At 42.1% G+C, this 287,016-nt stretch overlaps 1 protein-coding gene, 1 long non-coding RNA gene and 2 pseudogenes across 6 annotated transcripts; 1 reads left to right on the top strand and 3 right to left on the bottom strand.

The window, feature by feature from the left end:
- Window positions 1-114,724: 114,724 nt before the first annotated feature.
- Window positions 114,725-122,693, bottom strand: SLITRK2 (SLIT and NTRK like family member 2). 5 transcript variants are annotated; one of them, XM_072818254.1, is made up of 5 exons: window positions 122,553-122,693; window positions 120,382-120,453; window positions 118,694-118,747; window positions 118,432-118,598; window positions 114,725-118,158 (listed from the first exon to the last, which is right to left on the bottom strand). In XM_072818254.1, the coding sequence occupies exon 5, from the start codon at window positions 118,125-118,127 to the stop codon at window positions 115,590-115,592; it is 2,538 nt and encodes an 845-aa protein (XP_072674355.1). In that variant the 5' UTR covers window positions 118,128-118,158; window positions 118,432-118,598; window positions 118,694-118,747; window positions 120,382-120,453; window positions 122,553-122,693; the 3' UTR covers window positions 114,725-115,589. The 5 variants fall into 5 exon arrangements, with proteins under 5 accessions (XP_072674355.1, XP_072674353.1, XP_072674356.1 ...); XM_072818252.1 differs by having other exon boundaries at window positions 114,725-118,170; XM_072818255.1 differs by lacking the exon at window positions 118,432-118,598 and having other exon boundaries at window positions 114,725-118,170.
- Window positions 118,028-240,220, top strand: LOC140628744 (uncharacterized). Its single transcript, XR_012026730.1, has 6 exons — window positions 118,028-118,154; window positions 146,237-146,363; window positions 146,548-146,788; window positions 177,941-177,986; window positions 237,093-237,352; window positions 238,065-240,220. It is a non-coding gene; the product is annotated as an uncharacterized lncRNA (long non-coding RNA).
- Window positions 150,977-156,577, bottom strand: LOC140627789 (ATP synthase subunit f, mitochondrial pseudogene; annotated as a pseudogene).
- On the bottom strand, window positions 158,629-159,216 carry LOC140627790 (large ribosomal subunit protein uL29 pseudogene; annotated as a pseudogene).
- Window positions 240,221-287,016: the final 46,796 nt, after the last annotated feature.

A 287,016-nucleotide genomic window follows, 5' to 3' on the forward strand; every position in this document is an offset into this window, starting at 1 on the left:
CCATTGCTTGTGGATTTCTGGCATCATCAAACTGCTTTCAAAAACCTACTACTTCTTACTGAGTTGTGAATATGTATAGATGAGGGAAAAAATTGTATACACTTTCTAATAAAAGAACGAAACTCCAGGGCAGCCCGGATGGTTCAGCAGTTTAGTGCCACCTTCAGCCCAGGGCGTGATGCTGGAGACCCAGGATGGAGTCCCTCGTCGGGCTCCCTGCATGGAGCCTGCTTCTCCCTCTGCCTCTCTGTCTCTGTCTCTCTCTGTGTCTCTAATTAATAAGTAAATAAAATGTTTAAAAAAAATCAAGAGAGTAGTCCTGTTGATGAGGTACGGGTTAGTGACCACTACGTGAGAGTGATCAGGGCACTCAGGAGGACCTGTATTGAGAAAGGAGGGGTGAAGCACCCTGCTCAGGAATGCGCTGATTTCCCATTCTAAGAGTGAGTAGCTCCTACCTAAGGTGAGTAATGGTCTCGAGAACAAACATTTATGGTATCCTCCAGAGGGTTGTTGGGGCTGGAGGTACAGTTGTCCCAGTTCCCTGCTGCGAACAGAGGAGGTTCCTGGTAGTGATCTAGTTGTATTCTTAGGCATTGTCAAGATGATTTTAGTGGTCCATTCCTAATGTGAAGAAAGCCTACAGATCAGAGAAAATGACGATACCTCCTGCCAGTGGAGTCTAGAACATGAAAAGGGTTTTCTTTTCTGGGTTCTGACCATGACAGCACAGATAGAGGGGGACTGTGGGTCCCCACCGGGAGAGGTAAGAGTGTTGCTGGGTAGTGCGTGTGCATTTGCGAGGGTTATCGAAGGTGCTAGCAAGACCTCTGTCGGATCTCCGGCATCCGTGTGATGATTTCAGTGTTGAGTTCCTTGCTAAGTGAACAGCTAAGTTTAAAGAAAATGAGGCATCTTCATTATAGAGGAGGTATCGGAACTCTCTTGTTCTCTGCAGGGAAACGTTGAGCGTGTGCAGGCATCCTCAAGTGAGAGGATGAGATGCCAGTTGGTGAACACAGGGTCATCGTTACGTAATGTCTCTGAAAATTCTGGGTAGAGTCATCCTCATGATTGGTTTGTTTGGAACAAGAAAGCTACATGTGAGAGAGTGCAAGTGGGCGCCCGGGAGCATTTACCTTGTGCCCAGCCATGGGCAGTGCCCTGCTGGGGAAAGTGTGTGTCACACAGGGAAGAGTAATAGCCCTTCTATAGGTGGAGTGATACTCGATGCGGATATGTGTGGAGCCTTGCCCTGCTGGGGAAAGTGTGTGTCACACAGGGAAGAGTAATAGCCCTTCTATAGGTGGAGTGATACTCGATGCGGATATGTGTGGAGCCTTCAGATCAGCGGTGGGGACGGAGGGGCATGTGTTCTTGAGCTGTGTGTCTTAAACCCGGAGGGCATAGGTTACGTGCTGGTTTCCATTGCCGGTTACCTCAAGATGATTCCAGTGGTCCGCTGTGAATCATGTGAACACCTACTGTTTGGAGGAGTGGAGGATACTTTGTAATAGGGAAGAGAACGTGGGCACAAGCTTGTTGTCTGTTGGTCCTCCTAATCCTCTAGGTTCACATGCAGTGCTTGAGGGGTCCTCATGGAGGGACGAGTGCTACTTGAGGGCACGGGGCTGGCATTTTCTAGGCTTATGGAAATGTTATGGGAACAGTCCCCATGATATGGTCCACAGAGTTTAAAAGTTATGTGAAGTGCTAGTGAGATAGAGAAAAACCTTTTTGACAGTCAAATACACCAGGGCCGGTCATCTCCCTTGATTACGTTGTGCATCGGCCTGCCTGGAAATGTGCTGATAACACAGTCTCTATGTCCAGTCCCTGCTTTTGTGGGGGAGCGATGCTCCACAGGCACAACGTTTTTGATGGGCTTGGGACCAGGGAGGATGGCGGACGTGCTGTTTGCTGGTGTCGTCTGCCTGGAACTAAGGAGGGAGTGCCATGGGAGGTATGTGGATCTCAGCCATCCTCAAGGTGATTTCTGTGTTTCATTGCAATTCATGGGAACACCTCAGTACAGAGAAGAAAATACTTGTGAGATGAGACCAAGATTCTGCTCCAGTGGTCCTCCGATTCATTGAGGTCCATCCAGGGTGGTGCAGGGGCTACTCCCTGAGGGGGGCTGTATGAAGCTGGGGACAGTGAATGCGCATTTTGTAATTTTATGAAAAAGTTGTTAGTCAATGGCCTCATGATGTGTTCTGCAGGGAGAAGCAACACTCACCTGTCACAGCCTGGATAGAGCAACCAGTATTAACGGGTGGTCCCCTGAGGACGCCGAGAGGGCTTGGGGTACAGCAGCCTACCTTGAACACAGGCTTCTTTGTCAGCCACGTGGTCATGCTGTCAGGTACCCAGAAGATGAATTCTGTGATCCAATCCTGACATGGTGAATGCGTTTCTGTTACAGGAGATGAAAATACTTCGTGCTAGAAAATGAGATAACGGGAATTGGCCTGTTCCCGATGGATCCTCCTCCTCCTCCTGGTAAATGGTAGAAAATGAGGGGAACCGCAGTGATGGGTATGGAAGTCAGAGGGATGTGCGTCAGACTGGTTTATGTTGGGGAGCACCTCGCAGACAGACAGCATGGCTTGGTGCAGAGAGACCTGCAAGCTGCACGAGGGAGCGGAAGAGGAACAGGGCCTGTCCGCCACGAACGATGCTGTGTGCAGTGCTTTATTCAGGGAGGTGCTAATGACGTCACCTTAGAGTGATTAGTTCCTGCCTGGATACAGGAATGCTCACAAAGAACGGCTTTTGCAGTGGCAGTAGACACGGGGATTGGCCCCGAGGTACCATTTGCCATCGAGTAGACTGCCTCGCCTCGAAGTGCGGTGGGCCCTGGCAGACGCCTGGGGGTTTCTAAGTCCTCCCCGGGATCTTCTCAGGTTTTAGTCCTATCCTGGTGAACACCTAGAAATTAGTTAACAGGAGGGTGCTTCATAAAAGGAGAGGAGAACAGAAGAAAGCCTTCCCAAGGGGCTGCTGTGTCATAGACCTCCCCCAGATGACTGTGGTCAGGCCTTCTGAGCTCCTGTGAACCCCTGGAGGTGAGAGAACGCGCAGATAATTGTGTGTAGAAGAGAACACAGAAAGGTGGGGGTTGCTTTGGGTAGTTTAATCATGTGGGCGTGACCGTACAGCGGGAGAAGGACCCACACTGAAGGCTATTTTCAGGTTGGAAGGTAGAGATGGTCGTCATCCGTGGGCAAGTTAAAATCCACAATATTCTCTTGGTGAGGTGGGAGAGAGCTGCAAGCTACATTTCAGAAAAAGAGGGTGACGAGGCAGGTCCTCTTCCTTGATCCAGGCTCAGTGAAGCGTTTTTCTCAAAAACGTGTTGGTCGCTTGGACTGTCGATACTAGAACACTCAGGGTGATTGACCGTGTAACAGAAACGAGTGTGCGGTGTTGTTCAGACCCCCGATGGGATTGTCGACACAAGTGTCTTTGGTTGCCTTGAGCACAGGCAGCCTTGGGAAGTACTTGTACCTCCTATCTGGTGGGTTCAAGATAATTCTAGGCGTCCCATCCCTGAGAATGTGAGCACAAACTGATAAGAGGAAGATACTTTGTAATGGAAGAAGGCAGGAACAGGCTGTTTCTTGGGAGGCATATACGTCATTGGTGTAAATTGGAAGAGCTGCTGATCACATGTGAGTGTCTCTTGCAGTGCGGACGTGCCCACAGCAGCATTTTGTGTGATTGTGAAGCAGTCTTGTGTACCATCACCCTGGTTCTCAGGGAGGGAGAGGAATGGGATGGGCCAGCCTGCGAGTGAGCCCGGGCCTGGCGGCTGCCTGAGCACACTAGGAGTTGTGCCCCACCCAGACCGGTGCTGGTTCCAGAGACTAAGCGTAACAGCATCATTCTGGGTGTGGTAAAGCTCCACAGGACAGCGTGTGTGGTGTCCTCGGTGGCTGATGGCGTGCGGGTAAGATTCCTTGTGCTGCCTGTGTTGAACCCACAGTGTGCTGAGAACGCTCTGGGTCAGGTCTCAACGTTTCCTCAGAGAGCTTTCACTGGTCCATTCCTAAGAGTATGAATTCCCACAGATGGATAGAATGACGATCCCTCCTAGAAGAGGAGAATGCCGAAGAATCTGAGCTCTCTGAGGTCTCATAGTGTTCTCGATAAATGTTGGGGTGTCTATGCTGGCCCCGGTGAGGGAGGGAGCCTGTCGCGAGGCAGTTGTTAGCCGTTTGTCGCTGTCCTGTTGCCCTTTGAGTCTGTTCTTTTTCATTTGGCCCGAGGGCTGAGAGTTCTGTTTGGGGGTTGTGTGGTGTGGGGCTGGGCAGCCAACACCGGGTTCTGTGCTGTGTGCAGTTCCCTGTATAGGACGGTGCTGATTACCGGCATCATGTGTAACAGTGCCTGCCTGGGTAGAGTAATGCTCCACAAGAACATCTTTCAAGTGGGCCCTGTGTTTTCATGGAGATGCAGGTTCCGGTGTCCTTGAGGTCAGTGCCTTGAACCCAGGAAGGTCCTGGCATCCACTGTGTTGGGCCTCAGGCAGCACTGAGATAATTTTCGTTCTTTGTTCCTAATGGGGTGAAGTCCTAGAGGTTACTTGCGGTCAATTTGACAGGGATGAGGAGAACAGAGGAGGACCCTATTCCTTCCCTGTCCTCACACAAAGCAGAAATTACAGAGTAGCTTTGGCTCTCACCCAAAAAAGGAGAAAACATAAAGTACTTGTGGGTATCTCAAGTGTCTGGTATATCCAGTTTCTAGGGTGGTAGAAAAACCTTGGGTGTAGTCATCAACATTGATTTGGCAGGACAGTAATAGCTGCATGTGAAACGAAAAGGTGCAGGGAACAAGTTGTCCACATTGACATGAGAGTGGCGTGCGGGTAAGATTCCTTGTGCTGCCTGTGTTGAACCCACAGTGTGCTGAGAACGCTCTGTTGCAGTAGCATTTCTAGGATGTTTGCAGTCACCTAGGGCAGTTTTAGTCAGTAGCTTCCTAGGCATAGCGATGGTCCGAAGAACATTGGTGGTGTCCTTCAGTGAAGTAATGTGGATGGAGACGTGTTACAGCACAGTCTGCCTTCACTGACTTTAATATTTTGGGTCCTAGTCAGGGATATGTAAGCCTCCTTGCATTGATTCTAATGTGTTTTTCCTATTAATGGTAATGCTTAACTAATTTGAGAAGATGAGGATACTTCCTCATCAAATGTGATCACTTTATGCCCTCATAATCATCTAGGTAAACGGAGAAAAGGGAAGGGATTTCCTTTTAATGATTCATTTATAAATTTTAAAGAGAGAGGGATAAGAGCAGGGGGTGGGACAAAGAAGTAGATCTATTGAATGAGATATGGACTTCCTACTGAGCTTGTAGCCCACATGTGAGGCTTGATTTCAGCATCCTGAGATAGTGGCCTGAGGTACAATTCAGAGTTGGACACTTAATAGAGTGAGCCACCCAGGTGCCCCTGACAATGTGATATTTTGAAGAAGTTTCATACAAGTTGGAGAAGAGTAGGTTTACACTGTCCAGGATACGGAAAGTTCTTGGTTTGGGTCATTTTAATGTGCTGGAATGGGATGAAAACTACACGGTAGAGTGAACAGGGCTCTGGAAGGCATCTGAGTTGAGTCATGATGTGTGCAGTGCCCTGCCCAGGATGGCGCTCATTACGTAGTCAACAAGTGATTAGCATCTGCCTGGGCAGAGGAATGCTCACGAAGAACAACATTTGTGTTGCCCGCCACCCCCCCCCCGCATGTTGATGGGGATGGTTGTGTATTTCTCCTTTAGCTTCCTGTCTTGAACCCAGAAGCACTTGGGTAGCCCCTTGAGTCTCTAGATATCTTTCTCCATCTATTCCTAATAGTGTGGAGACCTATGCATTCAAGAATTTGAAGATACTTCCTAATATCAGAAGAGAGTACCCAGATTCTGTTTTCTTCTGCCTTGTCTTAATCATTCACAGAATGAATAAGCATTTGAGGGTTTGCAGTATTGGAACTATGCAGGTTCCAGGACTTAGGGTAGGTATTGTTTTGGAGTATAAGAAAGTCTTTGGTACAGTTCTCCCATTGTGCCGGGCAAAATAGGATGCTACAAGTTAGGGATGAGTGGGAGTGAGTAATACTTATCTTGTTGAAACAGTTTGTATGTAATGCCCTATCCAGAACGATCCTCCCTCATACCAAGGAACCATTGTCTAGCCCAAGTTTATGTAGAGCAGTGTTCAGTCAGGACTTTTTTTTTTGATGGCCCTTAGATCATTTATGGGGAGAGATGTGATGTGCATTTGTCCTTGTGATGTCTTAAAGTGACAAGGATCCTGAAAGACTGGTAGTTTTGATTGGAGGCAACATTAGGTGATTTCTAGCAATGTAGACATGTAATGTTTAGAGAAGATGAAGAATTCTCCCAGTAGAAGAGACTTGGGAACAAGGATGTTCTGTCTGTGTCCTCATCATCAAACAGGTAAGCTTAAAGGATATTTGGGTGTCCTTAGTGAGGGAAGTATAGAAATTAGAGCACTGTTCATTTGGGGAATATAAATAATAGTGAAAGGGAATATAAGGGAAGGGAGAAGAAATGTGTGGGAAATATCAGAAAGGGAGACAGAACATAAAGACTCCTAACTCTGGGAAACGAACTAGGGGTGGTGGAAGGGGAGGAGGGCGGGGGGTGGGGGTGAGTGGGTGACGGGCACTGAGGGGAACACTTGACGGGATGAGCACTGGGTGTTATTCTGTATGTTGGTAAATTGAATACCAATAAAAATTATTTTATTAAAAAAAAGAAATTAGAGGGCTGTAGTTTAGGAGTGTCTTCAATTATGGAACAATCTAAAGATTTTATTCCTTTATTTGGAAGTGACAGAACTGGAGTTGGGAGAGGGGCAGAAGGGGAGGGACAGACTCTGCAGAGCAGAGAGCCTAGTGCGGGATTCTGTCTCAGAACCCTGGGATCATGATCTAAGCCAAAGGCAGACACTTCACGAACTGAGCCCCCCCCCCCCCCCGGCACCCTGAGGATTATGGAAAAATCTTGGTTAGATCCTGTTTTTGTAAAAATCAGAATTCAGAGTTCCATGGGGATTTTGTAAGCCTGCTCACTAGAGGTATTCTATATCTCTTGCCCTACTTAGAGGTGTGGTGACACTTCTGCTATGTATAAATGGTTTTTCTCTTTGTAGAGTGATGCTGAAGAAGAACAATGTTGGGGATGGTTTTCAGAGAAATGTTGGTGAGAGATCTATAAGTGTCCTTGTGCTGCTTTCCTTGAACTGTGGAGGCCTGTGGAGCCACCTGTATCAGAGGTTTCATTTAAGATTATTTAGTCATCCATTTTTAAAAGAACAGACCCCTAGAGGTTGGAGAACATAAAGATTGGCTAAATGAATTTGTGAGCATAGGAAGTATCTTGTATTTTTGGCACCTCTTGGTTCAAGGTAAAGTAGGTGAGGTGATCAACAATTGAGTGAAGCTACTATGCTGGAGGGAAGTGGGTCTCCATTGTCTAGGGTTAGGAAAAATCTTCTGCACAGTCATGATAATCAGGAGAGTTACAGATAAAAGCTGCATTTGATCTTGTGAAGGTCAGTGAGCTGTTCTACTCCTTGAGTTGTGCTGTGTGTAGAGCCCTACCTAGTTATGTGCCAATCACTTAGCGTTTGTATTGTTTGTTTGTCTAAATAGAGTGGTGCTCTGTAAGATTTTTAGTGGTAGCCTTTAGCCTATTGGTAATGGTGATGCTGTATTGATCTTCTTGTTGTGTGGCTTGAATTTCACAGCTCCCTGCTAAGTCATTTGGTTATGGTATCTGACAACTTCATAATGTCTTCAGTGGTCCAAACCTGGTAATTGGAAAACCAAGTGATGATGTTATAGAAGATAAAGATCTTTTCTAAGGTAAGAAAAGTACACAGAAATGTACTTGTTTTTCTTTGTTATCCCTGTTAGTCTAGAAAGACATAGTACTTGAGAAGAGCCTCATTGAGGAAAGATATAAGTTGAAGGGAATATATTGGAATTTTGTAGGGTTATGGAAAAAACTATATAGTTGTGAAGGTGATATGATAGAGAAAGCTACTTTTTTTAAAAAAAAGATTTTATTTGTCAGAGCATAAAGCAGGGTGAGTGGCAGGCAGAAGAAGAAGCAAGCTCCTTGTTGAGCAAGAAGTCTGACATGCACCTCAATCCCGGGACCCCAGGATCATGACCTGAGCTGAAGGCAGACGCCCAACTAACTGAGCCACCCAGGCATCCCAAGAAAGCTACTTTTGATAACGCAAGGGCAATTAAGATAAGTCTAGTATATTCATCTCTACTCTGTGCAGTGCCCTATCCAGAAAGGCGCTCGTTATGGATTCTAAGTGTAACGAGTACCTTTCTGGATTGAGTAATGTCCAGTAAGGGCAACATGAGTTGTGTACTTCCGTAGGTGATAGGTTTGGAAGTGTATGTGACCTTGATCTGCCTACTTTGCAATCCTGAGAGTGCTTCTGCAGCCACCTGGGTGTAATTTCAGCCATTTGTAAGATGATTTGAATGGCCAATTTCTAATGTTGTGAACTCCTTCATTTGCAGAAGATAAAGCTATTTTGTAGTGAAGGCAGAGAAGAACATGCTAGTTTACTTTGTGTTACCCTAATCTTTGAGGAACCATACAGCAGGTGTGATACAGAGAGGAGGATGCATATTGGAGGGCATTCAGTTCCATTGGCATTCTTCAGGGTTATAAAAAATCTTTGCTGGAGTCATTGTGTGTTTGGTTGAGAGAAAAAAAAGTATATCTGAGAATGAGAAAGGACTAGATAGGTTTTTTACTCTGTGTTTTGATGTGCCCTGTGACTTACTTAGTATTTTTGATTAGTTAGACTCTGTTTTTAATATTTGGGTAGAAGAACACTTCTTGTATATGGTTATGGAGATGGATCTTGAGTAGAACTGCCTGCATTGAATCCCGGAAGGCCATGTCCATCAGCTGGGTCTGATGGTAGGTCATCCACACTATGACCTCCGAGTTCCATTCTAATCTGTGTGATCACCTTCAGAACAGAAGATGGAGATATTGCTTAATAGAAGAAAACACAGGAACAACATGCTTGGTCTTCCTGGATCCTCTTCATCATCTAGGTTAAGATTGACAAGCTGAGAGTATATTGTTTTATTTTGTTCATATGTTTATTTGTTTTTGACAGTATTTTTACTGTGTGAACAGTGCAAGTCAGAGTATACTGGTCAACATTGGCTAGTGTTGTGGAAAATGTTGGGTACAGTTACTGAGATACAGGGAATGGTAGATGAAAATGACATTTGAGTATGGAAGTAGGACATTGAAGGTCATCTGCCCTGAAATCATGTTGCATCCAGTTCCCCTGCCCAGAAAGGTGCCCATCACATATGTGTAACAAATGACTGAGACGGGTAATGTTGGAGAAGATAAATGGTGGCAGTGGTCCTTGGAACAGTGTTGAGAATGAAGACACTCGTGTCCTTGATCCTCATGCTTTGAATTAAGTGGACCCTGGAACACACCTGGATCTCAGGCCCCCACAAGTTCATTTAAGTGTTGCATTTCTAACAATGTTTATATCTGTAGATATATACCATGAAAATATATTGTGATTCATGAAAAGCACACAGAAAAACCTTGTTCTCTCTCGTTTGCATGATAGAGCAGATAAAGTTAGACCTGACAAGGGATTTCCCACTCATGAGGTAATTAACTAGAGTGCTGTTGATTGGCTTTATCTTGGGTTATGAAAAATATTTGGTAAAGTCGTCATGATGCGTTGGGTAGAGTGACGAGAGAGCTACATGTCCAAGTTCTTGGTGGACTGGACAGATATTTCACCTTGAAGCCATGCTGTATCTACAGCACTGCCAACAACGTGCCAGTCACATAGTGCACATGTTAACGTTGCTTCTGTATGTAGAGTAATGCTCAGGAAAACTGTTTCTGGTGGCATTTGTATCCATGAATGGCATTGGAGCTGTTGGACTTTGGAATGCCAACCTTGAATTCAAGAGGTCTTTGAGAGCGACCTCCAGATTATTTTAGTGTTCTATTCCTGTGTGTCCATTTTCAGAATGTAGGAGATGTGTCTTCCTAAAATAAGAGAACATGAAAATCAGCCTTTTCTCCCTGGTTCCTCATAATCATGCAGGTAAGTGGTAGGATAGGTGAAGATGTATTTCAAATATTGGAGGTTTTCAAGTTGGAGGGCTCTGTTTGGCCTTTAGAGGCTTATGAGAAGATCTCTGTTAAAGTATTTGTTAGGTGGTTTGAAGTACGATGAAGTACGATGAGTACAGGATGAGTACAGGGTGTATTCGGCAGGTCCTACAGGTCGACTTCATGTATAGTGCTCCGCTCAGAAAGATGCCAGTTACTTGGCTTCATATACCCATGTAGGTAGAGTGATGCTCAAGTGGAATAATTGTTTTTCATAGAATTCAGAACAATGATGGGGGGGTATGTGCCAGTGTCCCTGAGTTTGTCTTGAGCTGCGGGATCCCTGGCAGTCACCATGATCTCAGACATCCTCAAGTTCATTTCAGTAATTGATTCCTCCTAATGTGATAAAGTTTAGGGAAGAGGAATATAGTGTGTAGGAGAATGAATATAGGACCAAGCTTGTTTTCCCTGGGTCCTCAGAATTATCTAGATGAAAATAGAGATGTTTAAGATCATCACAAAGGGAACAAAAAAAGTTGGAGGGCAGTGGGTTGACCTTGTCTAGGTTTAAGGAACTGCATTGGGTATAAGCATCAAGATGTGGTAGGCAGAGAGATGAAGGCTACTTCTCAGGGGTACCTGGGTGGCTCCAACGTTTAAGCTTCTGACTTCAGCTCAGGTCATGATCTCAGGACCATGAGATGGACTTCCTTGTCAGACTCCCTGCTCAGCCGAGGGTCTGCTTCTACCTCCCTCTCTTTCTGTGCCGCCCCCATGCTCTCTCGCTCCCTTTCAGATAAAGTCCTACACATCCACCACCATGTGATTACTGTCCTTGTCTGCAAGTTGTGGGTCTTTTATCCCATCTTTACATGGTGCCTCTTATGGTGGAGTGATGCTCAGTAAAAACAATGTTTGTTACAGTCTTTGGGCAGCATTGATGTTGGGGCTATAGGCATCTGTTAGCTGCCTAAGTTGAAATCAGAAATTGCCTAGCAGTTAGCTGTATGTCAAGCATTCTCCAGAGGAGTATAGTCCTCCTTTCCTAGTAAAGTGGACACTTAGGGAAGAGAATATGAAGATACTTCTCAATATAAAAAGTAAGAAAAGCAAGCATGATCTTAAGAGTCCTTGAAATTCTCCAGGACCATGTAGAGCAAGTGAGGGGGTGACACCTGAGCAAAGCTTGCAGTTTGGAGAGTCTTGGGTTGGATTTTCCTAGAATCTTGGAAACCTCTTTGGTCGAGAAATGGTGATACAGTGGGTATTGATGAGAAAGGGACATCCGTTAATGCCAGTTTTACTGCGCAGATTAGTTAATGTGAGTTAAGCTTTGTGCAGTTCTCTGTGTGGGGAAGGTATTGATTGCCTAGACTAGGTATTTAGTGCCTGTCTTGGGAGAGAAATGGTCTACAAGAAAAATGTCTGTGGTTGCCTTGAGAGAAGTAATGGTGATGGAAATTTATGTGTCCTAGACATTCCTGCCTTGAATCTTTAGAGCCTTTCCAACCACCTGGGCCTCTCATCTCAGGCCAACTCAAGAAGGTTTCAGTGATCCCTTCCTACAACCTGAACACCTAAGATATAGAGAAGACGCAGATAAGTTTCTACTAGATGAAGAAAACAGAATCAGTCTTGTTGGCTTTATTACTAGGACATTATCATCATCATCATCATCATCATCATCATTCTCATCATCCTCCAGGAAAATGTGGAGTATGTGAGGGGATCTCCAGTAGGGAGTTTTGCATTTGTATAGCAGTTCAGTTGAACTTTATTAGAGTTATAAGAAAAAAATGATGGGTTCAGTCATCATGATATTTAGATGTTGAGATATTAGCTTCATTTGATAGTTGAAAATTACCAGGCAGATGTAGATTGAAGCCATGCTGTGTGTTGTGCCTACCCTAGACTATGTGTAGTTTAGTGCCTGTCTGGATGGAGTACAGACATGAAGAAAAACTTTCATAACCTTTGGTCCCATGATGCGGATGGAAATGGTTGCATGTTAGCTGCCTGCTTGAACTCTTGAGGGGCCAGGTGACCACTTTGATGTCAGGCATCTTCAGGGTAGTTTCAGTGGTCCATTGCTAATAATGTGAACACTTAACATATATTAGAGAGGATGGAGTAACATTCTAATAGAAGAGAATATTGTAAACGTCTTATTCTCTCTTTGTCCTCATCACCTAGTTTAAAGGTAAAGCACTGAGGGCATCCCCCAGATGGGTTGGGGTACATGTTGCAGGTCAGTGCTTTGGGATTATCTAGGTTAATGGAAAGATACTTGAGATGCTCAAGATTTTGTGGAGAGAGATGCACAAGTTATATTCGAGATGTCTAAGGGAGACAGGCCAGGTCATAAATAATAATCTGTGCTGTGTGCGGTGCTCTACTCAGATTTTGATCAAATAGACTACATGTAATTTGAGCATCTCTGGGTAGAGCAGTGCTCAAAAAGAGCAAAGTTTGTGGTCGCCCTCAGTACAGACAACACGATTGGCAGTGGAAATGTATATGTCTCAAGTTATACCTGCATTGAACTCTGGATGGCTCTTGCAGAGAACCATCTCACTAATTCTCAGTGCCATTTTCTTGGTCCAATTGTAACAATGTACATGCATCCATTTTAGGAGATGACCTTATAGAAGAAGAAGCTCGTTCTCTCTGTGGTGATATCCCCAATGAAGGGAGGCTTGCAAATTGCAGAGCAGTGTGTTTAGTGTAGATGAGGTTTAGGGGAAACTGTGTGGTACAGTCAGTGTGATGTGGTGGGGAGGGATGAACTACATATGTGACTGTTCTGGGGTCCTGAGAATGTCCTCCATGTTTAGCTCTGGCTGTGTACTGTGCTCTATCCAGAAAGCTGCCAACGACCTCTACTAGGTGTATTGGTCCCCATCTCAGGACCAATGTTGATCTCCACCGTAACAGTGTTGTCTTGGCCTTCAGACCAGTGATAGGATGGAGATTCATCTGTTCTTGAGTTGTTTCCTTGTAATAATTAAGGAAGGTCCTGACAGCCAAGAGTATGATTCAGTGGTTTCTTTTTTCTTTCTAAAGATTTTATTTGTTATGAGAGATAGAGAGAGAGAGGCAGAGACACAGACAGAGGGAGAAGCAGGCTCCATGCAGGGAACCTGATCCCGGGACCCCAGGATTACGCCCTGGACTGGAAGGCAGACGCTCAACCACCGAGCCACCTAGGTATCCTGATTCAGTGGTTTCTTGCTAATGGTATGAATACTTAGAAGTTTAAGAAAGTAGCAATATTTTGTAATACAGCGAGAGAACAGAGCAAGAACTTTCTTCTTTCTTGGTCCTCATAAACATCCAGGTAAACACAGTAAAATAGGGCGTATCACTGGTGGAATGATGCAGGTCTCAGGGCAGTTTATTAGGATTGTCTGGGGAAATAGAAAAATCTTCTGTATGGTACTCTGTCATAGGGTGAGAGATGAAAGCTACATCTGAGGGATCCCTGGGTGGCGCAGCGGTTTGGCGCCTGCCTTTGGCCCAGGGCGCGATCCTGGAGACCCGGGATCGAATCCCACATCAGGCTCCCGGTGCATGGAGCCTGCTTCTCCCTCTGCCTATGTCTCTGCCTCTCTCTCTCTCTCTGTGACTATCATAAATAAATAAAAAAAAAAAAAAAAAGAAAGCTACATCTGAGATTGTACAGGGGACCTGATAAGTCCTATTCCATGTAACCTTGCCATGTGATGAGGCCTTTCTCTGAAAATGTTGGTCACTCAGACTCTATATAATCAGCACCTGGGTCTGTATGGGAACATTCTGTAGGGACACTGTTGGCCTTCAGTCCTGTGATAGGGATGAGATAGCATGTGTCCTAACCTGCATGCCTTGGATGAGGAGTGCCCTGGTGGACCCATGGTTTGATCTCAGGCATACTTCAATGGTCTTTTCCTCACAGTGTGAGAAAGTACAGTTTAGAGAAGATTAAAATACTTTTTCATGGTTGAAGAGAACTTGCGAACAAGCTCTTTTTCTCTGGACTTTCTCATCTATTTTAGCATAGAGCAGTTGAGGGGATTCTCTCTGATGGAAGGTTCAGCATAGAGCAGTTGAGGGGATCCTCTCTGATGAAAGGCTGTAATTTGGAGGGGGCAGTATTTGGGCCTTACTTAATTAAGCATATCGCTGAATGCTCAGCATGAGCCTCAAGATGTGGGGAGAATGGAAGGTACATGCAACAATGCTGGGAACACTGGGCTGATCGATGGCGTTGACCTATAATGTGTGGAGTCTTCTACTCAGAATGGTTCTGTTCCTATAGATATCGTGTTATGGGTACCTATTTGGGTAGAGTAACGCAGATCACTGAATGAAGATAGAAGTTCATCTGTCCTTGACTTGATGCCTTTAACCCCAAAGACCCCAGGCTGCCACCCTTTTCCTGTATGTCTTCAAAATGATTTTGAAATGTATGATATTCCACAAATACGAACACGTACAGAGTAAGGAACATGAAGATGCTTCCTATTATTTTTTTTTAGATTTTATTTATTTATTCATGAAAGACACAGAGAGAGGCGGAGACATAGGCAGAGGGAGAAGCAGGCTCCATGCAGGGAGCCCGATGTGGAACTTGATCCCGGGGCCCTGGGAATCACACTGGGCCAAAGGCAGATGCTCAACTGCTGAGCCACCCAGACGTCCTGATACTTCCTATTAGAAGAGAACACAAATAAGCTTGTACTTTCTGGATCCTCAGAATTATCCAGGAAAAGGTAGCACAGGTGAGAGAGGTTAAAAGTGGGTGGGCAGAGAGGGGAACAAACCATAACAGACTCTAATTATAGGACACAAACTGAGGGTGGCTGGAGGAGAGAGGGGGGCAGGATGGCATAACTGGGTGAAGGATGTTAAGGAGGGCATGTGATGGAGTGAGTCCTGGGGGTTATATAAGACTGATGAATCACAGATCTTTACTGCTGATACCAAATAATACATTATATGTTAATTAATTGAATATAAGTAAAAATTTTTTTAAAAGAAAAAGTTGGTGGGCATGTCTGGCCCGGCAGGGGCGAGAGTGTAGTAACTCGGGCTTCCAAGGGAAATAGCACCAGGAAATAGCACTGAGGCTTCTTCCTCCTCCCCTCCTCCCCCTCCTCCCCCTGCTGGCGCTCACTACCATGGTGGCCAAAAAGAAAGTTAAAGTGAAGAAGGGCCGGCAGGGAAGCGGATGTGCAGAGCTGGGCCTGTGGGCCTCACACCCCCAGCAGCAAGGACTGTGGCATTGGATTTCATGAAGGTACCTGTGGGGCCCAACTCCATCCATCTGGTGTAGGGTGCCCTGCAATTGGAAGAAGGAGTTTGGAGCTGACAGAGATTCATAGCTGTGGGGGGTGGGAGGGCTTATGACAGGGACTTGGGCACCAGAGCCCACCAAGGCACCCTTCATATGGCATGGTACAACGCCCAGTGCTAGGAGACCATCCATGTGACAAGCCCTGCACTCAGTGACCATAGCCAGGAAAGGGAAGGTTAAGGACTAGCTCCCAGGTCTGGATGCCAAGGAGTCTGGACTCGTCCTCTCCCACTCATGTCCCAAATGTCTTACCCACCAATGCCTCTTGTCTGCTCATTAGCTTTATCAGTCATATTCTCCTTTTGCCTTTCATTCCACCGCCCCCACCCCTAGGTGGGGATGGACAAGGGATTGTGGACAGTGAGGCTCCTGTCCCAGAGGGATGTGATTTCTTATAACCCCCTTTGTTCTTCCCCAATAAGATGCCATTACTAAGAAACAAACCATTGTGTTTTTCCTAAAAAATTTAAAATAAGACTTAAAAAGTAATAGAAGTTGAAGGGTAATAATTCTTCATTTTGCACTATTATAGAGAAAGAGTTAACTGTTCTCATCATGTGACAGGAGAGTTGAAAGCTACATTTCAGAGTATGAGGGGGGGCTAGACAGGTCCTTTCTTCTGAGCCATGCTGTGTGTAGAGTACTATTGAAAAATATGTTGACAACTTACTGGATGTGTTATTAGCATCTGTCTGGGTAGAATACTTTTTTAAAAAAGATTTTATTTATTTATTTATTCATGAGAGATACACAGGCAGAGACACAGGCAGAGGGAGAAGCAGGCTGCATGCAGGGAGCCCCATGTGGGACTCGATCCCAGGACTCCAGGATCACACCCTGGGCTGAAGGCAGTGCTAAACCGCTGGGCCACCAGGACTGCTCTAATCTTGGAAATCTTAAGTAAATGGAATAGGTAGATCCCCGCAGAAGGAGGAATACAAGTCAAAGGGCAGCAGAGCTGTCTCTCGTCTAGAGTTTCAGGAAAATACTGGGTTCAGCCATCATGACGCATTGGAGAGAGAGATGAAAGTTGGGTTTGTGAGGAGGTGAGCATCTGGACATGTCCTTCACCTTGAAGCCATTCTGTATGCTGTGCCCTGCCCTGCCTGGAAAGGCACCACTTACTTTGACTAATGGTAATTGGCGCCCCTCTGGGTAGGGTAAAGCTCAACAAGAACAAGGTTTCTGGTGGTCTTCAAAACTGTGATGGGGATGGAGGCACGTGTGTCTCCCTGAGCTGCCTGCCTTGAACAAAGTAGGGCCCTGGGAACCAAGTGTAATCTCTGGGAAGTCCAAAACTATTTCTGTAGTTGATTCCGTACAACGTTGTGATGACCTGTAGATTAGGGGGAAGAAAGGATATATTTCCTCATGCAAGAAGGAAAACCAAAAGCAAGATTTTACTCTGTGGAACCTGCTAACCATCTAGGTAATGGTAGTCCACATGAGGCCATTATGACTGAGGGAGTTTTGCGGTTTTGAGGACAGGGATCGACAATTTTCCTGTGTTAGGGGAATATATTTTGTGTAGTCTTCACACTGTATCAAGGGGATAGAAAACTACTTTCTTCTAGTCATGTTGGGCTTTGCAGGGTCTCTCTTAAGCACCATGTATTTTGAAGTGACCTAGCCACCTGGATTGCCTTGGTAGAGGAATAATCAGTTACAACATTGGTGGTGACCTTCTGTCCCATGATGGATTTGGAGATGTCATATGTCTTGAAGATGATTGCTTTAATAAAGTTTAGGGCCCCAGAAACCCCCTGTGTCTTATTGCACAGATTTTTATGACCATTTCAATGGCATATTTCTAATAGGGTATATGATAAAGCTTAGGGAAAGCATAGATAATTCCTTATAGAAGAAGAGACATAGGAAAAATTTTGTTTTTTCTGTGTCCTCATTATCCTAAAACTGAGAGGATGCACACTGAAGAAGGTGTGAAAGTGGAAGAACAGTGTGTATGTTCATGAAAAAGGATACGGTCTTCATGGTAGTGTGGAATGAAAGATGAAAGCTGGATTTGAGCGTATGACATGGAAGAGGTAGGTCATCCACCTTAAAGCCAAGCTGTGAGTAATCCCTTCCAGAGTGAATTATTATCTTATATCTAATCAATGAATTTCAGGGTTATAGGGAACTCCAAAAGGAAGTGACTGTAATGATGTAGTTGCGCATCACACATTTGCTATTGAACTGCCTGCCTTGAACTTCTGAGGGCCCTGGAAGTCACCTGCAACATAGTCCTACTATCAGTTATTACCATGGGTAGTCCATAAGAATGTGAACAGCTACATATTGGAGAAATAATGATCGTTTCCAATTAAAGAAGAAACACGTAAGCAAGCTTGAACTGAGTACTCCTAGTCATCCAGGTAAATATGGAAAAAGGGATTCCTAATTGAGAAAGATGTAAATTAGACAATATTATGTTGGCATTGTCAAAAATTAAAGAATCATGGGACAGGTCATCACAATGTGGTGAGGGTGAGATGGGTGGGATATGGGTGAGGAACAGGCCCTGTACAGCATCGTCTTACTGCATAATGTATGCAGTGCTCTGCTGAGGAAGGTGCTAGTTGCATTCATTCATAAGAGTAATTAGGACCTCCCTGAGGGCAGTAATGCTCACCTGAAGGACGTCTGTGGTGTCTTCTGGAGCAGTGACGGGGATACCGGAGTATGTGTCCTTGCGCTCCCTGCCGGGAAAACGGGAGGGCCCTGGCAGGTAACTCTGTGAGGTCTCGGGCATCATCCAGCTGTCAGCAGTCCATTCCCATCGTTGAAGAAAGAAACACAAAGACTCTTGTACAGACACAAGCCTTGTTCATGCTGGGTCACACTCCATAGCAGGGCTCCCCTAACCCTAGAGTGTGTGAGTGGATCCTCCCAGAGGGAACAGTGCCCGTTGGAAGTGATTGATACTTAGGATCAGCGGTCAGTAATGGACACACTCATCCTGATGAGAGGAAGAGTGAGGAGGAAGGTACATTTGACAGGGCAGGGGGACTGGGTGGGGTCTCCCTCCTGCCCCCCGCCCCCAGTTAGACTGTGGGCCGCTCCCTAGCCAGAACGGTGCTGATCTGGGAGCCTATGTGCTGTGGATGCCTATTTGGGTAGTGCGATGTTCTATAAGAATGTCGGGGTGGCCTTCGGAGCCGCAGTGGTCCCTGGGGTGCCCGCCTTGTAAGGAGGGGCTCCCAGCACCCCTGGATTTGTTATCGTCACGGAGAGCTCAGTGTTGCATACCTACTGGGGCAGATAATGATGCTTGTAGGGGAAGAAGAGGACACTGGGACAGGGTGCTGCTGTCAGGCCACCTCTTGTCTCAGTAGATGGAACAGGGAGAGGGGCCCCCTGGAGGAAAGGCCCGCAGCATGTGGCAGGAGTCCAGGAGCCTCTAGTGACACTGCTCACGCTGTGCCAGAGAGGGAGAAGGAAACTTGGACTTTGCTGAGTTGCCGGGTCTGGCCAGACCCTCTCCTGCGGGCCACACTGAGTTTGGGGTCCTACCCAGAAAAGTGCTGATGAAGCAGGATACGGATTATTAGCGCCTGACTGAGTGGGGTCCCAATCAGTAACATAACTGCCCGTGGTGTCCTTCAGCTCAGTGGTGGAGGCCCTGGGAGTGCTTCTGTCCTCGATGTTCTGTACTTAAAGCCAGCAGCCTATTGGCAGCCACCCAGACCAGATCTCAGATGACATTAAAACAGTGTTTCTTAGGATATGGGGGTTGATGAGGCAGAAGAGTCCGTTATAATTCTGCCTCTGGCTCGGGTCAGGATCCTGGGGTCCTGGGAAGGAGGGCCGCATTGGGATCCCTGCTCAGTGCGGCACCGACTTCCCCTTCCCACTCTGCCCCCTCCCTGCTCCTGTGTGCTCTCTCCTGTTCACTCACTCTCAAATACAGAAAATCTTTAAAGATTTTTTTAAACAGATTTTACGTATGCATTAGAAATACACACAGAGAGGCAGAGAAATACACAGAGGGCGAAGCGGGCTCCTCACAGGGGGCCCGATGTGGGACTCGATGCCACATCCAGGATCACGCCCTGAGCCGAGGGTAGACGCTCAACCACTGAGTCACCCAGGTGTCCCACAGATATTTTTTTATTAGAGTGTAGTTGACGCATGGAATTACACCTACTTTAGGCATATGGCTTAAGCTTTATCATTATGCTGTGTTCACAAGTGTGGCTTTTATCATCTATTCCCATACATGGAGATTAAATGTTGTTAAGATCTGTGTTCTAGTGTTCACCGTGAACTCCTAAGGAACTTTGGAAAAAAGAATGAATTCGGACAAAGTTGGTTCTCTGTGAATCCTCCGAACCAACCAGCTAAATATAGTCCAAGTGAGGACATCCCCATGGAGGTAGAAATGCAAGTAGGAGGTCAGTCAATCGGAATTGTATAGAATGATGGGAAAATGTGGACTCTAGCTTTTATGAATTTGCCGGGCAGAGAAAACAAAAGTTCCACTAAAGAGGGGGGGTGATAGGGTTTGTCAGTTCCTGCATCCACAGTGTGTGCAATGTCCTACCCTAAAGGTGGCCATCACGTGGACTAATACATAGTGACTGCCAGCCTAGATAGAGGAACCAGTATCAACCGGTAGTCGCCTGCTGATGAAGAGAGGGCTTGAGGTACGGCAGCCTACCTAGAACACAGGCTTCTTTGTCAGCCACGTGGTCATGCTGTCAGGTACCCAGAAGATGAATTCTGTGATCCAATCCTGACATGGTGAATGCGTTTCTGTTACAGGAGATGAAAATACTTCGTGCTAGAAAATGAGATAACGGGAATTGGCCTGTTCCCGATGGATCCTCCTCCTCCTCCTGGTAAATGGTAGAAAATGAGGGGAACCGCAGTGATGGGTATGGAAGTCAGAGGGATGTGCGTCAGACTGGTTTATGTTGGGGAGCACCTCGCAGACAGACAGCATGGCTTGGTGCAGAGAGACCTGCAAGCTGCACGAGGGAGCGGAAGAGGAACAGGGCCTGTCCGCCACGAACGATGCTGTGTGCAGTGCTTTATTCAGGGAGGTGCTAATGACGTCACCTTAGAGTGATTAGTTCCTGCCTGGATACAGGAATGCTCACAAAGAACGGCTTTTGCAGTGGCAGTAGACACGGGGATTGGCCCCGAGGTACCATTTGCCATCGAGTAGACTGCCTCGCCTCGAAGTGCGGTGGGCCCTGGCAGACGCCTGGGGGTTTCTAAGTCCTCCCCGGGATCTTCTCAGGTTTTAGTCCTATCCTGGTGAACACCTAGAAATTAGTTAACAGGAGGGTGCTTCATAAAAGGAGAGGAGAACAGAAGAAGGCCTTCCCAAGGGGCTGCTGTGTCATAGACCTCCCCCAGATGACTGTGGTCAGGCCTTCTGAGCTCCTTTGAACCCCTGGAGGTGAGAGAACGCGCAGATACCATCTGTAGAAGAGAACACAGAAACATGGAGGTTGTCTGGTTGGTTTAATCATCTGGGCGTGACCATACAGCGGGAGAAGGATCCACACTGAAGCCTGTTTTCAGGATGGAAGGTAGGAAATGGACGTCATCCCTGGGCAAGTTAAAATCCACAATATTCTCTTGGTGAGGTGGGAGAGAGCTGCAAGCTACATTTCAGAAAAAGAGGGTGACGAGGCAGGTCCTCTTCCTTGATCCAGGCTCAGTGAAGCGTTTTTCTCAAAAACGTGTTGGTCGCTTGGACTGTCGATACTAGAACACTCAGGGTGATTGACCGTGTAACAGAAACGAGTGTGCGGTGTTGTTCAGACCCCCGATGGGATTGTCGACACAAGTGTCTTTGGTTGCCTTGAGCACAGGCAGCCTTGGGAAGTACTTGTACCTCCTATCTGGTGGGTTCAAGATAATTCTAGGCGTCCCATCCCTGAGAATGTGAGCACAAACTGTTAAGAGGAAGATACTTTGTAATGGAAGAAGGCAGGAACAGGCTGTTTCTTGGGAGGCATATACGTCATTGGTGTAAATTGGAAGAGCTGCTGATCACATGTGAGTGTCTCTTGCAGTGCGGACGTGCCCACAGCAGCATTTTGTGTGATTGTGAAGCAGTCTTGTGTACCATCACCCTGGTTCTCAGGGAGGGAGAGGAATGGGATGGGCCAGCCTGCGAGTGAGCCCGGGCCTGGCGGCTGCCTGAGCACACTGGGAGTTGTGCCCCACCCAGACCGGTGCTGGTTCCAGAGACTAAGCGTAACAGCATCATTCTGGGTGTGGTAAAGCTCCACAGGACAGCGTGTGTGGTGTCCTCGGTGGCTGATGGCGTGCGGGTAAGATTCCTTGTGCTGCCTGTGTTGAACCCACAGTGTGCTGAGAACGCTCTGGGTCAGGTCTCAACGTTTCCTCAGAGAGCTTTCACTGGTCCATTCCTAAGAGTATGAATTCCCACAGATGGATAGAATGACGATCCCTCCTAGAAGAGGAGAATGCCGAAGAATCTGAGCTCTCTGAGGTCTCATAGTGTTCTCGATAAATGTTGGGGTGTCTATGCTGGCCCCGGTGAGGGAGGGAGCCTGTCGCGAGGCAGTTGTCAGCCGTTTGTGGCTGTCCTGTTGCCCATTGAGTCTGTTCTTTGTCATGTGGCCCCAGGGCTGAGAGTGCTGCTTTGGCGGGGGGGGGGGGGGGTGTGGGGCTGGGCAGGCCACACCGGGTTCTGTGCTGTGTGTAGTGCCCTGCATAGGAAGGTCCTGATTACCAGTATGATGTGTAACAGTGCCTGCCTGGGTAGAGTAATGCTCCACAAGAACATCTTTCCAGTGGGCCCTGTGTCTTAATGGGGATGCAGGTTCCGGTGTCCTTGAGGTCGGTGCCTTGAACCCGGGAAGGTCCTGGCATCCACTGTGTTGGGCCTCAGGCAGCAACGAGATAATTTCAGTGGTTGGTTCCTAATGGGGTGAAGTCCTGGAGTTTATAGAAGATGAACACACTTCTTCGTAGGAGAAGAGAACAGAGGAAATATTTTACTCACTCTGTCCTTAGTCATGTATGGAGATGGGGAGCAAGTAATTAGGGGATCCCCATAGAGAGAGGAAGGTCTGTTGGATTGCTTCGTGTCTGTATTATCTTGAGTAAAATCCTCATGACGTGTGGGGAGACCAGAATGTTGCATTTGTGAGTGACCGTTGTATTGGAAACGTGCTCCACATTGAGGCAAAGCTGTGGTCAGAGCCTTTTGTAAGAAAAGTACCAACCAGTTATCCTTGGTGAAACCCATGGCTTTGTGAGTATCGGCTGCTCAAGAGAAATACTGGTGGTGTCCTCGGTCCGGGAAGCTGGGTCGAGGTGCATGTGGTATTGAGCTTACTGCCTCGAACTCTTGTTAGTCCTGGCAGGCACTTCTGCCTTCGGCGTCATCAGAATGATTCCACTTGTCTATTCTAACGATGCAAGAGCCTAAGTTTCTACAAGGTAAGCAATAGTTGACATTTGAAGCAGAGGGGGGAAAACACAGCGATAGGGTTGGTGTTTGTGTCCTCATCATCGTCCAGGTAATCCCAGAGAAGGTAAGGGATTCCTTCGTGAAGAAAGATGCACGTTAGAGGGCAATCGGTTAGAATCGTCCAGCATTAAGGGAAAATGGTGGGTACAGTGTTAATGTTGTGGCTGGGGTAGGGCAAAAGCTTCGCATGAGAGTGAACAGGGCCCTGCACAGGATCTGTTTGAGCCATGATGTGTGCAGTGCCCTGCTCAGGATGGCGCTGATTACATACTCTAGGAGTGATTAGCATCTGCCTGGGCCGAGTGATGCTCACTAAGAACCACCGTTTGTGTTGCCCCAGCCACCCCTGCTCCATGGGAATGGGGGTGCATTTGTCTTCAAGGTGCCTGTCTTGAACCCAGGAAGGGAGGGCTTGGTCAGTCACTTGTGTCTTTGGCATCCTCATGATGGCCTCAGGGGTCTGTCTGTTCCTTACAATGCGAATTGGCACAGATGGGGGAGATGAGGAGGATAATCCCTAATAGATGGAGGGAATACAGAGACAACCTTGATTTCTCTGTCCTCATGGTCATGTCTACAGAGGAGCAGTTGAGCGTGCCTCACCGCAAGAATTATGTACGTGTAGCCACTGGGTCTGCATTGTTTTAAGGCATGAGAACATCGTTTTTGTATAGTCCTCATGACGTAGAGGGGGTGAGATGAAATCTGTGTATCAGAGTGAGTGCGAGTGGCTAATGCATAGGTCTCAAAGTATGGTATGTGTCGTGCCCTACGTCAAGAGGTGCTCATGAGGTAATTTAAGTGTTCGCCATACCAGGGTGAGAAGAGAAATGCTCACCAAGAGGAAGGCTTTTGATGGCTTTCAGGTCGGTGAAGGGGCCAGAGGTGTGTGTGTTCTTGAAAATTCTTCCTTGAACCCCGGAATGGCTCTGGTAGGGCCAGCCGGTTTTGATGACGAGCATAAGATGATTCAGTGTTCCATTCTTTTTTGTTTTTTTCTTTTTTGTTTAGGATCTTACTTATTTACTTGACAGAGAGAGACACAAGCAGGTTGAGCAGCAGCCAGAGGGCATAGAGAGAAAGAGGCCCCCTGCTCAGCAGGGAACCCGAAGGGGGGTTCGATCCCAGGGCCCCAGGACCATGACCTGAGCCAAAGGCAGACACTTAATGGACTGAGCCATCCTGGTGCCCTCTGTGTTCCATTCCTAATAACTTTAACACCTTAGGTTTAGAGAAGAATGTGCAAAATAAGTTATTTTCTCTGGGTCCTCCTAATCTATCAGGTAATCCTAGAGGAAACAAGGGATCCTCACTAAAGCCCAGCTACGACAAAAGGCCGGCCAGTCGCTCAGTGTGTAAGATGCTGATCATTCATGTCTTGGGTGGTTGTGACTTCTGGAGCGATCGTCGTTTGCAGCGACTTTCAGCTAGCGATAGAAGAGCTGCCGCAGTTCTTGCACTCCATTCCTGGACTTAGGGTGTCCTACTTCCCCAGTCAGTCTCACCTCGGATTTTTATTGGCAGTGGCGCTTTTCTCATTATGAACACCAGGTTGTTTGAGATTATGCAGAAAATGTTTTTTGGGGGTCTTCAAAATCATCCAGGCGGATTCTATGTGGATCACCATTGATGAAGATTTGCATATCTGTGCATTATGTGGGCATTCTGTCCCGTTCTGTGAAAGCACTGGTCACAGTCCATGTGATTTTTGGGTTCAGATATGAACAGTAGCTCCCTGGGTCTGATGGCAAGAATTTTCAGGATGAGTTGAATGGCATAGTTCTTTGTTTTAAAATTTTATTTATTTATTCACGAGAGACTGAGAGAGACAGACACCTAGACAGAGGGAGAAGCAGCTCTTATCAGGGGGCCTGTGTGGGACTTGATCTTTGCACCCCAGGATTACACCCTGAGCCACAGGCAGACACTCAACCTCTGACCCTCCCAGACATCCCACAATGGTATATTTCTAACAGTTGAAACAAATAAGTGTAAAAGACGAGGAAGAGGTTTTTTTTTTTTTAATTTTAAGCATATAGACAAACCGGTAATAATCGTTTTCATTCTGTATCCTCATAAATATCCAGGTAAATGTATCATAAGTGAATATATCCCCACTGAGTGGAGGTTTGAGAGTTGGAGGGCAACATGTTGGCATCCCCTAGGGTTGTGGAAAAAACCTGAGTACAGTCACCATGATGTAGTGAGGAGATAGAGTAAAGGTACGTTTCACATGTGTGGGAGACTGGGCAGGCCCTATATGTTGAAGCCATGTTATGTGCAGTGCTCTGTCCAGACATCATGTGATCACATAGACTGTGTGATCGGTACCTATCTCTGTGGGGTAAATTGAAACAGGAACATTTATGGTGGCCTTCAGACCATTGATGAAGCTTTCATTGTATTATTTTCTAGCTACCCCACCCTCAGGAGGCCTTTAGCAGGCACCCCAATCTTCTGCTGCATCTTCAAGGTGATATCAGGGTTTCACTCCTATGTGAAAACCTGTGAGGGAGAGAAGATGTGGACACTTCTTGTCAGAAGAAGAGAACAGAGGAACGATGTTGTCTGTGTCCTCAGAATCATCCAGGTAAACATAGAGAACATGTGGGAACCCTTTCTGAGGGAAGGATGCAAGTTGAGGCACAGTGTATGTCATTCCCTGGGTTCATGGGGAAATCCTGGGTACAGTCATCATGACATGTGGTAGGCAGAGCGATGAAGGCTACATTGAGAATGGGAGATGGACTTGGCATACACTCCACATACAGTCTTGTTGTGTGCGATGTCTGGCCCAGAAAGGTGCCACTCCCTTTCACTATGTGTGGTTGATGCCCTTTTGGCTAGAGTAATGCTCAGCAAGGATATTTCTTGTGGCCTTTTGACTACTAATGGGGTGGAGTTGGCAGGTGTCATTTGAGGTCCCTTTCCAGAATTAAGCTGGAGATACATTATTTTCAAGATGTTTATGCTTTAAGTATGGCCATTGGGCCAGCGAGTCTTATCCCAACTGATAAGGATGGGGTCTTTTAAGAGATTTTGGTCATCCACTAATACAGAGTAAAGCAAACAATTGTGTGGTATTTTCAAAGATTTTATTTTTTTGAGAGAGAGAGATGGAGAAAGAGGAGGAGAGTGCATGAGCATGGGGGAGAGTGAGAAGCAGACTCCTAGTTGAGCAGGGAGCCCGACGCGGGGCTCGATCTCAGGACCCTGGGATCATGACCTGAGGCATAGGCAGATGCTTAACCCACTGAGCCACCCACGTGTCCCAACAGTTGTGGTTTTAGGGGATCCCTGGGTAGCTCAGGAGTTTAGCACCTGCCATCGGCCCAGTGTGTGATCTTGGAGTCCTGGGATCAAGTCCCACATGGGGCTCCCTGCATGGAGCCTGCTTCTTTCTCCGTTGTGTCTCTGTCTCTGTCTCTGTCTCTGTCTGTCTCTAATGAATAAATAAGTAAAATCTTAAAAAAATTGTGGTTTTAACTAATGTTAAGGATAATTTTTTAAGGAGATGTTATTTGTGACAGTCAAATGAGAAAATCTACATGGAAATTCTAAAGTACATCACCTTCCTGCTAGACATGTTTGTCCCCTTGATTGTAGTCATGGTTTCAGTGATGTTTGTATGTGCCTCACACTCATCCTGTTGTACACATTAAATATATTCAGTCATTTTTTTATTCAGTCATTTTTATAGTAAGAAGATCTCAATACATGTGTTGAAACAAAGTATATTCCCTCCCAATTAAGCAGTCCTTCAGGAAGCGATTTGTGCTAATTGGTGGCACTACCCCCAGTCCATTTATTAGCTGGACAGAGAACCCATTACGTCATCACCTTTGAACTGGATGGTAGCCCTGGAAACTGTAACGACCACAGGGCTGGGGTATATGATGTAGGACCTATTTTTGTTAAATATACTGTTCTGTGTATATTTAGATATAAAAATTCTTAGCAAATTGAGTCAAATGAAATAATCTTGATAATTTATTAACACCACATAAGAAACATGCTTGTCTAAAGCATATTTTTAATCAATTCCCAAAAAAAAGAAAGAAATCAATTCCGTATACTTGGTGATTAACATGTAGGTGTCTTTTTTCTTTATGTGGCAAGAAACACATCCATTTCGGGGGATGCCCCGGTGGCTCAGTCAGTTATGTGTCCAACTTTTGATTTCCACTCAGGTCATGATCTCAGGGTCATGAGTTGGAGCCCCACCTTGGGCTCCATACTGGGCATGGAACCTGTTTTTAGATTCCCCTCCCCCCACAAAAAAACCCTGTAATTTCAAAGGTATACGGTTCTATTCTGTTGCATATATTTTTTGATACACCTGTTTTTCAATGTGTTTATTTTTTTTAATATTAGGTATATTCATGCCAACATAGATACATAATCATTTTCACTCAATTCAAGCCTTGATAACTTAGGGAACACATTGGGGAGGGCATGATTGCATGATTTAATGGCTGAAAATGACAAGAACCCTTGATTTTATCAAGTCACAGTTTGAATTGACACAATAGGGCTTTATCAATGCATCTGTTTTAAACTCAGCTTTTCTTCTTGGTCCATGATGATGCCCTTTGAATGATTGCATTTTATGTGGATTATACCATCTGTTGCTATTTTCAGATCTCTTTATGTCCTTTGTTTGGGTCACAATGCTGACTTTCACTAGGTTAGGCCTTGCTACCTTCAAAGTTCTGTCTGTGTCACCTGCAGTAAGATTGCTTCCATTTGATGCAGTTGGTTTTCCTAGCCACAGAGAATCCTGATACCTGGGGAACTAGTCTGGATGATGGGTAGGGAGGGGCTTGGTGAAATTCATCTTCACTTAAATGGAGTTTCTTTGTAAGAAATTTGCTTTTTTATGGAAACAAATGGTATCATGATAACAGTCACTGTTGTATCTGTCACTAGGTTACAAAACAATTAGGTATTTTCTTTTCTTTTTTTTTAATTTTTTTTATTTATGATAGTCACAGAGAGAGAGAGAGAGAGAGAGAGAGAGGCAGAGACATAGGCAGAGGGAGAAGCAGGCTCCATGCACCGGGAGCCTGACGTGGGATTCGATCCCGGGTCTCCAGGATCACGCCCTGGGCCAAAGGCAGGTGCTAAACCGCTGCGCCAACCAGGGATCCCCCAATTAGGTATTTTCCTACCCATTTTATTTATTTTTTTTAAAGATTATTTATTTATTCATGACAGAGAGAGAGAGGCAGAGACACAGGCAGAGGGAGAAGCAGGCTCCATGCAGGGAGCCTGACGTGGGACTCGATCCCGGGTCTCCAGGATCATGCCCTGGGCTGAAGGTGGCACTAAACCGATAGGCCACAAAGGCTGCCCTTCATACCCATTTTAACATTCTATAATTATAATTTTATATGATGAGGTGTGGTGATGATGAATTTAATTCGAATAAAATCTAAGCATCCAGATTGGCATGGCATATAAGTTAGTATCAAGCCAGTGTTAAGAATGATCATTATTAATGTTTAATAATTATGGCTTTATTAACATTAAACTTTATCATCATTTTCATACAGGTAGGAATCATTGAGAAAATTGTTAGAGGAGACTGGTAATTTTATTTCTCCTATGATCATGACAGTTGAATACTCCTTTCAAGTTATTTGTATTATTTTTTAATGGTAAATGTTGTTATTCACCAAGACTAGTGAATCTAGGGTATATATACAGACAGATTTATGTACCCTATATAGATCTTTAACAGTTTCCACTCTGGTACCTTAATGTTTAAATTCATTTTTTCCTGTGAAACATAGATGTTTAATTTTAAATGTCATCTTTGGGGCACCTGGGGGGCTCAGTTAATTAGGCATCTGACTCTTGATTTTCAGCTCAGGTCTCCATCTCTTGGTCTTGGGATCAGGCCCAGCATGAGGCTCTGCACTCAGTGGGGAGTCTGCTTAGGATTCTGTCTCCCTCTGTTCCTCCCTCTACGCGTGCTTGCTCTCTCTCTCAATAAAAAAAAATGTCCTGTTAGTTAGGCAGTGGTACTCAGTTTTTGATCAAACAGCGACATAGATGTTGCCATAAAGGTATTTTTTCAGATGAGATTAACATTTGAATCCATGGTCTTTAAAGATAGCTGATTACCTTCTATAATGGGTGAGCCTCATTTGATCAGTTAGTTGAAAGCCTGGTCCTTCAAGGATGAGAGAAGGTAATTCTGCTTTTAGAACTCAAGATGGAATATCACCTCTACCCTGGGCCTTCACCATGCCTCTCTGCCATGCATATCTCAGGTTTGGCAACCACACCAATTGTGTGAATTGGATCCTTAATATAAATAGTTCATTCTTGTTTTTACTCCTGCCCTTTAGTGTGTGTGTGTGTGTGTGTGTGTGTGTGTGTGTGTAAATCTGATTGGTTCTAATACTCTGAAGAACCCTGAATACTAATATATATTTGTGTCTCTTTAAAGGATGCTTGTGTGTCTTTTTCTTTTAAATCTTTAAAAAAAATTTTTTAAAGATATTTATTTATTCATGAGAGTCACACAGAGAGAGGCAGAGACACAGGCTCTGTGAGAAACAGGCACCTTGCAGGGAGCCCGATGTGGGACTCGATCCCTGGACTCTGCGATCACATCTTGAGCCAAAGGCAGGCACTCAACCGCTGAGCCACCCAGGCATCCCAAGATGCTCATATGTCTTACTGTATTTGTGATGTGGCTGCATTTTTAGCAAATGGGATCACATAGTGAGCTTTGTGTAACCTGGTCAAACTGTGAAAGTGAACAGATTGATATTTTTCTATATCAAATGTGTTTTCTGGTTTAAGTTTTAAAATGTAATTATTCAGGGCACCTGGGTGGCTCAGTTGGTTAAGTGGCTGCCTTCCACTCAGGTCATGATCTCAGAGTCCTGCCTTGAGTGGGGGGGGGGGTTCCCCTCCTCAGTGGGGAGTCTGCTTCTGCCTCTCCTTCTGCCCCTCCCCCTACTCATGCTCACTCTCTCTGTCTTGCTCTATCTCAAATAAAAATTTTTTTAAAATGTAATTATTTAATGGTATCTACTTTAGGGTTAGTGATGTAAAACTAAGGATGCAGTTTATTTTTAACTTTTTATGTGTTTTTCCATATGTTGTAACACAGAATTCTCTTTTAGCACAGTCTCTGGTAATTACCTGGGTGAGTAACTTCAGCGTGTTAATTTCTGTAACTTGTACATCACGGTGTAGGATATTGCATGTGAAATGATCCTCCTCATTCTTCCTGTTGGAGGATTTGGTCGAAAATCCGATTCATTTTTATATAGACATTAAAAAACAGCATCACTTTGTCAAATGTCTCTGTAACTTTTAGCCTTCTCACGTTGGTTTTGCAATGATGGGAGTTAAGCAAGATGAAAATCTTTACGTAATAGAACTTGTTCATCCCCTGGTGTAGGTATATGTGGTATAGATTTTGTTTCTTTCAGGTCCTTCAGGAAAGTCATGTTGCAGCCTTCATAGATAGATTTAATGGTTGTTACAAGTTTATTCCTAGCACTTTTATTTCTTTTTGTTTTTATGTGGATCACATTCTCCTGCCCATCCTGTTTACTGTCTGATGGTTGGTGGTAGACAGGTAACATGGTAGTTTTGCCAACTCAAGTAACCTATCAGTTCTTAGTTAGTTGGATAATTTCATTTAAAGGTTTCAGGAAGTAGAAGTAAATAAACTTTCCAAACACATTACCTCTGATGAACTGGTTTACACTGGAATAGCAAAATAGGAGGATAGCACCTTCATTGCTAACTTTTTAAATTTCATCTTTCTAACTCTTGCTCGGGCTTTCTTTTTATGGATTCCTTTTCCTTTTGAGAAGTCGATAGTAACGTCTGTAGTTTTGAAGGACTAGGTTTACAGCACATTCTGTATCACCCACTGTGTCTTCCTGAGTCCCTGCCATCTGGAGACTTTTTGGTTTGAAAAACAGGGCACTTTATTATATAGGTTACTTTTTATCTCATTAGAGAAGTTGTTGAAAAGAGTTCATTCTTGGGAATAAGTAAGTTTGCAAGTAGAAAATCCATGTGTCCTAATTAAATGGGTTTTTGCACATATGGATCTAATCTTGTGATGATAAAAATGCTTTTGCTTTCAATTTCCAACAGTATTTTCACATGTTGTCTCAATACAAATTAGGACTATAGAGTAATTAAAAGTTTATTCACTTTTGGGTTGTTGTAAGTGCCTTACCACAGAAATGATTGAGGTACCTTGTTTCCCAAGTACATAATTATTCACCAAATGATACATACCACTTTTACAACTACTCTAGTAATATAACCATAACTGGTACTAGTAGACTATATTACTGAGATGAAGTTCAATTTAAACAGGAAAGCTACCTGTTTAGAATGTAGCTATAGGGGTGTGTGTGTATATATACTGTGTTTACAAAAATAGAATTATATTATTCAACATACCATGGATAGCTCCACTCATAAATACGTTTTATTAAAGTTTATTGTAAATTCCTACACTTTAATCAATGCAGAATGTGTGCTATGGGGGCAACACAGTGAGGATTTTGATTATTTTCCTTTTCAAATAGGAATTAACTAAACACTATTTTAGGTATCCATTTTCTTCCAGTTAACTCTGACTCTTTGAACCTATTCCACACCATTTCCATAATGACAGCTTTAACCTAGAGAATGAATTTAACCTAGAGAATAATTTTATCTCCTTAAAAATTTCTGGACTACTTTATCATTTTTCAAAAGTTTTCATTGTATTCTCCATGTTGATTATAATAATATTATCTTTGAGTTCTTTGGTATTGATTTTCTACATTGATTTTTTTTTGAGAACTACAATGTTGTCTCAACCTAACTAGAAAAAAATCAATAAAACTGAATATTGAAAAATAACATCTTTACACAAACCATTTCTTCTGAAGATATTCCTTACGTATATTTTAGAACTTGATCTTTTTCACATCCTTGTCATATATTTACACTTGCATATATGGACAATACATTTTGTGTAGGGGGTCACATTAAGAAAATCTGAACGTCACTGCTGAAGTTCAAAACATAAGCAATTCTCTCTTAATTTTGTATTCCATTCACTGAAATTTATTGGTAGAAGAGCAAATTTATCATATTTACCTATCATTTTTAGTTGGAGTTAATTATTGACTGTTTTATTTCTCTTGAGATAACATTCATGATTTTTCTTTCAAGCAAGAGAGCTCGCAGGAGAGGGAGAGGGTAGAGAGAGAATCTTATGCAGGCTTAAGCATGGAGCCTGATTCAAGGCTTGATCCCACGACCCTGGGATCATGACCTGAGCTGAAGTCAAGAGTCAGATGCTTAATGAACTGAGCCACGCAGGCACCCCAACATTCATAACTCTTAAGTGTAGTTTGCAGTGTAACATAAACTCCTATCAAGTTATAAAATACTACCGTCCTGTCCAAAGTATTCTTATGCCCTTTCTCAATCCAACACTAGAGGTAATCCGTATTTCCAATTTTTTCTACCACGTATTAATTTTACATATTTTTGAAGTTCGGGTAAATGGGATAGTATAATGAGCATTCTTTGGTACTTGGCCTTTTGCTTTCACAAACAAACTGCTTTTGAGATTTGTCTGTTTGATATATGTATCAATATTTTACTACTTTTTAAATTTATTTCACTACTCTTTAATTGCTAAGTTGTATTCCAGCTTATGAATATATATTCTACTTTGTTTTCCTATTCTACAGACACATGAGGGGATTATTTTTCTATTTTGGGGCCATGACAAATAAAGCTTTTATTAACATTCATGTTCAAGTGTGTGGAATTATATTTTCATTTCTCTTAAGCAAACATTTAAGCATGCAAATGCTGATTTATAGGGAGCGGGCTATTTTTAGTTTTCTGAAAAGTTGACAGGCCTTTGTCAAAAGTGTTATAAATGTTTACCTCCAACAATGGATGACAATTATCTGACTGGTCAGCATTTTCACAAACCATGGTAGTTGTCAAGTCTTTTTGTAGCCATTTAGGGGGCATATAGTATTATCTGGAGGTTTGAGTTTGCCTTTTCCTGATGCTATTTACCTATCAACTTTTCCCTCTTTATTTTCTAATGTGTCATTTTATGTTAGACAAAATCAAATATGAAGTCAAATTTTGATGGCTCTTGGTAATATATAATTATATATACATAGTCAAGATCTAGAACAATGCTGCCTGCTAAAAAAAATTCCTTGGTTATCTTGTATTCTATACAAGCATTAAAATGATTTCTCACACAATAGGTCTGCCTTTCATGACATGGGTATAAATGAAATGCTTTTCATTTTGCCTTTTTCACTAGGCATAAGACATTTGAGATTCATCTGTGTTATTGAATGTATCAATTGTTGGTTCTCTTCTGTTGCTGTATTGCATTCCATGATGTTATGTTCCATAATTGATTTACTTATTTACAGGTTTTGGACGTTTGACCTGCTTCGTTTGGGGACTATTATGAATAATTTGCCGTGAAGATTTCTGTATACATTTTTTAAACATTTTATTTATTTATTCATGAGAGGCACACAGAGAGAAGCAGAGACATAGGCAGAGGGAGAAGCAGTCTCCCTGTGAGGAGCTTGATGTAGGACTCGATCCCATGACCCTGGAATCATGACCCGAGCCGAAGGCAGATGCTCAACCACTGAACCCCCCAGGAGCCCCTTGTATGCATTTTTGCATGGACATATATTCTCATTTCTCTTGGGTAAACATTTAGTAGTAGAATTGCTGGGTTATATAATACATACATTTTTAATTTTAGAAAGTACTACCATACTGTTTTTTCCAAACTGCTTAAACTATTCAGTGTTTTTTATTTTTTATTTATTTTTATATTATTGAAGTATTATTGGGATAAAATGTTGGTATCAGTTTCTGGTGTACAACATTGATTTGACAATTCTACACATGACTCCGTGCTCACCACAGTTAATGTCGTTACCCTCTGGCACCTTACAACGTTATTGGAATATTATGGACTATGTTCCCTATGCTATACTTTGCATCTTTGTGACTTACTAATTTTATAACTGAAGTTTCTTCTTCCTAATGTCCTTTTCCTATTTTGCCTCCCCCTCTACCCCACCCATCAGGCAAGCGCCCCTTTGTATTCTGTATTTATGGGTCTGTTTCTGTTCTTTGTTTGATCATTGGTTTTGTTTTTTAGATTCTATGTATAGGTTAACTCATCCAGTATTTGTCTTTCTGTCGGTCTTTTTTAACTTTTACCCTTTCATGTGTCTGTGCAGTGATTACATTTTTGTTTTAACCTGCATTTATCTGATGACTATTGATGTTGAACATCTTTTTTTTTAATAAGTTTATGGATCGTATGTATATCTTTTGTTAAGTGTACAGATTTTGTTTATTGAGTTGTTTTTCTTATTGAGTTGTATAAGTTCTTTGTACATTCTGGATATAGTCATCTGGTTGTGTATGTGTTTTGGTACATTTCGCTCAGTTTGTCGTGTTGTATTTTTATTAACTGTCTTCGGATAGCAAATTTTTTATCTTGAAGTCCATTTCATTAAATAGTTCCTTTATTTTTTGTGTTTTGGTGTACTGTTTAATGAATATTTGACTTAATATCTCAAAGTTTAAGATTTTACTTATTAATTCATGAGAAACAGAGAGAGAGAGAGGCGCAGAGACACACAGGCAGAGGGAGAGCAGGCTCCCTGGGAGCCTGATGTGGGACTCGATCCCGGGACTCCAGGATCACACTCTGAGCCAGAGGCAGACACTCAACCAGTGAGCTACCCAGGTGCTTCTGTCTCAAAGATTTTATTCTATATTTTCTTAATATAAATTTAATAATATTTCTAATTACTGTTAGTACCATGATCCATTTTGAATTCACTTTTGAGTATGACATGAGGTAAAGGTAGAAATTCATTTCTTTTGCCTATACCGATAACTAATTTTTGAAGTGCCGTTAGATGAAAAGTTTATCTTATTTCCATTGGATTTTGCTAGCAAATTTGTGAAAGATAGTTTATCTACTTTTTGTGAGTCTTTTTCTGGATGCTTCTCTTCAACCCATTGTTGTATATGTTTGACCATAAAATAATACTACATTGTCTTGAATTCTGTGGCTGTATAATAGTTCTCTATATCAGATAGTTATACATCATCTTTGTGCATTTTTGAAATTGTTTAGGTAGTATAGGTTCTTTGTCTTCCTAATTATTTATAAATTGAAGCTGCTAATTTATTCAGAAAAGCTTGTTTGAATTTTATCGGTGTTTGACTGAATCTATATAGTTATTGGGGATGAGTTAACACCTTACAAACATTGAGTCTCTACCAATCCAGGAATATGAAAAACCCCTCCATGTATTTAGTACTTGTTTCCTTTACAATGTTCTGTAGTGTTCTGCATATGCATTTTTCACATTTTTATTTAATTTATTCTCAAATATCTTTATGTTTTTGTCAATGAAGTTTATTTAATTTCTTGTTCCAATTGTTAGTTGCTATTATATAGGTATACAAATTGCTTTTTATATAGTAGAACTGTACCCTGTAAACCACTTATATTCTTTTATTAATTGTAGTAGCTTTTAGGTACATTCCTCAATAGTTTTTTTTTTAAGATTTTATTTATTTATTTATTTGGTAGAGAGAGAGTAGCGAGAGAGCATGAGTAAGAAGAAGAGGGAGAATCAGGCTCCCCATTGAGCAGGGAGCCTGACGTGGGGCTCCATCCCAGGACCCTGGGATCATGACCTGGGCCAAAGGCAGATGCTTAACTGACTAAGCCACCCAGGCGTCTCCCTCCGTGTTTTAAAAATATATGATTATGTCATCTGCAAATACAGTTTTACTTTTTTTTCCAATTATGTATTCCTTTTATTTCTTTTTCTTCTCCTATTGTACTTACTAGGAACTTTAGTACAATGATAAATAAATGGCACTAAAAACTAGTATCTTAAACGTGTTACCTTCCTTAGGTTAGAATTGAATCTTTCGCTATTATTATATTATTAGCTGTATGTTTTATCGTAAATGTACATAATTAGACTATAGTTTTCTAAGAGTTTATTTTTTAATTGTAAGAGCATGCAATTTTGCCAACTGCTTTTTCAGGATCTATTAGAAATCACATTATTCTTTAATTTCATATTACGTATTACATTGATTTTTAAACTTTTTATGGATTTTCTTTATTTATTCATGAGAGGCAGAGACCTAGGCAGAGGGAGAAGCAGGTTCCTCCAAGGGAACCCTATGTAGCACTTGATCCCTAATCCCCGGAAACTGGGATCACACCCTGAGCTGAAGGCGTGATCAAAGGTTAGCAGCCACCCAGGCATTCTCATTGATTGACTTTTGATTGTTAAATTAATATTGTGAGATACCAAAATATTACTCATGTATTTTCTTTTTCCTTTTTGATTACTATAGTTATGCTTATTACTTGTGTATATGTCACGTCCCAACAATATATTGCTGTGATTATTAATCTAATTGAAGATGTATTGAAGAAGCTTAGAAAAAAATGAGAGGAAGTGTGTGTTTACAGAGTTTGTTACATTAACATTATATATCGTTTCTGGTTCTCTTTGTTAGTGTGCATTTTGAGTCACCACATGGCACAATTGAGTTACTCTAATACAACTTTGCTTCCACTCACCTCTTTTTTGCTCTTACTTTTAAATATATTACTTTTGTACATTTTATATGCCCTAAAATAGAATGTATATTGTTTTTTCAGTTTTTTAAATAATTGACAGGCATCGGTGTATATTTTGTTTTATGCATTTGTTTTTTTAAATTAGAGGGAGAAGACATGTATTTATAGTATCCTTTCTAATTAAATACTTTTATCATTACCTTTTTTTAAATGTAGATTTGAATTAGTATTTGGAATCCCCTTATTTCAGGTTGAAAAGCTTCTTTTAGTATTTCCTGTAAGGTGGCTTCACTAGTAGCATTATTCAGTTTCTGTGCATCAGGGAATGACTTTATTTTTCCTTCATTTTTTTGAAAGTTTTGATGGATATAAAATTTCTAATAAGCAGTTACTTATTAGAAAGTTCAAATCATCTTTCAGTGATTTGAACTTGTCATGCACTGCCTCTGGTTTCATTTGTTTTCTGTTGAGAAGTCAGCCATTATTCTTAGTGGCATTCTTTCACCCATGACACATGATTTTTCTCTTGCTGATTTCATGCTATTGTCTTTGTAATTCAGTATTTTTATAGTGATGACTGGATAAAGTGTCTCTTTGTATATTATCTAGAGTTCATTTAAGATTTTTTTGATGTTTAAATTTACATTTTTCATCAAATTTGGAAAACTTTTAACTTGTTACTTCTTTGAACATTTTTTCTGCTCTTTTCTTTCCTCTTCTTATATTCCCAGTATACCTATATTGATGGTCTTAATGATGTCCAACATTGCTCTGAAACTCCATTAGTTTACTTTTTTTTTCTTTTTTTGGTTTCTTTGTTTTGTTTGACATGTTGGATCTTCTCTATCCATCTTCCGTCATGTTCAGTCCTTCTGGTTCAGTTCAATTCTGTTAATTCCCTGTGGTGAAAATTTCAGTTTCTGTAATTTTCAATTCTTTCTATTTGACTTTTTAAAAAATAATTTCTGTTTGCTGTATTCGATGAGACATCACCATTATAGTTTCCTTTACCTCATTAAGTCTGATTGTTTTTATTGCTTTGAACATAATTTATGTCTTCCTTGAGGTCTTTGTCTTTTAAATCTAATATATGGGCTCTCTCACCAGCAGTTTGTTGTCTACTTTCATTTTCGTGTACCTGTCATGCTTTCTTGTTTCTTTGTATGTCTTGCAATTTTTTTTTTTTTGAGAAAAACTGAACTTTGAATTTCCACCCCATACATTGTTTTTGTTGTTTGCTTTTTTAAAAAATCATCTTAGTGACCTAGGTGACCTGTCTCTGTGAATTCCATTTCCCCTTCAATGTAAAGCCCTTGTTGTGTCAAAAGGATGAAAATTTTTGAATGCACAAAGTTACCTTGGAATGATAGTGGTTTTAGCTAGATTCTCATTGTTTTTCTCTTTCCCAGATTTCCCTGTTATCTGCCTCATTTGGTATCACACCCATTCATTAGGCTTCACTAATTGCCAGCTGATTGCACTATGATTTTTAACAATGCCCCTGAGCATAAAATGCTCTGAAGTCTGACCCAGTTAAATTCAGGCAGGGATAATTTTTGAGTCCTATCCTTGAGGTTGTTCTGATGCCAAGAAGACTTTTCTTACCTGTCCCTTTGACTTCATTCTCTTTATTAAGCTAGCTGGTCTATGGGTTATTTTGTTGCTCTTAATTAAGAGGAACTTTTTGCCTCCTTTTCTCTTACTACCAAAATTGCAATGGTTTTCAATAGGACCTATAGTGTTGAATTTATTTCCCCATACTCCCATTTTTTAAAAGTCAGTTCCTATGGGAAGGGCTTTGGATTTCTGTTTTCTTATCAACTGCCTCTCTCTCTCTCTGCATCATGCCTGAGCCACACTAATCTGGGAACTGGGGGGGAGGGTGTTAAATTCTGGTTTTCTCAGCTTACCTCTTCCAGTTTGGAATGCACCCTACTGGACAGTCTAGGGCATGGGAAGTTTAGGGTCCCAATATTCTCATACAGCTATTCCTAGAGTGGAACCTACATCATTATAGTGTGGGATGGTCATAGGAATGGAGCCTCTAATCTGTGACAACACTCATGAAGACCCTAATCCCTTCAACTTGGAATGGGAATGGGTGTCAAATGCAGACAACCTGCACTTCTCTTTAAATATGTTATTACCTGATGAGTATCTGAGAGGAGAGAGAGTCTAACTTAGTCCCATTCAGTGGGAACTGAGGCTCCATTCACCTCAGAGGGGGGAAAAGTAAGGAAGTGCATTGTGGCTCAAGTGGCAGAGACTCTTGCCATTCTTCATATGTTTTAGTAGATTGCACTCGCATAACTATGTCTTCATTTACGGATACAGTTAGGACAAGGTCCAGAGATGATCTTTCTTTTTCAAGATTTTATTTATTTATTCATGAGAGAGAGAGAAAGAGAAAGAGAGGCAGAGGGAAAAGCAAGCTCCCTGTAGGTAGCCTGATGCAGGACTCTATCCCAAACTCCAGGATCATGACCTGTGCCAAAGGGAGATTGTCAACCACTTAGCCATCCAGGCTCCCCCAGAGATTATCTTTAAAATGTTTTTTTTTTTTTTTTGTCACTAGTGTTCCTTTTTCTGGCCACTGAGTTTGCAAAGCTGCTCATGCCGCCATCCTAGAATTGAAACTTCTGCATTGCTCTCATTTTCCTGGGAATGTGTTTATTAACCTTACCTAATATTCCTCGAGTTGAACATTAACCTAACTTTCTCCACCTCTCTAGGTTTTTTTTTTTTCTCTAGGTTTTTATAGAGTATTAAAATATGTTTGACGCATTGTGATATTTAGAAATGTCAGTCCCAGTTTATCTTAGAAGTGCTGTTTTTTTTTTTTTTGTCATATTACAGAAGTCAAACAGCAATGTCTTCAATACTGTGTCTGACATCTGGCACGTAGATAAACATGTTGGTGTGTACATTGGGTCAGATCTTTCACTGTTGTGCTTATAGTCGAAGTATGAACTTTTTAAAAAGGTTTTATTGTGTTAGAAAAATTTTCAGCCATATGTGAAGATATGTTCTTTATTAGGGTGAAACCTAATGTCCAGTTTCTGCTCAGTGAACATTTGGGTTCCAAGGAGGAGCCAAACATGTTACCCAGTAGTGCACGTTTTTATAATTTAAGCTATTCTCTTAACAGTCCTTTGAATTTATTTGTCTGTTATTTTTCGTTATAAGTATTTATTCTATCAGCTGCCTCATCTGTGCATGACCTCTCTGATGTGGCGACATCTGTGGTAACTATTTTTTATCACTTTTGTGAATACAAAATTGAAAAACACAGGCAAATAAACAGAGCAGAGTGTTTGACCTTCTAGAAACAATGTATAATTGTGTTCTGCTGCTATTGTTATTACTGTTAATAGGTGTTCATTCCTATCTCAGAGGTGTACTTGACATTGGTTTGATTAAATACCATTTGTTAATGTCCTCCAAAAATGCAAGTATGTTTCACATTTTTGAATATATCTTGTTTAAATTTTTTAAAGGAAAATACAATTATTGATATGAAAATAGGTACACAGAAGTGATTATTTTCAGTCACCATTGTCCTTTGTTCACACCCCAGCCTCACTCACCAGTTATCCATCGTGAGCAGTGTCCACATCCTTGTATTTGTTCAAGCTAACCCATACCTGTTATTAACCCTGCATTTCATATAGTGTACTCTTATGTAGACCTACAGTGATTTTTTTTATTCATGAGAGAGAGAGAGAGAGAGAGAGAGAGAGAGAGGCAGAGACACAGGCAGAGGGAGAAGCAAGCTCCATGCAGGGAGCCCGACGCGGGACTCGATCCTGAGTCTCTAGGATCATGCCCTGGGCTGAAGGCGGCGCTAAACCACTGAGCCACCTGGGCTGCCCAGTCATACAGTGAATTTGTTTGCATTTTTGCTCACCTCAGAGAAACACAATTACAGTATACATACTCTTCAGTAAATAGTCTCTCTGCTCAAAGACATTACCCATTTATATTCTTCTAGGTCAAATTTTGTTCCTATAAGGTAAACTAATATTTAATTTTGTTATATCCTCCTATATAAAATTTTCCCAACTGAATTTTTCTGATATGTTTGATTCTTGATCCATCTTTTTAAATTCTCTCTTCCACTATGACAAAGTGACTTTATCACTTGATGATGGCATAGAAATTTTTACATTTTATTTAAGTTTTGAGGTCAGCTTGGTTAATCTCACCAATTTGTATTTGGTCTTAACCTGGAATAACACTTGGTGTAATACCAAGAGAGTTAAACTGACTTTTTTCCTCCCCCTATATTCTTGAGCTAAAATTGTAAAACGTTTTCAAGAGAATGAGCATTTTTGGCAGCATCAGATCTTTCCATACATGAATATCGCAATGTATATTTGGTATAAAGTTTTCATTTACATCATATGGGCCCTAAAGTATTTTTGATAATTTTATTGCTTGGTAATTTTTTTTTTATTTTATTTGGTCTGTGAGGTGTTTTGCCATTTTATGTTCTAGTGGATTATCTTTGTAGTATATGGAAGCTATTAAGTTTATATTTATTATTTTGAGCACCTTTCTAAATATTTGTGTATATATATATAAACACATACATACATATATATAAACGCCAGGATTTTTTATGTCATCTTCCATTTTTATTAAACTACTAAAATATAAGCACAGCGTATATATCATGTAACAGATTGATAGTTTAATGGTGAGTGTTAATGTAAATATATATGATATTACTGTCAAAGTACTTACATGCTGGTAGGTAGGCATATGGCTTTTAATTAGTAAAGGAACATTGTCTGAAAGAGTATTGTGGAAATACAGCCTTTCCTTTCTCTGTGGCTCTTGAGTTTCTGGAAGTATTTCTGTGTACACCCATTTGTTGAATTCTCATGACAGATTCGCGGTATGGAATTAAGTGTCCACAGCTCAGATATCTTGTAATGGATTAATATGGTGATCCACATGCTGTATGTATTCCAGCTGCCACTTAAGTAAGCATTAAGTTGCTGTGAATCACAATTGTTAGAGGTCAGAGAAGGAGAAACTGTTCTTCAAGATGGGAAAGCTAGGGGATCCCGGGGTGGCTCAGCGGTTTAGCACCTGCCTTCAGCCCAGGGTGTGATCCTGGAGTCCCTGGATCAAGTCCCACTTCAGGCTTCCTGCATGGAGCCTGCTTCTCCCTCTGCCTGTGTCTCTGCCTCTCTTTCTCTCTCTCTCTCTCTCTCTCTCTCTGTCTCTCATGAATAAATAAATAAAATCTTAAGAAGATAGGAAAGCTAGAAAGTCGTTACCTGTGAGATCACTCATTATGCATCCCATAACAAGAAAGTATCCTGAATATGTTTTCATGTTTTAAGTGTAATTTGTTTTCTATTTGATAATAACATAACATTTTTCAACCTCATGCATAATATGGGGGAATGATATACAATGGAAAATGAAAAATCAGTGTCTTCCTGAAAGTTCTCCATATCCAATTTTTAACCCATATTAAGTGCCTCATTCATAAGATTTAACAGCATATTTATACTTAAATGAACAACTATTAATCCATAGTTGTTTTTCACATCCAAATGAGATAATTTGTTCCCTCATGTCTTCTCTCTTTAAAAACACCCCCTCAATAGCATTTTGTTAAGGATCTCTCCCTCTTCCCACTTCCCTGAGACCACAACTTGCCCACTCTACCGACTGAGCCAGCCAGTTGTCCTCATTTAACTTTTTAAAAACTTACAAATTTTTAATAAGATTTTATTTATTTTAGAGCTGGTGAGTGGGCTGAAGGGGAGAGGGAGAGGGGAAGAATCTCAGGCAAACTCCCCACTGAGCACTGAGCCCAACCTCTCTGGGACTGGGGGTGGAGCTTGGTCTCAGAACCCCAAGATCACCACCCCAGCCAAAACCAGGAGTTGGACATTCAACCCACTGAGCCACTCAGGCACCTCAACCTTTTCAAAGTAGGCTCCATGCCCAGCATGGAACCCATGGCTCAGCTTGGACTCATGACCCTGAGAGCAAGACCTGAGCTGAGATCAAGAGTCTGGACACTTAAGTGACTGAGCCACCTATGTGCCCCTAACTTTCAAAAATCACATACTCCTGAGTTTGCCTTCGCATTGTCTCAACAGGCAGCCATTAAAAGCAAGGCGGATAATCGCCCTGAATTGCATTATGGCTCTTCACACTCTGCTGGAACTCTGCTATGGAATCCCTACTTTCACTTGAACTGTGGGGATAGACTTTTTCCACCTGCTCCAGATTTGTAGTAGGATGTCTAAAACCAAACTCATGAGAGTTCTTTAGACCTCTAGCTGCTATGGACTCCTCAGATGCTCCCAGCAAAGTCAACCTCAGGTCTTTGCACTGTCTGTTCCTTCTGCCTGAGTTCTCATCCTTGGTGTCAGTATCGGTTGGGTTTACTCCTTAAACTGCAAATCTTTTCTCAAATGTCACCACCTCTAACAGTCCTGCATTAACCTCTTGCTTAATTCGCCATCCTGGTCCCTGTCCTGGGCTCTCCCACGCCCCTTACCCTGCCCCACATTGTCTTTATTTCATGCCACTTGTCACATTTTAGCATAGTTTATCATTTGCTCACTGCCTTCTCTCGAGTGCACAACTGTCCCAGTATGCCTGGCCTTGGGGAGATTCCCGGGGTGTGGGACTTTTCCCAGGCAAACAGAGATGAATTGGCCACCTTCCTTCCTTGTCTTTCTCCTCCCAGCAGAATGAAACCTTCACAATTGTGCAAATCTCCGTTTTGTCCAGTGATTTATCCCACACATCAACAACAGTGCCTCACACATAGTAGGCAGTTAATAAATCTTTGCTGAATGAAGGAAGGAAAAAAGAAAGAATAAGAATTACAGTGCTTCCATCCTGGTAGCTAGGCATGTAGATTCTAAATGGACCTGCTATAGGTTATTTTCAGAGTGCAGATTTGAAATATACTAAGAATATAATGACTAAAGTTTCTAAGTCCCTTTTTAGTTCACATACGTTATTATTTCCCAGATCTTGCCTCATGTAATCTTCATTGCAGTCCTACAGCATAGAAAGAATAATATCTATGGCCTCCAATGTTCGTGAACATAAAAAGTTCTTCCCATAAGGGTATATTCACACTCCCAACACTGGAGTTTACCATTCCGCATGAATGTTCCTATCTTCATTATGATTGCTCCCATTGTTAATTTGATTTTTGCTGATAGTCATTCTCCTTTTTTCTTAGAATGGGAAGTTTGAGTCTTAGAGAAGATTGATGACTTGTATAAAGTTGCAAAACAAGTGAATGGCTGATGCTAATGCATTTAAAGTTTTTTTTTTTTTTTTCCAATTTGGTCAATTTAAATGCAACCAAAGAAAGATTACTCGTTTTACTTATTTTCTCCTACTTTTTAAAAAAATTTTATCCTACTTTGAGGTATACTTATTATACAAAGCAATTGGACATACTGTATATATTTTGTTTGTATACATTTGCATTGTATGTAGTGAAGTGTTCATTCATTTCCCCAATCTGCCTCACACTTCAGAGATGCCGGATTGGCTCAGCACCATTAAGTAATCAATTTTGCTGTAGTGTTATCTTTTCAAATTAATGTTCCAATACTACACTTTTAATTAATGAACCATTAAATATCTACAATCACATGTATCCTTCATTACCCTTCTTTTTTGAAGGTTTCTTTGTGTAATCTCACCTATGGAAGACTTATAGCTAAAATTTAACTTTGCTTTTTGAATTTCTAATAACATTTGGCTTTTTAGTTTACTTGCTATTACATGAAAGTATTTTTGAGAAAATACTTGATAACAGTTTGTCTCCCTTTTGTGCCTGTCTGTCTGGGGGTTGTCCTACAAAGCTGTAATTTTAAATCCCTTATAGAAGTTGTTTTTTTTTTTTTTAATAGAGCCTCAATAAGTCTTCACAAGTGTAGTGGTGAGTGACTTCTTGCTATTGTGAATTCATTCTGAATTTGATTACCTTTATAAAATGTTGGTATATTGTGACAGCAGTTATTCTTTATTTCTTAGTGGTTAATTTACTAATATGTTTGACACCGTTTAGAGTTTTGGAGGGTTTATTTTCACATGTGATTTAGGGACATAAAAAATATTCATGTGTCTGTAGGAAAATGAAAATTAAGCATCATTTCCTATTGTCTAGGTGTGCAAATTTTCCACATCATTCACAAGTGTTAGAGTCTCTGTTAGTGGATGTGGACCCTTTAAAAATTATGTGTATGATCGTAAATATATTTTTGGAATAGATAGACCATAGATTTCTTCAGATCCCCATGTGTATTGAGAAAAGATAATATATATATATATACACATATAAAATATGTTACATGCCTTTAAAACACATACAAGGGTGCCCTGCTGGCCTAGTCAGTAGAGCATGTGACTCTGGATCTCGGAGTCATGAGTTGAAGCCCCACATTAGATGCAGAGCTTATTTTTTAAAATTTAAAGATTTTTATTTATTCATGAGAGATACACAGGAAAGGCAGAAACTTAGGCAGAGGATTCCTGTGGGGAGCCTGATGCGCCTCAATCCTAGGACCCTGGAATTACAACCTGAGCCAAAGGCAGGTGTTCAACCACCAAGCCACCCAGGTGCCCCTATTTAAATTTTTTTAAAATAAATACATCAAAATGAATACATACATCATCCTTTTTTAATTATCATTTTTATTTATATATACACAGATCTAAATTTACCTTCATTTATCTTGTGTTGCTGTGTAGATCTTGACTACTGTGACTTAGGTTAGGGTACTGGATTTCTGGATAAAGCAATAGGAAGTATCATTCTTAATTATCTGTATTTATAAATGTGGAATTAAAAGCAAATTGGGAATGGCAAAGAATAAGTCAAAAGCTTAGCAGAATAAACACACTTCATTAAGCCTGAAATATATAAGCAGCAGAATTCAGATCATTTGGTCTGTTCAAAGGCATATTTGTGGTGACCTCTATGGAATGAAACTCCATCAGAAATATGGTGGAGTGGGACTAGAATACAGCCCTCTAACCCATTCATTAGTTTATTTTTTCAAATAAAGTCAAACCTGGTATTTTCCTCCTAAATAGCTAATATACAGAGCAAAGTTGTAGGAATTAATTTTGTGTTGTTGATAGTTTCTTCATTCTCTTCAAGTTCATCAAATACATCCTTTCTGATGGTTCCTTTGAAGAGCAACCTGCCCATCAACCTCACTCTAATCTTGTAATTTTTATTCTAATTGACTCTTTAGTCTTTTTTGCATATGTAATATGTTCTAACCTAATTTTATCGTTTCTTTATTTGGTTTTCTTCTTTATTGTATCCTCCCCCTATACAACATACACCTGAAAGTCCAATAGAGAGGTATTCTCTTCTATTTTTTTCACAGATAAGAACTATGTGCCATGAATTACTGCTGGCACATAGTAGATGCTAATTAAATAATTGCTGAGTGAAAAAAAATAATGAATACTCTAACAGTAGAAGCAAACTTAGCTAGTGAGAAAGGTTACACAGGGTATTGACCTACTGATTAGTGAGCATGTAGATACTAAATAAGAAAATTATGTGTTAATTTTTAGATACTGTTATACACATGGGATCGGTTGTCAAGATAACATCTTTTATGCTTCTGAGTAGCTTTTTAACTTTATAGAAGTATTTTCCCATATGTTAAATCATGATTAAAACTGAATATCAGGGGTACCTGGGTGGCTCAGTGGTTGAGCATCTGCCTTTTGCGCAGATTGTGATCCCAGGTTCTGGGATCAAGTCTCACATTGGGCTCCACATGGAGAGCCTGCTTCTCCCTTTGCATATATCTCTGCCTCTCTTTGTGTCTCTCTCATGAATTAAAAAAAAAACCCTGAATATCAAGGGGCGCTTGGGTAGCCATCCAACTCTTGTGTTTGGCTCAGGTCACGATCTCAGGGTCATGAAATCGAGCAAGACCCGCACCAGGCTCTGTGCTCATTGGGGAGCTTGCTTGAGATTCTCCGTCTCCCACTGCTCCTCTCCATGCTCCTACTCTCTTTCTCTCTCAATTAAATAATCTTTATAAAAACCTGAACATCAATCCTATGTTACAGGATTAACCATGATATATGACCCATAGGTCTGTTAAGAGATAGTATATACAAAGCCATTTCCACACTTCCTGACCTGGGAGCAGGCCTCCAGTGAATGTTAATGATTTTGTAAATCATTCTTAACATTGCAGCTATCATCGTTATTAAAAGCAGTTATTTCATTCTTTCCTCCACACGAGAAGTGTGTGCTCAGAGAGGATAAATGTTGTGCTTAAACACACAGAGCCAATAGAGTGGCTGTCTTTTCATTTTTAAAATTATGACTGTTCTTAATATTAAAAGTTGTCCTTTGTCAGTTTACCTACAGAAACAACTTAGGGATATAAATTGACAAATGTTATAATGTACACCAAAAACTAATACATTCCGTACCTTTTCCATTATCTATATTAAACTTGTGCTCCATCTCCCTCTATGCACAAGAAGAGACAATAACAGACACTATATTGCCTCATTTTTAAAAAGATTTTATTTATTCATGAGAAAGACACACACACACACACACAGAGGCAGAGACACAGGCAGAGGGAGAAGGAGGCTCCATGCAGGGAGCCCGATGTGGGACTTGATCCCAGGTTCCTAGGATCACACCCTGGGCTGAAGGCAAGTGCTAAACCGCTGAGCCACCTGGGCTGCCCTATTTCCTCATTTTTTATTCATTTTACAAGAACAGGATCATTTTCTAAAAACTGTAGTAATATTATCCTACACATTTCCCTGGAAATTGGTTTTCTATTTGGATGTATTTTCATAGGAATCCCTCTAGGTCATCAAATACTTTTATTGCTTTAGGTTTTAAATTCAAGTCAAACCCAAATGGGATTCATTAGGTGATAAGATTTCCCTAAAAATTTTTTTTCCCCAAAAAGACCCAATGTACATAAGGATTTTTTAAGAAGGTCATTTTATTTCCTTAATTGTTTTAGTTTTTAAAGTCAATACCACATTGTTGGCATTTTTCTAACTTGATACTGCCTTTTCGTTACTTTTACCCTGACCAGCTGTTATAAATTTAATTTGTCCTTACAAAAGAGGTGTTGAGGAGCACTTGGGTAGCTCAGTTGGTTAGTCTGCCTTCTCTTCAGGCCATGATCCCAGGGTCCTGAGATGGAGTCCCTCATTGTGGCTCCCTGCTCAGTGGGGAGCCTGCTTCTCCCTCTCCCTCTGCCCCTCCCCCTGCTTGTGTGCCTGCCAGCCTGCACACACACATACACACACACTCTCTCTCTGTCAAATAAATAAATAAAATCCCTTCTACCCCATCTCAGAATGTGGCCTTGTTTGGAAATTCAGTCATTGTAGATGTAATTGGTTAAGATGAGGTTATAATGGATTAAGGTGGATCCTTATCCAATTTGACTGGTGTGCTTACAAAAGAGGGAGATTTTTTGACACCGAAGTAGAGGGGAGATAGAGGCAGAAATTGGAGTCCTACTCCCAGAAGACAAGGAATTCCTGGGCCACCAGAATCGGGTAGAGGCAAGGAGTGATCCTTTCCTATAGAGCCTTCAGAGGGAGCCCGGCCCTGCCAACACCTTTGTTTGGGGTTCATGCCATCCAGAACCGTGAAAGAATAAATTTCTGTTATTTAAAGCCATGCGAGTTTGTGGTTACTTTGGTAGCCCTAGGAAAATAATATGGTGGCCTTCAGTATTTTGCTTATGTTGTTAATTCTTGCTAACATATATATCATATATAGATAAATGAATACTTAAATATTTATTATATGTATTCTTTAAAGATTTTATTATTCATGAGAGACATAGAGAGGCAGAGACAGGCAGGGGGAGAAGTAGGCTCCATGCAGGGAGCCCGACATGGGACTCGATCCCAGGCCCCCAGGATCACACCCTGGGCTGAAGGCAGCGCTAAACCGCTGGGCCACTGGGGCTGCCCAAGTCCATGGCATTTTGATAGGGATTGCATTGAATGTGTAAATTGCTCTTGGGTGGCATAGACATTTTCACAATATTAATTCTTCCAATCCACGAGCATGGAATATTTTTCCATTTCTTTATGTCTTCCTCAATTTTTTTCAGAAGTGTTCTGTAGTTTTTAGGGTATAGATACTTTTGTATACACTAACAATGAGACTGAAGAAAGAGAAATTTAAGGAGTCAATCCCATTTACAATTGCACCCAAAAGCACAAGATACCTAGGAATAAATCTAACCAAAGAGGTAAATATTTATTTATTTTAAAGAGAGCGCTAATGTGTGTGTATGAGGCAGGTTGAGTGCAGAGTCTGTGCTGAATGTGAGCTGACACTGGGCTCCATCCCAACAACCCTGATCATGAGCTGAGCTGAAATCAACCGTCTGCCGCTTAACTCACTGAGCCACCCTGGAGGCCCTCTCACTAATAGTTACAGATGAAGTTTTAACAGACGTTTGTCAAGTTACCAAAAACTTCCCATGGGGATTTTAATCTGATTACTTCAAAAATACAAATGAGATTGAAAAAATTTAGTATCTCGAAAATATCAACTTCATATTTGGGAGCATACCTATGTGTCTATTTAAGTCCTTTATATTATATAATAAAGTTTCATATCAATTGTAGATTCTGAAGTTTTTTTTTTTAATTTTATTTATTTATGATAGTCACACACACAGAGAGAGAGAGAGAGGCAGAGACATAGGCAGAGGGAGAAGCAGGCTCCATGCACCGGGAGCCCGACGTGGGATTTGATCCCGGGTCTCCAGGATCGCGCCCTGGGCCGAAGGCAGGCGCTAAACCGCTGCGCCACCCAGGGATCCCAATTCTGAAGTTTTCTAAATAGGTAATTAGCAGTTTGCATTTTGTCTTCTGCATTTTTTTTTCTGCTTTCTATTTCTGTAATATAAGGGCTATATCGATATTTTAAAATTTATACTTTTGGGCAGTTTTCTAAAGAATATATTCTGTATTCTCAAGTTTCCTAATTGGACTGATCTTTTTTTCCCTTTCTTCCAGCTTTATAGAGATTGTTTTGCAAATAGCACTGTGTATATTTAAGGAGTCCATCGTTTTGTTTTTTTGTATACATAACACATTGTGAGGTGAATACCACTTTCTAGCAAATTAACATGTCCATTGCCTCACATAGTTGCCATTTTGTGTGCCTGGTGAAAACACCTGAGAATTAATGTCATGCATGTGAGACATTTATTGTGAGGATTAAACGACCTAACCCCCATAATAGCAGTTAACACACTGATTGCCCTTTAAATAAAAATTCATTAAGTGCTAATAGTCTTTATCATTTTAAGTAAAAAAAAATAGTGTTAAATGCACCTTTGGTGCAAGGAATTAAATTTGTCATAATTCTTCATCCATGACATGCTCTCAATATTCATCCATGTCTGTCCTCCTTTTATTTATTCATTTTTAATAATGTCAGTAACACAAGTCTGTTGCTGAAAATCAGAGACTCTAACTCTAGCCACACTAGCAACTCTTACCCCTGCCTCTCCCCAGTAGGGGTTATTCTCACCCTGATTACTCTTCAGCACCTGCTTCCTTGGCTCTGGCTATATGTAATCTTACTTGGTGCTTTACTTTTTTCACTTTGTTAGAAGTTTTATCCTTATTTTTGTGTACTTCTGTAGTTTATTACACTTGACCACTCTGGAACATTCGGTGTTGTCTATTTACCAGTTTTTTCACTTAAGCGCCAGGTGATGAACATCCAGGTTTTTGCTATTGTAAGAAGTGCTGCTGTGAACAGCCTTGTAAATGTTGCCTGTTCTAATGAATTCCTTCCGTAGGAGGGAATTTGGTGGCCTATGGGTTAAGTAAATGTTCGACTTTAAGTGGCAATGCTAAATAATTTCCCAAATTAACTCCCAGCAGCAGTGATGAGATGTTGTCAATTAACATTCAGCCCAACACTAGGTGTCGTCAGTCCTTTAAATTTTTGCCACTAAGATGGAGGTAGAAGGTACCCCTGGTGGTCTTGGTCTTGATTTGCAGGTCTCTGATTAATAATGATGTGGAATAGCTCTTCATAATTTTTCTTATTAATATCAAGAAGGAATATCTCACCATCAAAACATGTTTGTTGTAGGGCTTATTTTGCAGGTATGTTATTCAGTGAGTTTTCTTCTAGTTTCTAAGAGTGCTATTAGGAATAAATCTTTATACTTATTGGATGCCTTTATTAAAAGAGTTACATTCTAATTTCCTACCTTGCCAAGGTACACAGCCGAACCCCTCTCCTGCTCGCTATTAGAAAAACCCAAGGCTTTAAGGTCACTGCGTGTGGCATGGGCCTTGCCACCATTCACATCTTCATTTACCCTTCTGGTTATTTTCCCTTTGTGGATTTGGACCCCTACTCTATGAGGAGCTCTTCTCTACATTCAAAAAAATTTTTGTTTGGGTGCCTGGGTGGATCAGTTGGTTGAGTGTCTGACTCTTGATTTCAGCTCGGGTCATGATTTTGGGTTCGTGGCATCAAGTCCCATGTTGAGCAAGGAGTCTGTTTGAGATTCTCTCTCTCTCTGCCCCTCCTCCTCCATTCTTGCTCTCAGTCGCTCTCTAAAATAAACAAATAAGTAAAATCTTTTAAAAAAGATTTTTGTTGTATTTTCCTCATATTTCTTAAGTTTATAAGAGAAGAGTCTATAGGATATACACCAGTGATTCTCAGACTTTAATTTGAATATGAATTGCCTGGTGATGTTGGTAAAAATGCAGATTCTAATTAAGTACATCTTCTGTTGAGCCCAAGACTCAATTTTAACAAGTTCTCAGGGAATTCCTGTGATGCTAATCCTGGGACCACATTTTGAGTAGCAGACTCCTACCTCAACCATTATAGTGGTGGAAACAGGATTTCAAAATCTATTTTTCGGCTTGGTCTGTAAAGAAAACAGATCTGCAGTGATTTTGTGACCAGTTCCTCCACAGTTGGCCCTGGAAGCAACATAAAAGTCACAATCATTGAATCAGTTGTTGTGAAAAAATTACAATATACAAGTTGGAGTTTAATCTTGGCTAAAAGGAATATACTTAAAGGTCTTACATCCTAACATTGACCATTAGTTTTCAAACAGGAAGTTAACACTATGAGTCAATGTGTATCCTTTAACATGAAATTGAATTTTTCGATATAAATGCCTATATTGCTCTGAAAGCTTGACTTGCCAAACATAATTTGGAAACAGAATTGGCTTATTTGACCCCAAGAACAAATCTGGAGGCAGATAGAAGAACATCCTGGAGCAGCCAAGGGTTTTTTTGTTGGGTTAAATGGGATGATGCTCATAAAAGTAGTCACTTACTGATAGGATAGGTTATTTGTGGTTTCAATATTCAATCCTTTGAGAACATTTACAAACAGTTTTGTAGAGTACTTCATGTAGAATAACTCCAGGTCATTTGTTTATAGATACGTTATGTTTATTCTTGCTGTCTTCCAATGGATTATCACTGGTATAGCAGGAAACCTCACTTGTGTGTACTTTTTCTGAATACACACCTCCTTAACTATGTTAATACATGTGCTTTAATCATCTTAACTATGTTTGATGCACCATTAAAATGAAAGGTAAAAACACATCAGCATTCTGATTGATTAGTAGCATGCACTGCCAATGAGAACTAATCAGGTGGAACAGTTGGCCTTCTTTCGTTTCTGTTCCTACCTTGCCTCACCTGGATATCCTATTTGCCTGTCATGTGGGATTTGGGCCGTCTAGGAGAAAATATAAAGGGATAAGCTTCACCAGAAATGGATGAAACTCAAATTCAGTATTAACCTTTGGATATAAAAATAGTGGGGTTTTATTTGATTGGAGGAGGAGAATGGTAAACTTACTTATTGGGCAGAATTGCTCATAGAATCAGAATTCTGGATGTAGGGGAACGCCTGTGTGGCTCAGCGGTTGAGTGCCTGCCTTCAGCCCAGGTCATGATCCTGGGGTCCCGGGATCAAGTCCCACATTGGGCTCCCTGTGTGGAGCCTGCTTCCCCCTCTACCTGTGTCTCTGCCCCTCTCTCTCTCTCTGTGTCTCTCATGAATAAATAAATAAAATCTTAAAAAATTCTGGATGTAGGCTTCTACATTCAAAGTAGGATGCAAATATTTTCTCTCTGATCATGATTTCTTGGACATCAATTCATAGTAATACGGTGTCTTTTGAGCCTTAAAGTGTACAAAGAATTGTTTTATTACATTGCTTTGATTGATCCTCAAGGGAAATATTTTGAGGCAGAAGGAATAAGTATCTGTTTGGTAGGAATGGAGTGAAGCCCGATGAAATAAATCACAGGAAAAAAAAAAAAGAAATCACAGGAAATTATTTAGCAAAATGCCTGATAAATTACTAAACACTCAGCATTTTTTATTATTATTCTGTATGTTATTGCTCATATCATGCCTGATCATTTATGATATGCGTGGGAACTTCAGAATTGAGAATGTTCAGGGATTTCTTCAAGAAAAACACAATGTAAGCCACTCCGAGTGTTAATTTCATGGTCCTCATTAAGATCTTAAAATATCAAAGCAGTATTTTGTCATGCTAAATTGGGAAATCCTGCAAAGGTAAATTTTAAAAGTTTATAAAAAAAAGTATATATTTTCCATTCTTTATTCTTATTTTAATTTCTAACAAATGCCTGATGTACCGTTTTCTGTACACAGTGAAGCATGTATAGATACATGAACACATATGATGGAGATGGTGATTTTCATTTTTAAACAAAAACACATGGAATCTTCCTGTTTACATTTCTACTGTCTTTTGCCCAGTGCAAATAGTTACATTTCACCTGTCCTTTTTCAGTGTAGATAAATACACATATCAATATCCACAACTTCATGGTTTATGCTTTAATATTAATCTTTTAGTTAACATCATAGTAGTACAATATGGGATGTAACTAAATAACTTGTACATTTTACACAATATTTTGACTAATTCATGTCAGTAATTATGTTTCTTGAATACTTGTTCAGATGTGGTTTAAATTTTCATTGTTTGATTAACATAATACTTTGTACCATGACAAATATCCTCCTCTCCTCCAAAAGCTTTTATTTTATTTTTGAAATAAAATTGTATATATTTAAGGTATGCAACATGATAACTTGATGTGCATAGTGAAATAATTACTACACTTAAGCTAATAACATACCCATGTCTTCCCATAGTTACCTTTCTATTGTTTTGGGGTGAGAGCACCTAAAATCTCTCAGCAAATTTCCAGTATTCGGTATGGTACTATTAACTATAGTCACCATGCTGTGCAGAAGATCACTAGACTTGTTTTCCCAATATAAACACAACTTTGTATTTTTTGACCAACATTTCCCCCATTTTCTTCACTTTCCCACCCCTGCTTATTACCATTCTATTCTGTTTCCATGTATATGACATTTTTAGATTCCATATATAAGTGAGATTGTGAAGATTTTTTTTTCTTAATGTCTGGATTATTTCACCAAGCACTGTGTTCTCCAGGTTCATTCATATTGTTACAAAAAATAGGATCTCCTTTTTAAAAAAATATTTTATTTACTCATGAGTGACATAGAGAGAGAGGCAGAGACATAGGCAGAGGGAGAAGCAGGCTCCATGCAGGAAACCTGATGCGTGTCTCCAGGGTCACACCCTGGGCTGAAGGCAACACTAAACCGCTGAGCCACCCAGGTTGCCCTAGGATCTGCTTTTTTAAGGTGTATTTTATACCATTTGTCTATGTATACTGTAATTTCTTTACCCTTTCATCCATCTCTGGACATTTGTTTCCATATCTTTGCTATTGTAAATAATGCTGCAGTGAAAATGGGATTGGAGATATCTCTTCAAGGTATTGATTTCATTTCCTTTGGATATATACTTCAAAGTGAAAATTACTGGATCTTATGGCTCTGGTTTTCGTTTTTTGAGGAAACTCCATTGTTTTCCATAATGCCTGTACCAATTTATATTCCAACCAACATTGTACTATAGTGTTCCCTTTTCACCACATCCTTGCCATGCCCATGTTTTATCTTTCTCATAATGGTTATCCTCACAGGCTGTGAGATCCTATCTAATTATAGTTTTGATTTGCATTTCTCTAAAGATTGGTGATGTTGAGCATCTTTTCATGTACTTGTATAGCTCTTTGTTTCTTTGGAGAAATGTCCAGGTCTTTTGCCAATTTTAAAAAACTGATTATTTGGGGTTTTGCTATTGATTTATAGGAGTTCCTTATATTTTTGGATATTAACCACTTAGACCTATGGTTTGTAAATATTTTCCCTGAGTCTGCAGATTGCCTTTCCATTTTGTTATTTCATCTGTGTACAGATGCTTTTTAGTTTAACATAGTCCTACTTACTTAATTTTGCTTTTATTGCCTGAGCTTTTAATGTCATGCTCTAAAAATCATGGTCAAGGGGATCCCTGGGTGGCGCAGCGGTTTAGCGCCTGCCTTTGGCTCAGGGCGCGATCCTGGAGACACGGGATCGAATCCCACGTCGGGCTCCCGGTGCCTGGAGCCTGCTTCTCCCTCTGCCTATGTGTCTGCCTCTCTCTCTCCCTCTCTCTCTGTGTGTGTGTGTGACTTATCATAAATAAATAAAAAAATTTAAAAATCATGGTCAAGGAAAATGTCAAAAAGCTTTTTCAAAAAAAAAAAGCTTTTTCCTATTTTCTTTTAGTTTTTATGGTCCTTCCAAATTTCGGGTCTTAGAGTTAGGCTTTGATCCATTTTGAGTTGATCTTTGTGTATGGTGTAAGGTAAGTATCCAATTTCATTTTTTATTAGCAGATACTCAGTTTTCCAAACCAGTAATTAAAGAGACTGAGATTTCCTTATTGTGTGTTCTTGGTGCCTTTGTATGCTTTAGCTGAATACTGGGTTCTGCATTCTGTTCATTGGTCTTTGTCTTTTTTTCTGCTGCACTATTCAGTTTTGATTACTATAGATTTGTGATATAATTTGAAATCAGGAAATGTGATGCCTCAAGCTTTACTTTTCTTGCTCAAGAATGCTTTGGCTCTTTGGAGTCTTTTGTGGTTTCATACCAATTGTAGGATTTTTTCCCCTCTATCTGTGAAAAATGCCATTGGAATTTTGATAAGGATTGCAATAAGCTGTAGACCACTTGTAAGTAGTATAGTCATTTTAACAATATTCTTTAATGCGTGAACCTAATGTATCTTTCCATTCATTTGTGTCTTCTTCAATTTCTTTCATCAGTGACTTACAGTTTTCAGTGTACTGATCTTTCACTTTTCTGGTTAAAATTACTCCTAAGTGTTTTCTTCTTTTTGGTGCTATTGTAAATGGGATTGCTTTCTTGATTTCTTGTTCTGATAGATCCTTGTTGATGTAAAGAAATGCAGCTGATACTTGTATGTTGATTTTGCATCTTGCAACTTTACTGAATTTGTGTATTGTGTTTGTGTGTGTGTAGACTTTAGGGTTTTCTACATATAGAATCATGACATTTGGGAATAACTTTGTCTTTCTTTCCAGTATGGATACCTTTCATTTCTTTTTCTTGTCTCATTTTTCTTGCTAGTACTTCCAGTACTATGTTGGGTGTAAGTGGCAAGAGTGGGCATCTATGTCTCATACTGGATTTTAGAGGAAACTTTTCACTTTTTCCCCATCGATTATGATGTTAGCTATGGGCTTCTTAAATTGCCTTTATCATGCTGAGGAAATTTCTTTTTTTTTTTAAGATTTTATTTATTTATTCATAGAGACACAGAGAGAGAATGAGAGGCAAAGACACAGGCAAAGGGAGAAGCAGGTTCCATGCAGAGAGAGCCTGACGTGGGACTCGATCCAGGGTCTCCAGGATCACGCCCCAGGCTGCAGGCGGCACTAAACTGCTGCGCCACCGGGGCTGCCCGAAATTTCCTTTTATACTTAGTTTGTTTATAGTTCTTGATATGAGTGGATGTTGAACTTTGCCAAAGGCATTTTCTGAATCTTTTGAGATGATCTTGTGATATTTAGCTCTCATTCTGTTGTGTGGTGTATCACATTAATTGATTTGCATATGCTGCACCAATCTTGCATCCCATGTATAAATCCTAAACTGTTGTGTATAATCTTTCTGATGTTGAATTCAGTTTACTAATATTTTGAGGATTTTTGGCATCTATGATCTTCAGAGATACCAGCCTGTAGTTTTTTTCCCCTGTGGTTCCTGAAGCTTTTTGTTTAAAAATTCTCAGCAATTTATTCATGTAGAGGAACTGAGTTACATCCTTTCACTATATACTATATGGTATTTAGTATTAAAATGGAATTATATTTGATGTATTCTTGAAAGCATTCTACATCATACTATCCTTTGCTCACAAAACATAGACATTCTTACAGGTTAAAGTTTTAGATTTTAAAATTCTTTAGCTATGTGGGAAGGATTTGCATGTATACGGTAAATGAGGTTTTAACATTATTCCCTACAACTATAATGTTTCCCTATAGCATTTGAGCTGTTGATTCAATTACATTTTTCTCTTATCAATTCTTGCTGCCATAGTTGTTTTATTTATTATAGCTTTAGAACAAAATTTGAAGACAAAATCCTCCAAGTTTCGAAGAGCTTCCTTTAATTATTTTATCTTTTTTGGTTATTCAAATGAAATTAATGTCATTTTTTATTTAAAAACAGTAAAATCACTTTGGAACATTTAATATAATTAGCTTTACAATATTGGTTCCCTTAGAATCATAAGTATATATAGCTGATGGTTTTTATATTAATAATAATTTTGAATTTCTTTTTTAAGGAATCCTGACCAATCCTTGCTAACTTGTTTCCTAGTTATTTTCATTTAAAAATTTTCTACTCATGTGAAGTGACCTTTTCCTTTTTTTTTTTTTTTAAGCATAAACTCTACCCCCAATGTAGGGCTCAAACTCACGACCCCAAGATGAAATGTCATATGCTCTACTGACTTCCTCTACACCTCATTTTTTTTCAACTCAAATATAATTAACACACAGTTTTACATGAATGCATTTCTTTCTTTTTTTTTTTTAGTATAGTTGACACACCAATGTTACGTGAATGGATTTTGTTTCCTTTTTTAAAAAAAATTTTGAGTATAGGAGACCCCTGGGTTGGCTCAGCAGTTTAGCGACTACCTTTGGCCCAGGGCATGATCCTGGAGTCCGGGGATTGAATCCCACATCAGGCTCCCCGCATGGAGCCTGCTTCTCCCTCTGCCTGTATCTCTGCCTCTCTCTGTGTATCTCTCATGACTAAATAAATAAAATCATAAATAAATAAAGAAATACATTTTTGAGTATAGTTGATATACAATGTTATATTAAAGTGTATAACAGTGACTCACCAAGTTTATGTGTTATCTAAATGATTTCTACTAATTTTCTTTTTGGAATATTGTTGCTAAGACAAGCTATTATATTGTTTTGGCTGCCCACTTAAGATATGAGCTTTCAGGGATGTTTGGGTGGCTCAGCGGTTTGGCACCTGCCTTTGGGCCAGGGCCTAATCCTGGAGTCCCAGGATCGAGTCCCACCTCGGACTCCCTGCTTGGAGCCTGCTTCTGCCTCTGCCTGTGTCTTTGCCCCTCTCTCTCTGTCTCATGATAAATTCTCATGAATAAATAAATAAAATCTTAAAAAAAAGACATGAGCTTTCATCATTTTTCACTAGATGTTTTTTGGAATACATTATTCAGGGGCACCTGGGTGGTTCAATCCATTGTGTCTGCCTTTGGTGCAGGGCTTGATCCCAGGTTTGGGATCAAGTCCTGCATCCAGCTCCCTGTGGGGAGCCTGTTTCTCCCTCTGCCTATGTCTCTCCCTCCTTCATGAATAAATAAATAAAATCTTTAAAAAAAAAGATTCTCTCCCTGACCTTCTGCCCCCCCCACTCACTCACTCTCTCTAAATAAATAAAGTAAAATCTTTTAAAAAACAGTAGAGCTTTATTTCAGCTAGAAGGAAAGTTTATTCAGAGTAGTTATATCAGTGGCAGGTAACAATATATATTCTAAGGAAGAAAGCAAATATCTACAAATGTGTTTCACTAGAGATGGAATCAAGTGTTTAAATAATATTTTCTAATATTTCCATATTGATTTTTCATTTTAAAAAGTATTCCATGTTTTGCTTTATTGAACCCTGAAATCATAAGATAGAGGTGAAAATGGAGTTTCTGGCATAAATTTTTATAAAGATTGAGATAATCCATGTAAATTCAGTTAACATAACTGCCTGAGAAAATAAGTGATCAGTAAATGTTAATAATTGTCAATATTATTAGTACTAGTACTAGGAACTCATTTTCTCCTCTCTACAGAATAGAAAATGAGATTGGAGACGTTCTTGTTTTAATCACAAAGATGCCTGAATTATTTAATAGTGAAAGTTACATTTTCAGTTTGTGAAAGATTATAAAGGTATAAACTGAAGAAGTTCATAATCCTCTCACGTCTCTTCTGTGCCACAGCCCTAATATTTAAAAGGTATATACAAGTGGTTCTGGATAGCAGAACTCAATGTCATATTGATGTTACCTTTTCTCAAATACATCTACATTATTGCAGCAATTTCAATTTAACATTCCATTATGTCTCTGGAAATTTGTCAAAGTGATATTAAAGTTCATTGGTAAGACTAAATGGCTGAGGATGTTTAAAAATACAAAATAGGAGAGAAATGAGGGCTATGTAAAGTATCATAATAAACTGCATTATAAAGTTATAATGAATTAAAAATGCAGGATAGAAATCGGTAAGTAGCCGAGCCAATCCAATTTTTTAGAGTTATGCAAATCCATCAATGTTTTTTACATAGCTCTGAAAGTATTGTTAAGTTTGTTTCTAGATATTTTACAAATTGTCTTTATTTGCAAATTATTTTTCCACCGCACTAATTTCTTACTGCTGTTTTATAGGAAAGGTATTGATATCAGTATATTTTATTTCTGCCTAACACACCAAACTGAACTATCTTACTGGTTCTCATTGTTTTTCAGTTGATTCTAGAATGATGGTCATGTCATCTGTGTCATGGATCCATTGTAATGTTAAAACCAAGCCACAGGCTGAATGTCATCAGTAAGTGGTATGTGTTGTCCAAGTCTCCTCCTTCCTAACTGCCTGCTCTCATCTTGATGACATGGTTTACTGACCCTTGTTTTTACCATCATACCCCAGTAGATGTGCTTTACATCTATAATCACATATCCTTAAATAGAGTAGATCATCCTCACTATTGTGTGTGGACCTCATCTAAACAGTTGAAAGCCTTAAAAGCAAAAACCGAAAGTTTCCAGAGAAAAATTCTACTTCAGGATTGCATCATCAGCTGCCTGAGCCTCCTGACTGGCCTCAGATTGCAGACATGCCAGCCCCACAAGCTAATAAGCCAATTCCTTAAAATGAAACTCTCAGATAGACTATATCTCTTCTGTCTGTACCTATTTTATCTATATATCAATCTATCCCACTTCCATTTCTGTAGAGCCCTGACAGATAATCACATCTTTGGAGTAGTCTTAGCTAACTTGCTAACACAACTTGGGACTTCCTGGAGAGATCTAACAAGCTGAAATGCAGCCAGAGCCCTCTTGGTCTAGTGAGAGGTTTGTAAAGTACAGCATTTGTTGCCATTATCTTTTGAGAGACTGGAAGAGTGGTTAGTATTTTACATAGTTTTGTGTTTGAAATTTTAAGAGGTATCATCCTAATTTAGAAGCAAAATGGTAACCGGAAAGAAAGACAGAAAACAGGAAGACAGGTAGGAAAGCCGTCACCAGCAGGCTTCCTTTTATCAAGACAAAAATGTTAGAAAGGCATTTAAAAGGTAGGAGAATGTTGATAGAAGAACAGTGCTTAGTTGGGAAGCAGTTCTGTGGACGAGAGCAACAGCATCTGGAATTGACTTGGAAAGAAGACAGTGGCATCTCCAGTCAGTTTTTTGTAGCTTAAGAGGACACAGGCGAGGACCCCGGTGAAGCCCATGAGTCTAGGTAGAGGGACAGAGTAGAGGATGGGTAACCATGCGAAATATAAGCTTACAAGCAAATCTTTTTTTAACAGAGAGAGGGTAGCCTGATTACCTAGATTGGAGTGCTATCCCAATGTTGCCTCTCCCTAGCTGTGTGTAATCTTGCAATTTGCTTTTGCTTAACTCTTCATGCCTCAGTTTGTTTCTCTATAAAATGAGGATCAAACTCATACTGGGGATTATGAGAGTTAATAGAATAGTGCCTGCCACACAGAATGTACGAAATACATGTTAATGGTAAGTAACTCTTAAGAATGCAATCCAACAGTGAAGATTGAAGTTGTCTAGTATCCAGATTATACACATTATTCACATCTTTGGTAGTTAGGTGCATCGATTCTAAATAGGAAACCACCTTTTTCTAATAAATATGCTTTGTTGAATATAATCTGTTACAGAAATTATATCATTTGCATCTATGTTGACTTTCACCAAAAATATTTTTCCATGTTTTCTTTCTTTTTTCTTAAAGATTTTATTTATTTATTCATGAGAGACAGAGATAGAGACATAGGAAGAGGGCGAATTAAGCTCCTTGCAGGGAGCCTGATATGGGACTCAATCCTGGATCCTGGGATCACGCCCTGAGCCTAGGCAGACACTCAACCCCTGAGCCACCCAGGCGTCCCTCCATTTTTTTTCAATTGAACCTTATGAGAAACTTGTGAGTCTAATGTAGTACTAGTGTTCTCATGAGGATTAAATGGTATTATTCTTATAAAAGTCTCTTAGCAATTACTTGAGTGATTTTATTATCTATTTTTACAAATGTAATAATTTGAAGCCTTGAAACCTTAAGTGGTTTCTTATAGTTGGCATAACACATGAGTGGCCTGGGCTTTTCTTTCTTAAATTACAAAATTACTTTTCTTTCTTAAATTGCGTGTATTCACAACTGTAATACTTTCATATTGTAACTGGTGGAATAAGGCAGATAAAACATGAAGGAGTTGCTAATTTTTCTTCTTACCCTTTCTATTTCCACCCTCATGAGATGGTGAAATGCCAGCATCTTGGTGCATATTGTACTTGTTTCTTTCCTTCAGCTCAAACACAAACCTGTACATGCATATGTGAGATATTCATTATTATCATTGGCTTTTACAAAATTTTTTTAAAGATGGATTTATTGTTTTAGAGAGTATGTAGGGTGGAGGGGCAGAGAGAGAATCTCAAGCAGACTCCCTGCTGAGTGCAGGACCCCCCCCCCCACTCCACACATAAGGGGCTTGATCCCACAACCCTGAGATCATGACCTGAGCCAAAATCAAAAGTCCGATGCTTTACCTATTGAGCCACCCAGGTGCCCCAACTTGTACAAAATTTTTAATCCTAAATGCATTAATTACTCTGCAACTTGTTTGTTTCATAACAAACAATATTGCCACAATATTTTAAGACACCTCTTCTAAGTCCATGGTTTTCAACAGAGGGAGAACTTGCTCATCCCACCCCAACCCCAGGGTAATAGATGGTAATATTTACCTAACTGATGCTGCTGGCATTTTGTTCATAGATGTCAAGGATGCTGTTTACCAGTATAGGACAGTCACCCCCCCATCTCAACAAAGAATTCTCTCTCACCCAAAATTTCAGTAGTGCCAAGGTCGAGCAATCCTGTTGTAGGTCAGTAGAGCTGTAGCTAAGTCTTTATTTAAATAGTTGTAAAATATTACATAATGTTGACAAACTGCAATTTACTCAGTTCTCTCAGTGATGAGTCAATTTAGCAGTTTCCAGGTTTTGCCAAAACAGATAACGCTGCAGTAGAGATTCTTATTCATAGACCTTGACATGTTAATTTTCTTTCTCTTGGATATATTCTCTAATGAGAGACTGCTGGGCCACTGTTTTAAATTTTTAATAGTTTTCTGTATTACTTTTCAAGTTATATGTAATGATTCATACTCCATCATTAATAAATGAGTGTCATTTCCTCAGCATTCTCTCTAGGAACTGGCTGTTATCAATCTTCTGTAATTTTAGGCAGCCACTTGTGTCAAAAAATGATGTCTCATTTTACCTTAATTTGCATTTACCTAATTATCATTAAGCTTGAGCAGCATTTCATTTATTTATTAGCTATTTGGCTATTATCCTAATCCCTATTGGTAATTTTCGTTGACTTTTTTTTCTATTGTCGTTTTACAACAATTTGTGGAAGCACATTCTATACTGTGGTTATTATGTTTTATGTGTCACATGTGCCACAAATATTTTTCTCGTCATTTGTCTTTCTGGTGTCATATATACATAAACTAATTTTAATTTCTATATAATAAAGTTTTTAATGTATTGGTGGGTTTTTGTTTTGCCTTGCTCAGGACAGTTTACCCCACTCCATATTCACACAAATATTATTGCAAATTTCACTGATAGTTTATTTTACTTTTTATACTTAGATTCTTAATCTGTATGGAATTTATGTTTTACTTGTTCAAAGATTCCACATTAGTTGTCTACCTCATTATAACTATTTCCAGATAATTAATAAATCTTCTTTTCCTCACTGTTTTAAAAACTTGTTCCTGTATATTCCTGATCCTTTTGTTCAACTTTCAATTCTCTTGTAGTCACCTATTTTTTATTTCTATGGCAGTATTTTAGTTTTAATGTAAGTTTTCTTTATCTGGTTATGCAAATCTCTCTTTGCCATTCTTTTTCAGAAAGGTTTTAGCTATTCTTGGAAAATCATTCTTTTCAGCAAACATTAATTAAAAAAATTACATCAAGGTTTGAAAGTAAATCTGTATCAATCAGGGCCCTGGCAGGAAACAAGTGACACATTCACCTAGATAGTTAGAGTTTAATGAAGGTATATGTGTGAATGAGAGGACGGGTCTTGGAAGGGGATGGTGGTGTACTATGGGGCTAGCTATGGCAAGCAGCCATTACCACCTCTGGGTCTGAAGGGTGAAGGGACGGTAGAAGTTACCAGATCCTGAGAGAATATCTACATTGGAGAGAGTTACCAACAGAAGTTGTAGCCTTCTGTAGAAGCTATAACTTACCCATGTCACCTGGCTTGGAAGAAGTTGTGATCTTCCTCTTCACCTACCTCCAGAACTCCTGCCAGCACTTCCTATTAGCCAAACCCAACCAGGTACCAGAGAGTAAGAGACAGGGTTGATGCACTCCATCCAGGGCAGCCACCTTGGAGCACAGGTCAGGATGGAGAAGGGTGGAAGGTGCATTTAGAGCAGCAGAGTATATCCAGCCCATAATCCATTGGAATTCTGATGCATAATCTCACTTATTTATTAATTTTGTGAGAACCGACGGTTTTTTTTTTAAGATTTTATTCATTTATTTAAGAGAGAGAAGGAGCAGTGGGAAAGGGCAGAGGAAGAGGGAGAAGCAGACTCCCTGCTGAGCCGGAAGTCTGGTGGAAGGCTTGATCATGACCTGAGCCAAAGGCAGATGCTTAACCACCTGAACCCAGGTGCCCCAGGACTGAGATTTTTACATTCATTCTTTCTGTCCAGGAAACTAGTATATAATCTCCATATTTTCATATTTTGTTTTACATTCTACATTAAATTTTGTAAATTTCGCACATAGATCCTTTCTGGAAAATTTTTTCCTTATGTGTTTATAATTTTTATTGTGTGTTATTGGATAAGATTAACTCTACATCCTATATTAATAAATGGCTCTCAATGATACAAAGAAGAGTTGTTAAGTGCGTTTATTTAGTGTAAAACAACCATATCAAATTCTCATATAAATTCTAGTTAGGCTTTTTTCCTGCTCTGCTGTCTTCTAGTTATATGGCCATATTGTAAGCAAACAGAATTTTTTCCTTTCTAATACTATTCTAATTACTTAATTTTCTTTTGTAATTTCATTAAACAACATCCAAAACAATGTGGAGTTACAATGGTGGCAGTTGGCAATACTTCGCTATTTAGGATTTGAGTTTTTCATTATAGAAGCAACACATTCTGTTTTGTTTTGTTTTGTTTTTAACTGTAGCACACCAGGTCAAGCTAGAATGTGCTGTGAAAAAAAAAAAGATTTATATACTTATTTGAGAGAGAGCGCACGAGCAGGGTGGGGGGTGCAGAAGGAGAATCAGACTCCCCGCTGAGAAGGGAACACCCCCCCCCCCCGCCCCCGCCACGTGGGGCTTGATCCCAGGACCCTGGGACCATGACCTGAACTGAAGTCAGATGCTTAACCGACTGAGCCACCTAGGCGCCCCTAGAATGCCCCTTAAATATTACTGCCAACGATGGTCTTCTCCTTGCCTTCCTCTGTCTCCTTAAACTATGAAAGGGGACTAACAATAATACCTCATAAGATTATTGTGATTATTAGATGATTTTATACACGTAAAATACCTAAAATAGAACCTGACACCTAGTAAGCGCCCAGTGAATATTAACTACCATTATTATTCATTATTCTCACCACTCATTGAAACATGGTGTTGTTTTGTCATAACTCCTTGGGAAAGTTAATAGTTCTGTATCTACTAATTTATAAGGCATCCTAGAATAATCTGGATATTCTTTCTTTAAAAGATTTATTTATTCCAGAGAGAGAGTGCAGGGGGACGGCCAGAAGGAGAGTGAGAATCTCCAGCAGACTGCCTGCTGAGCATGGAGCCCAGTGTGGGACTCTATCCCAGGACCCTGATCTTGACCTGAGCCGAAATCAAAAGTTGATGCTTGACCAACTGAGCCACCCAGGCACCCATGGAACTTAATTCTTGTTACAAAATCATTTCTCTCCTTCTGTCCTTTTGTTTTCTTACATTATATTTATGATGAGTTCATTATTTTCTAAGTTTTGGGGTCTTAAGAATTTACCTATTTTCAAATGCTAATTGTGTTTTCACTTACATTTCTCAAGTGCTTTTATATCATTCTGTAAGTCAAGATTTTGATGTCTCACTTTCTGTGAAGGTGACTTCTGGGCAGTCCTAGTATATCTTGCCGCTGTGGGTTATTTCTCCCTTGTTCATTCACCAGGCATTTACTGAATGGCCGCCGTGTGGGGGGCACTTGGCTGGATGCTGGGGACACTGCAGTGAACAAGTTTGGCAAAAGCCTGTGCTCCCAGAGCTCATACTCTGGGGATAGGTTGGAGTGGGAAATGTAGGACTTGAACAAGTAAATAGATCAAGACAAGTTTGTCTGTCTTATAATAAGCAGCGTGAAGAAATGAAACAGTGCTGTCCTGGAAAGTAGGCAGGACTGGGGATGGGAGCCCCACCTTAGATTGTGTGGTCAAGGCTGGCCTCTTGGGGAAGGCCCTGTGTGAATGAACAGCTGAGTGACAGGAAGAAGCCAGCCTTGCTCTGCTGGGGATGCAGAATGTTTCAAGCAACCAAAGGATGAATTCAAGTCAGTGCCAAGAGTCTGAGGTGGGGCCACACTTGCAACTTGGAAATCTGAAAAACAGGAGACTGCTGGGACTCGAGCATCTGGGGCCTCATGGATCATGATAAGGAGATTGGGCATTATTCCAGATGCCCTGGCAGACTGTCCATGGATTTTTAGCAGGAAAATGCCACAGCCTCACCTATGTTTTCCTTTCGTTTTGCCACTAAAATGTGTTATAATTTGTGAGCAGGCCTCTTACAGCATATATATCAAAGCTGCTTTCTAATTGTGCCAATTTATACCTACCTTATTTTTTGTGTGGATGTTTGTTTTCTTTATTGGTAGTTCAGAATTGTGCTGATGACAGTGGACTCTCAGGACTATACCTACTTTAAAGAGTATTGCTCTGTCCAGGTCAGTATATTCTCTGGCTTGGAATATATTAATTGAAAATAATTGCTGATTTGGTGGTCAAATAAATAAATAAATAAAGGTCTCTTGCTACCTTCATTTATATGCCTCTTGGTAATGGTGAAATTGCCACTTATTTTTTTCATAGGGGTATTAGTCTTACTCCTAGCATTCACCCATTTTCCCACTGAGATACGTAGCAGATGCCATGGTTGTGCTACCCACATCCCCCTTTCAGGACTGGGGCACTCTGTCCCTGAGATAGGAAGGATGTTGAGGTCTGAGGTCTCTGAGCTGAATCCCTTGCCAAGGTCAAACCTCCTCCAGAAGGCTAACCCTCTTCCATTGACTCGTCAATGGAGGGGTAAAGGCTTGGCTTCCTGCCCTAAAGATGGTCACCTCCAAAGAGCTATTCCAGTTTCAAGCTCTCTGGGGAGGAGGGGGAAGCAGTGGGACCCCTCCCTCTGTTTACACTGTCTTCACACACTACGGGGTTTGGTCCCAATATACTTACTACATGAAATTCCCACGTCAGAATCGTTTCCTGAAGCAGGGTGTTAGAAATTCAGCACTTGATCATTAATAGGTCTTTATCTTTACCCCTCTATCTAAGCATATTGTAAAGCCATTTTCCTGGTCTGTTATTCATCATTCTTGTTCATAGTCTTTAAATTATTTTAATTAAAAGAAAATTGTGTCTTCCCACCAGGGCAAATTAATAATCTCTCCCATTTGTATATTGTTTTCCCATACATAAGGCTTGTTCTGTTTTTTTTCTCCCAAAAATATTAGCTTCTCAGTGCAATGCTTCTTTATTTATGGAAGATTTAAATTTTTATTTAGTCAAGTATAATGACTTTTTTATAAAATATGTTCAGGCTTAGTAAGCCTCTGCTGTCAAATCTTTAAAATAGTAATCAATATTGCCTCCTACTTCTTTTTTAATGATTCCATGTGTTAACATTTCCTTCTTTAGCCCATTTGAAATTCATTTGGGTGTGTAGGGATACAGTGAAAATGTGACTCTCTGTCCCCCAATATATTCAACTTAACCAGCCACATTTCATCTGTCTTGCTCGACTGTTCTTTTGGTCTATCCTTAAGCCACTACCACAATATTTGAATTAGTTTAGCTTTCTAGCACCCAGTTGATATCTGGTATGGCAAATATGCCCTCATTTCACTTCCTTTTTTTTTACCTTTCTCCTGAACTATAATGTCACTTTGTTAAAAAGGAATTTTTAAAGTAACATTCAGATTTTAATACAATTATCATAATTAGAAATTAACTAGAAAAAGCATCTGTATAATATTGAATCATCCTATCCAGAAATTGATATGTATCCATCAGGAAAGATTTCTAGATTTCTTCATACAAGCCCCAGTCTGATCTTGGTATTTGACTCTGCACTTTACAGTTTCTTCTGTTGTTTGCAAGTGGGGAGGTCACTTACTAGTTTGTGTAATATGGACACTTAATTGCACTTGCCTCACTTGCTGTATCTGTAAAGTGGGGAATATAATAATATTATTGGGTTTGTGTAGAGTTTGAAATTAAATAACATACACAAGGTCCATTGCATGTTCCTGGCAATCTGACATGGATGATACATAAACGCTATTATTATCCATATGACTTCCCTCCCCCAGGAAATTCCCCTAGGTCTTCTGTGAGTGTCCATTAACATTAGCCATCACTAATCACGCAACAAATAATGGACACTATTTCCTGACTTCTGGAAACTTGCTTTCGTTGTGTGCCAGCCACTGTGCTGGGTGCTGGGCAAAATGTGGTTAAGGAAACCGGTACATCCCCTGCTCTTATGGACTTGGCAGTATCTTGGGGACACATAATTAAATGATATGCAGTTAGAGATCTGGCTATCAGTTAGTTGTTAAAGAGTAATGTAAAAGCAAGAAAGGTGTGTGATGAAATAACTAGCTCCGGAGACCCAATTTGGGCAGTTGGTAGAGCCAAGCAATGGTGACATTTCAGTGAATAGTGGACATGGAAAGAGCTGAGTATTCAAGACCAAGTAAATGGCATGCCTGAAACCTCTAAGACAAGACAAACCTTTGGTTTTAGGCACGCAGATCATAGAGAGGCAGTGTCCTGTGATAAAATGAGCATAGGTTCTGGGATCCTACATACTTGGAATTGAGTTCCAAATCCTTCCACTTGATTTGGGCCATGGACAGTTGTAACCTCTCTGAGGGTGGATCTCTTTATTGTAAAGTGGGGTCAGCTAGCCACCAATCTTACTAGTGGTTGTGAGGATTCCATGAGGTAACGCACACGGTGCTTTATTAGCACAGCACTTGGTTTAGGGAAGCACCAAATAAATGTTAGTGGTTATTCTTGGTAAACCTTATTTCACTTTCTTAAGGACTATACTCCGCTTTCACATGGCTTTGTTCCTGCCTCTTTACGTCTAGGACTCCCTTCATACAAAGTGCTTCAAACACAAACAAAGACCTAATAGTGGCTGTTTACTGAGTGTCCCTTATGTACCTACACTGTGGTGATGATTTTGACACGTTGACTCCTTACAACACTGTATGGTAGGCATCGGTATCCGGATCTTGAAGATGTGAAAGCCAATGCATAGAAGAGTCACCGACATAAACCAAAGCCACAACATTAGTAGTACCTTTGAGCCATGATTTTGCAAGAGGCCATGTGGCTTCCTTCTTCATAAAGTCCGCATAACATCTGAACTGTACCAATTACCCACACTTTACAGTCCTTCTAACCTTTTCCACTATGTTCCTTAATCTGGTCTCCTGCTTCTGTCTTCTTTTCAGGTTTATACTTTGCAGCATTTTCTTGTCTTTTACCTTGACTTCTCCTAACAGCGATTCTGGTTCCTTACCAAAACTATATCTTCGCAAATTGATGGGGCAAAAAATTCCTACAGATGAATCCATCTACCTTAGAGTCAACCCTGTGAGCAATGTTCCCATAGGACTTGCCCAACCCAATGCACAGGAACCAGATAATGTCCACTTTAAGTTACTTCATCCTTAAATGAATAAGGAGCACATTTGGATCCAGGGATTAATATAATTTCTAGTACCAAATGCCCTCCAGTGTGTTGGTTTATGGAAACTTTCAAAATTAAGAATAAAGGACTGGGACGCCTGGATGGCTCAGTGGTTAAGCTCTGCTTTCATCTCAGGACGTGATCCTGGATGTCAGGGATCCAGTCCCACATCGGGCTCCCTGAGGGGAGCCACCTTCTCCCTTTGCCTTTCTGTCTGCCTCTTTTCTCTCTCTGTGTCTCTCATGAATAAATAAAGTCTTTTAAAAAGAACAAAGGACTTTGAGTTTTAGTAAACTAAGGTCGTGACAAATTAAAAGCTTATCAAGTAGATTATCAGCAAGGCTTGTACGTGGGCAAACTTGTCAGCATTAGGATTAAATAGCAGGTTATTCAAGGCACACATCTTCAACTGTCTGGTAGTTTTATTGGTACAGGAAACCCAGGTGATATTTTCTATCTAAAATTTCTTTTGAGGCAGTCCAGTCATTTAGAAATGCCTTCCCAGAATTTAAGGAAAAAAGAAGAGGCTTTTCAGACAGATGATGCACAATGCCAAAAGCAATAACTTGAGTCTGAATTCGAGTCTCATCTTTGCAGAAAAGCAATAGCTTCTTTGTAGAGCGGGCATCCTAATTATGCTCACTAATTACACGCAGCCCATAATGAGAACAAATGATTCACAACTAAGAGAACTTTGCGTAAATTAAAATCATGGGTCCGAGCAAGGGAAGTTATTCAGCAAGATGGTTTCCATGTTCTGAGTAATGGACTTCATTAAAATATTCTACAGAGCATCACTGTGTGGGGCACCTGGGTGGCTTAATTGATTGTGTCTGCCTTCAGCTCAGGTCATGATGCTGGGGTCCTGGGATCAAGCCCCACATCAGGCTCCCTTTCCTCTCCCCCTCCCAACCCCCTGCACGTGCTTCCTCTCTTTTTCTCTGTGCTTCCTCTCTTTCTCTCTCTAAAATATTTTTAAAAATATTTTTTAAAAATATCACTGTGTAGAAAAGGTAGAAAGCTATTTTGGGACCTAAGGAAGAGTTTGTCCCCAGTCTCCAGGGCTCCTCTCCTCGTGAAGTTGTCAATGACAGCTTCTGGGCACATCTTAGGAACTATTGGCATAAGTGTCTTCAAAATAAGTTTTTATAACTAAAAGGAAAAAAGTAATCTACCAAATAAACTTTTCCTGGACATACTAGGCAACTTTCCTCTTTCCATCAGAGGTACTGTTTTCATCTGAGGTAGTATTTTCATTTGCACAGCTCGGACTCCTCTGCAGTCATTCATCTCATTTAGGCAACCTCTTATCACCACTTTAGTTCATAGCAACAGCCTAAGTTGGACAAATAAAACCAGCTTATGTCTTATTCATCCCCACATATTAACCTTAGAATTTGTAACTAGCATTCTTCACCAGGAAGCAGACAACAGGTGGCCTTGTGCAAAGATTCACGACTTCTTGTAGGAGAGCTTTTGAAACGAGGTATTCCCAGGGGGCAGGCAGTTCAGGATCCAGAGCAAAACTTCACCATTTCGCTTTTTTATCCATTGTATTTTCAAAGCTTTTATACAAAAGTCAATAGTGCTGATTTGAAAGTAATTCTGCAGCTGGGTGTTTTTAATGGCTGGAAGGGCCACTTGAATGTTACTCTAGACTTGAGAATAATTGAGGCTGAATAATAGATGTTCACATTTTGTCTGACAACTTGGAAAAAAACTAATGCAAACGCTGAAAGAAATGCATTACAAGTGGTTACTGTATCTTACTGTATTTTATTTTTTAGGTTTTTAAAAATATTTTATTTATATATTTGAGAGACAGAAAACACAAGCAGGGGGAGAGAGACAATCCTAAGTAGACGCTACACCCAGCCCTGATCCCGATGCTGGGCTCTATTTCACGACCCTGAGATCATGACCTGAGCCAAAATCAAGAATCAGATGCTTCACCGACTGAGCCACCCAGGTGCCCCTCATTACTGTATTTTAATTTTAGCAGATAGTTGAATTAACTTGAATTGAGCTAAAATTACATCATCCATACTCCTTACACTGAGACCAGCCAAATGGATATATTTTTTTTAAGATTTTATTTATTTACTCAAGAGAGAAAGAGAGAGAGAGAGAGAGGCAGGCAGAGACACAGGCAGAGGGAGAAGCAGTCTTCATGCAGGGAGCCCGACGTGGGACTCCAGGATCACACCCTGGGCTGAAGGCGGCGCTAAACTGATGAGCCACCTGGGCTGCCCCAAATGGATATCTTTATAACAAATATAAACAAGTCTAAGGAGCTGAATTTTCTAGAGCTTACAATATTCACTAAGAAATCCCTGATTAATTTGCCTCTTTCCTCAGGAGCTGATTAAAAAACTGTGCCATATTTGAAAAATTTACTAGCTGATTTTTTTTTTCAAATAAATGATTGTTCAGTAATGGACTGGGAAGTTTTGTAGAGTTGGGATAGTGGTTACTCGACGAGAAGTGACTTACATACTAGGGAGATTCAGAAAATCAGTTCTTCAAGTGACATGTAGGTTTGACTTGACAAATCTTTTTATGGATATATAAAAAGTACACATTATCTTAGATCAGTATAACCAAAGAACATTTTAATTGAGGATAGTAAAAAGGACAGTTAATGGCCTGCTCTGAATTTATTTCAAGGAGAAAAGTTATGCTTGAAGTAAGACTCTGAGTACACACACACACACACACACACACACACACCTACTTCACCTACTCTCCATCAGGAGACTAACAGAAAAGATGAGCAGTTTGGATTTCTGATGACAACTAAGTATTCTGGTGGATTACTAATGGGAAATAACGGTATAGGAGGTATTTGTTGAGCTGAGGGCTTTATCCTCTTGCCCAGAAGTTTTACTTACATATGTGTAAATAAATATATAATAGTTATATAGTTACTTAGTTATCCATGCTCTTTTAATAATTGGTGCTCAGTGAACTAACTGTACAAAGTTATATCTTAGGTACTCTTTAAGTATTTTGCTGTTTATAGAACTTCTGTATATATGTCAAGGTATGTGTGTGTGTGTGTCCCCGCACCTGTATTCCCTTCAAATAATCAACAAATTCAAGTAGCTCTAAATATTGGACACAGTGAAAATAAATTTTGCTAACTTTTAGAAATAAGTAACTAAGGTGACATAAGTTGCTTCTCATAATGTGCAAAATTATATTTTACCTGGCCCAGCCTTTCTCCCTTCTGGAGCACTGGTGCAAGTGTCACTAGCATCTCCTATCTGCAGCTTTTGGAGCATTAAGCTTAAAGAGGTAGCCAAGTTGAGAGTGCAGAGGCCTGAATGAGTTCTACAGAGTGAAGGAAGTATTTGCTCTTGTTTGGCAAATTGAGGAAATCTGAAGATGGTTTTAGGGGGATACAGTACGAAGCCAAGGGCTTGGATTCCTGAGAAGATCAAGGGACAGAATAATAATATAATGGGTGAGTAGGGGCATAACAATCTAGAGGAATACCAGTAATAAGATGCCTTTAACCATGGATCGCTTTTTCTTTTCCCTCAGTCAGTGGGGGGTGTGGGTAAATTCCAACATCGCCTCATTCACTCTTGACTACCTCTATTATCGTGGATGATTGAAAGCCATCTGCGTTGGGTTTCTTTACTTTCCCATTATAACCAAAGAATCTATGCAAAAATTGCCTAGCTGCACAACAGACTCAAAATATTCAGCATTTATTGGGTAAGATCTCCCAGGATTTGAACTGAATAATCACATCAGGTGGTCGAATAGAGCCCTTATAAAATGTTTGCTGAAAATCCCTAAAGTCTCATAATATTGAAATTACAAATCTCAGCTCTGCGTTATATTGGAAAGAACATATACCCAGTATCAAAGCTTTAAAAAATACCTTCCAAATGAATTTTCAAGGTCCAGGGTAAAGAGAAAGGGACCCAGAAGTAGGGTACAGAAATTACTAAAGCTTTTTGGTAAAAACTGACTTCACTGGTCATGCGATTGAACTTTTAGTTCTAAGAAATTAGGCATATCACAGAAAATGCTTTCATATAATCTTAAAGCTGTCAAACTTGTTGTCTTGTAAGAGGCCTTTAACAATTATGTCAGCCCTAAGAAAATCAATTTACCAATTTTGAGAAGATTCTATTTCAGTGTCTAATGATCCTCGTTATTACACCTTTTCATTATTTAAACTTCAGTCCTTCAAATCACAACTTACACCGTGTATTTTTTCAATCCTAACATATCCTCTCAATTTCTTTGTGGATTCTCAAAAGTGGCAGCTAATGTCAATCATATCTAAGATTTGTAAAACGTTCATATATTCATTATCTTATTAAATCATAACCACCCTGCAATGCAAGAACTGTTATTATCACGGTTGTACAAAACATGGAACTGATGATTATGTGCTTTATCCAAAATCACACGTCTATTAAGTGATCTAGACCCTTACTCAAATATTCTAGTGTATACCATGAGACAGACAGTGGCAAAATACTTTGGCAGTGATGCTACGTCAAAGCCATTAGTTCCCAGGACTTCACTCTGTTAGCTAACGCCCTCCTGGATAACAGCACTATTTGCTAGGTACTGTTTTAAGCATTTCCATATGTATTTTAACTCCTCTAATCCTTGCAGAAACCTAAATGTAGGTGTGATGATTGTCCCCATTTTACAGATGGAACTGAGGACCAGAAGCGAAGTAACTCTTCCAAGGTTACACAGGTTGAACAGGCAATGCCAGGATTCCAAGGGATTCCAGGATTCTAGGTCGTCAGGCTCCAGAGTTTGTAGTCTTTATCTTGGCATCATACTGTTGGCCAGCAGAACTGAAAGTGAATCTTTGGGGCTATACTTGGTTTTGCGACTGAATTTCTGCAACCACAGCCTTAACCTTCGTAAACTAATCTGATCAGTCATTGAGCTTCACTGATCATCCTACATGTCTATATGGCATACAGTCAGAAGATTCGATTAGGTATTCTTCCCATGTCAAGACAAAAGGGGAAAAGTCGTGTTCATACCCCTATTTTCTCTTTAAAATATTCAGAGGACTTAGGGTGTCTGGGTGCCACAGCCAGTGAAGTGTCTGCCTTGGCTCAGGTCATGATCCCAGGGTCCTGGGATGGAGCCCCACATCCGGGAGCCTGCTTCTCCCTCTGCCTCTGCCCCTCCCCACCTTCTCTCTCTCTCTTCTCTCTCTCTCTCAAGTAAACAAATAAAAACTTCAAAAAACTATTCAGAGGACTTAATCAAGGCTTTCTTCAGTTCACAGGTGTAGGGAAAAGCAGGTGCTGTTGAGCAGTTACAACTGCTAATCAACCGGAGTGACACAGATAAATGCCTGAACTAACTGCTGTTGTTCCACTTTAGCAAAACAATAGCTGGAGTGACATAAATCAACTGGGGAAACCGCTAGCACTGACTTGTGAGGCCTGCCACTTAGTTCTTGATTCTCTTTAACTCCACTTGTATTCTCCGGCTCAGGTTATAATGCCTAAAGCACAACCTCCTCATTCCTCCTGTCCATCTCCACTCTTTTCTAGAAACGTGTACACATGTGCTCTCGCAGAGATACGGTAAAAATTTTACAAATGGATAAACTTTACCATTTGAGGAAAGGTTTGTAAGTAAGCTTAAAATAAAGGTACCCTTAGAAATCCTGTAAGTTGCCCCCAAATGTACAGTTCAGAATATATCTATGTAAGTTCAGCATAGCCAGTTTTTCCCTCAGTGTTGACACCCATTGTTTCTTCAGTTGATTAGATGAATTAATTGGCTTGCCATTAGGAATCCTATTATGTAAGTTTTTCCAGAGAAAAAGAAATAATGTGTGTGTGTGTGTGTGTGTGTGTGCATATGTGCACAGAGGACAGTGCCGTTCCTGACAAAAAAAAATTTTAAGAATCCTATTGTGTTGCATATTTCTCAAGACCTGATAAAGGGAAACAAATTCATCTGAAAAGCCTACATGTCCCCACAAATGAGCTAGCATTTGGTCACCAGCTGCACAGGTCATTTATGACTAAGAGAAAACAAATTCCCACCAGCTAAATAGTCTTTCTCTCCTTTCTCAACCACCTTTGCACTCTGATGCTGGAAGAAAAATGAAGAACAATAGAGGGAAAGCAGAACCACACGAGCCACTTATCCTCAACTGCAGGAACCCAAGCCAGTGGTCAGGCCTGACCTTGGAGAGAGCTATGAGGCAGGAGTCGGGAGAAGCTTTATATTGAGTGTGAGATTGAAGTTTTAGTGTGAACTGGGCTGGATTTTCAAGTCCCTGGAAGTAAGTCATGGAAGATTTCGTTTTTAAAGATTTTTTTTATTATTTATTCATGAGAGACACACAGAGAGAGGCAGAGACACAGGCAGAGGGAGAAGCAGGCTCCCCACAGGGAGCCCGATGTAGGACTCGGTCCCAGGACCCCAGGATCACGCCCTGAACCAAAGGCAGATGCTCAACCACTGAGCCACCCAAGCGTCCCCGTTTCAGTGCATTTAATAAGCTGTTTGCATTTGTGGAAGTAAGGTGTGAAGAGTGTACCAAGGGGCCGAGGTTTGAGATAATTTCCCACCTGTAGGAGAAACCATTATTTAAAGTTGAGATTAGGGGCACCTGGGTGGCTCAGTGGTTGAGCGTCTGCCTTTGGCTCAGGGCGTGATCCTGGGGTCCTGGGAAGAGCCCTGGGAATCTATCCCGCGGGGAGCCTGCTTATCCCTCTGCCTGTGTCTCTGCCTCTCTCTGTGTCTCTCACGAATAAATAAATAAAATCTTTAAAAAAAATAATAAAGTTGAGATTAGTTTGGGGGACTATTATTGGCTGAGTAAATTGTCTATCTTTGAAATATGACTATGACATGTGGTCTGAGAATTGCTGTGAGCTGATGGAATGTGTGAAACGTTCAGCCTTTGAGATCATCAGTGAGGTTGTCCAAGCAAGCAGGCCCTCAGAGGTTGGGGCAGAATGCTTCGAGCCCCCTGGGGTGCTTTTAGCTGAGTAGAGAGAGCTGGAGGACAGCGCTAGGTAGCTGGTTGTTGCTCAAGGGCAGCACCAGCCTCTGGACAAAGTAGTCCAGTTAGAGCTCTGCAGTCCTTTGAGGTTTTCAGTGGTTGTGGATTCACGATGGAGCCCCAAATAAATGAGGAAACTATGATATAATGAAAACTGAAGTGGAGGCCAAGCCATCTGGACTCTGCAAAGAAGGATGTGAGGTACGTCTGTGGACCTTGAAGGAGCCATGGCAGTGATTGGCAGATGAAGGCAACAAGGACAGCAGGAGTGGTAGTTATGGGGAGCAGGAGTTGTGGGGCTCCTTGGTGAAACACCTGGTGTGCCCAAGATATGGACTCAAGTGTCATCCCAGCTGCACCTGAAGATCATTAACCTAGCAGAGCTTGGAAAGAATGAAACAGTAGCTATGGAGATTCCGTATTCCTGCTTCCATATTCCATACAGCAGGCATAATGGTTTTAAATCCTATTGAACACTATCAGCACGTAGCTAATGCTTAGCTGAATATTTGACAGAGGCCCCACATCGGGGAGAGGGAGGGCAAGAAGAGTAATTTTAAATGGACCTTCAAGACAATTAAAAAATCGAGATAAAATGGGGTGGTCCTTCATGGCTCCACAAGTATGCCATTCATTGGCTCCAGGTCTACTGAAAAGCCAGAAGGCTTGGTAAAACTTCAAAATTCAGGGCCTCAGTCGCTATCCTGGGGAAAAGACCCACATGAGAGGAGGATGATGCTAAGTGTTAAAAGCCACGTGAAAGTTACCTTTGAAACTGAGAGGTGTTTCATGGACATCGAGGAAACCCAGCCCTCCCTCTGGCTTTGCAAGGGGAACGCTTCTTTCCCACTCCTGAGCAACGCTCTCAACCTGCCGGCCTCCTCACTCCCGCTTTCCTTGTCCTTCATTTGGAAGAGAGATGCTGCAGGAAGCTTTGTGTGACAAGGTCTTTTTTCTCTCTCTCTTTTTGAAGGAAAAGACTCAGCTGCCCACGTGTGTTATACTGTGGGAGCAGTGATGGTCTCCTGAGGAGAGTGAGACAGCCTGTCAGCTAGGCAAATAGAGCAGGGCCTGGGAAAATGTGGGTACCATGGGGATTTGGGAAGCCTGAAAATCATCACATTGGTGGGGAAATCTTGGACGTTGGCGGGATCTAGAGAGGGGTTTCAGGTCTGCTTTGACCTTGGAGTGAAGAGAACTCAGATGGACATCTCAGGTGTATATATGGTTTTCTGCAAATGACCCTTGGAAACAGTATTTCAGAATGCTTTTTCATTTTCGTAAAGGAGAATCAAGAGTCACTACTGAAATCTCTTTCACAGGAACGAGAACCATCCTGCTACCCTTGCGACATTACAGCTGAATGACTGCATTTCACTCGGACACTGGATGAGGTTCTGTTTTCCTCACACCAGCCTGCCATTGGCTTGCACGTGGAAAAAGAATATGATTCACAGAACTCCAACATGTGGTTGGCCTAGGGTAAGTACACCGGTAATGTGTGTTGAATTAAATTCAATTGGAATTGAGACGTTATCACATAATAAATAGGCCACAGGCCTTTGCGGGTCATATACTAAGTTGGGCACTGACACAGGAGAGTGTGGCTTATCACACGTGATCATCGTGTACATGAGAACGTGCGCACGTCTGTGCATCATTATGCACACATGGCAAAAAAAAACTGTCGCATCTGGTGTCATTCGGTTTTGCTGGTTTGGTTTGACCAAGAAAGCATCATGGGACTGCTTACTCCTGTGGAGAAGCCTCCAATCCCAGTGGTCTGCCTGGAGGTGAACGGCAATCCTCAGACATGTTTACCTTTGGCAGGAGACCAGCAAGCTTCCATTCAGGCTTCCTTCCTACTTTCAGATCTTTCTTTATCTTGCTTCTTACACCTCATCCAAGGCATCACTATAATTGTCCTTTGGAGTGCCAGCTGATACTTGCAGCTTCCTGTCTCTTTGACCAAGGGAAAAATGCTGATTTCCTCTTTGCTATTTGGCAAATGTCAAAAGAAAAAGACTGGCTACACTATGTATTCCTTTCAGCAGCATGAATGAACATCCTGTATTTTTCCCCCAATAAGGAGAAGATTTAACTAGCTAAAACTTAATTAGCCTAAGCTGAGAGACTTTTTTCCCATTATTTCCCTATTTCTTCTCCTTCATTTGTTCCTTTTTATCTTCCAAGAATCCCAATCCTATGTAGTTACAATCCCAGGCCTTTATATCTTTGCATATCATGTTTCTCTCCAACTCTTTTTTTTTTTTTCTCAGTTCTGGGAGAATTTTCTGAATTCTTCCACTTTACAGATTTGGTTTTTCTGCAATAACCTACTGTTCACTGCCTCCATGGTAGTGTTTTTCATTCTATACTTGTGTTTCTCATCTGAATGCAATCTTGCCTGATTTTATATTGCTTTGTCTTCACCTATGAAATGTTTTCTCAAAACTCTTGGGGAATACAAAATAGAAATGTTTTAATGTTTTCTCCAGTTCTATGGAGTAAGTCTCTTTAATTGGGAAAAACCTGTTCTTATTCCTTTCTTTGGGACTACTAACTCTTCAGATGTCTGGGAAGTTGTGTGTGTGTGTGTGTGTGTTTTATTTAAATTCAGTTAGCTAACATATCCATATGTCATTAGTATCAGAAGTAGAGTTTAGTAATTTATAAGTTGCATAGAAAACCCAACTCATCAAATCACATGCCCTCCTTAATGCCCATCACCCAGTTACCCCATCTCCCCACCCCTAAAGTTAAGAGTCTCTCATGGTTTGTTTACCTCTCTGATGACTTCCCATTCAGTGTGTGTGTGTGTGTGTGTGTGTTTAAAGATTTTATTTATCTATTCATGAGAGACACAGAGAGGCAGAGATGTAGGCAGAGGGAGCCTGATGTGGGACTCAATCCCAGGACTCCAGGATCACGACCTGAGCCGAAGGCAGACACTCAACCACTGAGCCACCAAGGTGCCCCGTGTGTGTGTGTGTGTGTGTGTGTGTGTGTGTGTGTGTGTTTAAGTAGACTCTATGCCCATCATGGGGCTCATCCCACAACTTGAGATCAAGAGTCTCATGCTCTTCTGACTGAGCCAGAGCGGTGCCCCTGGGAAGTTGTTTTGTTTTCACATAGTCCCAGAGTGGGCTCTACTAAGTTCTACTAGTTGGGATGGGTGTCTGTACAAATAGTTTATTTCTGGCAAGAAAAGCAGAGTTTCCCATTTGTATACTTTTATTTTCCTACAGTGAGGGGTTCCTATGGACAGTGCTAGGCTCAGCAGTTTTTCTGTTTGTGATGGTAGCATGAAGTTAGCCAGAGGTCTTACCCCCTTCCTGAATTGTCTTGATCATCCTTTCTGAGCCCGTTACCCCACTCTCCCCTCTCCAAGCATCCTAATCAGTGCTGAGAGAAAAAGGCAGGCAAGGTGGGAGGCCTGTGTCTCTGCCTCTCTCTCTCTCTGTGTCTCCCATGAATAAATAAAATCTTTTAAAAAATAAAAAAAGAAAGCAGGCAAGGGAGCATGCTGGCCTGCCACTCCGTGGTCTCAGCTGTGTGGCAGTTGTTGGACTTCACTGTCTCCTTCCCCATCACTGCCCCCAGGTCCAGGACTTTACCTACACTTCCACACTGGATGTGGGAGTTTGAGGAGCTTCTGTGCATGGATCCCTTCCACTTACTGCTTAACTGGGGTTTTCATTCATGTGTGGAAGAAGAACAGGAGAGTATTTCCTTGACCTTGTCCTAACCATACTACCCACACCTTTCAGAATGTCCCCAGTTTCTTGCCTTCTGTTTTCCAGCAATCGTATATGCTTTTCCTATTGTTACATTTATGATTTGTGTTAGCATGTCTTTATATAAGAAGAATGTCTAGTGCAGCATTGCTTTTCATAGTGAAAAGTTGGAAACTAATACATGGTTAACTAAATTATTTCTATCTGTTAAATATGAGGCCATTTGGATGAATGCAAACCTGTATGTATTTCTAAGTGTGAGAAGCATCTTCCAGTATTTACAGCACAGCATCATGACTATTAAAAATTTTTAAAAATCATATGTAAACAGAGAAAGACAAAATAATCTTGATGTCAGAGGAAGTCATTCTAACATTTGCCATGTGAAGAAAATTTTTTGATCTCCCATCCCATGTCCCATGGGAAGTCCTGTATCTCCTCCAATATTTTTGTAGACTCCTGACAATTTATGTTCCCATGCTTACTTCTGATTCTGAGTTCTTGGTTCTTTTTTTTTTTTTTTTTTTTGCCTGCTCTACAGGAGGAGAGATTGATTCTGTCATGTAAGCCCCTCAGTTCTCGGTTCTTTTTAACTCTTGGTCTTCACCTCCTCTGGCCCAGACTCAGCCCCTGCTCCTTTATTCTCCCCAAGCACTTCCCTAACCATTCCACAAATCCTGTTATATAGACACGGAGTTTATTGTGGTGAAGGAGGAGGCTCCTTCACTTGCGTGGAGCTTACATTCTGCTTCGAGGCATGTGTAGCTGTGTTCCCGACCAAGTGAGTGAATGCAGGGGCGGCCGGCGGCCATCTTTCTTCCTGGCTTTCTGGCTCCACCATTAGGTAAACACTGTGCCACCACTTCTCCTCATGGGCACCAGCCTCCTACAGGCTGCTCAACTTTGAATTAGCTCTCTCACTCTCGCCCTCTCATTGAATCCCTGTTCTTCTTTTTTATTTAATTTTTTATCTTTCCAGAAGAGTTTGGTAAGTTTATTTCACTTCCTTCTTCCAGTCGCATGCATGGGACCTCATCTTTTGCATCCCCAAATGCTTATCAAGGTATTTACCTAATTGAATACAGTTATTTTCTTTAAAAAATCTTTACTGTTGGCTTTTTGAGTGTTTGACTTTACTACCTTACTGCACATGTACATATGGGTTTACAAAAATATAGAGCTAGGGGGGTGCATGGGTGCCTCAGTGGGTTGGGCATCTGCCTTCGGTTCAGGTCGTGATGTCAGGGTCCTGGGATTGAGTGCCATGTCCAGCTCCCTGCTCATCGGGGAGCCTGCATCTCTCTTTCCCTCTACTCCCCCCTCATGCTCTCTCTCTCACTCGCTCTCTCAAATAAATAAAATCTTTAAAAAATACATAGAGCTAAAGACATAGAGTCATCCAAAAGAATATTATCTCTGGACTGCTGGATTAGGGGTGGTTTTATTCCTTGTTCCATCATTGATAATCTGCATTTTCTATTTTCTAAAACAAACATATATTATGTAATCTTTAAAAGCAAACAAACAAAAGAGCTTCAGTAAGCTCAACCTCTCCAGCTTATCTCATTGCAAATAGAATATAGTTGGGGTGCCTGGGGGGGCTCAGTTAGTTAAGTGTCTGCCTTTAGCTCAGATCATGATCCCAGAGTCCTGGGATCGAGCCCCTGCATCAGGTTCCCTGCTCAGTGGGGAGCTGGCTTCTCCCCCTCCCTCTGCTTATGCTCTCTCTTTCAAATAAATAAATAAAATCTTTAACAACAACAACAAAAGGATATAATTGACCTTAACTTTTCTTTTCAGAATCCCAAAGTTTCTGGCCATGCATCTTATTTGTAAATGGAAGTCCCCTTTTCCATACCATATGTGTTCTTTTTATTGAAGTATAGTTGACACACACACTATATAGCTTTAAACTAATTTTAACCAAATAAGTACAATCTTAAATACACACAATTTGGGTATATACATATTAACCTTAGAAACAGCAGACTAAAACAGTTAAGTGGTTTAATTTGGGGTGGGAGAATCTTTCTGCATAATTTTAAATTGTTTAAAGATTTATGTATTTATTTGAGAGTGAGAGAGAGCACGAGTGGGGAGGGGCAGAGGGAGAGGGAGAGAGAATCTTAAGCAGCCTCCACGGCCAGTGCAGAGCCCCATGTGGGGCTCAATCTCACGACTCTGGGATCATGACCTGAGCCCAAACCAAGAGTTGAACGCTTAACTGACTGAGCCACCCAGGTGCCCCTGGGTGATTTTAATTTTCTTGCAGCCAGGCCCATGTAGTTCTAGTATTTTAAAAATTGAAACATCCACAAAACCTGCAGCAGGAACTTCTGTTGAACCTTGCAAATTCATTTTCCATTAGAAAGCAGCCTTCAAAAAAAAAAAAAAAAAGAAAGCAGCCTTCATAGGTGATTTTGAGGAGGGTTGAGTGTGTTACATGGTAGTGCCTTAGCATGTCTTGATGGAGTATGCTATCGTGAGCTGCTACTAGCTGCTCATACAACCTGAGGCAAGTCAGTTTGTCTAATAGATATTTTGCTATCTGCAGAATGAGGGCCTTCACTCTGTGAGGATGTGTGATTCACAGGTCCAACATTTCTGTGACTCCACTGAACGTTAAGAAATCCAGCATGAGAAATGAAGAAGAATACGTGTTCTTGGTAGAGATGCAAAGGTCTGATTTTGTGGTCGGCAGCAAGGGTTCATTCCGCTGAGGAGAATTGTTGCTTTGACACCCCTGCAGTATCTGGGGGTGCAGAGCCGACACCATCCTAGCCCTCCTTTGCCAAATATTTTCCATATATTTTGTGATTTTCTTTTTTTACCTTTGGCAAAATGACCTGATTTTATGTGTAAATAAGAGATCTGATTTCCAGCCGGCTGTGTTGGGCTCTGTGTACTCCACGGAGTGAAGGATGCTAACATCTAGAAGTGCGAGGTTCTCAGTTCTGGATTATTCTATGGTAGTGACTGAGTTGCAGTCCAAAGCTGCCTTAAGGAGCTATCTGGCAGTTTGCAAAGCCACACCTTTTCCTTCAGATCAGTGGGAAAGTCACTACATTGCTTCAAACTCTTAAGCAATGTTCTCAGCAACACGGAAGACCGCCACCTCTTTGTGCCACCGTACTTGGCACTCAAATATCAGGCCCCTCTTGTTCCCCCATTAAAACTAGTGTTTATATAGGGCGGTTGCTTCTATGAACATAGGACAAGACACTTCACTCAGCTTCAGTGCAAACTCACAGAGCTCTCTGATCTATTCTCCTTATTTAAAATTACGGAAGGCCTCAAAAATAGTGGTGGACAACAGTTATATAATCATTCTCACCTCCCATTCTGGCCAACTGAAATCCAGAAGCCTTCTCCCAGGACATGGACAGGGAGCAAAGTCTTAGGAGGAAAGATTGCAGGTCTTTCTTGGGTCCAGTTATGTTGTTGTTTCACTCATAGTTCCAGAAGCCAGGTGCCCCCTGTTGTCTCTTCCATATGACACTCACTGGGAGATCTTCTGGCCATTTATTCAAGTCTACTAAATTTATCGTTCCAAGTATGCTCAAAGTCTCTAAATCATAATGCCCTCATTCTGTCAGGTTTGTTTAAAATGCATATTGGTATGTAGGCTTCGTTTATTATTAAAAAAAAAAAAAACCCGGATACCTCCCATTTTGCTGTGCCTCATCTAAACACTCCTTAACTGTGTCAAGCCAGGAATTAATTAGTTTTATATTTCTTATGTTAATTTCTCTCACTTTCCCAGTTAATTTCATTGGAAATCTGTTTTATTAGCTTAATAACACTTCTATCCTTCTGTGCTAATGGGATTTTTCATAAAAAATTCAAGGATTTCATATAGGCCTGAATAAATAGGAAATAATTGAATGACAGGGCTGATAAATGGGAACTCTTTGGGTACTCAGCTTCTGTAACCCCTTCAGGTCCCTGAGTAGAACCGGCTCTGCATCGTGTGCCATGATAGCTTAGCAGTGGACAGGTCCAATATCAAGGCAGTCATCTGTGCATGGCCCAGAGGATCAGAACAGGAGGCAGGCAAATTGACTATTTCTTTAAAGGCAAAATTTCAAGGGGCTTGATCCATCCAACTGGGGACAATGACTAATGCTTTCTACACACAGAAATGAAGCAGATGAACAACTATTCCCAAAGGTTAGATGCCATCCATTGAACTCCATTAAGCAATCAAATACCTGATGACTCAGAGTCATACTGTTCCTTACGTTCCTTGGGAAAACTTCCATTCCACCTACCCCATCCATTAATGCCCCAGCCCCTCAGCAGGGAAGTTCTCTAACCTGAGAGAATTTGTAATTTTAAGGAGGCTGCTAATTGAGTGACCTCTAACTTGAGGAAGGCTCTCATAGGCTAGCTAGAGTTTAATAATTATCCTCCAGGGAAAAACATATCCTGCAAGGAAAACTCTAAAGGCAGCAGCGGGGGCATACCCATTACTGATGAGTTCAGGGGCTGTTCCTTAAGATTCCCAACATTTTATGGGGAAGAGAACAGATGTGAAGGTCATGAGTCTGGGAGGTGCTGCGGTGACCTATTTCATTTTTCAAAACAATCATCGTAAAATAGATTTACCATCTTAATCCTTTTTCAAATTTCTAATTTAAAAAAATTTAGTGGGCTCTACACCCAGCATGGGGCTTGAACTCACAACTCTAAGATCACGAGTCTCAGGCTCTACCAACTGAGCCAGCTAGGTGCCTGGCTCCCCTCCCCCATCTCAATCATTTCAAAGTGCCCAGTTCAATAGCATCAAGTACATTCACATTGTTGTATAGCCATCAACACCATCCATCACAGAACTCCTCTTTTTGTGTAACTGTCCCCATCAAATAGTTCCCCCATTTCCCCACTCCCTAACCCCAGGGAACCTCTGTTCTACTTTTTGCATCTATGAATTTGACTACTCTAGGCACCTCATATAAGCGGGGTGACACAATATTTGTCTTTCTGTGATTGGGTCATTTCCCTAGCAGAACATCGTCAGGCTTCATTATTGTAGCATGTGTCAAAATTGCCTTCCTTCTCAAGGTGGAATAATGTCTCATTCTATGAAATACTATATTCTGCTTATCCATTCCCCCATGGATGGGCACTTGGGATATAATGGCATCTTTCTGAATTAAAACCAGATGATTCCCAGGCACTCTCTGGAACTAGGTTGCCCAAACTGTGCTAGAGAAAAGTGTCTGGGATACCAGGAAGGTCCTACTCATGACAGTTTAGCTTCCTGAGCAAATAAGAAAAGGGACAAGAAAAGCCAAGTGACATAATTGCTGTTTGGTTGGAAGCAAGAATACAGACCTCTTTTAATGCATTTTCTTGGGTGCTTGTCATTTTGATGATTATCTTTTTTATTATTATTTTTTACCATAGTGATAACCATTAGTTTAAAATAAATAAAATTCCAGCAGCACAGGTTCTCTCTTAAAACCCCTTAGACACTTAATAACTTCAACTTTTGAGGATGTAAATTCTATAAGGTCACGTGGAAGTTTACCTTGTAAAGATGTATAAAATTCTGTAGGCTTTTGGTATATTATGTGTGAAAAGTGGTGCTTTAGTAGCATTACAATGAATATTTCATAGTTTTCAAAATAGCTTATGTTTTAAAATATAACATTCATTTTTGTAAAATGATCTTTTAGAAACTTTGGAAATAGCCCAAAAAAGTTCACAGCAGGCTAGAGGAAGAATTTGCAGCTTGCTGTAACATCATGTCCTGGCATTTGATGCCCTTTCTTAATCTCCTTGTTATTTTCTCTTTCATCTATATTTCTTTTTGTTCTTAAAGATTTTATTTATTTATTTGAGAGAGAGAGCATGCACAGGGGGAGGAACAGGGAGAGAGGGAGAGAGAGAAGAGTCCCAAGCAGATTCCATGCTGAGTGCAGAGCCCGACGTGGGGCTCGTTCTCATAACCCTGAGATCATGACCTGAGCTGAAACCAAGAGTTGGACTAAACCTACTGAACCACCCAGGTGCCCCTCTCATCTGTATATCTCACTCTCCTTTCAAAATCAATTTTCCCCCTTTTTCCTCTTCCTTGCTCACCCGTTCCTTAGCCTTACCCATACTTCAGCCTGCCCTGGACCTCTAGGTGTCCTTCCAACCATTACTCAGCCCCGCTGATGGGTCTGAGAGAAAGAACAGATGCTAGTGCATTGTGACATCTAGCTGAAAGATGCTTACACTCCCTCGCCTATGCAAATATATACATCAGAATTGCCCTGAAACATATTTACAGTGAAGTATTGTAGACAAAGGACACACAGATGGAATGTTCTGCCAATAAAAGCAAATTTCAGATAATTATTTTGTTCTTAAGGTTAATTACTGGTTTGGATTTTTAAGGCATTTACTATTCTAAATAATGTAAACACTTAGTGGCCATAAAAATTTCACCCTATTACAGAGATATATCTGAAAAGGCAAATGTTTTCAGTGAGGATTTTCCTCGGGTTGTTTTCCTCCTTGAACCTCCTGGATCTTTGGATTTCTCCATGATCTTAATTGCAGTCTATACCAGCATTTGGATCATTCTGCATCTGTGCTGATAATGATGTGAAAATTAATGTAAATAACATGACAGCATTTCCCCTTTGTTGTTGTAGCAGAATGTGGTTATAGCCAAGCAAATTTGGCTATATTCATTGAGGTCCTAAGTCACCAAAATACTAAGCTGCTCAGATGAAAGAACGAACTACCTCTGGTTTAATCTCTGTATCTCTCTACATTATGTCTCTCACTGCCTCTGTCTCATGCCCTCTGCCCTCCCAACACACACATGGGCTTCCTTCCACTTAGGCTCTTTCTTCTCTCTTGACCTCACTTTCTCTCTCTGTAAAATGAGGAAGACTGAATGATCTCTGAGATCCTGTCCTGCCCTAACATTCTTTGTTTCAAAGCCTATGAATAAACATGACACTAATATCGACATTGCTACTTCCCTTTTAAAATGACCTGTACTCTGGAAAAGAGAGTTTGATGAATGCTGTAAAAATCACTTCCTGGAAATGAGACGAGCCATTTTCATAATGAATATGATTTCATGCACCTAGCTTTTAAAGAAGCAATTTGCTTGCCAAGTTGCCAAATTGAGGATTATCATTGTGATAAGGAAATTAGTGGTTAACATTTATGGCCATTTACAAGATCCACTCCACATTGATAAGTTCTCATACCTAGCCTAGAGAATCCCATTAAAAGGTTAGATTTCTGTTGTACAGATGAATATCTTAAAGGTAAAATACAAGTGAATTGAATAGCTCATGTACTTAAATTTGAATTTGTCATATGTCTGTATGTATTGAGCACACCATAAAGCTAGCTTTGAATGTTTCATGTGCTTTTAAAGAGTGACATGGAAATTATATTCCTGAGCATACACACAAAAAAGCTTTACTTAAATGGCTAATGATGGTACTCAACTCCCTAAAATAAAGCACATCTAAAAATATGTCTTTCTGAACCCAAGCCAATGAAAAGGTCTGCTTATTTACTTGCTACATCAAGTATGACCCATGGCTTTATAAGCAGACCAAGATTAATGGTAGGAGTATCTGTAACCAAGATATTAAACTATTGATTTGGGAAGACATGTCATGCCTCTGATTTTATTTTCAGAATATCTCTGAGCATAAGCACCATTAAACAAATAAAATGCAATGAAATGTGGGCTGTGCTAAGTCATCTCGTCCTCAAACTTCCATTCATCACAGAAACTGGAAAGTATAGAAAGCTCCAGACACTGGAAAAGCAAATTGTCACGATGGTATATAGCTCTTTCTTTGTGGTCTTCAAAGGGCACCACTGCCTAGGAAAGAAAACACTGTAAAATGAGTCTGTCCCATGAGTCTGAAGTGACACAATAAATGCCTGATTGATCTTTCTTATAAGTCATAATATTGTTCTTGACTTTTAAATTTTAATGCCCATATGAACATTTTGAAAATGGGTTTTCGTTTTGTGGGATTTAGGCTTGTGGGTAAATCCTGATGTATGTAAAGCCTCTGAGCTGCGTTTTGGAGGTTTGAGAAAGTCTTTTTTTTATTTTTAAGTAATCTCTACAGCCATTTTGGGGCTCAAACTCAACCCCGAGATCAAGAGTCACTCATTCCACTGATTGAGCCAGCTAGGTGCCCCAAGAAAGCCTTTTTTTAATATTTATTTTTTGTTAGAATTCCTTTCCTTTTCTCCTCCTGCTCTTACATAGTCAGATACTAAATATTGGAAGAGAAACAAAAATTCATAAAATACGACTTGGTAGCTTAAAAGAAGGGATCAAAGATAAAAGGGAAAAAGTATAAAAACAAAGCCATCTAGGTCTGAACAAAAATGACAGATCATGGTATTCTACACATCTGCTAAGGATATGGTCCCAAAATTGTTTCCAAGAGGCCCAGCAGCTGCTAGGAAAAGAAAGAATCTGTATGCTGAAAAAGCCACCATGTCTGTGAAGTCAAAAATATCAATTACACAATGGATGTATAATTGTTCTTGGTTGAGAGGCCAGGAAGTTTCCCCAGGCAGCCACATAAACAGTGCTACTGATAGTATAATAACTAAGGTCTCTAACACTGTCTTTATATGTAATACTGAATTCCATGAGCTATGGTTTAACATGGCCCTTAATAGAAGTTAATGGTATGGGGGGGGCACCTGGCTGGCTCAGTCGGTGGAGCATGCAATTCTTCACCTTGGGGTTATAAATTCAAGCCCCACGGTGGGTGTAGAGATTACTTAAAAAAAATAAAATCCTAAAAAAAACAAACAGTAAAAAATAGAAGTTAATGGCTTAGTATCATACCAAAGTGTAATTTAGGAAAAGTCATTCTGCTGGAAGGCCAATCTGATGAAATCTATGTGCCTAACCCTCTGCCGACATGCCTGACTCTAGGGATGTATTAGAAGAGGAGGACAGATCTTGTCTTCTCCTAGCAGCGCTCGCATTTAAGAAGCTGTTCTTTTGAACTCAGCTTTTGACAAAGATTGAGTGACAGAGAGCTGGGATTGTTCTCCTGGTAAACTGTTAGAGCTCTGCTGCTTTCTGTATCTTGAAACCGGAGGATGGCAAGGTACAAGCTCAGTTGAGGAAAGTTATAAAACAAAAAGTAATAATAAGTAAAGATGAACGGACTAATATTTACTTTTGTCGGGCATTGTTTATGGTACTTTATTATTTTTTTAAGGTTTTATTTATTCATGAGAGACACAGAGAGAGAGAGGCAGAGACACAGGCAGAGGGAGAAGCAGGCTCCCCACGGGGAGCCCAATGCAGGACTCAATCCCAGGACCCCGGGATCACGACCTGAGCCGAAGTCAGATGCTTAACTACTGAGCCACCCAGGCGTCCCTGTTTATGGTACTTTATATGCACAAGCTCATTTAATTGTCACGTCAACCAATATTATACCCATTTTCCATATGGAGAGATTTGAAGGGCAGAGAAGCTAAGGAGTTTACCTAGTATCACACAACTAGAAAGTGACGAAGCCAGGATTTATAACCAGCTGGTTAGTGCTCCAGGTTCCACATTTTTAACCACCTCCTCATGGGAGAGCTTTTCTCATTACCCGCCCCCCCCACACACACACACAAAAGGACCAGAAGGCCAAGAAACTACAAAGCATTTCATAACGACAACTCAGCTGTGCTGTTGACCTCAGCAGCAAGTAGAACAGTGTGGGCACTCCCAAAGACCTGGGCCACTGTTGCCTGGCCAGCAGGGAAACAGTTCTACAGTTGAAATCAGGTGACCTCGATTTGAGTCCTTCTGATGCAACCTTGAGTGAATGTGGCTCAGTTTCCCCAACAGCACAATGAGGGTTTTGACCTCAAATGGTGGGATCTTAACCAGGGGAGCATGGTAGTATCACCTGGGAAACTTTCCCAGCCCATTGCTCCAGGCCCTGCCCCAAACTCGCTGAGCACCCACAGTGGCCTACGTGGTGTGGAGGATATAGAGTTAACTTTTCAAGGCTAGCTTCTCCCTTGCAAAGGTCTTTAAGGACGGTACATAAAGAAACAGTTCTGTTGGGGCACCTGGGTGGCTCCGTTGAGTGTCTGCCTTTGGCTCAGGGCGTGATCCCTGGGTCCTGGGATCGAGTCCTGCCTCAGGCTCCCCACGGGGAGCCTGCTTCTCCCTCTGCCTGTGCTTCTGCCTCTCTGTGTCTCTCACGAATAAATAAATAAATAAAATCTTAAAAAAAAGAAACAGTTCTGCCTAGGCAGAAGGTTTTGTTGTGTTAAAAGCTAAGAGTGCATGTCTGAATCCAGCTACATCTATAAAAGCAGCAATACTTGTCACTCTTTCATGGTAAAGGACACTTGGAAGTGGGCCACGGGGAAAAGCCACTAAGGATCGGTGGCCAAACCAAACTTATAAGGGCCTAGGACGGGCTGCTGAAGTGAGCAAACCCCCAGCATTGACTGCTAGAGTGAGCAAAGCCTGAATAGCAGCAGGGAGTTTGCAAGCAGACCTAGCCATGTTAAGAATCCCAATAAAGCAGTGAGGAATAAGGGCAAGGCCACTGACTACAGGCTCGTGTACTTGCTTGAAATCCCGGATTTGTCATTTCCCAGCTATGTCACCCTGGGCACATTTATTTGACTTCCCCGAGCTTCAATTTCTGCAACTGGGATATGGAGACAGAGTAGTGGACTCATGGGGCTTTACTCTAGATTCGTTGTGTGGTTTCATTAGCATTTATTGTGTGCCTTCTCCTTGCCAGGTGTTATTGTAAGTGCTTGACATGTGTTTATTTTATTTCATCTCGACCAAACCCCAGACAACATGTCACCCAGCTAGCAAGCAGTCGGCCAGCGTGGATCCAGTCAGTGGGATTCCAGAGGCCATGCTCTGCCTCACTGCCCTCTCCCCTCCTTCTGCCTAGCATGGACAACAGCTCCAAATGGACAGAAGCTACTAAATTGCTTCTTTACAAGCTAAGTCCATTAAATCCTCTCCATTATGAAAATGGCTTCTCTGGTTCCAGAAAGTGCTTTTTACAAGATTCATTAAACTCCCTTTCCCCGTGTATGTGTCATTTTATGAGGGTGGCAGAAATATAGCTATTAGTGCCATGGGTTTCATAGACTTGTAGAATAATAATGCTAGAGCTATCAAGGCCCCAAGGCATTGTTTAGCCTATTCCTTTCATTTTACACTTGGGGAAACTGAGGCTCCAGAGAGATAAGTGGTTTAACCATGAAAAGCCACCAGGCTTATGACTGCAGCAGAATAAAAGCCCATGTTCTCTGACTTTTTTTTAAGTCCATGTTTACCTTCTCACTATCAGCGTACAGCCTTGCAAGCAGGTACCACTGGTGACTCACTGATGCATTGATTTATTCAAGAGATATGTATTGAGCAGTTGTTGATTGTGCCAAGCAGTGTGTGGAGTCCAAGGGCGAGAAAACCTCCTCCTCCAAGCAGGAGGTCGCTCTTGGCCCAGACAACCCCATCTCCACTCTTGCTGGAAGGAGTTGGGGATGGGGGAGCAGCAGGGCTTAACTTTGGCTGCACACTGCAATTACCTCGGAATCTTCTAAAAATGCTAGCACCAAAAATGTTTAGGGACCCACCCTGGAAAGCCGAGTAAGAATCTCTGCAGTAGGGCTCGGGCTCGAGTGGTGGCCCCAGGTGGTTGCAATATGCCGGGTAGGTTAGTAACCACTACTCTAAGCACATGTCCTAGCAGTGGTCAGAGTATAGAAAGGACGGTGCTCATGTACGATGCTAAGGCTTAGCAGGGCATTGCTGTTACCGGTTTTAGAAAAAGCTCCAGGGACTCCTTGGTGGCTTAGTGGTTGAGAGTCTGCCTTTGGCTCAGGGCGTGATCCTGGATTCCCACGTTCAAGTCCCACATTGGGCTCCTTGCATGGAGCCTGCTTCTCCCTCTGCCTGTGTCTCTGCCTCTCTCTTTCTGTGTGTGTCTCTCATGAATAAATAAATAAAATCTTTTAAAAAGTTCCAGGAATAACCAAAATATATATAACTAGAGCTCACAGCTTAGCCACTCAGGAGCTGGTCCAGCCACGCTGCAGGGTACAAGGGTCCACTCTCATTCCTTATGCTGAAAGGTTTCTTTTGAATTTCTGAGGCACCTGTTGGTGCCAAGCATTATGCTAGCCTAGGAACTTCCACGGATGAGTGAGTTAGATCCTGATATCCTTGTGAGGTAGGTGCTGTTATTATGCCCGTGTTTCAGCAGAGGAAACTGAGACTCAAGCTAATGAACTTGCTCAGGATTACAGAGGAAGTAGCCAAAGCAAGATTTCAAGTTATGCCTTCTGACTCCAGGACCCTTTTCCACCACATCATGTTACAAAGGAAAAGCCCTTTTATAAGATCAACAGATACACTGTCAGACCCGTGTCGTGCAAATTGTCAGGACATTGGAGTGCCTGGGTGGCTGCCCTCAGCTCAGGTCATGATCCCGGGGTCCTGGGACTGAACCCCACATCCGGGCTCCCTGCTCAGCAGGGAGAGGGATCTACCTCTCCCCCTCTCTCTCCCTCTGCCCCTCCCCCTGCTCATGTGTGCTTATTTGCTCTCTCTCAAATAAATACATAATATCTTTTAAAAAATAAAAAAAAATTGTGAAGATGTTGATCAATAACATGTTAGACCAGTCTCTTCCCCACCCTGATTCTGTTCTCTCTGGTCTCCCCCGCCTGTTTCTAGCACATCTTCCTGCCATGCCAGCCACAGGTGCTGTTGTGAAAGGCAGAAAGAAGGAAGACTCTTGCCATTCAACCCTCTGTCTTCCAGGAGGTATGAACATGTCATCTCTGAGGATTTTGAAATCACTTCCTGTAATGAGTTTTGCCAGAGAACAGGCACAAAGAATTGTGTCTTATTCTTAGCACATATTCTCAGCACGCCTTTTAATGACTCCCATGGAACCAGTTCCATGCATGCTGTGTTTCTGTCTATACTGAACATTAGCAAGCACAAACATTCTCCACAATGGTTCGAAATTAGCAAGACAGTGTTGAATACATTTCTGCTCTTTTGTTGTTGAAAGCTAAAATATGTATTTACTTTCTTCTAAAGTAACCAAAATTTCAGACTACACTGTGCCTGTCTGTTTGGGCTGCGTTGAAGATCGAAAGGAAAGCACACCAGTTGACATACTATGTACTATGTACATACTATGTGGATTGGAGCCCTGGCCTGCAAGCATTTTCATCTACTTCCTGAAGGTGGTAGGAAGAATGATGGAAGTATTTTTATTTGATCTGTTGGCAGCCCATTCCCACGTCCAACGTGCTCATGAAAGCCTCTGCAAGGAGAAGCCAGCGTAGGGTGTCAGAAGAAATAAAAGGCAAACCAAATTTAATCTTGGGATTTTTATGGGTACTGCGAGGGAAAAGTAAATGTCACGATGCTGCCTGCAAGATGCTACCACTTGCGTGCCAGCTTCCCTCTCCAGTGTGACTTACCAACAAAATTTAGTAGCCACTGAATGAGAAGCTTTTTAGAATAAAACATGCTCAGATGCACAGCGTAGCTCCCAAGACATTCGGACCCAAATGAAGACAGACCCCATCTTGTGACATCTGTGGTCGATACTACACTGTTGACTTTGGGGAGCAGTGGCATATGTGAAGCTTGCCATCTCCCCCAAAGTAATTCATGTGAGGCAGGGGGTAGGGTGAGTGGGATGCAATCAAGATCATCCAAAAGTTCATTAGAACAAACAACCACTACCATTTCATGCTATTCCCTGGTGGAAGGAGGAAGCCCTGCATGCTCTGTTTGCTGGAATAAATTTGAGAGTCCAGTAGTTCTTCTGAAGCTCTCACTAAAGCCCGAGCAGATAAGGGATCACTGGTGTCTCACAGAATGATGTTGAGTTTTTCTCTCACCTTCCTAGTGACTCTTCAGGCATGGTTTTAATATTCTGTTCACGGCTTGCAAACATCATCGAGCATGTGGCTTTTATAAGCGTTGCATTGATACACGTGCCGTAAAAGAGTGCTTGGTAAGACCACAGCAAGGGCAATATGCAGGTTGCTACAAAAACCCTTCTCAGAAGATGAGAAAAAAAATGTGGTGCATCCTTCCAGAATCGTACGGGAGCTGCGCTCTCTGGCTGCTCCGAAGCACTGTGTCACTGCGGTGTTGCCTTCTGACACTCGGTCAGCATCTCGACTGCAGCGGGGCTTTCAGGGGCGGCCTGATCTCAGGCACTCGGGGGAGAAGAACTCTCGTGTTGCCTGTGAAAGGAGTCTCTCCCACGGTTGTACATCTCCCTGAGTGCAATGGAAACAGCAGCAGGTGCTGTGTGCCAGTTGAAGCCCACTGGGTCCTGCACATGGGGGCAAACTGGTGCTCTGGGAGGCACGTGGTGCTCGCTGCTGCTGCTGCTGCTGCTGCGTGGGCTCTTGGCACTGCCAAAATATTTCTTGGGCATCAAAGGCTGCCAGGCCAGGGCTGAGTGCCACGGTAAGAGAGGAGAGAAATGCACCAGTGAAGGGAATTTCTCTTTCCTTTTCTCAGAACCCTGAACTAAAAATAAAACAGAGGACACTCTGAACTACTCCAAATACAAACCAGCACAGGGGGAAAACACCCACAGCCACACACACACGCACTACGAGAGGGAGGTTGTGAACGTGACGTGAATCACTACATGCAGAGCATGTCAAATGCTGCAGGACACGAATTAAGTGCTAGAGAATCGGTATTACTATTACTTAGATGAAGACGGGCCCACGTCCGTATTGGATCCCTCGAAGGAACAAAACACGCCGAGTTGCTCGAGGTGTTGGCTTCCATCAAGCCTTGACAAGAATAGATCAGGGTGTTGGGAGGCCACTCACCTTGGCACATGGAAACCAATAGGGAAAGAGCGATGAAGGGACACGCGGCAGCAATTAGAATCCCCACTAACCAAGTACAGGAGACACAGAGGATTCTAGCATGTCCTAAGCAGAATCCCTCATCAGGGAGCAGCCGCTCTCGTTTGAGCGAATCATATCACCAGACAGACTTCAGAGAACCTTTTTAGAAACCCCCCCAACCCCCCCCCACCAAATCTGGAAATCTTAAGAGTCTGGGGACCAGCCATTTCTTTGCAGAGCTCAAAGGGCCACAGGTTTCTAGAAACCAAATTATGCAATTCTTTCCCTATCTGCTTACCTTCTAGGGGAGGTCAGACGCTCCCCCCGACACCCCCCGCCTCCGTTTTAGTTAGTATGGTAGTCAGGCTGTCTGTGTTTATTCAACCCAACTTAGACTGAACCTTCCCTGTTCGCCATCTGGGTTCGGGAGATGCTGTCTGGGGCTGTGATTTGTGAATGGCCGCATCCACCAGGGTGCTTCTCACACATAAGCCTAATTCATCGCCCTGTCAATTTTCTCCTCAAGCCATCACACTTGAGACATAGTTAGAATCCTGGAACGTGAGAGCCAGAAGGGGCCATCGAGATCAACTAGTCCAACCTCCTCATTTTACACCCACAGCTGATAGCTGCATTCCAATTTGTCATCCGCATCGCTCCTGGCGTGATCAGGGCTGCCAGCACTGGGAAAATGGGACATGCTCCTCTTCCCCACATTCTCAGAGAGGCCAAGGTCACAGCATCCCCCCCCTCGTCCCCCAGCCAGCCTCACACACAGTTTTCACTGTTTCCTTTCTGCGGCTGTGTGAGGCAGGCTTATAAAGCAACAGCCCTTTGTTGCAGAGGGAAGAACAAAACCCCGGCCTCCCAGCAGTCGGGAGATTTATAAGAGCTCAAGGAAGGTCAAAAGGGTAAATTACCCTGTGACTTGTATATAATCAGCATCTTTCCAGCGGACTCCGGGACGAGGCTGATTACAGGGAAGGCAGAGGTGAGGAAAAGGGAGCATAAATAATCACACAACACGAGGCTAGAACAGGTTATGGTCCTCATCTTTCTTTTGGTCTTTCCGCTCAGCATTGTGCTAAATCTTTCTTGGAAGAGCATTTTCAGAGGAACAAACGGTAAAGATGCTTTCTTTCCAGATTTGTTGACAGTAGGAATGGGAACTAAGGATATTGTGAGAGAGTCTCTTTATTTTTAGGCCACAAAGGATATGCCCAGACATTGGAGGAAATGGGCCAGAACAGGGAACCATAGTTATTGAGGAGTCACGTCGGTTCCGAAGGAGCAGCCAAGGCTTCACAAGAGGAGGTGCAACTTTGGTATCTCTTCTCCCCTCTTCCTGTTTCATTCCGTCTTGCTTCCTTTCACATGTGACCTAGAGAATGGGGTTATATTGAGGCAAAATTGGGATGAGTATATCTTCATACTCTCCTGCATCCATGCATCTAAGTCTCAAGTGCCCACTGCTGCCTAGGAACTTTTGGCCCCTAGTGAACCCCGCATGAGCCCTCATTGCCTTGTACTGCGAGTGCTCCCTGGGACACAGTAAGCTCTAGGGGCATGGAAACCTGGTCTGTGTTATTTGCCACTGTGTGTACAGCACCAGTCGTACAGCCCAGGATGGAGGAGGTGCCCAGGCAGCCTGAATGAATGAATGATTGTGGCACCAGTTCTTTGGAGAGCTAGATGGCTGTGATTTCAAATGAAACTGATTAGGTTATATTCCTAGGAGTATCCTCCCACCCACCCCCGGCCTTTATTTCTTTACTTATTTTGTGAGTAGGACCTCATGCCCAATGTGGGGCTTGAACTCAGGATCCTGAGATCAAGAGAGGCACGCTCTACCACCTGAGCCAGCCAGGTGCCCCACCCCCTTGACCTTTATAAGGGTCATTGCCTGTCTGCCTCATCCATTCGGGCTTCTGGTGCCTAGCATGCTGTAGCCACTTGAATATTGGTGTAAAGACATAATGAATATGTTACAGAAACCACTTAGTAAAGCAACCGGAGTAGACCTAGAGGTTTTAGGGTGACTCCTTTCAGCATAAAATAACACAGCCCTTTTAAGAAACAAAATCAAGGAAGGATCAAATGTGAGTCATAACTCAGTGATGCTTCTCTAATTGAATGCTTTCCAGCTGTTGGTGTGTGTAAGACCTGACTGACATCCACATTATATTGACCTTCCACCTAAAAGTAATCCTGGATTTATAATAGATTCACATACCACAGGGCTCTCATATCCCATACAGAATTTACATGCTCATGCAGTCACCACATGTCCATACTAAAGAATAGATGCCAGCTAATGTTCAGGATATGGAGGAAATGTTAACACATTCATTCATTAGGGCATTTATAGATGTTCCTGTTGGAAGTACAGCCATACATTTGAAGCAAGTCATTTATCTACAAAAGCCTTCAGTGCATATGAAGAAGTGAAAGTATGCTTCTCATAGGTACTTTGGGATTCCATATAAATGGGGACATGGGTTTCCTAAACGCTTTTTAGGCCCAGACTTGAATCACACAAAGCTTTGGTTAAGTATATGTGAACATCCCATATGATATAAAGATACAAGGTTCTAGAAAGATTTGACCGCCTCCAGTTCCTTACCCCCTTTTCTCATTAGGATCTCCATCGCCCCTAGTTTCAGCTGCCCCGGCTCCCACTTTGACTTCCACATTATTTTTCACACCTCTGGATTCTCCCTACCCTAGTCCACTCTCCAGGACCCCCCAGGTGATTTTTCTAAATATAAATTTGATCATGTTACTACCTTGCTGAAACCCACAAGGCCTTCAGTCTCCTTAGCATGCCATGCGAGGTCCTCCTGGATGTCACTGCTGCCGACCTGATCGGCTACATCCTGCCATTCTCCCCTTTGACCCCATGAGATGTCTCACCATGACCACAAGATGTCCAGCACTTGCCCAGCTCTGTGCCTTCGCACCTGCTCTTCCCTTCCCACCTTCTGCAGCCAACACAGTTCCCCTCACCCTTCTAGGTCCGGCTCAAAGATACATTTTGCTAGGTTCTCCTGCCCAGACGCAGTTAGTGGCTGCCTCCCCTCTATCTAGTCTCAACACATGCGCTGTGTGTACCCTTCTAGCATGGCATTTCCAACTCTCCATTAGCATTTGTTTTATGCACCACTTGATTGTGAACTCCTGGAGGATTAGAGCTGGAGTTTCGCATAGTGTTTAATAAATGTTTGTTACATGAATGAATGAGTTAATGAGTTAATTATCCCCCCCACCCCCCGCCATGGACATTAGTCAGCATTCAAAACAGTCTGTTTCCACTTGGGAATCCTTTTATTTCCATATAGTGTAATGAGGCCTCTTAAGTTTAGCAGAGGTCTGGGGAAAGGAAATGTAATAAATGGGAAGGTATTTTTAAATAGGCATGTGTGTGCATTACTTTAAACCTTTTAAAGACAGAAGTTATACTCCAGAAAAACATTATGGGGAATCCCTGGGTGGCTCAGCAGTTAAGCGCCTGCCTTTGGCCCAGGGCGTGATCCTGGAGACCCGTGATCAAGTCCCACATCAGGCTCCCTGCATGGAGCCTGCTTCTCCCTTTGCCTGTGTCTCTGCCTCTGTCTCTCTCTCTCTCTCTCTGTGTCTCTCATGAATAAATAAATAGAATCTTTAAAAAGAAAAAAACATTATGAATGAGAATGTGAAAAAATGGTTTGTTGGAAGCTGTGGTCATCAAGACAGTGTGGTACTGGCACAAAAACAGACACACAGATCAATGGAACAGAATAGAGAACCCAGAAGTGGACCCTCAACTTTATGGTCAACTAATATTTGACAGAGGAGGAAAGACTCTCCACTGGAAAAAAAGACAGTCTCTTCAATAAATGGTGCTGAGAAAATTGGACAGCCACGTGCAGAAGAATGAAACTAGACCACTCTCTTGCACCATACACAAAGATAAACTCAAAATGGATGAAAGATCTAAATGTGAGACAAGATTCCATCAAAATCCTAGAGGAGAACACAGGCAACACCCTTTTTGAACTTGGCCACAGTAACTTCTTGCAAGATACATCCCCAAAGGCAAGAGAAACAAAAGCAAAAATGAACTATTGGGACTTCAAGATAAGAAGCTTTTGCACAGCAAGAGATAGAATCAACAAAACTAAAAGACAACCTACAGAGTGGGAGCAGATATTTACAATACGTATCAGATAAAGGGCTAGTTTCCAAGATCTATAAAGAACTTACTAAACTCAACACCAAAGAAACAAACAGTCCAATCATGAAATGGGCAAAAGACATGAAGAGAAATCTCACAGAGGAAGACATAGACATGGCCAACAAGCACATGAGAAAATGCTCCGCATCACTTGTCATCAGGGAAATACAAATCAAAACCACAATGAGATACCACCTCACACCAGTGAGAATGGGGAAAATTAACAAGACAGGAAACAACAAATGTTGGAGAGGATGTGGAGAAAGGGGAACCCTCATACACTGTTGGTGGGAATGTGAACTGGTGCAACCACTCTGGAAAACTGTGTGGAGGTTCCTCAAAGAGTTAAAAATAGACCTGCCCTATGATCCAGCAATTGCACTGTTGGGGATTTACCCCAAAGATACAGATGCAGTGAAACGCCGGGACACCTGCACCCCGATGTTTCTAGCAGCAATGTCCACAATAGCCAAACTGTGAAAGGAGCCTCAGTGTCCATTGGAAGATGAATGGATCAAGAAGCTGTGGTCTATGTATACAATGGAATATTCCTCGGCCATTAGAAACGACAAATACCCACCATTTGCTTCGACGTGGATGGAACTGGAGGGTATTATGCTGAGTGAAGTAAGTTAATCGGAGAAGGACAAACATTATATGGTCTCATTCATTTGGGGAATATAAAAAAATAGTGAAAGGGAATAAAGGGGAAAGGAGAAAAAATGAGTGGGAAATAACACGGAGGGAGACAGAACGTGAGAGACTCTTCACTCTGGGAAACGAAGTAGGGGTGGTGGAAGGGGAGGTGGGCGGGGGGTGGGGGTGACTGGGTGATGGGCACTGAGGGGGGCACTTGATGGGATGAGCACTGGGTGTTATTCTATATGTTGGCAAATTGAACACCAATAAAAAATAAGTTTATATAAAAATACACACACACAAAAAAAGAATATGCAGTTTATACCTGCTGGATGAAGAAGCAAAAGGCACTAAAAAAAAATGGTTTGTTGGGATGCCTGGGTGGCTCAGTGGTTGAGCATCTGCCTTTGGCTTAGCGTGATCTGGATCTAGGGATCGAGTCCCACATCGGGCACCCTGCGAGGAGCCTGCTTCTCCCTCTGTCTATATCTCTGCCTCTGTGTCTCTCATGAATAAATAAAGTCTTAAAAAAAAAAAAAGTCTGTTGCATAGTAGCTAGGGGTGAAAAGTTCTTTTCTTTTCTTTTTTTTCTTTAAGCTCTAGACCCAACGTGGGGCTCGAACTCACGATCTTAAAGTCAAGAGTCCATGCTCTACGGAATGAGCCAGGCAGGTGCCCCAAAGAGTTTTCTTAACCCTGGGAATGATAAAGTGATAACCTGTATTTCAATCACCTCCCTTCACCTGCTTTTGCCGGTGTGTTTGCTTCATGGAAAAGAGTCACCAGGTGGTTTCATCCAGACCTCTGGTCTCTGAAAAGTACAAAGGACATATTTTCATATTCATTGTTCTTGATTTTCATAATCTTATGAAGATCAGGTGAGATTTAAAAATGTGGTAGCATGGTTTAAAAATAACTTGTTTGCTGTAGGTAAAAATTATTTGTTCGGCTTACAAAACTGGAAATTTCTTCATCCAAAACTTAATTTACAGGTTTACTTTGGTATAATTCGATTCATGGCACAATGTGCATTTTTTATTTTATTTAAAGATTTTATTTTGGGGGATCCCTGGGTGGCTCAGAGGTTTAGCGCCTGCCTTCGGCCCAGGATGTGAAGCTGGAGTCCCGGGATCGAGTTCCACATCAGGCTCCCTGCAAGAAGCCTGCTTCTCCCTCTGCCTGTGTCTCTGCCTCTCTCTCTCTCTGTCTCTCTCTCTCTTTCTCTCTCTGTCTCTCTCTCTCTCTGTGTGTGTCTTTCATGAATAAAGAAATAAAATCTTTTAAAAATAAAGATTTTATTTTTGGCATACCTGGCTGGCTCAGTAGAAAGAACACACAACTCTTAATCTCGGGGTTGTGAGTTTGAGCCCCACGTGGGTGTAGAGAGTACTAAACAAATAAACAAACTTATAAATTTTTTATTGATCTCACAATCCTGAGATCAAGAGTCATATGCTGCACTGCCTGAGCCAGCCAGGCACCTAAGAGGTGTGTGCTTTTTTTTTTTTTTTTTTTTTTAGATCGAAAGAGGTCTTAAGACCATTTTTTTTGCATTGTAGATGACAGATTTGAGGAGACTTTGAGGTCATTACTACTTAGAGAAAAAGAAATAACCATTGGCAATATAATAGGTGCTATGTCATAAAAAAGCCACACACAGTTTTTAATTTACCAGTTCTGGGGATAACCAAAATACATATTTAAAAAATCTTGATTTGTCTATTTAAGAATTAAGCTGGGGCACCTGGGTGGCTCAGGCAGTTGGGTGTCCAACACTTGATTTCAACTCAGGTCACGATCTCAGGGTCATGATCTCTGGGTTGTGAGATCAAGCCTGGCATGGAACTCTACACTAAGCATGGAGCCTGCTTAAGATTCTCTCCTCTGCTCCTCCCACTCCTATCTTCCTCCACCCTCCAGCCCATGCTCCTGCTCTCTCTGTCTCTCTCTCTCTCAAAAAAGAAAAAAGGGGAGAGGAAGAATCAAGTCAGAGACCTATGCACTTATTTACCAAATCAGCCTTTAAGTTTTGTTTCTATCAAATTTACTTAATTCAATTGTTTATAGCAATTTTAGTAATATTAGGGTTATCCAGATAAAACCAAATGAATAGTGCTAGAAGTTTTCTAAGTCACAAGCTACCTCTCTGCTGTGATTCAGCAACTTGTAGCAATTGCAGAGCAAAAAAATCTGTAGCCACCTGACTGGTTTCAGAGCTCGAAGAGAGAGAGGCTTCAGGTGCCTGAATCCACACTTCCATGCTTGAGGAAGCCAGGCAGCCAGCCCAGAGGGGAGCCTACCTCTCCTCTGGGCTCTGGGCTCAGGGCTCAGGGCCTCTGCACCGTTTGGAACTACTGGAAGATTTTGTCAGCCTGAGGAATCAATAGGCAATGTGCTGAGTGTTTTTCTTTTGAAAAGAAGAAGAAGAGGAAGAAGAAGAGGAGGAGGAGGAATGTAAGCCTAAGCTTGGAGCCCAATGTGAGTCTGGACTTCCTACGTTACATCAATGCCCACATGGCCTGTCAGTAACTGATGGGCTTTCAGGTGAGAAAGACCAAAGACACCCCTCAAAGATACTGTTGCCCTTAAATCTCATTCATTTGCATTCTAAGACCCATGGTGGGTGGGTCAGATGTAAACACAAGACCTGTATGTGGCCCAACATCTCAGGCTTCTGAAAGCTCCAGGCTTCAAAGGCAGCTGTGAGCTTTGCCTCTGAGCTCCTCCTCTGTGCCTGACAAATGCTTGACAGAAATCTTTGCATGGGCGTCGGGGGAGTTTTTGCTTGTACAGTGCTGTCATGATGTGACCTTTCTCATTTACTATTTAAAGAGTTTTGCTATGAATAACTGTTAAAATTTACCCGGGTGCCATTTAATGGAAATCCTCAAAGGCTTCTGAAACAATTTCATTTACAATGAAGTGATAGAATGCAATAAAAATATCCGGCTCCTGTGAATCTCTAACTCACCATGTCAACTTTTCCAAGTTCCCTTCCCTTCAAAATGCTTCTGTTTTTGTTTTTGTTGGTGTTGTTTTATCCATGCCCAGTGCAGAGCTCGAACTCACAACAGTGAGGTCAAGACCTGAGCCGAGATCAAGAGTTGGACACTCAACCCCCTGAGCCACCCGGGCACCCTCTGTTTTTTATGTGCTTAAATGGAGAGAATTCTCCCTTCTTTTTCCTTTCTTCTCAAGGCTCTTCTGATGAATGAAACCTGGGCCCATTGGAAGTGATTCTTGTGGTCACAGCTTAGATGACAGAGGTAAATGGAGAGTTTAAAAAAGGACACAATTTCTTTCCCACAGAGCTTACCCAAATCCTGCCAAGCCAAGCCATTTTCTTTACCTGCCCTGCAAAAGCCAAATTGCTCCTCTCACATTGCGAAATCACTGGGCTGCTCTCCCCAGCTCTTGGCTGTGGAGCTAACAGCAGAGCAAAGACACTGTGCCCTCCCCCCAAGACTGCTGTGGCACTGGCCCTCGTCCTGAGCACACGCAGGCATGCACACATGCACACACATGCACGCACACTTTTGGAATGAGGTAAAAACACTGTAAAAATGTAAACGCAGCGTGTGTACCAGGAGAAGCACCCCACCCTCTCACTTCGTGTGAGACCCCACAGGAGAGGACAGTGGCGTGAGAGACCGGTAGCCAGCCGGACAAGAGGTTGCCAGAGGTTTATCAAAAGTGATCCTTGTGGAAAGAGCTCTTCCTTGGGCGAGAGGAATTTGGGCCAAGTTCATTGAGTCACTGGTGTCATAGGCCCAGGACAGGTTACATCCTCTATGGGGCCCCCGGCAAGGTGAAGGTGGAGGGTCCCTTGTTCCAACATTATTAAAAATTTTAAGAGGCACTAGAGCAGCGGAGCATGAAACCAAACTCAGGTTCCCTTGAGTTCCCGTGTGACTGACCGTACAGGCATCGTGCCCACGACGTAGGCCCTGCACACAGGTCTGAGGCCCAGGGGCCCTGGCACGCCTCAGCCTGTGACCCCTGGTTTCTGCCCTCGTGACCGACTCTGCGAGTTTCTCTCCCTTCAGCATCCACAAAGAAGATGCTCCTCATTTTCTTTTTTTTTTTATTTTTTTATTTTTTTATTTTTTATTTTATTTTTTTTTTGCTCCTCATTTTCTTTACCCATTTTGCCTTCTGCTTTTCGCTTAGAGAATGTGAAGATTATTTACCTAAGAATCTGCTGGTGATAACAGGGCAAGGCTTACGACATATGGCTCTCTAGAAGACCAATCTGTACTTCCGGCTGTGGACCGTCTGTGGTTAGATATAAGAGCAGGGCCACTTGGCCTCATCTTCTCCCCCATTTCCTTGATCACGAGGGGTCACTTCCCTGAGCCCAGGGTGCCACAGCAGCTTCTGGACCCCAGTTTCCTCTCTGCCCAGATGCTCAGATCATTCTTTCTGCCTGCGGGCTCGTTGCTTCCTTGTTGAGCCTGTGAGATCCGGTGATGGAGCAGACAGGACATGGGTTTGAAGGCAAGTCAGAACAGGTTTCAAGTGACACCTTTGCCACTTTTTGTTTAACAGGTACATTTGAGTCTGGAAACGTTAACTCATCAATCATAACCATCCTGTGAGGACAAATATGACCACTGTCACCTCATTGCAGATGAAGAAACTGAGGCCCATAGAGATTAAGTGACTTGCCCAAGATCACACAGTTGGTGAGTGGCACAGCTGGGCCTCAAAGCTTGGCAAGCGAGCTCTGCAGGGCCTGCTCTCAGATGCTTCCATGCTGAATGAGGTGGCATCTCCCTGTACCCACCAGGGCAAACATTGGAACACCCTGAACGTTTCCTCCTGGTAACCTAGCTCTGATCATCTCAAGCGTGATTACAGGGACTCACATTAGAAATGCCTACGAAAGACTTCCTTAGGCCCTATATAAATATTAACAGTTCCACGACTTTTACTTTGCTTGAAGGGCTTTCCATTATTTATAGAATTGAGTCCAAATTTTTTATTCTGGCTTTCAAAGCCATCAAAAGGTAAGTTGAGCCAGCCCTTCCATGCTCTTCCCTGTTCTTCACAGGCTTATTTCTGTCTTTATATGTTCAAGCTTGCTGATTCCCCAAGCCTCTCCTCAATTCCAGGCTCTTTCTGTGTCCTGCCTCCTCAAAGCAGCCTTCTCAGATAATGCCAGTGTAGTGTGCATTGATCTTTTTCTTCTCTGACCCTGACCTCTCATATCCCTTTCAAGGATAAGTAGCTCATGTTCCCCACTTGGTGATAAATTCCTTGAGGGCAGGAGCCATGTCTTATTTTGAGTGCATATGTTATGTCTCCCCGGCACATACAGGAGGTCCCTGACACACACAGGCAGTGGCTAGCAATTTTTTTTCCTTTCCCCTGGAGTCTCGGCCTCGTGCTGGGCACATGCTGGGCCTTCATGAACACTTGTGGATTTGTCTTAGATGTGCATAGCATCTGTTCGAGCGTTCGGCACACAATGAGCACTCCATAGATTGTATTTTTAGAGACAATCTGTTACCACATAAGGACTACCAGAAATTACTCATACTCTTTGTGTAAATGGATTTATACAATTATAATGTTTAGGAGCTGAAATAAAGATGAGGGAAAGAAAATCATGAGACTTTTTTTTAAGCCAAAAGGAACAATAGAATTTCTAGTCCAAATGTTTTCCCTGGTGTGTCACAGAACAGGTGTGAGGTTTGTTGAAAATAATTTGTTATTAATAATAGTTAATGTGTCAAGTTTGCAAATGATTTACTATTTTTTATGAATTGAAGTGGATTCCAGGTTTCCCCAGAAATAAGCTCATTTTAATTCAATTGCTTTCTTGACTGGGAAGGCTAAGTCTACCTACATTCTCTTTCACAGACATGGATGCTAAATCCTAGGGCTTCTTGTTTTTTTGGTGAATGGTCCTGTCCTCAGACCCTCCTCAGTCAGCAAATCAGAAAGAATCAGTGTGCTTAAAGACCAAAACAAAGTAGAACTCAAGAAAATATAAAGTCTTACTCACACAGGAAAATGTTTGTTTCCTGATCAGGGATCAAGATTTGGGAAAGATTTGGGAAAGATTTCTCTTGGACAGGCAAGGTAAGAGGATTTTGTGAAACTCTGTATTTTGTGTCCCTCTGTTATAAATGATTCGGGGAGGGGCACCTGGGTGGTTCAGTCAGCATTTTTGCCTTTGGCTAAGGTCATGACTGGGGGTCCTCCCTCTCCCTGTGCATCTGCTCCCCACCCCCGCTCATGCACGCTCTCTCAAATAAATAAATAAATAAATAATCTCTTAAATGAGTACTTGGGGGAAATATATATTTACCCTCCTCCTAAGATTTCACCTTATCTTTGTACATATATCCATCCTTGGATATTTGACTTTGTTTTAGAGAGAAACTCTACAAGTCCAATTCAAAAACAATGAACTGCATCAACACAGGCAGAGACTCCCCCCATTTTAATCTGTAAAAGCAAAAAAATTAGCTTAGTTTTGAAATTTCAGAACATTTGATCTGTTTGCATAGCAGAACTGAACAACTTTCTGATGAATTTGCACAATGCAAAATCTGAATAAATACAGTTTCAAACTAATAAGATTCCTTTAACAAGTCCCTCTCTCCAATTACCCAGATGATTGCTTAACATGTACTTGTTTTTTAGACATCAATTTAGTAGATAAAAAATATTTTGTTCCAAAATTTCAAGTTAAACACTTGAAATGTAATCATACTCTAAGTCCTTAGTATCTCAGTGGAATCTCTCTTTTTTTTTTTTTTAAAGATGACAACTGGCGGGGGTGGGGGGGCACCTGGCTGGCTCAGTCAGTGGAGCATGCAACTCTTGATTTTAGGTTGTGAGTTTGAGACCCATGTTGGGGGGAAAGATTACTTAAAATATACAGCCTTAAAAAAGACGATAGCTTGGACTGGAATAACCTACATTTCCTTTTTCCTAACCTTCTGTAACATGACAGGAAACACATAGCAAAGTATAGCTGGATTTTCCTTTCATTCACTAATGTTTTTAATAAGCCCCTCAGAAACCTCTGGAAAGCAGAGGAAGTCTTTGAATGGATGTTTTTCTCTTTTCCACTCTTACAAAGATCATGTCAGCTGAATATTACAAGACTGAGGGGCCTTTATGTTTTTGTTTCCAGTTAAAATCTATTTGACCAGATAGAGACACATTGGCCCAGCAATAAAACTGTGGCTGAAGTTTATGATCAGAAAGAGGCCAAACGCCACTTGTCAGCTAAGAGCTTTGCTCACTGGAATGAATCATTGCATTTCTGAAGCTCAACTGGGTTGTCCAAGGGTTCATTGGTTTCCCTGATGATAAGAAACTTGCCAGGGTTGGCTAAAAGGATGGGATGAGGAACAAGTGAGTGGGAAAATGCTCTATGCCTGAAATGTGATAATAGGATCTCCCTAGATAAAGTTTAACTTCTTTAATTATAACACAGAAAAATAAACATTTCAACCCCACAGAGTACTCCCCTGCAAAACAGCTACATGAAAAGCCCATCACCTCCCCTGCTCCACCTCCACCAAAAAACAAAACAAAACAGTAAGACGTTGCAAATTACAAATAAATTTTAAAAAGTGGCTTGAACATTTTTTAGGTCAAGTTTGAGAAGAGAAATTGATCCAAGGAGAATAGTGCATTTGAATCCTGTAAAAATGAAATTAGGGTCAAGCTATGTCTGAATTAGCGACTTGAAAGAGGAAGTGGGGTAAGAGATCTTCATGTTGAATCACCTGAGTAATTGTCTCAATGTTTGTTTTGTGTATAACCACCGCTCCCAAAATAGCTTAGAATCCTAGAATGTAAAAGTTAGATATGTCCATTGAGTTCATCTGGTCCACCACGGCTCCCAGTTGGAGAAACTGGAACCCAGGGGGAGCTATGACTTGTTCTCCTTACAGCTTTTTGGCTTTTTGAAGATCAGAAGCTCAGATCCTAGGACTCCTCATTATGAAACACTACCTGTAAGTTCTTACTCTGTATAAATCAGACTTTATGAGACAACCATGTTCTGACAAGAATGTGGTTTAATATGGTCTTGAACCCAAAGAATTTCTCTCTTATCTGGAACACTTAAGAAACAAACCAATTAAATCTACAGAGCCATAGGAAGAACTATGTGATAAGCTCTAGAAGAATTCATCATTCAAGCTTGTCAGGGAGTGCACTTTCTCTCAACTCAGAATCTCCCAATTCCAAAAGCCAATAACAAGGCAATCTCACAGCTCAGCAGTAAAGCTACTTTTAAATCTAGAATGAGATCATTGGGTTCAATAGACAGACTCAAGTATCACTTAAAATTGGGCCTGCTTGCATGTAATAAACTTGGGATCTTGGCTATGTGTTACCATAACTTCTCTGCCATCCTCATAGGGTGTGTCTTGTATGTGTGTGTATGTGTGTGTGTGTATGCCTCTGAAAATGAGTTCTGAAAATGTTCCAAGTGAACATTTGTTTCAGACTTCCTGGAATAGCTAGAAATCCATTGTAATTATGCTTTGAACTTATATCCTCCAGTTTTCAACCTTTTCTTCATTGTTCACATGAAAGCCAGAGTCTTATTCATTTATTTATCAAGGAAATATTTACTGGAGAGTTACTATGTTCTGAAACACTGTGTCAGGTGTTAATGATGTGAAGATGAAAGGGGGTTGAGAAGCGAGGGACTTGGCCAAGGATTATCCATTCACCCATCCTGTCTGCCCAACAGTCACTCATGATCTGGAAAGTACCCGATATTTCATGTTGAAGCCAACATTCTGTCAAGGTCAGATCTGTCCAAAAATGCCAGGTAACTGGATTTGACAGATAATTCGCTCAAATATTCCTTTTTAGGCAAAAAGGAACATTTTTTGCCTAAATAGAAAATAGCAAATAGAAAATAATGTTTGAAAATTAAATTAATAAAAATGATGTATACTAATTACCAAGTGGTTGCCCAGGGAAACATGGATCCAGGTGCATTTCCAGACCCCTTCTGGAATGACAACATCTATCTTGATGATCTTTTTTCAGTATCAATGGACACATCTGACTTGCTGATGACCAGCATTCAGAATAGGGAGCTATGCATTGCTTTTGTTCCCATTCCCTTTCAAGTAATCTTTTTTTAAAAGATTGATTGATTTAAAAGATTGATTGATTGATTGATTTCAGAGAGAGAGAAAGGTGGGAGGGGCAGAAGGAGAGAGAGTCCCAAGCCGAATCCATGCTGAGCACTAAGTCTGATGGGAGGCTTGATCCCACAACCCTGAGACCAGGACCTGAGCTAAAACCAAAAGTTGGGTGCTCAACCGACTGCGCCACCCAGGCAATCTTTTTAAATGACCAGATAATCTAGTGTATCAAACACCAGCTCTCATTCTTCAACAAAACAGTTCAAAATGAGGCTAGTCTAATTGTTTTAGCCATCTTGTGAAGGCTACACGAATATGCTGGATATATTCTGCATATAGCGACTTAATAATCTCAAGAAGGGGATGCTTTGTTCTCAATACCTTCCTGTTCACCACAGGAATCTCAAATCCTTTGTTAGGCTATACATTTGTGAATGGAGTGTACCTGGCAATATATTCTGATGTTCAACCAAATACAAATAGCCAAAGAAGCCACTTTGCTATATGTATATATATATATATATATATATATATATATATATATATATATATATACATACACACACAATTAGAGCAACAAATGCATCTTTCTCTCTCTCTCTCTCTCTCTCTCATTTTAACTCTAGTCTTTGCAAACATAGTGATAACATCTCCATGAGTGAATTCATAGTTTCTATTCCTTGGATTTGCAAGTCAATCTGTCTTATTTTATAAAATATAAATTTATCAGATTACTTTTGGTATTAGAATTTTTAAAGGATTTTATTTATTTATTCATGAGAGACAGAGAGAGCGAGAGAGGCAGAGACACACAGGCAGAAGGAGAAGTAGGCTCCTGGCTCCCTGTGGGGAGCCTGATGCGAGACTCAATCCCAGGACCCCGGGACCATGACTTGAGCCTAAGGCAGACGGTCAACCACTGAGCGACCCAGGTGCCCCTGGTATTGGAATTTTTATCATGAAAACCAGTTGGCTGTGGAGTGGGTGTGTGTGTGTGGTGGGTGTGTGGGGAAAATCAGTAGACTTTCAATTCCTGGAGAGACATCTCTGTTTGAACTGGTTTTTGTTACTCTTTTTACTTTTAATTTTTAAGTCTGATACTAATGGACATTCATGGAAAAGTATTAATATGTTTTAAAGAAACTCATTTTACCCTTAATATGTAAATTATAATATATAAGGACTAGAAGACCTTAATTTGTAAACATTTGAACAGTTTATATCAAAGTTCCAGTAATACTTTGTCATTAATTCCACTTAAGATTCTAAAGAATTTTTCTAATTCAAAATACTTTGTCATTAATTCCTCTTAAAATTGTAAAGAACTTTTCTAACTAATTCAAATGTGCTTTTCTAGTGAATATTTATTAACTGAATGCTAAGTCTAGCATAAAATGCCTGTATAAACAGTTTATCCAATAGAACACAATGTAATTGGTCACTTTTTCAGTATTTCAGTTGGCCAATTAACAGTCCAAATTTTGACATTCAAGTTTTGAAACAGTGTCACTATTTGGCACAGAAGTCTACACGAGAGCTTGTTTCATTTGCCATTTATTCCAGTAACTTGACAACAATTATTTGCAACTAAATCTAACAGTATTCGTACAAGTACTTTCAAGCTAAAATACTGCTAAAAAATTCCAAACGCACATGCAGTTCAATGTATTTACATAATACCATATTTATTATAAAACCTGTGACTCTAAGCACTTTATAGGATGTGAATTCAGGAGTCACTACCCTCTAAGAAAACATGGCCACATCTGAAAGAGGAGATGCTGCTGACAAGAGTCCTGTGTTCAATTGAGTTGAAACGGGCTGGCTACTTGGGCTGTTCAGGAATGCTACTGTGCCATCACAGAATCGCTCGATAGCTCAATTCACACAACACAGCAGCAAATTTTCAAGTATGAGCCCTTAGCAACCAAGAGAGTGGTAACACAAGCAGCACTAGCAAAACACACTCTTATTATGCAGGTAGGCTCTGTTTTAAGCAAAGTCGATATTGAAAATCCCAACATACAAAACAGATGAATTAGAGTGATTACTTGTACTATAAAATGGTTTTCTGCTTTATAAAAGGATTCACAAGTGTTCTCTAAGTGGCAGCTCCCCTAATGCATTTAAAATACAATTTGATTTACAAAACTTCAATTTACACGTGACTTTTTGCACAACCATTGTGAGAAGCAAAGTACGCCTATATACAGTACTTAATTTTGTCTCTCAGGATTCCGGTAAGTGTCATGTTATCATTGTATTGGCAAACGACACTTAAGCCAAAATGTTATCTTTTAAAGCCACCGAAATATAGAGCAAATACTGCCTCTAAGACATGGATGTTCCAGAAAATGTTTACTACGTTTGTGATTTTGTATTTACAGTTTTGGGACTCATCTTTATAATGTAGATCTTTAGATAGCACGAGGATGTAGCTATCTTCAGGCCGTAATATTGGGCCCTATCCTGCAGAAGTTGGTTCTATTTTTGTGGGTTTCCCCGCCTTTTTAGCTGTATGATTTTCAAGAGATGTTAATGGTGGTTACACTGTAGCTAGTCTATTTATGACTTATCACTCATACTTCATTGCACAGAATCACCTTTAAAAATCCAACTTCCTGCATTTCATTACTGTTCCCACTGTTGACTCTGGGTGATTGTCATTCAAATAAGGTTCTCCTCTATTAGCTGTAAGTTCCCTGCAGGGGGTGAGGGGTGAGGGTGGGGTAAGGGTCGAGGGGGTGGGGCAGAGATCCTGTCTACAGTAACTCTGTGCCCCTTCAGCACACAGCATAGAGCCTGGCACCTAGGAAGCAAGCACTCAATAAATATGTATTGAACGAATGAATGAATGAATGAATGAATGAAATGATTGAATCGGGAGAATCGTCTGGAAAACTTTCTTCACTCTAGCATCCAATCCAGTATGTTTCTGGAATGTGTGCAATCAAAATGAATTTCTAGGATCTGAAAAATCACAGAACCTCTCTTGTTCCCTATATGGGTTTGTTTGTTTGTTTGTTTGTTTGGTAGAATGCATTAAAATATGGAGCCCTTGATGAAATGGAAATATTTAGAAAAATTAAATAACCTTAGAGGTCAGAGGACAAAGCAGAGGAAATTGAAGCATCATTTCCTTACTCACCAGCTGCTGGCGGGAATGAAAAAGGCACACAGGTTGACCAAAGTCCAGAACCAAATCAAACTCTTGGCAATTGTGTCCAGACTGAGAAGCAGTTCTTTTGAGTGTTTCAATACGAACTTAGTCACAGGTATATTCAGAAACAGTGAAAGCAATTAAGAGCTAGAATCGAAGGAAATTACCATTTGCCATTTGTAGGGCCAGACATATAGATCTGTTCCAGGCAGGCCCAGGGGAGATCACATTCTGTTGGCTGGAACCATTTCGCTGTGCTGATGCTCATACCCATTATAGGTTGCATAGGAAATAAAAGAGAAATAGCAAAATCCAGCTGTAGGAGATAAAAACAAAATCCTAAAATAAAATAGCACTGGAGTGGATAAAGCAAAACAATATAGTCAGTGGGGATGCTAATAAGTTAATAAACGTAAATGTGTTTGTGATTGCATTAGAAAATAAAGCTTCAAAGTATATGGTGTATGATGCCTTTAAATGAAATAGTCTGAACCACATTCAAACAATTTCATCTTAAAACCTAATACAAATGAAGTAAAAATCTAAGGAGCATGAGAATCTAGATTTACATCCTAACGATTAAGCGAGAGAGTTTATGAATCTGAGTTCTTCCAGGAGGCCTCTTTAAAATAATGTAACTAAATGAATATTAAGCTATCTCTATTTAAGATCAATGAATTGAATTTTCTATGGATAATGGAATGACTTTCCTTTCAGGTGAATAAGAACAAACACTGAAGTGGAATCACTACATCAGTAGTTCTAGTTAGATATATAGTTGAAACCTAAAAACTATCTTAACGCAATATGTATACTAATTTGCCTTTATAATCACTTCCCAAAATACCTACCTCTGTACTCTGTATTCTGTATTTATCATTGCACAAAATGAGAGCAGCCACAAGAGGATTTTTGAAACTCTTATGTGTGTGTGTGTAGGTGTGTGTGTGTGTAGGTGTGTGTATATATATGTGTGTGTGTATATATGTATATGTATATATATACACGTACATACATATACGCACATACACATATGTGTATGTATATACTTCACTCAAAAAGGAGGTGGCTTTGCCAGGAGCTATCTCCAAGTTGAGTTAACATAATACTCTCTCTCCTCTTCTAGGAAATGTAAAAATCTCACTACATTAACTTTCCTGTAGATCATTTCAGGTCACCATTTTTTATTTTGATCTAATGGATTTGGATAAGAATTATGATCTCTAATCAAAGAGTGAACATGTTAGCTTGTCACTGTAGATATTCAGAGATTTGGGGTTGGTAAAGGCATTTGTTTTTCCTGAATGCCCTTTACATTGAAATATACATAATTGACTTCTATTGTTAAAAAAACTATTTTGCACCAGTAGTTATTAATCCAAATAATTTGGACTTAAGTAATTTCTAATTGAGAGCCTATCACATGAATTGTTTATAGTCACAGACAATGTACTATTAGTCATTTTAAAGCTTTAAAAGTAAGTTATCAGGATCCACTTCAATCTCCACATGATAATAAAGGATTATTATGTGCAGTAACCTATTTATGAAAAGGAAACAGTGTGCTTCTTTCAGACGCCATCAATTGCTTTAATAAGGAATTGAAAAGCTGGACTACTTTATATGCAGATCACCATCCCAGTTGCATAAGGATTTACAATAGACAAAACAAAACTATTTTTTGTTGTAAAGAAGGGCTGTTTGTTTAAATTGCACAATAATGTTTGCATCTAAAAATTCTTTACAGGCTAATAAGGCTTCATAAATGTTATATAGACTTGTTTAGTTAAAATCATTCTAATACTAAGACCAAAACGAAAGGCTTGCTTGAGCTGACAAGGAAAAATCTAAGTAGCACATGCCTCAAGAAGGCAGAAGAGAAAAGATGCTTACTTTCTTGGTTTAGGTACTTTTCAATTGATTTGGAGATGCAAATAGTACATGATCTGATAGCACCCCATTAACGCTTCAATAAATGTAAGAGGAAAATGCTGCTTTCTTTGAAAATGTGAAAATTGAGGATTCTGAATCTAATCTTTAATGCTAAAAGAAATAGAAAGTGATGTACACATTTGTCTCTGTTGCCTTGAATTTGCAGAGAACTTACTTGGGATGTTTTAATCTCACCTTTGAAGTGTTCCTTCAAGGTATTTAATGGCTCATATGTCTTTATTAAATGAGGTGTGTGGCGGCCTCTACTGGTGTGAGTTTATAGAAAATGTTTCAGTAGGCAGAAAAAATATTAATTTCAATTAAAAAGTTAGAAATACAGACTCTTTCATTTAAATATATAAAAATATCTAATTTAATGCAGAAAAAATATATTACAAGTTGTGTAATGCATTCTTAATTAGGAAAATAATCTAAAACACTGACCATGTTAGTGTAAAATAATGATTTACGGAAGGGCATTAATTGTTCAATTCACTCTGATATTGGGTTAAATATATTTTATTAATGAATTACTAATCCCGACGGAGGCAGTTTCTTACCTCTAGTCCACTGTTAAATCCCCTTAGTTGACTTAAATAAAATCACTTAGAACAAACCCAGAGGAAAGGAAATATTTTACAGTTAAATCTCTAAAGTCCTACAACTAGAATCATTTGATGACAGGCTGGTTTCTATAACTCAAGCAAACTGTACGTTGACTTAATATAGCTGACATTTTTATCTATTTTACAGTGTTTTTAATTTCAAAAATACAACACATTAAAATATGTTCAATTTATCAAAGCTAAAAGCAACATTTAAGTAATGTACTTAAAGTGCAAAGGCACTTTAACACAAAGAAGTGATGCCTAGTGGCTATACTTGGTAACTGAAGACAGAAATACCATATATCATTATTTACAAAAGAATTTATAGTCTCAAAAGATCTTTGGAGATCTTCTACAAAATACACTAAATATCCATTTTTACGTGAAAAGTTTGCTTACTCTTTCTTCATTCACTATAATCGCCTCTTCCCATTCCCACACTGGAAAAATAAAAGAGGAAAAAAGGAACAAAACCATAAACAAAATATATGAAAAAAATGCACTGTAGAAACATTCATGTTCAATGATGACTCCTAAGGAGAGAAGGGGGGGGAAGGTGGGGGGGGGAGCAAGAGAGAAATAACTTAAAGGAAAACTTGGAAAAGCAGTATCATTGCTTCACCCCATCCCCCAAACATTTTCAAAGTCCCCCATTGATGCTGAGAGAGGGAGAACACAAACACACACAAAAGCAAATGTAGTGCCTCCAACAGTTTGGAGCAGCATCCTTGGATGCTATAGGGTTGTAAGTGGTTTCCCTTCACAGCTGACTGATTGCAGTTTGTTTCTCCAGAACTTCGAGGTAGTCTGGTTCTGATTGCGGCTTAGCTTGCAGTAAAGGGTGGTCGGGTTTTGACTGCCCCACAAAGCATTTCCTGGGAGTTCCGTATAAAACGGTTTTATTGATTCTGTCCTGGTTTTGGCGTCGAGATTCATAGGAAGGGGCGAACTGCCTTTTAGGTAAGGTACAAAAGTTATAGTGGACCAGTCCTGCACTGGGAAGTTCCTTGACTCGCTCAGCAATATTCTGATACAGCAGCTCGGGCTCTCTCGGCGTGGCTTGCTTTTCGAGCAACTCGGAGGCACTTATAGTGTAAGCGAGCGTGGCTGGCTCTTCTTTCTTCTCCTCCAGGTTGCCGTAGCTGAATTCTTGCAGGTTTCGGTAATAGGCTACTGGGTCTCCTTCCTTCTGCATGTAGATGGGGTTTTGGCACATCTGCCCCACAGGCGGGGGGATATAGTTATAGACGTGGCCATCTGTCTTGTCCTGAGTCTCAGTGTTGTAAGACCCATACTGTAACTGGAAGGAACTTACGTCTAAGTTGTTGGCACTCCTCGGAACGCTTGGCACCCCCTTTCTGCGTTTCAGGACAAAGACAAATAAGCCAGCCCCGAAACAGACTGATAAGATAAAGACGACAAGCAATCCTAAAATTAAGACAGAGAGAGGAACTTCAGTGTGTAGTTCTGGGTAGGAACTGGGAGACACGGTAAGCGACCGAGGGGTGTCTGTGTTGTGATTCATGGACAGAACGGTTCCGTCTGACAAGTTCGGGCTGTCTGGACAAATTGCTTCCCTCCCCAGAAACTTCAGTATCTCCCCTGCATGCTTCGCGGGAGATTCACAGGTCACCTCATTGATGATGACGGGGGAGTTGGCATGTTCTGTCCAGTCCTTGAGGCCCATGATGTCGCAGGTGCAGTCCCAGGGGTTCTCTTGCAGATCTATCTGAATAAAAGCTGGAAGCTGGTCCAGAACCCCTTTCACAGGCAGGTGAGAAAAATGGTTGTTTCTCAGGTTCAGCCTGGTCAGGGCTGTTCCCCCAAATATATTATCGGGCAGGGACCGCAGCAGGTTGTTATTGAGAAACAGTAGCTGTAGGTTAATCAAAGCATCGAAGGTCAGTGGTTTAATTTCCTTAATGACATTATACTCTAAATAGAGATACTGCAAGCTCTGCAGTCCATCAAACATGGAAGGATACAGCACTTCAAGGTAATTGCCATTCAGATAAAGTCTGCGTAGGCTGGTCAGGTTTGTGAAGGCACCTTCCTGAATGACTGCAATCCTGTTGTTTCCTAGATGCAACAAATCCAAAGAACTGTATTCTAAGAGGTCGTTCCTGTAGACAGTTTGGAGATAGTTCCCTGTCAGGTAGAGCTTCTTTGGACTGGTGGGTTTGGGCTGCAGGTCGGAGATGTTCGTGAACTTCCTTTCTTGACAATTTACATTTAGACCATTGTCTGAGCTCTGAGAGGTGCAGACACAGCTACTGGGGCAGGTGAGGGGTACAGGGGACTTGGTCTGGTACACCATGATCGGTCCAAAGCTCTGCCTGTCCTTTGACACGGTGACCCGGGGAGTTGGGCGATTTCTCATTTTGGGTGGCCGGCTGGCTTTGGGAGCCCTGGTTGGGTTGAGAGCAGGATTCATTGTAGGCGACAGCCTCTGGACATGCGTGTCAGCGTGGCCGCCCCTCTGACTGGAGTCACCAGTGCTTTTTCTGGGACAGAGATCTTGCCTGGTCAGTTGGGTCACATCTTTCCCATGCAATCTAAAGGGAGTTTCACAGACAATCTCCCCGACAAAAACAGTTATGGTGTCCAGCCAGGCTTTGAGAGGAAGCAAGTCACAGGTGCAATTCCATGGGTTTTCCTCCAGCTGAATCTCCATGATCCCTCCGATATGCTCCAGGACGCCCGCGAAAGGCATCACTTTCAGCCTGTTCCCTCTCAGGTCTAAGTGGGTCAGCAGGACGAAGCGGAACACATTGCTGGGCAGCGACAGCAGAAGGTTGTCATTCAGGATGAGCACTTTGAGCTTATTCAGTTTGCTGAACGCCCCTGCCTCGATGGCACTGATGTAATTGTAGTCGGCCTGGAGGTACTCGAGGTTCTCCAGGCCGAGGAAGGTGTCTTCCCTCAGCACCTCGAGCTTGTTGTTGTTGAGGTGCAGTCTCTTGAGGGTTTTGAGGCCGCTGAATGCCCCGGTGCGGATCTCCTGCAGCCCGTTGTTGCCCAGGTGGAGAGTCACCGCGTTGGAGTAATTGACGAACTCGTTAGGGTACAGTCTGGTCAGGAGGTTTCCATTGAGGAAAAGCTGGTAGATTCGATACTGGGGGGGCTGGAGCAGGCTGACAGTTGTAAATCCTTTGTTTTCGCAGTTAATATTCAGTACGTTTTCCTTCTCTTCGCACAGGCAGCGGATCTTGCAAATGTCTTTGGCAGTTTTGCGGCTCTCCGTCTGTAAGATCCCGGCCACGGTTAACACACTGAGGAACCAAACGCCGCTCAGCATCTTTAGGCACCGTCGGTGTCAGTTCAGGTACCTACAGGCAAACCTTGGGGAAGGGTGCCGGAGAGAGCAGGATGCGGGGGAGAAAGAAACAAGGAAGCCCGATTAAAATGGCAAAGCCAGGGGGCGGAGTGGGAGGCACGGAGAATGCGGGGAGTGGGCAACACGGCACAATGAAATCACTGCATTTCTCCAAGCGGTTTCTCCTCTCCTCGCCCTCCACCTCCCACCCCCCACGCCCCCCACCCCCGCCGCCGGCCCCCGCCGGCCCACCCACACGCGCGTCCCAGAGCACACATGCTTGCACCTGATTTCCCGGCGGGTCGCAGCCAGCCGCGGAGTCATTAGTAATCGAGTTGTCCTACTAAATCCAGCCCATCACCTCCTCCCCTGGGGTATCTTGAAGAGATCTCGGGCGGCTCGCCCGTCTTAGGCTCGCAGCAGAAATCGCTTTACTTTTTTTTTTTTTTTTAACTGCGCAAAAAGGGGGTGGGAAAATCAGGGGACTGGCGGTGGGGGAGGGAGAGAGGATGGAAGAGCAAAGACAGAGCGGGGTGGGGGTTACTCACACATCAGGAGAAGACGGGACCCCTCTCCTCCGCAGTCCGCCAGTAGTTTAGCATCTTCGGAAAGAGAAGAAGAGCAAGGTAAAAGAAGACGCCGCTTCCCGGGGGGCTGCCCTGCTTTCTGCCGCCGGATCTAATTTGGCTGGGGGAGTGCGCAGAAATTGGAAATCTGGCAGGCCGCAGGGGAGGAGAGGAGGGCCGGAGCGGCGGGGGGCTGAGTCGATGGGGACCCGGGGGTGCGATTGCGTAGGGAGGTCGGGGAGCCGGCCGGCCCGGGCGGCGGGCGGCGGAGGCAGCGGCAGCGGCGGCGGCGGCCGAGCCTGGGCGCGCGCTTCCAATCCGGTGGCGGCGGCGGCAGTGCGCCTAGCAGTTTGAATTTGAGAGGTTTTGTAGGCTCCCCCGGACAGGGCTAGGGTGACGTCACGCGGGGAGGGGGCAGGCGGTGGATCGAGGGCGCGCGGTGGGGGAGGGAGGGGCAGATGCTTCCCTTCCCCGCGAGTGGCTTCGCAAAGCACAAATCCGGGCTGCGTCAGTTGATTCTGAACTACTCCACCTCCAACCCGGCGGGCGGTGAGCGGCTGGCGAAGCTCCTGGAGAGGGATTCTCCAGGAGGGGCCCCGCTGAGGGGCCGGGACCGCTGGGACTCCTGGGCCTCTGGCCCCTTCTAGTGGTGTCTCCCACCTGCCACTCCCTCCTGGCCCTTCCAGTGGGGTCTCATTCCACATGCCCAAGCAGAGATCCAGATCTCCCCAGTGCGAGGGGTGTGTGTGTGTGTGTGTGTGTGTGTGTGTGTGTAGGAGATGTGCCTCTTTGCTACAGGACTGGGGCCCGCCTGCCAGCCTCCTAGCTCTGGGCTCTGATGCTCTGGGTGCTGGGTAGGGTGTGTGCCCGCTCCGGAGTGTCTGTGTAGGAGGTCGAAGAGGGGATTTGTGCTTTACATACAGAGCTTTGTTTCAGTACTGAGAAAATTACTTTCCCGGTGGTGACTGGCCAAACAGATATCTGCTTGGATTCTGAAAAGCCAGCTCAACGTTAGAGGGAAACGACAACAAAACCCTTCTCTCCCTAAGGTTGATAGTTAGCGGGATGATGAAGTTTGAACGTGTGCTTTTTGCCTGCAAGAAGGAGGAGTGGGTGTCAGAGAGGCACTGCCAGGCGGAGCCTCACTTGGCTGGGTGTGGGTGCCCAGGAGTGGGAGCACACGGAGGGGGCCTAAGCCTCCAGGCAGCAAGGGCAGGGGAGCTAGCACAGAAGGCAGGAAGACTGGCTCCCGAGAAAGACGAGAGATGGAAGAGGTCTTGGCCTGACATCCAGTAGACCTGGGTTCTGATCTAGCTCTGCTGCCAGGTATGTCCCTTCTTTCTGGATCTTCCCATCGCTGTTGGCAAAAGGGGATGGGCTGTATGGGCCCTTCCAGCTCTGACATTCAATTGGATTCAGATAACCTTTTCAGAGCCTTAGTAACTGCCAGGTGTTGGGTTATGGCCTTCATTATCTCCCTTCTCCTGCATTAGGTTAAGGTCCCCTGGAACCAGGTGTGTCCCCTGTGTGGAGTCCATTTGCAAGATGTGAATGTCTGCTGTTACCTGGAAGGGCCAGGGGCAGCCTCTTGTGAGGCAGGAAAAGGAGGCAGTGGAAGAGAGGGGGTGAAAGAATTGGCCGGGGATGCGCCTGTCCCATAACATACTTACACTTGCTTTCCCCGCCTCTTCAGTCCCAGCCTGCTTCAGACAGAGTTGACACAGGTCCCCTTGCAGGGCCAGCTTTGGAATAGAGACAATCCCACTGGCAAAAGGAGCCGCCTGAGGATGGAGAGCACCCCCCCCCCCGCCCCCGCTTCTCCCCTTCCTGCCTCCAGGTTAGGCTCACGTCCACACCAGCTCTTGGCTCCTTCCTCCCCCAGAAGGGCTCTGATAGTTTATAGACTTGGACGCTAAGGCAACCTGTGGCTCTGGCAGTTTCCTCCAGAATGTTTCTCAGGCTTTCACCTTTCCCCTCTCCTGTCCCTTTGGGGAAGAGCCTTGGACCAGACATCGTGAGCCCCCTCCCCATCCTGTAATTCTTGCGTGGTCTTGGGCAAGATCCTTTCCTTCTGGGGCCTCCAAGTTCCCTTCTCGGTGCCAAAGGGCTCCCGAGCTGAGCTGTCCTCTGAGGGGGAGGGGCAGCCGGCCGATGGCCTCCCACTCTCTATTGCAATTGCATCATTAGATGCGGAGTGATGCAGTGCACGATTAAGCTTCCTTTCACAGCAAAGGGGCATTTGTTCCTCCATATTTCTAAACGCTAAACAGACATAGTTCCTAGAGAGATATGGCTTATTCGTTGTCGTTCATTTACCAAACATTTATTAATTAGGTTAATATTTCGTCGAAGCAGAAGCCAATATGAGAGCTGGGCAAGACCTTTGCAATCAGATTCATTTTCTAGATGAGGGCATTCCTCAACCAGGAGAAGTGCTGACTTGCTTAAGTTCAAGAATCTATAAAATGAGAGGCAGAACCCAGGGATTCTGAGCCCTGGTCCAGGAGCTTTCCCAAAAGCTCACTACTGCTCAGTGTGAATTCGAGAAGAACTATCTGCCTAAACTTAAACAGTGGTGATGGTGTCTTACCTAAACGTGTGCTTTCTTAAAAAAAAATAAGTATCTGAAAGTGAAATATGAAATATTAGTTTTAGTTGGCAAATAGAGCAATTTCCTCCAAGACAATGATGACGCTGTCAATACTCCTTGAAGAGGGAGACTATTTTCTTAAGAATTTCAAGGGTGGGGGAGGGAGGGAAGGGGTAGATAGGTGGGGAGCAGCTGGGGGGCTTGAAATCCGTGAACATGACAGAGTGAAGGAAATGCGGTGGTAAGCTGGCTGGAGTGGGGGACGACACTGGGAGCGCAGAGATGGTGTGACAGATATTCCATGGTTAGCTTCCGACACGGGTCGGTGGACTACCCTCGCCCTCGCCCCACTCCTCGGCCTCCTGCCTGTCCCCGAGCTTGTACAGCCGCTTTCCCCAACACAGTTCCTGGAACCGAATCAGCCCCGACCCGGAAAAAGCACTTTAAGTAAGTTTCATTTGGCCTGGCGTCTCGAGAAGACCCGCCGCGACACCCCGCTAGCGAGAGCCGGCTTTTGGGGTGGCGGAAAGGTTCTGGGGGAGCTGGGAGCCTAAGGGAGGCAGAGGCGGCCGCTAAAATAAGGCAAACGCTCCGTCTCCTCGCCGGGCGAGGGAGGCAGGAGCGGAGACTCCGTCGCCTCGGTCTCTCTGGCATCCGACTGAGCAGAGCCCGGCTCGGGGCACCAGTGCCTCCACAGCCCGCTCGCCCGGCCGCCCGCCAGGCCCCGAGGGGGTCCACGGGGGTCCGGCGGGCCCGCTGGGGAGGGTTGTCAGCCGCCCGCCCGACCTTCTCCCCCGCCCGCCCACCTCCCCAGGCGGCAGGTACCCGTTCCCGTCCCGGAGGGCGCCTCCGGCGGCCGGGGGGTTGGGCGATGCCCGGGTCTCTGGGCACCCGGCACCGACCGCTAGCTCAGCCCCCCGGGCGCTCCCCGCTGGCTGCCGGGGTCCACATCCGCGACGGCCACTCGCGCTGCCCCTGCCCGGGCGAGCGTTCATCTCGGGACCCGCGGCTCGCAGCCGGCCGGCGGGGCCCCGGGGCTGCGCGACGCCCCGAGCCCGACCACGCCCGCGCGGGCGGTCTCGGAGCCAGCGAGCCCGGGCGGGGGCGGCAACCGAGGGCGGCCTCCTCCGGCGCGGTCCCCGGCGGGTCGCGCCCGGGCTTCCGGCGCCCGATCGCCCCCCGCGAGGGCAGGCGGCCGGGAGAGGCAGAGGGGCTGAGCGCCAGCGTTCCCGAGTGCTGCCGTGAACTTACCCGGCGAGCGCGCCACCCGCGGCTTCCCCCGGAGGCGCCCGCAGCATCGGCCAGCCGGGAGGCGCGGGAGCCGTGGGAGCCGTGGGAGCCGGCACAGCCTCGGCCGGCACGGCCCGGGAGCGGGGGCACGGCGGCGAGCGCGGGCGGCGCCCCCAAGGGCAGGCAGATCCCCACTGGAGCGGCTCGCCACCGGGCAGCGCTTCTGGCAGGAAGCGGGGAGGGAGCCGAGAGGGAGGAGGGAAGAAGAACGGGGGCGGGGAGGGGGGGGAGAGGCAGGGACGGCCGCCCCTCTCCGCACTTATCAATCACCCTGCAGATCAAATGTCCCCGCCGTGCGCCCGGGAGGGGGATGTAGCAGCCCACAAAGAAGCCGCCGCTCCATTTCTCTGACGAGCGCGGCGGAGCGCTGCTCACGCCTCTCGGCCCCTCTCGCCTGGAACTCTGCCCAGCCCTTGCAGCTCCGACCGTGGGCTGCAGCTCGGACTCGGTGCAGTGAGATGAGGATGGCACCCGGTCGGTACCAAATCCCAAGGGGAGACCAAGACCACCGGGTGGAAGTTCCCGGACAAGTGAAGCGGCAGCCAGCCCTCCGAGCTGGACGCCCTCCGGGACGGCTGCCTCCCCTAACTAGTAAGCGCCCAATCACGGGAGTTCGCAGGCCGATATTTAAGGACCTCCTACGAGAATGGTAAACAAGGAATTTCCATATAATATGGAGCTGAGCTAGACTCGGGCAACCGTGTTAACAAAAGCGAGCCCTTAGCAGCGTGCCAGTCCCCGTTTTCATTCCGTTCTTTTTAATTCTTCGCCACGTTGCCTGGATCGACCAGAGCATACTTTTGGCCACTACCGCCCGCACCCCCTTCCCCTTTCTCCTTTCTTTTCCCTCTTATTAGTAGTCCAGGTGGTTGTGATTCGACTACAGGAAGGCGCTCAGTGAAAGAGTCCCTGTAGTTCAAGAGGGGAGGTGCGGTTTTCGCCAAGAGCGTTGCCGTCCCCCTCAAGACCTGCTTTCCCCAGGGCCTGGCCACCCTCCCAGGGTGCCGGGCATCCAGTTGCAGTTGTGTTCATGAACATTTCAGCCAGGAGTAGGGAGTTAGTTTATTTGGTTGGCACTAAGGCATTTCCCCCTGGATCCCGGAGGAGAGGGGCCTTGATTCACACCGCCACTCCAGAGTCTGTAAAACCCCCAGTTCAGAATCTGCACCAGTTTGATGATGGAGGAGTGGGGGGTGGGGGGTGGGCTGGACGATGAGAGGCCCCAAGTTAGAGCAAACATTAGCTCTCCTACTAATGAATTTGCATTGGGGTTTGTGTGTTTTCAAGGTTATTTCCTCTACAGTGGAGCCAGGTTCTCACAGCACTGACTCCCACCTCATTCTTGCCCTTCCCCAGGGGGAATCTTTTGTGCTCTTCCTTTTCTTGGCTTTCTTTTCATATTGGTTTTCTAAGGAGACCATGCTGGGCCTTTTTAAAAGAAAATTACTGATAATCTTATGCTGTGAATATATGCAAAGTTTACTTCCAGAATAGTCCAAAGGATTATCTTTTATAGTCATTATCTCCGAGATTTTAAGGATCATTGCTGCTCCTTTCGCTTCATTCCTGAAAAAGACTTTTGGAGATCTCCCTCCCATTCAGATAAGCAATTTCAGAATAGCACAGTTCTCATATGTGCACAGGGGCAGACTGTTTACGGTTACGTACTCAGAAACAGAAGCATTACCCTGTTTTATTAATGTCTTTATTTGTGCAAAATACTAACTGTGCAGTTTGCTAATAGCAGTGGTCTGGGCACATCATATTATTACAAACTAGGAAAAGTTAATGCTGTTTCCTCTGTGTCTTTATCTCATTTCTGACTCTGTCATCTTTTCTTGTAGTTATTTAATGGGTGCTATAAACAACCACAAAACACAGAGCTAAGAGGCTATTCAAAGGCAGAAATAATGAGACAGTCATGCTGGAGAAAGGAGACAGTTTACTGAGAAGGGTGGTGTGTCTCTAGCCAAAGGGAACACATACACAAAAGCAGTAACTTGTACACAGATTAGATGGGGAACACAGTATCAATGACAAAAACCAACATTTCATTTTGATCCGGTAGAAACACGTAAAATGTGGCATGCATCAATTTTAAGTAGCCTTGGAAGCAAGGCTATCATGTTTACCAGCCCCCAGAAAAGCGTTCAGCAGCCTGCCTTTCCACACGGGACCACACCGATGGTAAGATAAAATAAGAAAGAGCAGGCTTTTCTTTTCGTCAGCATAAAATTTTCGAGTAGGTGGGTAGCTGTTTCAAGGGTGTCGTGAATGCACACACAGACAAAATGATGAGCAACACAAAACTTTCTGTGAGGGTTGTTGCATAGATAATTACGGTAGGAGAGAACTTGAAGTGTGTGAGTTTCAAATGTGCCAATTTATTTGAAAGTTTCTTTATACTGAGTTTTTAAAAAGTTTCTGTGTTGGGGAAGATTCCCAGATACACTTGAATATCAAAGACCAGCGTGTTAACGCACTTTTGTTATGAATAACAGTGACGTTGTTAAGTTTTTGGTGTGGTGGCATGATAAAGGTCTCTCTCTGTGTGCTGTTCTCTGCTGATCAGCTCCTATTACCCGTGGGTTTAGAGATCCCTGATTGCAATGCCAGTAGGGAAATAGAGAAAGAAAATCAAATTTTGCTTGGGTTTTTATCATTTCATTCTAAGATTGGGGAAAACCAGAAACTTCACATAGGATGAATAAAAAAAACAAACACGTGCATGCATTTCTAAGATGATGCAAATGTTGCCCAATTACTGTGTTTGAGAATGTCACCTCTCCACCTTCTCTGTGTCTATCCAGAGCTAGAAAGCTCTTTAAAAAAAAGGACAAAGTAGGAACTTCATGCAGAGTCAGTAATTCTAAGACAGATGTGAGATGTTCTCAGAGAATACTGTCTCTTTTGAATCAAAGGTTTCAAAGAAGATTTCAGACAGAGACAAATTCCTAAATAAAGAAATGCAACACAGAGGACATGCCATTAATACCAGTAATTATAGTTTAGAGGATATTGTAGACTTTGGTTCTGTGATGCTATTGAAAGTGTGGATATTTTTAAATTCAATTCCATTATTTTGATTATTTTGGCAGGCACGTTGGCTTGATTGGAATAGTGCTGGGCCAGGACCCGAGTAGTTTGTCTTTTAATTGAGGACACATCCAAGCCTTTAGAGACCTGGGTTCAAATCGCACTTCTGCTTCCTACTTGCAGGGGGACCTAAGCAGGCACCTGTCAGTTTCCCCATGTATAAAACTGGGTACTAGAACCTGCCATGTGGAGTCAGTAAGGACAGGATTTGTGCAAAAGCCCTTGAAAATTGTCAAGTGGTACATGTACATATACGTGAGGGGAGATCTTGAAATGAGGGACTCCTAAACTCGCTTCTTAAAATAACTAAATTATACAAAACAGTGATTTTAGTGAGAAAGCAACATTTTAATTTAAATTGGATAATAGAGGGCAGCCCCGGTGGGTCAGCAGTTTAGCACCACCTTCAGTCCAGGGCATGATCTTGGAGACCCGGGATTGAATCCCATGTCAGGCTCCCTGCATGGAACCTGCTTCTCCCTCTGCGTGTGTCTCTGCCTCTCTCTCTGTGTCTCTCATGAATAAATAAATAAAATCTTTAAAAAAATAAATTGGATAATAGAATCAGGATTAGAAAGTTATTTGTGATTCTGGTTGGAACTATATGATGTCAAACATTCGAATGGAAACTTAAAAACATTCCATCTTTTCCCTAGATTGTTCCAAAGACTGGGGTATATGTATGTATCAGGGTTTCTCCACCTCGACCCTATTGACATTTTGGACCAGATAATTATTTGGTGTGTGTATGGGCAGGGGCTGTCACATGTAACGTGGGAGGTTTATTTTTTTTTTTTTTTAATTTTTTTTTTTATTTATTTACTTATGATAGTCACAGAGAGAGAGAGAGAGAGGCAGAGACACAGGCAGAGGGAGAAGCAGGCTCCATGCATCGGGAGCCTGATATGGGATTCGATCCCGGGTCTCCAGGATCGCGCCCTGGGCCAAAGGCAGGCGCCAAACCGCTGCGCCACCCAGGGATCCTTTTTTTTTTTTTTTTTTTTTTTTTTAATTTTTTTTTTATTATTTTTTTTTATACGTGGGAGGTTTAAAAGCATCCTTGGCTTCCACCATTCTCCAGTAGCACCAGTATGCCATGTGTATGTGTGTGTGTGTATATTTGTGTGTCTATATACACACATATATATTCTATTACATGTATAAATATACATTTGATGTATATATAATGTGTGCATGTATGTGTGTATAAACAGCTTATACTTTTTAAACAAACAAATGGAAGGAACATGATATGCACTATGACCTAGCAACAGAGCGAGAGCAAGCTCCCAGGCTCCCCAATGTCCACCTTCGTGACCCGCTACACCCTGCAGCCTGCCACCTCTTATGTCCCCGGTACCATCAGTGAAGGCAGGCACTGCACATTGGTGCTGCTCTTTACAAAGAAATAGATTTTCCTTCATGACCCAGGACACGATTATGGGTAGAAGCAAGAGTTTCTTTTATTTTTTTTTTTTTTTGAAGCAAGAGTTTCTGAAACCATATTACCATTGTCATAGCCATGCACCCTGAAATACTCCGTTGCTGTTTATTTAAAAAATTGCTGGCCAATTTTTTGCTAAATTGACTTCGTGACTATTAGGTTGGATCTCAGGGGTTGACTTCGTGAGTGACTATTAGGTTGGATCTCAGGGGTTGAAGAACCCTGACATACTGAATCAGGAAGGGGAGGAAGGAAAAATGGGACAAAACAGACAACGGGGTAGTAAAATAAAATGGGTGGGGGACAGAGAGAGGGGGAAAAGTGCATGTGGTGCAAACTCATAGAAAAACTTACAGTGCTCAACCAATTGTATCAAGTGTTGACTAGCGATGGCACCTGCTCCCTGAGGGTTCTAGATCTCCATTCTTATTGATGGAGTAGAGTGATAATCAGTAAGAACCATATTTAAGCTTGCTGGACTAGGGAATGAATATACATGGCAAAAGCCACAGATTTTACAGATAAGGCTTAGGACAGCATTAGCAGGTATTTCATTTATCCTGACACATTTCATCCTATTAATCTCACTGCAGCTGGAAGTTTTATTTTGGTCTGGAGTTACAACCTAATGCGTTCAGAAGGAAACCAAATTTATTGGGTTTGACATCGCACATTATTGGAACGATATAATGCAGTTGAGCCTCTGTACTAAGTTCTGTTGATTTTATTTATGTATTTATGTTTGACTAGTATAAATATATGGTAAAGTATGTGCTGTGGTAGAGAGTTTAATGCTGACTCTGCTGGAACATTAAAAAATGTCTGCACGCAAGATGCCCAGTTCTAAAGAGTTACAGCCAGAAGAGAGCAGCTACTAAGGATTTGCATTAAGTATTTCTGATTTTTTAAAAAGTCGTCATTTGTGAAGAGGACCAGGCTATTAATATTCAAAAATAGCAAGGATAGCACACTCCAGATCTACCCTGAAGTCGTGATTTGCACAAAATGAAGCAAGGTCTAGAAATTGTGGGTTTGGAGAGGAGGTGAGTGAGATCTAGAAAGTAAATAAAATCTTTTCCAAGTAATAGCTGAGTGCAGCATTCAATCATCATTGCAAATCAATGAGAGGAGAATGGATTTTTTTTTTGCCTCAAATCTTGATGAGTTATTACCCAAATTGATATCAGTTCTTTTTTTCTTCCTTCCATTTTTCTTCTCCCAGAAGGTTTCCTAAATGACATTACAATGACACCTGGCACAGGCTCTTATTCACCTGATTATTGCAGGTGGGGTCACCTCTAAGTCAGATGTAATGGCGCCGGGACTTATGTCCAACAACTTTTGCATCTGTCTGTGGCCATACTGTGGTTCCTGGGCAAATTGAAAAAAAAGAAAAGCTCCAGGTTCCATGACATTATATATCCCTGAGGCTCTCTCAGAAAAATAGCCCAAAGTGTCTCTGGAGCACAGGAACCATACGGAGTTTCTTGTAAGCACTTTGGAGCAACTCCAGGCAATGATGACAAACCTAGAGACATAATCATCAACGGATTTATCCCCCAGCCTGGGCATCACCACAGCAACTAAAGTACAGTAGTAGGGTCAGTGTCACTCTATTAATATTTTGAAAGAAGGCAAAGCGAGCTCATTTCTTGCTACACATCAGTGCTTCAGAATAATGAACTCAGTGTGCTGATCCCTTAGCTCTTAGTTGGCATAGGTCAGGAAATGGCACTATTTGAACTAGATAACTTATTTGCCCTCATTTGAATATATCAGATTGTTTTATTTTAATGCATTTTCCATAGAAATACTCCTATTTTAAGAAGATGTATACAGTATTACTAAATGATGAGTGCTGGTTATTGTTTGTAGCCAGGAAGGACAATTGTCAAGAGAGTGAATTCATGTTCTGCTCACAATTTAAAAAAAAAACAAAAAACTATTTATGTACTCTTTACCCCCAACGTGGAGCTCAAACTCATGACCTTGAGATCAAGAGTTGCATGCTCTTCTGACTGAGCCAGCCCAGAGCCCCTCTGCTTACAGATTTTGTGAAATATAATCAGTCCACCTCAGATAACTTCTCTCTCTTTTTTATAAAAAATATTTTATTTATTTATTTATTTGAGAGAGAGAAAGCACAAGTGGAGGAAGGGAGAGGGAGAAGCAGGCCCCCTGCTGAGCAGGAAGCCTGATTACAGGACTTGATCCCAGGACCCTGGGATCATGACCTGAGCCTGAGGAAGACGCTGAACTGACTGAGCCACCCAGATGCCCCCAAGTTCTATCTCTTGAATACAAAGAAACAGTAGATAACTATATTAGGTAAACACGAGTCCCTGCTCTAAAGTTCCAGTTGCTTGGAATTCAAATACGTGATTTACTCAAGGGTCTGAACAGCTCTGCTATGATTTACATTGCTAACATTGGGGAGTATGAGGCAACAGCGAAATTGTTCATTTATTACCCCTTTTTATGGCCATTAGCCAAGTTCAGTCTTGAGCTATAGTAATGATATTGATCACAGGCCACGTGGTTTCATCACATTGTGTTTCTCCACTGGTTTTTACATAAGTGGCTTATCTAAAATAAAGTCCTGAAAAAAAAAATAAAATAAAGTCCTGGAACACGAATGAGCCATACTACCAATGTGGACTTGAATTATCCAAATTCTTTTTTAAAACTTTTTTTTATGATTTTATTTATTCATGACACACACACACACACACACAGAAAGAGAGAGGGAGAGAAGCAGAGACACAGGCAGAAGGAGAAGCAGGCTCCATGCAGGGAGCCTGACGTGGGACTCGATCCCAGGTCTCCAGGATCACACCCCGGGGCTGAAGGCAGGCGCTAAACCACTGCGCCACTGGGGCTGCCCAGAATTATCCAAATTCTTGACCCGTTTTCAGTATTTAACATTCAGTAACACCTTAAATAATTTTTTTACAACTACTATGATATAACAAATATTCTAGGCAGAAAGATCTCAAAATACAGGGGAGTAGGGCAGGTGATCTACAATTAAACTTTGCAGATTTACAAAGCTGCTTTCATGCATGTTCAATTGTTATCTTTCACTGAAATACCAAAATAATTAGTCATCTTTAAGAAATTTCTACTTGTAGGGCAGCCCCGGTGGCACAGCAGGTGGCTACCTGCAACCCAGGGCGTGATCCTGGAGACCCTGGATCAAGTCCCACATCAGGCTCTCTGTATGATGCCTGCTTCTCCCTCTGCCTGTGTCTCTGCCTCTCTCTGTCTCTGTCTCTATGAATAAATAAATAAAATCTTTAAAAAAAAGAAATTTCTACTTGTAAAATGTCAGTGATTATTTTGGGTCTAGATGTTGACTAAAAGCACTTTATAGCCTAAGAATTTGTGTTTTATCCACCTGTCTGCCTGCCTGCCTTCTTCTCCTCTCTCCTTTTTCCGCTTAAAGTTGGTCTGGGAATTCCTCCACGATTAGATGTTTTTGTCAAAGAAAAGTATAAACACCTCAGGCAGCAGTTCATATCCTAGGAAAACGTTTACTTGGAATGGGCCAACACTGTGTAGAAGTTTCTCTAAGAATGGTGCCATTATGATTGCTATTTTAACTTGAGTTGTGCTGGGTGGAGATTTGGATGGGAGATTTAATGTACTTTGCTCTGGGTTTGTGTATACCACCTGCATCTTCATCCCCTGGGCTCTGGGTAAACAGGCAGATTTCTAGGCCTGACCTCAGACTGACTCACTGAATGGACCTCTCTGAAGGTGGAGTCAGGGAATGTTATTTTTATGAGACTCTCAAGGGACTCTGATGCAAATTGCAGGGCCAATTCTAGTCCAACACTTTCATTTTATGAATGGAGAAACTGAGGTTCCCAGAGGGGAAGTGGCTTATTCAAAGTCGCCCAGGCAGAGCCAAGGGTCAGGTCTCTCAACTGTCATGTAAATGCCTCTGCTTGGTTGTTCGATGTTTTGATACTTGAGTTTTAAACTTGTATTTTTTTCAGTGACAGCATTAAAATTTAATGCAGCAAATACACTTTGCTTATGAACCATGTTACAATATGCCCATAAAAAAGCGCTTGTTGGTCAGTTACATGACGTGATAACATTTTATTTCAAATTCTTTTGACTACAAGTTTATTACTATTTATTTGTGCTCTAGGTGATAAACTATATAAAGTAAATAAAATGCTTGATAAATACTTATTGAATTAAAAAAAGAACACAGACCTTGGTGTTGAGCTGGAAAAGATTTTCCTTATTATCAGCGTGTAGATGATAAAAATCTCAAATTCAATGGAATCTGAGTTTTCATGTTATCATTTACTGGGTCTGCCAAATCGTTATGAAGATATTGTAGGGAGACCATAGTCCATAATCATTTTTTCTCTTGTCTTTTGCTTTCTTCTTCATTTCAAAATTTTTAGTAAAGTTATATAAACCCTTCAGAAAAGACTTCGTAAGTGTGGAGGCTAAGGACGCTACGTGAGGGCTCGAAACTCTCTTGACCTATAAGTGTCAACTTCAAGAAAATTTCTGCTCGAGACTTTGAAGATAAAATAGAACATCTAATTAACATTTAGAAGAGGAAGATATATATCCATTTCAAGTAACCTGACCTGGATTTCAGCAGCAGGATCTCTTCTTGACACATTTGTAACTCATTTTAATTGCTAATAGGTACTGTGTGTACACACCCAAGGCAGAATAGGACTTAACCTCTCAGAGTTCCAAAGGTGAATTAACTTAAAATTAAACAATAAATTTTTATGAAGGGACATTTCATTTGGAACCATCTAATACTGCATCAAGTAGTGCATATGACTGACAAGCACCAATTATCCAAGAAAGTTGAAAGGACTAGTGGCATTTCGGGCTTCATCTATATTACTACAAATATTTTCAAGAGAAATCAGGTGATTTCATGGGTACAAAATGTGAGTAGTAGAAACTGTATGAGCTTTGGAGTCATACAAAACTAGATTTGAAAAAAAGAAGAAAAAAACAAAAAACAAAAAACAAAACTAGATTTGAATCCCAGCTCAGCCATCTAACCAAAAGTATGAGTATGGATGGACAAGTTACTTAAATTCTTTGAGTCTCACTTACCTCCTTTTTTATTTATTTTTAATTTTTTAAAAAGATTTTTATTTATTCATTCATGACAGAGAGAGAGAGAGGCAGAAGGAGAAGCAGGGAGCCCTATGCGGGACTCGATCCCTGGACTCCAGGATCACGCCCTGGGCCGAAGGCAGGTGCTAAACCGCTGAGCCACCCACGGATTCCCCCACTTCCTTTTTAAAATTTTTATTTATTTATTCACGAGAGCCGAGAGCCGCAGAGACACAGGCAGAGGGAGAAGCAGGCTCCCAGCGGGGAGCCCGATATGGGACTCTATCCGGGATCACGCCCTGAGTCAAAGGCAGATGCTCAACTGCTGAGCCACCCAGGCATCCCTCAACTCTTTTGTAAAGTCTGGGCAATTCTGCTGATTTTGTGAGTGTTGTTAGAAACAGACATAAATATAAATAATAGTGAAAGGGAATATAAGGGAAGGGAGAAGAAATGTGTGGGAAATATCAGAAAGGGAGACAGAACGTAAAGACTGCTAACTCTGGGAAACGAACTAGGGGTAGTAGAAGGGGAGGAGGGCGGGGGGTGGGAGTGAATGGGTAACGGCACTGGGGGTTATTCTGTATGTTAGTAAATTGAACACCAATAAAAAATAAATTAAAAAAAAAAGAAACAGACATAAAAGTTTTTATACCATGCCTGTCATTTAGGAGGTGAAAGGGGAACCATATTCTCCTTCCAGTGTCCTTAGCTTGGTGCTTAGGGTAAGGAATACCATCCTTTTTGCCCATAATAAGAAGAGAGGACTTGTGGGCACTCGTGTGTGCTCTCTCTCTCTCTCTCTCTGTCCCAGCCCCCAAAAGAGAAGTGACCTTGCTAGTGACTTTGAATGAAGAATCTGAATAAGCTTCACTCAGTGCCTTTTGTGTTCTTTCTTTCAGGGCCACTCACCCTCAGAATATGGCTAGAACTGCCTGGAAGTGGGTGGCTAAATTCAATTCAGAAATCTTTCCGGGAAGTTCGATGGTGGCCACAGACCTACCCAACTTATTGAATTCAAAGTTAATAGTATGAAGCTGATAGTTTGATCTTTATGTATCCGATCCTTTCGTTTGCTTCTTAGTAGCTGTGAACCCATAGTGGATTTGAAGGAATCCACAGTGGGGCACCTGGATGGCTCACTCGGTTCACCATGTGACTCTTGATCTCAAGGTCGTAAATTCTAGCCCCACGTTGGGTGTAGAGATTACTTAAAATGAAAAAAATTCTTGGGTGGTTAAGTATTTGGCTCAGGTCAAGATCTCAGGGTCATGGGATTGAGCCCTGCCTGGGCTCCGTGCTCACTGGGGAGTCTGCTTGAGATTCTCTGCCTCTGCCCCTCCCCCCAGTATCCCGCAAATAAATAAAGCAATCTTTAAAAACATTTTTAAAAATTCTTAAAAAGAAATAAAGGAAGAAACAGCTATCACTCCTAAATCCCCAATAATAGACAATCCATAAATTATAGCTATTCTTATGCACCCCCATGCTTTCTATAGTAATTTGATCTCACAATACCAAATATCTCTAAGCCAGTGCACTGTTTATGGGACACTACCACATACTCTTAGTTCTTTCTTAATTAATTGGGAGAAAAAAAATTCTCATTGCTATCTTTAAGTGAGTAGCATGAATTGGTTCATATTTTGTCAAAATGGGCATTCTTTCTACAACTTCAAAGCAAGAAGAAATACTGTGTTTGGTACTGCCTCAAGGTCAATTCTGCTTGGGCATACATTATACGTACTCCCTTTAAACTTGGAAAATGTCTGATGTATCAAAAGTAACTGGGTTTGGAAGTATTAAGAGGTGATAATCTTTATCATAGCGAAACCAGTGCTCCCAATGTAGCTTCACCTGGTTTGTGAGAAAGAGAGAGGGAGAGAGGGAGATGGAGACAGAGACAGAGACACAGACACAGAGAGACAAGAGCAGGGTCATACAGAGAATAGCACAGCAAATGCCTTTATTCCTACCACCCAAATTGATGATGTAAAAAAGACCTAAAGCAATTCCTAACAATATTGTTAATATAAAAATAAATATGTGAAGTCTCATCTCTTTCATCTCTCCCCAAAGGTACCACCTTGATGTATATAGTTCTGGTCCCTTGCATATCTTTATATTTATATATTTATCCATGAACAATATATAGATTTGTTTTGTGAGAAAACACCATACATGTTATTCTTCATGTTTCTGATTTAACATTTTTATTTTTTTTAAGATTTTATTTATTTATTTATTTATGAGAGATCTAGAGAGGCAGAGATACAGGCAGAGGGAGAAGCAGGCTCCACGTGAGGAGCTCGATGCAGGACTTGATCCCGGGACTCTGGGATCATGACCTGAGTCGAAGGCAGACACTCAACCGCTGAGCCACCTAGGGTCCCTGATTTAACATTTTTTAAACCTTCCCATATTGATGCATAAGAATCCTTTGATTCCGCTTAACTACTAAGTAACAGTCATCATATAACTATATCAAATTAGATTTATCAATTCCCCGATTGATAGACATCTGAGTTGTTTTTGGGTTTTGTTTTGTTTTGGTTTGGTTTTTGGTTTTGTTGTTGTTTTTTTTACCAATATGAACAAGCCACACCCTTGTGATAAACACCTTTCCCTGTCACTTTGTCTTTAGTGCTCTGAGTAGGTGCCGATTTTTCTTCCATGGTGGCCCACTCCTATTTATTTTTCTCCTGGCATCCCCCACTACTTGTAACACCGTATCTTCTGCTATTTGTAATAATGTATCTAGTTATTGTATTCCTTGTTTACTTTTCCTAAGGTAAGCTCTAGGCTGAAAGCAGGGCTGCAATCAGGACCCTGAGATCAAGAGCCCCCTATTGCTTACTTTGTAGGAGCGCCTCCCTCCCCACTGACCGATGGTCTCCATCCAGGGGCTGTTTGCTGTTCCTGTTGCTCCCCAAGGTGCGCATGTTCAGGGACTGGAATATAGCCTCTACTCAGTAATGCTTGTTGAGTAAACGAATGAAACGAAAGCAACGATCAGTGACTTTCTTTAAGGTGAATTCTCGGCCAGGAATCTCCTCCGTCCTTCACACGGATAGGCCTCTGGCAAGTCTGTGCCATGGGTTAGCTAAAAATACCCAGACCTGTCTGGTTCCCCATGGTAAATGTGGCTCAGGTTTAAGCTCAGAATCCGGCTAGATGTGGTATAAAATACCAAGAAGCTAGACCCCAGATGGGCATGTCATTTCCCTGACTCCTAGAGTCACTGGTGATAGAAGTGGCTGTCATTCTTTTTAAATATAAAGTTGTCCCCGGAAGTCTTTAAGGCAGACCTTAAGACAAGCAAAAGCTACTGCAGCAGATACTGCTAGCAGCCTTTCAGTGCCTGTTCTCCAGTGCTTGCTTAGTCAAGGAAGCCAGACTTCCATTCCAGCTCATCGTGTGCCAGATTGAAGACGATCGTTACCAAACTTCATTGTAGCTCAACATGACTGTGTCACTGAGTCCTGGCTAATGAGAGAGGAAGTGTCATTTAGGAGTTCTGGGAGGGCTCCTGAAAAGGGGCGGTGGAGCCCCCTCATTCTGCCCTACTTTGTGCAGTGTGGGTGCTGTCAGCCCAATCGGGATGGGGGCCCCCAAGTGTGGGGTGATGACCAGGTGGAGGCCAGTGGTGCCGGCGGCAAAAGGATTCACCTGGGGGGGGGGCAGTGGGTGGGGGCTGTTTTTATTTTTTTAAGATTTTATTTATTTATTTATTCATGATAGACACACACACACACACACACACACACACACACACACGAGGCAGAGACACAGGCAGAGGGAGGAGCAGGCTCCATACAGGGAGTCTGACATGGGACTCAATCCTGGGACTCCAGGATCACGCCCTGGGCGGAAGGCAGGCACTTAAACCGCTGAGCCACCCAGGCTGCCCTGGGGGCTGTTTTTAAAGGGGGAAGATCAGGGGCGCCTGGGGGGCTCAGTGGTTGAGTATCTGCCTTTGGCTCAGGGTGTGATCCCAGGGTCCAGGGATCGAGTCCCACATAGGGCTCCCCAAAGGGAGCCTGCTTCTCTGCCTGTGTCTCTGCTTCTCTCTCTCTGGGTCTCTCATGAATAAATAAATAAAATCTTTAAAAAATATGTAAACAGGGAATATGAGGAAGTATGGCAACATATGGAACTCCCTTTTTTTTGGTAACTTTGCATGATTTTAAGTAGCCCATTGGTCAGTTAGGGTCTGTGGGTATTTTGAGGTGGGTCCCTGATGGGCCTGTCAGTATTCAGCTAGGGGCTCACAGGCCCTTTCTACTTTCCATTGCTCAAGCCTGTTTGCCTAAAAGCACCTCTACATTTTGATTGTGTTCCTATAGTCCCCATGGACCATAAAAACTAAGGTTCTCTAGGGTGGAGGAACAGATTCCCAGAAGGTACTTCGGTCCCTACGGACCAAGTGCAACCATCATAACAGCCCTCAATTGTTTATCTATGGGCTTTTTTTTTTTAATGTGAGAATTAAACTTCTAGAGTCAGGTGACCCGAATCCAAACAGATATATCTAGTGAAAGCAATTTCATCCTAACAATCTTGCCATTTAAGAGTAAAAATCTAGATCCCCTGGTACAGGCCACGTCGTAATAGCTGTGTAAACCTGAGCAGCTGACTTTCAGGACCAAAATTTTTTTCCTCTACAAAACAACAGGATAAGCTTAAGACTAAGATCTTTGTCTGCTAGAGAATCCTGTGACCGTATCTAAATACAATCGCGCTGGATTGTGAAGCTAGCATTAGTAAGAAATGAAGCCTGTCTTTACAGTTTGGCAAAAGCTCATTAATTGGATTTTTTTTTTTTTGATCGTCTGAATGCAGGCTAGGCTGAAGTTTATCTTTGTACTATCTAAAAAAAAAAAAAATCCCTAAACAAATCTGTAGGGTAATTGTCGGCTTACTTTAGAAACCAACTGCTTTCTAATTGAAAGTTGGCAGCTTCCTATTTGCATAGAAACAGTTAATGTACTAACTTTAAATTATTTTTAAAAATCTGTTTACTGAAACAGTCTGACAGGGGGGTGCCTGGCTGGCTCAGTCAGTGGATCATACAATTCTTGATCTCAGGGTTGTGAGTTCGAGCCCCACATTGGGTGTAGAGATTACGTAAAAACAAAACCTTAAAGAGTCTGACAAGATATTTTTAATGTTCATATTGCAGTGAGATGGTCCACTGACTACCTTTGACTGAACCTCAGTATTTTTTATTTTCTAAAGACTGGCAGCATGGATAAAGCTGCTTTTCAAAAATTGCAAGAATTGCTTCTTGGGGCTGGAAGAGTACAAGCAGGAATGTCTCTTTGGATTTGGAGTAGGTGGTCTTTCTCTTGGTTCTGGAAGGGATTAATTGGGAGCCCTATTGACATGCAGAAAAGCCAAGTACTACTCTCTGTCCTCTGATATTGGAAGTTATCTAAGTGTAAATAATTTTGGAGTGGAATGCTAACTTATTCTAATAATGCAAACATTTACTTTTGGTGGAGGATGGAGGGATGGCACTGTAAACCCTCACGGGTGTCTGGGGACTTCCACTTCCTCTGGCATGCCCTGGAACAGAACCTGGGAACCGAGGGGAGAGAGAGATGATGGGAGAAGAAACCCTGGCAGCTGACCTGGGAGACACACCATATCACACATATCACACATATCACCATATCACCCTCCATATCAGGGTGTGTCCTCTGGATTTGGGGAGCAATGTCTGATAGTGAGCTCATTTCCTTTTCTGCATTGTAAGAATCTTATGAAATTCTCATTCCCAGCACAATGTATCAACCACTCCAACTTGGGTTTCCATTTGTGTGGGCAGGCTACCTCAGGGAGAGGAGGAAAGGGCTCTGCTTCTGTATTCAGACAGAGGTTTGTGGATGTTGTTGTTCTTTTAGGTTTTTTTTTTTACATTTGCTTTTATTTAAATTCAACTTGCCAACATACAGTATAACCCCCAGTGCTCATCCCATCAAGTGCCCCCCTCAGTGCCCGTCACCCAGTTACCCCATCCCCCCGCCCACCTCCCCTTCCACTACCCCTTGTTCATTTCCCAGAGTGAGGAGTCTCTCATGGTTTGTCTCCCTGTCTTAATTTTTTCCACTCAGTCCTCCTCCTTTCCCTTATAATCCCTTTCACTATTTCTTATATTCCACTAATATTTCTTATATATCCACTAATATTCTTATATTCCATGAGTGAAAGAAACCATGTGATGATTGTTGTTGTTTTTAATATAGTCATTTATTTAAGTAATCTTGACACCCAACGTGGGGCTTGAACTCAAGACCCCAAGATCGAGGGTCATGTGGTCTTCCGACTGAGCCAGGCAGGCACCCCTCAAACAGAGGTTTTTGTAAACTGGAGTGGTTTGGGTTAATGGTAACTAGATGGACCAAAGTCAGCATGGTCCAAAGAAGGAAGCAGCAGTTTGGAGCCATATGTCACAAGGAACAAGCAGGAGAGATAGATAGTCCCCAGTAATCATCTGAAATACACGGGAGGATTAACTAGCAGTTACCTAGGATGACACCTCAAGTTATTCTTTTTTAAAGATTTTATTTATTTATTCATGAGACACACACACACACACACACACACACACACACACACACACACGGCGGCGGGGGGAGGGGGTGGTGGCGGGCAGAGACACAGGCAGAGGGAGAAGCAGGCTCCATGCAAGGAGCCTGACATGCGACTCCATCCCGGGACTCCAGGATCACACCCTGGCCGGAAGGCAGGTGCTAAACCGCTGAGCCACCCAGGAATCCCCCCAAGTTATTTTTTTTAAAGATGTTATTTATTTATTCATGAGAGAGTCAAAGAGACAGACACAAGCAGAGGGAGAAGCAGGCTCCCCTAGGGGAGCCTGATGCAGGATTTGATCCCGGGATCACGACCTGAGCCAAAGGCAGACACTCAACCACTGAGCCACCCAGGCACCTTGACACCTCAAGTTATTTTATTTAAATATTCAAGAAAGGTGATTCCTGGAAGGCTAAAAAATGGGGCACCAGGGTTCCCCAATAATACAGCTGTTCTTTCTCTTCACTGCCCACTCTATGCCAGTTCCTAAGTAAAAGACACTTGATATACATGATCTGGTTTATTGCTCATAACACCTGAAAGGTAGCGTATTCTTTTTATCAGAAAAGGCAAAAGCTTAGAAATATTGAGGGAAATTTGTCTTTACCTTTTCTCACTAGTTCATACTGCACTTCCTTCCAGTACATATGAATTGGTGACAGTTTGGTAGATTACAACACAACTTTGTCAGAATTGCTGATCAATAGGGTTCAGTTCTGGGAAGAACATGGCAATATTTCTGCAATATTTCTGCAATGTCAGAGTCTTTAAAAAATAATTATGCCGAAAGTATGAAATGGAAGAGTCTTTTCAGCTTGGAGTTAAACTAAACTTAGTTTTTTATGATCATATGCAGTTGACCCTCGAACAACACGGATTTGAACTGCATGACGACTTGCATAGTTTTCTTCAATCAATACAGTAAAGTACTGTAAATGCATTTCCTCTTTCATATGATTTTCTTAACATTTTCTTTGTCTAGCTTCCCTTCTCTTAAGAGTACAGTATGTAATACATCTAACATACAAAATATGGGTTAACTATTTATGTTATCAGTAAGGCTCTGGTCAGCAGTGGGCTAATTAGGTTTTGTGGAAGAGACAAGTTACATGTGGAGTTTCGACTGTGGTTGGGGGGTGTTGACACCTCAGCACCCATGTTCGTCAAGGGTCAGCCGTACTTCGTTTTGAATCAGCTGCAGAATAAGAATGAGACTATTGTGTCTAATGTTCTAGTATTAAATGGCTAAAAGTGAGTGGTATTTACTAATGAGCTTCATGATTCCGAAGTTATTGCCGTGCTCTGCAATGAGTCGAGTGTTGCTATTACAGGAGACTGTCTGCAGATTTACTAATGAAAAAATGCAGCAAAAGTAAAAGGCTACAAAAAATAAAATAAAAGGCTGTGTTAGCAATGGATAATAAAATCAGAGAAGCTCTTAATGGTGAGCCGTATTACAGTTGCTGAATCTGTTGCTTTTCTTAAAACATATATATATTTTTTTTTACTGGTTTACTACTGTTTTACTATGGAGGGCTTAACATATTTCTCCTTTTTTTTCTTCTTTCACCAACTAGATGGTTAAAGATTATATGCAGAAATGCACTCAAGTGTAAGTGGAAATGCCTGGCAGTAAAAGTCGATTGGCCTTTTTTAAAATAGGAGAAATATTTATAGCCATTCAAAAAACAGAATTGGTTGACTACAAAGAGTAGAGTGGGAGCTTACACAAGCTCCTTGAGGGACCTTTTCGTCACTTTGTCATATGTATGGTAGCATGGAATCGAGCTAATCACTTGGTATGATTTGAGAAAGGGATGCTATAGTATTCTTATCACTCTCCTGCTCCTCCTTATCACTACCTCCTAACTCTCCATTAAATAGTTTCTTTTTTTCTAAAGATTTTATTTATTTATTTGACACAGAGAGAGAGAGAGAGAGAGAGCATAAGCAGGGTGAGGGGCAGAGGGAGAGGGAGAAGTAGGCTCTCTGCTGAGCAGGAAGCCCAACAAGGGGCTCCATCCCAAGACTCTGGGATCATGACCTGAGCCGAAGGCAGACACTTAACCGACTGAGCCACCCAGGCACTCCCCCCATTAAATAGTTTCTTAGGAAGCCCCCCAAGTTGTATGTACAGTGTAGGGCAACACTGCAGCCTGTCAGGTCGATGAGGATTCAAATGGGAGAGAGAGGTAGTCAGGCTGCCTCGAGACAAGGTGAGTCAATGTGGACCGAGCTTAATCTGGAGGTGCAGTCACATGCAGAGCCAATAGGGGCACGGGTCCTGATCGAAATCAAACCAAAATCTTGTTCTTAGGCAGGAAGCCAAGCAGTTTCAAATGATTTGGCAGATTAGGGCAAGAGTCCCTGGGTAAGTCTGAGCAGGGTCAGCAGACCAGAGACTGGCAGCCTGTGCATAAGGCAGGAATGAAGCAGGCTGGGGGTTGGACTTTGGGATTAGGGTCTACATTTCAGCACGACTAGTTTCTAGTGAGTATTGTGGCTGCTTGCCGAGCTTGCAGCGGTCAGCATCCTGGAATGGAAAGGGTCAAAGCCTCTTTGGACCTCCTGCACCTAATCTTCAGCGAAGGAGGCTGGACCTCTTTCCTTTGGGATCCCCCGGTGCCCGTTGTGTGTGATGATAGTCCACTCTCTGGATGTGTTAAGTACAGACTGCACTTGGTCTGGGGGAGCTTCTCCCAGGATCACTGCCATCCTCTCCTTTACCAACTTCTCTACCCAGGATTCTAACTTCCTCCTCTCTCAGATCTTGACAGCTAGAATCTTGGCAGTTGGGCTCTTCTTTTTTGGCAGTATGTTTTTTAAGATGCTGTTACTTGAGCCCTGTGACCCTTGAGCCACATAAGAAATGCATTACCAGTATCTCTGGTCAGTGTCTCTGCCTTCTCCATCTTGAATTCGAGGACTTCTACAAATGTCAACAAAGAGTTATTGAGTGTCTTTTAGAGAAACTGATATGTATTCGGGCGCTTGGGTGGCTCAGTGGTTGAGCATCTGCCTTTGGCTCAGGGCGTGATCCTGGGGTCCTGGGATCGAGTCCCACGTCGGGCTCCCTGCAGGGAGCCTGCTTCTCCCTCTGGCTATGTCTCTCCCTCTCTCTCTGTATCTCTCATGAATAAATAAATAAACTATTAAAAAAAAACCTTGATGTGTATTCAACACTATAAGGGATACAAAAAGGCACATGTGATATAGCAATTTCCATTGGGGACCATTCCATCTTGGAAAAAGATGGAAAATACAGCCACAAATATTTCAAGAATAATTCAAGGCAATATACAAGCAGGTGCCAAATTAATTGGACAGCCCATAAGTATGGCGTGGTTTTACAGTTGCCCCAAGGGTTTCGAGTAGGAGGGGGAAATCTTCAGAGTTTAACAAATAAATGGGACACCTGGGTGGCTCAGTCAGTTAAGTGTCTGCCTTCATTCAGGTCATGATATCTGGGTCCTGGAGTGGAGCCTGCATCTCTCTCTCCCTCTACACCCCCCTCCCTATTGTTTGTACTTTCTCTCTGTGTCAAATAAAGAAAGAAAGAAAATCTTTAAAAGTAAATAGAAATGCACTGACCAATCTGGTAGCCACTGGCGACTATTGCAAATTAAATGCATTAAAGTTAAACAAATCAAATTTCGCTTTCACAGTTGCACTAACCATATTTCAAGTGTTCAATAGCCAGAGGCAGCTGGGGGCTACCAGAGTGGGTAACACAGATAGAACACTTCCATCATCACAGAACTTTTGGGTGCACAGCGCTGGTCTACTGTCCATATAGTTCACCATTCCTCTGTGCTATCCCTTGCTGCAGTAATGATGTAAATAAGCATGGGGGTGATTACATGCTCCTAAGCCCTTGCACAGAAAATTGTTTGGGGCTACAGCAAAGAATACTAGAAGAAGTTTCACAAAAGCAAAAAGTGGAGGCGAGTTTTGAATGCCAGGCAGGGAACTGGGCTTAGTCCCTATATTGGTTTCCTATTGCTATGAAGCAAGCTGCCAAAATTAACAACTCACAGTCCACATGGGTCAGAAGTCCAGGCACGACTTAGCTGAGTCCTCTGTGCAGTGTCACCAGAGAGCAATCAAGGTATTGGCCAGGACTTCAGCCTCATCCGAGGCTTGAGATCCTCTTTCGGACTTGTTGGTTATTGGAGAATTCAGTTTCTTGAAGCTCTGGAACTGAGGTCCTCAGCCCCAGTCGGCCTGCTTTTTAGTCGGCCTTCCATTCCCTGCCACACAACCCTCTACGTAACATGGCAGTTTGCTTCTTTGCTGGAGAGTGTCTGCTGCTGCCCCTCTGGGCTCTGAACTCTAGTCCCAGTTTTATTTATGTATTTAGTTCATTAGTTATTTCAAAGATTTTATTTACTTATTTATTTGAGAGAGAGAGAGAGAGAGTGCGTGTGCATGAGCAGGGAAAGAACAGAGGGAGAGGGACAAGCAGATTCCCCACTGAGCATGGCGCCAGACATGGGGCTGGATCCCGCCACCCTGACACCACAACTGGAGCCAAAACCAGGAATCTGATGCCCAACAGACTGAGCCACCCAGTCACCCCTCTAGTTCCAGTTATAAAGGGCTCAACTGATTAGGTCAGGCCCACCTAGGAAAAACTTCCCTTTTGATTAACTTAAAAGCAACTGAATAGAGACTTTAATAACGTCAGCAAAATTTCTTCACGTTTGCCATGTCATAGCATACTCCTATTCATATGAGTGAAATCCCATCCTATTTACAGGTCCTGGCCACACTCAAGGGGGGAGGATTATGCAGGGTTTATACACCAAAGGGGTGTTTTAGCATTCCATCTGCCACAATTCTGTATGTTTTAAGAAAGAAGTGGGTTTTCTGACTATGATAGTTACAAGGTGGGAAGATGAGACTGTTATGCTTTCAATAGGCTGTTTATTCCCTCTCCAGTTATTTGGTCTCCAGTTGACATAATGTCCAATTAAAACATTGGTCTTCTTGGGCACCTGGGTGGCTCGGTTGGTTAAGCATCAGACTCTTGGTTTCAACTTAGGTCATGATCTCATCAAGCCCCACATCAAGCTTCGTGCTCAGCATAGAGTTTGCTTGTCTCTCTCCTTCCCCCTCTGCTCCTCCCCCTGCTCCCATGTGCTTGCTCTTGCTCTCTCTCGCTCTCTCTCTCCCAAATGAATAAATAAATGTTAAAAAAAATAAATAAAACCTTGGCCTTCTGAGATGAGTGAAAGGAAGTGGGAGATACAGGCTTCCAATTCTGGAATGAATAAGTCATTGGGATGGAAGGCAGAGCATAGGGAATATAATCAGTGGTATTGTGATAGGGTTGTATGGTGACAGATGGTAGCTACACTTGAGGAGAGCTCAGCATAATGTATACACTTGTTGCACCATTATGTTGTGCACCTGAAACTAATGTAACATTGTGTGTCAACTACACTGAAATAAAAAGAAAGGAAACCTTGACCTTCTGGTCTTACCATCTTGGCTATTAATGCATAGTCTTAAAATGGATGTTTTCATGCTTTTGAAACCTAATTATACTTAAAAATCAAAATGGTAAGTTGGGCATTCATTTTTTAAGTACAAAAGGAACACATGCCTCTAGTTAAAAAAAGTAAAACAAGAGAGAAGCACATTGACTACAGAGTAAAATTGACCCACCTCCCACCAACCACCCCTTTCTCACTCCCCAGAAATATTCTTTCAGATTCTTTATTGAGTATATACAGAAGCACATTCTATATTTTGATTTTTATTTATTTATTGAAGATTTTATTTATTCATGAGAGACACAGAGAGAGAGGCAGAGATATAGGCAGAGGGAGAAGCAGGCTTCCTGTGGGGAGCCTGACGCGGGACTTGATCCTAACACCCCTGGATCACACCCTGAGCCAAAGACAGACGCTCAACCACTGAGCCACCCAGGTGCCCCTTTATTTTAAAATTTTATGCTTATTTTCTGCAATTCAGCATGGATATAGGCATTCCTCCGTGTCAATACCTACAGACAGTCCTCTTTCACATATTACATTCACATGTGTGTATGTTTATATATAAATTTAACTATATATATCCATAGCCATACAAAATCATGAATGTAAAGATCGTAAGGGGTCGTTCTAAAGGATAAGCTATTGCAGAGAAGAAATGCTCGCATACAAGCTCCTTATCCTATCCTTGTAATAAATTGTTGTTTGGTCTAACCCTGGCTTTAGCCTCCTCAGAACTAAGGAGAGACCATCTTTAAACTCACCTGAATCTTTAATCTTTGTTTTATGTCAAGAGCTATTTTCAGACCATAATCACAGCTCCGGAGCTTTAAAGCATCGCGGCAATTCGATATCAAAAGGATTTGACTTTGTTCTTTCTAGGGAGACAGACAAAAATGCCTGCTTGAAATAATCAAATGGCAGCGGAGTTGGCTCTTTCTAATCCCTGCTTTCTCCCCGGATAAGGGAGGATGAAGAAGAAATTGTTCAAGGAGAAGAGAAATAGAACGTCTCTCTGAAGTCTTCTGTCCGTAGCCTTTTCCATAGCCTTAGGCCGGTCCAGGGACGCCGTGTCATCTCTGGTCCTAGCACCAAGCCTGTTGCTTAGCCAGGGAAGACTGAAGAAGCCCGAGCCAGATGTTTTGCTGCAAACCAGCTTTTCTGCCGATGCTGATCTGACCATTGGATTCTGACAAGCGGCTTCTTGCCTTGTTCCTTATGATTAAGGTGCCATTTGGGGACATTTTGGTGAATGAAAAGGAGGTGCTATTAATAACTAACCTGGGCACTCAAGGCTTGACCTGGGCTGCCCTGTGCAAACTGGATGTGCGATCGTTCCACTCATGATCAGGGGGCGCCTGGGCCCCAGCGAATGAGGATCACGTTACTGTGCTTTGAGTGGGGACTCACCGGTCACCATCCTAAGCACTTTGCTTACAGCGTCTTAGCTAATCCTCGCCGTCAGCTACCCTACTGGATATTGCTCTTATCCCGCCCATCCTACAGATTAGGAACCCCAGTTCCCACCGCTAGGTCCCCTCGCACAGCAACAAATTGCAGGGATTTGGAGAAGGTGAATGGGGTATCAGCTTGAAAATAAGGAGGGGTGGGCTGCGTGGAGGGATTGAGTGGTGGTAGAGATGAATCCTGCAGGCGGTGCTTTTGGGCTGAAAGGGTTTCTTCAGGAGGTCAGGGGAAGGTGGGCTCATAGATTATTTCTGCCATGCTCAGTGATTCTTTTCTATATGACAGCGTATCAGTGTGGAGATGCGAGCCACCCAGCACCTCCGGCTCCCTTTGGATGCCCAGGGGTGGGTGACATGCGAGGCCTGTGGCACAGTACGATGACAGATTGGCCAATGATGTCAGCCCTCTCCAATGCCATCCTCCTGAACCCACAGATCTCCTCGTCAGGGGCAAGCTAGGCCCAGGGATTGTTGGCTGTTTATGTGCTCGGAATTCCAGGAGCCCGTATCCGCTGTATTGCAACTCAAAGGCAGGGGCCGAACCATCTTGGCATCTCTCCAGGTGACTGTCACAGTGCTAAGAACAGACAGATGGTCAACAAGAGGTTTTTTTGGTATCAGTTTTCTTTCTTTCTCTTTCTTTCTTTCTTTCTTTCTTCTTTCTTTCTTTCTCTTTTTTTTTTTTTTGGTAATGGTTTTCTAATGCTGCCATAACATAGGAACAGCACAGGTTTAATGTCTTACAGGAAGTCAGAGGTCCGAGATGGGTCTCCCTGGCTGCAGTCAAGGTGTCGGCTGGGCTGTGTTCCCTCTAATGGCCGTAGGGGATGATCCACTTCTGTATTTCTTGGCTCACGGCCCCTTGCTCCGTTTTGGAAGCCAGCACAGCACGACCTCTCTAGAGGCTGCCTCCCTCTTCCGCCTTGAGGACTCTTACAGTGACGTTGGGCCCATCCAGATAATCCTGCATGATCGCCTCATCTCAAGGTCAGTTGACTGAATAACTTTAATTCCCCCTGGCTGTGTAACAGAACATAGTTTCTGGGGCTTAGGATGTGGACATCTTCCAAGGGCCGTTACAGGGCCCCTTCACAGGTGGGAGGGAGGAAGCAGGGAGGATGCACTGGCTCTCCCTGTATCCATTCTCCATTGCTGATGTAGCGCATTTGTAACAAACTTAGTGGCTTAAAGAGCACCGAGTTACTATCTTAGAGTTCTGGATGTCAGAAGTCTGAGATGGGTTTCACTGGGCTAAAATCAAGGTGTCAGTCAGCAGGGCTGCATTCCTTTGGCGGTGCTAGCCTAGCATCCATTTCCTTGCCTCTTCCAGCTTCTAGAGGCCATCTGTGTTCCTTGGCTCATGGCCCCTTCTTCCATCTGCAAAGCCAGCAACATGTGGTTGAATCATTCTCACGCTGAAGTGTTATAACCTGCTTCTGGCAGCACATCTCCTCCCTTGGCTCTTGCTCTCCTACCGCCTTGTACTTCTTAGGACCTTTGTGTTGACATTGGATCTGCCCAGGTCATGCAGGATAGTGCTCTCATCTCAAGATCAGGTGATCAGCAGCCTTAATTCCCTTTGCCATACAACCTACTTATGGAATCTGGGAATTAGGACCTGGACCTATGTTCTGCCCATGCCCTTTAAAAATCCCCCCCCCAAATGTTTAAATATGTACAAAAAAATATATATAGAGAAAACATAATGAATCACCATTTACTCATCCCTGAGCTTTGGACTCAGTTCATTTTTTAAAAGCAAGCTCTAAGCCCAACATGGGGCTTGAACTCACAACCCCAAGATCAAGAGTCACATGCCCTACCAACTGAGCCAGCCAGGCACTCCTTGGACCTTGTTCCTTTGAAGTTATTCTGTGAGTGGTTGAAATGTTATTTCCTACAATAAGTGCTAGTCAGCTTTATTTCTAAATTATTTCTATTTCTTCTTATATAAACATTATAGTTTGAGATTATGAAGTTGTTTAAACATTTTTGTAGACTGTATTTAATATTCATAGTGGTTATAAATGATATGAAGTAGTATTTCTAAACACCCTTAAGGCAGAATGTCGTATTTAAAAACCATGAAAAGTAGGAAGGACACAAAAAACTAATATTGTGACATCCTCATGTACAAAAGAATACCTCTGAAAACAAATTTATAGGGAATATTTTTCAGAGCTTACAATTTTATTTTATTTTTTAAAGCTTCTATTTATTTATTCATGAGAGACAGAGAGAGAGAGAGAGAGGCAGAGGCATAGGCAGAGAAAGAAGCAGGCTCCATGCAGGGAGCCCGTTGTAGGACTCGATCCCGGGACTCCAGGATCACGCCCTGGGCCGAAGGCAGGCACTAAACCGCTGAGCCATCCAGTGATCCCCCAGGGCTTACAATTTTAAAGTCTATGGTTTATTAGAAACTTATTTACAAACCCCATGTCTGGATTGTAGTTTATATTTTAAGACAATCTACATTACATTTTCCCAACTTTATTGAGATATAATTGGCATACAACGTCATGTAAGTTTGAGATGTACAAAGTGATGATCTGATGCACATATATATTGTGACATTGACAGTCTACATTATTAAACCCAAGAACACATAGTCTTAAAGTCAAAAATACTCTAATTGTATGCATTTTCATTCAAAATTCTAAGATTCACAATGTAGAAAGATTTTTTTTAAGGATTTTATTTATTTCTTTGAGAGAGAGAAAGCATGAGAGAGCAAGAACACCATCAGGGAGTAGGGGTAGAGGGAGAAGCAGACTCCCCACTGAGCAGGAAGCCAGATACAGGACTTGATCTCAGGACCCTGGGATCATGACCTGAGCTGAAGGCAGACGTTTAACCAACTGAGCCACTCAGGTTCCCCTTTTCTCTTTTCTTTTCTTTTCTTTTCTTTTCTTTTCTTTTTTCTTTTTTCTTTTCTTTTCTTTTCCTTTCCTTTCCTTTCCTTTCTTTTCTTTCTTTTCTTTTCTTTTCTTTCTTTCTTTCTTTCTCTCTCTCTCTCTCTCTCTTTCTTTCTTTCTTTCTTTCTTTCTTTCTTTCTTTTTCTTTCTCTTTTTTGTAGAAAGCTTTAAAAAAAATCTCTTGATAGCTCCATTATGAGGTGTCCAGATGCTGTTTTCCACTTGTGCTTATCACCTTGCTTTTATTTCTTCCCAGAGCCTTGTTGGACTTTACAATATCTACAATTCCTGCCAAAGGAGGTACTTTTGTTCAGGTTTTTGCTGTCACTGTAACAGTAGATCTGACTTTGTGTGTTCTGTGTGTATATGTGTTTGTATTAGTCAAGCTCATGCTCATTTTGGCGGGAGCATACCACCTGGAATTTGTGATATCTTAACTTACTATGGGCTTATTTCACACTTGCAGAAAATCTGATGTGGATGTTTCTGTTTCGGAAGCCCTCTTGGACAGCCCTACCACCAGCCATGAACTTGAGGACTGGGCTTCTTCCATCATTTCGGACTGCTTCAGTCCCACCCATGCAGATGGGAGAGAGAGGGATAATGTGGGAAATTGCATGGGGGCAGTTTAGGGGCCAGCCTGGAAGTGGTATGTGTCACTTCCACCACACTCCCTTGGCCAGAACTGGGTCGTGTGGTCTCGCGTACATGTAAGGGTGGGCCAGAAGATGTAGTCTTCGTGTGGGCACTGGAGAACAGTGAAATTGTGTGATGAGCACATAGTAGTGGTCTTGTGAAGAGGGTTTCCAGATCTTAGATCCACTTTTAGGTTTAGCATCTTATCTTACAAAAGTGGAAACTGAGGCACAGTTATGGGGGAAGCCTTGCACAAGACTATAGAGAAAGTGCCACGTCAATATTCTAAAACTTAGTATGTAGATAGCAATTGGGATTAGTTCAGACCCTTCCTAGCATCATCTGGACCAAACTTCTACTTGGCAGAAAATTGGAATCTCATTAACAGCACCCCTACCATCGCTCTAATGAAAAGTCAAAATTTTTTTTTTTTTAGTTAAAAAATGAAGGGAGGTACAAGTTTACAAATGCCAAGGTAAATGTATACGTAATTTCTTAGTATTTTAATGTAAGTTTTATCTTTCCAGTCATGGACTAGTATGGCATTATTTTATTTTATGGTGCTAAACAGTTTTTTTCTGCCCATTAATGAGTTTTGTTCACATTAAGTAGCATTTTTGAAAAATATGCATGAGATATAAAACTAGAATATTTAATATTCATCCTTGCTATGCTTTAATGTCTTGCCCAAGAGTTCAAAAAGGAAATGGCATTTGTGTCCTGTATATGCCAGTATTTCTAAACCTTTCCATTAGTATTCGCATTAGAGATAAGTGAATGAAAATAAAAATTATCTGGAAATTGAAATGTTTCTTCATTAAATTTGAAGTTTTCATTTTCCAGAATATATTATTTTGTGATTTCAGCTCTCATAATCTTGTTATTACCATATGACCAATACATAATACATAAATTATAGATGTGGAAAGATTTGGTTTGGGGGGTTGGAGTGAGGTAGCGAATGGAGAAGAAAAATAAATACAAGTTCTATGAGATTTTTCCTTCTTCCTACTGAGGGAGCATCTGAGCTCTCTCTATGGCTACAGTGGGATAAATACTACTGCTCCATATCTATGTCCTGTTAGCTCCGAGCCAGCTTCTGCATGCTAAAGTTGAAAAATTCTTGAAAAGCTTTGTTTTCCTAGCTACTGTCAAAACACTTTCTGTGGCCATGTGCCTCCATCGCGGGCTAGTGTTTGTTTTAGCTACATCGATAGAAATGTAGTGTACACATCTAATCCCATATCTAGGAGGAATCACGGCCACTCCAGCACGCTGCACATTTACAATAACAGCGAGAAAACAACACTAATACCTAACAAATTTTTTTAAAGATTTATTTATTTATTTATGATAGACAGAGAGAGGCAGAGATACAGGAGGAGGGAGAAGCAGGCTCCATGCCGGGAGCCTGACGTGGAACTCGATCCCGGGACTCCAGGATTGCGCCCTGGGCCAAAGGCAGGCGCCAAACTGCTGAGCCACCCAGGGATCCCCCTAACAATTTTTTTAACAGTCATCTTTGATTGGATGTTAATTCTCAATTAGGATAGGAAAGGATTCCAGAGTTCCAGGCTAAGGTCATGGTCAGGAATGCAGAATGTGCGTCCACACTGGGCCCTGTTCAGTGGTATTGGTGGAGCCTCTCATGATCGAGTTCCTTGTAATGACGGCAGTAGTTGAAAAGCACGTAAGCCACAAGCACCACCGACGCCCCCTTTCTTCACATTGACATACTTGTAATACCCACAGTGACCTCTCTGAAAAGCACCAGCAATGCCTTTCGGGGTGAAATCCCACATCAGTATCCAGCTTGGGAGCTCTCCTAGTTTCACATCCACGAGCTGCTTCCCATTCACTGGTACAGGTGATGCCGTCTTGGAGGCCTGGGTGTCCGCTATGGATACCCAAGAATTACTGAGTTGTTATGTGCCAGTCAATTATTGACTATGTTCTAAACGATGGATGGTCACTCAGTTAATTGTCAAAACAAGAGGGTACATCTCTCATATACTCCTTTTTAAGAACAAAGAAAACCTTCCCAGAAGCCTCCAGCAGATTTCCTGTAAAGTCTGGTTGGCCAGAATTATATCACTTGCCCATGCCAAACCAAACGTTTACCGAGAGGAATGTTTGGTTTAGAAAGTCCAATCAAAACTCATCTCCCAAGTATGGGGAAAGAAATGATAATTCAGAGGAGGTTGAGCAAAAACCTGGGTTGTGCTGGCAAGGAAGAAGGGGAAAGTTCAGGCTATTGGGTAGGAGGCCAACAGTGTTTACCACAGTAGCCAGGGAGAAAGGAGTGGATATCAAGAGAATCTAATTTGAAGACATTTTTTCAAACTCTAAATATTGAACTGAAAATAAAATTCCATTAGTATTTGTGCTATTTAAAAATAATGAACATCAACCAAAATAGCTGCAAATTTTCTGGGCACCTCTACTTAATTTCTTCTTAATGGCTTGCAGTGTAACTCTAGGCAAGTTCACTTAAGCATTTGGCATTTCTTCTCTGGATATGACAACCCAATAATGAGACTTTTTAATTCAAGAAACTAGAACTGTCATTCTGTGCTTTTCGTTCATCCCAGATGTCCACAGCTTGATCTATTTAATTTCCTCCATCGCCAGGATTCACTAAGGGTAGGAGGGAACATTTCAATAACCACTGAAAGAATCTGGAAAGACCTCACCTCTCCTGCATTGGAGGGCCGAAGAGCCTGATACCCACAGGCATTTATGGGCAGCGACATCTGTATAAGCCTTCCGTTCCCTAGCTCTGGGGTACAGTCTTCTCCCTTCCTTCTGGTGCATGATCCCACCCACTTAGCATTACAGTGATTTTGGCCCAGTCCTCTCAAGCATTTGGGGACCACCACCAGTTTGTCCAACTGTGGGAGCACTCATGAAATTCAGCAGCCTTGTAGGCAATCTCTTTTTCTCAAACCTGTATAGACGCCTTTCCACGTCTAATGTTTATGGTAGTTGAAATTGTACTTTGCCCAACTGTTTCCTGATTTTTTTCACCCACCTTCATTCTCCGCTCATAATGGTGCTAAGTTTCCCGTAAATCTTTTTGGATTTTATCTGTGATGAGTGAGTCTTGTCCTGTGGCCAGTGCTGCATGGACGTTCCACCTTGCCTGCCAGTATTCCCACAGCCCTCCTCCCTGGTGAGTTCATCTCCCCAACTCGCAGGTGATCAATAAAGCACTAGACTACATTTCTGTTCTCAGGAGTGGCACCTGATGGACCGTTCCCCCCCCCCCCGCAATCCTTCCTGTTGTTTTCCTTGGGGACACCACATATTGATTCTAGGGAGGCTGAACCATTCCACTTTGGAATCGCCCATCCCAACTACTTTTCCAGGAACAGCTGAAACGAATTGCCTTCTTTTCTCACCAGATACTGCTTTTGACTCAGAGTATACCTAGGCTAATCATTAACTTTTTAAAACAAATTCTGCTTCTAATGGCATCTGGATTTTTCGGACAATTTACCTTCAAAGGATGAAGGTCAGGGAGTATCAAATATGCTTGTGAATACAGGATGCTGTAGGTATTTCCAGCTGCCTACTAGGTTTAGGAGAGTGCAGTTTGCTCAGTGCGGAAGGTGCGGTTTCAATCCAGTCCCATCCCATACAGCCGTCCCTAGTCATGGCCAGGGTGCTACTTCCCTCTTGGCTCTGCACATTATTCCTAAGGCACTTAATTATTTGTGGGCAGAGTCTTAAGAAGAAGCAGGGCTAATCATCGCTAGCTGACCTTCACGTTCAGCCTGGGTGCTAAGCCGCAGCTGCAGAAGCAAAACTCACAGGAAATGCACACACTCGAACCCTTCAGAAGCTTATTTTATACAAGTAGATTTTATAAATAACCACAAGCTCTTTCTATCTATCAAATCTCAACACCCAGCCGCCCCTGTGTTCCCCGGAGAAGTGTGCACTCCCTAGAGGAACGCCGAGAGAGACGAGAGAAGAAAGCCTTGGGGTTTGCTGCTCTGACTCTTGTCACCCCAAGCTGCAAATGTTTGCGTGTGCCATGACAGGTAGCTCCCGATTACTGCACTCCTTATCTTAAAGGGAAAAAAATTAGGATTGAGTTTCCCTGCATTGCGTTTTATCTGCATTTCCAGAAATACAGTGTGCTTCGGGGAGGGGGGGAAAAAGATCACTGGGCCAACATTCATCATCAGAAGAAGACTGTAAGAGGAATTCTTGAGCATGGTGCTTTTCAAACTACCTTTTTGAGCAAGAATGATAATTTCTCCTTTAGAGCATCGCACATTTAAAACACACTCCTGGTGATTCTGGATTCCTGGGATCGAGTCCTGCATCGGACTGCCTGCTTCTGCTGCCTCTGCCTGTATCTCTGCCTCTCTCTCTCTCTCTGTGTCTCTCATGAATGAATAAACAAAATCTTAAAACAAAACAAAACAAAACAAAAAACCATGCTCCTGAGCATCTGGATGGCAAAGAGAAGGAGAAGGGGCCTCCTCATCTAAAGGTTAATGGATACTTGTTTGTTCTGGGTGGGATCCGGGACTGAGAAGTGATGTGTGATGGAGTCTCTGCGTCAAATCCTCAGCTGGCCTATCCATTTTGCAGCCTCCCCTTAGCTGGTTAAGTGGCCAACGGTCTCTCTTACCCACTGAACTTTCTGCAGGGCCTCAATGCTTACAGCACTTTTAAAACCACCCATCTATTTTGCTTGCTTTCCCCCCCCCCCAAAGGCTCTGCTGACAAATGGAATGGCCACAAGTGTCTGAAGAAGGGAGGGGGTCTCACTCCGAGGGTGTTGGGGGAAGCAGGGGGTGGGTGTCTTAGTGTACTGCACTTCTGAGCGGAGGTCTTTATAATGTGGTTTTGTCTTTTTTTTTTTAAGATTGTATTTATTTATGCATGAGAGACACACAGAGAGAGGCAGAGACATAGTCAGAGGGAGAAGCAGGCTCCCTGTGGGGAGCCCGATGCGGGACTCGATCCCGGGACCCTGGGATCATGACTTGAGCCAAAGGCAGATGCTCAACCACTGAGCCAGCGAGACGTCCTGTAGTTTTGTCTTTTCATTTCTTTTTGTCCCTGAGTGCTCTGTACAAAGATTCAGAGTAACCTCACGCTCTCCTTCTCTGTCCCTAACACTGGCACCCAGGGCCCTACCCACGCGAACCCCCTATGTCTGCAGTTGTCGGGATTCTGAGCCCTGGGGCCTGGACACCACGCTGGGCAGACTGACAGCGACTGGGACGCAGTGGCGGGCTGGCTTAGCCATTCCACATGTCCTCGAATCTGTAATAATTGTCCCTTTTTAAAAAGATTTTATTCACGAGACACACACACACACACACACACAGAGGCAGAGATATAGGCAGAGGGAGAAGCAGGCTCTGTGCGGGGAGCCTGATGTGGGACTCGATCCCGGAACCCCAGGATCCCGCCCTGAGCCCAAGGCAGACGCTCAACTGCTGAGCCCCCCAGGCGTCCCTGTAGTACTGTCCTTATGGCTCCTACCTCTTTGCCCTGTGCTAGTTGGGCTAGGGTGTTGCATGGTTTCCTCGGTTTCATCTCGCAGGCATTCTACTATCTTCCCGCTATCCAGGATTCCTTAGAAATCTCAGTCTCCTGCCCGCTGCCTTTCTGATTTCTCTGGCACCCCAACGGCCTTTTCTCTCCCACCGCACCCCCTGCCCCAGCAATCGTTTTCGATAATTCCGAGAGGATCCCGAGAGGAAAGACAGGCGGATGGGTGCTCAATCCATCTTTTAAAACTCCAAGCCCAGATGTCTCTATCTCCTTTTGAAATCATCTATTAGGGGGAATGTTCTTCATGCCTTATCAATCAGACAGAAAGAAGTCAACCTTGTTAAGTATTCTAGTTCAAGGAGCTTCCTAAGCACTTTGCACAGATTATCTGCTAATCTATCTGATTACATAGTCATCATCTGAGCTAGTGGCCTTTCAGTCAGCCTCTCTTGGAGCTCAGTGGGTGCTCTGGGGGACTTTGTTCTCACTCATGCCCAAGACCTATCCCAGAGGTTCCTGTGCTGGTTTATGTTCCCACCCTTTTTGGTGATGTCCTTGCTAAATATCATAATTACGGAGATAAGCTGTGGTGTTGAACTTGACCACAAAATGTCACAACAGCCTCAGTTTTTTTTAAGGATTTTATTTATTTATTCATGAGAGACAGAGAGAGAGAGAGAGAGGCAGAGACACAGGCAGAGGGAGAAGCAGGCTCATGCAGGGAGCCCGATACAGGACTCGATCCTGGGATTCTAGGATCATGCCCTGGGCCAAAGGCAGGTGCTCAATCGCTGAGCCACACAGGCATCCCCAGCCTCAGTTTTCCTACCATTGCTTCACTATTGCTCTGTTAACACAGAGGTGTGGAACATCCCTGGTTACAGAAGTCAACAGAGAGATTTTAGTTTATCTTATTTTTAAGATTTTATTTATGTATTCATGAGAGACACACAGAGAGAGGCAGAGACACACAGGCAGAGGGAGAGGCAGGCTCACTGCGGGGAGCCTGATGCGGGACTCGATCCCAGGACCCCAGGATCACGCCCTGAACTAAAGGCAGACATTCAACCACTGAGCCACTCAGGTGCCCCCAGCAGAGAGATTTTAAAGGCAAGTTTAATCTCCCATGAAAAAAAAATCACTCTTTTATCTTACAATAGTGATTATTTTTGGATATATAGATGAAGCCACACTGATTTAATCCCTACTCTGCCCGCCATCAAAAAAGTCTCTTTCTACAACACTCTGTAAAGTCATTTTCTTTGTATTTCCCCATTCCACTCGGAGTGATTGAGCTGTGGGTACCCTTGAAACTTTGGAGTTATACAGCCTGACACTACTACATGTAAAGGATATATTGGAAAATATCAATAATGAAAATGGACCAATGAGGTCTCCTCCACTGGTGTAGCAATTTTTCTATTTGCATAAAGAGGGCTGCGTGTAAACAGAAAAAAAAAAAAAAACCACCAAGCAAACAACCCAACACTGTTTTGAATTAAGAAAGCTTTTTAACTCAAATCCCTCGATCTGGAAACACTGGAGTCATCTTCAACTATACACTGGTTGCCCACTAGTAGGTTTCTCTTCTGTGCTCACCGCCAGTGTTCTCCTTCGGGACTTCCACATTTCGTGGCCAGACAGTTCCAGTAGCCCCTGACTGGTCTCCTTGACTCTGATCCACTCCGTTCATCAGCAGCTTCATCAGCTTACAATGAAAAGCAACGTTCCCTTGCTCCTTGTCTCTCAACCATCAGCCCTGTTCCTTTAGCTCTTTTAACTCCTGCTTCTGGTTACTGAGAAGCTTCTAAAGAACTATATATGTCACTGTCCCTTGATTTACTAGTGTTGTACATGGTACATCTCCACCTTCTCCCAGGATGGTTTTTTCGCTTTTTTTTTTAAAAGCTCCTCTGTTGATTCCTTTTGTAACTCGAAGTAATATATTAACAAACTTACCTTCGAACAACTTCAGACAGTATTTCTGAACGACTCATGTGGTAAGAGGATGCTTGGTAGGCCTGCCGCACAGCTGTGATGCTTGGGACATGTCTTCTCTGCTCGCTTAGGTTGATACACTGCCTCCTGACTGCATGTCTTTGTCTGCTTACTCCCTTATACATTCTGTTAGCTTTCCGAGAGGAACATGGATTTCAGCACGTTTGAAAATTCATCTTATCCTTTTCTCAACATTGAGAAATACTTTGGCTGTGTGGGGGTTTTTATTTATTCATTATTATTTTTTTATTATTTTTTAATTTTTATTTATTTATGATAGTCACAGAGAGAGAGAGAGAGAGAGAGAGAGAGAGAGAGAGAGAGAGAGGCAGAGACATAGGCAGAGGGAGAAGCAGGCTCCATGCACCGGGAGCCCGATATGGGATTCGATCCCGGGTCTCCAGGATCGCGCCCTGGGCCAAAGGCAGGCGCCAAACCGCTGCGCCACCCAGGGATCCCTATTTTTTAATTTTTAAGAAAGATTTCATTTATTTATTTGAGAGAGAGAGTGCACGTACAAGCAGGGTGGAGGGGCAGAGGGAGAAGCAGACTCCTTGCTGAGCAGGGAACTGGATGTGGGGCTCGATCCCAGGACACCAAAATCATGATCTGAGCCAAAGGCAGACAGTTGACCAACTGAGCCACTCAGGTGTCCCTGAAATACCTTTTTTTTTTTTAATTTTTAAATTTCTGTTCTGAAATGTCACAATGATGTGTCCGGATGTGGAACTTGTCACCTTGAATCTGGGCTGGGCACCTACTGGGCTCCTACGCTCGGGCCACTGAAGTCCATTTGCTCCAGGAAGTTTGCTTTTGTTTCTTCTCTCAATTCCTCCTGTCTGCTCTGTCTTTCCAGAACATCTGTTTGTTGGGTGTTAGGCAGCCTGTATTGAATTTCTTTTACACTTTTCCTCGTAGTTTTCTTCTTTCAGTTCTCTTCTGCCTAGAAGGAGATGTCCATATTATATTTTAACTACATTTTACATTTAGTGGCCATATTTTTAAGTTTCAAGAACTTTTTTTGATTATACCTATTTCATAACATCTTCTTGCTTTTTTTTTTTTCTTGTGGATGCAAAACACTTTGCTCTTGGGCTGCTACTTCCGCCCCCTCACGGACGGAAATGCTGGCTATAGCTACTCCTGCTGGAGCTCTTTTTCTTATCGTCTTCCTCTTCCTCCTCCTCTTCCACCTTCCTTTCTTCCTCTCTTCCTGCTCCTCCTCCTCTTCTGTCCTCTGAATCACTTCTATTTCCTTTGCTATCACTTTTTTCCGGCTTTACTGAAGCATATTGAAATATAGCACATAGAAGTTTTAGGTGCCCATTGTGATAATTAGAGTGAAATGTGTGTAGAGAAGAGATTTAACATATACAGTGAAATGATGATCACATAAGGTTAGTTAACAGGTCAATCCTCTCACATAATTACCATTGTCTTTTGGTGACAGCTAAGGTCTACTCTCTTTCAGCTCGCAAGTGTACGACCGAGCACTGTGAGTTCTGGTCACCACGCTGTACGTTAGATCCCAGAACTTATTCATCTTATAGCTGGAGGTCCGTATCCTTTGATCCACATCTCTCCATTTCCACCCTCCCCACCCCTGACAGCCACCAATCTACTTCTTGTTTCTATGAGTCCGGCCTTTTTAGATAACACACATGAGTGAGAGCATAGTGTTCGTTCTTCTCCATCTGCCTTACTTCACTTAGTGTGATGCCCTCAAAGTCCATCCCCACTGTTGCAAAAGGAGAAATCCTACTTTGTTTTGTTTTGTTTTATTGATGCTGAAGCCCGGGTCTGGACTGCATACTTCCACAGTGGGTACAGCCGCTGCATCTGCTGCTGCTTCTTGGTCATCAGGTTCTCCTCACGCTTGTTCAGTTGGCGGCACATGACACGTGTCTTCTGGGGCCACAGATCCAGGGGCTTGGCTTTCTTACCTGTACAATTTCCTGAGCTGCTCTTTCTGCGTCTGGTTGATGATGGTGAGAACACGGTCAATGGATCTTGGAGAACTCGGAAGCCGTGCCACCTGTCACTTTGGTGACGCACAGCTGGAACAGCTCCAAATTCAGGTCTTCCAGGTGTGTAAGCAGTTCCTTCTTTTTTTTTAAAGTTTGTTTTAAGATTTTATTTATGTATTCATAGACACAGAGAGAGAGAGAGAGGCGGAGACACAGGCAGAGGGAGAAGCAGGCTCCATGCAGGGAGCCTGACGCGGGACTCGATCCTGGGACTCCAGGATCACACCCCAGGCTGCAGGCGGCGCCAAACCGCTGCGCCACCGGTGCTGCCCAGCAGTTCCTTCTTGCTGTGAAAGTCTTGAGCCTTAATCTTGGCCATGTCTGCACAATCCGCTGCTAGGATTTCCTACTTTTGTAAGGCAGAATAATATTCCATCACACACACACACACACACACACACACACACACACACATTTTCTTTTTTTTTTTTTTTTTTAATTTTTTATTTATTTTATGATAGTCACAGAGAGAGAGAGAGGCAGAGACACAGGCAGAGGGAGAAGCAGGCTCCACGCACCGGGAGCCCGACGTGGGACTCGATTCCGGGTCTCCAGGATCGCGCCCTGGGCCAAAGGCAGGCGCCAAACCGCTGCGCCACCCAGGGATCCCACATTTTCTTTATTTATCCATCAGTCAGTTCTTTCTTCAGGTCTGTTAATATTTGCTTAATATTATTTAGGTGCTCCATTGTTGGGCGTACATATATTTACAATCATTATATCCTTTTGATGAGCTGACCCCTTTATCATTATACAGTCACCTTCTTTTGTCTTGTGACAGGTTTGATTTAAAGTCTGCTTTGATAGAAGCATAGTTACCTTGGTCTCTTTTGGTTTCTATTTTCATGGAATATTTTTTTCCTATTCCTTCACTTTGGGTTTCTACGTAGGTGCCCTTAAATCTGAAGTGAGTCTCTCGTAGGCAATATATAGTTACATCTTTTTAAAAAACCTTTTTAGTCACTCTATGCCTTTTGATTGGAGAATGTAATCCATTTGCATTTAAAGTGATTATTGACAGATAAGAACTTACTGATGTCATCTTATTAATTGTTTTCAGGCTGCTTTGCAATGTTTCTTTCTTTTCTGATGTCTTCCTTTGTAAATTGATGCTTTTCCATAATAGTATGATTTGATTCCCTTATCTTTATATTTTGTGTATCTGCTATAATCTTTTGTTCTGTGGTTACCATGGAGCATACATAAAATATCTTATGGATAATAGTCTTTTTTTAAACTGATAGTAACTTAACTTTGATCCCACATAAAAATTCTACCCTACTTCTCCCCATATTTATGTTTTTTGTGTGTGTCACAGTTTACCTCTTTTTATATTGTATATAATTTAACAAATCATCATAGATATAGTTATTTTTAGTTCTTTTGTACTTAATATTTTATACGTCAGTTAAGTGATTGACACACCACAATATTACAGTGTTAGAATATTCTGAATTTGACTATATACTTACCTTTGCTGGTATATTTTATTTTTTCATATGTTTTCATATTACTAATCATTGTTCTTTTGTTTTTGCTTGAAGAACTCCTTTTTGTAAGGCAAGTCTAGTGGTTGTGAATTCCCTCAGTTTTTGTTTGTTTGGGAAACTCTTTATCTTGCCTTCATTTCTGAAAGACAATTTTGCCTGGTAAAGCATTCTTGGTTAGCAGGGTTTTTCCAGCAGTTTGAATATATCATCCCACTCTCTCCTGCCCTGCAAGATTTCTGCTAAGAAATATGCTGATAGCCTTATGGGTGTTCCCTTACATGTGAGAAAATGTTTTCTTTTGCTTCTTTTAAAATTCTTTCTTTGTTTTTGACTTTAGATAGTTTTATTTTAATGTGTCTTGGAGAAGAGCATTTTCTGTTGGAATTTTTCAAATTAAAGTATAATTAACATACAATGTTATATTAGTTTCAGGTGTACAATACAATGATGCAACAATTCTATACATATCTCAGTGCTCATCAAGACAAATGTACTCTCAGTCCCTTTTGTCTATTTCACCCATCCCCCCACCCAACTCCTCTCTGGTTGGAATTTTGGAATGACCTATTAGTTTCATGAAATTGGACGTCCAAATGTCTCCCCAGGTTTGAGAAGTTGTCAGCCATTATTTCTTTAAATAAGCTTCCTGCCTCTTTCTCCCTCTCTTCTCTTTCTGGAAACTCCAATAACATGCAGATTGTTTCTGTTAAGAGCATTCTGTAATGTATGTAGACTTTTTTTACTCTTTTTTTTTTTCTCCTCTGACTAGATGATTTCAATGACCTGTTTTCCCAATTACTTATTCTTTCTTCTGCTGGTGAAGTCTGTTGTTGAAGTTCTCTATTGAATTCCTCAGTTCATTCATTGTGTTCTTTAACCCTAGAATTTCTGGGGTTTTTAAAAATCGTTTCTATTTTATTGTTGAATTTCTCATTTTGTTCATGCGTTTTCCTAATTCCACTTAGTTGTCTGTATTTTCTTGTACTTCACTGGATGTCTTTTTTTTTCAAAAAGATTATAAGTAATCTCTACACCCAATATGGGGCTTGAACCCCAAGATCAAGAGTTGCACGCTACACTGACTGAGCCAGGCCAGAGCCCCTTACTGAATTTTTTAAGAGGGTTATTCTGAATTCTTTGTCACATAGTTCATAGATCTCCATTTCTTTAGTGTCAATAGATAGGGTTTAAAAAAGATTTTATTTATTTATTCATGAGAGAGACGGAGAGAGGCAGAGACATAGGTAGGGGGAGAATAGACTCCCTGCTGAGCAGGGAGCCTGATGCAGGACTCTATCCCAGGACCCCGGGATCACAACCTGAGCTGAAGGCAGATACTCAACTGCTGAACCATCCAGGTGCCCTGGTAATTGGGGTTTTATTAGTCACCTTTAGAAATGTCCTATTTCCTTGATTATTATCCTTGTGGCTTTTTGTTAGTGTCTGTGCATTTATGGAAGCAGGTACTTCATCCAGTCTTTATGGAGTGGCTTCAGCAGGCAAAGCCTTTCACTAGTCGACCTGTCCCAAGTTTCTTGGGCTCTCTGGTGACATCCATCTCTTTCAGTTTGCTGCTGGAGTCACTTAACAGATCTGATGACTTCAACTTTCTTGCATTCTCAAGCAATGCTGAAGTACTAATGTGAACATGCATCAAGTAATGTTTTTAGCTCTCTTCTTCCTGGACTTCCTCCCTATTAACTTTTTCTCTGGCTTTGCAGATGAACAATGGAGTGTCAAGGCCTGCCAAAGCCTCAGGGTCTTTCTTTAGCCCTAACATTTCCATGCAACATCAGTCAGAAACCTATTCTCAACTCTCCTAAAAGTACCCCCTTTCTGTGCTTTCTTGGTATATGATCAACACTAGAATGAATTCCAGAGATAACTTTTAAGATCTCTCTGCTTGGGGAGATTGGGATGAGGAGGAATATAATGTACAGTGCCAGCATCTCTGTGATATTTTTGTGATGAAATTCAAGTTCCTATCACATTTTCCCTTGCTATTTTTGTAAATATAAAGAAAGGATAGATTACTGAAAGATGAATAACACAGCGGAAAAATAACTGTGTGGAAGGAATGAGTAGAATTGACACCTCAGAAAATTGAATTCGTAAATAAGAAGCCAACCCTGAGAAACTTCTAGAACCCAGAGGAAAGGAGAGATGAAAATAATGAAAGCGGTGATAGTAAATATGGTGGAGGGGTCCAATAGATATGGGCTACAAATAAAGATAGCTGGAAGACAGGTGAGAACACATGAAACAGAAACAATATTGCAGGAAAACACATGGGAAAAATGTGTCTGATCTCAAGAAAGGCATTAAATTTAGAAAATAAGAGTGTTCACCAGGTTCTAGGAAAAATTAATAAAAACAGATTCACATCAGGTAAAAATATTAAATGTCACAAAGAATCCTAGTTGTCAAGTCTCTACAGTCCACCAAAATAAGAAACAAACAGATTAACCTAATAATAGTCATCCATAAAGAAACAAGATCACTACTCTTAGTCTTCGAAATACGAAATTGAAGAAAGGGGTAGATTATCAACTGCAGAGCCGATACGGCAGAGGTATGAGTCAAACATTTTAGATTAGGCTAACATATCAAGTTCTCATTCATTTCTGAATATGTTTGAAAGAAATGGTACATTTGTGTATCTCTATCCTCAACATGTATAGATTCAGGATTTGTGCCACCAGAAGCTTTTACAATTTGGGGGACCCATTTATGAAAAAGAAAACAAATTTAGGTGTGAAAGTGAATATGTATTTAGGCTAAGAAAGCACAACAAATTTCAAAGTTGATAAACAACTACAAACATGACTGCATTTTCCAATAACTTTTGTTGACTGTTTGCAAGTACAGAAGACATTAATAAGGTCCATAAAGGGAAGTCAAATATCTTATTTTGCTATTGAGATGACTTGTGGTCACCTCATTATTTCCCTCTCAGTTAATTGCTCAGTAGCATTTCACATGGATAAGTATTCCTTTCTTTTTTTTTTTTAATTTTTATTTATTTATGATAGTCACAGAGAGAGAGAGAGAGAGAGAGAGGCAGAGACACAGGCAGAGGGAGAAGCAGGCTCCATGCACCGGGAGCCTGATGTGGGATTCGATCCCGGGTCTCCAGGATCGCGCCCTGGGCCAAAGGCAGGCGCCAAACCGCTGTGCCACCCAGGGATCCCAAGTATTCCTTTCTTGTTGAAATATTTTCTATCTGCTTCCACGACCCTGCACACTAGTGTTTTTTCTTAAATTTCAATGGCTGATCCTTTTTAGTCTCTTTTCTTGGCTTCTCTTCCCTTAGACCTCTAGAAAATGGTATCCCAAGAATTTGATCCTGGGCCACTTTTTCTTTTCTTACTCTACTCACTTCCCAAGTGATTTCATTTGCTACATGGTTTTAAATAATAACTATATTCAAAGGATCCCAAATCTGTATCCTACCGTGACATCACTACTTCTGACTTATCAGGACATATTAAATCCTACACAATATCTTTTCCTATGCCAAATAGGCATCTCCAATCCAGCATATGAAAAACAGGCCTTTTGATTTCGCTCTAAGCTCTCCTAGTCTTCTTATTTTTATTTTTTAAAATTTTATTTATTCATGAGACACACAGAGAGAGGCAGAGACATAGGCAGAGGGATAAGCAGGCTTCCTATGGGTAGTCTGATGTAGGACTTTAGGACTTGATCTTGGGATACCGGGATCACGCCCTGAGCCAAAGGCAGACATTCAACCACTGAGCCACACCGGCGTCCCTCAAATAGACTATTTGTTTCAACTTTTTTACATGCTCAATTCCCTTTCATTGAAAATGAAATAAGTAGTCATTTACTGACCAAGTCTTTTTAGATGTCAGCAAACGGTAGCACCATTAATGTAATTGCTAAAGCCAAAAACTTCAGAATACTCCTTGATATTTCCTCAGTTTTCTGAATTCAATCCATCAACATATCTTCTCAACTCTCCTTCCAAAATAGCTTCTGAATATGTCCACTTCCTCTGATTTCTTCCACCACCACTCTAGTCTCAGTCATCATTATATTCTGCTTCAACATTTTTTAAAGATTTATTTATTTATTTTAGAGAGAGAAAGAGAGAGAGCAAGGGGTAGGGGCAGAGAGTCCCAAACAGACTACTCCATGCCAAGCACAGAGCCTGACACGGGGCTTGATCTCATGACCCTGAGATCACGACCCGAGTTGAAACCAAGAGTTGGTTGCTTAACTGAGTGCACCACCCAGGCACCCCTGCTTGGACTTTAATGGCTTTCAAACTTATCTCTCTGCTCCTAATTCCTCATGGCCTCACTCACAGTAGCCAGAGTGATATTTTTAAAATGTAATTCTTACCATGTCACTGCCACGCTTAAAATCCTCCAGTGGCTTGCCATTTTACTTGGAATACAATCCACACTGTTTACCCTGCCTTAAGAACAAGACTGTACATGACCTGGACCTGCCTCTCCAACGTCAATCAGTCCCCAGCACTTTCTGCTTAGCTCAGTATGCTCCTGTCACAGGCCTTCTTTCTGTCCCTTGAGCAAGCCAATCTAGCTCTTTCCTTGGGGCTCTTCTAGTTCTTCCTTCTGCCAATAATCTTCTCCAAAAACTGTACATAGCTGTCTACTTCTCACTTCAGATCTCAGTTTACATCTTACCTCCTCGCAAGACCACCTTTGAAACTCTTATTTTACCAGCAGTCTCCCCTTAGTCATGACCACATGTCCGTATTTTAATCCTCTTTCAATACAAGTACCTTTATCAGATATTGTATTTTTATTCATATGTAAGTAATTTTTTTGTTTTCTCTCCCCCCCAGAATGTAAGCTTCATCTTCTATTCACTGCAATCTCCTTTTTTAAAAAAGATTTTATGTATTATGTATTTATTTTAAAAATATTTCACGTATTGATTCATGAGAGACACAGAGAGAGGGGAGCCCAATGTGGGACTCAATCCTTGGACCCCGAGATCACATCCTGAGCTGAAGGCAGATGCTCAAACACTGAGCGTCCCTCACTGCAATCTCCTGAGTTCCTAGAACACAACCTGGCACATTGTAGGTGCTCAGTACCTGTGTCAAAAAAAAAAAAAACCTGAATGCTTAAGTGAACCCTAGTACAAAAAGGGGGTGCTTGCCTTTTCAAATCATGGAGGAAGACAAAAGCGATTGTGTAAAGTACACTGAGCAATAAGAAGTTTTTTTTTTCTTTTTCTCCACTGCTACTTTAAATCTGTCTTGTGGAATATAGCGTTTTGAGCCTGTGAATGAAATTTTAGACACTCTTCATAGCTTATCTACTCAGTCTCAGTCGATATAAAGGCCACTGGTTGCTTTCATTTCTAATAGTTCAATTTTTGTGAGAATAGATGTAGTCTAGGGTAAGAATAACAAAACTTCGAACTTCAAAGTGAGGAATTCTAGCCTCCATGTGTGCATCTCTCCATTATACCTTTTCTCCTTTCCCCATACCCCTCCTCTCCGCACAAGCATGTGGCTACAGTTTCTGACCTCTCTAGGATAGACGACAGCTGGGAGAAGAGGCCGGGGTCAGCAAGTTCTATCCTGACCAGAACTTAAGGAATCTGCCCTTTCTGTGTCTGGTTTCAGCAGATGTCTACAGCTGGCCTTCCTTGGGCTTGGTGGATGGTCAGGTCTGACTCTTTGCCTTGGGAGCACACATGTGTATTCTTTAGAGATCCCCCAATGGCGATCATCTATTCCCACTACATACCTCCCTTTTGTCCCGAGAATTCGGCATTTTGGTCTTCTATTGGGATCACCTTATCCTGGTAGGCAGTCTGCGTTGGCAAGATTTTTAAAAAGGCTTCAGGTGAATAGCTCGCCCTACTACCTGGCCCCCACGTCACATTTTTTTTAAACCTTTTGTTTTAATAAGACATATTCATGGCTTAGGTTTTAAATCACATTTACAGATGAAGAACATTTCTAGGCCCAAATAGGTTAGCAGTGAAGCGACTACTGCTGGGAGGAATGCACGGCCCCCATGCACTTTAAGCCTAAGAACAAAGACTTCATGTCAGAGAACACCGTACACATCACCTCTAGGCTCAAGAACTGGAAGCAGAGGACTGGAGGGAGAGCGGAGACTTGGTGAAGCTCCTGTGACCACCATCTGATACCCTCACCTTCACACTACAGAAGCCGACCAAAGTTGTGCCACTTTTAGATAAGCTAAGAAGGAGCTTTCCTGATTATATGAACTGAAACTTTCTCTCTATTGTTATCAATTAGGATAAGGGAATTAGCTACACAGAGTATCCACTGACAAATACAGACTATGAGAACAGGGAAGAGGAAGCCACACAGATATCTAGTTTCTTCAAATATCAGAAATTTCCACGCCACAGCAGGAGAGCAGCCCCATGTCACATTTGGTCCATGAGAAACGTCCCGCATCCTTGACCCTGTGCACCCGCTGCATGGCTAGGTCCCAATGCTGCCTGCCCTCTCTGCAGTGCCACGTCAGGCCAGTAGTCATGACCTCTCTTGATATTAGCTTTCTCGGGTATCCCCCCCCCCCGTCTACTCTGCTCCACACCCCAAGGTTCTAGTTCTAGTTCACAACCAAACATGTGAAAGAGGTATAGCCCATATTACTAATGCATATTCATGAATATTAACATATATCAATCAACATACATTAATGAATATATTCTACAAAACCATATTATCACAAGAATGAATAGAAAGACCAGATTACCCACTAAGAATCCTATCGAATATGTCACAAGTAGTATCTGCCACAATTTAAAGCCTATACATGGAAAAAAGAATAGAGCCTATACCTGAGATACAGCATTTGTTTAACATTTACATAGTCAAATATGTCTTTCACTTTGACATTTCCCCACTGCTTTTAAGTTTATAAATTCCTGACCCTCAAGAGAGTCGGTAAATATTCACTTGTGATTTTTGTATTTTCCAAATCCTCTATGGCTATTACTTCATAATTAAAATACTAAACTATAGCTAATACTGGAATTAATCTTAAACCCAAATTACAGGCCTATATACATATCGGATGATCCTTTACCACCTGACCCCTTTATCTTTAAACGTAATGCAACACTAGGCTTCCAAAGACTTCTCTAGTGGTCCTTGGAATGATGCCTTGTGTCTGTGTCATCAATTCATCCTGACTTGAGCAGTGGGAAGCCTGTAATAGGAAGAAGATAATGGAAGGAGTGAAGACTTTGGAAATCAGTCAGATCCAGGCTCAAATCCCAGCTATCTCACTAAGTACCTCTTCGACTGTGGCCACTTTTTCCAGCCCCTCGGAATGGCATTTGTAAGACGGCAGCAAAACGAGAGTCCCCATGAGCATTCAATGAAATCATATATGTAAAGCATCTAATGCATTAAAAAAATACTATGTGTCAGTCTTCCTTTTTTCTTCTCCACGGATCCCTCTGGGCATTTTGTAGCTAGCTCAACATTCATTCTTTTTTTTTTTAAGATTTTATTTATTCATGAGAGACACAGAGAGGAGAGACAGACAGACAGACACAGGCAGAGGGAGAAGCAGGCTCCATGCAGGAAGCCTGACGGGAACTCGATCCTGGGTCTCCAAGATCACACCCTGAAGGCGGCGCTAATCCACTGAGCCACCCGGGCTGCCCACAACATTCATTCTTGACCTGCTCCTCGGGGATAGTTGGTAAAACTATTTGCTCCATAAACTGAGGAAGTCAACTGGCTCTCCCTGAATTAAAAACTGTAAGATGGAAGTTGCATTCTCCACGTAAGATAGCACAGAACGTTCTGGTGGAACACCCGCTCAGCTCAGAGTGACTCCACGAAAGCAAAGCAGCCTTCTTTCCAGTGTATTTGGGCCTCTCCAACAGTTTCTGTGAAGTCCTCCTACAGTAACGGCCTCCGCATCTCCGGAGCTTCCAACAAATACTCACCCTTCACAACCTTTACGGGTCGAGTGCACTTCTGCTCCGTACCTCCTTCATTCTGAGAGCTAGGCTGAAGGAGCCGGCCCTTTCCGAGACCTGCCAGCCTTGGGGCAGACGGCAAAGTGAGAGAGAAGAATCCTATGCCCCGTGATGGCCCTGAGAGCTTCTAGAAAGTGCCACCTGATACGTTAGTTCACGGTTCCTTGGCCAGACCAAGTTATGGGCCTGAGTCTGGGGTCAGTGAGATGAGAAGTAGTGAGATGAGACGTACAGCTTTCCTGGTGGCCTGACCCAAACGTGAGGCTCTGGGCAAGGTTGGGGGTAGCAAATGTTAGAGGTGCTCTGCAGAGGTGCCTCCCTTCAGCTATGATGGAATGTCCTAGTCTCTGGCTCTTTAAAGGCTCTAGCCGAGCATGGCCTATTTGTGAACAGTGCCTCTGTGTCTTTTGTAGTTCTCTGTGTCTTTACGGTGGGAAATGTTGTGCACTCTGCGCCTTGGTGCTTCTTACGCAGGGACGCACGTGATTATCATCAGACTTTTGTCCTCTGCGGCAACAAAGCCTGTTTCTGTAGACGAATCCATGTGCTTTCTCTCTTCAAACAATGACTACAGAAAAGATCCACCGTGTTTCCCCTTTTTGGACTTGCATTGCCAGAAATCTTGGTACCCGGTTCACTGCCAAACTGTGGTCATTGACTTGACTCAGCTGCCCGATAGAATTTTCTGTCTCTGCTGACTCTAAATAGTTCCTGTTCCATTGAATCTCCTGATTGTCCAGATTTGCATTTTTTTAAAGCTTCTAACCTGGTCTCTAATGTTTTGGGAAGTAGTCCAAATACTGAATCCTGAAAAAATAAAAATGTGAGCCACGATTATAAACTAACTCAGAAGAAAATGTTCCAGTTCTTAGTAACAGATCTATAGAGAGATGTAGCATATTATGACCAAATTTCAATTCACGGTGGAAACTGTCTCTTAAGCCCTAAACTGAAACAAAACAAAACAAAACAAGGGCACCTGGGTGGCTCAGTTGGTTAAGCTTCTGTCTGTGACTCAGGTCATGACCCCAAGGTCCTGGGATCGAGCCCCATGTCTGGCCCCCTGCTCAGTGAGGTGGGGGACCTGCTTCTCCTTCTGTCCTGCCCCTGCCTCGTGCTAGCTCGCTCTCTGTCTCTCAAATAAAATCTTAAAAAAATGAAACAAGATACCATTTGTGTGTTATAGACTGGTATATGCAAGTGCTTTTATGTGTTGAAGTCTCCAACTAGAATGTGAACTCGATGAAGGCAATATCCATGTCATATTTGTATTCATTCCCAGCGTCTACCATGTAGCCCCAAAGGGAAAGAGGCATTTCCTGCATGTAAGACACCTTGCTCTGTGGTGGAACTCAAAAGATTAGGCAACTTCCCTGAGGTCACAGGCCTAGGAAGTGGCAGAGGTAGAATTAAAAGTGAGGCATGACCAGAATCACTGAACTCTACATCTGAAACTAATGATATACCAGATGTTGGCTAATTGAATTTAAATTTAAAAAAGAAAAAGAAAAAAGTGAGGTATGGGATGGTTTGGGGTGTATGTGTAGGAACCTTCTCGATTTTAAAGTTATGCATTCATTTTCATGTGTGGCGAAAATAATCAGTGTAAGAACACCTCTAATTTCATGGGTCTTATGAACTAAGATGAAGCACAATTTCTTGAAGTGGAAAATGTGGGTCATTTAAAAGAACAGTGTTAAGTAAATAAGAATATGGGTGATACAGAGATGTAGAAAATCGCCCGTATGCGTCCTAGAATGGCGAAGGTATGGGAAATAGTAGTTACACCCTGATGCTTAACTCCTGCCTCATCCTGGTTGACACATTTAACATATAATATATTTATCCTATGATACGACATATTTAATCTAAGATCTGTTGAGAGGCACCTGGGTGGCTCAGGGGTTGAGCATCGGCCTTCAGCTCAGATCATGATCCCAGGGTCCTGGGATCAAGTCCTACCTGCGTGGGGCTCCCCTCAGGGAGCCTGCTTCTCCCTCTGCCCATGTCTCTCTCTCTCTGTCTCTCATTAATAAATAAAATAAAATCTTTTTTAAAATTTTAAATGTAAGATCCGTTGAGCTTTCCCTACATGCTTCTCCTCATTAGGCTTTCAGTAAGCACCTCAAAGACACCTGAAATAAGCCACATCTATTGTGGGTGAGATTTTTTTTTAAAAGCTGCAACCTATGGACATTTCTGCCCAGCAATTCTAACCATTTTAAAACTCTTTCCATTATAAGTTTGCTTTATCCCCTATTGTGTGGCAATTTCCTTCTTCACTTTAACACAGCCATTTTGATGTAAGTTAATTCAGCTTCATTGTTCAGTCAATCAAAGGTCAATTATCAACTCTGATTAAATAGGGTGTTGTCTCTTTGCATTTGTGGTCTCGGCTTTAAAAATAAGGACGCCAGAGACCCAGATATCAGGTGAATCTGTGCCCTATAAATAGAAAAGATAATAAGGTACTTCAGCTTTCTGCTAGTAAAACTTTATGTAGGGTCTTGGTGACTAAAATTATAGGCATTTAGAATGTCAGGAAGGGGAAAAAACTTATTATGGCAAAATAGCGCAGAGTTTGCCTCTCTGTAATAGTTATGAGTTTCTTCCTCGCTTAAAATAACATGATTTTATGAGCTTATAATACCTGCTGGAAATTAAGAAGAGTACTGCATTTTGCAGCTCATTAAGTGTTGATTACGTAAGTATTGCTGCGTGAAGCATCATTTGAATTTTCCTTTAAAAGCAAAACTGATGTTTTTTTCTCCATCCTTTTTGTTATTATTTTCTCAATTATGTGTTTGTAAAGCACATGATTACTCTTAGTTATTCTCATGAGCATTCATTTTCGTATCGAGTAACAATCTTAGGTCTGAAAAAAGTTTTGCCAAAGAAGCAGTAGAGAAATCTATGTACTGTTAGCTGGAATTAGCACTTATGAATATTTTAGTTGATTTTTCTATAGCGACTTTTTATTATCACCACGTTATCTTCTCCATCATGTCTTAATCTAAATATGTGTTAATGTGAATTAATTTAGTTTCAGCTGGAGAACACTTTAAGCAATGGCTATAGCTCAGCTCCAGATAGAAAGTGATTAAGGAAGGATGGGGCCCCTGATGGCTGAATCTTGGGCTGAACATCAGTTACTCCCGGTTTCCCCAGAAGACTGGATATTCAGGACTGGAGGTGGGTGGAAGGAGAGAGGGCCTAGTATTTCAAACAAATTAATGTAGTTTAACCTAGTGTATTGGCTAGGGTCCAATCAAGAGACAGAAAACACTGAATTTGGACCTGAGAAGGAATGAATTGGTAACTGGCACTCTGGGTTTTGGCTTTCACCACCTTTGTGGCACTTGGTCCTTTGGCTTTCCCCCTCACCCCCTCCTCCAGTGCATTTTGAATATGGCAGCCACGATGAACGTGTTAACATGGGAATTAACATTGAAATTAGGCTGTGTTGCTCCTCTTTGCAAAAACTCCTAGTGGCCCCCATCTTGCTCGGAGAGAAAGGTAACGTCCTTAAATCACATATAACCTATGGCCCCCCTTTCCCGCCCTTTGTGTCTCTGTTCCCGATCCCTTTACAGAATATATGATTCTATATGAATATATGAACTATATGTTCGATTTGCCAACATATAGTATGACACCCAGTGCTCATCCCCGTCAAGTGCCCCTCTCAGTGCCTGTCACCCAGTCACCCCATCCCCCCTGCCCACCTCCCCTTCCATTACCCTTGTTCGTTTCCCAGAGTTAGGAGTCTCTCATGTGTTGTCACCCTCTCTGATTTTTCCCACTCATTTCCCTCCTTTCCCCTATAATCCCTTTCACTATTTCTTATATTCCCCATATGAGTGAAACCATATATTTGTCCTTCTCTGATTGACTTACTTCACTCAGCATAATACCCTCCAGTTCCATCCACATTGAAGCAAATGGTGGGTATTCATCATTTCTAATGGCTGAGGAATACCTTCTATGCCTCTTCCCAGTGTGCCACCTGGGTCACGATGGTACTCTAGCTGTTCCTCAAACAGGCCAAGGAGGGCTGGCTTTAGGCCTTGCCCTTGGTGTTTTTCTCTCCTGAGAGCGCTCTTCCTTACAATAGTACATGGCTTGCTTCTTTACTTCCTTTCCTTGAATGTCACCTTCTTGGTGAGGCCTTCCCTTGGCTATCTATCTCACATTCCAACTTGCTCTTAACCCTTCATATCCCTTGTCTATGCTCATTTTATTTTCTCTTCCACATCTGTAATTCTGTAGACTCATCATCAGTCATGCCAAGGTGCCAAGGTTTTATGAGTACTTATTTTCCAGGGATATTATAAATATTACATATATATATATATGTGTGTGTGTGTTTCTATACATTTACTATATAAAATGATTTTACATATATATTTACCATAAAAATATAAATTTATATATTTTATATATATTTACTATATAAAAATGATTATATATATAGTGTAGGCCCTGACAGAGAGAGCACTTAAGAAATATTTGCTACATAGAGCCAACAAGCCCTAGGAAGGATGACCTATAAACAACTGTGTGTGATCTTTGGAAGCCTCCTTTTTCCTCAATTAAAGGCAGGCCTCATCCTACACTGAACGCTGGCCATGTTTGGCCACTTTGTCACACACTCAGTATAGACTCTCAAGACCTTACCCTTTTGATGGCAAGAAGTGACAATTAAAGATGAACCTAAGGGATGGCATAGCATGGGAAATAGAGAATACAGCACTCTGACTAGATGTTGCCAAAGAGGAGTTGGTCAGGGGTATAATAAGGTCACCTTCTAACTCTAGGGCCTGGCCAAAGGAGCATACAGAGGTATCATATCATGAGCAGCCATCGGAGATGTCTCCAAGTGCGGGCACACACACCATGCCTCCTCAGTGCCTATCCTACCCTGTCTTGGTTTGTGCATTATTTCCATCCATCCAAGTGAACAATTTTAGGCATTTTAGATTCCTTCTTCTTCCCTGCTTCTCCCCCCATTCATTTCCAAGATCGGGGTTGCCTACTTGTGTTTCCTCCTTTCTATGGCCACAGTTCCCATTTGGGCCTCAGCATTTTTCAGTAGAACCACTGTAGTAGCATCCTAACTAGTCCTCTTGCCTCCCGAATCTAGCATCCACCCTTCGGCCACCTGTTCCTGTTCTCATATCATGCACCAAGCATTTTCCACATTTCACACTCTGTTTGAGGTATTTCACCTTTTTCGTTCATTTAATCTTCCAGCGGGAGTTTGAGCAGAGGACTGGGAATAGTTCATACTATACATGCAGAAGCAAGTTCAGAGAGGTTCGATAACTTGTTCTAGGTCTTTCTGCTAGACAGTGGCAAGGTCAAGTCTCATGATTTTCATACCACCTCATACCTGCCTCTCACACATCTTACTGAAACACAGATCCCTTTACAGAATTAAACCTTGGCATTGAAAGATTTTCATAAGCTAACCCTATCCTGCTTAAGATCATTATCTCCCATCTAATAACCCTTGACAATTCATTGTCCAAGTCAACCCATTGACCGCTTTCCTCTCAGTATTCTAGGGACTACAAGGCACTATAACTTTGGATGTTCTTCCCCTCTGCCTGCAGGACACATTCCTCCTTCTTAGCCTATCAAAAATCCTATAATTTTTCAGGCTCAGGTTAATTGCTACTTCCTTCATGAAACCTTCTTCAGTGCCTCTTGGGCAGGATTCATGACATTTTTTGCTACGTTCCCACAACACTCTGCATTCATTTCTAATATAGTATTTTTTTTTCATTCTGACTTCTATTACAGTTGTTCATATATTTGTCTCCTCTCTCCAGACCAAAATTTCCTTCTGGGCAGAGACTATGTCTGATTTATCACTCAATTTTCATCACCCAGCATAGTGGCACATAAAGTTTCATAAGAAAGGTTTGTTGAATGTGGAATGAATACTGGGCTTCTCCAAGGCAGTAGTAGCTCTGAGTTATCAGGCTAACCTCCACCTGCTAGAATTAGCACATTCAGCCAGGCCCCTCCACTCAGGGTTGGGAGCCTCTCCTTTGGGCTTCCAAATATTCAGTGCACTTGGAATGTTGTATTGAAACGATCTCTTTATGCATCTGCCTTCCTTGCTAGGCTGCCTGAAATGCTGGAGACATGTGTAAAGCCAATGCCTATAATTCAGTGAATGGCTTTTTGTTTTGTTTTGTTTTTTAAAGATTTTATTTATTCACGAGAGACAGAGAGAGGCAGACACATCAGCAGAGGGAGAAGGAGGCTCCCTGTGGGAAGCCCGATGTGGAACTTGATCCCAGGACCCCAGGATCATGACCTGGGCTGAAGGCAGATGCTCAACTGCTAAGCCACCCGGGCATCCCAGTGAATGGGTTTTGAGTAAATAAAATGAAGGCTGCCTGGACCTACCCAATACCTGGTATTTTACCTGTGCTGAAAGGCTATGCTTTTTCTCACTGATGCCCTTCAGATGCTAAACTATTCGAGTCAGTCAGCAACAAATCAGTGTGATTGGCTGAGAAATGGGCAAGCCAGTTGTTCTCTGGGAGAAAGGGACGACTGTGGGACATTTTGACCGTAATGGTGATCAGAAAGAATAACTAGACCTGTGGCTGCTGCTTCCCACAGAGACCTAGCCTGAAACACATGGGTTGGATATTTGGCCACTATGAGCACATCCATGGCCAAGGTAACAGTCAAAATGATTATCTAGTCCCCAGCTGCTGTTAAGAAATGATCAATTTAGTCTCATTTCCCATTTCAAGAATATCACATTCTGATGGACAATCTCAACAAAACTCAACAGAAGATTTGGTATTTTACAAGAATAAGTACATGGAAAAAGACCCAGCAGAATTGAAAAATGTCATGAAGAATGGCCTGTGACATTATCAACATAATGTCCTGACCTTAGTCATTCAATCCTTTCATTGAAAAATAAAACATATTTGCATGCATAAATCCTTCAAGTATATTTTTTCCTTTCCTGATGCCAGCCCAGCTGGCTTGAGATTTTGTAAACCAAATGACTTTTTTGATTCTCACAAACATAACATTTTTATGAACACAATAACATAAAAATATGTATCAGTGCCAACCAATCTTAAATATTTTCTATCAAACTGTGACCTTTTCTATCCAAAGTAATACCTAAATCTTTTTTTCCTTGTGTTCACATAACCTGCTGAGAAATTCAAACAATGCAATCTGAAATGTAAAGGTCTGTTTAGTAAAATTGGTTAAATCCAGATGTTTATTCAGGGATGCAACAGCTTGATAGCGCTGGGTGATTGAAAATGAAGCTGCCGGCTCATAGGTTAGTTTGAATCACCTTTCAGATGAGTGAAGCCATAGGACAGATCAAATGTGTTCATGAAGAAGAATATCAAGAGGAATTGGAAGATTTCCCCTGAGGGGCTCGATTATAGTTCACAGGATATTTAGAGAACACGTATTTGCTCCCTCTCCTGGGAGTAGGTACTAAGTGCTAGAGGTGCCTATCATGTTCACACCACCCTTTTCTGTAAATCCTTTCAAAGGTCTGAGCATACCTAATTCAAGCTCCTTCTTCCTCCCGTATTTACTCCAACTGTGGCATAAGTAACTGGGAAAACCATGCACATTAGGAATGCTATATGAGGACATGTGTGTCTTTCCCTCTGGCTCACTGCAGAGTCCACAGAAGTCAGATACAAAGTGATTAAGCAACGCTATTATAATAAGTCACTCAAGAGAAATGCCCAAGGGGTAGAAGCAACCAGTTTCTTTCCTTAAGAAGATAAGGGCATGCCCCTTTGGGGCTGCAAAAAAAAAAAAAAAAAAAAAAAAAAAAGAAGATAAGGGCTCTTCCTCTTTCCTTCTTGGCAAACCTGTCCTCATCTATGAGAGCCTCATCTAGTTGAAATATTCTCCACTGTGAAAGTCTTCTTTGACCTCTGGCGATAGTCATATGCTCCTCTAGGGTGCCCTCTGTATGCTGGGCACTCTGTGAAGCAGAGATGAAAAAACAAGACCTTTGCTCTCAAGTATCTTACAGTACAGAAGGGAAGATAGACACATGAACATAAAGCCCAAAGTATTGCAGTGTGATGCTGCTCTAATGGAAATATTTCCGTAGTGAAATAATTTTAAAAAGGTGTCTCAGTCTGCCTGGGGAAATTGTGGAAGACTTTTCTGAAGAGGTGATCTTGATCTTACTTAAGCAAGCAAAAAAATTTTTTAAAGATTTTATTTATTTATTCAGGAGAGACACAGAAAGAGGCAGAGGCATAGGCAGAGGGAGAAGCAGATGTGAGCCTCGATCCCCAGACCCCATTCGTGATCCTGAGCCGAAGGCAGATGCTCAACCACTGGGCCACCCAAGTGCCCCAAACAAAAATATTTTTTAAAAGATTTCAAAAGGTGTCTCAAGGATTCCAAGAACAAGAAATTGAAACCAAGGGTTGAAATGCTAGAAGGATTCTTTTTAAAAAGAATTATTTATTTATTTTAGAGAGGCAGCGAGAGGGTATACAAGTGCAAGGAGGGGGCAGAGGGAGAGAGAATGTGGGGAATGAGAATGTGAGGAAGCCCAATGTAGGGCTCAATTCCGAGACCCTAAGGTCATGACCTGAGCTAAAGGCAGACGCTTAAGTGTCTGAGCCACTCAGCCCATCTCTTTCTTTCTCAACCAGCTGTCAATACTTCAACATACCCATAGTGAAATATGGCCATTTGAATTCAGAGCTTCACTTAAAGAGTACTTCCTGGAAAAAAGAGAATTTGATTGGCCCTACTAAGGTCAGTGTGTAAACCCTAAACCAGTATGCTATATGTAGGGGTCAGGGTCATGCAGCAGAAACAGAATTGCTGGGTCATGAACCCTTGGATAGGGAAAAGAGTTCACATTGAAAAGGGCCTGGACTGATACCGCTTGGTGTTTGTTACAAATACCACATGCAAAGAAATTCCATTAATCCTATGTGACTGAAACGTAAGCATTATGTGGGGAGAGGGGCAAAGAGAGGTATGATGCTAGGAAGAGGCAAAATTTTATGGACTTTGAATTTGGGCTTTGTCCTGTAAAGTGGCATGGTGAACTTTGCAAGGGGACAGTAACATACGGCACTACCGGTTGAAATAGAGACGGCTGGACAAGCAGCAGTTTGGAGAGGATTATTATATATTGTTCTATCTACAACTGTATGGTGTACGTAATGACATCGTTTACACTAACGATATTATATATAACATTACATATGATATACTGGATATACTGTTGTATATTGTGTATTATTATATATTATTAGTACAATTTTTGAGCTCAAGGTAATTATGTCAAGATGCTGCATAAAGGCCACAATTCATTGGGTGCTCGCTGTGTGCCAGGTGGTCCACTTTACATGTATTATCTTTTGTCATCCCCACGGGTTCCCAAGAGGTAGCTCTAATAACTTTGTTTCCCTTTTACAGATGAGGACTCGGAGGCACGTAGGGGTTAACTTGCTCAGGGTCACACCCCTAGTAGAGCTAGACTGTGCGTCCACACTTACCCTCATTGTCTCTGGCTTCTCCGTGCAGGTGCTGATACGTGCTGGTCTGAAGCTCGGGGACAGAAGCTACCTTGGTTAGCATACGCATGACTTGATGTGGCCTGTCTTGTCTTCTCCCATGGACTCCGGGTTCCTTAAGATTAGGGATTGGGCCTTTCTCTTTTCTGTACCTAATGCCCATCCTGGGATTTGGCACAGGTAATGAGATGATGCATTCCGGGGGTGTCCTGGGCGCACCAACATCTCTGGTTCTGGTACTTTCATGTGGAAGCATTTCAGAGGCGCCGCGTGGTTCTCCATGCCCTCTTCCTTGGCTGTGGCAACACTTGAGATCTCATGTTGACACAGAGTAGTTAGAAGATGGTGGGGCCTCTGTCATATGGCTCTCGGAGTGACTGCCAGGAGCAGGGGTACAGTTCTCGCCCCTGGTGAAATATATTGGACACATAGCTTGAAGGAGAAATCAACTTGTATTGATGGAAGCCACCAAGTTCTGCAAGTTGTCACTCTACCAAAGCCTCATCCTTTCTGTCTAGAATAGTGAGCAGTTGTTGTTGCTTGAGTAATAATATGTCTTCCCAATTTCGACTTCCTATTCCTCTCATTTCCCAGTCTCTCGTCTTCACTTAGCATTTCCTGCTGTGCAGTAGTTACTGGTGTCCATCATCACTGCCACCACCGCTCAGGCCCAGGCCCCTCCTCGTCTCCTGGGCTGGTGGCAATGGTTTCAGAAGCCCCTCAGCCTGCATCGTCTACCATTCACCCCTCTGCTTCACAGGACTGGTGAGGTGAATTTCCTCAACCGCTGTTCACGGTCACCAACCCCAGCTCGAGGTCTTGCCATCAACTAAAGTTGGTACTTCCATTGAACCATAAACATGCATTCACCATTGACTGATGTCTAAGAGGGGTTGCCGTAGAACAGTGCCTTTCAAACTTCTTCTTTCAAATATCCCCAATGGAAGAAGAGAGAAGGATTGGAGCTGAGCCAGGAGCATCTTGATGCAAGCATAAAATGTTTTTAAAGTCTCCTACTTTCCCTAAAAACATTATGCAAATTTTGCATTCTTATTCATTATATATCTCTATTTTAACTTAAAATAAGATTTTCCCTCAAGTCCTCAAGGGATATTGATTTTTTTTTTCAAGAAATGTGTCCTGTAGATTGTTTACTACATATCTTACATAATCAGAAGAAAAACGTATCTGGACTCTATTATCTTAGCTCCCCAAAGGAATGCCTTCACTATGATTTAATGTTATTTTGTGTGTTTTGTTTTATAGAGGTCTGGCTGAGGAAAATCTATGTGAAGAAAGCACTTGTGTCTTTTATCAAAGTGTACTCACAAATATTGTCGAAAACAGTACACAGTATCCTTTATACAAAGAGCCATGCGATACATTTTTGTCAAGTTTTTCCTGTGTCCTCCACGACTCCCCAGGTATCCATACATCTCAGTTTCAGGAGTGAGACCTTGGCCCAGTGGTTCCCAAAGTGTGGTGCCTGGACCAGCATCATCAACATCACTGGGAACTTGTTAGGAATGCATATTTATGGACTCCACCCTAGACCTGCTGAATCAAAGACTGGAGTCGGAACACAGCATTCTGTGCTTTGACGGGCCCTCTAGGGCAATCTGATGTATGCTAACATCTAGAACCACTGCCTTAGCAGATGCCTCAGGCCCTAGGTAGAATGATTGAAGTGGGCACAGTCAGCATTTTGTCCCCTTTCCATTTTCTTGTCAACCGTCTGATGCTCTTGTGTTTACCTCTTCCCACCCCATCTCCATCACCTCGTACCACTTTCTCCTCTGCCTGACTGGTTTCTTTTCCTATTCTAGAATGCATCAAGCTCCTTCCTGCCTTAGAAAATTTACACTCGCTGTTCTGTTCCCTCTGCTTGCAGCACTCTTCACTATCGCTCTCAAGTGAATGGCACCATCTTGTCATTCATACTTCAGAGCAACATGACACTTGCTCAGAGACACCATTGAGGAAAGCTAATTTAAAGTAGCCAACCAATCACTCAATAACATCACCTTTATTTCTCTCCAGAGCACTTATCACCATCTTCCACGCTGTAAATTTGTTTGCTGATGTCTGTCTCCTCTACTGGAATGAAAGCTCCATGTGGATAAGGACTTTTGTCTGTTTTATTCACATGTATATCCCCCACACCTAGAAAATGGCCTGGCACATAGTATTAGCCGATCAAATGTTTGGTAAATGAATAATTAGTTAAAACAACCATAACTGGGAGTCAGGAGAACTGGGATTGATAAAGAAAAAATGTGAATGGAGGTTCCTGGGTGGCTCAGTTGGTTAAGCAGTGGATTCTTGATCTCAGGGTCCTGGGATGGAGCCCAGCGTTGTGTTCCACACTCAGCGGGGAGTCTGCTGGAGGATTCTCTCTCCCTCTTCCTCTGCCCCTCCCTCTGCTCATGCTCTCTCTCACACACACACACTCTCTCTCAAGTAGGGAGATAAATCTTCCAAAAAATGTGAATAGCTTGAACAATCGTGTCCACAGTTTCCACCTAATGAGTTTATGCCCAGAAGTAAGTGTGAACTGGCAGTCTGGACTCTCAGTTGGTCGCAGTTCCTATTCTTTGCACATGGACTGAGGATATGGCCATGCTGTATGTGATTTTTAGACAACAGAGCACTTACATTCAAGCCAAACTATTCTGGTGCCCAACTAAAGAAACACAGCTATATTCCAACACTGGAGTAAAAACTGGTTGTGCTGGAGATGGTATCTAGGTCTCCAAGATGATACCATCTTAAAAAATTTTCAAGGATGATTTTGACTATACTTGACTTTCACCTTAGACTGACTTTGTAACTTTGTCCTTGAGTGATACGTGATTTCATTGTAACTGTGCTTTGTGATTCTTTCAAGTAACTTTATAATTACATTTGTGAAATCCCTATCTATTTCTTCCTTCCTTTCTTTTTTATCCTCATTCCTTCTTTGATTTTTTTTCACAATGGGGAATACGTTTAATCTTTCACATTAAAGATAAAAAGAATTTCTCTGAAGAGATTTACAATATTTATTTATCCTATGTATTCTGGAAGAAAACCAGAAGAATCAGTCCATATAAGTCTAAGTTTTTTTTTTCCTTTTGCCTCCTACATGATTTTTCACCAACCCAGGCACACTATTTTCCAGAGATATTAAAGATTAACATTACTGTGATTCAGAGAGAGTTCCTCTGATATACTGCTTCTTGAGTAGTGAGGAGCTTACAATGTGTGGAAAAGTCAAGCATTTGCTGTCAGAAATGTAGCTCCTTCTCATCTTCCCTGCATGCATCTGAGACTTTCTGTTCCCCAAGCAGCTCAAGGAACTGATTCTGGACAGGATTCCTCCTTCTTGGCCGTGTGACTTCACATAAGGAGATGGAACCTTCTATGACAGAAAGCAATTATGCAGACCTGAATGTAATGGAAAGAAGTCTAGTGGTAGCTAGAATGCCTGTTCTGGGAGGATGTGTAAGTAGTGCGGCAGCCTGGCAAGGTTGGGAGATTTCATATGTATAGGGAGATCAAGCAAATGAGTCAATAAACTAAGTAAATATTTTGAGGAAAATAAGTAAATATATTGGGAGCAACAGGAGCCACTTGGTTTTAACTGTTCAAGAAGGGAATTACAAATATGTAAAGCTAGACTGAACCCTGAGATGTTGGGTGGGTGGGGATTAGAGGTATTGATGTGAAGTCAGTATTCAGTAAATACAATGTAGAAAAAAATAGATGTAAATGTGTGTAATATATATTTATATGTAGGTGTGTATGTATTTATATGTATGTGTAGACATACCCGCCTACACACACACACACACATATATTTCCTCCATTCATTGAGCAGTTCTGGAAGCAGTAATACCGTGGTAGCAATAAGCACACTTACTATCCAGCTGTTGGTTTCTAAATACCACTCACAGTCCAATGAAAAAAACAGAGCTCCTTTGACAAATGACTGCATTGAGGATTTGGGCAAGAAAAGAACCAGATGGACCTGGAACCTTTTATCATTCCCATGATAAGGATGTTCTCTGAGAGTGATGGGGATTTGTAAAAAGGATACAAATGCCAGCTTAAAGAGGATCCCATTGGCCAAATCTAGGACAATTTCACCATCAATATATATAATAGTGGTGGATTATAACCCACTAAGAAAATAACCAGCTGGCAACCATTAGAGAAATAATTAATTCAGGTAAAATGGGGCACCTGGCTGGCCTAGTTGGTGGAGCATGCGGCTCTTGATCTTGGGGTTGTGAGTTTGAACCCTATATTGGGTGTAGAGTTTATTTAAAAATAAAAAAATAAAAAAAGCTTGGGGCAGCCCAGGTGGCTCAGCGGTTTAGCGCTGCCTTCTGCCCAGGGCATGATCCTGGGGACCCAGGATCAGGTTCCACGTCAGGCTCCCTGCATGGAGCCTGCTTCTCCCTCTGCCTATGTCTCTGCCTCTCTCTCTTTCTGTGTCTCTCATGAATAAATAAATAAATAAAATCTTTAAAAAAACTTTAAAAAGGGAAATAATTCAGGTAAGAAACGACAGATGCTAAAACTAGTGAGTAAAAATGGGATGAGAGATGGGATTTTACCTAGTTCCAAAATATCTCCCCCCAAAACACTTACTCCTTACGAAGAAGAAAAATTTTACTGCACAGTAGCAAAACAGGGAAGATACGATATTAATCAAGTGACCAAATTTAACAACACCCTAAACTGACAAATCAACACCATGTAGGACAGAATGGGAACATAGCATCACTCTTGTGATATTTCAATCACAAATGCAGAGCTTGGGTCTAATTGTGAGGAAACCTTAGACAATAATGAAGGATATTCTACAAAATGACACCTACAATCTTTAAAAGTCAAGGTCATGAAAATCAAGGAAAGACTGTGAAATGGTTCTAGATTAAGGGACTAGAAGGATCTATCAACAGGGTGCAACTCATGGTCCCGAATTATATTCTCTTGCTAGAAAAGATGCTGAGACAACTGGCCAAATTTGAATGGGGTCTCTGGAAAAAGGGGCATATGGGAGTTCTTTACAACTTTTTCTTGCTGCCTTTATGTAGGTTTGGCATTGTTCAAAATGCAGGTTTTTTTAAAAAAAGCTTTTATTTATCTATCTATTTATCTATCTATCTATCTATCTATCTATCTATCTATCTAGTGTGAGCAGGAGGAGGGGCAGAGGGAGAGGGAGAGAGAATCTCAAGCAGACTCCACGCTGAGTGCAGAGCCCAATGTGGGGCTCAATCTCATGACCCTGAGATCACGATCTGAGCCCAAATCAAGAGTTGGACACTTAAATGAGCCACCCAGGTGCCCCCAAAATGCAGTCTTTTTAAAGGCACTAAAGTAATAAAGTAGGCCCATAAAAGAAACTGCTTAATTTTGATTTAGATTTTGGTATCTGGAACTTTTTGGGATAATGGATAATATTCTGTATCTTCATTCATTGGGTGGTCAGTATATGCATGTATATATCAAAACACATTGAACTGGTCACTTAGAATGAATGTATTTTATTTTCTGTAATTTAAACCTTAATAAAGTTTATTTAAAAAGACAAAAAAAATAGCAGGGGTGCCCTCCTAATAAGATCACATAAAATTACTGCGCATAGGCGACCATCTAATTTAGAATTTAGCTCTTACTAAACACAAGGCATTAATGATTATCACAACAGTGGCTAACATTTCCTGACCATTTACTACGTGCAGGTACTGTGCTAAATGCTTTCTGTGGATTTGTCCTTTTAACAAATATTTATCAAGGCACTACTATGTACTACTATGTACTACTATGTACTATGTACTATGTACTATCTCCTGTTCTAGGCCCTTGAGCCTACAGCGGGCTCCTGCATTGACGTAGCTTATAATCTAATGGCAAGAAATAATTTGTTGATGAAAAGGCAAGATGGGAAAACTTCGGTCTGTGCTCTCAGCTTAGGACACTAGCGCATGCGCTCTCAGAAGCTTTCAGGACAAGTATATGATGTCCGCAGAGCCATTATACCCATCTCTCTCACTCATTCTTTCCCCTCCTTCTGCAACACCTGCAACCTGCAACAACCAGGCATTCAATGTAGGACAATAATAGCCCGGCTCTTATGACATTTGGGAAGTCTCTTCATTGAATTCCATCAACATTTTATAGAGTTTCCAATGTGGCAGGTCCTTATCCCGAAGGAGCCTGTCAAGTGGTGAATACTCAAAGGTACTACTCAACATGTGGTCCCCGGGGACACCTGGGTGGCTCAGTGGTTGAGTGTCTGCCTTCGGTTGAGTGTGATCCTGGGGTCTTGGGATCGAGTCCCACATTGGGCTTCCTGCAGGGAGCCTGCTTCTCCCTCCTCCTCTCTCTCTCTCTGTCTGTCTGTCTCTCTGTCTGTCTGTCTGTCTCTCTCTGTCTCTCATGAATAAATAAATAAATAAAATCTTTAAAAAAATATGTTGTCCCTGGACTGGGCCTGGGTCTCAGACTGGTATCTGTCCACAATGCACAAAGTACAGAGTCTGAGAGGAAGCATTTATGGACTTTTGAAGCAATTTGGCATTGCAGTGAGGTCTGAGGGTGTGATTTTTGTATTTTACAGAAGTGGCAGTCTCTGATAAATTGAGATAAAATGGTCTTTCACTGTAGAGAGTTGGAGAAGCATAACTCCCTCAAGCCACCCCTGTGGATACTGAAATCCGGAGTTGGAAGTGAGTTTCCCAAGGGCTCCTGGCTTTCGTTTCAGATCTGTTGCGTATCATACTCCAAAATTTATTCCAAACTCATTAGAAACAGAACACTGAATTGATATCCAAAAAGGATTAATGATGGCTATCATTAATAATCATTGGAGAGTACGGCCTAAGTGGCTGGCACTGCGTGAGGCAGTGTTCACGCTGGATCTGTATTCCTCATGACATCTCCTGTTTGTACGTGTTATCATCACTTTGCAGGTGGTGAAAATGAGCCTTAGAGAGGTAAATCAACATTCTCCGTGTCACCCAGGAGTCAGTAGTCGAACACAGGTCTCTTATCCACCATACTAGATGTGCCTTATCTCAGGGGATCCTGCCACTATCCTAGGAGGCAGAGATGATCATGAACCCCATTTTACAGTTGGAGAAACTAAAGTTCAACAAGATGAAGTGACTTTCTTAAGACCATAGTTAGCGAGCGATAGGGCTGGATTTCATTTGTCTGCTGGCTCAAAAGCCCACACACTTTCCCACAATGCTACACTGCCTTAAAATGTTCAAATGAGAAATGTGAGCAAGATAATAGAATATTGTTCTCTTGGTATTGAAGCATATCGGTTTCATGGGAAAGGTCACAAGGCTGGGGAAGTTCGGAAGTGTAATCTGGGACTCATGCCAAGGTCTGAGTCCTGTCTGGTTGGCACATACTTCGACTGTGTCACCAGTGTGGGCTATAGCTCATGTTGGCTGTTTAACTCCTTTTCTGTAGCCAAGTCTCAATGGAATTCTCTAAGATTCTTCTGGACTCTCTCTGTCCAGGCAGATGCCAGTGATCTTCCCTTTGCCTGGAATGATCTTTTCTAGCTCTTTGCCTAGCTCATGCCTATTCATCATTTTAATACCAGCTTAGATTTTATTTCCTCATGTAAGCTTTCAGCCCCCCCCAAGGGGGGTCAGGTCTCCCCAGTATCCACCTTCACAGGGACACTAAAACATCTAGTAGCAATCCTCATAGTTGTAAAGAATTTATAAATTATAAAGAATTATATAATTCTTACTTTCACTCTCTCTTAGTAGGATGTAAATTTTGAGAGAGCAGGTGCTTTGTCTTGCTCACTCTTGCATTTCCTAGCGAAGTGCCAGGCATGCAAGAAACTCAATGAAAATTTTGTTTTTGGAATGAAAGAACAGAGGCATGGATGCAAATTTTGGCTTCTTATGCAACCATGCCTGTTGTCTTCTCTGTGTTCAATTAGATCCATGTTTCCTAAACTTGCCTGATCATAAAAATCACCTGGAGTGCTTGCTAAAAATATAGATAATTAGGCAGAGAAGCCTGGGGGTGGTCCACGAATCTAAATTTTTTGTTTAATTGGCGGACTGGGTGGTTTTTGTGGGCAGGCAAGTTTAAGAAACACTCACTTTAAATATCTGTGTCTTTTTTCTGAGTATTTTTTTTGACAACTGGACCTTTAGACTCCCCGGATCTGACTCAGAACCCCTTTCCTTTGGCCCCTCTTCACATGCCCTCTGCTTTATGTGCGCTCAACTAGTTACTACTTCTCGTACACATTCCACAGCCCAAACATTTTGACTTTAGCTGTGCTGTTTCTGTGATTCAGATGCCTTTCCCCTCATTTCTGTTCTTTTCAAATGATACTTTTTGGATCCAGTTCAATGGTCCTTCCTCCAGGCAGCCTCCTATGGCTTCCCCTTCTTCTGACCTCCCCTCGAATTGCATGCATACCTCCTGGATGGCTCTTATCATATTCAACTTTGTGTCATAGCTTCTTATGTCTCTATTTCCTTTAGTCTGTGTGCACCTCGAGGGCCAGATCCACACCCCGGCCCGAGTTTTGGTTCTTCCTGAAACACACACACCAGCTTGTACCCCAGCAGGAACCAGGTGTTAGTTTAAGACCTTTTCCCACAAGCTCTCCAGCACCATTAAAAAGATAGAGGTCATCACACAGATGCTTCCTCAACGCTCCTCTCCTCTGCATCTCCAAACCTATCCAGGTCCTCATCCATCTTTTCCCTTTGTCTGAGGAGAATAAGCATGCTTACTCCTTCCTAAGGTGATCCTCTCCACAAACCATTTAAGCACTTTGATTAATGAGTAAATGGATTAGTCAGGCTAGACGAGGTTATTCTGTGACTAAGAAAAATATCAGTGCCGTCGCACAGCAAAAGTTGAGTCCTCACTCATGCCACGTGCAGAGCGTATCTGTGCAGGTGGTTTCACTCCTCATGGTCACTCAAGGACCCGGGGGTGAGAGAGGCTTCATCTCAACATGTACTTCCCACATCACTGTAACAGGGTCTAGAGAACATTCTGCGTGGAAGTGCCATCCGTACACCCCACTTCCACTACACTTCACTCCATCTTGTATCTCATTGGCCAAAATGAGCCACATGGCCATCCCTAATTCAGAGGGAGCAAGGAAGTATAATCCTATCTTTTGTCTGAAAGAGACAGAAAACTGGGATATTTGTGAACATCCTTAATGATTGCCAAAATATATGGCTGGAACATATTTCAATGGCACTTTTCTGGCTTTATTTTTTAAAGGTTTATTTATTTACTTGAGAAAGAGAGCGAGAGTGGGTGAGGGGGAGAGGAAGAGAGAGAGGGAGAGGGAGAGGATCCCAAGTAGACTCCCCACTGAGCCCAGAGCCTGGCGTGGGGCTCCATCTCACGGCTCTGAGATCCTGACCTGAGCTGAAATCAAGAGTCGGATGCTTAACCAACTGAGCCACTCAGGCGCCCCATTTCTTGCTTTATTTTTAATTACTTTCTCCAACTCTCTCCTGGATGAAGGGTACATCTGTCTTTCCTTTCTCTGGCTCACTGAGTATGCATATACTTGAAAAAAGTGGAGGCATGTATGACCCCACATGGACGCAAGGAATTTATCAACTGACTCTGGCTTTGGTAGAGAGTTCAGAAAAGTTCTTCAGAGTTAGGAGACTGAGAGTCGGAGCAAGACAAGTTTGGGAAACTGTCAAACTCTGTTACTTTAGAGGACACTTAATTACACTTAATAATTGGCAATTTACTGCTTGATGGTCCATGCAGATAACATCTGCTTCCTTATAAAGGGTATATTCAAAACAATAGTCCCAAAGATGCTTTTGGGAAGGAGGTTTTAAAGAGCATCCAGGTGTGCAGATAACTAGCCCTCTTGTTGTGACAAGCATTTAGGTTTGGTCCCTGACTCCAGCCTGACTTATTTTTGTGTGTTTGAAAACCACTTACCCTTTCTCCACACCACCCCCACCCCCTGCCTGCAGAAAGAAGATAATCTTTGCCTTGCAGCTTTGGGGGAATGTCAGGGGAAGGGGCTAGGTAGTTAGAGCAGTGGGAAAGAGTCTCTGCGGATGGTGGGCTTCAGCTGATGTATATTAACATCATTGTCAACATTTATGCCATTCAAAAGGGTGCATTATATAAAAGAGACAGCATTCATTTCGAATCAGAAAGGCATCATTTTGAGTCTCATCTCTGTCACTTCCTTGCTCTGTAAAGTTGGAAAAGCCACAGCCGGTCACCTCTGAAAAATGGGACAACACTTACCTCATGGCACTGTTGCGATGAGTAAACGAGAGAAAATGTACACCCCACCCACCTTTGTGCCAGCACATAGTAAACATCCTTTATCCAGCATGCTTTTATGTTAAATATGCTGGGTTAAAACATTTTCTTTATATAACTTCTTCTAAAATTCATTTTTTTATTTTTAATTTTTCACTAAGATTTTATTTATTTATTTGTCAGAGAGAGAGAGAGAGCAAGAGCACACCGGGGGGAGTGGCAGGCAGAGTGGGGAGAGGGAGAAGCAGGCTCCCCGCTGAGCAGGGAGCCATATGTGGGACTCGATCCCAGGACTCTGGGATCACGACCCGAGCCAAAGGCTGATGCCCAACCGACTGAGCCACCCGGGCATTCCTAAAAAATCTTTTTTTAAAGGGAATCTCTGCTCCCAACATGGGGCTTGAACTCATGACCCCAAGATCGAGAGTCACATGCCCTAGCGATTGAGCCAGCCAGGCGTCCCTGTATAACTTTTACTTATAATGTACACAAATACTGAATTTCTCCCCTCTTTCTGAATTAATCTTACTTAGCTATATTGTTCTCTGAGTCCATAAAACACTCGGCTTCCAGAAGGGATGTTAAGATCTTCCACAGTTACATACATTCTAATAGGGAGAAATTATCATGCCCTTATCTTTTAACGATCAAAATCAGGACTCGATTATTCTCTGCTGTGATATTCATTATTACTGTGTGACAGTAGGTTTGGAGTTAAAGTTATGAATGTGTGAATGGCTATGGTGTCACAAATCACGGCTTTGCATATTGAATCCTCTCCTATATTAAACTTGAAGAAACTGTAGGTAGATAACATTTGTGTGCTGAGTTCCGCAGGAAGGCAAAGAGTACTGATAAAACAACCATCATGAGGCTGAACCACTTTCTCTCAGAGTGTCTTTTTTCTTAGTATCTATCATTTTATTTCTCCATATTTTTCTGGTACTTCAATAATGATGAATAGTCTCAAATGAATATTTATATTAATTGCTTTTGCTGTTTTGCTTACTTAATCTGTGTAGGCCATCTAATGTTTGAAATAGGTTAGTTTGTTTTTTTTTTAAAGATTTTATTTATTTATTCATGAGAGAGACAGAGACATAGGCAGGGGGAGAAGCAGGCTTCTAGTGGGGAGCCCGATGTGGGACCCCAGGATCATGCCCTGAGCTGAAGATAGATGCTCAACCACTGAGCCACCCAGGTGCCCCTGAAATGGGTTAGTTTAAAATGCACCTTCAAATACTTGATTGAGGAGAATTTAAATGGAAAAACCAAGAAGGAGGGGGAGGCTGGCCCTCCCTGCTCAGTGAGGGAGTCTACTTCTCCCTCTCCCTCCTGCTGTATGTTCTCTCTCTCTCTCTCAAATAAATAAATGAAGTCAAGAAAGAAAGAAAGAGAGAGAGAGAGAGAGAGAAAGAAAGAAAAAGGAAGGAAGGAAGGAAGGAAGGAAGGAAGGAAGGAAGGAAGGAAGGAAAGGAAAAGAAAGATAATCCAAGCACAGTATGTGTTTCTGCAAGATCAGAGCTGGGAGGGACATTTAAAATAATTCCTAATCCAGTGCTGTCATCTGGCACATTGGAGTAACTTCTATTCAGCGACATCAAGTTCCTTGCCCAGGAATAATTTTTAGAAGCAGAAGCAGGATTAGACTCAGGCCACCACACTGCCTCCTGGGTTCTGGTCCATCATAACAGGGCTGCCAGGTTGGAAGCTGACAATGCTACATCCCCGGAGAAGTCCCTGAATCCAGGGCTCGTGACCTTCCTTGGGACACGGAGTGAAAGATAGTTATCCTCTGTATTTTCTGTGTTTCCCTTGGAGAGGAGGGCAGGATGAGCACTCAGATACTCCAAAGGGAGTGAGTGTACCGTGAGCCACGTGACAGGCAAGATGCTCGCACCCTGACCCCCACCCCCTAGCAGCAGGTGTGACCTGTTAAGTCAAAAGAGCAAACCACTGAGACAGGAAGGAGCATGCGGCCAGTTTAGCCCTGCCTCTCCTGTCTCCACACTTACATAAAACATACGTGAGTCTTTGTGGCTCAGGCTGAGGTTCGATTTCAACCTAAGCCACTTACTATGATTTTGTTTGACTCAAACTCCTGCGACAGTGGGTGAGGACACCGTGGGTGGGGACATGTGCATTTTCTGTCCTCAGATACCCTGGAATTCACTGAACATGTATGGCTGCGTTTTCCATTGGGCCTCTTACTAAAGCTCATCACGCTGCGCTGTGCCACTAAGTGATAAGCGACATGAAATAATATGCAACTTGGAAGCTGTCATTCCAATCTCTTATTAGCCGATGGCTTTGCCTAAACGAAGAAAAACATCACTGAAAATCAATACGGTTAACATTTGATCACACTTCAAGATTGTTTAAAGTGGAAAGATCAGTTCTAAAGGGGAAAAAAAAACATAAATGTATTCGTGTGACTTCACCAAGAGCATGACAGCAAGTTAATCTCTCACTCATTCTTTCCCCTCCTTCTGCAACACCTGCAACCTGCAACAACCAGGCATTCTGTAGGGCAATAATAGCCCGGCTCTTATGACATTTGGGAAGTCTCTTCATTGAATCCCATCGACATTTTATAGAGTTTCCAATGTGGCAGGTCTTTATCCCGAAGGAGCCTGTCAAGTGGTGAGTACTCAAAGGTACTACTCAACATGTGGTCCCTGGGGACAACTGGGTGGCTATAAGTACACAGGGTGTTCTCGAGGGAAAAGGAAGGTGACCAACACAATGGAAGTTTCTCAGACATCTATAGTTCTTGACACTAAGGACTATTTCGTAGTGGAATAGTGGGACCACTGGCTGTCCGTGGGGCTCCCCCCAACCTGTCCCGTTCAGCCCAATCTTAATTATTAGTCAATTTCCTGTATGAAAAGGACTGGTGAGGACAGCGATAGTAAAGGATCTTTTATTTGGCAAATATCCACTGTAAAGGATCATCAGGGTACCTATGAGCAGGCTCTGTTGCTGGACTTGTTTTTTTTTTTGTTTTTAAAGATTTTATTTTTTTATTTTTTTTTAAAGATTTTATTTATTTATTCATGATAGTCACACAGAGAGAGACAGAGAGGCAGAGAGGCAGAGACACAGGCAGAGGGAGAAGCAGGCTCCACGCTGGGAGCCCGATGTGGGATTCGATCCCGGGTCTCCAGGATCGCGCCCCGGGCCAAAGGCAGGCGCCAAACCGCTGCGCCACCCAGGGATCCCTAAAGATTTTATTTATTTATTCCTGAGAGACACAGAGAGAGAGGCAGAGACACAGGCAGAGGGAGAAGCAGGCTCCATGCAGGGAGCCCATGTGGGACTTGATCCCAGGGATTCCAGGATCATGGCCTGGGCCGAAGGCAAGCGCTCAACCGCTGAGCCACCCAGGCATCCCAAGAGGTACTTTTTACCCCATTTAAAACCCTATTGGATTGATCATCTAAACTCACCCTTTGCCTAGCTCCCATCCAAGAGAGGAGGTGAACAGGATCAACTGGATACCTGCCTCTCACCCCATCACTTGGACCATGGTCTGTGTGTGCTATTTTCTCCTTGATTACAGCAGAGACCTTTTGTGTGCCTCATGCCTTCCAGGCACTCAGGGTCATCTTAGTTAACATAATTTTCATTGCTTACCTCTATGATTGAAAGAGTCACAGATTAGCAATTATATCTCTATTCATCTCAGTATATCCATGCGAAGCTGCTTTTTGAGATGAGTACTTCATGTTCACTTACTTTCTCCTAAAGGCAAGACGTTAGAAAATTCTGGGGATGTAAGGGTGTGACTCAGCTGCAGTGAAGTGTGTACTAGTGTACATTTCTAATGGGTTCAAACGCAGTTACTCAGGCACTAGAATGAGGCAGAGGTAAAAGAAAATGGAATCATCATTGTAGGAAATGTGTTGCGATTGTTGCTAGCATTTTCTTTGTTTTCAGCTTGAAGAAAGTATCCAAAAGTTTTCTAAAATAAGATTCTGCTCCTCTTGTTTTTTCCATGTTAACTGAATCTTTAGTGTTAAGATGGAAATATATAGAAAGGAAAGCCCACTAGAAATTACATCCTTGGTTGTTTTATTATCAATCACTAAGAGGATTAAAAAGGCTTAGCATCAATTACCTGACTAGACAACCAATGGAAAAATAAAATTACATCCAAAAGTAATGGTGATAATTGGCATGTTCGGGCTGCTGGAGACCTTATTCATATGCCCTATGATTATGCCTTCATTAGACCCCACTGAAGAGATGGCTCTCTGGGGCTCCATGATTCATAGGCTAAAGCTCAATGCAGCGGCGATATTACACAAAGGTGGAATGTGACAAGTGAAATTAGGCCAGTTAAACATAAATAATTCTGAGACTAGTTAAATTTGTCCATGGCAGATTGCTTGGTTGGCATAAACCATATTTTCCTAGCTCATCTGATTATGATTTCATCTTGGATTTAATCTTACCCAAATGAATGGAAGTTAGGCTATGGACAGAAAGCTACCCACCTTATTATCTTAGTGATTCCTGGCACTAGTTTTAAGGGCTTGTCCATTACCCTGACCCCAGAATGCATCCATTTAAGCTAACGTGGCACAGACTGCCCCCTCTGGCTGGACTGGCCTTCCTAACGCTCTTCTCTGGCTCACTTCTACTCATCTTTTAAGGCTGAGGGAAAGGTTTCTTGTTCCGCTCCTTCCCTGCCCCACCTCTGTGTGAGGTGACCCTCTTAGATACACCTTTCTCACAGCCTGTAAGAGACGATGATCAGATTGCACCCCTAAGACCATATTCATAAATATGCAGAGATGTCATTTCAGAGGACAATGCTGGCTTGGAAGGCATGCGCGACAACCAACAGTAGCCTAGCATGGTTCCTGTGGTCTCTCTGTCCCACAGGGGGGCCCTAACTGATGGATCCAGTACATGGGTCTCACATATCAAGACTAAAGGAACACTGGGACGCCTGGGGGGCTCAGTTATTTAAGTGTCCAACTCTTGGTTTCAGCTCAGGTCATGACCTCAGGGTTGTGAAAGCCCCAGAGTCAGACTCTCTCTCTCCCTCTGCCCACCACCCCCACCGGGGTCATTCTCTCCCGCTCTAAATAAATAAATAGACTAAAGAAATGCCTACCAACTTTTTTTTATTTTTTTTAATTTATTTTTTATTGGTGTTCAATTTACCAACATACAGAATAACCCCCAGTACCCGTCACCCATTCACTCCCACCCCCCGCGCCTACCAACTTTTAAAACTCTTTGTCTATACTCTTTTTTGGCGTTGCTTTTGGTAAGTGAGACTTTGCTATTATCTTGATCTGTAATTTATAAGGATTTATCTATATATGCCACATTTACATAACTTGTTTAATTTTTGTAATTTTTTATTTTTTTATTGGAGTTCAATTTGCCAACATATAGCATAACACCCAGTGCTCATCCCATCAAGTGCCCCCCTCAGTGCCTGTCACCCAGTCACTCCAACCCCTCGCCCACCTACCCTTCCACTACCCCTTGTTCATTTCCCAGAGTTAGGAGTCTCTCATGTTCTGTCTCCCTCTCTGATATTTCCCACTCATTTTCTCTCCTTTCCCTTATAATCTCTTTACTATTTCTTATATTCCCTGTATGAGTGAGACCATATGATGTTTGTCCTTCTCCGATTGACTTACTTCACTCAGCATAATACCCTCCAGTTCCATCCACGTTGAAGCAAATGGTGGGTATTTGTCGTTTCTAATGGCTGAGGAATATTCCATTGTATACACAGACCACATCTTCTTTATCCATTCATCTTTCTTTCTTTTTTTTTTTTATTTTAATTTTTTTTTATTTATTTATTTATGATAGTCACACAGAGAGAGAGAGAGGCAGAGACACAGGCAGAGGGAGAAGCAGGCTCCATGCACCGGGAGCCTGACGTGGGATTCGATCCGGGGTCTCCAGGATCGCGCCCTGGGCCAAAGGCAGGCGCTAAACCGCTGCGCCACCCAGGGATCCCTCCATTCATCTTTCGATGGACACTGAGGCTCCTTCCACAGTTTGGCTATTGTGGACATTGCTGCTATACACATCGGGGTGCAGGTGTCCCGGCGTTTCACTGCATCTGTATCTTTGGAGTAAATCCCCAGCAGTGCAATTACTGGGTCATAGAGCAGTTCTATTTTTAACTCTGAGGAACCTCCACACAGTTTTCCAGAGTGGCTGCACCAGTTCACATTCCCACCAACAGTGCAAGAGGGTTCCCCCTTCTCCACATCTCCTCCAACATTTGTTGTTTCCTGTCTTGTTAATATTCACCATTGTCACTGGTGTGACGGGGTATCTCATGGTGGTTTTGATTTGTATTTCCCTGATGACCAGTAATGCGGAGCATTTTCTCATGTGCTTGTTGGCCATGTCTATGTCTTCTGCAAAACTCAAAGACAACCTACAGAATGGGAGAAGATATTTGCAAATGACATATCAGATCAAGGGCTAGTTTCCAAGATCTATAAAGAACTTATTAAACTCAACAGCAAAGAAACAAATAATCCAATCATGAAGTGGGCAAAAGACATGAACATAACTTGTTTAAATCTTTGGGTAGCTGCCCATATGAGTCCATGGTCCAGGTTTCTCTTTCATAGGAACATCCCCATGTTGTATCTCTCATGTAGTCATGCACCCGTGTGTTTACTTGGATTTTATCTACAGCCGACTTTAAACTTTCTTGAGGGTAGCCAAGACGTTTTGTTCATTACTTGGATTTTATCTACAGCCGACTTTAAACTTTCTTGAGGGTAGCCAAGACGTTTTGTTCATCACTAAATCCCTAATATCTAATACGAGACCTGGCATATAGTTGGCATTCAGTGTTATGAGTTGGTTGAATGTATAGCTAGCATTTACTGACACTTTTTGTATGTGGCACCGTTCTAGGTATTATCCCATCCAGTTATGAGGTGTTTACTATAATTCTTCTCATTTTACAGATTAGGAAACAGAGTCATAGAGGTAAAAATGCCTGAGGTCACAGAACAAGAAGGTGGCTGACTGGGGCTATGACCCTGGTTGGTCTGACCATAAAGCCCTTGCCCATGACTATTATGAATAATGCTTCTAGTATCTGAATCTCCCTTCCAAGGAAAGCAGGCACGGGGCAGTAGGGGGAGAGGGGGGCACGGTACATGGCTTGGGCCCGTTACCACTGCAACCTGGGAGGAGCTGTCATTTGTCCCTAGCCTATGGTCTATGAGACCAGGGAGGCAGGTTTCTTATGTTAAGAAATACTACCCTGTGGAGAAATGAGATTGGCAGACAGTCCCACTGAACCATCGAGCCGAAGGGGCTAGGCAGATGGTGACTCCAAATCCAACACAATGCCAAGGGAACTGGCAAAGAGCAAGGAGGTTTCGAGTGGAGGGTTGAAGCCAGAGTCTCGAAGGATTATTGAACTGGAAAGAGTAGCCGTGGCATTGCATAGATTTGTAAGAATGCCAATCAGCCCAGACTGCTGAATAAGCACCCGTCCATTCCAACAGTCCTCATTTATTGAGAACTTTCTCTTGGTCAGCCACTCAGCGAAAGATTCAGAGATAAGCAGGCCACAGCTCCTGGAGCAACAGAAAAGAAGATTCTACGCGCCTGCCCAGACTTTGGTGCGCAGTGGGTGTCCACATTGCCCTGTATCCATGACTGCCTCGCAAGAATTAATGCTGGTAGCATTCTTATTGAGCACTCACTATAAGTAGGGCGCTGTTCTAAGCGTCTTTAAGAGTCTAAGTGTTCACAACAACCTTTTAAGGTAGGCATGATTGACATCATCATTTACAGATGGGGAAACAGTAGCCCAGATCAAGTTAGGGGGCTTCCCCGAAGACACACAGTTTGTCAAGGGTAGAGCTGGGATTGGAGCCTAGGAAGTCTGGCTCCAGAGTTCTAGCTCCTACCTTCTACACACACTAGCTCTCCAAGTGTTAACTCCTTCTCTAGGTTCCCTGTCACTCAACAGCATTTATTCATTCACCACATCTTTACTGAGAACCTACTGGGTGGTTAGCACTGGGCTGGTTGCTGGGGATGTAACAGTAAAGAAGCGAGGCAAGGTTCGAATATGGTCCGCTATAGAAGGGGTATTAACCGGTTCGTAAGATTAGAGAAAACAATGACACTGCACCTGTCCCCTCCAGGACTCCGGCCACGTCCCTCCTCTGTGGCTGCAAGCTGCACGTGCTTCCCAGGAAAGATGGAATCAAGAGAGACTCTGCTCCCCGTCATGAGTCAGAACTACTAGGATTTTGGGTTGAGTCCTTCCTGCCTTGGAATTGGCCAGTTCATGTGGATAATGGCAAATAATTCAGCCTTTATATGGGAGGGGATTCTTACTGGAAACATTTCATTCCTGGAATCAAGGAATCTAAGTGGACAGCAGGCATATTCATTGAGAATCTGGGGCTGCACTACTGCCCTCAGAAAACAATGGCCTTGCTTGTGCAAACTTGTGAACATCAGTCTCCCTCACCCTCAGCCGTGTGGACCAGAATCAGCAGAGAATTAGAAAGTACATTTTAAAAAAAGATTTTATTTATTTATTTGAGAGAGAGAGAGAGAGCACAAGCAGCAGAGGGACAGAGGGAGAAGGAGAAGCAGACTCCCCACTGAGCAGGGAGCCCAATGTGGGGCCCAATCCCAGGACCCCAGGATTATGACCTGAGCCAAAGGTAGATGCTTAACCGACTGAGCCACCATGCACCCCATAGAAGGTGCATTTTTATTTTTATTTATTTTTTAAAAAGATTTTATGTATTTATTCCTGAGAGACAGAGAGAGGCGGAGACATGGGCAGAGGGAGAAGCAGACTTCCTGTGGGGATCCTGATGCAGGACTCGATCCCAGGACCCCACAATCATGACCTGGGCCGAAGGCAGACACACAACTGCTGAGCCAGCCAGGCACCCCATAGAAGGTGCATTTTTAAAGGAAAAGGTGTGTCCAGTTGTATTTGTCTGTTGGTACATTATTATGGTGACTGCTCATAATTAGTGCAGAGCTGATCATAAACTTAGAGAGAGAACAAGGTAAACGGATATTTAAAACGTTCTTGCTGGGAATCCCTGGGTGGCTCAGCGGTTTAGCGCTGCCTTCAGCCCAGGGTGTGATCCTGGGGTCCCGGGATCGAGTCCCGCGTCGGGCTCCCCGCAGGGAGCCTGCTTCTCCCTCTGCCTGGGTCTCTGCCTCTCTCTCTCTGTGTCTCTCATAAATAAATAAAAATCTTAAAAAAATAAATAAAATGTTCTTGCTTTGAAGCTCAATAGTGAATAACTGAAAGTTCAATTTTTAAAGATCGCTACAGGAGGGAAGAAAACACTATCTTCTGAAAAACAGATTTCATCTGGACCGTGTGGGAAAGCCTTGTACGGTGGAACGCAGGCTGTTATCTGGAAACTGCATCGTGCTTATCTCGGAGTCGGGCAGAGGATTCCATATTGTACCTCTACTCGGAGGCATTTTAATCCCCTTCCTGCTTTTTCTGCTCTGGTTTCGATATCAATTTTGTTTTATTGGCATGGGTCTTAAGAACCACAAAGGCTAGAAAGCAGTGCTTTGGATTAGCCCAAGTGAAGCACCTTTGAATTCCAATGCGTAGACTTTGACAGAGAGGTCAGGACAGGGGCCCTGGGACGTTTCATATGATCCATTCAGCACACATTTACTAGAGGCCAGGCTGTGTGATCCCAAGCTCAGTAAGATCTAGTCCCTGGCTCAACAAGCTTGCAGCCTAATGAGAGAGTAAGACGGGGAAGGTGAGCGCAAGATGGGGAGGGAATGCTGAGAGATCTCTGGAGCTGGGGTAATGCCAGCAGCAGTGTACCTCTGAGCCCGGGGTCCCAGAGCGGGGCTAAAGGGAACCCGACTCGCAGCTGTAGGTAAAAGCAGTGGTGGTGAACGGGACCAGCTTTTGCATGGGCCAAATCTGGGCCAAGGCTCTATTCCGGGGCCTCGGAGCCCTGAGGCCTCGGACGAGTTAACCACCCTCTCCGAGCGCCCATTTCTGAGCCACCGGGGAGTTGTGCACAGAGGAAAGACATAGCCAGATATCTGCTGCGGGAAGCTCTCTGGAACATCTGCGTGGAGAGTGGGTTGGGGGAGGCAAGGCCGGAGGCAGGAATGGAGAGGAGGGAGCCGAGCTCTGTTGAGGAAATTGATGTCTCCAAACGCGGGCTCTTTTATATGCATTGCCCAGCATCTGGCAATGCCAGGACTGACAATGATTCACCATATATAGGACTTATTTCAGGTTTGGCAAGCGGCCAGAGACCAGCGAGGAGAGCTACCCCTCCCCTCCGCGCAGCACACAGGACCCATTCAGTATCATCCCTTTAGACTACTGCTGGGCTTCTTGCCTTCCAATCCCTGGGCTCCCCTGGCCCCGGGGAAATGACAGGCCTTGGGAATCAGAGAGACAGTGCCCTTCCTCATCACGCTCAGCTGCCCTACTGTCTCGGAGGTCACCGATTGTCCCAGAGGCAGCGGAGCTCTTAGTGCATTTGCTAGCGGGACCTCCTCGTGGGTGTCAGCTCTGCTACCTCGCCCCCCCCCGCCCCCCCCAGCAGGACGTGGGCAGGCTGCGTCTCCTCGGGCCCGGGGCCAAGATGCAAACAAGCAGGGCATCTCCGAGCTTCCTGGCTGCAGAAGGGCCGGCCCCTGCTCGCTGGGACAGGGCTTGCTGACCAGGGAGATGTTAAAGCGCTTTGAGGTTTTTTTTGTTGTTGTTGTTGTTTTTGTTGTTTTTTTTTTCCCCAGGGCGTGTTTCCTGCTCTGGCTTCGGTGACACTCTTCAAGAACAGCAAATGACAAAAATTAGGCCTGTGTCTTTTTGTCTCTTAATGACCTGAAGACATGCTGTTGTAAAACAAACAAAACTGTTTAGTTTTCCTTAAACCCGTTTTCCCAGCGTGTTTGGCATCAGACCCTTTTCTTCATCCATCTGTTATCAGCTGTGGCGAAGTAATCTGGGGGCGATGCCACCGTCCTGAGTCTGGATGGGGGCCGTGGGACGCAGGGAGGTGGTGTCAGGCCCAGTGGCTGTTCTGCAGTTGACCTTGTACTTGATCATCCATGTGACCGGGCAGGGTCGTTGGCCGCCGAGCCTCTGTTTCCTCATCTGTAAAGCCGCGATAACACTGAGCTTGGGGATTGTCCCGAGGATTATCGGAGACAAAATAGGTAAAGCGGTAGTTATTTTTTCCACAGTGTAGGCAACCGCGAGTCTAGGCTTCCGAGGACTAGTTCTCCCAGTAGAACTGTATGAGCTCATTAAGGTTTTAGCTGCAAAACCCGCAAGTGAGACACACATGATTTATTTGAGACAGAGTAACATTAGGTTGATTTTAGGCCCGAGGCTCGAGGCCGACTATGGAATGACCGGATCTCCCTCCCCAACGCCGGGCGAGATGCAGACGCTCGCATCTCTGCTTCCAAACCAAACACTGACCAGTGCAGGCACGTCTTGCAAAACGACTCCCCCCATCCCCATCCCCATCCCCATCTTCAAGTGTGTGACATGAACTGCTAAGAGTTCTGTTTGTTCAGTGTTGTTTCTGCTTTTTCTTTTCTTTTCTTTTTTTAAGATTTTATTTTATTTTTTTTTAAGATTTTATTTTTTATTTATTCATGAGACACACAGAGAGAGGCAGAGACACAGGCAGAGGGAGAAGCAGGCTCCACGCAGGGAGCCCGACGCGGGACTCGATCCTGGGACTCCGGGATCACGCCCTGGGCCGAAGGCAGGTGCTAAACCGCTGAGCCACCCAGGTGTCCCCTGTTTCTGCTTTTTCATCTTGCTTAGGAAAAATCAGGGACTGGACTTGGGGTGTGAGGAGGTTCCGAATAACAGGGGAAGCAGTGCGACTTCAGGGGTTCTTTGCTGGCCTACCCCTTTCCCCCCCGTCTGCCGGCTGGTGCTTGGAATCCCTAGCACGAAGCTCTTCTTTCCAGAATCGGCCGGGATAACTGACACGCAGATGACGGGTGCCTGGTGGCTAGATGCAGCGCCACGTTCCGGCGCCGCTACCTTCACATGCTGTGCTTTCGGACACGACAACCCTCTCCTTATCTGAGGACGTGTGTTTGGTAGCCTCCAACTTGGGTCTTCTCCCAGCCACACCCCCTCAGTGTCTTCTGCTGTTGTCCATATGTCAGTCTCAGAACCCCCACCCGCCGACACCCTGCCTGGCTCGCTGATTTAGGCAGGTCCCTTCTCCCAAACGTCTGTGCTGGAGGGAAGTGTAATCCGCAGCCCATGCGCCCAGCCTCCTCAGATGAGCTCCAGGGACCTGGGACTCTTGGCAGCCCCGGCCCCCACCGGGGCCTGCCCTGGTTTTTGGAGTTCAGAGATCAGAGCCTAGGAAGATTCCTGGTTCTGTGAGTGGGAGGGAGCAAGAGTGGGAACAAACGTCAGCAGATGACACCCCCTGACATTGCTTCCCCTTTCTCAGAAGTGGTGTTTTGTTGGTTGCTTTCCCACAGCTGAGCTTGTCATAAAAGGAGCTCTGTTCTCCCAGGGTTTGTTAATTGCAGCATCACTGGGTTTTAAAAAAAAGAACCTTCAAGAATGTAGGGAATCCTGTCTTAATTCGTTTTGAAATCTAGTCCCTTACTACAGTGTCAGTTTCCAATCTTATTTTTGATACACCAAAAATTAATGATTCAAAGTCGTACTGACATCCTCACATTTCCAATATTTAAATAACCCCCTATGCTAATGAAGTGTAAATTATATTAGACGTATCAGGTTACAGGGCTGCGTATCACCCAACAGTTGCATAATCTCTTCAATTCTGTCAAAACCCACCATTTCAAATAGCGTTCGCTTTTTTAGGAGGAATCTCTGTTAATATCTAGTGACTATCTAGGGCCCTCGGTGAAATTTTTTTGACAACTAATTTTCTGGTGCCGCAAATACTGGTGATACTTGGGAGTTGGCTTTGATCCTTTGATCTGGTGATGATGTGGGTGTGAGTGTGGAGGAGGGACAAGGCTGAGTATAGTTCGCTTGGTGATTTATATAGCTCCTTTCATAGGATTCGAGTGAGAATCCTAAAGGAAGCAGCATTGTTGGAAACCATAATAATTAGGAGGTCTCTCTCTAGCTGGACTGCGTCGTACAGCATCCCAGTGGCTTGGAAGTCAGAGAGTCCATTTCATTCTGTGCTTAAGAAGCATTCCCCTGAAGGAGTCCTGCTGATTCTGGAGATTAGGGAAGAACTTCCTGGTGGCAATTAATTAATTGTATGCAACACTTTAATTTAAAATGAGTCACTCCGGTTTGGGAATAAATAAAACCTTCTAAACTGTGAAAGCTAAAATGGAAATAAATGTCGATGGCCATATTGCCGACCTGGTGTGCGCATTTAAGGGTGGCCCTTCTGGAATCTTAGTGCCACCGCTGCCGGGACCCTCTCAGCCCGTCTAGCTGAGAAGATCATTCGGCTCAGTCTGGGGACCCACACCCATCTCCTGGAACCAGGCTTCCAGCCCACCTCGTGGATGGTCAGGGCACCAAGTTAGAGCTTGGTTTTCTAAACCCCAAGACAGGGCAGCAGCATTTGCTTCTCCATCAGGAAAAGCTCCTCAGGGACCTCAGGGCTTCTGAAGCCAGGAGAATCTGAAGCCCCGAGGGCACCCCAGGGAAGCTGATGGCGCATTTTCATCCTGCGACTCTTAGCCATTCGGTATGCAAGTGCCTTTGCACATTCTGGTTGTCTCTGCTCACTGGATGCTCCTAGAAAGCAAAACTTGTCTGGTCTATTTTCAGGCCTGCACCAGTGCCGCCTGCGAGGGGGCCTTTCCATCGACTGCCTAACTCCTAGCCGTGCTGCAGCTCGGAAGCTTCCCGAGCCTCTCCTTGGGAATACTTGACTCCATCTGGATCCGCTCACCTTGAAGTGTGAGTGTGTCGGGGGTCAGTAGCCAACGGGGTGCTCCGGTTTCTCTGCCCCGATCTCGGCCCATGTTTCCGACTTGGCTTCTGGGCTTCTGGCCTGTGTCAGTTCTGCTCCTCCGCTGCGCCGTGAGCCTCCCACACACCCTTGCTCGCACCCACAGGATTCTTATAAAAAGCCTCAGCAGCTGGGTACTTACTGGTCAACTAAGGAGAGCGCTCCGAGGCTCGCCTTCCTCCCGGCAGCTCCCGCTCCCCTGAGCTTTCAGAGGCAGAAGCTGCCCTTTCTGTCTTCCCCCGTTTAGACCTGGTGACTGGACCCCAGCCTCTTCGCCGTGGCCCGTGGGAAATGCCACAGGCTGGGGTGGCCCTGCAGGTGGGTCAGGGCTTTAGCCGCCACGGCCCTGAAGCACCCACCCCAGAGCCTGGCATGTGGCCGTGCCATTTAGGGAAGGAAGACTGGATGCTCCGTCTACCCCCCACCACGCCTCGGGGCCTCCTTTTTTCCCCACATTTTTAAACATTTAAATTCAATGTCCCAACATAGAGCATAACCCCCAGTGCTCATCCCATCAACAGCCCTCCTCAGCGCCCGTCACCCAGGCACCCCAACTCTCCCACCCCCTCCCCTTCTGCACCCCTTCATTTGTTTCCCAGAGTTAGGAGTGTCTCATGGGTGGCTCAGCGGCTGAGGCTCAGGGCCTTATTTTTTTTTAATTTATTTTTTATTTTTTATTGGAGTTCAATTTGCCAACATATAGCATATCATCCAGTGCTCATCCGGGGTCAAGTGCCCCCCTCAGTGCCCGTCACCCAGTCACCCCCACCCCCCGCCCGCCTCCCTTTCTACCACCCCAGTTCGTTTCCCAGAGTTAGGAGTCTCTCATGTTCTGTCTCCCTTTCTGATATTTCCCACACATTTCTTCTCCCTTCCCTTATATTCCCTTTCACTATTATTTATATTCCCCAAATGAATGAGAACATATAATGTTTGTCCTTCTCCGGTTGACTCAGCATAACACCCTCCGGTTCACTCAGCATAACACCCTCCAGGGCCTTCTGAGCAGGGCCCCTCGGCCCCTCGGCCTCTCACCGAGCCCCATCCTGGGCTGAGCAGCAGCTGGAAAGTGCTCTTCCTTCCTTGCTTGTCCTCGGTGCTGTCATTCCCGCCTGTGTCAGAGGTCCATGGCTCAATAGCTGTCGCTCTCCAGAGCGCACCAACCCCTCAAGGGTCAATGAAGCCTTACTTCTAGCATATTCGAGGATTTCAACACTCTCCCAAAGGAAGGGGCTCTGTGGTGGCTGTCCATCGTGCCAAAACTCTCAAAGGGATTAAACAGCATAGGCCAAGGGGTGAGGAGATGTGAGTGGCAGGCTGATGGCTCTGAGAATCCGGGTCTGGAAACAGCACCTTAATATGGTCCTTGAACACGTGGTGTGTTGGATTTCACATCCTAATGCCTTTCCTTAGAAGTCTGCCTTGGCCCCTATCATCCGCTTTGTAGAGGAGCAAAATTCGCCACCCCAAAATGTGTCTCTTTGGCATGAGGATTAGTTTAGGCTGATTATTTTTAAGAGACAGAAAATTCAAGAGCTTTTTCTTTGTACCTCTCCTCCCCCCAACTGTCCCCAAAAATTTAGTGGGGGAGCTTGTACTAGGAAAAGAGGCATCACGGAAGATGACTTTGTTTTGCATTAGAAAGAATTCTCTGGGGCACCCGGGTGGCTCAGCGGTTTGGCGCCCACCTTCAGGCCAGGGCCTGATCCTAGGACCCGGGGATCAGGATCGAGTCCCACGTCGGGCTCCCTGCATGGAGCCTGCTTCTCCCTCTGCCTGTGTCTCTGCCTCTCTCTCTGTCTCTCTCTCTCTGTCTCTCATGAATACATAAATAAAATATTTTAAAAAAGGAAAAAAGAAAGAATTCTCTGCTTGGCAGAGCAAACATTTGTTGCCCGAACATTTGCTCTTCCCCCTCCCTGTGAACTGTCTCCCCCCCACCCCCCTTTGAAGCCCCACACCCCTAAACCCCTAAACTTCTCATTACTGCAGGATGGCACAGAAACCTCACCTGCGTGACGGCTCGTGGGTGGGCCTCATACTGTTAGGGGGCCCCTGTGTGTACCTCATGGAATTTGGTTGAATTTGGTTTTCTCCTGTTAATCCGTCCCACGTCCATTTGCTTATTGGGCCAGCCAGAAGAACCTCGCAGGGTACATGAAACTTTTTTTCCCCCTTCCTGACAGCTTCATTCATATTTAAAAATCTCATCCCTTTGTATAGTCACCATTAACAAAAACTATTCTGAAACTTCCAACTTTATAAAGACATTAGGCCAGGTGATTAGGCAGGGGATGGAGGCGAGGCGTTCTTAGAGGTCTAGGGGGAATTCAGATTCTGTCTGGGTACATTATGTTTCCTCCGCCAAGCGAACCGCCCTCCTTCGTTGCTAGATAACACGGGAGTTTTTTGTCATGACACTAACTAGTAACCAAATAATGGTGACCAGCACAGTTTCATTTTCCTTATTATTTTTTTTGAAAGATTTGATTTATTGATTCATGAGAGACACAGACACACAGGCAGAGGGAGAAGCAGGCTCCCCGAGGGGAGCCCGATGCCGGATTCGATTCCGGGACCCCAGGATCACGCCCTGAAGCCACCCAGGCGTCCCTTCCTTGTTATTTTAAGTGGAACTTTGCCATACGCAGGCGATGGTAACCATCAGCGGGCTCAGAGCCAGATTGTCGGTTTTGCTTTGGTGGAAGCTCATGACTAAATATGTGCTCGATTATTATGTGTTCTCAGGACAGCAATAGAATTTTTTTTTTCCCTAGGGGCACCTGGGTGGCTCAGTGGTTGAGCGTCTGCCTTCGGCTCAGGGCGTGATCCTGGGGTCCTGAGATCGAGTCCCGCATCGGGCTCCCCTCAGGGAGCCTGCTTCTCCCTCTGCCTGTGTCTCTGCCTCTCTCTCTCTGGGTCTCATGAATAAATAAATAAAATCTTTAAAAAAGAGAATTTTGTTTTTCTAAACTGAGCTCTCCATAGTTTCCTCATAGAAAAACTTTTACCAGTTTAGACGGTGGCAACAACAGCAACAAAATCCTGACTTTAAGTGGCTTCTGTTAGGTAAGTAGCTAATTGGGCTCTTGCTCGCACCCCGGGCCTACTGTGGGTTGGCTGCGCATCTTCTCCCCCGTGCCGGTAGAGCAGCCCCTAGCCAGGACATTGCTCGCTGCTCATCTCACGGCAGAAAGAAAAGAAAGGCAATGGGAAAGGGCATGATGGCTCTCAAGGCTGCTGTCCTGACGGGGTGAGGGCCAATTCTGCTCATTTTCAGTTGGCCAGCCTGAGTTGCGCGGCTAAGCCTGAAGGGGCAGGAATGTGTAACCTCCCCCAAGGGATGGGCAGTGAATATTTGAACAATAACATAACCCTCCACGGGCCTCCTCCTCCAGGGTCCCTCTTCCCACGTTTCTCCCAAAAGGGCCAAGTTGATTTCACATCCACATCATGGTGTTTTAATTGTAAGCCATCCTCAGACGGCAGTTTTAGGACAAGCCCTCCGGCCTCTCGTGTCAAAGAAATGTCCTGACCTGTATCAAAAGTGCCCTGGGGGTCTGTGGCATCAATGAAAGACAGGTTGCTCAGAAGATGCCTTCTCTCCATAATAAGGCCCTTCTTTGCCCGTAGCAGAGCAAGCCAGACACCTTGTTCCCTTCCAGAAGTTTCCTATATTCACGTAGTAAGCCTGGACATCAGCAAACCTGACATACATTCCTAGGCACTAGCTCCTCCTCCTCCTCCTCCTCCTCCTCCTCCTCCTCCTCCTTCTTCTTCTTCTTCTTCTTCTTCTTCTTCTTCTTCTTCTTCTTTTTATTCTTCTTCTTTCTTCTTCTTCTTCTCCTCCCCTTCCTCCTCCTCCTCCTCCTCCTCCTCCTCCTTCTTCTTCTTCTTCTTCTTCTTCTTCTTCTTCTTCTTCTTCTTCTTCTCCTTCTTTCTTCTTCTTCTTCTCCTCCTCCTCCTCCTTCTTCTTCTTCTTCTTCTTCTTCTTCTTCTTCTTCTTCTTCTTCTTCTTCTTCTTCTTCTTCTTCTTCTTCTTCTTCTTCTTCTTCTTCTTCTTCTTCTTCTTCTTCTTTCTTCTCCTCCTCCTCCTCCTCCTCCTCCTTCTTCTTCTTCTTCTTCTTCTTCTTCTTCTTCTTCTTCTTCTTCTTCTTCTTCTTCTTCCTCCTCCTCCTCCTCCTCCTCCTCCTCCTCCTCCTCCTCCTCCTCCTTCTTCTTCTTCTTCTTCTTCTTCTTCTTCTTCTTCTTCTTCTCTTCTTCTCCTTCTCCTTCTCCTTCTCCTTCTTCTTCTTCCCCCTCATTTGTATACTTGCTGCTGCAATCACCATGTGGTATTATCTGGTTTGGATTCTCTGTTTTACATTCACGTGACATTCTCCATTTCAACTATAACCTGCCTTACAATTACTTTTACAGTATCTGTCTCCACTGACTTTATTCACATGCACCCACCTCCAGGCTCTAGTCCCTTCTCTACCTAACTGTGATCGCTTTACTCTTTTGGGTCAGTCTAGACCTTAAGATACCCTTGGCCATTCCTCTTAGAGCTGGAATGTTGAGTTCCTGATTTAGGAAACATTCCTGGGGTCCACTCTGCATACCAACTTCCTAGGATCCCCTTTTTTGCTCCTTTCATCCTCTCTCTTATTCTCGTGGACTTCTAAATCTCCCTCCTTATGGAAGCTTGGCACACGATCTTTGGTCTCATGAAATAAGGAGCCAAAGCTCAAGTGGGGGCGAGGTTGGGGAGAACCTGGAACCTCCTTCTGGACTTGACATGCCTGGTGTGCCTGAAGAGTTAGAGACTGCTCAACCTTCCCAGGCCCAGGAGAAGCGTTGTGTGCAACAAAAGAATGCCTACTGGCCGCTGACCAGCACCATGCTGGTCATACCACGCATTGCCACCCCATGGTGGGCCTGCCCTTTGGGAAAAGAGTACTGACCTCAACCAGCCAGGCACTTTGCTGGCATGCTAATGCTAAAGTCAAGGCGGGGAAAAAATTCAACGATGCTCTATGTGAGACGATGGTTATTTTGCAGCGCAGTGGGTATAATATAGCCCCGATCTGTTTTTCTTACCTGTCAAAACCGCAGTTTGAGGATTCATATCAAACTTATGTCAATTCACAAGGAAAGGCTGTTTCCACGGGGTTGGGGGAGAAGGCATCACTGGGTGGCTGAAGACAGTCCTTTCATAGACAAGCCAAAATTCACAAAGTAGAGGAGGGCCCAATCGGGGACTCTTCATAGAACAATCCCTAGATTTGTGCACGTTTGTTTCTTGGGATGCAGATGGCAGCAGAGAGGCCAAAACAGCACCTTCCCTTCAGACAAGACCGCAGTTTTTTTTCGTGTGTGGCCTAAGGATAATCACAGTCTCTATTTCATAGGGCCACTTTGGAGGAGGCAGTGTGAGAGCACACGTGCAGTGCTTCACAGGGGCCTGGCATGGAGGAAGCCATCAAAATGTGAATTTGCATTGTTATTGTAGAGGTGTTACCCAAGCAGTTTTTTTTTAAAGATCTTATTTATATATTCATGAGAGACACACAGAGAGACAGGCAGAGACACAGGCAGAGGGAGAAGCGGGCTCCATGCAGGGAGCCCAATGTGGGACTCGATCCCTGGACCCTGGGATCACGCCCCGAGCCAAAGGCAGACGCTCAACCACTGAGCCACCCAGGTGTCCCAAAGAGTTTTTAAAGTGGACTCATCGCTGTGTTTTGTATTGTCAAGGTGATGGTCTGGAAGGGCCTCCGGAGGGGGTGCAATCAGCATTGCTTACCCAAAACTGGGACTCTGATCCCTCACCCCAGTTCCAGATGCCTTCTTCAGGCCACTGCATACGCTGATCACTGAGCTGGTTGCCCAAGACCGGGAATCAGAGTAAAAGTTAAACTCCCGTAGGGCCCAAATTATGATTCTAGAACATCTCCTATGTGTTGAGTGCACTTTTATGCACCGAGCATCGTTCCTGAGGTCATCCACAGAACAACTCTAAAGGTGGACACTGTCACCAGCACCATGGTATGGATCACTAAAATGAGGCACAGAGAGAGTAAGCACTTGCCTAGTGCTAGCCGGGCATCCAGTAAGTGGCCGGGCTGGGAATCGAACTTCAGTCTGGCTGGGCTCAAAGCATGTGCTCTAACATACCGGATGTGAGACTATTATAATATTAGCAATAACTGTAAAAAATACCCTTCTATTCCTTATTTTTATATTTCCCTAGGGGTCTTATGTCTATTATGACTTCAAAGAAAAGACTATGAAAATCTCTTTTAAAGCAAAATGATTATAAGTAACTTTTCCTTATACACTTAAAGATTTATTAAGGCGCTATTATTAAAATTTCTTGTTCAGGATTAAACTGTTCAATTTATAGCACTTGATAAATTACTTTGATACACTTAGCTACCTCTTCTTTAGCATGTCTTTAAATTAAATTTTGAGTTTAAGAGCAGAGAACACTGACAAAAATGAGATTTCAAAATAAAATGACTGCATACAGAAATCTGTATATAGCTCTAAGATTTCTGAATGTCTCAACATTTTAATTCCTATCACATGGATATAAGCTTGGACTTAAAATATCTATAATTTCACTTTGAATCATACATTTAATGATTATTTTTTATGCCTTGCTGAATTTGTTTCTACTTCCTCTCTTCATCAGAGCCCTAGTTTCACCGACGCTGAAGTGACACTAATCTTGAGACCAGGTTTGAATTCATTTTAGTAATTTGTAAGTACATGTGAATGCTGAGGAAGTATTAGCAATGTACCCACGTACTAGATTTAGCAATTTGGGAAGAAAGACTGGCAGAGCTGAAATAGCATGGGATTTTCGGGTAGATGGTGCTGAATATGAACTGACCCTGCCACTACTAGCTGTGTGATTCTGAGTAGGTCATTTAAGCTTAGTGACCCTCCATTTCCCCATCTATGAAACGGGGCTCATAACTCGCTCTTCCCAGGACAGATGGCGTGATGTACATCAAGGACATAGACCAGTGCATACCACGAAATAAGCTCCCACTTTTGTTGCAAATTGGAAAAAAAAATGTAGATTCCAAACAACCTTGTCATCCTTTAATCAACTGAATTGAGAAGACGTTGGGGTGCCTGGGTGGCTCAGTCGGTTAAGCGTCCCGACTCTTGGTTTCGGCTCAGGTCATGATCTTGTGGTTTTGGGAATCGGGCCCCGCGTCGGGCTCCACGCTCAGTGCGGAATCGGCTTTGGGTTCTTTCTCCTTCTCTCTCTCCCTCTGCCCCTCGCCCTGCTCGTGCTCGCTTTCTCTCTCTCTCTCTCTGTCTCTCAAATAAATAAATAAATTCCTCAAAAAAATAAGTGAGAAAAAGTGGATCATTTCTAATGCATAATGTAGAAAGAACTTTTTGGCAGTTTCTAAATATCTATATATATACTTATTTGTACTTTATACTATATACACAGAGCCCGTATACACATATATACAGTCTGTGTATACTATATATACACACACACACTCTATATACTGTACTCTGTACATATATATGTAGAGAGAAACTATATGTATTTTATATATATTCCGCATGTATATACCATATATAATCTCTCTTTCTGTTTCTCTCCCACCCTCCCTCTCCAGACACACACACACTTGCACACTGAGTTAACCATTAGCTCACTGTTATGGCACACATGGAAGGAGTAAAATGCGGCTGCTGTAATGGCTTAAATGAGATTCTCACCCAGAATAAATCATGGCTCCCCATTCTTTAAAATGAAGTTAGAACTCCTATTTTCTCCAGTGTTGTTCGTATGTTAAAATTTTTTTTTGTTAGTTTCTTTTAATGATTTTGTAAGTCACAACTACAAAAGGCACTGTGCTTGGCACTTGGACAAAGATGATCTCATTTAAGCCTCATAACAGCCCTAGGATGTAGGTAGCATTATCCTCGTTCTTTAAAAGTAGCTTTATTGAGACAAAGAGACATATGACGAGCTGTACATTTTAAGGTGTACTGTTTGATATTTTGACATGTGTGTACACCTGTGAAACCATGACCACATTCAAGATAGTGGGCATTTGTGGAGCACCTGGGGGGCTCAATCTGTTAAGCATCTGACTCTTGATTTCGACTCAGCTCATGATCTCAGGACCCTGGGGTTGAGCTCCTTGTTGAGTCGCACGGCGAGCCCCGCTTGGAGCCCCATATCAGGCTCCGCACTCTGTGGGGAGTCTGCTTGAGATTCTTTCTCCCTCTGCCCCTCTCCCTCCTCCCTGTGTCTCAAATAAATAAATAAATCTTTAAAATATAAAGATAGTGAACATTTCCATCACCCAGACAATTTTCCTTACATACCCTTATAATCCATCCCTCCTGCCTTTGGTCTATTGCAGAATAATGTTCCATTGTATGGATGTTGGTGAGCATTTGGGTCGTTTCCACTTTTTAGCTATCATAAATAAAATAATGCTGCTGTAAACATTAGTGTACATGTTTTTGTGTGGATATATGCTTTCATTTCTGTTGAGTATATATTCAGGAGTGGAACTTCTGGGTTACATGGCAACTTTGTGATTAACTTTGGAGGAACCGCCACACTGTTTTCTATGTGGCATGCACAATTCTACATTCCCCTTGGAGTGTTTAAAGATATGAATATACGGAATTAGAGAATGTTAAGGACTTGCGTAAGGCCACACCACTTGGTGTCTGGTGCAAATTTCCCAGAGCCTACCATTTCAAAAATCCAAGCAAGGTGGTGGTAAGCTCCTTCAGCATAGAGATGTTTCTCAACTTTATAGCCTGGGCAGGTCCTGAACCAGGCTGCTCAGATCAAAGCTCAGTTCTGCCGGTTGGTAACACTAAGAAAGATTCATGATCTCCATTCCTCAATTCCTCACGTGGGAACATGGAGATGCTAATAATGACAGCCACGTCCTGAGATTGGTGATTACATAAATTAATGGTTAGCAATTACTTTGCTCAATCCTGGAACATATGGAGTTCCATAAACATTGATTGTTATTAGTCACACTATTATTATTATTATCACTGCTATTATTATTGCTGCCATTGCTATAATTTGCACCCAGAACAGCTCATAACAGAGGCAAAATCAACCCTCATAAATCAGCACGCCAACAGGCTGCTCTGCAATATGTGAATTGACCTCTGGTTTCGGGAGGGATGCTCCATTCACGCCTCAAAATAATGTGGCCCTGTGCATACGGAAATGAATACCGGGCTTTCCTACTCTGCAGATTTGGTCTAACATGGTGGGTCTTAACCTTTTGGAGCTCTGAGCACTGGATAAAAGTTACAGACCTTCTCTCTAGGAAAGTTCCCATGTATGACGCCCTTCGTAACAATCCTGGTAAGGCCTGTCAGAGGCAGGCATCGGGAGTGATGTTCAGTGCACACCTCATGGAAGACAGGCCTTCCCTAGGTGCTGTATGACCAGAGGCTCATTTAATCCTCATAATCACTTTCAAGAGGAGGACCGATCACTTGCATTCATAGTGGAGAAAACTGAAGTTTCCAGAATGAAGTGGCCTTCTCAAGGTCACACGCTAGAGGCCATCCCTACACTGTTTCCAGAGCCACTTGCCCTCGGCCACCTTTTCCACCTCTTCCTCTTTAACCATCAACTTAGGCACCCTTAAAGATGCAATTGCTTCTCTACCTCTTCCATGATTTGACAGTCTACATCCAAGCATTTTAGCATAATTGGGGAAGTCAGTGGGCGGGTGATTCTTGCTTGCCGTGGTAGAAGCCAGTAAGCCATCTACTTATCATTCCGTTGGCGAAGTCTCCCTGCTTTCTTTCCTCTTGATAACACAGCAGGATATCATTTTAAAGGTTGCCAATCCCAACATGGTTCTTGCACCTAACTTGCAACATCAATTATTGACTGGTTGTGGGGAATGCCTCCATTGTATAAATGGGCCCCATTCACTTTGACTCCTAAATTGTCTGCACGTCACATCAGGCCCGAGTCACTCAACTTGAATACGAGGCAGCTTCGTAATGTGCCTGTTACACAAGTTGGAGGGCGAAGAGAGTGTTTTCCAATTTCACACCCCTAATCCAATTTACTAGACACTGCGGTGCATGACTTTTAAAGCAGATGAGGATGCACTCCACCACTCTCCGGAGTGGACTTTCAAGCCTGCCGCTAGGTACACCTCATTGGGCGGATTTCCTAAAAGAAAAAGGGGATCTCATGGGCGGCTGTTGTTGAGGCCTGGTGCTCATCCCGGTGTGTGGGGAGCAGGTGGGAAGGGGGGGCAGGGCGGGTGGCAGGTGACACCCCAGCACAGCCTCCTGGACTCCGACGTGACTTTCCTGTGGTTCCGATGCCGAATCACTTCTTTCCGCAGCCTCTAAGATGGGGGAGGGGGGGCGCGGAGAGACAGGAGACAGCGTATGCTTTTAATCGCTAATTATATTAAGTACAGGAGAAAATGCATTCGGAGTTCCATCTCACTGTGTTTTTCATTCTCCTTCCCAGGGTGCCACAGACATCCCATTTTCGGGACCAGCCATCCTGCTTCCTCTTCACACACAGAAAGTAAAAGGGGTAATTATCCCCCAGGAGCACCTTAATTGTGCCAATTAACCTGACCACTTTTTGCAATCAAAGCCAGGCAGAGAAGAGGATTTAAAGTGATCAAACACCATTTAACGGGCTGTAGATAAGTAATAGATGAGGCAGGGCGTGTCCTGTAAAGGATGGGCTCTGAAGGGACAGGCGCTGGCACTCAGGGATTTTTTTCTCTCTCCCCCCATTACTGAAAAGAGAAATGACACCTTAGCAGCTTTTAATTCCACCACTGTTGTGCCTTTAATAACACAGCACACGAGCCCGGGTACCCAGGCTTGTTTAAGCTGTCCCCGGAAGCATCCTGGGGGCGGGTGGCTTGCTTCCTCTGGCAGGGGGGCCCCGGCTCTGAGCCGCCCCCCTAAAACGAAGGTGCCCCGCACCATCGCACCATCGGCCAAGCAGCTCAACCTTGCTGAGCCGCACTGTCCCTGTGTGCCAGTCCTGCAGTGAGCACCGCCCGGCCAATCCCCCCAGCTCCAGGGAGGGGGGTGGCAGGCGTTGACCCCATATGGTGGATGATGGGACTGTGTTTCAGTGACCCGGACTGCCCTTCCCAAGGTCACAATGTAGCTCGGTGGCGCCTTAGAGTTCCCTCCTCCTCCTCCTCCTCCTCCTCCTCCTCCTCCTCCTCCTCCTCTTCCTTTTACTGTCCCAGTGTTCACTGAGAACCTACTATGTGCCAAGCACTCTGCTGAGTATTGGGGGGCAGAGGGGGGAAGATAAGGGACAGAATCTCTGTTGTCAAGGAACTTGAACAGATTTGAGCTCTGATTGCAAAGCTCTTACCCTAATCACGCCACCGTAGCATTTTGCTTTCCTTGCAGTACTGTTATGCTCAGGTTGGTGACTGGATGCAGAAGTGCCCCGTTCTTTCGGTGAGGTTATGGGTTATGTAGGAGATGCACGCGCACGCACACGTATCTTACAGGCAACTGAGTCTTTGTGAACCTGTTCAAAGCTCATTTAGGCATGACTAACCGGGCGTTCGCTCCAACTCAGTTAATTTTCTAAATACAACGTGATGGAAAATAAACAGGCAAATCTATAGGGACACAGAGTAGATTAGCGGTTGCTTGGGGCTAGGGAAAGGACCAAGGCGTGGCTGCAAACGGGCATGAGTTTCTTTCTGGAACGTTCTGAAACGGGATTGTGGTAATGGTTACGCGATGCTGAAAATCTACCGACAATCTTGAGTTGTACACTTAAAATGAGTGCATTTCCTGGTAGGTAAATTGGACCTCAGAAAAGCTGTCTAAAGCATAAAGTAAATTATTAAAGGCTTCTGAGGCCCCCCTGGGGGGCTCAGATGGTGGAGCATCTGCCTTTGGCTCAGGGCATGATCCCGGGGTCCTGGGATCGAGCCCCACTGAGCAGGGAGTGTGCTTCGCCTTCTGCCTCTGTCCCTCTCCCTGCTCATGTTCTCTCTCTCGGTATCTCTCTGCCTCAAATGAATAAATAAAATCTTTTAAAAAAAGAAAAAAAAGAAAGGCTTATGAGGTAGTCCTGCCGGGAAGTGTGAGTTCGAGTCTTTCTGGGCGGATCAAGGAAGAGACAGGGCGGTGGGAGGCAGTGGCACGTGAGCGTCCCTGGGCGGTGCGTGGGCAGGCCTGCGGGGGCGGGGGGGAGGTCCTTCCCAGCAGGAGGCCTTCCAGAGCCAGCAGCATGGGCCTGCACCCTGAAGAGGAAAAGAACAAGAGACTCCCCGGGGAGGGAATTGGGGGCACAGCTTAGGTGTCTGGGTGGCGTTGCTCGGCACCAACTTGGAGAGTCTCTGGGTCAGAAAGCTCTGAAGGGCAGCAGTGGTCTGGGTCTTTGGAGGCCCGAGCTTCGTCAGGTCTCTGGCCAGCACACGTTAGGCTAGTCTCACAGACTCCGCAAAGTAGGTAGGTGGGTGCTATACAGTACAAATATGCTCATCTGGGCCATATTTAAGGCAATTGGATGTGTAAGAACTTGATTTGGGTGCCACAGGGCTCTTGAGCTGATGGTCATTGCTGCGAAGAAATAAATGACCCAGGGACCATTTTAGGCCAATGCAGGTGGGCATCTCTTGACCCTTTATAACAGGACGATACCATGAATTTGTTGCATCACTTGGCTAATAGCCAGCCTCAAAAATTATAGTGGCCAAGAGTAACAGCTGTCTAGGCAACCTAATGGGCATATACCTGTTGTGTAATGACCCTGGGCAGCTTGACATATCCAGTTTCCTCAACTACAACACGGGAAGGCATGAACATTTGCTACACAAGACTGTGAGGATCACATATATTTGTACATATAAAGTCACAACCCTCACCCAGCGCCCCACACAGAGGGAGCACTGTAGGCTTGGTAGCTCTTATTAGCTGAGAGACTGACGTGGCAGTCTGTTCTTAGAAATCCCAGGAAGAAGAGTAGATTTTTTTCTTTTTAAGATTTTATTTATTTAGTCGTGAGAGACCCAGAGAGAGACAAAATGAGAGAGAGAGAGAGAGAGAGAGAGAGAGAGAGAGAGAAGCAGGCTCCACGTCGGGAGCTCAATGAGGGACTCGATCCCAGGACCCCGGGATCAGGCCCTGGGCCAAAGGCAGACGCTCAACGGCTGAGCCCCCCAGGGCACCCCGAGTAGTTTTGATTAATAAACATCTGTATGATTTCTATTCAGAACGACTCTGGAATCAGCGTTGCGGTGGAGGCGGCCCGTGGGCTCCAGGGGGAGGCACGCCTGGGCGGCGGGCAGGTTGGCGGTGGGCACCCGGAGGCGGGGACAGGGCCCACACCTGGGGCTAGAAGGCGCCCCGAGGGTTGGAGCACTTTGAGGGTTAGATGACACATGCAAAGCAGCCAGGTGGGTGACCCAGCAACAGGGGCTCCCAGATGCTCCGGGGTGCGTCTGAAGTCACCAGGGTGAGAGGTGCCGGCGCTAAGCCTTGAACCCGGTCCATCTGGATCTTGAGGTCGCACTCCGGGCCATCGTGCTCCACAGCTGAGCAGCTGCGGCCCCTGGGCGACGAGCGGGACCTCTCACCCGCTCTAGCTCCGTCCCTAAAGCGCAGAGTTACTGGCACGGCTGCCCAGGATTGTGACCGTCGATGAGCTGCGGCAGGCGCTGGGGCCCTGCCCCGCAAGGGGCTGGCAAGTGTTAGTGACGGCGCCAGGACGATGTTTTTGCCTGAGGGTACTTCCACTTTAAAATTTATCTCTTGGGGGGCGCCTGGGGGGCTCAGCGGTTGAGCGTCTGCCTTCTGCTCAGGGCGGGATCCCGAGGCCCCGGGATCGAATCCCGCATCGGGCTCCCCGCGGGGAGCCTGCTTCTCCCTCTGCCTGTGTGTCTGCCTCGCTCTCTGTGTCTCTCATGCATAAATAAATAAAATCTTTTTAAAAAGTGAAAAAAAAGAAAATTCTACTTAAAAATTTTTTTTTATTGGCGTTCAATTTGCCAACAAAAATTCTACTAGTACTAGGTTTACAGAAAAATTGAAAAGATGGTACAGAGTTGCCATGTATTCTGCACTCAATTTCCCCTATTATTATTAACATCTTATATTTTTATGGTACATCTGTTACAATTAATGAACCAATATGAATTTATTATTATTATTATTATTATTATTATTATTAACCAAACTCCATACTTCATTCAATTTTCTGCAGTTTCCTTTCAGATTCTTTTTATAGCCCAGGACCCTATGCAGAGTAGTGGATCATATTTACTGGTCATGCCTACTTAGGTTCCTCTTGACTGTGCCAGCTTCTCAGACTTAAATGAGAATTATGGCCAAGTGTTAGAGGCTGAAAGTAGATGAACTTGAGAGTGAGACACTTACAGGGCAGCAGTCTTAGGTGGGGCCTCACTCCTTTGTGGTGAAACCCACTAGGTTATTACACAAAAGAACCAAGAAAGATTGCTTCTGGATCCGGCAGGGGAAGAGTAATCATTGCAAACTCCTCCAGATGGTTCTCTATAAGAGGGCCAAGTCTATGGGGGCAACTGGGGTGGGGGGTTCAGCAGCTGAGCATCTGCCTTTGCCGCAGGTTGTGATCCCAGGGTCCTGGGATCGAGTCCTGCATAAGGCTCCCTGCAGGGAGCCTGCTTCTCCCTCGGCCTATGTCTCTGCCTCTCTCTGTGTCTCTCATGAAAAAATAAGTAAAATCTTAAAAAAAAAAAAAAAAAAGCCCAACTCTACAGGGGAAAGATATTGCCAGAACCTTATTCACATAGAAACTAGTCAAGAAGGGGAAAGAGGAAGGAAGGTATTTCGAGCAAAGCAGGAATCATGAGTGTAAACCTAGAGGCAAAAGAGAAAAGGGCTTACTAGCACGGGGTGGGGGGGCGGTTGTAAGAGACTGAACGTGACTGGGTGAAGGAAGAGGAGCACGGTCAGAAAATGAAGCTGGAGAGGGAGGTGGGGGTCCAGTCATGCAGAGTGTCGTGTGCCTGGCTGGGGAACTCATTTTTTACTCCGAGCAATTGAAACCATTGAATGGTAATGGTGCCATCAGATGTTTTTTATGTTAGGGCGATGGTTCTGGTTGGTGTGTGGAGAATGGATCGTAGGTGGTGGAGGTGAGGGTGTAATAAGGAACAGCAAGGACATCGGATGGGAGTCCCAGACCCTCGCATTAATGACGATGATAAATGGCCATGGCCTGGACTTCAGGGTCATAGTGAGGATGTACAAGAAGAGAGAAACATTAGAGGACTAATTAAGAGGTCCCATCTGCTGGTGTTGGTGACTGAGTGGATGGGGCATGGAAAGGGGAGAAGAGGGACTCAAAGATGAGCCCAGGAATCTGGTGGGGATACACTTTTAGTCCACTACCCACAATGCCTTGGGAAACCAGTGTCTGTGCAGTTAGCGATCCTTTCGGTAGCTCCTCAAAGGTTTTATGCAACGAAGGTAATTGTTTCAGGGTGCCATCTGTCTTCATTAGAGCATTCAGAATCTGAAATCTTTGAGTCGGCCTAAATTTCTGGTGAGAAATGCCAAACACATACAATTGTACCAACTTGTGGAACTGAACAACAACAAAGGACAGCTCTTTTGCTAATGTTCACTCCCGTCGTTCATCAGGAAGTTTGTAGTTGAAGCAGTCACTAGTTGTAGGACTTAACCGTAGACAGAACGATAAGCTGAGGATTCATTAATTCTCTGTCCCTGGCCGGTTCTGCCCATGTTATTGACAAATCAATTACAGACAGTCTGGGTTTGTAACTTTGCAGTTGGACAACCTTAAAAGAATACGAGGCATTTGCTGCCCTGAACTATTTACCTGATTGGGTTATTTCTAAAAGGCACTGTCGCGTATCACCAAGGACCTAAAGCTGACCCGTCATCTTAGAAGGGGTGAAATTTGATTGCGAAATTGGACATGACCTTATCTGGCAAGAACACAACCTCTGAAGCGTTCTTGCCTAAAACATTTCTTCTCATATACACTTAGGAGAATGTCAGAGATGACATTTTAAAGGTCAACCAATCCAGCCCTCTTTTAGGCGTAGATGAAGCTAAGACCTACAGAAAAGTGGTTAAGGAAACTGCCTATGGTTACATGGCACCTTTGGAACCGAGTCAAGACTCAGGGTCATTGACTTTGAGATCATCAGGTCCAAAGCTCTTCGGGCTGTCTCGCACCCCATTGTATGACTGGCTTCCATGCAAGGACTGTTATTAACAAAAAAATGATAAAAGATATAAACGCACTTGAAAGCATCGCTAAACTGGAAGAAGTCTGTAAAAATCAGTGTAACTGAATATTCTTATTTCTTTAAAAGTCAAAAAGTTAAAGGCCCAAAGCAAATACAGGAAACTATTAAAAGTTGTTAAATCTATCATTTCCTATAAAAAATAAATTTGATGACTCAGATGGCAATGCATCTCTAATATTATAATAAAATTCAATGGAAAAATTCCAAAAAATTAAAATAATAAAATTTTAAAAAGAAAAAAAAATAAATGTATTTTTTTCTTCAATCAACAAACATTAAGATTACAATGCCTCTCACATGGAGATCACTATAACCGAGGAGGAAGCTGTTGATAAGATGATCTCACACTCCAAAAAAATTTGGAACCTTCTTGCTGTGGGTTGAATCCTGTTCTCTAAAAAGATATGGTGAATTCCTGTTCCCCAACGCCCGTGAATGTGACCTGATTTGGAAAGAGGACTTTACAGGTGTAGTCAAGTTAGGCTGAGCTCATACTCGATAGGCTAGGTCTTTTTTTTCATTATTTATTTATGATAGTCATACAGAGAGAGAGAGAGAGAGAGAGAGAGAGGCAGAGACACAGGCAGAGGGAGAAGCAGGCTCCATGCACCGGGAGCCTGACGTGGGACTCGATCCTGGGTCTCCAGGATCGCGCCCTGGGCCAAAGGCAGGCACCAAACTGCTGCGCCACCCAGGGATCCCAATAGGCTAGGTCTTAATCTAATAAGACCGACGTCCTTCCATGAAGAGGAGAGACGACACGCAGGGAGAATGCTGTCGGTGACAGAGGCAGAGATGGGATCCATGCATGTAGCCATCGAGAAGTGCCAAGGGTTGCTGGCAGCACCAGAAACTATGAGAAAGGCTCGGAACAGCGTCTCCCCTAAAGCCTTCAGAGAAAGCCTGGCTCTTCTGACACCTCGATTCCAGATCTTTAGTCTCTAGAACCGTGTGACAATGGATTCCTGTTGCTGTAAGCCACCCAATTCGTGGAAATTAATTACAGCAGCCCCAGCAAGCTAACCCACTTCTTTTCTGTTGAGGGCTACCAACGGGCGACGGAAGACAACTGTTCAATGGCATGTTGTCATTATGGGCTATTTATTTGCCTGACTTCTTTCCCTTCATCTAGATGCTACTGCTTTCAGCACAGCGCTTCTCCATTACCTGTACTATGTGCTGAATGGATTTTTTTAATATAGATTTTGTTCATTTATTCATGAGAGACACAGAGAGAGGCAGAGAGAGAAGCAGGCTCCTTGCAGGGAGTCCGATGCAGGACTCGACCCCAGGACCCCGGGATCACACCCTGAGCCAAAGGCAGATGCTCAACCGCTGAGCCACCCAGGCGCCCCTATTGAATGGATTTCAACTAAGGTCATCTCTCCTCTCTACCCCTCTATCCCTTCCCTGCTTCCGTCTGCAAGAATGGAGGTCTTCCACACTGCACTTGTAGATTAGATTGGTTGCTGGGGATGAAAGTAAATCAGGTAAAGCAATGACTACTTTTGTGAGCTCTTTCATTTCATCTTCTTTCATTAAAAAAAAAAAAAACTCAGTTTGCCTTTATTGAAAATACTAAGGGTTATTTCCTCCCCAGTCCTCCGCCTCCAAATTGAGACCTACATGGATAGACTTTTATGTGGATCCTAACTAGAAATTTGGATCTTTTTTTTTTTTTTTTTTTTTTTTGCTGTACCAGGCAAAGATCAAAGCAGAAGTCAATATCTAGGAAAGATAACAGAGAACCATGAAGTATGGTACTTCAGTGGCATAAAATAAATACAGTCATTCCCCCTGGCAATTCTGCTCCAATTAGATACACAAGTGACCTCCATACTTTACTGTTCAGTGTACTCCGGTGCAGGGCTTCTTCTAGGTATTAGTGTGACAGTGGCTTTAAATCTTTCTCTTTCAACAACATCATGCTCTGGCATAAACTTTGGGGTTGGGAAGGATGTCAGAATTCAGTGAGCTCAGTGGGGTCTGAGGAAGCACTGAGACTCACCAAGTTCACAAAACCAATTGATGGTTCCAGTCAAGCCTGGAACACAGGCCTCCTGCGCCCCAGCCTGGCATTATTTCAGCCAAATCTCTGTTCTTTTTAGCTGAGATTTAGTTTTCTTTCAGGAAGTGTTCTCGCTCTTCCTCTTCCAAGCAGGTGTAGTGTAGTTCAAGGTCTGATCTTTGAACATGAAGGACAGAACTTTCCTGCAGGGTCATCTACTTCAATGTTCTCTTATTTCAACTAGAGCTGCAAAACTTTGCCCTCCTACCAACAGAAGAGAATCGAATAGAGTAGAAGCTTCAGATAATGAGATAGCTAATTCAAAATGTAATTTCAAAATTAAACAATGGCAATTCCTCAGGTTTGATCATTGTGCTATGGCCATGTAAGGTGTTAACATGGAAATCTGGATAAGGGATATAAAGGAACTCTATACTATTTTTGCGACTTTCCTGCATGTCTAAATTTAGTTCAGATTAAAAAGGTTTAAAAAATTGAATAGGCAGGATTTTGAAATATACTGATGGCTTTCCTACCTAACCTTATTCCTGAAAGGAAATGTGTGTGTGTGCGCGCGCATGTGTGCGTGCATTCCTCAGAACATTCTTTACGAATTCTCTCCTTATACTGCTGCAACACAGTAAGTTTGATAAGTTCTTCTTATCACCTTGTGAAAATTACATTTTTGTTAATAGCCATTAACCATTATGTGATAGACGATGCACCAGTAGCTATAATCTGCACATAGTAGAGCTATGGGAGAGAAACAGAGCCCTCTTGGGGGCAATGCAATGATTGGATAATCCTCTATTGGAAAAGCTATAGTGCTCCACTTCTCCCAAGGGGAACAATGCAGTTACTATCAACTGGAATCTGAAACTGGTAGCTTCTTCTCTTCAAGCCCGTTTCTACATTTAAAATCCATGTAATTGTTTCAGACGAAGCCTAGGTGTATTTAATGTTATCTCCGGCAATTGGCCCAAATGGATCCTGCAATGCTTTTATATTCATCAATTAACTGTCAAGTGCCTACTACTTGGAAAGCATCATTCTAGTTGGAAAGACAGTCAAGTAAATTATCATTATAGAGTTTGATAAGTGCTATGGTAGGGGGAGTCACATGGTTCTATCAAAGCACAGAGGATTAGTGCTTCTAATTTGGTGTTTGGAGTGGAGGTGCCAGGGAGGACTTTCTGAGGGAGGGACTACCTGGGGTTGGTTGAGTCTCTAAGGAGAGCATGAGGTAGCCAAGCACAGAAGGCAAGGACTGTAGAGAGGCATTCTAAGCAGAGAGAGGGATCTGAGCACAGTTATAAGACAAATTTGGCATGTTTGAGCAAGTAGTCCATCACAGTTGGGGCATGAGGGGCACATGTATGTGGGAAGGGTCCTGGGGCGAGGCCTTTTGCCCTGAACCCTTTGGGGAGAGAGGAGCGGCCTTTTGTCTCAGAAGAATCACTCTGGCTGCAGAATGGAAAGTGGACTGCAGGTAAACTAGAATAGAAACAGAACCTAGGGGGATCCCCGGGTGGCTCAGCGGTTTAGCGCCACCTTCGGCCCAGGGCGTGATCCTGGAGACTGGGGATCGAGTCCCACGTCGGGCTCCCGGCATGGACCCTGCTTCTGTCTCTGCCTCTCTCTTCCTCTCTCTGTGTATCTCGTGAATAAATAAATAAAATCTTAAAAAGAGAGAAAGAAACAGAACCTAGTAGGAAGGCTACTGCCAACAGTCCAGGTGAGTGAGGTTAGTGGCTTAAAGAAGGATGGTGACAGTGGGGGTGATGAAATATACTCATTAAAATTATATTTAGGGAGTAAATTTATTTAAAAAAATTTTTTTAATAATAAATTTATTTTTTATTGGTGTTCAATTTGCCAACATACAGAATAACACCCAGTGCTCATCCCGTCAAGTGCCCCCCTCAGTGCCCGTCACCCATTCACCCCCACCCCCCGCCCTCCTTCCCTTCCACCACCTCTAGTTCGTTTCCCACAGTTAGGAGTCTTCATGTTCTGTCTCCCTTTCTGATATTTCCCAATCATTTCTTCTCCCTTCCCTTATATTCCCTTTCACTATTATTTATATTCCCCAAATGAATGAGACCATATAATGTTTATCCTTCTCTGATTGACTTAGGGAGTAAATTTAAAAGTACTTGGTGCTTTGTTGGATGTGGGGGTTTCCTGAGAGTAAGAGATGGTGTCCAGATTTTTGCTTTTCCATAATGAGTTAGCTATAGCTTCGACTTCTTTCTGAACGCTTCCTCCACCTCTTTGTCTTGATGGAAACCTGGCTTTCCTAAGGACACTACTTTCCTCGGGCCCTCTCAAATGAAAAGGGCAAAATAAAGGAAACACCATATGTTCCCAGATACAGTTTATGGGAATGGCAAAAAGACATAGGTCAAATAATTTTCTTTTCTTTCTTTCTTTTTTTTTTTTTTTACCATTTTGCACTCAGTTAAAATCAATGAAATGTTTTAAAAATTTAATTCCAGTATAGTTAACATGAAATGTTATATTAGTTTCAGGGCACAATATAGTCATTCAACAATTTTACACATTTCTCAGTGCTCATTGGGATAAGTGTCCTCTCAATCGCCTTTATCTATGTCACTCCCTGTCCCCCCCCCACTACCCCTCTGCTAACCATCATTTTGTTCTCTGTGGCTGAGAGCCTGCTTTTTTTTTCTGTCTTTTTTCTTTGCTCATCTTTTTTTCAACGTTTTAAATTCCAGTTAGTTAATATGCAGTGTAATATTAGTTGCAGATGTAGAATTTAGTGGTTCATCACTTACATACAACACCCAGTGCTCATCACAGGTTGTTTTATTTATTAAATTTCACATATGAGTGAAATCATATGGTACTTGTCTTTGACTGAGTTATTTCACTTAGCATTGTACCCTATATATCCATCTATGTTGTTGTCAATAGCAAGATTTCATTTTTTTATGGCTGAATATATATATATATATATATATATATATATATATATATATATCCATTCGTTTATTAATGGACACTTGGGTTGCTTCTATAATTTGGCTATTGTAAATAATGCTGAGGTAAATATAAGGGTGCTTATGTCTTTTCAAATTAGTGTTTTTGTATTCTTTGGGTAAATATGCACTAGTGGTATTGCTGGATCATATGGTAATTCTATTTTTAATTTTTTTTTTTTTAATTTTTATTTATTTACTTATGATAGTCAGAGAGAGAGAGAGAGAGAGGCAGAGACACAGGCAGAGGGAGAAGCAGGCTCCATGCATCGGGAGCCTGATATGGGATTCGATCCCGGGTCTCCAGGATCACGCCCTGGGCCAAAGGCAGGCGCCAAACCGCTGCGCCACCCAGGGATCCCTATTTTTAATTTTTTGATGAACCTCCATACTGTTTTCCAGAGTGGCCGCACCTGTTTGCACTACCACCAACAGTGCAAGAGGGTTCCTTTTTCTCTACATCCTCGCCAACACTTGTTTGTTGTGGTTTTGATTTTAGTCATTCTGACAGGTGTGAGGTGATATCTCACTGTGGTTTTGATTTGAATTTCCCTGATGATGAGTGATGTTGAACATCTTTTCATGTGTCTGTTGGCCATCTGGATGTCTTGTTTGGAGAGGTGTCTGTTCATATCTTCTGCCCATTTTAATTAGATTATTAAAATCAATGACATTTTCAAAAATTGAATAATGAAACATACTCTAGTTTCACTATCAACTTATTTCCTAGGCAAGTCTTAGCTTGGAATAGGGAGGGAAGGCACAAACATTTACACTGCCACTTGAGCATCAATTACTCTTCCTCTGTTACTGCTCAAGTTGTGGACATGGAATGATAGTGTCACCATTGCTCTCCATGGCCTTTTCTAGAATATTATTCATTTCTGCTGTAGTTAAATCCCTTTGCTATCATGAAAGTCCTATTATTTAAGCTCTGAAATCTCCCCATCTCCATATTGATGGCAATATGTCTACTCATTTATCTGAGATTTGGGCACCTGGTTCACAGTCTTCCTCTATACTCTAAGTCCCAGTTATTCTAGGATGACATCAGTGCCTACATAGATGACCCATTCAAATACGCTGGCCTCCTGGTTCTAATGACCTTCCCCAGTCCTCCTCATTTAGCCTTCCCCATAGCACCACTCTGGATTTTGTCATCATGCATAACTGCTTCACCTCCACAAGCTCTAATTCCAGTATCTCATTTTATTACCACAACCACCTTTACTTCCAGCTTTGGATTTGCACCTGTCATCACTGTTATTTTACCTTTGTAAGACATCCAAACCACTAACCCCTCTGTTATTTTCCCAATCAACTTTCCATTCTCTTCACTTTCCTTTTTAATCAGCCTGGTTTTATAATTGATCACTTCAGTAACATCTTTGTAAATACTCCAAACACCTTACATTGTCTTTTCATTGCATCAACCTGAAAAATCTCAACCTTGTATAAATCCAACTGTTCACCTTCTCTGATTGTGCCCATAGGCAGCTGAATACTGCAAAAACTGTGATTCAACAGAATAGGTGAGTTCTAAGAAGAACTCATCATCATGAACTTCCTGTGGGCCCTTGATTCTTCCTGAAAGAAACTTATATTTCTATGGTCAATCTATTCCCTCTGTCTTCATGAATATTATTTCAAAATTTTCCTTCAAACTTGAACCCTGTCTCAAGTCGTTCTTTGTAGATGACCTTTTATCCTGTCTTACTAAGAAAAATGAAGGTACAAGAAGGGAATGTCTGCATTTCCCCTATCAAACATACAGGGCGATCTATATCAGAACTGCATCCATTTCATCTTCCTTCAATTTTGTTGTAATATAGGACCTGTGTGTCTTTGAATCTGAAGCTGGGCAGTCAACTTGAGCTTCAGATCTCATCACTCCCATTTTCCCAGGACCTTTACATTCAGGAACTTTAAATTATTGTTTACTCCTTTTTCTTTATTATTTTCAACCTTTCAAATAGACTATTTTTAAAAAAGATTTTCTTTGTTTATTCATGAGAGACGCAAAGAGGCAGAGACATAGGCAATGGGAGAAGCTGGCTCCCTGCAGGGAGCCCAATGCAGGACTTGATCTCAGGATCCCAGGATCCTGATCTGAGCCAAAGGCAGATGCTCAACCACTGAGCCATCCAGGCACCCCTCAAATAGACTATTTCTATCAGATTCTGTACATGCTTACTTCCCTTTCATTGAAAATGAAATAAGCACTCATTTACTGAGCAGTCTTTTCCCCAATACAGCCAAACTTCTAAATAGTTTGTTTATACTCATTGCCTCCACCTCCTCCCCTCCTATTCACTCTTCAACCCAACACAATCTAACTGCCATCCCATTGTGTCACAAACCAGCTTTTGCTAAAGGTATTAATGGGCTCTGTTACCAAATCTAAAAAATATTTGAAAATCCATTTTTACTTGACTTCTCATTAACATTCAACCTGTTGACCAATTCCTCTTTTTTTGAGAAAAAGTAAAAGCTTTTATGATACAACTCTTCTTCTTTCTCTTTCTTTCTTTCTTTCTTTCTTTCTTTCTTTCTTTCTTTCTTTTTCTTTCTTTCTTTTTCTTTCTTTCTTTCTTTCTTTCTTTCTTTCTTTCTTTCTTTCTTTCTTTCTTTCTTTTCTTTCTTTCTTTCTTCTTTCAGTACAACCCTTCCTTTGTTTTCCTTCTTCATCTCATATATTCCCTTTCTCTGCCTTCTTGGCAGGTGCATTCTTTTTCTCCACTTTCACCGCAAAGCTCAAGATACCTCTGTCTTTGCAGTTTGGCTGCTTCTTATAGTAAGAGCTGATGTCATAAATAGGTGGAGCATCTTGCATCACTGTAGTCTGAATTCCTTAGTGCTTTTATTGTAGGAGTCCAACAACAACAACAAAAAAATTCGACCTCATATTTCTTAAAATTCATCCTCTAAGGTCAACAGCTTTCAAACTGTCTGCAGAGTCCTTGGCTTCTGTGAAGGTGCTGCAGGGGCCACTGTGGGGTGGATCAAGGAAATAGCTGTGCTGATGAGACTCCAGGTCCTATGCTGGGTTTCAGTAAAGGCCAGCTCTATTTTCTGATTTATATTTTGGGGGTTTTGTGTAATATTTCATTGGTAAGAGATGTTTTCTGCACATACTCACATTTATATATACACACACGCACCTGCGCATGTGCACATGCAGGCCTAGTCCAATGGCTGCACTCAGCCTGAGTTGGTGTCATTTTAAGTTTTAGAGACTGACTGCTTCTAGTGCATGAGTCCTCGGTAGAGACAATTCAAGAGTCGTACGAAAGGCTTCAGAGGCTATGCGGTGTGCTGCTTCCAGCGGTGCCTCATTCTCACTCAAAGGAAAAATATGTTCCTTTACTCCATTGCCTGAACTTGATGCATCTTGGAGTTTCTAACCCCACATCTATTTAGTCTGTCATGGCATCTAAAGCCTTTTGCTGATGCCCCGAAATGAAAATTGCCAACCGGGGATGGCAACATCTAAATAAGACTGATGAGTATACTAATTATTTCAGGGCATAGATGCTCTATAAAGAGGACTGATGGGAAACACTCTCGATGTTAGCTCCAAGAAAAGGAAAGACAGCATTTTAGCAAATAGGATGCTTAATCAGCAGAAGACGGCCTTCTAAAGATCAGTTTAAATCTTAAGCATGGAAAGTATGTTAGCGAATGTCAAGTTGAATATTCAATCTGCTCTTTCCAATTTAAGTTTGATTCAAAGCACATTTATTGGGGCTTGGTATATGTCAAGCACTGTGTCCCATGCCGTGGGGCATACAGACGAATGAGTCGTGGTTCCTCTCCTTAAGGAGCTTGCAATATATCATCCACAGATCACATGTCTTTTGCATCAAATGATCAAACCCTGAAGTCTCTGAGCTGCTCAAGGTGAGTTGAGGATGCAGAGTGCAGTGGGGCCAAGCAAACAAACAAATACTGTGACACTGCTCAGTATCTAGTTTCCTGGAAGACCCAAATAGGAACCGTAGCTTTTTCCAAGGAAGGTTTAAGATACCCTCTATGTTCCCACAGTGCTCAGAGAACACAGATAAAATAGAATGTGTCTGTCAGAGCAAGCATATATCATTTGGGCTAAAAAGAAAATATAATAGCATTATGAAGCCACTCTTATAAATCAGTAAAGCTGGAAGCCAGCATTTTGTGTGGTTAACTGAGTCAAAGAGGCTGAGCATTCACATAGGAGAAGAGGTAATGATTGCTTATTGGATTTATTAATATTACTACCAGTGCCGCTGCTACTACTACTGCTGCTGCTGCTGCTTACTACTACTAGCAGTAGGTGATGTTTAAGGAGCTTTTATTCCCTGTTCCAGATATTTCTCTAAAATGTCCGTTCATATTATAGCATTCAATCTAAGAACTCTGGGTGATACATCATATTTTAATTCTATCAGTGAAATAGCTAAAACTTACAGGTTAACTAATTCATTCAGAGTAAGTGATGTCACCAGAACGTTACTGGCTGGACATTGGTGATTTGGACAGAAATAACTTGAGTGGAGTAGTACAAATGGGAGGCAGATTGGAATGGGTTAAGGAGTAAACCTACATGAGAAAATATAGATAAGGAGCCGAGGAAGCACATTGGGAGATCACTTTTTGCATGGATTTTTTTTTGACTAAAGAAGAAGGGGATCTCTAACAAGAGTGAAGAAGGCAGAGATTAGTGCAGAGGCATGTCAGTTTGTAACATTTGATAGGCAAAAAGTGAAGCACTTTTTGTCTGATGGACTCTATTTCCTTTGTGAAGGAAGAGACAAGATCATCTTACAGAAAGAAAAGAGGAGGTGGGGTCAGTGTTTTGGAAGAGGGTGATCATGCTTGAAATAGACCTTGGAGAGAGTGGAAGAGTCAGTTGAGAAGAGAAATATAATAGGACTGCTTGGCAGTGTTGAAGATTGATTTATTTAAGGTTCGTGATAATAAGTTTATAGCTATACGAACCTGCACTATTTTAAAATTTTCTCTTGCAGCCCTGGGATTCTTCATTGCAGGGAGAGAAAAGGTGGATGTTTGAATTTAGCTCTTGTTGGGATTTGCCAGATAAGTGCAGTGAAAGACAGATGGGCGAGGGAGATTAGGATAATGACAGTAGTGTTATTGATGTGATAGAATGTGGAATCTAAGCTGGATAAAGAGGGCAGTGAAGAAAGTAGAGGACTGATCAATAGGTAGAAAGTAGAGAAGCTGATGGACTGAATGACATTAGGAGTGGGGGCTAATTTAAAACTCACAATGGGTATGCTTTAAGCCAGCTTAGAGTTAGAGATAGGGTTCAAGGATGGAATGTTTGAATCAATGCTTTCTGTGTGGCAGCACAGTTTCAGGTAATAACAGAGTCCATGGTATGAATGTGGAAATGGGTAGATAAGCTGGAGTAGAGAAGGCAGCTTAATTCTTCCTGGATATGCTAAACTTGACATAAGGTCTGGGTGTTTGTATTGTTGCTTTCGTTATTTCTATGACCTGTATAATGAGACAATCCATGGTGTGTTGAGAGACTAATTTTTGTCTTGTTCTTGCTGTAGGAAATTTGCAAAATCAAAAGGTAATCTTGCCCCACCCCCACTCAAGCCTAGTGTTCTAAGATGTAGGCCACTTATTCTAAGCTGGGTAGTATAGCCCTCCTCCCCCACCTCACTGCCACCACCAGAAGGCGGTTTGGAAGTGGGTTGGAGTGCTTCTGGTTGGAGATTAGGAAGCAGTGCTAGCCTTCAGTGAGTGGCGGCCAGGCAGCCTAGATGTCTGCAAAGCTAGAGCAGGCATTGCAAAAAATTTTGCTATTTTCTGCACTATTTTCTAATGTCCTCACTGAACATTATTGTGGGTGTAAAAACTTTATCAGGGTGATGAACTAAACTCAGTTGTATAGAAACACCTAAAATGTGTGTTTCATATTTTAATAACCATTAAAATTTCAAAGAGATGCAAAATTCCATAACAAAAATGGGAGACCCTGTCTTTAGTTTTGTTTGAAACTTGTCGAGATTCGTTTACCACATCACAAGGTAAGATAGTAATATGAATTCTGCTAGACATATTTGATATATCAGTATCTGCAATTGTAACTGCTATATGGAAATCAGTAAAAGGACAATATTACTTCTAAGTCCTTTCAATGGAAATAAATTAGTAGATATATGAATTGCAGTGATTTCGTTAAATTTCATCCACAAAGGTTGTTTTAAGTATGTTATTAATACTATTATGGCTATACAATAATTATTCTAATCATATATCTTGGTTGTAAACATTTCATATAGAAATTTTAACATTGGTGTTGCCTATTGGTTTTCAATCTCATTCTGATCTTGTCCCTGGAGGTCTAGCATAACCTCTCTAAAGCTTCTTTTATTAGCTTCCTTTAAAAAATTATTTATTTGAGAGAGAGAGAGAAAGTGAGAGAGAGAGCATGTGAGCGAGAGCAGGAAAAAGGGGAGAGGGAGAGTATCTCAAGCAGACTCCCCACTGAGCACAAAGCCTGATGCAGGGCTTGATCTCACAACCTTGAGATCATGATGTGAGCAGAAAGCAAGAGTTGGACACCTCACTGACTGAGCCACCCAGGCACCTTGACTTCCTTTTATTTCCCCAAGTTTTTATTTAAATTCCAGCTAGTTAGCATACAATGTAATATTCCTTTCAGGTGTAACATTTAGTGATTCATCACATACAACACCCAGTGCTCATCACAAGTGCCCTCCCTTAACACTCATCACTCATTTAGCCCATCCCCCACCCACCTCTCCTCCAGCAACCATCAGTTTGTTCTCTATCATTAAGAGTTTGTTTCCTGGTATGCCTCTTATATTTTGCCCCCTATGTTCATCTGTTTTGTTTCTTATATTCCACATCTGAGTGAAATCATATGGTAATTGTCTTCTTCTGACTTATTTCGCTCAGCATAATCCTTGCTAGCTCCAGTCACGTCATTGCAAATGGCAAGATGTCATTCTTTTAGATGGCCGAGCAATATTCCATTGTAGCTTCTTTATCCACTCATCATTCGACAAATATTTGGGTCTTTCCATAATTTGGCTGTTGCTGATAATGCTGCTGTAAACATAGGGATGCATGTATCCCTTTCAATCAGTATTTTTGTATCCTTTGGTATGTAGCCAGTAGTGCAATCGTTGGCTCATAAGGTAGTTCTATTTTTAACTTTTTGAGGACCCTCTATACTGTTTTCTGGAAGTGGCTGCACCAGTTTGCATTCCCACTATTAGCTTCCTTTTCAAGTATTCTCTCTATCCCTGCGTTGTTTACCGAAAGACATGCTCTCTAAGGTCTCTTCATGTATGAGAGACTACAATATAGACCTTGGAATGTGATGGAATTTCACATTAGACAATGTGTTTTCAGTGATACTTCATCATTACCCTGTAGGAGTGTGCCATCTGATAACCCTTAAAAATGAGGACCAAAAAAAAAAAAAAAATGAGGACCAACTCATTTGTGAGAAGAGCATCCTTGCTCCTTTTCTCTTTGGAGTGTGTGATTTGTTTGGCATATTACTCCCATTACAATAAAGGTGGTTTCTCTTTTTTCTCTTATCATACGTGAATCTGTCTAGATTGTTATTACTTATCCTAACTTGTTTTCACTCATTAATTTATTTTATTTAATTTCCGTTTTATGAGACATTTCTCTCATTATTTTTTTATATATATATTTTAATTTTTATTTATTTATGATAGTCACACACACACAGAGAGAGAGAGAGAGAGAGAGAGGCAGAGACACAGGCAGAGGGAGAAGCAGGCTCCATGCACCAGGAGCCCGACGTGGGATTTGATCCCCGGTCTCCAGGATCGCGCCCTGAGCCAAAGGCAGGCGCCAAACCGCTGCACCACCCAGGGATCCCTCTCATTATTTTTTTATCTTAAGTATGTGAGTATGTAGATTTAATTATGTGTGACTTTCATTTCAGCATAGTAAAATGGGCAATACAAAATATTTCTTAGAAAAGGGAACACAAATTTGATATGGTTGATGTCAGATGTCTAGGCTTACTACTCCCCTCTGCATTCAGATTTTGTAGGTTTCAATGTTAGATCCTTCAAGGGATCATGCTGGATTTGAGGAAAGGGAAATTGCTGCCTGGACCAAAAATGAGTGACGTGTCCTGTGATGCTCAGTGAATTCCCCTAGGGATAGCAAGTGGGTTTGGGGTTTAGTTTTGGTAATGAATTCCTTGAGTGGAAGATACTTGTTCTCTGCTTCTGTGCAAATCTCCAATGGGAAGATGGCTATGTGGAGTGGATGGGAAGGCCAGGCAATAGATGCTTCAGCTTGGAAGCACTGTCAAGTTTCCATGCTTCCATTCCTCCAAGGGAATGGAGAGAACCACTTGTGTCTGAATGAGTAGGCTGGTCCACGATGGACTAAAGACCAGAGGCCCATCATTACATTTTCTGGACTGAATAACACTTTTGTCTCCTGTTTAAACCCAATGGGAAAGGGAGTCCCCCAAAGCACTGCTGAGATTGAATTTCCTATCAGTTGTAACAGATGGGGGCTAAGTTAGATTTACCTGATTTAAAAAAGAACAAAGAAAAAGTTACTAGCCCTGAAGTGCACTGGTGAAAACTCATACCAATTACACTTGAGCTTGATAATATTATTTTAGACATATTCTCATCAGAGAAACATTGAAAAACCTTAAGTGATAGATGACTATTTGCATGGCTCTATCACTGCATATTCCAAAGAACTAGTTAGCTTCTTGTTGACCTTCTGTCCTGTCCCTTTAGCACCTTTGGGATGAAATATCTTTTTTATAAGATTTTATTTATTCATGAGAGAGAGAGAGAGAGAGAGAGAGAGAGAGAACAAACAGGAGGAGGGACAGAGGGAGAGGGAGAAGCAGACTCCCCGCTGAGCAGGGAACCCAAAGGGCTCGATCCCAGGATCCTGGGACCATGACTTGAGCCAAAGGCAGACCCTTAACCGACTGAGCCACCCAGGCATCCCTGAAATATCTTTTTATTTTTAAATTTCCACATCCATTAGCATGGCTGTGGAAGGCTCCAGGGAATAAGTGAATGTGAGGTTCCACTTTCCAGAAAGATTCACACATCTTGCTTTGGTTTGTTACACTGCAGAGGGCATGGTAATACTTCAGCTAAAAGAAGAGCTTCAAATTGTCAAATCCCAGTGCTTTTGTGAAGCTGGTGTTTGTAAGACAGTAGACTGAATTCATCAGGGTCAGACAGTAGTTGGAATAAATCACCAGGGAAGACCATGAGTGGCAGGGGAAGCTATTGGGGTGCATACACTTGGGAAATGAGAAAACAGATCTTTGAGCCGTGCTTACTAAACAGAACTCTCTGGACATATCACTTAGGAGTGATTGGATAGTGAATTAAAACGTCTGCATTCGTGTTTCCCCTTGAATGACTGTTGCACAATGAATGCTTTTGAGGGGAGATCTATATGGCTTATTTTTTACTCAACTGAAAGCTCTGGAGCTCAAGACAAGATATTTCAGTTGTGTGGCTTCATTGTGTGAGTCGTCACAAAATGAGGTGGGGAAGAAATATTGCTCTTTAAAAGTTAGTGAACCGTGGGGATCTTACGTGGAGTTGTAAAGAGTTCAAACTAGTCAAGGAAAGAAATGGCAGATGGACAACTCGAAGAGGGTTCAGGCACTGCTTGAAAGACATGGGCATTGATTTCAAAGGGCTTTCCTTTCAGCGATGCACAGCCTAGGCCTTGGGGACTTCAATAGATGGTCAAAAAAATATCCATGTTATTGCTTTGGGCTTTTTTGCTGAATACAGTTTCCACATCCATCCTCAAGACAAGTTTATAGCTAGCTCCACACAGCACATAAACTGCTTTGAAAAGACCCCCAAATGGTTAAATTTCATCAAACAAGTGGTTACTTTGAAACTACTCATTAGCATCCCGTCACCAAGCAGGGTCTTAACTGGAACGGGAGAGGATTCTCAGAAACAAAATCTGAGACGTCTTTGAAAAACAAACAAGAATTTCCAAAGCATTTTACGTCTCTTCGGGGAGGACATGCTTCTGGGTATCTTTGCGTACCTGCTTTGCAACCATTGCAAGAGTAAATCATGGTCCTTATAAAACCTTCAATCTGCCTGGCCTCTCAGCAGCATCTGACCTTGGTCTCTCTGGTTTGCAAGTCTCTTCCCCACCGTCTACAGACTTCCTGTGTTCCCACTGCAGCTCTACGGCTATCTCCCATTGGGGGTCCCTTTCTACGCACATCCCCAAAATGCTTGCTTATTCCTCCATTGTATTGTAGGTGCTCTTTTCTCTTCTGCACAAACCCTGGCAATTTCCTTGTTCACTGGCCTTCACTCTCTCTCTGTGGTTGCGCTGTCTGCTAGGGTAGCCACTAGCCCCACGTGTCTATTGAAATACAAATTAATTAAAAGGAAATAAAAGTCAGTCCCACTAGCCATATTCCCAGTGCTCCGTAGCCACACATGGCCATAGCCAATGCAAATACAGAACATTTCTATCATTTCAGAGAGTTCTGTTAGAAAATGTTGCTTTGTATGCTAATGACTTTCAGACAGGTCTCTAGTCCACACATCTGTCTGAGGCCTCAGGCTCCTAAGAGCCTACCAGACACCTCCATTTGGATGTCCCGTAGGCCTCACAGACACATTATTTCCACCAAACTGCTCCTTTCCTGGAAGTTAGATTGGGGCCTTGAACACAGAGATAAGGAATTTCATTTGTATTCTTTATGAAGAGGAGAGCCATCAAGAATTTTGACTGTTTCCAGATAATTAATCTCAAAATTGACAGTTCTTTAAAATAAAGAAGACTTCCAGTTTTCAAGTGTGGCATTTGACAGTTTCTAAGTTGAATCATCCCTTTCAATGACCCTGTAACTGGCACCCGTTTGCTCCCATTACCCCTGTCCCCAAATTAATTTCACATACTAGATGCAGAGTGAGGCTAACAAAGCAATCTTTGTGATGGGAATTCCACAGATTGCTTAATTGACACTTTCAAATCTCTCATTTATTTGGGTTTCTAAATCAACAGAATTAGACTACAAATTAATTCATTAGTGCAAACAATAGAAAATGGGGTCAGGATTATTAGGAGAAGAATAGACAAGGAGATGAACTGATCCACAGTCGGATGTACAGGTTGATCCCTGAAACTCAGAAAAAGTAGGTCAACTTTTCCCCCTCTCTCTTAATTACATACCCACAAGCTTTCTTCTTGTCAGGTCTGGAAATCTGTGTAATTATGTTTCCATATCTGATCGCGTCCAATTTTGAAATGAAATAAACAGTAGGAACTGGTCACATTAGCAAGTGGAGCCACGAAATTACATTCATTAAGGCATTGTTCAATTATGGAGTGCAATCCTCCAGTGACCCCAGGAAAGAAAAATTCAGTTTACAATTAAGGACCTGTGCTACTCAATAAATATATGTACTTTTTGGAAAGAATGCATGCTCTCCCCTTCTATCAAAGGGAATCTAGACCTGGAAGGGGCTCAGATAAAGAATAATCACACTTTGATGAAAAGAAGCTGAATTCACCTTGATCCAAATCAGGCCAGTAATTATCCACCCTAATGCAAGATAATGATCCTTTGGATTTATAATTATAAACCTTCAAGAGAGTCTCAGTGTAATTCTGAAGTAACAGCAAGGTAACAAGCAATGTTTCCCATTTAATTTTCCACAACATACAACACAATTCTAAATGGAATGACTGGTATTCTTTTATTACAGCCGTTTTGCATGCTTTTAAAAAAAATTCCCTCCTCTCTAGATAAATATATAGCTCCCATGGTCAATTTTAGCTTGTCTTCCCAACTTTGAATATAGTTCTCTGCTGCACTGAAGGAAGCTACCTTTTATCAGGCAGGCAAAATATTTGCCTCCTCCCCAAATTTTCTTTTCTTCAAGATTGCTTTCAGAACTGCCAAGAGTGAACAAGGAAAGATGATTTCAGCTCAGTCACTAAAATGGCCAAAGAGGATACCGTTACCTTTGCTTGTCCTCTGTTGGCCTGTCTACTACATCCCACCACCTATACATTTGATATTCTATTGGATGACAGTGAAATTGCACAGTGTACAGCCTACATGGCAGTGAGAGCAAGACACACATACTCAGACAAAAAGAGGGACAAAGAGTAAGGGAGAGAAACAGAGAGGGAGAGAAATGAGGCATTTTTTAATAATAGAAAGGGCAGACTTGCACATTCATTATGTGTCCTTGAACCAAACATCTAATCTCTGAGCCTCAGTCTCCTTGTTTGTAAGATGAGACTCAGAATACATATCTCATCGAGTTGTTGAAGATTAAATAGACTAAAGCTCTAAAATACCTACTATGGTGCCTGCTGCAAAGTGATCACTCAGTAAAGGGCAAGCATTCCATTAATCACCCAAGAGCCACATAGACATATTAGTCATATTGACACAAACAAATAGTGTGAGCATTATATGTATTGTGCACATCTAAACTATAAAGTAGGGACATTTGGGCAGATGTGAACTATGGAATAATTGAAAGAGCGCCTGTTTTGGAATCAGGAAATCAGTGTTTGAGTCTTGACTATGATCGTTGTTAGCTGTATGAACTTGGGAAAGTCCCATAGCCTTCGGAGCTGGAGTTTCTATGACTGCAAGATGGGGGCCATATGAGCCCCCCACCCCCCGACACTTGGTGTGCTAATACACGCAAAGGGGTTGTTGTATGTAAAGCTCTTTGCGTGTATATAGGACATGAAGGTGTGAGACCCTGGTAGTGTCCTTTGCCTTTGGAGAAGCAATCTCAGAGGCAGGCCCTGTCTGCGTGTGGCTGAGAATACTTGTGCCAGTCTTAGACTTAAAGTCTGACAACAGCCTCTGGTCCTGTGTGCATGAAGCTTCTCCATTCTGTTTCTTGAGGGGCGACTTGCCACGGTTACCGGCTGTGTCCAGGCCTATCTCACCCAAGAGTCCAGGAAAAGACCTCCTGGGCACTGGCCATGGTGCGGGGAAGGTCGTGGGGCAGACTTCCTGATGCCTGTTACAGGCAGCCGGGCTGAACGCACCAATTTTCAGGGAAAGCAGAGGCAATCTGGAAATCACGTTCCAATCATCACCATCTGGCAACCAAATCCTAGCACATGGTAGGTGTGGTCACGGTAGGTGACCAGTAAACAGTGGAGAGTTCCGGGCCATCTCAAGTTTCACATCTCATGACTTCGAGTCTGTTGATTCTCCATTCAGTCACTACACACAGCGCTTAAGGGACACTTGTGCCTCATCCCTGGGGAAATGACTTTCCTCATTTGTCTCCTCCTCTCTCACCCCCAAACCCCCCTCCACCCGCAGGGACAGCCTTCCTTTGAACTCTCTTGCCACCCCACTTTCAAATCTCCAGGGACATCAGGTAGGAAGCATCTTCGAGATGTTTCTTTCTTGGCCAACTCTCAGGTTGCCATTTTGGATTGCTAAATGGCCTCCTAATTCCCATTTCATGCCCCGTGCTTTGTCGCTTGTTGGCTCTACAGGACTGTCAGGACCTATTTACTAAACCTCGCCTATGTCCTCCTTCAGAACTCCTCAGCCGGGCTCTTTCTCCTGTTCTGTATTCTGTTCACTGCTCAGCCACCCTCACAGCCGCGACCCAAGAGCCCATGTGGAAGAGGCAGCTGAGCTCCATGACACATTTCGAAGAGAAATATCCACTCCTTCCTGAGTCTGTGACGTCTTAAATACCGGAAGCCTGTGTCTCTATTAAAGAGTTGCCAAAAAATGACAAGTGGGCTTCTTATTAAACAAAGCGTGTAACTTGGAGCCATATGAGTCACATTGAGGTAAACCTGCTTGGGGGGCTTGGGGGAAGGGGCGGTGGCCTGCCAGTCACTCCTATGCACACTTGGTTCTCTGGGGGTGGGTTGGGGGGGAGATTCTTTCAGACCAAGTAGAAAAGAAAAATCTATCCTCTGATGCAATTTGGAGCCTCTTTTTTTTTTTTTTTCCTGCTGAAGATTTTGCAGTGAAAACATTTTTACAGACATGGATTAATGGCCAAAAAATACAGTGATTCCCTAAATGTTAATAAAGTTTTAACATAAAAAATAGATTTTCTGAGATAGCAACTGGCAGTTTGGGGATAGAAATAATGTATTCAGTAAATAAATTTCACACAGCCCAGCTAAGCACTCCTACAGACTATTCAGATCAATATTTGATGAGAATGTATCAAAGCAAACTTATTGCTATGAGGAGCCACTGCTGTCTTTTGATTGAAGTTAATGAAGCAGACATATTAGTGTAAAGCACTTGCTGGATGCATTTGAAATTTGTCCTAACCACCACTAGTGCTGCTAATGGAAGATGGTAATTACTGTCCACATAATTCTGAAATAATTAGGAAAATGGGCACTTTTCGGAATCATCCTATTTAAAATGCAGGCCCAATAACAGAAAAGTTTCTAGACATGTGCTGACTTGAATCAGTGAAGATAAAAGTGACAGAGCGCCTTTTTACTTTACAATTGAAATCCCTCTTCTTTCACCGAACAGCTTTAGAAGGACGAGGGAGCCGGAAACCTTGCCGATGCCGAGGCGTGGAGAAGGCCTCAGGAGGTGAAGTGTGGAAGCAACGGGATGGCTCCCGTCCCCATTAGTTAGAGATGCTGTAGCCAGCCTGGGACTTGAGAGCCCTCCTGCCTCGTTGTGTTACAGGAAGCGGAGTCTCCAAGGTGCTTCCCTGGAGGCATAATCTAGATCACGGAGTTGACAAGGACTGCCGAGGACTCGAGAGGTTGGGAGCCTTCCGCTCCTTCTCTGCATAAGTCCTGGCGGGAATGGACAGGTGGGCCCTGCTCCCGGGTCAGGCCTGGGCTCCGCGGCTTTGCAGTCGGGGCGCCCTCCTGACTGCAACAGGAGGAATGCTAGATGCCAGAAACGCGGAGGGGGGGAGACAAATGGTTCCTGGAAGCATATTGTCAATTGTGAGGCAGCACCCCCTGCACCCCAACCCCCCGAAGGAGAAGGAGCTGCTTTAAGAAGGGATCCAGGGGGCAGCCCGGGTGGCTCAGCAGTTGAGCGTCTACCTTTGGCTCAGGGCGTGATCCTGGGGACCTAGGATTGAGCCCCACGGCTGGCTCCCTGCATGGAGCCTGCTTCTCCCTCTGCCTGGGTCTCTGCCTCTCTCTCTGCATCTTTCTGTGTCTCTCATGGATAAATAAATAAAATCTTAAAAAAAAGAGAGAGAGAGGAAAAAAAAGAAGGGATCCTGGGACACCATCAATGAAGAGGAGGCAACCCGATAAGCAAATGTGGTCTCCGCAGGCCCCAGGCACGCGTGCGCCGTCCTAGCACGTGGGAAGTGTCTCGAGAGTAGTTTGCAATTGCAAAAAGGGCCTTAAGGCCTTGCAAAGCTGCGGGCCCAGGCCGTGCGGGGGAACGAGGTCTCCTCGGAGTGGGCGGCTGCGTGGCTGGGACTGCAGGCGCCCCGCGGCCCACCCCCCCGGACCTTGGCACCCCTCCCATACGTGGCTCTGCTGAGGCCATTGTGCAAGCTGGCGATGAGCATGCCCCACAGGAAAACGTGATCTCGGGGGATCCCTGGATGGCTCAGCGGTTTAGCACCTGCCTTCGGCCCAGGCTGTGGTCCTGGGGTCCCGGGATCGGGTCCCACGTCGGGCTCCCTGCATGGAGCCTGCTTCTCCCTCTGCCTGTGTCTCTGCCTCTCTTTCTGTCTCTCTCTCTCTCTCTCTCTCCCTCCCTCCCTCTCCCTCTCCCTCTCCCCCTGTATCTCTCATGAATAAATCAATCAATCAATCAATCAATCGATCTTAAAAACAAACAAAAAACAAAACACCTGGTCTTGGAAAGAAAAAGAAAGGGACAGAGAGTGAAGGAAAAACACCTGTCACCAGAGAAAGCAAAGAAAATCTGTCAAGAGACTGAGGCTCTTAAAAAAAAAAAAGCCATTTCCTCTGGTTCTTTTCCCAGTGGTTCTCTAGGACGTCCAGCGGGAAGTCCACACCAGTGACCCTGAGGTTCATTCGAGTTGCTCCATCCTTGACGCTTGGCCCTCTGTCACCCAAAGCAGAGTCTTCTCCACCGCGGGTCGGGAACGCCGCACTCCCCTCCACTGGTCCCTCCGGTGACGCAGCCCCGCCCAGGTGCACGGCAGCCCCACTCGGGTCCGGTCCGCCCCGGGGTCCTCAGGGGCAGCGGGTGGCAGCAGGCAGCGCCGTCTCCTAGCAAGTGCCTGGTTCAGCGTGATCCTTGCTGAGGCGGAAAGAGAAATGTCCTGGAAGCCTATGGAGTAGCTCTGTCTTACCCCAAATATGCAGATGCAGTGAAACGCCGGGACACCTGCACCCCGAAGTTTCTAGCAGCAATGTCCACAATAGCCACACTGTGGAAGGAGCCTCGGTGTCCATCGAAAGATGATGGATAAAGAAGCTGTGGTCTATGTATACAATGGAATATTCCTCAGCCATTAGAAACGACAAATACCCACCATTGGCTTCAACGTGGATGGAACTGGAGGGTATTATGCTGAGTGAAGTAAGTCAGTCGGAGAAGGACAAACATTATATGGTCTCACTCATACAGGGAATATAAGAAATAGTAAAGGGATTATAGGGGAAAGGAGAGAAAATGAGTGGGAAATATCAGAGAGGGAGACAGAACACGAGAGACTCTTAACTCTGGGAAACGAACTAGGGGTGGTGGAAGGGGAGGAGGGCGGGGGGTGGGGGTGACTGGGTGACTGGCACTGAGTGGGGGCACTTGACGGGATGAGCACTGGGTGTTATGCTATATGTTGGCAAATCGAACTCCAATAAAACATATATACATATATAAAGAAGGCTATTGAGGGATTTCATGGACCAAGAAAAGGTGGGAAGACAGCGGGCCTTAGGGGCATTGGGAGTCAGGGGCTCAAATGCTGCCCATCCTGTGCCCCTGGGCATGACACTCTCTTTCTCTCAGCTTCTTCCACATTCTGGGGAACACGGAGACCAACGGTTCTTGTGCTGCACATCTCACAGGCTTCCCACCAGAGGATGACTTCTGTTCCCTCCTCAAGTTCACTTCAGATAATTCAAGAGGAGTGCTTGAATTGGCCTGCTTGCTCCAGATGCCTCTCTGCAGACAAATCTCGTAGGGACTAGGGACCGGGGCAGAATCACTGTAGACCCGCCCCCCCGGGACCTGGGGCTGTGTGCCATGTCCAGAGGAGACAGGAGGTCTCTGCGATCTGAGCAGCCTCACTGGTCGGTGTCCCCTACAGTGACCCGTGGTCTCTCATGAATTGCCACTTCCCGTTGCATGCATCACACCTCGTCTCCCAAACAATTTTGTCCGCTCTTGGAGGGCTGGGGCTAGGACCACATAGTATCCTTCTAGAGCCCCCATGGCGCTTAGTTTAGTTCTCTGCAATTCCATTTATTTACAGGACCATTTTTTTTCCTCCAAGGTTTTATTTAAATTCCAGCTAGTTAACATACGGTGCAATACTAGTTTCAGGTGTAGAATCCAGTGATTCACCACCCACATAAAACACCCAGGGCTCATCACAAGTGCCCTCCATGGTACCCATCACCCAGCCAACCCATACCTTCACCCACCTCCCCTCCAGCAACCAACAGTTTGCTCTCCATGGCTACCAGTCTGCTTCTTGGTTGGCCACTCTTTTCCCCTCTGCTCTGTTCATTTGCTTTGTTTCTTAAATTCCACATATGGGGAATCCCTGGGTAGCTCAGCGGTTTAGCACCTGCCTTCGGCCCAGGGCGTGATCCTGGAGTCGCGGTATCGGGTCCCACGTCGGGCTCCCTGCATGGAGCCTGCTTCTCCCTCGGCCTGTGTCTCTGCCTCTCTTTCCCTCTGTGTCTCTCATGAATAAATAAATAAAATCTTTTTTAAAAATTCCACATATGACTAAGCTTATATGATATTTATCTTTCTCTGACTGATTTCACTTAGCATAATACTCTCTAGCTCCATCCATGTTGTTGGCACATGGCAAGGTTTCATTCTTTTTTATGGCTGAGTAATATTCCAGTGTGTGTGTGTGTGTGTGTGTGTGTGTACACATTACCACCTCTTCTTTATCCATTCATCATTTAATGGACATTTGAGCTCTTTCTAGAATTTGGTTATTGCTGATAATGCTGCTGTCAACATCAGGGTGCATGTATCCCTTCAAATCTGTAATGTTGTGTCCTTTCGGTAAATCCCCAGCAGTGCAATTGCTGGATCGTAGGGTAGTCCTACTTTTAACTTTTTGAGGAAGCTCCAGGGTGTTTCCCACAGTGGCTGCACCAGTTTGCATTCCCACCAGTAGTGCAAGAGGGCTCCCCTTTCTCCACATCCTCACCAACACATGTTGTTTCCTGTCTTGTTAATTTTAGCCATTCTGACTGGTATGAGTGATATCTCTCTGTAGTTTTGATTTGCGTTTCCTTGATGATCAGTGATGTTGGGTGTCTTTTCATGTGTCTGTTGGCCATCTGGGTGTCTTCTTTGGATGAATATCTATTCATGTCTTCTGCCTATTTTTAAACTGGATTATTCATTTTTTGGGGTGTTGGGTTATATCAGTTCTTTATATATTTCAGGTACTATCTCTTTATCAGAATGTCATATACTAATATCTTCTCTCATTCCATAGGTTGCCTTTTGGTTTTGTTGATCCTTTCCTTCACTGTGCAGAAGCTTTATATTTTGAGGAAGTCCCAATAGTTTATTTTTGCTTTTGTTTCCCTTACCTCAGGAGACAGATCTAGTAAGAAGTTGCTACTGCCAATGTCAAAGAGTACTGCCTACACAACCATGTATTGAGTGACTCTTCTCTGGCAAACCAGATGTTATGTGTAGATACTTGTCATCCACCTGATTCTTGCCATAAACCACTTGTAGTTCCCTAAAACCTCCATGCCATTTCTCACCTCTCACCTCTCTGCCTTCCCGCATGCTATTTTCTCCATCCATAATACCTTTCCAATTCTTCTTCCCCTGACAGAAAAGTCCATGGGGGGGGGGGCATCTAGGTGGTTCAATGGTTGAGTGTCTGCCTTCAGCTCAGGTCATGATTCTGGGATCTGCCTTCAGCTCAGGTCATGATCCCGGGGTCCTGAGACCAAGTTCTGCACCAGGCCCCCCACAGGGAGCCTGCTTCTCCCTCAGCCTATGTCTCTGCCTCTCTCTGTGTGTCTCTCATGAATAAATAAATAAAATCTTAAAAAAAAGAAAAACCCATTGGGCCTTTAAGATTCAATTCTATGTTACTACTTCTGGAAAGCCTTTCCTGACCATATATACCCCTGTCCCTTCATCCCAAGACTAGATGAAGCATCCCTCTTCTGTGCTCCCACAGGCTCCTTCATGGCACTTATTGCTTATCACTGTGCAGTGTTTTCATTTACTTGTTGGTCTCATGTACTAAGTGGGTAGTTCTCAAAATGTGGTCCCTGGACCATCATCATTACCTGGGAACTTGTTAGAAATGCATATTCTTGGGTCTCACTCCAGGTCTAAGAAATCAGAGATTCTGAGGGTATACACAGCAATCTGTGTTTATTTATCTATTTTAAAGATTTTATTTATTTATTTTGAGAGAGAAAGCATGAGTTGGGGGTAGAGGCAGAGGGAGAAGGAGAAGCAGACTCCCCACTGAGCAAGGAGCCTAACACAGGGCTCGATCCCAAAACCCTGAGATCATGACCTGAACTGAAGACAGACGCTTCACCAACTGAGGGACCCAGGCACCCCTGGCAATCTGTGTTTAAATGAGCCATCCAAATAATTCTAATGCATGCCCAAGTTTGAGAACCACTGAGACAGGCATCTCTAGTAGTCTACATGGTCTAGCTCATAGTAAGTGCTCGGTAAAATTTTTAAGATTTTTATTTATTTATTTGAGAGAGAGCATGAGAGAGCATACAAGCAGTGGGGAGGGGATGGAGGTGGAGGTGGGGAATGGAGGGCAGAGAGAGGGAGAAGCAGATTCTTCACCAAGCAGGGAGCTCAACTGGCTCTATCCCAGGAGTCTGGGATCATGACTTGAGCTGAAGGCAAATGTGTAACCAACTGAGCCACCCAGGCACCCGGTTTTGATGAATGTTTTGATGAATGAATGAATGAGTCAATATTTCCTACTTCATGTGAGGATTTTGGGATGTGTTGTTTCTCCTCGCTTGTTTCTCAGGCAATACCAACAGGTAGATGACTGATTTCCATTCATTTGTTAGACCATCCATTTATTTATTCATGTGTTAGACTATCTAGAAACCTTGACATCCAGAGTAGCATTTGTACTGTTGGCCACAACAGTGTGCATAGCCCCCCCAACCACCAGGAGTCTTTTGGGAGCCTACTTTCATGGCTATGTGCCACAACTTTTTTATAAACCTAATCTCTTCCATTGATGCCTTTTTAAAATAAACAAGAATTCCAGAGAAAAGTATGCTCTTGCAGCTGCTGATGGCCTTTGAGCCTTGCATGATTTAAAAAAAAATGCCCTTAATCCTGATGCTTCCAAGTCATCTTCGCAGACAAACCTTGGGCTTAGTTGTAAACAAATTAAAGACTGAAAACTTCGTTGGCACATTCTTTCCAGAACTTTATTGCTGTCTGCGAGTTACTTGGTTCCTTTCAGAGGGAGCAATCTCTGCGCACTGGGCCGAGCAGGGCTGTCCTGCACCTTGGCAGAGCCGAGTGGGAGTGTGTGTGAGAGACTGAGCTGTCTCAATAGCCCAATGTTATGCTTTCAGCAAGCTTTTGAGAACAAAGTCTCTGTTTTTATTGCTCTCCCTGCCAGTGATTGCGACTGGCTTCTTTCAGTGGGACATTCCATGCCTTTGCACTGAGTGCCAAAGCAGGGCATCCCCTGAGTGCTCCAAGCTCCTCACAGAGCCCTGAAATGAGGCCATTCTGGAGGCCACCCCCTCTTGCATTCTGCACACACACACACACACACACACACACACACACAATTTTCTGATAATCCTTTCCTGTATCCCAAAGAAGACAGTGAACATAAAGCCCCCAAGAGCAAAGTACTCTTTATTATACCAACTTGCTACATAAAAAAAAACCAAACTATAAGTAATTAGTTTCTTGGAGTTTGTTCTACATTGTGATGTCCAAAACTTCACACACACACACACACACACACACACACACACACACAGAATGAAGTGCTTAAAGCTTGGAGGTTAAGGTTAAACCCATAAAGGATAAATGCATACATTATGTAGAGAGGTTTCACATATGTGATGTCAGATGGAGCTATATAGAGCAATTCCAGAAAGCCAGTCTGTGGTTGCATCATAACACCCAGAGATTCATATTTGAAGTGCAGATTCGCTTGGAGTGTCTCATTCAGTAGGTTCCATGGGTTTCCTCATCCACGAAATTGTTATTTTTATCAATTGCCTTAGGTAATTCTGAAGTTCAGCTACTGTTGGAAGTTACTGGATTAGGTGGTTCTCAACTCTCTTTCCAATGTAGTCTATAATGTTTTGTATTATCATTGCACACTTTGTGATTCTCACTGTCTCTTTCTCTCTCACACAAATGCACATGTACACACACACACACACACGTCTATCTAAATAAGGGAAGTGATACCAATTTCAACATTATATCAAAGGTCAGAAAACCTGGGTTATGGTTCCATCTCTGCCACATACTTGCTGTTACTTGAGATAAGTTATTAGCCTCCTCTTGCCTTCGGTTTCCTTACACACAAAACAAATAGTGTGTACTACTAGGTCCAATAGTGTGCTGGTGAAAAGAGAAAAAAAAAGGATTTGTAGTGTTTGTAGCATTTGCCAGTTTGCATGGCGTAAATAATCCCACCCACCATGGCTCCTTTCAAGCTATCAACGTGATATCACTGAACGTGGAGTGGAGAGGAGAGGAGATGCACACACTCTACGCTCTCAAGTTAGTACAAACTGGCTCCAGCTCAGGACTGACCAGATCCCTCCCAACTTTAAATGTCTATATTCCATTTTATGCAATTAGTGAATTAATAATGGTAGCACCTCCTCTTTAAAGAAAATGAAAGTCAGTCATTCGTGCTATGGAGAGGGCCTGAACTCTGTATTTGGACAGACTTTTTTTTTTTTTTTTGGACACATATTTCTTCTTTCTTTCTTTCTTTCTTTCTTTCTTTCTTTCTTTCTTCTTTCTTTCTTTTTCTTTTTTTTTTATTGGAGTTCAATTTGCCAACATATAGCATAACACCCAGTGCTCATCCCATCAAGTTCCCCCCTCAGTGCCCATCACCCAGTCACCCCAGCCCCCCGCCCACCTCCCTTTCTACCACCCCTTGTTCGTTTCCGAGTTAGGAGTCTCTCATGTTCTGTCTCCCTTTCTGGTATATTGGACACACTTTTAAATTCCAGCTCCGTCATTTGAAGATATGTGACCCTTGACAAGGTAATTAACTTATGGGTCCTGGCTTTCTCATTTGTAAACAAACCAAAACACCCCATTTTAAGTGAGGAGTAATGAGTGAATGTACGTAGAGTACTTAGCATAGTGTCTAGTATCTGTAACATGTGAATGAATTAAATAAGAAATAATAAGAAAAACAATAGCAGTCATAGCATTAGAAGCAGCAGCACAGGCTGAGTAATACCCCATTGTATGGGTATACTGCATTTTCTTTATCCATGGAAGGGCCTGGAAGATGTTAAATGAAGTGAGTCACAGAAGGACAAATACTGCATGATGCCACTTATGTGAGATATCTAAAACAGTCAAACATATAGAAACAGAGGATAGAATGGTGGTTGTCAGAGGCCAGGGGAGAGGAAATGAGGAATTGCTAATCAATGGGTATGACATTACAAGGTTGAGTAAGTTCTAGAGATCTGTTCTATAACATCAAGCCTGTAGTTAACAGTACCGTATTATATGCTTAGAAACCTGTCAAGAGGGTAGATCTTGCACTGTGTTCTTGCCACACACAAAAGACCAAGGAGACACGTGAAATCTTTTTTAAAAAGATTTTTATTAATTTATTTATTAGACACACACACACACAGAGAGGGAGGGGGTGCGTAGAGACACAGGCAGAGTGAGAAGCAGGCTCCATGCAGGGAGCCTGATGTGGGACTCGATCCCAGGTTTCCAGGATCACGCCCTGGGCTGGTGGCACTAAGCTGCTAAGCCACCGGGGGCTGCCCCACATGAAATCTTCTAGAAGGTTGGATATGTTTATTACCTTGTTTATGGCAATGGTATGACAGGTGTATGCATATGTCCAAACTCTTCCAAATGTGTACATTAAATATGGTAACTTTTTGTATATCAAATATACACCAATTAAAAAAATATACTAGCACCAGGCAGGAAAAATCTTTCAAGGGAGAGTGTGAAAGAGAGCTCACAATAAAACTCGAGGTTAATGATAATATTACTTACTGTTTTATTGGGAACTTTCTCCATGTTCTAGACACTGTACTAAGAGCTTTACATGGTTATCTGGTTTTAAAAGCACAGAGAGCTACAAGTGTTATAAACCAAACTGTCACTTTAAAAAGTCTTTTAGATGTCTTAAAAGCTAGTTTTAGGTTTGAGCTTCTACACAGGACAATTTTCAGGAGGATGAATCTGGAGAGGAACAGAGATATGAAACCAATTTACCACAGTCCTGAGCTTTGTACTTTGTATTCGAACCAATTCATTAGTAAAGTCATGCAGTGGACATTCACTATATGCTAGATACTGAACAAGTCACTGGGGGAGGAGGGAATGCAAATGTGAATAATACAGGGCTTCTGTATTAGTGGGAGAGACAGACTCAGGCATAAATCACATTGATTTAAAGCTGACTCAAACCAACTTTTCTCATGGTCTCTTAGACTGTTTGTCTTCCAAGTCATTCACCTGGGCCTCTTATTCCCAGTCTTTTGTTCTAAACACAGTGTGCTCTCTTTTGAAACTACAGGAGGCATGTTTCAGTGAGTGTGTAGTGAAAAGACATCAGGGATTGAAACCCGATCCCTATCCTATTTACTAGCTGTAGCAGCCAGGGCAATTTCCATCACCACTTTTTATTTATTTTATTTTTAATTAAAAAAAAGATTTTATTTATTTGAGAGAGAGAAAGAGAGAGAGAGAGCATGCAGAGGGAGAGGGAGAAGCAGACTTCCCACTGAGTGCAGAGCCCTACTAAGGGCTCAACGTGCTGCTTGATGTGGGGCTCGATGCAGGGCTCGATCCCAGGACCCTGAGACATGATGTGAGCTGAAGGCAGATGCTTAAGTGACTGAGCCACACAGGCACCCCTATTTTGAAGTTTTTAAATTTATTTTTATTTTTTAATTTTTTTAAATTTTATACTCGGGACTCAAATATTACCTATTGTTTTTGGTGACCTTATGAAGTAAATTGATACTAGTTCTTGTAATATATCCCAAAATATACAATGGCTCAAACCTGATAGAAGCTTGCTCACATAAATTCTAAAACAGGTCTTTCTGATTAGCAAGTGGTTCTTTTTCAGGTAGTGATTCAGGGACTAGGATTCTTCTATCCCATGCATCCACCAACTTCAATAAATGACTTTCAAAAAAAATAAATGACTTTCAAGGTCATCAGGCTATGATACTTCCACCAGGAAAGAAAGAATCTGAAGAATCCACTGTGGAAGATTTTATTTTAAAGTATTTATTGGGGATCCCTGGGTGGCTCAGTGGTTTAGAGCCTGCCTTCCGCCCAGAGCCTGATCCTGGAGACCCTGGATCGAGTCCCACATTGGGCGCCCTGTATGGAGCCTGGTTCCGCCTGTGTCTCTGCCGCCCCCCCTGCCCCGTGTCTCTCATGAATAAATAAAATCTTTAAAAAAGTATTTATTTATTTGTTTATTTATTTATTTATTTGAGAGAGAGAGAGAGAGAATGAGAGAGAACGCTATGGAAAGGCAGTGCCAGGAGGAGCAGAGGGAGAGGGACAAGAAGACTCCATGCTCAGCGTGGAGCCTGATTGGCCCAATCCCATGATCCTGAGTTCATGACCTGAGCTGAAATCACGTTGGATGCCCAACCAACCGAGCCACTCAGGCACTCCCACTGTGGAAAATTTTATGGACCAGTCCTGGAAGGAGTGCATATGACTTCCTCTGATAATCCACTGACTAAAGCTCAGTCATATCACTATACTTAACTCCATGAAAGGCAGAGAAAAGTGGAAATAAGAAGAAATATTTTGGTGCGTAGCTGACTAGTCTCTACTACAGAAATCAAGTAACTCTTTCTCATTCAACTCTAAAGATCTCACTCAACATAACACCATGTGATGTCAAGTTATGTATATTTAGTTTTTTTAAAAAAAATTTATTGGGGATCCCTGGGTGGCTCAGTGGTTTAGCGCCTGCCTTTGGCCCAGGGTGCGATCCTGGAGCCCCGGGATCGAGTCCCGCGTCAGGCTCCCTGCATGGAGCCTGCCTCTCTCTCTGCCTGTGTCTCTACCTCTCTCTCTCTCTCTCTCTCTCTCTCTATCACAAATAAATAAAATCTTTAAAAAAAAATTTATTAAGTAGACTCTACCCCCACCGCAGGGCTTAAACTTACAACCCCAAGATCAAGAGTTGCATGCTCTACTCACTGAGCCAGCCAGGTGCCCCTGTATACAGATTTTTAATAAATATTAACAGTATCAGAGAATTTCTAGGTACTATAGTTGCATATCTGGATACAAGGAGAGATGGTCTAAGCAAACTTTCTCTTGTCTTTGCGCTTGGTGATTTTCCAACACTTTGCTGCTGCTTTATCTGCTATTCATCAGCTTCTATCTCGTGGGACTCCAGTTTGCATAGTCTACTGTGTGGAGCTTAAATGATAATAAAACAAAACTCGAGCAACGAGCTAAGGATCAAGAGTAAAAAAGAAGTCATGGATCAGTACTGAACTGATGGAAGTACAAAGAGGGCAGGAGAAATGTCAGAAGCCTAGCTAGAAGGAAAAAAGTAAGAATATGCAAGTACTGACGGTAGAGAAAACCATATCTCACGACAATTATTAGAGATCAGGGTACTTGTGAAAACTATCCCAGTGTCTCAGAGGCAGAGCCAGAAGAGAGAGTCATGTTTATAATGCCAAAAGCAAAATGCACTGACAGAAGGATTAACAAACTTGCTAGTATTCTATCTTCTTGGGGGGGGGGGAGGGTTCTTATAGCGCTTTCTACATTATGCAAATCATCACAATTTGTAATTATATATGTATTTTTATTTGTTTAATGTGTATCTCTCCAACCAGACTGAAGACCGTATGAGGGAAAGAACTGTATGTTCATCAGTGCTGAGCACAGTGCTCGACACGTAGTAGTAGCTGCTCAATAAATACTTGCTGGATGGATGGATGGATGGATGGATAGCTATATAATTATCTTAGTTCAACTAAAACTTGGGTGACCTCCTAGAAGATATCCTGCAATCTTAACAATGTCTTTCTATTTAAAACTACTTGTTTTGTTTCCAAACTTTCCTATTTCCCAAATCTGATCGTTTTTATTTAGTCCCCTTCATAGGCTTCTCTTCCTCTGCTCATCTCCTAACTATTGAGTCTCCCTGAGTTCTGCTCCTTGGCCACTATTCTTTTGTTCTATACGCCTTCCAGAGATGGTCTCTTCTGACCCAGTCAGCTCCTTGTTGATGGCTCTGATGACTCCATACAGAGTCATGTATGCTTACTACATGGCAGGTACATGGTTAAACAAAGTAGGCTCCCACCTAAGGGAGTTACAGTTTCCTCTGTGTTGATCTCTTTTTTCCAGAGACATTTGCATCTCTTTAACTTTATTCCTCACCTTCAGATTTCAGATCATGTGAACTGCTGGCTGCCTTCATTTTGAGTCTCAAGCCCATCTTAATTAAAACCATACTCATATTTTCTTGCTAACCTGCTTCTGTTTCTGTGCTTTCTATCTGCGTTTTTATGTGTGGAAGTGTGTTGCCCCCCTGTGCAAATATCTATCATAGCACTTAGCACATTCTATTGAAATTCTGTCACAATCTATAAGCAGCTAACAACCTCTAGAATGGGCTGTGTCTGATTTATCTTTGTGCTCCCAAGACCTAGCACGGTATATGACGCAGAGCTGATATTTGCTGAAATGAGTTCATGTATGTGTATCATGATTACTCTTCCAGGTTCCTTAGCTTGACCCCTTGAAGCTATAGTTGATTTCTCCCTGTTCTGTGATTATAACATTCAATCAACCACAAAATATCATGGATTCCACCTTTAAAATGTCTCAGAGGCTCCTCCTTTCCAATCCCTCTTCCCTTACCCAGAGTCTGTCACCCAAACTATTGTGATGGCCTCTTAGATGTTGTGATTAAATATGATTTCTTCTCCCTAATACATCCTACAAAAGCCCCCTTCCTTCTCTCCTATTCAGCAGATGTTCACTGAGTGACTACTCTTGGCCATGCAGTTTTTTAGACATCTGAAATATGACAGTAAACAAGACAAAACAATTTCCTGAGGAGTTTTCATTTTATTGGGAGAGACCTAAAAGTAATCAACAGTCAAATATATATTCAAATATATATTATTTTCCCCTCCTTATTGAGACATAATTAACATAAACATTGGATAAGTTTAAGGTAAGATGTGATGATTTGACATACATATATATATTGTGAAATGATTACCACAAAAAGGTTAGCTAGCACATCCTTCACTTCACATAGTTACCAAATACTTTTTGGTTTTTTTTAAGATTTTATTTATTTATGAAAGAGAGAGAGAGAAAGAGGCAGAGACACAGGCAGAGGGAGAAGCAGGCTGCATGCAGGCAGCCTGATGCGGGACTTGATCCTGGATCTCCAGGATCATGCCCTAGGCTAAAGGCAGAGGCTCAGCCACTGAGCCACCCAAGGATCCACACTTTTTGGTTGTTAACTATAGTCACTATGCTGCATGTTAGATCTCTAGAACTTATTTATGTTATAATTGGAAGTTCATACCATTTGACCAACCTTATCCATTTCTCCCACTCTTCCACCCCTGGCAACTAACATTCTATTCTCTTTCTACAAGTACATTTTTTTTAGGTCCACGTATAAGTGAGATCATACAGTATTTATCTTTCTGTCTTATTTCATTTACCATAATGCCACCCCAAAGTTTTATTCATGTTGTTGCAAATGGCAGAGTTTCCTTATTTTTATGTCTGAATAATATTTCAGGGTATATATTATACCACAAATTTAATTTATCCATCTGTCAGTGGACACTTAGATTGTTTCCATGCCCTGGCTATTGTAAATAATGCTGCAATGAACATGTGGGTGCTTATATCTGTTCAAAATAGTGATTTTCTTTCCTTTGAATATATACCCAGAAGTAGGATTCCAGGATCATATGGTAGTTCTATTTTTAATTTTTGGGGTAAACCTCCATATTTTAAAAAAGATTTTATTTATTTATTGAAGAGAGAGAGAGAGAGCACGGGAAGAGGGGAGGAGCAGAGGGAGAGGGAGAAGCAGACTCTCCGCTAAGCAGGGAGCCCAAGGCAAGGCTCCATCCCAGAACCCTGGGATCATGACCTGAGCCTGAGCCAAAGGCCTATGCTTAACCAACTGAGCCACCCAGGCACCCCAAGGAACCTCCATATTGATTTTTATAGTAGCTATACCAATTTACACTCCCACCAACAGTGCGTGAGAGTTCCCTTTTCTCCACATCTTCACTAGCACTTATCTCTTATCTTTTTGACGATAGCCATTCTAAGAGGTATGAGGTGATATCTCATGGTGATATTAGTTTACCTTTCCCTGATGATTAGTGATGTTGTGCATCTTTCCGTGTACCTGTTGGCTCTTTGTGCGTGTGCCTTCTTTGGAAAATTTTTTTATTTAGTTCCTCTGTCCAATTTTTAATCAGATCATTTGGGTTTTGCTATTGAATGGTATGAGTTCCTTACATATTTTGGATACTAGCCACTTATCAGATATATGATTTCCAAATATTTTCTGCAATTCCTTAGGTTGCATTTTTGTTTTGTTGATCACTTCTTTTGCTATGCAAAATTTCTTCAGTCCAGTTTATTTAGTTTTGCTTTTGTTGCTTGCGTCATATATCGTAAAACAATGTCCAACGCTAGGAAGAAAGAAAAGAAGCAGGGTAAATGGATAGATGAGTGGTTCCTTGAAGTGTGAGTTAAGGGATACTTAGATTGGGTACTCAGATAAAGTGTTTTTGAAGAGGCAACATTTGAATAAAGTTAAAGAGATGCAAATGTCTCTGGAAAAAAGAGATCAACACAGAGGAAACTGTAACTCCCTTAGGTGGGAGCCTACTTTGTGTAAACCATGTACCTGCCATGTAGTAAGCAAGAGGTCATCAGGAACTAGAGTCATGTAGGACCTTAGAGATGGTGGTACAAGCATTGAATTTTATTTTAAGCATGATTGCAATTATTATAAAATTGAGGGCAGTGCCATAATTTGATCCAAGCATTAAAAGATGGCTATGCATTTAACAGGATGTAGGGATGTATATCAATCAGCTGCTGGCACAATAATACTGAAGAAAATTACCCTAAAACTCAGAGACACACAAAATTTAGCATTTTATCTTCCTTAAGCATTGGTGGATTGGCTATAGGCTGGACTCAGGTCTGCCCCATGTTTCTCATGTTCTTTGAACCAGCAGCTTACTCAAGTCATGTCTCTTTCATATAAATGGCAGAAGCAAAAGAGGGCAAGATCAAACACACAAACGTATTTTGAGCCTCTACTTGTGTCTCATCCATTAATATCATATTGGCCAAACAAGTCACATGGGGTGGGAGAAGTTCATGCTTCTTATGGAGTTGAGGGGGATGGATGTGAAAATGTTTCTTGCCAAAAATCCAGTCCAAGCAAGATGAAAGATTGGAAACAGAGAAATGTACGAGGCTATCAATATAGTCCATTGAGGGCATTGAGGGGTGGTGATCATTGGGACCAGGAAGTGGTGGTAAAAATGGTGAGAAATGGATGGATTTAGGATATAATTTAAAGGTAATACTCACAGGAGTTAAAAATGATTCCATATAGGGGCTAAGGAAATCATACATGACTCAGGTGTTTTACTTGAGCAATGGCACTTACAGGTGCCATTTACCAAGATAGGAAAGATTGAAGGAAGAACAGGCTCTTGAGCTTGGACATGTTATAATTAGAGAAACCTACTAGACGTCTACTGAAGATGGTTATGTTGACTATGAGTCTAGAAGTCAAGAAAGAGGGTAGAACTGGAGATATATATTAAGTCATAAGCATTTAGATGGAATCTAAAGCCTTGAGTCTGGATGAAATGATTTTCAAATAATCTCCCAAACCCAGGTATGGTCATCCTGGTCCCTGATGTTTCCAGTCTCATTTCCTGGTATCTGTTCCTGATGCCCTTACAATTTATTTAAAGAAGACTAACTTCACATTCTCAAAATGTGCCTATACTTTCTCCTTAATTTTGTTCATGCCATTCCTTTTGCTTGGAATGCTCTATTTCTCGATTTCTTTTAGTTGAAATTCCCCTTTTGGAAGACCAGACTCCTATGATACTTTCTGCATGAAGCCTTCAAAAATACCTACATCTCTGGGGTGTCTTGGTGGCTCAGTTGGTTAAGTGTCTGCCTTCACAGGATCCTAGGATCAAGCCCTGCATCAGGCTCCCTGCTCAGCAGGGAGTCTGCTTTTACCTCTCCCTCTGCTTCTCCCCCATTCTCTCTCCCTCTCTCAAATGAATAAATAAAATCTTAAAAAAAAACACCTACATCTGGAATTGATCTTTTGATCTTTGCTGCTCCCATAGTTCTGAATACATATAGAGTTCTTGCATCTAGCTATTAAAGCCCAATTGACTCAATTTCTCCAAACTACTTTCCATGGCTCCCATCATACTTCAAATAGACATATCTAGGGATCTGCGTAACAGTCTTAAAGCGACTTTTCCAGTCCAAAACTCTCATTTTACAGATAGAAATTTAGGCCCATATATCACAAGTTATAGGCTTGAACATGTACTAGCAATTAGTCTTATTGGTTTGTGTGGCTGTGTTATCTATTAGACTGTGTTATTGGTTTGTGTGGCTGTGTTATCTATTAGACTGTTCCAGGGCAGGAACCTGATCTAAATCAAATTTTCATCCCATACTTTTGTAAATTACTAGGGTTGTATAACATTTTCATTGGGTTTGAATTTGGATTATCATCATAGTCTAAGTGGTGCTTATAGAAAAGCCAACCTAGGGACGCCTGGGTGGCTCAGTGGTTAAGTGTTCGCCTTCAGCTCAGGGAGTGATCCTAGGGTCCTGGGATCGAGTCCTGTATCTGGCTCCCCGTGGGAGCCTATGTCTCTGCCTCTTTCTCTGTGTCTCTCATGAGTAAATAAATAAAATCTTAAAAAAAGGAAAAGCCAGTCTAGAGATACAGTGGATAATCATGGCAATATGAGGCTTTTAGGATACTTGCTATACATTGGATTAGTATAAAGAAGGTTCACTGCACTGTGCATCAAAACCAATTGTAAAACCAACATTTTTTTCTTCCTCCTTATACTCCTACGTATTTTTGTTCTCCTACACATTCGACATTCAGAATCCCTGGCTATGGAGAAGGCATACTAGACTGAGGTTTTTTCAGCATTACTGAAGTATAGTTGACAAATAAAATTGTAAGACATTTAAAGTTTACAACACTACACTGAGGTTTTTAAGAATACTATTGAAACAGTGGAAATTGTAAATAATCTGCCATTTCTCTGAATCAAATAAACATCTTAGGAAGTAGGTAGTGACTTGGGAAGCAAACTGCTGGGCCTTGCCACAATGCCAGGAATTACCCTTTATCCACTCAGGAGTGGGGGATATTGAGCCATCTGCTCCAGGTTAGAAGTGGGAGAGTAAGACACCCAATAGGCCATTTCAAAGAAGGGAATAATTGCTTGACAAAAGAAACTTGTGAAAGACACATTTTAAAGGATATTTTTGAGAGAAGTAGAAATTCCTTAGTTGAAAAAACTGCCAAATTTTAAGTATAAGATAAACTTGCTTCAGAATATTTTTATTGGCTTCTTGGTGATTTAAGTACACATGGGTAGTTTTTGTTTAAAACATAACATTGATCTTATACTGATGATTATTTTTACCTGACCATTTTACAGTGCAGAGGAGACAGCATTGCCCTGGAAGGCAAGAGAACTAGCTTCTTGTCTCAGCAATGCCACAAACCATTATATGATGGTAAATAAATAAATAAGTAGATGAATCTTTAAAAAGAAGAAGAAGAGGAATTGAGATGTTATTATAGGAAGAATAGTTCTCCCTCCTAAAAATGTCCATGTCTTAATCCCTAGAATTTGTGAACAGGTTGTATTATATGGCAAGAGAGAATTAAAGTTTCATATGAAATCAAGGCTGTTAATCAACTGATTTTGATCTAAGGAGATTATCTGGATTGTCTAGGTAGGCCCAATGTAATGAGAAGGGTCCTTATAAGAGGAGCAGAAGGTTAGAGTCGAAGAGAGAGATTTGAAGATTATATCCTGCTGGCTTTGAAGATAAAAAGGCCATAAACCAAAAAATGCCAGTGGTCTCTAGAAGCTAGAAAAAGCAAGCAAATGGATTTCCCCCTAGATCTTTCAGAGGGAATCCAGCATCACCAACACCTTGATCTTAGCCCATTGATACCCATTTGGTACTTCTGCCCCCTAGAACTGTAAGTTAATGAAATTATGTTGTTTTAAGTCACTAACTTCCAGGTAACATGTTTCTTCAGCCATAGGAAAGTAATAGAGAAGTTCATTCAACAGTATTCGTGTATGTTTATTTAGAGATGGCACATTGACTCAGAGCAAAATACGTAATCTTAAATTATTCTAAATCCATGGAAAGAAATGAATTTGTTATACCCAATAATAAAAATGTCAATAGCTATAATTTATTCACTTACTTGACAAATAATTATTAAATCATTGAACCTACTATGTGCTAGGCACCAAGCTAGCTATTTAGGGGGAACAGCATTAAATGGGGGGTGCAAAATAGGCACCAGGGAGATATCTCTAAAACTTCACCTCATCCTAGGCAACCTCTAGGTCAGCCCAGGCACACAGAAATCTATTGCATACATACTCATATTCAATGGGATAACGTTTATATGCTTTTCCTAAATGAGTGCAAGCTCCCCAGCACTAAGCTCCAATCATGTTCTTATACATCGACATGTCCATCTTTGGCTCACTATTGCAAGACAGAATTCAATTTATTTTAACTTATTTTCTTGGGTGACATTTCACCATGGTACTAAAATCCTTATCCTCAAAATCTCTGGTAATTAAAATGGCATAAAATAGTGAAAGGGATTATAGGGCAAAGGAGGGGAAAATGAGTGGAAAAATTTAGAGAGGGTGACAAAGCATGAGAGACTCCTGACTCTGGGAAATGAACAAGGGGTAGTGGAAGGGGAGGTGGGCGGGGGGATGGGGTGACTGGGTGACGGGGACTGAGGGGGCACTTGACTGGATGAGCACTGGATGTTAAACTATGTGTTGGCAAACCGAACTTCAATAAAAAATATAAAAAAATAAAATGGCATAAACTATGTGGAGAATTTTAAATTGCCATTAAACATAACTTCTGAAGTCCTTTCCAGTGTGTATAAATTCCTACTTAAATGTGTATCCATTTGTGGTGCTTTATTACTACAGATTTTTTTAAAGTTATATGCAAAGTGCATGTAGATTTGGGGATTTTTTTTAAAGATCCTAAGATAATTAGTTATCTTTGATGAGGAGAAGTTTATGTTTGCACACATCAACCAGTCTATCAAATCTACTTATTTGCTACAGCAAAACATTTTCAACAAAGAAAATCTATGAAAACATAAAAGTTTAGGTGAAGCTGAAAATCAAGATCCAGTCAATTAATGCTCCTCTCACAATGGACTTTCTCTTTCAGTGAGAACTCCCTATTAAATATGTCTTTTGGGATCCCTGGGTGGCGCAGCGGTTTGGCGCCTGCCTTTGGCCCAGGGCGCGATCCTGGAGACCCAGGATCGAATCCCACGTCGGGCTCCCGGTGCATGGAGCCTGCTTCTCCCTCTGCCTGTGTCTCTGCCTCTCTCTCTCTCTCTCTTTCTGTGACTATCATAAATAAATAAAAATTATAAAAAAATAAATATGTCTTTTATGGAGAGGTTGAGCAATGCACCTTTAGACAGGCTTCCATTGTGACATCAGCTTCCCAAACTGCTCCCAGATATTTCTGGGCTGTTGATGGCGTCTTAGGCATTCAAGCTCCCCTCTGTTCCAGAGCTCCTGTCTGCACATTTGCTGCTGCATCCAGTATAACACTGGTCTAGTGATGACCACAGCGTCTTCCCCAGTTCCCACATACAAACTCTCACACAAAATACCTACTAGTATGTTAGATTTCACAAATTTGATTGGAACGGGAAGGCACAGAGGAATGGTGTACTTTTAGCATCACAAAAGAGGTCAGATTGTATTAGCTTCCTATTGCTGCTGTAACAAATTGCCACAAACCTAGTGGATTTAACAAATGATTTATTATCTTACACTCCTGGAAGTCAGAAATCTAAAAGCAGTCTCACCAGACTAAATTCAAGGTGTCAGTAGGCTTGGTCCCTTCTAGAAGCTTGGGGGGACAACCTATTTTCTTGTCTTTTCAGATTTTGGAGGCTGCCTGCATTCCTTGGCTCATGATCTCTTTCCCCATCTTTAAAGAGCTTCACTTCAACCTCTGCTTCTTCTGTCCCATCTCTTTTTTTCTTTTGTTTTAAGATTTAAAAAAAAATATTTTTATTTATTTATTAATGAGACACACAGAGAGAGGCAGAAACATAGGCAGAGGGAGAAGCAGGCTCCATGCACCGGGAGCCCGACGTGGGATTCGATCCCAGGTCTCCAGGACTGCGCCCTGGGCCAAAGGCAGGCGCCAAACCGCTGTGCCACCCAGGGATCCCCACTTGTCTCCCTCTTATAAGAACTCTTAATGATGACACTGGATCCACTGGCTGATTCAGGATAATCTTTCATCTCAAAATCCTTGATTTAATCACAACTAAAAAAAGTCTCTTTTGTTATATAAGATAACATATTTACAGATTCTGGGGATTAGGCTATCAACATCTTTGGGTGGCCAGTGTTTGGCTTACCACAGTGATGAAATATTTTTTGAAGAGTTCCTTTACCTTCCTACCACCAGGGAATTTTGACTGCCTGGTTCAATTTATGTAGTCCTTCAGGCTCATACATCTTAATAGTTCCCCTCTCTCTTCCTCCCTTCACTTTTCCTCTTCACCCCAACTCTTCACTCAGATTTCCCTAGGTAATTTCAAAATTACCTTACTTTATTATATGTAGCCATTCAATTCTGTATTGCTATTATAAGCTAACTCCAATTCAGGTCTGCCTCTGCCATCTGAAATTATCAGTGCTAAGCAGAACAGTAGGGTTTTTCATTTAGCTGGAACCACTCTCTAGAAACAATGATGACTGTAAAAGAAAGAAAAATACCCTTATATTATGTAGAGTGTTGACATTAAGATCCACAGAACTCCTCCCAGTTATAGTCAGCTCAGCTGGCCAGTATATGAGTTGTAAAAAAGTTGCCTTTTACTTGATATCAAGAGTGTTTCTTGGTCTCTTACCATTGAGCTTAGCAAAAGTGAATTTTTCCTCCTATCACCCAGGGAATAGCTTGCTAAAGCCAATCATGCCAGGCAAACCCAGAATGTCAGAGCTTACTTTCTACTTCAAAGTCTTCTCAGAGTAGGAACAGCATCCTTCTGATGCAGAGGCTTCCCCAGGTCTATTTCACCACATTGACTGGTTAGGAAGGAAGACATAGAGAGGAGAATCCAAAGGAAACTCATGGGTTGAACTGTGCCCTCCAAAATTCACATGTTGGGACCCTAATCCCCATTATCTCAGAATGTACCCTTATTTGGCAATAAGAACCTTGCAGATGTAATCAAGTTTAGATGAGGTGATCAGGCGTGGACCTTAGTGCAGTATGACTGATGTATAGAAAGAGAAAATGGCCATGTGAAGACCACATGGTGAAGGAAGTAGGACCTGGAGTGATACAGTTGCAAGCCAAGGAATGCAAAGATTGATTGTCATCACGACTTGAAGCTAGGAAGAGCCAAAGAAGGATTTGCCTTCTACAGTTTTCAGAGGAATCACGGCCCTGATGATACATTGATTTCTGGAAGTTTTATCTTCCAGAACTGTACAGATAATAAATTTCTGTTGTTGTAAGACACTAAGTGTATGGTACTTGTTGCAGCAACCCTAGTAAACTAATACAGGAACCAAACATAGAAAAGTGAGCTTTTGGTATCTTAGCAACTCCAAATTCTTAGCAAATCAAATTCTAATAAATATATGGCCTAGGCTTATCTATGTCTTACTACTCCTTGTAAGGGATGAATGGGGATAAAGAGTATTGAGTTCTCCCAAAATGTTAGATCTTTACATTTTGCTGTTTTATATGCTAACTCAATGGCCTGTAAGTCAGATCTATAATCAGTTTGGCACAAGACTGACTCTTTAGGGAGGAAATTTACAGACTATCAGAAAAGACCTGGGGTGCCTGGGTTGGTTAAACATCCGACTCTTGATTTCAGCTCAGGTCATGCTCTCAGGGTTGTGAGATCAAGCCCCACCTCAGTGGGCTCTGTACTGGATGTGACGTCTGCTTAGGATTCTCTGTCCTTCTCTGCCCTCCCACCCCAGCCCTGTTTGCATGCTCTTTCACTCTCTCTCTTTCTCTCTCTCTCTCTAAAAAAAATGTCCTACTTGTCTCTTCAGGAAGCTACTTCATTTTTTAGTGCTGTTCTTATGAGTCTACCTCAGACCAAGATGAAAGGCATTTCAGCTTCTCGAGGCCATTGCTTAGTGATGGGTATTTCTCCAAGAAGCCTCTGAAATATTAGACATTTTACTGTTAAGTTTTCTCATAAGGCCAAAATGCATATTAAGTAAAAAAAAATCAATGTCTGTTCTTTCTATCCATTAATTATGCTCAGTTGGTTCACTCACATTCAACATGTGAGGATATGCAGTGTGCTTTAAGTTAGGTTATGCTGTACCATTTTAGTGATATCATAATATATAAAGTGTCATATGAAATATATGTAATATATAAATGTCATATGTGACATTTAACACCTCCTCACTTATTATCAATTCCAATGTCTGTATTCACAGATAAATTCAAATTTCCTAATATAAACAAGAACATCTTCCCTTGTTTTATTTTTCCTTTGTTGTTGTTGCTGTTCTGTTCTGTCCTAAAAAGAAGAGTTTTAGTCAAGTGTCTTGCTAGAGGACAAGTCTTATCTTTAGTGCCTGCAACCTGGGGAGGTTTTTCATAGACTGATATGGCACCTTCAGTACCTGCAAGGTCTCAGATACAAGGTACATTTACAATAGTCAATTGCTTTTCTATACATAAACATTGAACAATTGGAATTTGAAATTAAATATAATATTATTTGTAATAAGATAAAAAAACAAATTCTTTGGTAAAAGTCTAAAAAATATATAGGATTTATATATGGAAAATTATAAAACTGACAAAAGAAATTAAAGATCTAAAGAAATAGACATTTTGTGCTCATGGACTGGAAGATTCAGTTTATTATTAAGATGTCAATTCTTTCCAATTGATAGAGAGATTCAACACAATCTCAATTAAATTCCTACAAGCTGTTTTGTAGATATTGACAAACTGGTTCTAAAATTTATATGGAGAGACAAAGACCCAGCATAGCCAACACAATACTGAAGAAGAATGTTGGAGGACTCACACTAGCTGATTTCAAGACTTACTATAAAGCTACCATAATCAAGACCACGTAGTATAGGTGAAAATATAGACACATAGATCAGTGAAATAGAATAGAGGGTTCAGAAATAGACTCACACAAACACAATTAACTGATTTTTTATCAAAAAATGTCAGGCATTTCATGAAGAAAGAATAGTCTTTTCAACAAATGGTGCTGGAACAATTGGACATCAATATGAAAAATGAATCTAGACACAGACTTTACATTTCACACCAGAAGTAACTCAAAATGAATCATAGACATAAATGTAGAGTAGAGACTATAAAACTTCTAAAAGAAAATATAGGAGAAAATACATGACTTTGAACTTGGTGATGAGTTTTTAGCTACAACACCAAATGCATGATCCTTGAAAGAATATAAATTAGGATATCTGGTCTCTGAAAGACACTGTTAAAAGAATAAAAGGACAAGACATATCTGGGGAGAATAGTTGCAAAATATATATGATAAAGGACTTGTATGCAAAATGTACAAAGAACTCTTAAAACTCAAGTACAAATCTTTCTCAACTGATAAACCCATTGTGAGTTGAAAATATCCTAAGTCGAAAATGCATTCAATACATCTAACCCACCAAACACTTACATGAACCTACAGCTGGGCAAAATCATCTAACACAAAGCCTACTCTATAAGAAAGTGTTGACTATCTCATGTAACTGATTGAATATTCTATTGCAAGTGAAAAGCAGAATGGATGTATGGGCACAGAATGGTTGTATGGATTGTTGACCCTTGTGATTGTATGGCTGACTGGGTGCTATGGCTTGCTGCCCCCACCCAGCTTCATGAGAGTGTTCAGACTGCATATTGTTAACTTGGGAAAAGATCCAAATTCACAATCCCAAGTACAGTTTCTGGTGAATGTATATAATCACTTTTGTACCATTGTAAAGTAAAAAAAATCCTAAGTCAAATTGTAAGTCAGGGACCATCTGCATAAGGAAACAACCTAACTTAAAAATGAGGAAAAGATAGACAGACATCTCATCAAAGATGTACAGATTGAAAATAAGTTTTTCAGCAACACCTCGGGTTCCCATGATGAGAGTCTTTTCTTAAACACTCCTGTACTCCTGCCCCACCCCTTGTTCTCCTCCATGGAAATAGAGTCAGTCACCTAAATGATGAGTTTGATGGAAGAAGTGGCAAAAGTAGTTTAATCTCTTTCTCCATCCTTTCTTTTTGGATCTATCTTACTGCAAAGGGAATGTTCTTTAGACCATTTTACCTGAATGTTGCATGCTTAGTGGTAATCACTTTGCTCTACTTGTTGATGATTAGAGGGTGGTTATGGTGGTATCTGATTATTTTGTACTGCCTGTAAATCTGAAAGTAAGTTCTTAATTCTGGAATTCAGTGTTTAGAAAATTGTTGCTTGAACGCTTAAGCCACAAAGTACGGCTCAGCATTTATCAATAATGATGATGCTATTTTCATCTTCATATGTTTTCCCTATCTCAATTTGTTTTGCATTCAGACAAGAAGATGGGTGCTATTAATTTCTACTATAATGCTAACAAAGGAGGTATAAACAACTCCAGAATTTTGGCCATAATGAGTAGTTGGGTAAATAGATTACAGTTGGTTATTATTGGGCTCCAGAGATTTTTTGTTGCATTCAACAATTTCAAGATGTGGAGATTACTAAAGCATGTTTATAAGCTAATGAGAATCATTCAATAATGAGGTGAAGCCTAATTTTTAGGACAACTGTAGGAGAAAATTTCAGGAAAATGAGAGGGGATAGAATCCAGAGCTCCAGTGAAGAGACGTTGGCCTCTTATAGGAGTGATACTGTCCCTACTATAAAATGAGGAGATAAATGCATAAATAGATAAACTTATGGATTTGTTGGTGGTGGCTGTTGGAAGAAGTTTTTGATTTCTCAGTTCACCATGTGGTGGTGTCAAGTAAAAATGACAGTATAACAGAAGGAATGAAAAGTCTACAGAAAGAGAACTTATGAAATAGTAATTTTAGGTTGTGGAAAGACAAAATTTCTAGGGCAGCCTAGTAGGCTTACTGGTCAGCAGCTTCTCATTCAATATTTTTATTATACAATAAAAGTAAACACAATCAACTCAGTTGTGCAATTTTCTCCAGCAATGGTCAACTACTGAGATGTAGCTATAAAGAAGGTAAGCTAATAAAGTTCATCCAGAGTCTGGTGTTTTCCATGCAAGTTTGACAGAAGAAGAGGGGGGACAAAGGATTCGAAATTACTTATAAGGGAATGATTATAATGATAAGCCGACATGCACTTATATAAGTGAGTTGGAAGGTTCAGAGGTTGTGGTTAGAAAGTAGGATGCTTGATATCAAAAATTTAAAGATGGGGTGCCTGTCTGGCTCAGTTGGTAGAGCATGTGGCACTTTATCTAGGGACTGTGAGTTCAAGCCCCATGTTGGGTATAGAGCCTATTAAAATTTTTTTTTAAAGATAGTATTGTTTCGAGTAATGTCTAGGGTCCAAAGTATGACTATGGAAAGAATGATTGACAAAGTCTTTAAAAATAAAGTTCATTTGTAATGAGTTAAACAAGGAACTTTGCAGCCAGAGTGTTATGTAGGTCATCCACATAGACATTGAAATTACCCAGGGTAATGACAAGAGTTGAGCTAGAGAGGAAGAGAGTGAGAAAGAAGCTAAATCTTCCCTGAAAAAAGTAGATTGACAAGGAAGTAATGGGAAATGACAGGGACAAGAAAGAAGAAGGATGTAGTTGAATGACATGTGCCTCAAAGCAGCAAAGGTAGGAGAACAAATCACCAGAATTAGCAGTGGGGATTGAGGGAGCTGGCTACCCTGTCTCTTGTTCTTGAGGTGCCCAGAATACAAGAAAAGCAGCTATAATAGCAAAAAAGACAAATAAGAAACAGTATCTGCCTGACAGGGCTAAAAGGGAAGTTATGCATTTAGATAAGACAAGGCTGAAAGCAAAAAAGATGAAAAAAAATTCATTTCCATGCAAATGATAATCAAAAGAGAGTAGGGTGGGCATAATTATAGCAGACAAAATAGACTTTAAGTTAAAACCTGTTACAAGAGACAAAGAAGGATATCAGATCATGATAAAGTTCAATTCACCAGGAAGACATAACAAGGATGGGGCTAGGTCATATAAGACAATGTGATAAGTAACATGAGGATAAGAGCCTAGCAATACTGGATTACCAAGGGCCTTAAAGTTCTGGGGATATATGAGATTCGGATGTGCACTCTGACAGTTTAGCTTTGCCTTCTTTTTTTTTTTTTATAAAGAAGATGTGGTATATATATACAATGGAATATTACTTAGCTTTGCCTTCTAGTGGAAGGATGGAATAAATATTAACTGAGAAACTTATGAGAGAATTAGCAACCAAAGAGGAGTGGGAATTTGGATGAGAATTAGAATTTAGTTCGGGATGTCTATTAGACGTGTAATTGGCGATGTTGATTGGGCATTTGGATGTATGAATCTGGAGTTTAAGAGAAAAGATGTAGGTTGGAAATGTCACTTTGGGATGGGTTACAAAATAGATGGTAACCAAATCGATGAAACTGAATGATATCTAGAGATATCTAGAGAGATATCCAGACAGTCCATGTATGTAGAAGACAGACAACGTCCAAGGAGTTAGCTTTGTAACATTCCTACATTTAGAGGCTGGAGAAAGTTTAAGGAACTAACAAAAGAGACAAAGAACAAGTGGGTGGCCAATGTGGTAGAAGGGAAACTTAAGGGACTGTGGGATTCTGGAAGCCCTGTGAAGGAATTGTTTCAGGAGAAGTGATCAGCGTGTCAAATCTGTGAGTAACAATAACATGTGGACCAAGAAATGACCATTAGATTTAGCAATGTGGAGGTCACTGGGGACTCTGACAAGGGAAGTTTAGGTGGAGTAGTAGGGAAAAAGCCTGTTTGGAACAGTTGAAGAGAGAATTTGGAGATAGTGAGTATTAACAAACCTGTTATTTTTGTGTTTTAAGGAAAGGCCACTGGATGGATTAGAAAACAGGGTTAAATGAGGGTTAGTTATTCTTTAATTCTCTTTTTAATATGAGAGAAGTAAAAGCATGGTTGTATGCCGATTGGAAACATCCAGGAAAGGGGGTGGGGAGTTGATGATGCAGGATTGAGAAGAAAAGCAAAGTCCTTGAAAAAGTGAGAAAGTTGGAGAGCTAATGCCCAATTGGCTTTAGCTAGGAGTTTGGGCAGCTTATTCACGGAAACCAGAGGGAATTCAGAGTACAGAGACCCAAATGTAAGTAGGTAGGTAGATGGGTTGTGGGAGATTTTTGAAATTCTCTTCTGATTGCTTCAATTTTCTCACCAAAGTAGGAATTAAGGTAATGGACAAAGAGTGAGGATCAAGGAAGAGATGGACGTGTGAGTAGAGAGGAGAGCATGTTAAATGCTCATCTAGGAAAGTGTAAGAAGGAATGAACTAGGGATGCATATTATGATTGCTTGGCAGCATTAAGGACCTCTCCTCACCCTTTGAGGTTTATGGTCAGGATTTGAAAGTAAGGTGACTTTGCATGGTTTGTATTTTCTCCAGTTATGTTCAGCTGTATTGGGGATGACAAGCAAATACTGTTTGGTGCTCCCTGAAATACTGTTCTGGATTCTTCTCTATCTGGTGTCTAAACTTAAAGTACTGGATTGCCTTGGGAAAAGCCCAGAGCTGTGAACAAAAAAAGTCATATCCTTTAGCTTCTAAATTCAAAGAACTATCATTTAGGGGGCCAGGTTATTTTAATCCTCACAAAGATGGAAATGAAAGGAAGTCTGTTGAACAGCTTCCAAAAGGAGAATTGGAAATATAATGTTATCCTCTTCTTCCATTTTGGGTGACCTCCCTCCTCAATACCAAATAATCCCCTTAACAATCAGGGGGCTATTGCTAAATAGAGGGATTTGGCCTGCAACCTGTCTGAAATTCACACTGTGTACGAAGAAACAACATTACTTGACACTGTCGGCTGAAGGATGAGCAGCATAGAGGGGACAGGGTAGCCCAAGAAATCAAGATGGGGCAAAGATTTTTTTCCACTTTTGCAGAAGTTGACATGGAGAGCTACAGGAAGTAGCAGGGGAGTACTTGCTGGCTGGCTGGATCCATTCAAGAAACCTTATAGTTTATAAATATCCCAGTGGGATGAAAGGATTTCAATGAGAAGTTGTGGGGTGAAACACAAACTTGAGATGGCAGTTATACTTCTGTAGAATCGTTGGTATCCAAAAGCTGTGTAGGGGCTGCCTAGCAGATGCCTATAAACAATTGATTGTTCCAGACACAAATAACAGCTTTGGACAAGCTTTGCTTTTCCCATCCTTGAATAGAACACACTGAGTGATACAGTCACAAACATCAACAGATGTACCATGGCTGCCTTAGATTGATGATGTCTCCACCAACTACCTCCCTTACACCTAGCCCATCCCTGCCCTCCCACCCACTTCCAGGAGGCAGGTATTGTTATGAGCTAAACTGTGTCCCTTCAAAACATGTTGAAGTCCTAATGCTAAGTATCGCAGAATGTGACTTTATTTAGAGATTGAGTCATTGCAGGTCTAATCATTTAAGATCCTATGTGACTAGTGTCCTTATAAGAAGGGGGAAATTTATACATAGACACACACAAGGGAGAACACCATGTTGAAGGCAGAGATGGGTGTGATATTGCTTCAAGCCTAGGACTACCAGAGATGGCCAGCAAACCACTAGAAGCTGGGAGATAGGCATAGAGCAGATACCTCCCTCACAGCCCTTAAAATCCAACCCTTCCCATGCTAGGATCTCAGACTTCTATTCTCTAGAACTGTGAGACAATGAATTTCTACAGTTTAAGCCACCCAGTCTGTGGCACTTTGTTATGATGGGCCCAGAAAACTAATACAGGCACTTTAAAAAAAATACAGGCACTTTTAATATTTTTTTTTAAATTAAAGCAGAACCAGGGAAGATGAAGGAGAAAACACCTGCAAGAAGGGGAAGCCCTGGGATGGTGAACCTGACGGTGACTTGAATCTGACTGCGTATGTATCCAAGAGAGACTAAAATTTTAAAAAGATTTTATTTATTCATTCACGAAAGACAGACAGAGAGAGAGAGAGAGAGAGAGAGACAGAGACAGAGACACAGGCAGAGGGAGAACCCAAGAGAGACTAAATTTTAAACCAGAAGTATCTGAAACAGTGAGGTTGGACTTGTATGCAATAAAATGAGTTGTCTTCTCTGAGCATAGCCAGGACTCAAATCTAAAGAGAGGATGTAGTTTTATGAAGAGATCAAACTTTACATTTTTTCCTCTCAGAGAAGAGGGGTTTCTCTTATACAATAAACTGTTCTGGATAGGCCTTTCAAGGATGTGTGTGTGTGTGTGTGTGTGTGTGTGTGTGTGTGTGTGTGTGTGTTTTGGAAGCTGGGTAGCTATGAACTGTCAGCCTATTGATGGCCAGTTATATCAAAACATATTAGCCAAGCGTCAATCACTGAATATTTGAAGAATAACTGAAGTGATTTTTGTAACATTTTGTAAATCCCGGTAAGTTCAGCTTAGCAAGACTAGTTGTTTTCTCAACTTATAGTTCTTTTTTCAACTTAAGACCTGTGGCATTCATATAGCTAAGAAAAAAAAGATTAATATTCCACACAAGGTTCATACCTGCTTCATAACTCACAAAGATTCATTGGGTAGGTCATAGATGCCTATGTTGACTGCATGAAAATCGAATAGATCCACTAGAGGTTTTGTTTTTACACAATTATGTGAGCAAATTCCATTTCCCTTTAAGGAAGTAAAATCAGAACAAAATGCAACATAGACATTTTCAGCTCTGGATGAGGAAAATATTATGGAGGAGTTATAATTATAGCTGTCTTGCAATTCTGAAAATGCCTTCATTAAATCCTGAGTACTCTAATATAATGACCCTAACCCATCTTCATGTGCATTTCAAAGAATTCTTCATACATAGATGCTTCCTGTACACTGTTTTATAGACAGTTTTTCCAGTTCATAATTACTTAACTAGTTTTTTTTTGTATCTATCTACAGAAACTGTTGAAAATTTGGGGTTTTTATTTAGGGAAGTTTTGCACAAATTGAGAGGAAAATATTATATGACTTTACAGTATGTATATTTGCTATAATGAAGTGACTATTTGAATATTATCATGCCTGAAAACTACACATGAACTCTGTTTTAAATGTATTAGTCCTGGATAGTGTTGCTGACTGGAAGGAATTCTTTATTTGAAGATCGTTTTCTAACATGTTCTACCTTTAGCTCCTTTGAGTCTCATTTGCTTCACTGATGAAACAAATTGGTTTCAGCTAGGTAAATTTCAAGTTTTCTTTCAGTGCCAAAATTCTAAATTCATTCAACAAGTATTTATTTTCTAATGTGTACAAAGGACTGTGCTAATAGGCACTGGTAGCTTGTCAGTGAATAAAATAGATAAGAATCCTTTCCTTTGTGCAAAGAAAAATTCATCAGTGACTTTCTGGACTCCAAGGTGTATCTTGACCTTCCCATCTCCATGTCCTGTGTCATTTGAGTCATTTTCTTAGAGCATGCTTATGAGCAAGTCCCTCTAATACTCAAAAGTTTTCAAGGCTCTTTATCAATAACACAATATATTACAAATTCTTTAGTCAGGCATTCTTTACTCAGTGTGACCTAGCCCAGTATTATATTAACAATCTCATTACTACAGTGAAAGTATTGGATTATAGAAAAGAACTAACACAGGAGTCCAAAGTTTTGGATTTAGGTCTTAGTATTAGCACATATTAGCTATATAACTTTTTGGCAGAGCATATAAATTCTCAGAGCCTTTATTCCCTCATTTGTAAAATAAAAAAGATAATAATCTCACTCAATCAGGCAATATACAAGCAATAAATCACACTTGGTAAAGATAGAAAGTACCTTATAACTCTTAAGGTAAAGTGGGATAGTGGAAAGACCATGGATTTTGCAATCATTTAGAACTAGGTTTGAAATCTGGCTCAGCACTTTATTAGTTTTGTGACTTTGAACAAGTTAATTAATGTCTCTGAACTCCTTATCTATACAATTGCATCAAAATAGCTATTTTGCATGGCTATTATGAGTGCTAAATGAGTGTAAGGGAAATACTTGACAGTCAATAGGTAATTAGTTGATCACTGAATAGTAGCTATTATTAAAGCAGTTAGTATTTATTTTAAGTCTGCATAGAAAAATGAATCATATAGATATTTTATTTCTACTGGTTGACAAATTAGTCCAAACTTTACTCAAGAAAAAAAAATATATTTGAGAGAGAGGGGTGGAGATAGGGAGGGAGATTATGAAAGATTCTAACTGGAAGAAGAATGAATTGCAATCCAAATTCTGAGGTTAGTTGATCTTACAGAACCATTAAATATTATTAGATAGTCCCCACATAGAAATGCATGAGAAGTAAAAAGAATAAGGAGTTTGATTTAGTACTACCCTGTAGAGTTGAAAATGCATAAATGTTATGATCTAACAGATCTACTCTTAGATATGTGCCCTATGGAAATTCCTATCATGTCCAAAGTAAGGTATTAACAGAGATGTTAATTGCAGAATTGTTTATAAGAAATGAAAGATTCAAAACAAGTTAAAAGTCCATCAATTGAGGACGCCTGGATGGCTCAGTCAGTTAAGCATCCAATTCTTGATTTCAATTCAGGTTGTGATCTCAGGGTCGTGAGATCAAGTCCTAAGTTGGGCTCCCCACTCAGTGGGGACTCTGCTGAGATTCTGTCTCTCCCTCTCCCTCTATCCCTCTCCCTCTCAAATAAATAAATAAATAAATAAATAAATAAATAAATAAAATCTTTTTTAAAAGTCCATAACTTGAAGGGTGAATAAAATAATTGTGATTTACTCTATAAATAGAATATATACAACAGCAAAACAAATGAACTATATTGTATAGCTTACCTACCAACATGATTGATTATTTTCAAATATATAGACCCTGAATAGACAGAGATATGTTGAAAAAGAAAACCACAGATGGTAGCATCACAATTTTGGGCTTCAAGCTATAATACAAAGCTGTAATCATCAAGACAATATGGTACTGGCACGGAAACAGACACATAGATCAATAGAACAGAATAGAAAACTCAGAAATGGATCCTCAAGTCCATGATCAACTAATCTTTAACAAAGCAGGAAGGAATATCCAATGGAAAAAAAGATAGTCTTTTCAACAAGTGGCATGGGGAAAATTGGACAGCCAATGGTCCAGAATGAAACTGGACCACTTTCATACACCATACACAAAAAATAAATCAAAATGGATGAAAGACATAAATATGAGACAGGAATCTATCAAAATCCTAGAAGAGAACACAGGCAGCAACCTCTTTGATCTCAGCTGAAGCAACTTCTTACTAGACATGTCTTCAAAGGCAAGGGAAACAAAAGCAAACATGAAATATTGGGACTTCATCAAGATACAAAGCTTCTGCACAGCAAAGGAAACAGTCAACAAAACTAAAAGGCAACCTACAGAATGCGAGAAGATACCTGCAAATGACCTATCAGATAAAGGGCTAGTATCCAAGATCTATAAAGAACTTATCAAACCCAATACCCAAAGAACAAATAATCCAGTCAAGAAATGGGCAGAAGATATGAACAGACATTTCTCCAAAGAAGACGTACAAGTCTTCTTGTACCAACAGCCAACAGAAACATGAAAAGATGCTCAACATCACTTGGCATCAGGGAAATACAAATCAAAACCCCAATGAGATACCACCTCACACCAGTCAGAATGGCTAAAATTAACAAGTCAGGAAGCAACAAATGTTGGTGAGGATGCAGAGAAAGGGAAACCCTCTTACACTGTTGGTGGGAATGTGAAATGGTGCAGCCATTCTGGAAAAACAGTATGGAGGTTCCTCAAAAAGTTAAAAATAGAGCTACTCTATGACCCAGCAATTGCACTACTACCTAAAGGTTACAAACATTGTGATCCAAAGGGGCACCTGCATCCCAATGTTTATAGCAGCAATATCCACAATAGCCAAACTATGGAAAGAGCCCAGATGTCCATCGACAGATGAATGGATAAAGAAGGGGTGGCACACACACACACACACACACACACACACACACACACACAATGGAATATTACTCAACCATCAGAAAGGATGAATACTTACCATTTACATCATTGTGGATGGAACTAGAGGGTATTATATTAAGCAAAGTAAGTCAATCAGAGAAAGACAACTATCATATGGTTTCACTCATATGTGGAAATTAAGAAACAAAACAGAGGATAATAGAGGAAGGGAGGAAAAAGTAAGGTGAAATCAGAGAGGGGGATAAACCATAAGAGACTCTTAACTATAAGAAACAAAATGAGGGTTGCTGGAGAGGAGAGGGATGGGGGTAACTGTGATGGGCATTAAGGAGGACATGTGATGTAATGAGCACTGGGTGTTATACGCAACTGATGAATCACTGAACTCTACCTTTGAAACTAATGATACACTATATATTAACTAATTGAATTTAAATAAAATAAGATAAATAAAGAAAAAATACAGAGTAAAATATATTGTATAGAAGAGTATTTACAACACAGTATTTATATAAAGTTTTAAAACTTACAAAGCCATATTACATAGTGCTTGAAAAAAATATATAGTAAAACCATAAAGACATGAATAGGAATGATAATTACCAAGTTCAGGATAGAGGCTAATTCTAAGTGAGGGGGTGTGTGTGTGTGTGTGTGTGTGTGTAAGGGGATGAGAAGCATGTGATGGGGTGAGGTACTCAAGGAGTTTCACCTATACTTGCAATGCTATGTTTCTTAAGCTAGATGGTGGGTACATGGTCACTTGTGACTTTATTTTCTATCCTTTGTATATATCTGTTTTATTTTGTGAAATCTACTGAAAAGACTATGATGATGAAGTGAGAGGAAAGGAGTAGAGTGATCTGATTCTCCCATGTTAACTAATCAGGGAGTCACGTTGAATTGTGAGTGCTGGTTACCCAGTGAGAAGCTAAAAGAAGTAATCATCATACCCAGAGTGATATCAACACACTTCCAACTTACAAAAAATAACCATAAAAACTTCAATAGGTGTTTGGATATCCCATACTCAGACCCAAGTATCTATCTAACCTCCTCCTTAAGACAGCTAGGTGGGATAGTACCAGCACATGAACAGAAAAAAAGGATAGGCTTTGGAGGTAAACTGACCAGGCTTATAAATTTCCTTTCTGCCATCCATCCATGGCAGTATGAGCTGTATGTAAACTTAGGACTGTCAGTGACTTGATATGTTACCTTAGATAATTTTTAGTTTCAGTATCCTAATACATAAAATGAAGGCTATGATATCTATATTTATATATGATTTCTAGCTCACAATATTTCAGAGAATATACACATGTACATACACACATGCCTAGAAAATAATAGGTACTGAAGGAATCTGTTTTCTTCCTTTTTATCCACTAAGAGATTCCTTATAGTCTGAATTCTCCTAAGATCAATGATTAAATTTCATTATAATCCACTCGAGATCAATTTGTATAATATCATTATTACAATGACCCAGAGCTGTCATGATGTAATGCAATTTTTCTCATTTTAGTATTTCTTTGTTCACCATTACTTTTATTATCATAAATTGCCAAAAATGTTGATAAATTTTTTGGCCAACAGTTGGATCAGAGAAACAAATTTTCTGTTCATGTTCTCTCTAAAGCATGTGTGGTGACCATGGTCAGCACTGTGTGCATGGGCCACCAAAATGGCACTCTTATTGCAGAATGAATTTGAGCACCTAAGCTCTCATAGTGCCCTGAGCCACAGCAGCATACATTTTCTCAGCATCACATTTTGTGGATCCTAGCTGCTGAACAAGCTGAGATCTTTCTAGTGAGCCAGGGAATAGAGAGGGGCCAGGAATTGTGGGACTATCACTATGAGGAAACAAAAACAGTTTTGATTATAGCACCTGAGAAAAGTGACTGGCAATTCAAATTTCAAGGAATAATAGTAATTGGAGAGCTCAAGCAGCCACCAACCTCTCACAAGCTTGTAGGTCCTACTGAATCCCATAGCATCATTTTTTGAGAACAATTTATAGGGACAGAGTTGTTAAATACCACTCATAGCCAAGGCAGGAACAACCTGATTTTCTTTCCTATGACCAAACAAACTTATACTCATCTGGGATACCAAGCCAAGATGTTATAACCCTGTTCAAAGGCACTGACTGTCATAGGGCAGCATGCTGAAACCTTGGAAAACAACACAGAGGAAATAGAATATTTAGCATTGTAAGACTGCATGGAAATCCAAAAGATCTGTTATCTTATTCTTACTTCATGTTCATTTGTTATAATTGGGTACTTTTAATTGTGTGTGGGGGGAGTATGTAGGTGGTAGAAATTCTGCATTTTGGTAGCCTTCTCTGACCACTATGAAATAAAGCTAGAAATTATATTGTGTACAGGGGCACCTGGGTGGCTCGTTGGTTAAGCATCAGACTCTTGGTTTCAGCTCAGGTCATTATCTCAGGGTCATGAGATCAAACCCTGAATGGGGCTCCCACTCAGTGCAGAGTCTGCTTGAGATTCTCTCTCCCTCTCCCTCTGTCTCTCTCCCTGCTCACTCTCCCCCTCTCTCTCTAAAATAAATAAATACAATGTTTTATAAATAAGTAAATAAATAAATATGTATAGTTTAAATTCATAGAAAAATCTGACCATTTGGAAGTTTTAAAACATTATTTTAAATAGTGTTTAGGTTAAAGTGGAACTCTAAACTGGTGACAGACTAGAATATGATAACATCAAAATACTATATCTCAAAATATATGGATGGTGGTCAAAGATGAACTTAGAAGATTTATGGCCATATATGTTTTTTTATGCAAAAGAACAAAGATAAGAATTTAACTAAAAATAACAAAAATTAAAAGAAGTAAATGTAAAAAAAGCAGGAGAGATTAATTTATTCATTCAATAAATATTTATTGGGTGGCTACTATGTGCCAGATACTGCTAGGCATTAAAGATACAGCAGTAAAGGTAACCAAGTCTGTGCATTCATGGAACTTACATTCTTTTGTTTTATTTATTTATTTATCTATCTATCTATTTATTTATTTATTTAACAGTGAGAGAGAGAAAGAGAGAAGAAGCATAAGCAGGGAAAACAGCAGAGGGAGAGGGAGAAGCAGCCTCCCTGCTGAGCAGGGAGCCTGACGATGTGGGGCTTGATCCCAGGACCTTGGGATCATGACCCGAGCCCAAGGCAGACACTTAACCAACTGAGGCATCCAGGTGCCCTTCATGAAACCTACATTGTGTGTGTGTGTGTGTGTGTGTGTGTGCGCGCGTGTGTGTGTGAGAGAGACAGAGACAGAGAGACAGTCAGAGACAGAGAGACAGAGAGAAAGAGAGACAGAGAGAGGAAGAAACTTGACACACAATTAAGTGAATAATGTGTTAGGTGGTATGTGGTTTTGAATAACAATAAGGTAGGTAATAGAAAGTGTATTTGATGACAATGAAATATAGACAAATGTGACATGTATCACTCCTCAGCAAAAGCTTCACGAATCAATGTTTATAATTTGTTATACTGTCTTTTTTCTGCCTCTATGATCATGGAAAATAGTGTCAAAATAAGACCTCCAGCAGCCAGGTTCCATAAGACCCCTTGCTGACTCATAGTGGATAGGTAGTTTGCTTGAGAAATAAACATTATTGTTTAAGTGAGAGGCATTTCCATGTTTTTTGTTATTCCATATAGCCTAAGTTGTTTTTATTCTTTTTTTAAAAATATGTATTTATTTATTTGGGAGAGAAAGAGAGAGAGCATAAGCAGGGGGAGGAGCAAGGGGAGAGGGAAAGAGAAAAACAGAGAAAAAGTGATACATGAGAAAGGAGAAAAAAAGAACAATTATTCTTGAAGCCAAGAATAGAGAGTGTTGCAAAGGGGAAGAAATACCAATGAATCTAATGTTTATAGGCCATAGAAGAGGAGGACTGAGAACTGATCACTGTATGTAGAATATGGTCACTGATGAATTTGACAGATGTGATTTTGGTGGAAAGTGGGAGAGGGAACTATCATGTAACTAATATAGGCAAACATGGGAATAACATTAACAAAAGTGAGAATTAATATGTTAGGACAGAGAAAAGCAATAAAGTCTATAAATACATCCAAAACTTGGTTCTTTGGAAAGATCAATTTAAAAAAGCAAACTTCTGATGAAACTAATAAAGAACAAAATGGGAAAAGAGAAAATGTACATACACAATATTTGAAATCAAGAATGCATATAACTACAGAGTTGGAAAATATTTGATATATATAGAAATTTAGACTAATATTTAAAAAAATCTTCACATAATGAGGGGTGCCTGGGTAGCTTAGTTGGTTAAGCATCTGACTCTGGATTTTGGCTCAGGTCATGATCTCAGGGTCATGAGATAGAGCCTGTGTTGAGCTCCACACTCAGTGGGGAGTCTGCTTTTCTCCCTTTCTCTCTCCTATTCCCCCTTCCTCTGCTTGTGTGCACTCTCTCTCTAAAATAAATAAGTAAATATTTTTAAAAAGATTTTATTTGGGATCCCTTGGGTGGCTCAGCAGTTTAGCACCTGCCTTTGGCCCAGATTGTGATCCTGGAGTCCCGGGATCGAGTCCCACATCAGGCTCCCTGCATGGAGCCTGCTTCTCCCTCTGCCTGTGTCTCTGCCTCTCTCTCTCTCTCTCTCTCTCTCTCTCTCCTCTCTCTCTGTGTGTCTCTCATGAATAAATAAATAAAATCTTTAAAAAAAGATTTTATTTTTTATATATTTATTTGAGAGATAGAAACAGAGAGAGAGAGAGAGAGAGAGAGAGAGAATATGCATGAGCTAGGGGAGAGGCAGAGGAATAAGTAGATTCCCTGCTGAGAAGGGAGGGCAGCCAGCACAGGCCCATCCCAGGCCCCTGGGGTCATGACCTGAGCTGAAGCTAGACACCCAACTGACTGAGCCACCCAGCTGCTCCAATAAATAAATCTTTTAAAAAAACCCTCACATAATTAATAATTTTCTAGGGAATGAGCTACCAGCAAAAATAGCACTAACCTTAGAAGATGTTAAAGGTAAGTTCCTTTAAACTCCAAGGTATAAACAATTGTCATGTATATTAACTTTTCAGAGTATGGAAAACAATGACATACTTTCAATTTCATTTTATGAGACTAGTGGGACTGTAATCTTCAAATGAAAAGTTGGCACAAAACCCCTAAAGACCAATTCACATGAGAATATAAATAGCAAAAACGTTTACCTCATGACCCTTTTCTTTAATATTTATGTGACCTTAGGTATAACAAGAGTTCTTTACTGAAGATTAGTGTTCTCTCTAACACAGTTTAGAATTATTACTTGGAAGTGGCTATCCAGCGGTGGACTACATTTTGCAGTTCCCTTTGCATCTACATGAAAATGAAGGACGGTGCTTGCCAGTGGACAATGAGTGGAAGTGGTGTGAGACATTTCCAGGTCAAGGCACTTATGCAGATGTGCTTTCTCTAATCTCTCATTTCCCATCTGATGGCTGAGTCTAGATGACATGGAGGTCCTATGGAAAAGTGCAGTCAAAATATGGAAGCAGCCTAGATTCCTGAGTGGAAGACCAGTCTGCCAAACACAAACAGCAACATAGAATTAATACGTGAGTGAGAAATAAGTTTCTATTGGTCTCAGTCAATGAGACTTTGGGGCTTTTTATTTATTTATTTATTGATTGATTGATTGATTGATTGATGGGATCTTTGGGGCTTATTTATTATAGCATTTGACATTATCCTAATTAACACATGAGATTAGCCGATGGCTTGCCTTGAGCTTCCATTTTCTCATCTTCAATATGGTCATCAAAAAATTTTAGGTGGAAAATGAAACTCTTTCCAACCATCTCATTGATTGCTATGTGCCCACTCAAGGAATTGAGTTGAGAAGGATTGCAATTATTCCATGACATTGATTAGGCTATATATGCTAGTGAGATGGGTCACTCAGAATCTGTTTCATAGAAACAAAATCACTAGAGCATAATATATAAGTGAAGATATTTATCACAGTGTTTTTATAGTAGCAAAAGAGGAAGAAGAGCAAGGAAGGGGAAAAAATAAGGGGAAGGGTTGAGGGAGGAGGGAAGGAAAAGAAGAAAGGAAGAAAGAAGGGAAGGAGGGAACGCTTCAAACTCATTTTTCGAGGCCAGCATTTTTAACACCAAAACCTGACAACCATAACACAAAAAAGAATATTATAGGCCAATATTCTTTATGAACACAGATGCAAAAATTCTAAACAAAATGTTAGCAAACCCAATTCAGGAGCATTTATTTAGAGAGGAAGCAGGGGTGGGGCAGAGGCAGAGAGAGAGAATCTTAAGCAGGCTCCACATTCAGCACTGAGCCCAACATAGGGTTTGATCTCACAACCCTGAGATCATGACCTGAGCCAAAATCACAAGCTAGGTGCTTAACTGACTGAGACATCCAGGAATTCCCCAATTCAATAGCACTTTAAAAGGATCATATACCATAATAAAGCGAGATTTATCACTGGGATGCAAAAATTGTTCAACATACACAAATCAATAAAAATGATACTCCAAAATAACAAACTGAAGGCTAGAAATCATGATCATCTCAACAGGTGCAGGAAAAGCATTTGACAAAGTTCAATATCCTTCCACTCTAGTATTTCTCAACAAATTAAATCTAGATGGAGCACACTTCAATATAATAAAGGCCATATATGAAAAGTGCACTGCTAACTCAATAGCAAAAAGCTAAAAATTTTCCCTCTAAGATCAGGAATAAAGATAACAGTGCCCTCTCTTACCACTTCTGTTAAATATGGTACTGGAAATCCTATCCAGAACAATTAGAAAAGAAAAAGATTTAGAAGACATTAAAATTGGAAAGGAAGGGGCAGCCGGGTGGCTCAGCGGTTTAGCGCCACCTTCAGTCCGGGGTGTGATCCTGGAGACCTGAGACCGAGTCCCATGTCAGGCTCCCTGCATGGAGCCTGACTCTCCCTCTGCCTGTGTCTCTGCCTCTCTCTCTCTCTCTGTGTGTCTCATGAATAAATAAATAAAATCTTAAAAAAAATTGGGAAAGGAGGAAGTAAAATCATCTGTTGGCATTGACATGATTTTATGTATAGAAAATCCTAAAGACTCCACTAAAAAACTATTAGAACTAATAAATGAATTCACCAAAGTTGCAAGATACAAATCAACATACAAAAATCAGTTACATCACTATACAATAACAATTAACTATCTGAAAAAGAAATTATGTAAACAATCCCATTTATAATGGCATCAAAAAGGTTAAAATACTTAGGAATAAATTTAAACAAGGAGTTGAAAGATATGTACACTGAAAACTATAAAACATTGATCAAAGAAATCGAAGAAGACACAAAGAAATGAAAAGATAACCATGTTCATGGATCGTAAGAATTAGTATTATTAAAATATCCATACAACTCAAAGTGGTCTACAGATCCAATGTAATCCCTGTTAAAATTCCAGTGGTACTTTTCATGGAAATATAAAAAAATAATCCTATAATGTGTATGGAACCAGAAAGACCTCAAATGGACAAAACAAACTTGAGAAAGAACAAAGCTGGAGGCACCACATTACTTGTTTTCAAACTATGCTACAAAGCTATAGTCATCACAACAGTATGTTATTATCATTGAAAAAGGCACATAGATCAATTGAACAGAATAGAGTTCCCCAAAATAAACCCAGGTACATATGGTCAACTACTTTTTGACAAAGATACCAAGAATACACAACAAGGAAAGGATAGCTTTTCCAATAAATGGCATTGGAAAACTGGATATTCACATGCAGAAGAACCCTATCTTAAACCACACACAAAAATCAACTTAAAATAGATGAAAGACTTAAGCATAAGACTTGAAACTGTAGATCTCCTAAAAGAAAACATAAGGGAAAACCTCCTTGACATTGGTCTTGGCAGTGATTTTTTTTTTTTTTTTGGATTTGACACCAAAAACACAAGCAACAAAAGCAAAAATAAACAAGTGAAAAAAAATAAGTGAACTACATAAGACTAAAGTTTCTGCATAGCAAATATGAAAGCACCAACAAAATGAAGAGACAACCTACAGAATGGGAGCATATATTTGCAAACCATATATCTGGTGATGGGTTAATATTCAAAATATACAGGAACACTTACAACTCAATAGCAAAGCAAACACTCACACAACCCACCCAATCACCCAAAATAAAACCAAAACCAAATAATCCCAATAAAAATGGGCAACGGACTTGAAAAGACATTTTTAAAGACTATGTATAAGTGGCCAACAGCTATATGAAAAAGGGCTCAACATCACTAATAATTAGAGAAATGCAAATCAAAGGCACAATGAGCTATCACTTTACACCTGTTAGGATGTCTATTGTCAAAAGGACAAGAGATAAATTCTGGTGAGGATGTGGAGAAAAGGGAACTGTAGTACAGTGTGCTGAGAATATAAATGGAACAGCAATTTTCAAAAACAGCTCTAAGAGGAATAAGTTCTAAGGATCTACTGTACAGCATGGTGGCTTTTGTTAATAATACTGTATTGTATGCTCGAAATTTGCTAAGAGGGTAGATGTTAAAAGTTCTAAAAAAAAAAAGAAGGTAGCTATGTGAGGTCACAGTTGTGTTAATTAGCCTGGTTGTGGGAACCATTTCACTATGGCTACATATATTGAATTATCATGTTGTATGCTTTAAATATATTGCAATTTTATTTGTTAACTATACTTCCATAAAGCTGAAGAAGATATAAACAATTGAAGCAGCTGGAAATTTGTTTCAATTTTTTTTCAGTTTTTAAAGTGTTGGGCTGGTACCCGGATTAGTCTTTAGATATTCGGGAAATTGGGACACAGGAGAGACTTAAAATTGCATTAAACACAATTTTGAAACTTCCCTGCCTGAGTGCTACACAGTCTTTGAAGGAACACATAAGCTAGGCTATACTTGCTGAAAAATGAATCCAGACCAACCAGATACCTGATACCTCTCTCTTTTTTTAAGATTTTATTTAAAAAAAATTATTTTTAAGTTATCTCTACACCCAACGTGGGGCTCAAACTCACAACCCTGAGATCAAGAGTCGCATGCTTCAGTGACTGAACCAGCCAGGCATCCGGAGATACCTGAGACCCCTCTTAATGGGCTCAATCTTGGTGATAATACTGTGAAGGGGAGGTTTAGAGGTTATTACTTCCCTCTGGAAACCAGAAGAAGAAAATTCACATTTCATTAAAAGCAGAACAATAGGTTACATGCTATCATTACTCCTTGACATGCTCTGCAACTTTCCTGGAAATCGATGTCAATTTACTCTGATGGTTGATGCTAGACCCTGAGGACTGTTGGGTGAGGGGGTAGAGACTGAGATCACCTCATTTTCCAAATGTGTGTTCTCTGGGGATCCGGGAAGGAGGCAAGCAGCATTCCTGGTGTGCTACCCGTTCCAAGTGTGACGATGCTGTGGCTATGGCTCAGTGACTTTATTCACATGACTTCTGTTATCTGTCTTGTAGTCTGGGGGTGGGAGAGGAGATGTCAACATCAAGTGCCTCTGCCCAAGTCCTTGTCATTTCCTCTTCACTGATTGCTAAATGATTCCACCCCACACATAGGAGGGGGGACTGAAGATATAACAAGTGACAGAAACATTTGAGAAGGGGCTAAGAGGACACTGATTTCTACCTTTGTTATCAGGGACAGATGATAATGGGATTCTTGTCATCATGGTCCATAGAGGAGAAATGATACAACTACATCAACTGCTTCATTACCATCAGGAGTGGAGGAAAGGAGAGAAAGACAGCTCTAAGAATTCATCTCAATCAGCTGTTTCTCTGGTTAGGCTGTCAGTTTTTTGTATATCCATAGGATGGAATGATATGCTGCCAATAAAATCATATTTTTGAAGAATACTTCATGATAACTGACAGTCTTATGATATAATCTTAAATGTGGGGAAAAGGATGTAAAACTTTATTCACAGTATGATCCTGGGCAGAAGGAAAAGCATTTAAGGAATTACATAAAATAATGGGATCTCTATGACTGAAAAAAATTTTTTTAATGATGCTGTATTTTCTAAATTCTCCATACTGAACTTCCTCTGCTTTGGCAATTAGAAAAATAAAAATATTATTTTTAATGTCAGTTCTTTCCTTGTTGAAACTACAGGGCTCACTTCCAGGAACACCTGAGATTCCAGAAGTGAAAGGTAAGAAAGGGAGGATGAGGGAGTGGTTTTCCCATTCTGGCAGCTTGATTGGAATTACTCAAGCGGACAGGTTTTATTTTAACTTTGTCTAATGGAGAAGTGAGAGGAATAGAGTAAATGGAAGGACAAAGTATAGGGTTGGCTAGAAATTCCATTATAATAAAGAATTAGAAAATGTGGGTATTGGAACAGAGAGCCAAATTTATTAATTCTTTAAAAAAAAAGCCAAGGTGAAGACAGCAAGATGAAAAAAGATTCATCTTTTTTTTCTAAAAGCAAATGAGTGTTTCTAAAAGCAAATGTGTGTCCTGGTAACCAACTCAGTGCTCATAGTTCGTCTATACCCTGTAACAACCCAGGAATAAATAACAACAAACAATACTATCACGTGTGTACTTTAGTCTTGCCAATGTTTAAACTTAACATTTCAATTATCTTAGACATAATAACATAGTAGGAAAGGATTTCAAAGCTCCTTTGTAGTAAATTCAGGATTACCAAACACAAAGACTCATCTTCATGGAGTTCTGTTTTTCTAAACTGCAAATGTTGTTCTTAAAGTTGGCAGATAAGTCTACATTGGGGGAATTTTTGTGCATGCTCTTGAGTCTGTACAATTTTAATAAGGAAAGAAAAGAAAATGTTGACAATAAAGGTGCTGTCCCAAGCCATCATTACCTTCCAGGGCATTTTTGTATAATACTATTGTTATTTCAAGCCTATTCATAGAATCACCAACCTTCAGAGGCAGAAGTAATTTTGAAAATCAAACCAAGCCAACCACCTCACTTTAGAGGTTAGAAAACTGGTGTCAAACCTAAGGCTAAATTCAACTTTACAGTTGCCATTGTACTATGCTACCATCAGGGATTATACTGATGCATCAGAATTAAAATGAATCAACATAATATTTTTTAAAAGATTTTATTTATTTGAGAGAGAGAGCGTGCACAAAGGGAGAGGGAGAAGCAGACTCTCCACTGAGCAGGGAGCCCAATACAGGACTCCATCCCAGGATCCCGAGATCATAGTTTGAGCCAAAGGCAGACGCTTAACTGGCTGAGCCTTCCAGGTGTCCCTCAACATAATATCTCAAACCATAAAAATTTCCAGTGGATTCTGGGCTGTGAAATTTCTTCTCCAGCCTTCCTGACTGGGTGTCAGGAAATGGCTGCTCATGAATGGGATGACAGGCTTAGAAGACTTCAAAAAAGCAAAGTATGTTCTTTGTCAGTGTGGACAAGTAGAGAGGTTGCTGGGCAAAAAAGGATGCAATGTCTTTTTAAAATAGTTCATTCAACAAATAAAAATGCCACCGCATATGAGCTAAGTTTCATTTATCTTAAAAATGATTTTTCAAATGCTGATGGCTGAATTAGAAGCTACAGTACTTATTTTTCTTTTTCTAGTTTCATAACACATTTCTCTCCCTCTTTGACCCCCATGCTCCTTACTGATGGATTTAGCACTCCTTTCATGTTACTATATTTTGATTAATTTGCTATGTATAATTTTAATTTACTTTTAAGGTAAATGATCATGATCATTAGCTTTGTAGTTCTTTCTTTTACTTTGGTCGCTATGCTCAGTAATTGATAATCTTGGTTGCAATGGGAAACAAAATAACCATATAAAGTCTGCTCTCTTGACCAACAAATAAACAAGCCCCCAAATGATCACTCTAAATCCAATTAAAGTTCAAATACTGAGCCTTTGGTTGAACACAGAATTTCTAATAAAATTACAAGGGGTGATTCCATTCCCTAATGCTATTTTAAAGCTTCTAACTCGACATATTGAAGTGGTATTAACTGAATTCATTAAACATGTGATAGCAGATACCACACTTAAGAACACCATAGAAATATAATTCCACTTTTGTTACCTACTCATTGCTGCAGATGAAGCACAGGCTTAAGGAGCAGCTAATCTACTAATTTTTACAGGATTTCCATTTAAAAGGTGTGTTTGTAATATAGTCTTTCATTTATTCCTCAAATATTATCGAGTCCCTGTTATGAGGCAGGCACTCTTAGGTTCTGAGTCACTCTGCTTTCATTGAGTTTACATCCTAGGGCTGAGAGGGCAGATAGGAAAAAAGAAGAGTAAATAAACAAGACAAATTTAACCAGTTAGAAATTCAAGGAAGAAAAGAAAGTAGACAAACTGTGATAACAGATGACCAAAGGAGGGGAGCTGATTTTGACTGGGTGGTTAGGAATACCCTCAGTGAGTGTATGTGAACTAAAATATGAGTGACAGAAGATCAAGGATGGAGAGACATGCAAGGTGACACCAGATATGGTGAGGGAACAGGGTACATGAAGGTCAAATGAAATAATGTTCTAGGGAATAGGGCAAACATCCTAAATTGAGAATGGAATTGACATGTTCAAGGATTAGAAAGAAATCCAGTATGGTTGGAATGTAGCAAGTGACCGAGTGTGTAAATGATGGAAGAGAAGAGGGATCCAATACTGAACCACTGAGTGTTTCAACATTAAGAGGTAGAGCTCAGGAGGAGGGAACAGAAAAGGAACCGAGAATGATTGGCCAGAGAGCTGGGGTGGGGCAGGGGGAAGGGGCAATATCATGGGAGCCCAGATTTGAACAAGGAGGCCATGTGTGACCAAAACAGTTTCTGGGTGATGAAATGGTGATAGAGTATAGACAACATTTTAGACAAGCTATTCTGGGAAGAGTGGCAGAGCGACGGAACGGTAGCTGGAAGGCAAGCAAAGCGGCTGGGTCAAGGGAGGTTTGGTTATTATTTTTTTAAGATATAAGATGTTTGAGCATATATCACATTTGTTCATCCATTAACCTATTGAGAGCCATCTAGGTTGTTTGCAGGTCCTGGATGTTAAAAGCAAAGCTGCTCTAAACATTTGTGTACGCGTTTTTCGGTGAACACAAGTTTTCAGTTTTTATGGATAAATGTGCAGGACTGCAATTGCTGGGTCGTGGGGTAGTTGCATGTTGAGTTTATCAAGAAACAGTCCCCAGAGTACTACTTCACATCCCCAGCAGCAATGTATGAGTGACTCAGTTTTTCCATATCCTCACCAACAATTGGTATTGACACATTTAAAAAATTTTAGCCATTCTGATAAGTGTATAATGATAATTCTTTGTGGTTTTAATTTGCGTTTTCCTAAATTGCTAATGATGTTGAACAACTTCCCATGTGCTTATATACCATCTGTATATCTCCTTTGGTGAAATATTATTTCATGCATTTTGCCCATTTTTTATTTTTAAGTGTTTTAAAAGATTTTATTTATTTATTTGAGAGAGACCAAGAGCGAGAGAGAGAGTGCACAAGCATGAGTCAGGGGAGGGGCAAAAGGAGCGGGAGAAGCAGACTCTTCCCTGGGCAAGGAGCCTGACCTGGGGTTCAATCCCAGGACCCCAGGATCATGACTTGAACTAAAGGCAGACCTTCAACCGACTGAGCCACCCAGGCGCTCCTGCCCATTTTTTAATTGGATTGCTCGGTTTTCTTCTGTTGAGTTTTGAGAGATCTTTATATAGTCTAGATACTAGTCTCTTACCAGTTATATGACTTACAGATATTTTCTCCCACTTGTTAGCTTATCTTTTCATCATCTTAACAGTATTTTACAGAATAAAAGTTTTAAATTTTGATGAGGTCCAGTTTATCAGTCTTTCATTGTAATAGATAATGCTCCTGGTTTCAAGCCTAAGAATTTTCTTGCATAGCCCTAGGTCCTGAAGAGTTTCTCCTATGTTGTTATCTACAAGTTTTGTAGTTTTACATTTTACATTTAAGACCCTAATCCATTTTAAGTTCATTTTTGTGTAAGATGTGAGGTTTAGATAAAGGTTCATTTTTTGACTACGGATTTCCAATATATACATATTTAAATTAAAATATATAATTTTAATCCAAGGGGGAAAGTATTGATATTTTTCACATCCTCCATCAATTTTGATATTTTCCTATTATAAATGTGAGACACTCTTAGAAAGTTATTTCATGTAGCAATATAAAGCAGGGGCAAATATTTTCAAAACAACATTAGCAATTTCTCTTTCTACTGTCTCCATCATGGGACTACCTACGTTAAGCAACAGTTGAGATAAGTTTTAACTTAAAAAATGTATCATCGGTGATAATGTGACAGTTTCTAATTAGAAGCTAGAGTTTCTAAATTTCATTTTAAGAGAAAAAATCCTGCTCCTTTTGGCTGCCTTGATCTAACAGGTAAAATGAAAGAAGGCCATCAGAGGGCACCTGGGTGGCTCAGTTGATTAAGCATCTGCCTCCCGCTCAGGTCATGATCTCAGGGTCCTGCAATCAAGTCCCGCATCAGGCTCCCTGCTCAGTGCATGGTCTGCTTCTTCCTCTGCCTCTCCCCTGTTTGTGTTCTCTTTCCCTCACTCTCGGTCAAATAAATGAAGTTTAAAAATCTTCAAAAAAAAAAAAAAAAAGGCCATCGGGATAGGCATTCAATCTATTTTTCAGAATTAATGACCCTGTGGTTTTCCCTCAAATTACCATGAAAATTACCTTAACCTGCGCTCAATTTCATAGGCATCATGGTCACAGCTTCCTAAACTGTGTTCATGAGTCCAGTATCATGTACAGTGAATTCATAATATACCAGCTCAGCCTTCTTCTTTAAAACCCTTTTTAAAAAAGATTTTATTTATTGGAGGGAGAGAGAGAGAGAGAGAGAGAGAGAGAGAGAGAGCGCATGAGTCAGGGGGAGGAGCAGAGAGAGAGGGAAGTAGACTCCCCACTGAGGAGGGAACCTGACCCGGGGGCTCTACCCACTGGGGCTCAATCACCGGGAGCTGGATCCCAGGACCCTGAGATTATGACCTGAGCCTAAAGCAGGTGCTTAACTGACTGAGCCACCCAGGTGCCTCTAAAACTCTTTTTATCATATTTCTTCCTACCTCTTTCCCTTATACTCAATAGCTCCTCATTTACTAATAAATAGCCCAGATTTCTTACCTTGGCATTGCAGGTTCCCCCAACCCTGGCCTCTACAGTACTCCTCCATGTAAACTAGTCTAATTCCATCTCAGAACCATCCACCAGCTGCTTTCTTGTACTCATTCTATCCTCTTCTAGCTAACATTTTATCTATTGAATAGACTCCTGTTTTTCCTGGTCAGTGAAAATGCCAGCCCTGCCAATCAATTTGCCCTAATCATTCTAGCCCAGATCTTCCAAGGGTTTTGTTTGTCATCCAGGATAAAATACAAGAGCCTTATCATTATCCCGAGACCCTACC

The sequence above is a fragment of the Canis lupus genome, chromosome X (assembly GCF_048164855.1).
Source record: "Canis lupus baileyi chromosome X, mCanLup2.hap1, whole genome shotgun sequence".
NCBI classification, from domain to species: domain Eukaryota; kingdom Metazoa; phylum Chordata; class Mammalia; order Carnivora; family Canidae; genus Canis; species Canis lupus.

Coding starts and splice junctions, on each gene's coding strand:
- SLITRK2 (XM_072818255.1), bottom strand. CDS start 118,127: ATGCTGAGCGGCGTTTGGTTCCTCAGTGTGTTAACCGTGGCCGGGATC.